This window comes from Apus apus, chromosome 26 (assembly GCF_020740795.1).
Source record: "Apus apus isolate bApuApu2 chromosome 26, bApuApu2.pri.cur, whole genome shotgun sequence".
NCBI classification, from domain to species: domain Eukaryota; kingdom Metazoa; phylum Chordata; class Aves; order Apodiformes; family Apodidae; genus Apus; species Apus apus.
Genome location: NC_067307.1, coordinates 4,702,073 through 4,985,741, shown reverse-complemented (window position 1 = coordinate 4,985,741; position 283,669 = coordinate 4,702,073). Strand labels below are relative to the sequence as shown.

Below are 283,669 nucleotides of genomic sequence, written 5' to 3'. Positions count from 1 at the left end.
TGTAGTGAAGCAGAAGCTTAAGAGCTGGGTTTCTCTGTCACTGCAAAGACATGTTGAGTTCTTGGGCCTGAATGACTGATGTGGAGTCAGAAAAACTTCCTTTAGCAAATGTGTTTCTTCACTAAGCATGTTGTGCTGAGGAGACCAAACCTCACTCTTGTGGAGAAGGGATTCCTGGTAACTGACACAGATCCATGGGTTCTGCTGGGCCTTCACTGACCTTTCCTTTGCTCCCAGCTGAATGTGAATTTCCCACCCCTTAAAGCCACTGCTCTTCCTTCATCTCATTCCCACAGGTTGGTCCAAGATGCCACACAAAACAGACTGGGGAAATGAACTGCTAAGCCTCCAAATAGGTTGAGGCATCTGATTTTGGGTATCTACTTTCCAGTTCATCTTGACACCTTCTTGCTTTTGATGAACTAAAGGCTGAAGTTCCTTCTAAAAATGCCTCAAGAGATGAATTGGCCACTTGTACAGTGGTGGCAGATCAGCACCAACAGTGAAGGAAACTAGAGGAGATCTCATGAAACAAGTAACTAAATAAGACAAAGAACCCTGGACAGTCCAAAGCTTTGCATAAAACCAGTTAAGCCCAGAGGGCAGGAGAGAAAACTAACATGTAGGGAGAAGAACAACACATTTATTCTCAATTTCTGCATGTTTAAAAAGGATGGGCTGAGCTCACCAGGCAACTTTAGTGCCTGACCAAGAGGCAGTTCCACTGTGTTAAATCTGCAGGAAAGAGAAAGGAGGAAACAGTTTGGAAAGGTAAGGTTGAAGGAGGGAGACTTCGAGGAGCATGACACTCGGAAATGGGATCATAAAAGGAATGGTTGCTGTGTGTGTGGGTTTGGAGACACAGGTGGATGCAAGTGCCTGGGGAAGAGCTGGGTGTTGACACAGAGGCCTCCTGTAAGGGTCTGCTCTGAGAGGAGTGTCTGGGGCCTGGATCTCTGAAACAGGGATACATTCACAAGGTCCAGACTTCCCAGCTTACAAACTTCACCTCCAGGTAGGAGCCAAACCCAATCTGAAACTGCTCAACTCTGAGACAATGCATAATTTCCCCCCAACCCCGTTGTGTCCTGTGCCTCCCACCCTGGATTAATTGATACAAGCCAGCTGGACTGTGGGTGGATGCCTGTTACCACTGCCCTTCTGGGAAAAGGAGTGGAGCATGGTCCCTGTCAGCTTGTCCCCAACCCTCTTTTGTGTTGTGTTACATTTTCCCAACACGTAATAGCTTCCCTCTTCCTCAGCCCCCTTTTGGTAGCATCAACACCTCTTTTTGTTGCCAATCCCCTGTTCCAGCCTCTCTGTGCAACGAAAAAGACCCTCGTTGTGCTGCATTTTCTTTGGCAAATCTGACCTTAGAGACAGGAGAGTTTCATGTACATCCAAAGCTGATGTTCCCATCAGGTTTTTTTTTCAGGTGACCCTCCTCAGGCCTTTAATGGGACAATAACTACCTCTTAGGTCAGTTTTTGGCTTTCCTTCCCCTCCTGCTTGCTTCAGTGTGTTGCCTTGTGAAGTTCTTCATGGGGAGTAGGATTTGTCCTGCTTTGAATAAATAGCTCCAAAACCTCTAGGCTGTTTTATTATTTGTATAGGGCAATAAAAAAAAGATTGATATTATTACCGTATACGTAACAGTGCAACTTTAGCTTTTCTGTGGCTTTCTCAGCATGGTAAGTCTTTTATACAGCAGTATTCCAGAGCCTGTGCTTTTGTGCAGTTATGAGCATGTTTTCTTTGGGTAATAAATAACAATGCTAGCCTTTGAACTCCAAACATAAAATATAGATGTAAAAATGTTGTAAAAGTATAGTTGTGGCAGGGCTACAGCTCCTTCTGATGTTAGATTATAAATGCAGTCATTCCATCAAGTGGAAATGGCCAGATTTATTTGGGTGGAGCAGATGTTTTCAGTGGTGTTTGCTTCTAGCACATCCTGAAAATGTTCTTTGTCTACTTCTTCTGTGAAGAAACCCTTGTGGAAGCTAAAAAATTAAGCTGGTGATTGAAAACCTGGTTAGTATGACAGCAGAATCATTCATCCACCAGATTAATAATGGAGATGTAACTTTTTGCCCAGGCTGTCTGAATTTCTTTGTGTGCAGGGGGATGGGAACCACAGGAGTTGTGCTGCTGAGGATGACATGTCTGATTTGAAACCTGATAGTTGAAATAATTAACTAGACAACTGTTTAATCCAATGGCAGGTTGTGGTGTCTGGCACTGTAGTGGCTCTGTGGTTCTCTGGTTTTGTTAAAGCTCTTAGGGGCTGTAAGTATTCCATTCTTGAGCAAATGACTAGGTGTTCTATGCCCATCTCCAGCATCTTGGGCCTCTTGTTGCCTCTTCTGTTTCTTCTCTTTATGCAAGACTAACAAAGACATCCCCAGCATGGGAAGGTGGAAGGGGGAAAAATGGTAGGTCTTTTCAATTTTCAATGGATCATATTAAGCTTTCATGCTTTCTGGAGGAGTGAAAGAACTGCACACTTTTATAGGGGCTCCTTGGGGAGAGCAGACACGGGGGTGAGGGTGTCCTCAGTTGTCCTAGGTGGCCATGACCAGCTGCCCTCTAGCATCTCCAAGTGACAGTGTTATGTGCACATGCTCTTCTGAGCCTGACACGCTGGACTATGAGCCCCTGACTTGAGCACCTGATTAATGTTGTCTTTTTCTTGCTTTTTTTTTTCTCTGTTCCCTCCCTTCCTCCTTTTCCTGCTTAACCCAGAAAAACTGATTGAGGGACTCAAATCTCCTGAGACTGCGCTTCTGCTCCCCGATATCCTGCCTCTGGCTGACCCCTTCGGTAGCACCTCAGATGCTGTGAATGGTAAAAATAACCCTAGGGCACCTCCTCCTCCCCTCTGTCCTACATGGCATGTCTTGTCCTGCATGAAAATTCTGCTGTTCACCTCCTGCTGGGCTCTCCAAACAGCTGCTGGTGGGACAGGAAGGTGTGGATGAAGCTGAGACAGATCTGCCTTTTCCCCCAAGGTTGCATCTGCGCAGCAAAGACTTGGGATTTGCAGTTAAAAGTTGGGCACAGCAACGTGGCATCATTGTGCCTTCTGTGTTCTTCTGGTCTTGGTAGAAGAAAGTTAATGGTTGAAGATGAAAAAAAATCCCTGTGTTACTGCTAAAGACTTTGGTGTGTAACCATGACCCATGGCCTTTCAGTCTCCCCACTTGACCCTCAGCAGGATGAGGACAGCGCTGGCCTGGGCCACGAGCTGGGAGTGCTGGGCTGCCATGGGCCCCTGTGCAACAGGCTCCAGGCAATGTGAAGACTCTGGGGTGTTGGAGAGTCACTTTGACCTACTTGCCAAATGCACTAAAGACTAATAATTGCAGGCTGCCCTTAGAATCATGGAGTCATTAAGTTTGGAAGGGACCTTAAAGATCAAGTTCCAACCCCCCCGCCATGAGCAGGGAACCACTAGACCATGCTGCACGAAACCTCTTCCAACCTGGCCTTAAAAACCTCCAGGGATGGGGCATCAACAACCTCCCTGGGCAACCCATTCCAGTTCCTCACCACCCTCAGAGTGAAGACTTTCTTCCTAATATCTCACCTAAATCTCCCCTCTCTCAATTTAAAGCCATCACCCCTGGTCCTACCAGCGTCCTCTCAGATTAAAACCCCTTGGTTGCCATCAGCTACTGTTGTGGTTTTGGGTCCCAGCCAGGGTGCTCTGGCTGGCTGGTTGCAACCTCATAGCTTTGAATAGAAAGGTAGGAAACCAGTTACTGTAATAACAAACCTTTTTCTCCCTTTTGTAACTTCTGGCAGGTGTCTTGAATGCTTTTAGATAATGATCCTGCAAATCTCAAGACACACACACACACTGCTATGCAAACAAAACCATGAATTAATCTCTCTTGGGTTGACTAACTAGACCATTCTTGATTTGCTTCAGTGCATTCTTGCTCTTTAGTTTAATTTCTTGGTCATTACCTTGATGTTGGTCCTTGAGGAAAAGACCCAGACAAGCAATATACCTGGCTGGTATGACTGTAACACTTAATCTTCCATGTCTCTCCCCCACTGCTTTATTGTTTCTATAAGAACAAATCTTTCTGTCCAGCCTTTGTGAACATCTCCTTTTGTGTCCTCATAATGGCTACCAGCATGAGGTGATACTGGGAACTGGTGTTTTCAAATAAGAGATTGAGCTCCAAAACTTTTATCACCTCTTTGCTCCACTGGGCATTCAAAATGAATAAATAAATAAATGAATAAATAAAATCCCATGCCTTTGCTTTTTACAAGCTTAACTGGGAATATGTGAGGGGCTCCACAGTAGGTATTTTAATGGTCTGTTTTTCCTAATGACTCCTTACAGGTCAGTGTTTTCCTTTTGCTGGAAAAGGATCTTGCAAAAGCTTGTTGTTCATTTTGCCTCAGGCCTTCTCGTTAGCTGCAGGGAAGGTGTTACCAGCCTCCCATTCCACCCTCTGGGTATTTCAAATTGGGCTTGCACAAATTAAAATGAATAAATTTAAAGAAAAACTCCAACCCAGCAAACCCCAGTGTGTCACAGTCTCCCCATGTGATTAAATTAACATCAGTCCAACTTCAGCCTCTTGCTGCTGCCAGCAGAGCTCACATGCAAGGAAGGGTCACTAAAGGGTTCAGGCAATTGCTGCCTTGGTTTCTCCTTACTCTGTGTCTTGCAAACTAACCTCTGGCTTCTTCACTCTGCTTTTCTGCACGTTTGGAAAGGAAAACCCGACGTAACTGTTGAGAGTCTCATACCTGGCCTGGAGGCTCCGTTGCCCCAACGCCTCGTGTCGCAGAGCGAGTCGGTTGCCTCCAACAGAACAGGTTGGTGAGGCAGGAGGGTTTGGGGGGACTGGGGTGCATCGTGCTGAGGGGGCTGTGGAAATGGGAGTGCACTGTCTGCTTGAACAGGCTCAGCTCTGCTGCTTTTCCCACCCCTGTAAGCTGGGTTTGTTGGTGTGTCTCGTGAGTGGCTGCTGCATGGCTCCTGGAAGGCCAGAGTTCCTTGTCTCCTTGTGAGGAGCAGTTGAGTGTTCCTCCAGCTGGTAGGGATCTGGAGGTGCCAGAGAATTGCTTCCATCAGGTGCTTTTGAAATCTGAGGCAGTCACTGGTTTTGGTCTGTTCCATGAGGGCAGGGTTCCAAGCAGTTCCTGTCCCTGTCTTATTGTGAAGGCCTTGATCTGGCAATTTTGCAGCAGATGGACTCGACATCTGTTCAGAGGTCTCTTGTGAAACAGCCAGTGCACTTAGTTTTGCCAGGGGGTCCCTGCAGCTCTCCTTCCCTCCCCACACCCCCTCCACTCACCTGTCACTTGTGTGGGACTTTGCTGTTGTCTACTCAGCTCTAGAGGGCAGTTAGCCACAGATAATGTGTCCTTTGGTGCTCAAGGTGTTGGGAATCCTCTGCCCTCCCTGCAGAGCAGCAAGAAATGTTTCCATCACCAGAAACCGGCAGTTTTTGTGCTGCCTTGGCTTCCAAGCTGTGTTTGTACACTAAGCAGTGGGGGGTTGGTTTGTGAGATTATGAACTTACCAGCATTTGTGTCCTGTTTGATGCTCCCGTGTGGCCTCTGGATGCCAACCTGGACTCAGACTCTCTCACTGGGGAAGATTCTCTGCTTGACTGTTCTCTGCTTTCTAACCCTGCTGCTGACCTCTTGGATGAGTTTGCTCCTGTAGCTTTCACAGCTCAGCCTCACAAAGGTAAACTGTCCCTTTGTTTCTAACACCTGCTCAGTTCTGGGGGACTCTCTTTAGTGGTCATGAAGTGAAGCTGACACCAGTTTACACAAGAGGTGCTCTGACCTGTTTTTCTGATGATGTTTTGTTTTGGTTTTTTACCCAAGCCATCGTTTTGTTTTCTTCCCAAGCTGGTGAAACTTGGGATGCAGATTGAAGTACTAAGGGAAAAAACTCAGATGGAAGTATTCAGCTTGACTGTAAAGTTTTATCAAGACAGGTGACACCTTCCATGGAGAAGGGAAACAGGTGGCCTAAAGGGTGGGCTTCTGTATACATCTCTCTTGCAGGTTTGTACTTGAATGGTTTTGCTTTTGCACATGGAATTTCAGACCTGCTTTTATGCTGCATTATTAATTCTGGAAGGGAGCCCAGTCATCATCTATGCTCATGTCACAGGTTTTTGAAACAAGGGATTTTTTTTTCTTGTTTTTTTAGTTAGCATCCAAGGAATATTACTGATCTTTCTCAGGTCTGGAGAATGATTTTCTTTTCAGAGGTTATCAAGAGAGGCTTCTTGAGTCACACTGCAGTGTCACAGCAAAGATGAATGAAAGTTGGAGTGCAGCATCCAATTGAAAAATTGAAGTTTCCCAGCAACACAAAACAGAACTGCAGAAGCAAATCAGACCACGTGTGGTAATTCCTTAGAGCTGCAGATCAGCCTTTGCAGAACCTCAGTGTCTGAGCTTGAGGGGAATGGTGGAAGTACCATCCAGTGTTTCTCCTTCCACTAACAAGCAGGAGTAGAGGGCCCTGGGAAGCTGTGTCCCAATTCTGATGGCTTATTTTCTCTCCAAGCTGCAGAGCACCCAGCTGGAATCTGGGCCCTCTCCATGCAGTGTGGCTGGAGTGGTGGCACTGAGATGGCTGGGAGAGCTCTCAGCTGGATTGCCACTCACACGGGGAACTTCTCCTGCCACATCCCTAGTAGAGGCTAAAGCAGTTGCCAGCAGTGCATGTGTCCCTTGGGGACAATGCCACATGTTAATGGATGATTCACCTAAGCCAGGCTTGCCATGGTTATTGTGTTGTGCACATCCACCCAGGGGGGAGGGAAGGCCCAGGAGTTCTGTGCTATTTTTGCCTTGAAAAGGGAGGCCCAGAGCTCACCTGCCCCTTCGCAATGGGTTTTGCTTAGCTAGTTTAGTAAATATCCCCAGCAACAGAGGAATTGCTGCAAAACCACTCTGTAATCGATTTTTTACCCTTGATGGCACTTGCCAATGAGTTTGGGTTTTTCATAGAGCTTTTGGGTTTAAACAAGCAGTTGTGCTAGTTGCTCATCACTAGAATACACTTCCATGGCACTTTATTTGGAGTAAATGGCTTGAAACGTATGTTGAGCAGTTACTGCTTCATGTCTAGAGCGTAGCAAAGCTAAAACATTGTTGGTGTGACTTGATGAGAAAATTAATTAACAAACTCCTGCAGGACTTCTCCCAGGCTGCCCTGCTGTTCCCTCTGGAATGAGAGAGGCCCACATTTGATGAGGAAAGTGAGGCTTCTGTTAGCAGGAGGATGTGTGGTGGAAATACAAAAATCTTCCAAAACTCCTTGTGGCTTCTTTTCAAACTCTGCTTTTTGTAGCTCTGGGTGTGGTCAGCAAGTCAGTCTTTGTTTTGTTTGCTTTGCTTATCCAGTCCTGGCTTTGACATGAAGCAGCTCAGGGGCAGGTGCTGCTGTCAATGGGTGCAGTCAGCCTGTGGAGCTGCCACACTGCAAGTTATCAAGTGGGACCAGGAGAAGAGAGGACTGAGGGGGAATCATGTCTGTGCTTACCAGTACTCGGAGGGTGGATGTCAGGAGGATGGAGCCTCTCTTTTTTCAGTGGTTCTCAGTGACAGGACAACAGGTAACAGACAGGAAGGTCTGTCTAGACATGAGGAGGAACTTCTTGACTTGGAGGGTGACAGGATAAGCTACCCAGAGAGGCTGTGGAGTCTCCATCCCTGGAGACATTCAGAACCCACCTGGATGCCATCCTGTGCAACCTGCTCTGGGTGACCCTGCTCTAGCAGGGGGTTGGACAAGATGGTTTCCAGAGGTCCTTTCCAACCTCAAACATTCTGGGATTCATTCTGTGATTCTATGACTTGAAAAAGCAGCCATGGTCTGGGCAGGGACTGATGCTCCAACCATGCCATAGTACCCTTTCCTTTCTGCTTTACTAGGCTGTTTTCTGGCCTGTGAATTTTTGCTCAGCCCTCAGGATTCCTTAATTAGCATTTGCTGAATACAGCACCAAGCTGCATGTATCAGAGGGGATAATTTTTCTGCTTATGGTGACACATAGTCACCAAGATGAGCTCAAACACCACTGAAGGAGTTGTGCCCAAAAAGGGACAGCCTTTCCCTCCCCTTAGGAAAGAGAGTCCGTAATTGAGCAGTGCTCCTTCAGTAGCTGCTTGTAAAGCAAACTCCAGAGCTAGGAACAGTTGTATGTACAAATGGAGTGGAATGGAAATAGGGTGTTTGCAAAGGCTCCCAGGTGGGTTGAGAAGAGCCACAAATAAATAACTCCAGAGACAGTGTGATGACAAGATGAGACTCTGTTAAGATGCAACATCTTTGTGTTTTTGACACTTTACAGGTTTCTATAGAATTTTTGGAGTGTTTTTCTGGGTCTGATCCTCCAGAGAACAGTGTATTTCCACAACTGGTTTCTTGGATCATCTTACCCAAAACTTGTTAGCATTTTTGTCAGCTTTAGGTTTAAAAGCTTTTATTCTTGCTAGGACTCAAACAGGAATGTTTCTGTTCTTGGAAACCATTGACTTGTACATGTTCTTGCTGGGCTTTCAGAAATATTTCATGTAGTAATTGAAGACCAGATTTTTGGAAGGTATTTTAGGTGTCTAAAGTAACAAATAATAATGCACAGTGAGAGTGTGAAAGTCCCTAAAGGTGTATGATTGCCTGATAAGGCAGATAAATGTCTCATCATCTGTGGAGATTGTTGAAAGTGCCTCCCACCAGGTGTCTAACTGCACTGTCTAATGGTTTGAAATCAATGGAATTATCTGCCAGAACTGCTCTGGGGGCCTTTAAAGAAACTCTCTCAGTATCTAGTTACATCTTCAGGCATTTTAACTCCTTGGAAATCTGACGTCATGTTGCACTTCTTGTTTTATCACTGTGGCTGAAAGCTGAGGGGCTTTGTCTCATGTTGGAATTTCTTCTCCGTGTTTGTTTTTTTTTTTTCCTCCAGCCCTTTTCTTCTCCCTGTGCCTGAGAGCTGGTAACCAGAGAGCCAGATTGCTCTCTTAAATTGTGCTAATACCCGACAGCCACTGGATGATGACAAAAATACACCTTCAATCCTGGGCAGCTTATTCCCTAGGATTTTCCCACAGCTTTGAACTATGTCAATGGTTAAGCCTTCAGATTGGCCAGATTTTATTTTGGTTCTCATGACTTGGCTTGTTTTTTGAGTTTGTTTCCACAAACCCTCATCCACTTCTGTATTTAATTGGCTCTCTTACCTCTCACCTTCCTTACCAAAGACTTACCAACTTTATTTCACCATTTAAGTGAAACTTCTGCTTCTAAACCCTGTCTCTAAAAACATGAGTATGTTCTAACACTTTTTAGCAATTCTAACCAGCCTTCTCTGCTATCTTTGCTTCCTTTCCTTTTTGCTGTTTCTCCTTTATGCTGCAGAAGATACTAACCTGATATCAGGCTTTGATGCTCCTGAGGGCTCTGAGAAAGTGACAGAAGATGAGTTTGACCCAATTCCAGTGTTGATATCCAAAAATTCACAAGGTAAGCCAGGATGTCGGGGTGAAAAAGGGAAGGAAAGAAGGAAAACAATGAGCATAAGTTAGTTCTGGGGCAGTGGTGCAGCAGGACATGTGAAATAATGCAAGTCACAAACTTGTAAGATACTCTCATGGTAGTATTTAGTGAGATTAGTTTTTCTCTGCTTTCCATTGGCCTTGAAATTCCTGTGGATTCTCTTGGAGAAGTTTTAATGTCCAAAAAGAGAATAGTTGTGCAAGGATCTTTAGGTGCCATGAAGTGATTTCTGCCAGGCAGGCACACAGGTCCCTCTGTGGCTGCACTGCACTGGAGACCTGTGCTGTCCAACCTGCTTATTTACTGATCAAGCCAGTGGGAGGAGATCCTTTGTCTTCTAAATGAACTTGGCATATAGCACAAGAAAGGGAAATGATACAATCCTTTATAAATCTGAAACTCCTGCTGGAAGTGAATTTTTTCACTCTGACTGATGGCTTTCAGAGGTGCTTGTGGGAGCTGGCTGTGAGATGTTTGGTAAATGGTCCCCACCTCCTTTGAAGAGCTTGGAGCAGTCAGAGCCCTTAGGATAGAGACTGGAAAGTTTCTCCTTTTGCAGCATTCCTGTCACCTAGATCACCTTAATGTGGGTCTTTGCCAGCAGTTTCAGCCTGATGTAGGGGTAAGTCCAAGCAGCAGCACTGTTTCTTTAAGAAACATAATAGTGCTGCATTTTGTAGCTCTTGTAGGGACAGAATTAGGCAGCATTTTGCAGCCTGGTCAGTCAAACAGGTCTTCTCTCTGGAGTTAGGCTGTTAAAAGGTTTTGATTACAGCTTTTGGTATGCTAGCATAGATTTAAAAACGTGCTCCAGTGCTCCCTTATTTTGGTTTTGTTTTGCTTGTTGTTTTTTTTTTAATTTGATGTTAGAACTTTTTCCACTCCCCAAACTCCTGTTTGTGTGTACAGCAGGAATGTGCTGTCACCTGCTCTGCACCCAGTGCCAGCTTTGAGAGACTGACCCACATTAGGAAAAGCTCTGACATTAGAAACTCTGCTCCTCCTGAAAGTCAGAGATGATGTCCACGAAAGTTGGGCCAAGATAGGCTACCTTGAATAAAGAGGAGCATATTTCCTTCAGTTTCAAAGCACCAGTTGTAGAAAGCCACATGATAACTCAGCTTCCCTGAAAGTACCTGGCAACTCAAAGATGCTCTTAAAGCAGCAACTCATTTTCAAGACTCAAAACTTTGAACAGTCCTTTCTGGAGGTTGTGGGAGTTGTTGCAATTGCTTCTTAGATCCTTTAGTAAGGATGGAATTCTGCAGCTTGGATGTAAACCCTGAGAAAGAAATGGTTTGTTGGCTGCTGGGATGTGTTTCCATGCCAGTCTAGTGAGCCAGGCCTGGGGGGTGGGCAGAGGGGGGAGGATTGAGCAGGGGAAATGTTGTTGCTGTCTTGATGCAATTAATGAGAAGAGCTTGAGCAAATTTTCTGTTTTGCTTTGACTTTTTTTCTTGCTTGCTTGCTCTTGAACATCTGAAACTGTCGTGTGTGTGTGTCCTGTTCAATACTGAATTCCTATCTCTCACACTTTCAGGTGGGCATTCTAGAAACAACAGTGGAAGCTCTGAGTCCAGTCTTCCCAACATAGCCAGGTCTTTACTGCTGGTGGATCAGCTCATAGACCTGTAGCAGTGACACAGTAGCAGACGCAGTTTCTGTAACGTACCTAATCCTCTGTTTCCATTTCCAGAAGAGTTACCTTCCGTTGTGGTTCTTTTGGGCTTGCTTTTTTTTCTTTTTTCTTCCCCCCCCTCCTTAATTAAAAGAAAAATCTGCCAACAGGAGCCAGTCACCCACCTTTCTCCTTGTCTTCCCATGCCCTGGGAAAGATTCTGTCTCAGTTTCCCAGGCAGTGTTCTCTAAAGCTGGCAAAAACCTGTTGTGGTTCCTTCTGCACCCCTGTCTTTGCTGGCCCGTGTCTGAAGGGAGCACCACCCTTAGCTGCCCTGCTGAGATGTACACACAGCACCATGGAAAGCCTCACTGTAAATTAATGAGATAATCCTGCCTGATCCCTGCATCTCACAGACTCCTTCCTCCTTAGAATAGTGTGTGAACAGCTGCTTTCAACCTTTGTGGTGGTGGATTTGGGTTTGGTTTTGTTCCTGTGTTCTGATGATTGGGCAGGAGGAAGGGGGCAGGGGAAGTGGGTAGGGATGTCCCTCTCCTGCAGAAGACAGGTTAGAAGATCTGATGTTTCTAAATTCAGAGCAGGAGAAAGCCCCAAATTCCTCTGCAGTAGTCTTGCCTAGTTCCTCTGGTGATGGTGCACATGAAGAGAATTTTCCAGACTGCCCCAGCTCATGGTTTGTTGCTTAATCCTGCTTGGGAATGAACTGCAGTTCCTTGGGGGAGGGGAAAAAAAAAAAAAAAAGGAAAAAAACTGCATTGTTAAAACTGCAAAAAATGACCCTAAGTGAAATATAACACTGTTTTGAACCAAAACATGTGAGTATGGCTGTGACTAGCATTTTGTTGACCTTTTTTTTTGGGTGAAAAGGGCATTGTGGCAGCAGCAGATGTATTTTCTGTGACTTCTTTTCTGTGTTTGCCTGGAAAAAAAAAAGGCAATTCCCCCCAACCTACTGTAAATTGTGTATGAAACAATTTGTCCTCCAGTTGTTTGTCTTATTTTTAACCCTGGTTTTAGTCAAGCATCTGGTATCTGTTCTGAATCCCCCATTTTCTCTTGTAACTGCATCTAGTGCAAACCAGTTAAGTATGGAACCATTTGTTTCAGTAGACAAAGATTCATGTGGACTTTATTCCACTCTCCAGTCCTTGTGGAACAAGCATGCACTTGCTTCAGACAGTTGGAAATAAGTGCTGCTGCAACTTGATGGGTTTTACCTTTTCTTTTTCCCTTCACTTGCTTAGTTTGTCAACTAGCTGGGTACGCTAAACTTGTTCTCATTGGCTTATGGTCCTGAAGTCTGGAATTTCTATCTTGTATTTGAAAGCTCTTTCTGAACAGAAGGACTCTTCCTCTGTAGTGGAATAATTCCTAGCTTACTGCTAACCTTGTGTATGTGTATGTTGCTGTATTAGTAAAAGTGCAGTTTTTCCCACGTGCGAAAGTATGAACGACTGAAATCTGTGTGTACTGACCTCTGCTAACAAGGAGAGAAACCCACCTTTGTGATGCCTCCTTCCCTCTCTCCAGTCTCAATTCCCTCACCCCAACACTTAGTTTAACAAATTCTGTAAATAGAACTTGCCATGGGTTGTGTCTGCTCTAACATTACTCTTCTTTTAAAACCTACACTTAATAATAAAAGTATTGCTTAAGTGTGTTGTATCATTACATGTGTATACTGCACTTTCCAAGAGAAGCTTTACATGAGAACTATGGAAATGACCTTAGTAAAATTGTGGATAGAACTTTATTATTTTTTTGTTTTATATTCCTAAAGCACAGGCAAGCTGGACTGGAAATCATGAAGATGCTATAGATAGAAAGTTATTGTATAGTCAGATACTGAGATTATATGAAAAGAGAATGGATTTTAAAAAGTAACCATCTACTGTATATTAGAAACAAAGATTTCTGTGAATTAAAGTACTTTTAAAGAATGTTTAAGGTTTTAAATCTAATGGCACTTGTTCAAGGGTTCTGGAAAAAAAATATAAATGCACTGGGTTGTTAATAATGCTATTAAATAAGCAGATGTGAATGTTTATTGCTTTTTCAAGTAGCTGTTCATGGATCTGGGTGGGAGCTGTGGAGGGTGCACTTGATGGGATGTCTGTGATCTAGAGCTCCAGCAGGAAATACTCACCACTTACTTGCTAAATGAATTGAAAATGTTGAAATGAGTGGATATTTGGGATTAATGCTAAGCTCTCCACAAAATATGACTGTCCTAGAGGCATTAGGTTACTGTTGGTCTGCTGCTCAAAAGCTGAGAGGTTTGTGGGAAAGCTGCTGCTGTGAAGGGACAAATAGAATTTTCCTCTGGTGTCTGCATGGGAGAAGTTTCTTATCCACCATTCCCCAAATGGTGTAAGGATAGTTCTCTCTTTTAGCTATGTTTGGAGCTCTGGATGAAGCAATGGAAGAGGTTTCTGTCCCCTTTTGAGAGCTGTGGGCTCAGGTGTTGTTAAGTAACAGGCTCCAAACCTACAGTCAACAAAGTCACAGCAGAGTGAGTCTCCTCTCTGCCTGGTGTGTGCTGGTTGTTCCTGTGGGGATGACAGGAGCTGTTCTGTCCTGGCAGGCTGGAACTTGTGGTAGTGGTTTTGGCATTAACTATTTGGAGGGAATCTCCTGGTAGGATATTACAAATGCAACCACAGCACACGGAGCAATTTCCTTTTGAGTCAAGGTTGTGCTTTGGATGCAAGAATAAATTCTCGTTTTGGGGTGGCAAGGTGCTCAAAGGAATAGTTGGGATTTAGATGTTGACTGGCTTAGTCTGAGTTGTGAACTGTCCCCACCTTTGGAAATCTCCCCAGGTCATCTTTCAACTGGATGAGCGCAGGTATCACACCCACAATTCAGAGATCAGCAAATTTGTGTTGGTTCTGACAATATCCACTGTGTTGGGAGCATCTGTCCCAAGATGAGAACGTGCTGCAGCTTCCTGAATTCTGGCTGTCCAAGCCCTCACGGGGTTCTGTGGGACTTGGCAAGTGTGAAGGCAGGCACTGTGCAACCTGCTGGAGAAGTCTGAGTTGGGTGGAAGAACCTTAGCACTGGTGACTTTGTGGCAGACCTGCACTTCCAGCAGCCCCTTCAGCACAAGTGAGTGGCAGCACGAGTGAAACTGCAGAGAGCACAATTATTTTTCAAGGGGGCTGCTTGTATGTGCTTGATGATGGCCTTTGGCAGCCTGAAAGCTTGCAGGAGATTGCCTCCAGTGACTTTCCAAACCACTTTATGTAAAAGTTGTTTTTTTAAAAAAAGTTATTACAGTGAAGGTTCAGACCAAAGCCAGTTCAGCAAGTTTTGGGGTATCCAAGCTAATGAAGATGTCCCTGAGCACACAGCGTGCTGAAGTAGTGTCTGAAGTGTGAGCAAGTTATGGAGCAAGTTACTCTGCTCAGCCAGTTTTACAGTTCAGGAACTCTCAAGGGAGTCAGTTGGAGTTGGGGAGTGGCTGGTGTGGAAGTGGGAAGCGTGGCTGTGATGTGGGGAAGTGCTGCTGTGGATGAGGCTCATCAGCCAGCGCGGGTCCCAGTGATGGGGTGAGACGAGGCCCCGAGACTTCCCTGTGCTGAGGTGTGTGGGCTCTGCACATTAGAACTGACTCACTCCAGCAGGAAATGCAGACCTGGGGACATAAAAAAAAAAAAAAAAAAAAAAAAAGGCTTTAATTTGTATTTCTTTTGTGTTCCTGTGTGGCCTGTTTCCGTGGCTGAAGGGAGCAGTGCTCTGGGAACAGCCTTGCCCACGCACAGCAGCGCAGGCTCCTTGTGCAGCACTGGATCCCCTGGCTCCAGAGGAGGGAGGGTGGGCTGCTTGGCTGGGGTTGTTGTTAGGACCTTACTGATGTGTGAGGCTGGTGCTCCTGCCCTCCACAGGCAGGGCTTTAACCCCTAAATACTCGCCGTGTGTTTTTCTCAGGCTGTCACAGACTGCATCTACATGTCTGGCATGTGTAGAGCTTGGCTCGTGTGCAGCAGAAGTGAGGGGAAAACCAACCCATGCTGTTAGTCTGCAGCTGGTCAGTCCTGTTCATAAGCTGCTGGAACATGGTGTGGGGCAAGTTTGACACCTGCCCTTGTCTCACTTTGCACGGTGTAAATGACTGTCCAAGTGTGCCAAGACTAGGACGTGGAATTCCTTATCTTCTGGAAGTGAAGAATCCACCATCTGCTCCCAGGTCTGCTGCTGGGCAGTGACTGTGCAGAAATGTTTCATTCTGCTGCCCAAATTAGTGTCTGGTGACACAGTGATGATGATTCTGTGCTGCTTTCGTACCTCCTCACTGAAGGCCCTGTCTGGGGGTGGTTCTGCATTGTTGTTTAATGACACTACTTCGAGGAATCAGAACACAAGGAAAAACTCCACTGTTTCAAGAACAAAGGCATAAGAAGTCCTTTGAGCCTTTAAAAATGCCCAGCTAGTAATCTTGCATACTAGTAACTGGGCTGATGTTTAGCTGCCTGATACCACATGTTGAGACCTTCCTGACTTTGGCTTGATGAAACCAGGAGAGTTACTCAGTGGAAGAGCAGCTTTAGACTCTGGGACTGCTTCTGTCTCCCCTGACGTTCTTGTTCTGGGCTCTGCTCCAGAAGTGAGCTCATCATCTTGGTGACTTCTCTGCCTCCTTGCAGACCCTGTAATAGGGAGAGTAAATCTGTCCCAGCTTTCCTCTTTGTTACCTCAGGCCTTTGCCACTTCAGTGCACTGTTTTTTCTTCAAAGATGGGGAACTCCACCTGTCAATGCTGCAACTGAGGAGTAGATGGTTGCTCTCTGAATACAGGCAGGGTGGATTCCTGGGGTACCAAGTGACAAGTGGTTTATTACTAAGGTTCTCCCTGCAGAAAGGAGCCTGAGTATAGCTTAGGAATTGTTTCTTTGCTACATGTATCTGCCCCAGAATAAAAAAATACATTAATGTTGTACAGGGGTAGAGAGAAACTTTATCTATGAACTCAAGCTTCTGTAAAGCTTTTATGCTGTAAAGCTTGCAGCTGTTAGGAGTGTGGCTGTGTTAAAACCTGAGCATTAATTAAAATGGAAGGGATGCTTCCCCATGAAGTAACACAGATCTTGGGAGTCTGGAGAAGGAGGGAACAAAAGAGGCAGCTGCCCCTTGACAGTGTCCATCTTGGCATGGGCAGATGTTAGGAAATGCTGCTGCTGCAGAAGAAGCATCTCTTTTGGCGTGAGGTTCTTTGTGTGTTGCTTTCAGCAAACCATCTGCCTGGATCTTTTCAGGCCTCTTGCCCTGGGTGTGAATGGGAGCAGAGTCATCACAGAGGAGGGGCAGGACTTCAAACAAAAAGGCATCGTCTCTGTTTCAAAAGATTTATCCTTCTCTCTCATGCTGTTACCAGCTCATGGAGTGACCCTTTCTCTCCTTTCCTGTGGCACAGAACAAAGCTTCCATGCCTTTTCATGTGAAATGCTTCCTCAAGCAGTTCAGTGTCTCTGATCTCAGCCCTGCCGAAAAATGCCCAGCACTGACTAACTGAAGTTCTCTGTTGTCCTAAAAGTTGAGCAGCATTTGCCTCAGAAACATTGGTCTGCAAAGCTTCTAGCTGTGGTGGTTTATGGGAATGCACTGACTTTGTCTGGTTGGCTCTAACCTGGCCTTTACAAAAGGGGTTTGGGTTTCTTTGGTTTGATTGCACTTGTTAGTGTCTTAGCATAGCTCAGACCTTTTTTAACACGAGATTAACAGCTGGTGAGAGGAGATGTTAAAGCCACTGTCTAGTCAGATGTGCCCCCAGATGTTAGGTACAGTGAAATGCTGGTGTGATGTTGTGTTCCTTCTGGTAGTGGCGCTGCCGTAGCTGCTCCTGGGGCTGTCCCTTTGCTTTCTGCCAAAGGAGACAAACTGAGTGAACCCGAGGAACACGGGAAAGAAGAGGTGCCCGAGATCAGTTCCTGTGGGATGGTGTCTGGAAGCCAGGTCTTCCTTCAGCATCAGAAAAACAGAACATGGTAGTGTAGATGGGGATCCTCTCTGGTCAGTAAATTCCCAGTAACCCACTTTCAGTATCACTGTGCCCATTTTTGTTGTTTTCACATTGTCACACAAGGGCCCTTCCTTGCTGCGTCACCTGGCAGCTGCCAGTGAAACCAGCTCCTGACTGAAGGCTGGAACGAGCTCTTCCCTGAGCATCACTTCATGTTTAACTCCCAGAGTGATTCACACCTCTGTCACTGGTCTTAGCAAGGGAGAAAACTGCTTCCAAGCACCCGGTGCCCTTCTCTCTGATGATGAGCAGAGAGAGCAAGAAAGCATTAGGAAAAGTAATTTTTCCAAAAATAGAGTGTTCTGCCTGTGACACAAGCATGCCTCCAGGTTCAGAGATGTGCTGCTCCTGTCTGAAGCTAACTCATATCCTCTCCACCTGCCTCTTACTCTGTCCTAAATGTCATGGCTTACACGGACACCAACTCATGCAACTCCTTAAAAACAACATTCTGATCAAATGACTGGTTTGCACTGTTCCTGTGACACGCTGGTCACTGGTTTGCTCTGGCACAATGTTCACTGTGAGAAAAGGCTTTCCTGTGCACCACCCTGCCGTGAGGACAGGGTCATGCAGAGGCACCTGCTCTGCTTCAGCCCCTGTGCTCACAGTCTCACAGTAACTGCTGGTACATACATCCCAGCCCTCCTGGAGGAAACCACCACAGCAGATGTGCTGCTCCTGTCACCTGAGGTTGGCATCTGGGGTGAAACCATTGCTGACAACACAGGCTTCAAGAGAGAGAGGGACAGAGTATTTTTGTAGAGTAACTTACCCAATTTCACATATCTACACTGTCTCTATTTAGCAGTGTAATGTATCTAAGTGAATAGTTTCCCAATAAATGCCAGTTTTGATGCCTAATGAATGACTTTGATGTCTTTAATTGTGAGAAGTGACTGAGAATTAATTAACTTGTACACCTATGGGCTCAACCAAGAAACGGTGCCCTGCGGGCTGCCCCAAGTGTGCAAAGATGAGTGATTAACCTGGGCAGAATCTGGATGTGCTGATGCTGTTTTGTCACAGCAGGGTGGGTTGGTTAGTGCCTCACTTGTCCATCGCTTGGTGGATACCAAGCAACCTCCTTACCCTCCTTGTTCTTTCTGCAATTCATACTGCTTAGTTTTCATGTGCCTTTTTCCTGTCCTCTTGCTAACATGAGTCCAATGACATACTCCTAACCTGCCAGTAGTTCTTTGAAGGTAAGAGATCTTCTCTTCTGTCTGTGTGAGTCGTAAGGCAAAACCAATCCCATCCCAGGCTCTTGTAACTGGAGAAGAGCAGAACAGCAAGTCTCTCCCTGCACTGTCTCATTGCACTAAACACAGAGTCACTAGTTGTGTTAATGACTTGATTTTAAGTCATGGTATGGATTGTTTAAAATAATTTGTCTTGCAGTGGTTTAAAAAAATGCTGCTGTACTTACCAGGATTCATTAAAAGCCACAGGTTGACCTTCATTCTTTGGAATGTGCATGTTATATTAGCCGATTGTGGGGGCATCCCTGTGTATTTTGATGTGCCTGAGTTTAATTCCACGTGGGATTAATTATCCATTTAATTATCCGTGGGATGGCTCACAGAAACAGAGGCTGTGCCGAGCTCTGGATCTGCTCGTAGGGCAGTGAGTCAGCAGCAGTGCAGAAGGGAATGACAGAACCTGTCAGTTTGCTGGAGCCTCCCTCCAGGCAGCAGTGTTAGGAAGGGAAAACCTCTCTGGTGGTGGCCATCGTGGGTGGCAGAGAGGACCTTATGAAATGGTGCTGAGAGAGTGCTGGGTGTGCCCATTTGTCTGTCAAACATCTCCCATCTCTTTCTGAGGTCTTGTGGTGTCCCTGAGCTGTGAGGCAGTGCTGGGTCGTGTGTCAGTTTGTGTGTTGTAAATGCTTTCCCTGGCATTTTTCTGTTCTTTCATTTGCCATCCCTCTCCTTCCCATTTTCCATGCGTGGTGGTGGTTTAAATCCGAGCGGCATGACACTTGGTGTGTCATGAGTACCTTTCATTCTTAGTTGTGACAAGGGAGATGGAGCTTGTTGATTAACACTCTTCTCTTGCATTTTTAGGTCTGCAGAGGGATCCGGCCCTGTTCCCAGCTGTAGCTCTTGAGCTCTGTAAAGGACCTTCTGGCAGTGATGGACTTGCTCTGTACAAGGGTCGGTCTGACATACTGGAGGTGAAAACTCAGCACAACTCAGAGTCAGACTACTTAACAAGAGATGGTCCTTCAAGCAACAGCTCCTTCTACAGCAGCGAAGGAGAGGGGACAGACCATGAAGGAGATATTCTGGATTGTAGCGGGTCCAGGCCTTTACTGATGGATTCAGAAGAGGAGGAGGAAGCTGGCAAGTTGTGCACAGGGTTCCTGCAGTCTGCACCCCGGGAAAGACGTGAGGCCTCCAAAGAAGATCCCCACTCCCAGTCTTCCCAGACTAGGGCAGGGGAGACACTGTTCCCTGCCTTCCAGTCACACACTGGGGAGGTTTTTAACGAACCGGATGTTTTTGCCACAGCTCCTTTCCGAAGCTCCAGAAAAGTGCCTGATGAGGTGGATGTCTTCACCAAAGCTCCTTTTATCTCCAAGGGCAGCGTGGCTCACAGGCATCCAGAAGAAGCGGATGTATTTCTCAGAGCTCCTTTCACTAAAAAGAAAAGCATGGAAGAGCTGACTTCCCATAGTGTGTCCAAGGAACCGTTTGCACCACCCCTTTTCCTAAGCCAAGGAGGTGATGTCCAACACCGAGCTAACCCAATGTTCCCAAGCCTGGACTCAGCAATGCGCGGGTCCACGGCCCCGGTGAGATCTCCATATCCTTCTGCTGGGTTCACGCAGCCAAGCAACCTTCATCCGTCTTCCATAAGAGCCGTGGAGGCCCAGGAGAACATACCTTCTAAAGGCTTGCTGCAGGAGCAGGGTGGTGTGGCCAGTGAGAGGAGCCAAGGGCACACGCTGCCCCAGGAGGCCGTGCTGGGCTCCGTGCTTAACAAGCCTTTCCGTCCGCAGGCCTTGTCAAAATATTCCCGTCACTACAGTCCAGAAGATGGGCAGGGTCTTGAAGTCAAGCCCATAGCTGCTTACAAAGTGGTGTCCCAGACCAACAGACAGGCGATAGCAGGATCTGTCTCCGTTGCCCCTCTGTCTTCCAGGACTACAGAGCTGCCCAGCACGGACCCGTTTGCATCTGCACCCTTTCCTTCCAAAGCAGGAAAGCAAAAGCCTTAATCTGCTGTGAGGTGGGAGGTGGACTTCCCCTAGGACCACCTCTCACAGGACCTTGAGCCTCTTAGTTGAAATCAATGACATAGCAATATATATATATATATATATATATATAAAATTATTATTATTTTTGGTCAGACCTCTCTTTGCAGTGATATATAGTTGAACCATTTTAAGTTATGTTAGTTAGTCTCAATGCCTGGCTCTCAGGATCTTCATATCCTTTTCAGTTGCTTCTCATCTTCCTCCTCTCACTGTCTTCCCCATCATTTATTTTTTAGATGCTTTTCCAAACCAGTAATAGTCCATATTTTCTGGTCCTGGCTGGGGAAATGTGTTATGAGATGAATTAAAAGGTTTATTAATTACAGAGCAAGTCAAGCAGGACTTGCTAGTGCTCTGGAAGGGAAGGAATTTCACAGGTTAAAGTGTTATTGCAACTTCCTTCCTATCAGAGGGGACTCGGGGAAGAGAGTGAGGTTTTATATTCCTGAAGGCAAACCTGGTGAGGCAAAGCTTTCAGTTTTACCTCTTTCCTGTCTTGTTTATGCCAAAGTGTAGGACCCAGAAATATGCTTATGGTGTTGTGAAGGAGAGAGTATTTTACAGTATTAAAAATAAGCCTAATGGAAAAAAACCTTCTTATGCAGACAACTCAACATCTGTCCTGATCTACATACCTCATGTGGTGTAACTCAGCATTGGCTGCAATGGGGTGGAGTGATTTCTACTAGCAGAGGACTTGACTTAAATTCTGCCTCTGTTTTCCTGTTGATTAATTATGAAACTAAACAGAATCCAGTCACACTCCTTTGGTAACGTTTGCTCTACTTCAAAAGTATTGTACTTTCTACCCATATTCCCACTTTAAATTGTTGGTTCAGTCATGGATGCAGTGAATGCCAGCAGAGTGTTTGGAGGAAGAAGTACCTGGGCTGGCAGCTAGGCAGAAAGAAATCAGCTGGCTTCCAAATGATCCAGTTCTAGGGACTCCCAGTTGCTGATGTGTGAGAATCCTTCCTCCCAGCAGGTGCAGGTGCCGAAGAGTGTCTCCCAAGAAAAAATGGTGGTGGTTTTGTTTTTAAGGCCTTGACACCTATGGATAAAATCCCCACTGACTCCTATAGCCTCGAGCTATTTCCCAAGGGATTTTGTTCATTATTGTGAGCCTTGTGCTGAGGGTAAAGGACACATTTTGCCTTTTGGGGTCTCACACAGGTGGCTCTGAATTTTTTGAGCATTTGCTGGGGGGTTGGTGGAGCAGTGGGAAGGTTGCTGAGATTGGGACTGGTTGTATGTAGAGCAGGTTGCTGCCCTGCCTGTTTTCTGAGGTGTTTGTACCCCTGGAGAAGGGGCTGTGAATGTTGTCAGGCTGAGAGAGGGAAGGATCAGCTGTAGCTTCTCCAGCTCACTGGAGTCACACCAAGGAGAGCTGCTGTTGCCAAAAACACACTTCAAGCTAGTTTTGCTGGGAAAAAAAACCCAACACCATCCCCAATACATAGTTTTGTCCAATGTCCAAATAATAACTTTTAAAGGAAAAAGACCCAACACCATCTCCAGTACATGTTTTTGTCCAATGTCCAAATAATAACTGTTAAAGGAGTGCAACAGGCATATTAAAGATGCATGTGAAGGCTGCTTAAACAAAGCAGAACCTTGCACAGTCCAGGCATGATTTGCTGCTGATGTTTAAGTCCAGCAGCCTAAGGGGAGGATGGATGGAAAAACCCTGAATGCCAGGACCTGAGGAGTGAAGAGTCTGCAAATAGGAGTTACCAACTGCCCTGTGTTTCCTGCCCCCCCTGAATTCAGTCCCCCTCCAAAATATCTTCGGTTGCAAGAGATGAGCCAGATTTTCTGCTGGACGTGCTTGGCCTGGGAGGGAGAGGGAGAAGCTTGGACAGGACTTACAGTCCTGGGGTGAAGAAGGAGAATCCTTGAAAGCGAGGAGGCTACACTGGCTTGCACAGCCCAGCTGTTGGCAAACAGTGACTTGCTGAGCCCAGGTCAGGAGCTGGGAACCTTCTGCCCTGCTCTCCTCTGCTTGGAGGGAAGTAATACTGGTGCAGACTTGTGGTTTAGGGTCTTTTCTGTCTTCCATCACCACCTCTTGAAAACAGAAGCACTGTGAAGAAATTGCTGTTTCCCTTGATAGGTTTCTTCAACAAAGCTGAGGCTGTTGGGTATTGTGTTTTGTTGTCACTGAGTTTTCTGTTTAAACATATACCTGAAAGGTGCTTGTTTTTGTTTTAGGGATAAACCTCATCCCCCCCCAAAAAAAGATGATGCCAACACTGACTACGATAGCAAACTGTGAACTGTCAGGAGACTTGAGCACAAGGGCCTGGGTTTGTTTCTACACACAACCTGTGTCATGGCCTTGCGTGCAGCCAGGAGGTTGGATCTGACCTCGGGCTGTTAAATGTGCTTGGGAAGCTGCTGGAAAGGAGGTCAGGCCTTGGTTGTGCAGGGATGAATCTGTGGAACAGGGAAAGTGCTTCACTGGAGCAAGCAGATACCATGGAATAAATAAGATGTGGTTTCAAGGTATTACTTCTGCTAACTGGATTCAGGTGGATCTTCCTTTCCTTCATTTTTACTTGAAAAAATGCTTTTGGATAATTCTGTGAAACTTCTTTCAATGCCATGTCCAGGTCTCACCTAATGCTGGGTTAGTCCCTCCCCCTTCACACTGGGACTGGAGCCCATTGCCTCTCAGGGGTGTGTTGGTGTCAGCCAGGTGGGGCTGAGCTGTATGTTATTCACACCTTGCTGTCCAGCCAAGGCAGAAAGGGAAAGCTCACCTGATTCAGGTCGGGTCAGGCTGAATTTCCAGTGAGCATTTGGGCAGCTTTTCTGTTCTTCAAGCACTTTACACAAAGAGCAAGCTAACGGTGCCCCAGAAGCTGACCATCCTGCCAGTATACAATCAGTGCTTAAATGGTTTTAAATCTCTTTTGAGGGATGGAGGCAGCTTGTTTGAAGCTCTGCATGTGACCTGTGAAGTAATGGGACTTTTGGACAGGGTGAGAAATCTGAATTTCAAAGCCAGTTACTCTGATATCTTTCTCATTTCCAGCCTGTGTTCCTCCTAATCCTGCACTGCCAGTGCTGCAGCTTCAGCAGGAGGAATTTTAAGTGGAAATTTCATTTCCATAGACTCTGCAGCTTACTTTTAAGGAATGTGGAAGAATCATGGTAATTGTTTTCTTTGCCACACAGCCAGTGATCTTCATGAAATAAGACCAGTATGGTCTCAGTGCAGACAGTTTTCTGAGCAGTACCACTGGTTTCATCTGTTTTTAAAGCTGTAGTGAGTTCTGTTCACTGCCCTGGGTCCTCCTGCACAGGGAGCTGCAGTAATCGCTGCAGCCCTGCGACAATCTTAGATTCGTGCTGGGAAAGGGACTGGTTCTTACCCATTGCCAGCTTCAGCTTGAATGCACTTGAAATCTCTCTTTAAAGCAATGAATCAGAGTTTCTGCATGCAAAAAACCCAACCCAACAATACCAAAAAGCAGTTGGCTTGGCTGTCTGTGCCTCACTGCCTTGTTTGTACAGTGCATGGAACGGGACCGGCTGCCCTGCTCTTGGCCCGTGCTTCCCTCAGACTGCTGCAGTATTTTTGGGCCTTGCCCCCTCTCTCTCCTTTCCCTTCCAACTCAGCACTGGTCATACGTGGTGTTCAGTTTACACTGGTCTCTGGACTGCTCAGTCTGTTGTGCACAGGGTGCAGGGGACACATGGGTGACATTAAGTCAGCCCATGTAAGCAATCATGACACAGGGCACCTGAAGCACATCTGCAGTGGGATTCCACTTACTGCTTAATTGCTGAACTCTCAATCACTCCAGAGGGGTAATCAGCTACTTTAACTCAGCTTCCACCAAAGACTCTTGTATTGGGGAGTTGAATTTTTGTGGGTGTTTCTTTCGGTTTTGTTGTTTTTTTTTCCTCACGATGTTAAATCAAGGCCTTTCCATACACCAAAAGACTCCAAAAAGTTTTTGCAGTAGTTATCTTGACAGTGAAATCTTGTTCCAATTGTGAAACACATTCCTGAAACCTGATCAGCTGTGTTTAGTGTTTCTAAAAATAAGTAGTTTCCACTGTAGGTAGGGAAATGGTGTCACACACACACCTAGAAATACTCCCCTGTGAAGTTAGGGGGATGATGGTGATGGACTTGTTCCTGCTCCCTCCTGTCCAGAGGGAGCAGTAATTGCTGGCAGGGGTGGGGAGGGGAGGGTGCTTGCTCTGATGGAAGATGCAGCTGGGGGAGCTTCCCTACACGCTGAGTCTGGCAGTGAAAGAAACTCCCTTGTTTCTGTGTGGAGCCAGAGCTGGAGGCATCTGTGGTCTCTGCTAAATGTGACAAACAATCTGTGACTCGTGTCCCAAGAGCAGCGTTCGTTTGCACCGCGCTGTAATTAGGGTCATTCTTAGTGGTCCTGGAGGTACCTCTGACTTGCAGGTTTTGATGGAGTCGAGTTTTGCACTCCGGGTGTGATCATCTGTGTTTCTGGTAATCACGGTGAAGAAAAGTTTTGAGTTGTAAACTTATGTACATTTTATTAAAACTGTATCTGATTACATCTTCTCTGCTGTGTGTTCCTTCTCCCCTGTGTAAAATACTTTTGCTGGATACATAGAATCTGACTTGTAATTAGTTCTTCCTGCCAAGGTACTGAACTCAGTCTGCCCTTAATGTTTTATTTGGCAGTTGTAAAGTCAAACTGACCTTTTTGCTTTAACAGAGGCTCCATGCAGTGGATATTCCAGTTTAATGGACAGAAACCTTCATGTCCAGGGCAATGCTGCAGCCCAGGGCTACTGAGCCCTCCCTGCAAACCCAGGAGCTGCTGCAAGAGAGAGGAGATGCAGAACGAACCCATCTCCAACAAGGATCTCATCCTAAGTCCTGGTACACAACAAGTGATCCATGGGACAACACTGTGCCCTTGTGGCCAAGAATGCCCATGGTATCCTGGTGTGCATGAAGAACAGTGTTTCCAGCAGGTCAAGGGAGCTTCTCAGCCCTAGTTGAGACCACATCTGGGGTATTTTGTCCAGTTCTGGGCTCCCCAACAGAGGCTACAAGGATGGTGAAGAGTCTGGAACATCTGCCTTATGAGGAAAGGCTGAGAGACCTGGGGCTGTTTAGTCTGGAGAGAAGACTGAGGGGGGATCCAATTAATGTCTGTAGATACATGCGGGCAGCAAGAAGGCAGGGACAAGCTCTTGTCACTTGTGCCCTGGAATAGAACAATGGGCAATGGATTAAAACTGGAGCCCAGGAAGTTCCACCTCAACATGGGGAGGAACTTTTCTGTGAGGGTGACAGAGCCCTGGGACAGGCTGCCCAGAGAGGTTGTGGAGTCTCTTCTGGAGACTTTCAAGAGCCACCTGGATGCCTTTCTGAGTGATCTGCCCTAGTTATTTTTGGTCCTGCTCTGGCAGGGGGGTTGGACTCAATGATCTTTGGGGGTCCCTTCCAACCCTGAACATTCTGTGACTCTGATAAGCAGAAGGACCTCGGACCCCCTGAGCTGTGCACGCCTGCAGGAGGAACCACAGGGGGATCCCAGAATAGGTTTTGTCAATGCCTGGGGAGAAAAAACTGTGCTTCTGTGAGCACAGCTGTGGGCCAAGGCACAGGCAATCCAGCGAGGAATGGCAGAAATGTTGTTACATTTTTAGGTTGTGTTAGTTAATTGTCAGAATAAGCAGCTATGGTTGGCCCAATGTGACTTTCTGGTCCAATATCAGCAGGATTGCAATCACACTAAGGGGGGGGAAAAGGCAGCCATGGCCCTAAACACAAACTGGAGTATCTTCCATCTTGCTGAAATCACCAATGTCTCTCCTTCCTCCCCAGGGAGACTCTTCCTTCTCCTGGTCCAGCCTGGAATGTCAGCAGGGGCTGCTCTCCACAGCGACAGGAGCTTCCATGGCAAATAACTTGTCATCAAAACAAACACATTCCCTCTAACTTTTTTTTTTTTGCAGCTCCCATCTCCATAAAGTTACTCAGCTAAATTTGCAATTTCTTAATGGCTTGTTAGACTTGAGGGAGAGGAAAAAAAAAAAAAAAAGAAAAAAAGGGGGGCGGTTTTATTAGGTCTGGAAGGGGCTGTTTCCAAGCCCGTGTGTGGTGAGCTGTGCTGCTCCTGGCAGAGGGAGACAAAGTGATGGCAGCAGCTGGGGTGCGAGCGATGAGCCCTCATCCCCTTGGGCTGGGCTATGTGAAAAACAAACAAAAAAAAGGAAGAGAGTGTTTCTTCGGAGGGAGAAGAGAAGGCTCCGGGGAGACCTTAGAGCACCTTCCAGTGTCTGAAGGAAAGCTCCTTTTTCCTCCCCAGGAAAGCTGGGGAGGGACTTGGGACAAGGGCAGGGAGGGATGGGATGAGGGGGATGGATGAAAACTGGGAGAGGGAGATGGAGGTTGGAGATGAGGAGGGAATTCTGGGCTGTGAGGGTGGGGAGAGCCTGGCCCAGGCTGCCCAGGGAAGCTGTGGCTGCCCCATCCCTGGCAGTGTTGAAGGGCAGGTTGGATGGGGCTTGGAGCAGCCTGGGCTGGTGGGAGGTGTCCCTGCCCATGCAGGGGGTGGATCTGGATGACCTGGAAGGTCCCTTCCCACCCAGACCATCCCGTCACTCGATGGTTCGGGCTTCACAGGGGTTAAAATGGCCGCTCCCTCAGCCCCCCGGGCTGCGCCGTTCCCGCCCTTCCCGCGCGCCGCCGCCAGGGGCCGCGGGGCGGGCGGAGGGAGCCAAGATGGCGGCTGCGCGGTGGCTCGGCAGGGCGGCGGGGCTGGGCGGCCGGTAGGTGACCGCGGGGCTCCCCCGGCTCCTCTGCGCTGTCCCCCAGGAGGGAGCGTGTTTGTCTGTCTCTTTGTTTGAGCGGAGGGGTCCCCTCTTGCCCCTTCCCCGCGGGGTGGGCGCGTCGCAGACGCGCGGCACCGCGACCTCCCGGCTCTTCCCCTTCCCTTCCCCGCTGCAGCAGGGCGGACGAGGGTGAAGTTACTTCTTCCTTCTCCTCCTTACAGACAGGCAGTGAGAGTGGGTTTCTTCCCGCAGCCCCATGACAGGAGCCCGGTGTTACTTCCCCGCGGCACGCAGGTGCTGAGGCCTTCCCCTGAGGCGAAGTTCCCCCGCGTGTGCTCAGGGCCGCGCCGCGGGGAGTAACTTCACCCTGCGTGTGCTCAGGACTCTGAACGAGGGGTAATTACTCCCCGTGTATGCTAAGGGCCACACAGTGAGGGGTAAAGCCCCCCGCGTTTTGCTCGGGACAGGGCAGCAAGGAGTAATCCCCCTCCTCAAAGCATGCGGTGAGGTCTGCTTGGGACCAAACCGTGCGGGGAAAGCTGCTAAAGACTGTGCAGTAAGGGAAAATGCAACGAGCCATCTGGTGATGGGCAAACCTGGCCCTGTGCTTGTGGACTGTGGAATCATTATTCCCCAAAGCTAAAGGGAGAAAGGAGTTTTCTCTTGGGAGACCTTCCTCGCATGTCCCATTGGGGTCTCTCTCTACCTGTTACCAAGACTACAAAAGTAAGCAAATAACATGATTTATACCTCTTTAGTGTTCATGTCCACTGGCAGCAGGGAAGCCCGTTTCTCTTGTTTCCATGTTTGAGGAGTCTGGGCCTAGGTGTAGTACTTCTGATTATGAATCAGCCTCCTCTCTTGGTAACAGCCCCTCCAGATGTGATTTATTTAACTTACCTGCTTATCCCGCTTTGTCTTTGATAAGGAGGAGAGAGAACAGATAATTAATCCTCTGCATGTAATATTTATCTGTGCTTATGACATGAGCTGGGGTTTGGTTATGTTTCTGATTTTCGCTGTGCTCCAAAATACCTGTCTGCTCTTGGCTGTGCACACAGTTACAGAAATCAGGTACACAAGCAAGTATTTATACTTTGGAAAGCTAGACCTGTTACTCCATCACTCTGCCTTGCTTTTTATCTTCCTGTTTTTTTCTTGATTCCCTTCTGCTCTTCCCCTTTGGTCTTCATCTGAGCAGATGACAGCACCCATTTTGACTGCTAATTCAAGTTACGTGGCTAGTACAGAGCAGGGCCTCTTTTTAACTGGTTTGGTTTCATTCTGCAACAGCACTTTTACAGGAATAGGCTGAATTTCTTTTTTCCCCAAAGGGAATAAATACACAGAGGTGGACAGGTATGAGTTATGGCTTGGTACATGTAGCTAACAGAGTTTTAATCCAAGTGTTGTCCAGGTGTTTTTTTTTGTTGGAAGAATAGTTTGTGTAAGAGTAGCCATTGCATTTCATTTCTAGCTGCCTGGTGTTGTTTAAGAGTCATATAGGAGAGTCTTATGTTTGACCAGCTGAACCCACAGAGTTGAGGGGTAAATTCTGCCTTTGAGTTATCCTCAGGTGCTTGGAGTTGGATTCATCTCAGCTGTCTGCAATCTTCTGAAAATTAGGTATTTAGTCCAAACTAGAGGTGTAGGTGCTTGCTGTTATCTAAAGGAAGACAAAGGCTCCCATAGCATGATTTATCCTCTGTTGTAGCTAAGTTAGGAGATTTGCCTGTCTTTAGTGACTGTTAAAAGAGTCTAGATTAATTTTTAGGTGGCTAAAATTGGAGAGGTAGTTTTATTTTGTTACAAAATTAGAGAGAAGGAGACCAAAGAGGAAAAAGGAATGTTTTGTGATCTAGCCTGCGAGCTTGCTTCATACCTGAGAGGTTTAAGGTAGGTTAGCATCGTGCTGAGTTCTGGGGTTGCTAGAAGCATGTGAACTCCTCATCTTGTGGGGAAGTGCAAACTTGTAATTTGGGAATTGCTAGTAAAATTCTTTTTCTCTAGGGTCTGTCGTACAGTGTTAAAAGATCATCATTTGACAACTCAGCTGTCTTTCCACCACATTGCACAAAAGAAGCTGTTTCTTCCATCTGCAGTGTGGCATAATGCAGGTAAATAGTAGCTAAAATTAATAGATGAATGCATTGTGAGTTTTTGTGTCTTGTGATAATCATGAAAGCCTACTCTCCTTTCTGAAATGGGTGTGTAATAACATTGCCTGGGTGGTTTGTAATGAAGTGCTGGTGTATGTGGAGCTTGGGGATAAGATGTGGATGGCTCATGATGTGAGTGATTATACACGTTTTTTCTGTCAGCTGGTAAGACTTACAAGGGCAATATATTACTTGGGCTTTGCTGCATTTCTCTTTCTTCCATTTCTATTTTAGTGTAAACATACCTCTTGTAAAAGACTCTGTCCTGCTTCAGCTGCTGAGCTTTGCCAGATAAAGTTGCTGGCCATCTAGATCTAGCAAGGCTGGAAATGAAGGAATATTTTCTTTTTTAAAATTTTCCCCCTCTTGAACACGAATCCATGTATGGTGCATTAATGGCATTCTTCATTAGCATTATCTCCAACTTGGTTTTACCCTGAAAAAGCAATGTTTAAGGTAGAGTTTGTACCTCCCATTTTTTGGCAGGCTGGAGGCAAAAACTAAAAAGAAAGGAAAAAAAAAAAAGAAAAAAGGCTGAAAGTTGCACTGCAGAAAAACATTGTACCTGCACCTGCCTGGGGGATTTAGCAGCTGCTGTCCAGGCTAGTAGCAGGAAGACAAAAAAAAAAATCTGCAAGTGCTGTTGCATGAAATTAGTCACCAATATAAATTGCATTTAGATTTTCTCAGGCAGAAGTTGCTTTTTAATTTAAACTTCAGAGAAGTCCAATCCTATCTTCTCCAGCACTATCTTTTCTACTTCAGTTCTAATCAATAGGCAGACTGATGAGTAGACTTTAGTATTGTGCCTGCTCCTGCAGGTGTCCCACTGAAGGTGGCCCCTGTTTAGTGCCTTCCCTGACCTTGAGCAGGGGTGCAAGTGGGAATACACAGGGTTCTGCAGATGATTGGCAGAAACTATAGACATTGCCTGTAAATTCAGCCAGTGACCAACTACTGAATCACACATTTCAAATGGTTATTCACAGCTGTGCAAAGAACTCTCCAGGTTGATTAATGACTTGAACCTGCTCTTAAGAAGGCAGATCTTCAGCTGCAGGAAACCCTTTTCAAATAGACATGGACACCTTTTCTGAGAGCTGGGTTGTGCTTTATGTATTAGAGGTAGTGAAAGAACAATGTGTGATAGCTGATAGTGACCTGTTGCTTCCAAAGAATGGGCACAGTGTACTCCATTTACACCATCCAAATCCCCCACTGTTGGTTATTTGTAAACTGTGTTGGGCTGGATGTGACTTTGGGTGCCAGCTGGATCTGGAAGGTGAGCAGGGATGAAGCTGACTGGTTGCTTGCTCTATCGGAATTATCCTTCTCATGTTCATGCTAAGTACTTCCATGCTAAGAAATAAAATGCCTTGTGTATGTTCCAGTCGGATGAGTTGTTACCATTACAGATATGTGCAGCAACAATTTGGCATTTATGGTGGAATTTGTCATCTAATACTGAAGAGTCATGAGCAAAATGGCAGTTTAGAGAAATTAAAATGTCAGCTTTTTTTTCCATTTTAAATCTCTCTATTGCATGTATTTTGAAGTTATGTGAACTTGTTTCTGAAGTATAGTTGTAAATATTGGTTCCTAAATGTTTTTGGGTTTTAAATGTGTTCTTTTCTTTCCTGACTGTTTGTGTATCATTGTGTCATTTGATGTGCGGCGAGTTAGAAAGAAGGAGAACTTGAAAGAAGATGGGAGACTGTCCCTAACTGATGATCAGCTTCTGTGGGTCAACATGCATATGCTGTGTCTGCAGGAAAATACACTGTTAAATGTACACCATTAAACATAGAGTATTAAATTTTGGTCAAGGTCACGTATTTTTTACACTCTACTGTTGAAAACCAGACCTGTACCATAAAAGAATCTTCAGTAAAAATTAGCCTTTTAAACGTCTTTACCATGTTTATTTTGGTTTGTTTTGCCAGTTCAATTTCTGGAGGATAAGTGATAGCTTGCAGTAGCTTTTCACTGTGTGGAAAATCTTATGAGCAGGGTGTGTTTTGGTGTAGCTGTTGTTATACTTGGTTTTTATGGTGATGAAAAAAGACATAAAACCCAAACTCCATAAATCATGTCTATCTTCAAGAGTAGTTAGTACAACTGATTATACTTTGGACAGGAAGTGATAATGCTGGAAGAGAGAGTTGACAGCATATGAGGGTCATAAAAAAATCTAAACACAAGAGAAATTAAGGTGGCATCTTGGCCTTCAGTGAGGGTGGTGGGATCTGTGACTTTTCATTTAGCCTACTTGAGTATGATTACATTATTTTTCTTCTTTTTATTCTTTCTTAATTTCCAGTAAGAGGCCTGTTTATTCAAACTCAGGACACACCAAATCCAAATAGTTTGAAATTTATTCCAGGGAAGGAAGTGCTGGAGTCCAGGACTATGGAGTTTTCCACACCAGCTGCAGCATTTTGCTCACCTTTAGCAAGGTATCATTAAATACATCCTAATTTGTTTGGGGGGCCAGTATGGGCTGTGTGTCTGCAACTGGTGTTTTTGTGGCTGCATCACAGCAAAATGCGTCATGGTCTTGTTTATGCAACTAGATTGAGAGGTGTAATATAATTATTCTTGAACAGTTGCTGCATCTCCAGTGAGACCTTTGGCCCTGATTTTGCAAAATCATTGCCAGCAGAATACTCTTAATTCAAGTGGTTACTTGGAAATCATGCAGCTTTTCAAAGTTGGAAATAGCATGAGGAAGTAAATAGTCCCCAAAATACTAGAAGTCAAATGTAGTAGCTTGCTTGCTTTGGCAGATGTTGTTGCTAGCATGAACTTAAAAGCCAGAGAATTTTTTCTTCACAAAAGGTTTATGATGTTTTGATGAAAGGAAGTCCAGTTTGGGCCTATTCTTTCAGGCTGGATCTGTAACATGTCCTGAGAGTTGCAGCTTTCACTACTAAGGTGCATGATCTGGAGTAAGAGTAGATGAGCAGATATGGGATCATCCTGGTACTGGATGGAGCACCTTCACAAGCCTCTCTGGGAATATTTAGGAGGATTCATTTTGTATGTGTATCATTGCTTTCACTTTAGCCTTTGAAGAGAGACTGTGTCTGTGATTCGGGTGGGAGGGCTTTGGTGAGATCCAGAAATGCTGCAGTAGCTTACCTCTGGAGATCCCAGCTTCAGGCATCTTTGTGTATGTTGGAAGAATCATATGCAAATCTAGAAGCTGTTCCATGTGACATTCTCCCCAGAAATTGTAGGGTTGTCAAACATGCAGCTCTGACATTCTAAAGGTCTCTTGCAGAGTTGTTTGTGAGCAAGCAGGATCTTTACGAGCAAAGCTCTGCAGCTCCAAGTAATAAACACAATGTGAAAGGTTTTTGAGAGCATCAGAAGGTGTTGGTGAAGTGCTGAAGCTGCAGGATCTGATTCTGCAACTGCCTGTCACAAAGTGGCTTTTGTCATGTATCTGTGAACAGATGTTGTCATCAGAGAAGATGTATGTGCTAGAATGTGTACCCTGGCAAACAGCTTGTGTGTGTTGTGCAGGTTAATGGCACATTTTATCTACCTTTATCACTAAACCCCAGGTTATGTGTTTTGTAAATGGAATACTGAATTATTTTAAAAGGGAATATTCGTTTTCCAAAGTAGTAATAAAAGCTTTCTGAAGGGGAGGGTAGAGAAATTATTTAATAGCTTGGTGCACTAGCATAATTTAATTTTGTAAGGAACCTTAAAATCCAGTTTATTAGTGATGTAAAAGCCCAATACATGTGTAACTGTTTCATGTGTGGAAATTCTTTCAAATGGGTGTTGTGAAATCTCTTCTGCCATTTTTCATCACACATACTTTTGTGAAAGGATTTCCAATTCCTTTGTTGCATTTTTTGTTTTTCAGTCTTTCAGGAGAATCTCTTTTCTTCCCTGCCCCCCCTTTCCCCCATTGCAAAAACACTTACAGCCTCATGCTGTATTTAAATCCAAGTGCTTCCTACTCATAATGATTTTTTAAATTGTTTTTTACTCTTCAGGAATAGCATCATTTATTTATTCTTTAGATGATTTTGGGGGGGTTTTATTTAGCTATTTGTTGAAATTGGTCTTAATGTTCCCATTCCACTTTTTATGCTGAAAATATTGACAAAAATATGTTGTTTCCTATCATCTAAGTTCTTGTGTTGCTTTGGATTGTGCTTATGAACCACTTGGTTGTTGGGTCCTCTGTGGGCCATCTAAGCAATTCAGTACGAATCCTGAGCCTTTACTAAATCTTTAGATTTTTTATGTGCCGTACAAATAATTGAAAATATTGATGATATCACAAAGATATCACCAAGTGAGTTGGTGTGTCAGGGCCTTGTGGACTGGACGCTAACCCTTTTGTTAATGGCAGCAGAATTGAAGGCAGTTTTTATTGAGCTCAATTGCTTTCAATAATTTGCTTTGATCTAATTCCTTGTATTTGCACTAATCCTACCTGAAACAATAGGTACCTACTAGTTTTGATGCTGATGAAATATGTTTTTATGTACAGAATGTAATTTTCCCTGCAAAGAAGAACTGGAGAAGCTCTTTCAGACATCTTTTGGAAAAGTCTTGAATTTTGTACATGTCTTTAAGATGGGTTCAGTTTAACCATGTACCTTGCTTCACAGCAGGATCTCTGCCTTTGAGTAAGCTGTAGGTGAAGTAACTCAGTTTCTCTTAATGGTTCAGGTTTAGTGCTTTTTTTTGCCTAGAAATGCATTTTTTTCTGTGACAGATAAACTAAGTCTTTAGGAGTTTGCCTGAAATGTGTGTGCATTTTTTGTTTTGTTTTTCAAACAGGCAGTTATTCAAAATTGAAGGAGTGAAAAGTGTGTTTTTTGGACCAGACTTCATCACAATCACCAAGGTGAGCAGAACAGAGATTCAGATATCCTAAAAGATGAGCTGAGATTCAGCTGCCTGACAGGTGAGCACAGAGAATATCGAACCAGCCTCTTGGCCGTGCATAGTGGAAGTACCAGTGTCAATGTCCACAACCAGCGTGAAGGGAATTGCCTTTAATATAGAAGAAAAAAACCCTACATTGTGGTGTGTGAAGAATCACTGGGGTAGGTTGCCCAGAAAATTGTAGATTCTTTGATCTTGAAAATGGTCAACACTGGACTGGACAAGGCCCTGTGCAGTGTGGTCACCTTGGAGGTTGGCTCTGTGTTGGGCAGGAAAGGGTGAGGTCATCTCCAGGGAGCATTTACAAAGGAGGTGGTTGTGTGGCTGGGACAGACAGAGGGCGTTGCAGGCAGTGTTGTGTTTACTCAAGGTGTGAAGCTCGTGTCAGCAGAGCTCAAGTATTGCCTGGTGTCCTGGTTTGAGCCAGGATAGAACTGATGTCAGTTTTTTTGTGATTTTTCAGCTGAGTTCTGTGCGGTTCTGCTCTTACTGTGTGAACAGCACAGGACAATACAGTGAATCATAATTTACAAACAAGGAAACCTTTCTGCTGACTATTATCAATTGAGTCTTGCTGAACTTTTTTTGGCTGAGCTGGACTTGATTAAACTATGAAATCAAATCCGTGCAGCAAATGTGAGGGCCTGTTATATTTTTAGTGTAAGAAGAATTTCTGTGTAACTTATTAGGACACAGATACCCTGTTTTTATTGATGTGGGTTTTTTTTCTTCTGATTCTCATAGGAGAGTGAAGAGCTGGATTGGAACTTACTGAAACCAGATATTTATGCAACTATAATGGATTTCTTTGCCTCAGGCTTACCTGTAGTTACTGATGAGGCACCCAGGACAGACACAGGTAAATCAAACTCTACAGGAAGAGGCCTGTTATCTGCCTTTAGGTTTAGATTTTCTGACATCCAGAAGAGCCACCACTTGTGCCTCAGAACAGCATGTGAAACAATTTAAAGTGAAAACTGCCAAAATTAACACAGGAGAGAAGTTGCAGGACTCCTGTGTCTTCAGGAGCACCGCTGCACTGCCTGAAGGAGTTGCTTACCCATGGATATGAAGGCTGCTTCTCATCTCCTGTAGTAGGAGGAGTGTATGTGTACATGAGCTGTGCTGAACTGTGTGTTTGGGCAGTGGGCAGCACGTTCTGTGGTACTTTGTGTATGTGGGACATTTTTGCAAGCGCTGAGGCTGTGTTCAGGAAGTTAAGGGATGTTGCTGCCTGTTGTTTTTGTATGGGTACCCACAAAAGTTTTTATTTCCCTCCTTGAATCGAAAGAGTGCCCAGGCTTAGTGTCCATGTTTTAATGATAGGTTTATGGCCTTAAATGAGGAAGAAATACTAAGAAGTCTTTTCCAAACTGTAATAGAAAGTAATTGAGACTAACTTTTAACTCAAGGGCAGTATTTTGCCTTGTTTTTCTCACTTGAGCTTAAAACTGCATCCAGACCTCCTAACCCAGACATGTTAATAATTCTTCTCCTGCTGCATTTTTTTATTGTGCTAAAACTTTACTTCTGAGGATCCTGCCTTAATCCATGCATCCCTTTAGAGTGTTCCTTGTTTCTTCCTTTAAAAGGTGGCACAACTGTTGTCTGTCAAGACCATTGCCTGTTGAGAAGAACTTTGAACCAATACTGGTTTTTGTCATTGAAAGCCTGAGGTGTGCAGAGGATTGTGCAAAAAAAGATACTATGAATTAAGGCTTCTGCCTTCTGGTTTCAGACATCTCAGTGGTGTTTTTGTGCTATTTCATTCTGCCATCATGGATATACAGTGTCAGTAATCCTATTGGAATTCTCTCCAAGGTCTGATTTCCACATTTTTCTTTTCCTAAGCTGCATCAGAAGAAGATGATGAAGTTGTACTGATGATTAAAGAGCTGCTGGATACAAGAATAAGGTAAATTGGGACATTTCTACTAGAAGGAAAAGGTTATTCTTGGGGTTTGGATTTATTTAGGGAGCAGTGCATTTTTCTTTGGGTATGTGTGATTTCATGGTTCAGTATCTAGTGTGGGGGTTTAAAGTGCAAAACTGGCCAGACTTGAGGATCCTGTTTCCTCTGAGTGAAAAGTTTTGTCTAGTTTTCCTGTGTCCTTTTAGAGTCCTTAAACTCCATAAACAGTCCCCATTGCTGAGTGATTTTGGAACAGTGTATATACAGGTCCATCGGATTTATCCTACTTATTTTTAAATAGCAAAACCACCATAATCTCTGCCTTTAAAGTTCTTTTTCCTCTGTTGTATTAATTTCTGTCTTGATTATATTTGTCCTTCCCTTCCAAGTATTCCAATGCAGTTGATACTCTTGTATCGTATGCTAAAGGAAAATTTACTAGTGGGTTTCCTTCACTGTCTGGGCTTTGGTGGATTTCATCCTTTCTTTCTTTTGCAGTTTTATTGATACTTTAACACAGCTTGAATTTAGAAATGGCTGGTAACTAATGAAGTCTCAAGAGTGGCTGTGGATGATGTTGTTTACGTGAAATGTATTTTTATGCTCATTAGTTGCCTTCCAAAGTGAATTGAAAGGAATGAGCAACTTGGCATTTTAGATGCAGGGGAAAACATCTGATGTGTTTCTGAAGCTGTGGTATCTGGTGGTGACATCTTCCCTGGCTCACAAATTACAGCAACCAGAAACTTGCATGTGGGTGTGAAAATAATGGAATTCAGTTTAATTTTTCCAGAAGCTGGGATGAACTTGGGCTTTTTAATTTCATTTTTTTTTAGATACTGACTTTTAAAAGTGGTATTTAAAAATACCATTTTGGTTATCCCAGAGGTTAATATTCCTGTGAAAGGAAAGAGGTAGAAAGTGTAACTTAAGTATGCTGTTTTGTAAAGCCATGACAGAAAGTACCATTTGGGAGGCCCTTCTCTTCTATATGGTTTTTGAAGCTCCTTCTGGTGTGTTACTCCTTCATTTCCCTTTTGTAATGGCCACAGAATTTCTGCCCATATTTCTGGGTTTCCCCACTTTTTTCATTATCTCTTTCTTTCCCTGTACCCCGTGGTGAACCAAGAAGCTGTTGATGACAATATTAGCAGTAGTTTATCTTAATTTTATAGCAGGATAGTTTACAGCAGCTGTATATAAGCCAGCTGTACATACAGAGCATTTATTATTTAGTCAATCACAAATACGTGCAAAAAAGTTGTCAGAAGGTGCAGGATGGAGGGAATGTAGGTCTGAAAGGTCCTGTAGTGTGTTAAAAAAGTTACATTTCAAATAACAAAAATTGAATTTTTAGTCATGTTACTTGGCTTTCTGGAATGGAGATAATTTGCTACGGTGAGCTGCTAATAAACGTGTCAGATGTGTAGATTATTCTCCTAGGAGTGTAGTTCTTGAAAGGGTTATTTTGGAAATCAGCATAAAGAGCTTCTGTTAAGAGTAACTTGGTGGTTTTAACTTGGTCTGGAAAAATGTTGCTATGGGGATACAGTCAGAATGCAGGGCGTTTGTTGCTTGCAAAGGAGACCAGGCTGCAGAAATGCTAATAGTGCTGGGATGTGATCTTACCAGATGCTGGTTTCTTCCCTCATTAGCAGGATTAAGCTTTTTCTATAGTTGGAGCTTTTTTCTATCCTGTGTAAACTGTGGTGAACTGCATCTTTATGGAAGCACTTGAGGACTTCTTATCACTGTCCCTCCTCAGGTAATAGATGCACATGCATCATGTGGTAGGACACCCGCCTGTTACACTTGGCACACAGCCCAGGCAATCATGGTTACCTGTGGACAGGGCCTCAAGGCAAACTGGTGCTTCTTTGCAGGCTGAATGAAGCCCTGCTCTAAAGTGCTTACCCCAAGAATTTCAGTGTTTCCTTCATGTGCTGCTCTGTTCATTGCAGATCTGTTTTGGTTAAAGTCCTACAGAAAACAAAGAGCTGCTGATTGAGGGAGTCCAGCAAAGTATGGAAATCTGAACCAGGGCTGTAGGGAAAGAGGGCTTTAGTTACTGTGTCTTGACAGTTCTTTGTGCATATTAAATTGATCTTTACTAAATATTTCTAAAAGGAAACCTATTTCAGCTCTGCTTGCCTTAAACTTTGTGTCATGTTCTATCAGGCCGACAGTGCAAGAAGATGGTGGTGATGTTATTTATAAAGGCTTTGAGGATGGGATTGTGCAGCTGAAGTTGCAGGGTTCGTGCACCAGCTGTCCCAGTTCCATCATCACCCTGAAGAACGGAATACAGAATATGCTCCAGTTCTACATCCCTGAAGTAGAAGGTGTGGAACAGGTGGGTTGGTGAGACATAATAGTTGTTTTATTTTACATGCAAAGCAGGTCTTTGTCCCTTTCCAGTGTGGACAGGTTGGCAGTTTAAGCAAAGATACAGGATGTACAGATGCAGGTTTTCCAAGTTAGACACCGTCTGTCTCTTAGCAGAAGATCCAGAACTCTTCAAAGTTCTGTACAGGCCTATGGACCCCAAGATGTGCTGGGGACTTCCTGGTGGAAAGCAGCTGTGCAGAAAAGGACCTGCTGGATGGCAAGCTGAACTTGGGCCAACCATGAGCCTTTATGGCAGAGGTGGCTGGTGATGTCCCAGGCTGGATCACGGGGGCTGTTATCAGCAGGTTGAGGGGGGTGATCCCTTGCTGGTCTGCTCCAGTATGCCCATGTCCCTCCTCTACTGAGGAGCCATAACTGGACACTCTGTGTCTGCCAGTGATTGTTACCTTTGTGCTTTGGTGACTTTTTGTGTGAAGGTACAAGCTTTTGTCTGCTAAAATGCAGATTTGTTTTGCTTACTCACTAAAAATCTGATACTCTGTAGTCATTGTTCTGGTGCCCATTTTAAGTAGCTTATTATTTCAGCCACGTTTCCTACTGACGCTTTTGATTGCAAGTGTTCCTTACCTTTTTCATATGACCATTGTCATTCAGTGGTGTAGAATTACTGCTGATCTCTGTGGGCCCTGCTGGCATTTAGTGTAATAAATTCTCTCTGCAATCCCACACGCCTGGGGGTTTAAACTGTTTACCTAAGCTACTCCTGGCTTTGATTACAGGTTGTTGACGATGATGATGACGTGGAGAAAGAAGCAAATTCTACTTGAGCTAACATCATCTGTGGTCAAATAAGTATTTACCTCTTGGTGTACGTAAATCATCCTTGTACTGAGGAACAACCAGATTTGCCTTTCTTTTCAGAAAACCAGCTGCACTTGTATCTGTGAAAATCTATCATCACTTTAAGCAGTTTGTCTGCTAATTTATTAAATGCCCTGCATTCAAAAAATAATCCTTTTGCTCTATTTTGTCCTATGTCTTAAGAAAGAAATGGTGGGCTTTAAAAATGGTGAGGTCTCTTCATTGTCCTTTCATTAAAAAAGTCCAAGACGAGAAAAAAGAAAAAGCAAAAGTAAAGTTTCTTGGCTGTTTTTTTTATGCAATAGAAAGATCAAATGTTTGTTCCCCCAAACCTCTTAATGGGGCTTGCAGTACTATCTGCCCTTGTTCCATAATTGAGAAATTCAGGAATGTTAATTTTATCGAGTCTTGTTAAAAAGTTTTGATTCATATAATTTTTTTCAGTTAAAAATAACCCATAACTTAGCTGCTCATCATGGAGGATATATTAGGAGTATCATTTGTGGAAAGTTACCTACTTGCTCACTACCAGTGTGCAAACAATAGCAGCAGAAAGAAAAAGCGGAGTTGTTTGTTTTAAAAATGTTTTAAAATAGATGTTAGAAGATGATCCTTATCAGCCTTAGTAAGTAAAGAGACTAATTACTTTATTTAGAAGTAAAATTGTTCAGCCACTATTAGTGGTCTGTTTAAACTTGCAAGATTGTTTATTGACATAAGACTCCAACATCAAGAGGAGTGCACAGTGCTCAAGGGCATGAATTACATGGATAGAATAGCAAAAAAAAAATGAAGGTGTTTCCTGCACCGTGTCCTGTTGGCTCCTCCTGAAGTGCCAATGAGTGCAGCTGTGGGGAGACCTGGCACAGCAGGACATGTCCCACTTTTGGAGACTATAGGAGGATAAATATTTATTGTTCTGAAATTGAGATCAGGACCTCAGGCTGTGCAAGTATTTCTGTTGACTTGTGTGCATGAGACTGAATGACTTCCCAGTGCCCAGGTGGCTTTGCTGATGGAAATACTGTTTGATTGTACTGCCATAATTGGGCTGAGGTTGTGGTTGTTGGTTGGCTGATGTTTCCAGTAATATTCCCTGCCTGCAAGGGTTTGACAGCCTCCATGTGTTCCCCTCTTATGCTCCTTGCCAGTGTAATTCCATTGAGTCCCTAAACAGGATCAATTAAGGCAGTGGAAAATCATTTAGATAGCATGCAGATCAGCATGTGGTAGCCATAATTTTTGTATTGCTTGTTAGAAATTAGAAATAAATATTGTAGCAAATATTTCTTCAGCTTTCATGGAGAGTAATAACCTAGAGTCATGTAAATTACTCAGGTTTTGGAAGTTGGTTTGAAATGATCATGTTTTCTTTACCCTGTTAATGGAGTACAAAGTGCCTAATCCTACAAGTGTGTCAATTACTAAGTTCCCCTCGAGATGGGCTCAGACTCCCCAAAAGAGAACTTGTGCAGACGTTACCACCATGTTCTTCTTGGTCAGCAAACCACAGAATGGCGAGTAATATTTCTGATTTCTCAAAAATAGGTCTTTTTAGGCCTTGTTTGTCAATTTAATGCACTATAAAAGCCGAAAGTTAAGCAGCAAAGTAGCTGTTTTGTGTGTTAAATAAAATGTATCTCTTAAAGATGTGGTCTTTATTTTTCAATTAAGCAGTACTAATCTCTTCCAGGTACAGTAGGATCCAGTTCTGCTGCTGTCTCTGTATTTCCAGTCTTGATTTGTACAAATAGGACCAAACTAAGCCTGAAGATTACACATCTTGAGATCGAAGAGATTCCATGTCCAACATGTATCCTGTGTGTCCTCAAGCTGTGTTGTGGAGAGGGAAGCACCAGACACTTGTGTCCCATCCTCTTTTACCTGTTCTGTCCCATTGCAAAGTAAGCTTTTTGGGGCAGTGGTTGCATTTCTGCAGCATAAAGCTCTAGGGGTGCTCTTCAACTTTGGATAAATGAAAGCAGAGGGTGGGGGTTAAGTGCCAATTCTCCCTTGGGCAACAAAATAAAACCCAGCTGTATTTGTAGCATGAACCATAATCATACATTGTAATACTGTGACAGCCCGATGTGGTGAAATTGTCAGCCAGTTCATTGGGAGTTCCTTTGGGGAAATTCTCAGCTCTGTCTGGAACATCTTAGTTCATGGAAGGAATCCCCGTTAGGATTCCTCCACTCACCTAAGGAATCTTTGACAGACTCTGAGGAACTGAGAATTCAGTAATGACTGTTCAGTGTTTAGGAGCTAATGAAGTGGCCAGTGTCCTCTGCAGCAGTGTGATCTGTGATGGGGTGTTCTTACAGCTCTGGTTTTAAAGAAGGGTTCCCTGTTAGTGGGCTGGGAAGCTGTGCTGTACTGTAATGCTCAGGTCAGCCAGGTATTTGGACTGAAATTTTGTATAAATTGCACTTAGTCATTATATTTAAAATAGTAATGACTGCCTGAAAATATTCTGGTCTTTTTTTAAAGAAAAAAGTGCCATAGATAAGTGCAAAATTACAGTCTGCCATTCAGCCATTTTTGTTTTCACCCATTTCAGACAGAGGAAACACAAAATCTATTTGTGTTCCCTAAGCTCTGCTGTAGCACTTTCTTTTAGAGGATAAGTTCATTTTAGCTATCTAAACTCTTGCCATCTTGAAACTGTTCACAGGTGGACATGTGGTTTTGGTCAGGATGTGACTCATTCCATGCTCCTAGGAGAAACTAGCCTGTTTGTAAGGCAGTCTGCTGATCAGGCTGTAGTGCACGGTGTGAAGCAATCAACAGCCACAGCCTTTGCTGACAGCATTTTTGGAACAGGTACTTCCAATCTAGTAGCAGGAGGAAATGGCTCCTGTTATTTGATATTAATATTCAAAATGCTTTATGTCAGAGATGACAAAACGTGCTGTTTTCCAGGAGATTATAGTTTGCAAACTATCTAAAATTCAGGACTTTATCTAGAACTTCTATTTCAAGAGAAATATGTTGAGCTTAGAAGAGAAGGAAGCAGGTATTTTTTTATTTTCCCCAACCCTTTCTGTTAATACTAAGAGGCAGGAGTGTTGTAGTTTGGGGAACTGTTTTCTACTAATCAACATGAATTATACATGGTAGTAAAACCACCTATTATATTTACAGCAAACCTCAGAATAAAGGAACAAGTTACATAGGGGATAAATACTGATTTTTATGGGGAAAAAAATGAATAGCTACTTGAAGACTAAACATACAGAGCTAAATTTCTCTATGTGTAAAATTCTGAGGAATTTGTGCCAGATTAGTACATATGGATGGATGAGTTGGCCTCAGTTTGAGGGATGTATCTGCATAACATCAAGTATGGTATGGGTTTAAGTCAAAGCTTGGCACTTGCTGTGCTGCTGACATAAACCCTGTGTTTTAGGAGTGGCTGGAAGGTCCATCCATGCTCCTTCAGGTCTGGGACATCCCTTATAAGTAAGTAAGTTCATACCTTTTTCTTCAGACAATGAAGGAGTATTTTAGGTTTGTAGTGAATACCTTAAGAAATTCTGTGAGTGTTAAGAAATTGTGAACTGGGAGCTGCTGCAAGGCAGCAAAGGAGCCCCCAGGATAGAAATAAACCAGCAGATGAACCCAGTCGGTCTAGTAGATCAGTAAGAGGATTTGAAGAGTGGCCAAAGATGAGGAGAGCAGTATTTCCATGCCAGCATATATTGTGTATATTTTTGGGATCACCTTTTGGTGGGTTAGTAGTTCCTTTCTCACCTGGGAAATGAAGTTCCAGTGCCACAAGTCATTCAGCTTCCAAAGTGAAGATGTGGAAGTGGGGGGAAAAAAACAGTTTGAAGTCAGCTCCTCCACAACTGACCCTTGAGGGTAAATGGAGGAGCACTGAGCAGCTCGACTGCAATCACAGCTCTGAACAGGACTGGCTGCCTGGGGTTGTTCCTCATTCCTCACTGCTGGATGAAAGCAGAGGTGGCTGCACTGGCTGCAAATTTTTAATGTTTCTTAGCTGGTGGGTGACCTTCCTGCTTCTGTTTGTATTCAGTGGGTTCTTCTCACAAGAAGTTCAAAATCTCCCCCTACCCTGGTATTTTTCAAGTATTTCGGTTGTTTTCTGCACTTTTTAAGGAAATCTCTCATTACTGACTTCAGTGTCAAGATGAAGTTGAGTGAACAACATTTTTCTTCAGAAGGGCTCGGCTGTCTTTTTGTAGCTTTAGGCTTTTACCAAGTTTATTCAAACAGTATTTGATTGTGGTTAGTTACATGTAGACAGTGTAACTAAGCTGTCTGAACAAGTACACTGCTCTGTCATCAGCTGTGCCTGTCCCAGTTTGCTGTGCAGATTCATCATAATGGCTTCTCTGTTTTACTTCTGAATAAGTGCTGTGATAGAGCAGTTTGGAAATGAGAAGATAGGTCTGGAGCACAAGTTTTCCGAGCAGTAGCTGAGGGAGCTGGGGGTGTCCAGCCTGGAGAGGAGGAGGCTGAGGGGAGACCTTCTGCTCTGCAACTGCCTGAGAGGAGGTTGGAGCCAGGGGAGGTCGGGCTCTGCTCCCCAGGAACAAGTGATGGGACAAGAGGAAACGGCCTCAAGTTGCCTGGGAGCAACTAGGTTGGATCTTGGGAACAGTTTCTTCCCTGGAAAGGGTTGTCAGGCCCTGGCCCAGGCTGCCCAGGGCAGGGGGGAGTCCCCATCCCTGGAGGGTTTCATAGCTGTGTAGATGGTGCTGAGGGACACGGGTTAGTGGTGACTGAGCAAAGTTAGATTTGTGGTTGGACTTGATCCTTTCTATCTTTTCCGACTCAAACCATTCCATGCTCTCATTGCTGGAGGTGGGAGGATGTGGGGGTACAGGACTGTGGGTGCTGCTTGTCCACCTCCTGAGCTTGGAGAAGGGTCATAACCGACTCCTCCGAGGGCAGGCGGGGGGCTCGGGGGTTCTCCCCCTTCTCACTTGCCCCTGGCTGCTGCGATGTGGGGAGCGGGGCTGTTCTCCCATGGACGAGCCGAGGACTTGCCGGGCGAACGGCAACAACTCTCCCCGCGCTGCTGCGCGGGGGACACGCGGGGCTCCAGCCTGCGCTTATTTCCACCGCGGCTGCAGGAAGCGCCCGGCTCTCCGTTCCCTCCCGGAGGGGCCCGCTCCCCTCCCCTCCTCCCGCCGCTCCCCGCACCCGGGGCGCTGCGGGACCGGAGGCGGACGCGGCTCCGGCTGCCACGTCCCCGGGGCGGGGCGGGCGCTGGGGCCCAATGGCGGGGCGGGCGTTGGGCCTGCGCCCTGGGCCGGCCCCGGGCCCTCCCGCCGCGGGCGGCCCCGCCGCGCAGAGCCAGCTCGGCAGCGGAGCGGGGTGCAGCATGTGCGGTAAGGCCGGGGCTGGGCGGCCCGCGGGGACCGGGCTGGGGGGCTCGCAGCGCATCCAGCGGTGGCGGCGGGGGTCCCACCCTGAATCCCCCCTTCCCCACCGCAGAGGCAGGGCTAGGCCGGCTGGGCACCCCCGGGAAAAAGGGGGCCGGTCGCTCCTGCTGTGCCCCGGTTATATCGACAAGAAGGGGAGGCCCGTCTCCGTTATCTGAAAATACCATCATCTTGCCGGCGTTTCCCCGGGGGAGGCGGGACGCGACGTGTTAATAAAGGGCAGGTTCTCCCGGAATTCTGTGCAAGTGTGGCCGGAGTGTACAAAAGGCCAGCGCCCGCGGTCCGCCTGGGCACGGCGTTTCCTCGGTGCAGAAACCTTCAGGGCTGTCGGTGGAGGGCTTCAGGATCGCTGGTGCTGAGGATGTGACACTTCTGGTCCCTGGCGGGTGGGTGTAGAGGCTGTAGTTGTCAAAATCGACCGAGTGACATGGGAGCCTAAGCCTCAGCGAACGTCACTAACGTGTGCACCAGAGGAAGGGGATACAGGTTTCACCGGTAGCGTTTCCAAACGTGTCTCTCTGGCCATATCAGAACAACCACTCCCACTCCTGGGTGAGAAGCGTTTATCGCTATTTTTTAGGCATTACAACTTGTGATATGGATACCCATCGTACGCTGCCTCATGTGTACTCGCTGTAGGCAGCGAGGCAGACAGGTAGATTGGTCCAAAGGAGGCTCAGGAGTGTCCATGGCTGGGTTGTGCTCCAGCCCACCTTGCTCTGCTCACACCCTGGTGTTAAGCACAGGCCTTTGGTGAGCTGGAGAGGCTCTTCTCCAGAGTCACTGGGGTGCTTTCCGCTCTGGGTTGCCATATTAGCACAATTACTCCACCTCGTCACTTGGCCACAAGAATATAATTTATCCTTTCTCTTCTTCTTTCTATGGTTTCATATTTTCCCATGGAAATTTATGCAGCCATGGTCTTGTTGGCTCTTCTTATTTGTCTTTTCCCATTTCCTTATTATATTTTCCCCCTGTACTTTTCTATGCAAAATTCAAATGACGCTCTAAACAAGATTTTGGTTTTTATACTTAATGTGGAAGTTGCTGTTTCTTTTGTTGTTTTAATGAGATTGTACTTGTGTCACCTTCAAACTGTCAAAGTCTGTGGAGCACTACAAAGAGGCAATCAGAAAGTCATAGTTCAGCTTACCTTTAACACTACGTTAATTTGCGTTAAAATACAAAGTGGAGCAGGGCTAAGAATAGAAAGGATAATTAATATTATAAATAGCTTGCTGCTGGAGTAGGGGTGGTTTTGGTGTCTTGTGCTTCCCTTATCTGACGTCCAGTCTTTGAAATGTGCAACATTAACATCCTGCTCTTGGTGTTTTTAACTGCCGTAAGCCCAGTGGGTTGCGATCAAGATGTAATGTGTTTCTCCCCTTTTCAATATATAAGCAGAGCTTTTGGATATTGAAACATTTTAGGAAATGGTAAGAAAAAGCATCAAGCATTATGGGCTCTCTTGAGGAGTCTTGTTCTGGGAGCCAGAAATGGGTTGAAAAATGGGAAGAGGAGAGCATTAACTGAGGACGTTAGTGCAGAAGAATAAGGCTTGGAAGTGGAGGAGCTCTTGGATACAGGAAGTTCATGGCTGAAAGCAGCTTTGTGTAGGGAACAGGAGGAGAACTGTTTGGAGTCCAAGGGTGCTACCACATGAACTCCTGTGACTTGTAGTTAAGCACAGTTGGCAGAAAAGAGGGAATCCAGTCACCTGTGCTGCCCTTCCCAGCCGGCTGGGGAGCCCAAGGCAGAATGGATGGGTGGTCTCTGCTCACATTTGGAAATGTTAATTGCAGTGATGGTTTGGGCTTTTTTCCCAGTAGGCTCTAGAAAAGGAACAAGGTGAACAAATTGAGGCATTGCCTGCTCAGATAGACCTGCAGGTGTCATATATAGGCAGAGCAGGTGTGTAGGTATTCTGAGAACTTAAACTAACAGGGCTTCATTGTCCTAGCTGAAGTGACAGTAGTCTGTCTTGGAGTAGAGGGATCTGACTGTTCATGCTGTGTCCTCTGCAGGGTCTGAGTAGCTGTCTTATGCAGCGTGGTGACAGCCCTGCAGGCCTGGTTGCGTTTAAAAGCCCTCAGACAGCGTTTCTGTAACAGATTTGTAAGTCAAGATGCACATTGCTTTATCTTTCCATGTGTCTGGTGGGTATATGACCCACATTCAGATTTTTATCTAGCTCATCTGAGGTAGAAAAGTAGTGATTAAAATGAATTATTGTAAAAGATGAAAAGCAGTGACAATTCCACTATTGTTACTTGCGTCCTCCCTGTGAGAGCTTCAAGACTGGAATTACCAACACAGTGTTTTCAATGTACTGATAATCTAATGCTCAGGTTCACATGCATGTGACCTTACAAAGTCCTGTGGTCTGATGTGCTTGTACTGCTTGATGGGTAAAGTACCCTCAAAGCTCAGCTCCTTGCTGCCTTGCATAAATGACAAGTCTGTTGGGATTTTGTTTTTAATGGTGTCAGTGAAAAATAGGTTTTGTTCTTGGTATGTGTTACAAACCTGCAGTTTGGAGACCTCGACCAGTGTAAGCTGAGTGTGACTTGGTCTGAATGCACCAAACCAGTTCAATGGCATCTGAAAAATAGTTTGGAAAACAGGTTTTTCAAGGTAGCCAGGTGTGTTCTGTAAATAAGTAAACCTGTCACATGCTGTGACTGTTTTTAACAACAAAAAGGGATTGTAGAATTTAGCTCTCATGTTACTAGTGATGACTGAAGATAAAAACAGGCTTAAGAAAGACTTGAGTTTCAAGTCTGAGGGTATCCTGTGCCCCGATCCCACCTGTACACCCAGGTGTGTGCCTTTCTGTGGGGTGTGGGGTAGGCTCCTGCCCAGAGCCAGTCCTTAGAACTGATGCCCTGGCTGTTTACTCTTAGCAGGAGAAATGTTGCCCCTTTTAGCTGCAGAGAGAGGTGGGTGGATGGGAAAAGAAGCATCCAGTGGAAATACCGAGTGGATATTTTTCTACTTTGCTTTTTTTTTTTTTCCCAGTGCTGGTTTGATTAATTGAAGGTAAACTCTTCCCTGTACAGCTGGCAGACATAATAATGATTGCCTGCTTGTTTCTGGCCTTGCACTTGTTCAAACTCTGCAGAATGAGCTTGATTTTGGCACGGGGGAGACTGGGACAGCCTCACCCAACAGCAAACCACAGGAGCCCACTCCAGTGGGGTTTGAGCATGGGTTCTGGGGCTGTGCTCTGTGCTGCTTTAGTATCTGTGTTAGGACTTGCTATTACTGCTTCCCCTGCTGGAGCTGGAAACAATTGCTTTTCCCAGTAATTTGCAATTGAAAGAACTGAGGCTTAATCATCATCACCAGGATAAAGGATTCTTTGGAATTGCCAAGTGGATGTAGTGATAAGATCATCTGTTGAAATGTTTTTTAACAGTATAAGGTATGGTACAATGGAATTGTAAATCTGTAAACCTAGCCTGAAGGCTCTTCTGCTTTGTGGGAAAAGGTGTTTAGGAGAAGCTATTCCTGAGCTGTTCCACATACTCAAGACACTGGAGAAGATGATTTATTCTTACCTGGAAGCGGTGATTCATTTCATGTGCTTGTGAACTTGGCCATGAAATAAAGGAGCATGAGCACCAAACAGGTCACAGGAAAATGAAGTTCTTGGGAAAAGTATTTTAGTGACTGAATGATAGAAATTTGGTGAAAATGCTACTTTGTTAGTCTGTCAGTTGTTTGTAGGGAATTCCTTATGTAGCTGTCATTAAGAACGCCAAGGTTTTGTGCTTGAATATTAAAAATCCATTCTAAGAGTTGAGCTTCACAAGCAACTGCATTCCTGTTCTGCTGGTGGTTCACCAGGTGAGGTTTTTAAGGCAAACCTGCAAGAAAGGAAACATTTGATATTCTAAAATACATTATTCAAGATATTTCACCAAAGAGAAATATATGCAGAACTTCTTACTATAGCAGGTCTTGGTGTGAGTCAAGAATTGGATGGTGAGCTGACATGCTTTGAACAAGTCTTTTCAGTCCATCCATGCAGTCCTTTGTCAAGTTACTAGATGAGATGTTTATTATGTTGTAAAGTGTGACTGCTGTTCTAATTCTGGAGAATATTAGTGTATCCCAGCCAGGGGTATTCTGTTTTCTGAGCCTGTCAGATATGAATTCCTGCTGCTGTCTTATTTTAGCTGGGAGTTCACAACTGTAAACTGTGCTGGATTAGAATGAAGTTCACAGGGTTTTTATGTTTCACATAGCCTGCATTTCACCTTGAATGATGCCAACTCAGGGCTTGTCAAGGTAGTGTAATTAAACATCATTTCTGTATCCCGGTTTTCTATACTACTTCCTCTTTCTGGCTTGTCCAGAGCAGGAGCTATGGAGGGCAGGTGTGGCACTGAAAAACTCTTGCATTGGGTGGTGTCTAAGTGTGTAAGTTGAGCTGAAGCCAAAACTCCTCTTTTCAGGTCTGCTTGGGACCTGACACAGGGGGTTGGTTTCAGGAAGGTTCTGCTTGGACTTCAGCATTTCTATGTTTTCAGCACCTGACATCTAGGCTGGCAAGGGGAGTTAAGCTGGAGGTGCTCCAGATGGGACACTGATGGAAATTTGCTACATTTGCCTTGGAATTTCATCCAAACCAACATGTTCCTGTTGACTGTTGTGATCTAAAGGAATTCTCACTTGGACAGAAAAATTGGCACTTTGGACCAGGGCGCTCCTGACAGGAACCTTCCAGCAGCTTTGCATCTTCTTGATAATGTGGATTGATTTGAATATGAGCACAGGGAGGGAGAGAGTGAGGCTTTAGCAAGGCCTTGTAACTTGGAGAAAAACACGTCTCTGGTGTGTGGAAGAAAGGACTTTTATAGTCTTGACTGCTGAGCAGAGTTGCTGTGTGCCATCCTGCATCTGCCATGTTCCACCCTGGAGAAGGCTGCATCTTGTGGCTGGATGAAGTGATCCTTTGTTCAGCTTTTGGGTAAAAAAGGTTCTTTTCTTGAACAACCGGGGCTTTGGGTCATACTGGGACGTTTCACCTGAGTGCCCTTTGACTCAGCACAGCCTTGCTGTGCATCTACAGCAATGGCACCCAAGGCTTGAGGTGTGACTCCCAGCAGAATTGTCATGTAGAGCCCCTGTTGGTGGCTGCTGGGAGGAAAAACAGCTTTCAAAAATAGACTTAGACCAGTGAAGCATAGCAAGCATTTAATGCATTGGGTCTTTTTTTTTTCTTCAGTGTTTCTGTCAAGGGCAGTGGAATTGTACTTAAAAATAGCAGTGACTACAAGATGTGATGGCTCATGTATTCCTGAATAACCCAGGAGTTAGGGGAGAGCCAGTAAAAATCCTGCTTTCTAAATGTGGATTGAAATTTTCTCCAGCTATGAAGAATCACATCATTATGTGGAGTTTGAAAACGAGAAAATGAAACGCACTTGAAAATATTTGCAGTGAACAAAACTGTTGTTTACACATAATATAGCATTATCAAATGTCATCAATGGGTGGATAAACCTTCAGATACTTGATATAAACTTGCAGATTAGCAAGTCATGCATTTAGGAGGACTCATGTTCATTTTCACCAGCCTTATTTTTAGCTGTAATTATGCAGTTTTTACATATTGTTCTATTTATTTTTATTTCATTTCCCCCGTTTTCTCTAAGGTGCGCTTTAAACCTGCTTGTGTTATTTATGGTCTCACAGGTGAGCTCTTAGAATTTTATTTTCCTACTGGAGTCTCCATTATCACTTTAGCTATTTTCCCATCAAGATGTAAAAGCTGAACTGAATCAGAACTGAATCTCCCCATGCTCATCTTTTTTGAAGAGTGTGTCTACGTATTTTGCAGCATTAACATTGCATTTGCATTTCTTTTAGCTGCCTTGCTTTTAAAGTATGTGATTGCTGATAAGAAGCACTGAATTCTGTGGAGTTTTTGGTTTGTTTTTTTTATGGCATCCTTAGTCTTAGATTCAAGTGTTTTTTTTTTTGGAGTCCTTATCAATAATCTTAATGTGATTGTGCTGTAATTAATACATTTATTGCCTGAGACAAGTGTCATTGTGCTCCTTTCTAGATAGATGTTTTCTGTTTGTTTACAGCAGAAGTGGAAATAAACACAACTGGCTTTCAGTTTCATTCCAGAGAGCCAGCCTTTCCTGGGAGGGAGTTGCTCTCTGCTTTGTGTCCATTCAGTCCATTCAGTCCATTCAGTCCATGGCATTTTGTTGTCCTTGGTTTGTGATCTGTCACAAGGAACCCAATTTTGGTTGTTGAGTTTTGGGGTTTTTTTAGTTCAGGTGTGACCAAACTTGTTAAAATGTGCAGAGAAAAATAACATTTCAAGCCACTGTTTTGAGTTCAGATTTAACAAAGATGTCCAAAGTCAGCTCTGGCTAGAGGGAAATAGTTCTGGTTTTAAGCTTTTTTTTTTTTTTTTTTTTTTTGGGTTCAGAATAAGTTTTAATCCTTGTTTGAGAAGCAGGATGGAGAATAAAGTGATCAATTCACATTTACAAAAATATTTCATGATGGGAAACTGAGTTTCTGCCTAAGATTGAGTCAAACACTTTTTTTTTTTTTTCACATGGAGGACTTAATTTCAGTGACCTTGCTGATGTACCAAACATTTGCATGGGAAGTGCTGTGGTGTTTCCTCACTGTGCCCTGCCCCTGGTGGGCTCAGAGATGTGTTGGTGTTCAGAGGGGACACCCACTCTGTACTTTCTGCAGAACCACTGAGGTGACTGTGCTGGGCCCCCAGGCTGCTTCTGTGGAAAATAACCCTCATTTGAAAGTCAGTCATGGCCTGGAAACAGGCTGGGTTTTTGTAGCTGTGAGCCTGGTGGAGGTGCAGGGGTGGTGCCTGATGTCCCTTGGGCACAAAGGAGGACTGTCTTCACATGCTGCTGCTGTGACCTTGGCTGGAGAGACCTGGACGTGCTGATGGGCAGCCACGGTGGGATGTAGGGTGGCAGAGCAGGCTACCTACAATCATGGAATCCCAGACTGTTTTAGGTTGGAAGGGACCTTAAAGATCATCTAGATCCAACTCCCCTGCATGGGCAGGGACACCTCCTACCAGCCCAGACTCCTCCAAGCCCCATCCAACCTGCCCTTCAACGCTGCCAGGGATGGGGCGGCCACAGCTTCCCTGGGCAACCTGGGCCAGGCTCTCACCACCCTCACAGCCAAGAATTCCCTCCTCATCTCCAACCTCTATCCCCCTTGTCCTCTCCATCCCTGCCCTTGTTCGAAGTCCCTACCCAGCTTTCCTGGAGCCCCTTCAGGCACTGGAAGGTGCTCTAAGGTCTCCCTGGAGCCTTCTCTTCTCCAGGCTGAACACCCCAACTCTCCCAGCCTGTCTCCAGAGCAGAGCTGCTCCAGCCCTCAGGTCATCTCAGTGGCTTCTCAGGACTTGCCCCAACAGCTCCATGTCCTTCTTATGTTGGGGGCTCCAGAGCCAGACTCCAGGTAGGGTCTCATGAGAGCAGAGGGGAAGAACCCCCTCCCTCTTCTACTGGTCACACTGCTCTTGATGCAGCTCAGGGTATGATTGACAGTAAGTTTGCTGTCCTGTTCTATACTGCTTCCCCCCACCTTTCCTACACGCTTCTTTTTGTGTCGTGCCTTTGCAGGGAGCTCCTTCCCCAGCTGCCCTGTGGCCCCGTGTCTTCTTTCCCTGCCATCCCCACTGCTGGTGCTGGTTTGTGCCCTGCTGTCACTCAGCCTAATGCCCTGCAGGGAAGAAGCCTCCTCTGTGCTCCCATCAATGAGGCCCTTGTGCTTCTCCTGGTTCTCTGGGAAGGGTTCCCAGGAGCTGTCTCACTGGGGCCAGCCTGACCTCCAAGTCCACAGCACCTTAATGTTCCTCATCAGGCTCTGCTTGCTCAAAGAGCGTGTCCTGCTCTGTTTGAGTGGCGTCTGGTGCTGTGCCCTGGTGGTGGAATGACTTAGTACATCTCTATGGGACTGACTTGGAGGGCTGTTTGACAGGCCCAGCTAATGCCAGAGCTGCCCAGCACTGTCAAAAAGAGGGACAAGGCTCCAAGATTGGGTGGGAATGGGACCCTTAGCGTGTGCTTCCAAGGTGCATAGCATGGAGAGAGAGGCTTTCACTCTGAAATGATTTAGCTAATTTTGAAAAAAAAGTAGTGACTGTGTTTCCATAATGACTTTGTGCTGGTTCTGGTGATGCCTTCTGCAGCAGCTTCCCTTTGGATGCCCCCGTAGGTGTCTTTGTGAAGGGAAATGTCAGGCACTGCTGTGGCCCAGCCAGCCTTCTGAGAGACTTCTCATTGGGCTGGTGTGTCATGCTTTTTACATGGGTCTATAGTGAGAGGACAAGGGGCAATGGTTTGAAGCTTAAAGAGGGGAGATTCAGGTTGGACATTAGGAAAAAGTTCTTACCTGTGAGGGCAGTGAGATGCTGAAACAGGTTGCTGAGGGAAGTTGTTGATGCCTCCTCCCTGGAGGTCTTCAAGACCAGGTTGGATGGGGCCTTGAGCAACCTGATCTAGTGGGAAGTGTCCCTGCCCATGCAAGGGGGTTGGAACTAGATGATCTTTAAGGTTCCTTCCAAACTTCGCCATTCTGTGATTCTACCTCTGCATCAGGCATCTGTTTGGGAGGTTTCTGGTAAAGATGGAGAGAGGGGCTTGTCCAGCTGCCTGCTAATAAAGCAGCCTGCTTTGTACTCTTGGTGGAAGACCTGGAAGTCATCTAAAGGATTTTAGGCATCCAGGATATAGCTGGAATGTGCCATCCTTCAGCTTGAGGGACAGTTACTTGAAGTCGGTTCACTTGTGAACAGGGAGGAAGCTGTTTGCCTGAAGAATGCAGGTTTTGGGAACAGAGTGAACCAAGTGTTACAGACTGGAGAACTTTCTGTATCCTGGAATGCATTAAGAACAGTGTGTCCAGCAGGTCGAGATGGGGGGTTCTTCATCTCTGCTCTGCCCTAGTGAGACCTCACCTAGAGTACTGTATCCAGTTCTGGGCTCCCCAGTTCAAGAGTGACAGGGATTTACTGGAGAGAGTCCAATGGAGGCTACAAGGATGATGAAGGGACTGGAACATCTGATGAGGAAAGGCTGAGAGACCGGGGGCTGTTCAGTCTGGAGGGGAAAAGACTAAAGGGGAACCTTATTAATGTCTACAAATATCTGCAGGGTGGGTGTCAAGAATGGGTCAGTCTGTGTTCAGTGGTGCCTGTGACAGGATGAGGGGAAATGGCACCAAGCGACAACACAGGAAGTTCCACCTCAACATGAGGAGAAACTTCTTCTGTCCTGCGATGGTGACAGAGCCCTGGGACAGCTGCCCTGAGAGGCTGTGGAGCCTCTTTCTCTGGAGGCTTCCAAGACCCATCTGGACACATTCCTGTGTGACCTGCCCCAGGTGATCCTGCTGAAGCAGTTGGATTGTTGGACTCAATGATCTCCAGAGGTCCCTTCCAACCCCCATGTTTCCATGATTCTCATGGGTGGCCTTTGGGAAGTGGGTTTCCAGGCTCCCTCTGCAGGGTGCTCAGCAGCCTTGGGAGCTGGAGGGGAGTTTCAGGCTATTGCAGCATCTGAAGAACCAGAGATGGGAAGGGATTGTGAAGCACTGAGATGAGCTTGCTGAAGCTGGCAGTTTCCAGCACCTGGAAACAGGGGCTGGAACTCAAACCATTGTTAAAACACACAAGTTCAGCTGCTTTAACAGGGCCACTGGTACCATCGTAGGAGGGCTCTTTCATTTTTTTTTGTCTCCAAATTCTTGATGAAAAGTTTCTCATCAGCATAACTATGCCCCAGGCCCATGAATTCTGAGAAGATAAGTGCATGCCCACCTTTGTCAGGCTCTTCATAACACCTGCAGAAGGAAAAGTGTATTTCTAGTGAGAACTTGTGATTGTACCAGGCTGACACATCGGGGTGAAGTAATTGCAGACGTGCACAAACACACACGGAGGTGGACTAATGATTTGAGTTTACATCTTGGGTTGGGAAAATGCAAAAGGGGAGCTACTCATCTGGTAACTTGAGGAAATAATGGCTGTATTGTGAAATGGGAGTACAACATGCTGTAGTGATGAGGATGATGAAGGGACTGGAACATCTGTCTGATGAGGAAAGGCTGAGAGACCTGGGGCTTTTTAGCCTGGAGAAGACTGAGGGGGGGATCTAGTTAATGTCTATAAATACATGAGGGAATCAAAAGACAGGGACAAGCTCTGTGCCCTGTGACAGGTCGAGGGGCAATGGATTCAAACTCAGCACAGGAAGTTCCACCTCAACACGGGGAAGAACTTCTGTCCTGTGAGGATGACAGAGCCCTGGGACAGGCTGCCCAGAGAGGCTGTGGAGTCTCCTTCTCTGGAGACTTTCAAGACCCATCTGGATGCCTTTCTGAGTGACCTGCCCTAGTTTTGGTCCTGCTCTGGCAGGGGGGTTGGACTTGATGATCTCCTGAGGTCCCTTCCAACCCCCACCACTCTGTGATTCTGTGATTTTTTTTTTTTTTTGCCAGAAGGATAGGAGAGGAGGGTTTAGATACTATGAGTGGGGGAGGAGGCAGTATCCCTCAGAAGAGGCTTTTGAAATACAGCAAATGTTGTTAACTGTTGTTGGGGCTTTATTGTCTGTTGATCTTTTAGGTGTGAATTGCCAGGTTTGTGGAGGACCTTGGGTGTTGCTGTAGTTCCTGGAACCAACTTTCGAGTTGAACAGATGCCATCAAGAGGTGGCAGCAGCAGGCCTGTGTGCTCCATGGGTGTGAGGTGGCAGCACCAATGGAAGCAAAACTGCAAGTTTTTATAAACTTGGCCCTGATATCAGATCAGGATTTGGGTTCTTGGGAAATGAAGGTAGAAGCTAAAGAAACAAAATTAAATGCTTCTCCTGCCCCCCTTTTCTTTTTCTTCACTTGACAAAGTGTTTTAAGGAGGAACAATAGAAAATGCTTCTAATTTTTTCTAGCAATATGAAAGCAAATAAGTGAGACACAGTGTGCTATTTTTGCAGCAGAACTGCAGGAAGATGTAAGTTCTAATGCTGGTGCTTTGTGAATGGGAAGGTGAAGCTTATGACAAATTGGTCCTGAGACCTGTAGCCAAAGTCCATGGAAAAAGGAGAAGGAATGGGAGAAGTGTCAGAATGATACATGGCTGCCTGTGAACCCTGTTGTCCATGCTTGGGCTAAAAAGTCCCTTGTAAACCTCTGTGGTATTCATTGCATCCATCAGCTCTGGACAGCCCATATTTCTGCTTCTGAAGGCTTTGAATTATTTAGTTTAATTCCAAAACACAAAGGGCTTAAGAATGCAGCTTTTAAAATATTATTTAAAATAATCTATATATGAACATAAAGATACGTGTTCCCAATGTCAGCTTGGGAGTAAAATTTTTCACATGATTAAAAGTTTGGGAGCTGTGAGGCAGAGAGTGTGGCATTCCTGTCAGGGGAAAAATCAACATTTTGGGATGCCTTTAAAAGGACTTTTTTGGTGTGTGTGTGTGACTGAACAACGTTCTCAAAAAGTTTTGATAAAGCTTCTCAAATTACAAGCCTTGAATTACCAGGCAGTTTTATGGATGTTTGTGTGAAACCTTTCTTGCCTTTATTCCATGCAGATATATTTTACTCCTTTAAAATGTTAGGGTGAAATGGTAGATTTCAAGTACAGATATTTCTAGCATCCAGTAAATGTCTTCTCATGCTGCTGCTTCATGATGGCACCGAAGGAAATCTTTCTGAAATAGAGCTGTAGTTGGCTTTAGAGCTCTAGGAATTTTTGCGTCCCCATCAGGGCTTAAAAATAGAAGCAACAATTTATTTTCCATTGCAACCTAAAGGAAAAATAGCTCCATTAGTTTGAGGGTGTTAGTTTGCATGGGTTCAATGATTATTGTTCTTAGTGAGCCTGTGGGAGGAACTTAGAGAAAGCTCTTCAGAAAAGAATTTCCTTAGAAGATGATTCTTCAGTGTGCAAAGCTCAGTGTCAGTGAAGCTTTTTTCACCTGGAGGGATGAGTTTCCTGTCTCCTGGCAGTTCATTATGTCCTATAGGTCCAGCTCACATGGAAGTTCTTCCTCCCATCACCCTTAGGCTTGTCCTGTTTAGTTGCTTTCAGTGTCATGAGAAGTATGCTGGTGTTTTGGGGATAGTTTTGGTCTCTGGACTGATTGTGCTGTCTCCTCTGGCCCTCAGGTGGGATGAGGAGGAGCTGATCCCTGGTGGTACCTCCCTGCAGGGGTTTTCAGCACAAGGGCCTATTCAGTTTTAACTTCACATGTGTCCTGAGCAGAAGGCAGAAATAGAGTTCCCTCAGCTGGGGTTTTGTTGTAAAATGATGCTCTTTTCCCTCATGCAGGAATCTTTGCTTACCTGAACTACCATGTTCCCCGGACAAGACGGGAGATCCTGGAGACCCTCATCAAAGGGCTCCAGCGGCTGGAGTACCGAGGCTACGATTCTGCAGGTAGAGCAACAGTGCTGCTGCTTTGAAGTTTGGCTGGTACATGGTGGTTTTCATGGTGTGTTTGTGAGTGGTTTCTACTGTCTTCTGCTTTTGAAGAAAGTGGATGTGCCTGTGGTCATGTGGTGAGAGGTTTGGACACACTTTCAATGCACAGGTTTCTACGAACATCCTTGTTGCCTGCTATCTGAGGCTGTAAAAATACCTGTAAGATGGCAGAGGGAAAACTCACTTCTTCTAAGAGGTTTCTTGCCTTTATTTGGAGCTTGTGGGGGGATGAGAGGGCAGTGTAAAGAAATCCAAAGGTAATATTTGTTTACATAAAATACTGTCATCCCTTATTGCACTTCAGACTCTTTCTTCCTGTTCCCTGGTGGTGTTTAGGTGTGGGAATTGATGGTGGAAATGACAAAGACTGGGAAGCTAATGCTTGCAAAGTCCAGCTTATCAAGCAGAAAGGGAAAGTGAAGGCTCTGGATGAAGAGGTTCACAGTATGTACATTTCCCTTTCATTCTTGCTCTTTCCTCAATGTCATCTCATCTCATTTGTGTTTAAATTATCACCTGTTTTGTCCACAAACTGTTTTCAAGTAAATGGTTATAAAGTGCCAGGGATGCAAACACACATGCTGTGAAGAGCCCAGTGATGCTGTGGATGTTGCCTTGAAGTTACAGAGAAGTCCTGATTTCTCAAGACACATGGATCACAGCTGTTAAAATCAAATAGGCCTGAAATACATTTTAGAAAATGGACCAAAAAAAAAGCCCCAAACAAAAAGTCCTTAAACTGGGCAAAGAGGAATTAGTGGGAGATAATTATCAGAGACCTAGAGCTTGGGAAAAAGAGAGAAATGCTCTAATAACTTCACCAGTTGAATTTGATGTTTTCATATATAAAGCTCGTCCCAAGTCAAGGCTGTCCTTCCATGTAGTGATGGGCTAAGGAGTTGGCTTCAGGGAGACACTAACATGGGTGTAACAGTCCAGTTGGTGAGAACACAGGGAGGGAGATCTTCTGTTTCTGCCTCGTTTTGTTCCCTTCGTTTAAACATTAAGCTCATTAAATCCCTGCACAGCACAAACACAGAGTTGTTGGGTGTGTAATATGAATCAGCTGTGTGAGAACAGGAAGATGCTCTTCAGAGCAGTCAGGATCTCTAGTTTGCACTCAAGAGCTGCTGTGTTATTGTAACTTTTTTTTAACCCATGCTAGTGTTAACTCTGTGGAGCCGAGTGCTGCTTATCCAAGAGGAAGGTGGGAAGATCTAATCTTAGTGCAGAGAAAACTAGGAGCTGAAAGGCCAGGTGAGGTGATATAAGCAGCACAGAAGATACACAAAATCTTTCAGAAGAAATGTTTGCCTGCTCAAGTCAATGGTGGGATGTACAGTTTTAAAAAGGTTGTGGAGACACTTGTGGAATGAAAGGAATCATTTTTCCTGAATTATTAATGGTGTGTTTTCTGGAGACAAGGGTTAGTGATGAATGCTCTAACCACAGTGGTATGTAACTGTGACATGGGCTGATCAGAGGTGGCAGGAGGGCAAGGTGCATCCCAGAGAGAGAAGATAAGGCTGGATTCTTTCTTAAAACTGTTTTATTTTGCTGGGGTGAGGATCACAGGGATGCTGCGTGTGTGTCCACGTTCTGGATCCCCACAGACTCAATGTTCTGTTGGAGCTGCTGATCCAGTTTCCTTGTCAGTGTTGCTGTCCTGTGGACCCCAGACACCTGCTGAGATCCCCATGGTGACTTCAGGGTAGGGACAGCCCCTAAGGACTAAAAACCTCTCAACTTCTGCAGAGCAACAGGACCTGGACCTTGACATCGAGTTTGACGTCCACCTGGGGATTGCCCACACCCGCTGGGCCACCCATGGCGAGCCCAGCCCTGTCAACAGCCACCCGCAGCGCTCTGACAAGAACAATGGTGAGTGCTGGCCATGGGGAGCCCTGTGCTCCCCAGTCATTCCTGGAGCCTCTGGAGCAGCCTGCTGCCATCTCCCATGCCTGGGGGGGGTCCCAGGGAGGGGTGGCTGGGGCAGGGGGTTATTGATGCTGAGCACAGTCACTGTGAAGCCAGAGGGCTTTGGTGTTGATTTCTGGCTGTGGGCCATGTTCACAGCAGGGAATGGGCTCAGGAGGGGCTGGGATTAGTGTCTGGAGGCTTAGAGGGTGCAGGCACAGGGCAAAGAGGAGGGAAACAGGATGGGGTTGGATGGTAAGGATTTTGGTGGATATTCTTTGGAATGGAATTCTGTATAGTTTTTTCCCCCATTTATTTATCATAGAATCATAGAATCCTGGACTGATTTGAGTTGGAAGGGACCTTAAAGATCACCTACATCCAATCCCTCTGCCATGGGCAGGGACACCTCCCACCAGCCCAGGCTGCTCCAAGCCCCATCCAACCTGCCCTTCAACACTGCCAGGGATGGGGCAGCCACAGCTTCCCTGGGCAACCTGGGCCAGGGTCTCACCACCCTCACAGCCAAGAATTCCCTCCTCATCTCCAACCTCCATCTCCCTCTCCCAGTTTTCATCCATCCCCCTCATCCCATCCCTCCCTGCCCTTGTCCCAAGTCCCTCCCCAGCTTTCCTGGAGCCCCTTCAGGCACTGGAAGGTGCTCTAAGGTCTCCCTGGAGCCTTCTCTTCTCCAGGCTGAACGCCCCAACTCTCCCAGCCTGTCTCCAGAGCAGAGCTGCTCCAGCCCTGCCATCGTCTCCGTGGCTCCTCTGGACTTCCCCCAACAGCTCTGTGTCCTTCTTATGTTGGGGGCTCCAGAACATTATGTTTTTATCATGATTACTCCTGCACCTGGGCCAGTGGTACCAACTGTAACCAGCCAGAGAACCCCTGGAGGTGAAGCTCTAGGGGCTCTGAGGTCTGTTTACCAGGGATGGGTCTGAGTGTGGGGCCTGTTCTCTGCCCCCAGAGTTCATCGTCATCCACAACGGGATCATCACCAACTACAAGGACCTGCAGAAGTTCCTGGTGAGTGACACGTGTGTGTCTGTCCCTCACTGCTGCTCACACTCCCTCACTTTTTTCACACTCCCTCACTCGCTCCCCCTCTTGAATCCTCACACTCACTTTCCTCCACATACTCCTCTGCTCACACTGATTCTCACACTCAGTCCCCTCCATTCATGCTCCCCACTTGTATTTTTACACTCACACTGCCCCCCACACACTCGCTTTCCTACTCACCTTCTCACACTTCCATCCTGCCATTCCCTCCTTGCCTCACCACACTTCTCATCACTCCCACTCACGTTCTTCCTGACTCGGTACTTGCACTCCCCAACTTACAGTCCCCCTCCTTGCTCCCTCACACCCCACTCACTGCATTCACATTCCCTCACTCATACTCTCACGCTCTCTATTTACACTCCCCCACTTAACACTCCCTCACACTTCCACTTATTCTCTCGTTCCCCAAATAAAACTCACCCTCTTAAGCTCCCTCCTTCCACCCCCACACTGCTCCACTCATTCCCCACTCACATTTGTGCTCCCTCACTCACACATACTCCCCCATTCACTCCTCTTTATTCCACTCCCACGCTTCTCACTCCCCACCCACACTCTCTCACTTCACACACACTCCCCTTGCTCATACACCTTCACTCTCCCTCACTGCCCCGTTCCCCCACTCGTAAACTTGAACTCACACCCCCTCTTGCTCCTCACCCTTGTGCTAATAGTCCACTTCTCACTCCCAGTCCCCCACTCACATCCTTACTCACACCCCCCTCCACTGACACTCCCCACGAGTTCTCTCCCACTTACATTCTCAGTCTCTATTCATACCCCCTCCCCACCCTCATTATTCCACTCCCTCCCTGCCCCTCTCCCACTCATTCACTCACTCCCCCATTGCCCACTCAGATTTGCACACTCCCCAACTCACACTCCTCCCTCTCACACTCCTGTTCTCACCCAAACCCATTTCTCTTGCTCATACTCGCCCACTCATCTTCCTCATTTCCCCACTCACTTTCACACTCCCCCAGTCTCCTTCCCCACTCACACCCCATTCATTCTCACACTCACTCCCCCTCTTGCACTCACTGCCCCACTCACATTCCATCCTCACTTACACTTGCCCCACTCACTCCCACACTCATTTCACACTCGCACTCACCCCCATTAGTCTCGTGCTCACTCCCCCACTCACACTCACTCTCACACTTGCTCAACCCCCTTCACTTCCCCATTCTCTCACATTCTCACACTCGCTCACCTGACACACCCAGCTCACACTCTCCACTGACCTCACACTCCTCATTACCTCACTCATCCTCACCCTCTTCCCGCCTCCCCACACTGCCCTGCCCCATCTCTCCCCATACTCTCACTCACACTCCCCAGTTCCTGAGACTCTCACTCCTCACTCCCCCAGTCTCATTCTCCCACTCCCTCCCACACCTCAAGTTCTCCCTGTGCTCTCACCCCCCATCCTCCCAACACTCAGTTGTCCCCCGCTCACACCCCAGCTCACACTCCTCTGAGCATGTACTCACACTCACTCCTGTGCTTATACTCCTTCACTCACCTTTGCTCTTTCCTGGGTGCCTCCTCTGCTCCCCCTTGTCCCTCCCACCCCCTGGCACTGGGGCAGGGCCTGGCAGGGGGGAGAAGAAGGGCAAGGGAGAGGGGGAGCATCCTGATGGAGAAGGGAAAGGTGGAAGAAAAAGGGAAGGAGAAGGATGAAAGGGGATGGAAGGGAAAAGGAGGGCAGAGAAGTGAAGGAGAAAGAGCAGAAGGAAGGAAAGCAGTGAGGTTATGGAAAAGGAAGGAAATGGGAGTAGGGAAAATGAGTCTGAGGGAAAGGAGCTGGAGAAGAGAAAGGAAAGGGGAAGAAAAGGAAAGGAGGGGTGAGGGAAAAGGAAGGCCAGGAAAGAGGGAATGAAAAAGGAAATTAAAGGGGAAAAAGGAAAAGGAGAGAGGAGGAAGAAAGGCAGGAAAAGATGGAAGAGGAAAAAAGGGAGGGGAAAAAAGGAAGAAAGGAAAGAAAAAAGCAGAAAAAGAGGTGGGAAGAAGAGGCAGGAAAGGAGGAAGGGGAAAAGGAGGGAAGGAAAAAAGCAAGAGGAAAGGCAGGAGGGAAGGAGATAAGGAAAATTAAATTAAGAAAAAAGCAGCAAAGAAGATGAAGAAAAGGTGGGAAAGAAGGATAGGAAGTATAAAGGAAGGAAGAATGAGTGGAAAAGGGAAGGCAGGAAAAAAGGAAGGAAGAGGAAAGGCAGGTGAGGATGAAAAAAAGCAAAGTATGACAAGGAAAAAGGAAAGGCAAAGCAGAGGGAAGGCTGGAAAAGGGGAGGAAGGAAAAAAAGAAAAGGGAGGGAAAAGTGGAGAGGAGGCAGGAGAAAAAGGTGGGAAAGAGGGAAAAAGGCAGGCAAAAAGGAAAAGGAAATGCAAAAACAAAACAAGAATGGGAGATGGGAAAGGAAGGAAAGGCAAAAGAGGAAGGAAGGGAAGGAAGGAAAAGGAGGGCTGGACAGAAAAGGAAGGGAGGGCAGGGACCGGTCACCCACTGCGGGCTGTGCTGCAGGAGAGCAAGGGCTATGACTTCGAGTCGGAGACAGACACAGAGACCATCGCCAAGCTGGTCAAGTACATGTATGACAACCGGGACAGCGACGACATCAGCTTCACCACCCTGGTGGAGAGGGTCATCCAGCAGCTGGTAATGCTGGGAGCGGGACAGGGGCGGGACACGGGCCGGGCCGGGACACACGCGGGGGTGGTGGTGCCCTCCCTTCCCCCGACAGCCCATCTCAGACGTACATTTGTCTTTAACATCAGTCAATACTCGTGAAGAATGGCTAAGTTTTGGGGCGAGACACTCCCTCGAGGCAGCCAGTTCTGGGGTGCTGGGTGGCGAGTGTGCAGGACGGGGTGAAATAGGTCTGAGCTTCCAGGATGCCCCGAGAGCTCCGTCTGGGAGAGCTGCTGACCCCTGGTGGGAAGCTCCGCGCCGCGGGTCAGGTCTCCCCGGGTTGTGCACAAGATCCACCCGCAATTTCCCTCTCGTCCCAGGGCACCTTGTGCAGGAGATGTTTTTTTCCGTGATTTGCCAGGCAGGAGCTGTAGCAGCAACACACCAAGATCACGTTCTGATGACTGATTGTGGTGGCTCACCTGTCCATGTGGTGGCTCACCTGTCCCCTTGGTGGCATCTGGGCAAAAACCAGAGTTTTGGCCCCTCTTTTGCCAGGTCTTTGCAAGTGCCCTGGCTGCTCTCTGGCCAAAGGCAGAAGCACCTGAAGGGGGCACGCAGTGACTCCTGAGCACAGGGGCTGGCTGGGAGTTCAGAAGACCAATTAGGAGGTTGAGGATGAGCTCCCTGGGCTCAAGGGAGGGACAATCCCCTTCCTGAGCGTGGTGCCTGGAGCTTCTTGTGGCTCTGCTGATGGCTGTGAAGCCTTCTGCTCTGCTCCTTGTACTTACCTGCAGAAACATGGGTGCAGCTTCTGTGCTAGGGGTCCTGAAATGGTGGTCCAGGCCTTGGCTGAAGGGATAAACAGTTCATGTTTATCTTGTTCCAGGAAGGTGCTTTTGCCCTGGTGTTCAAGAGCGTTCATTACCCTGGACAAGCAGTTGGTACTAGGTAAGCTTTGCTATGGGAAACAATGTTCTTGTTGCACACTTTTTTGTCCCCCCAAGTTCAAAAACAGTGGAGTGGAGGTTGTTCTCATCACACGGTATGTGCTGGCCTGAGGGTGGCTGTTGTTTTCTATTTCCTTTTTTTTTTTTTCCATTTATCATAATAGAAGATTACCCCAAATGTTTAGACAATTCCCAGTGACCACCTGTGTCACAACAGGTCTAGAACAGCTGCTTTTGTAGACTGGTTGTGAGACATTTCAAAGGGGGATGGTTTGGGCTTTTCCTTTTGGGCATTGTGGCAGCATTTGGACAAGTCCATTGGGCCAGCCTGGCGGCCAGGTGTTCTCCACTTGCAAAGGTCAGCATCAGTGGGGCTGGTTGAACCACTTGTGCCTGGTGCAGGGTTTCAATTTCAGTGCCACTGCAGCACAGCGAGCAGCAGCCACTGTGCTCCTGGTTCCAGTGCCCGTGGGCTTGCAGTTCCCTCGGAGTTTGGGCTAAATTTGAGGCAAGGTTCCTCACGTCCATGCGTTGTGTTGATTCAGAGGTTCTTTTGCTCTGTGCTGTGGCCTCCGGTGTCTGCAGCACCAGCAGCTTCTCTGGGAGGAGCTCTCGGCGCAGTTGCAGCGCTGAGCAGCAGCCCCCGGTGGCTGCGGGGCGGTAACTCGCGGTGTCCCGCAGGCGCGGCAGCCCCCTGCTGATCGGGGTGCGCAGCGAGCACAAACTCTCCACCGACCACATCCCCATCCTCTACAGGACAGGTGAGTGTGAGCATCCCCCTCCTCACAGCCCCCACACGCAGGCCAGTGTGCAAGCACAGAGTTTTGCATGCTCTGAAATACACCTTGCACTTTTTCATCTATAAATTAAACCATTCTAATTTTTATATTTTTTAAAATCATTATTAACTTCTTAACCACATGCTGTGCCACCTCCTACCTGAAGTTAGTCTCTGGTTTTATAACCAGAGCTTCAGCATCCAGTGGTTGCAAGTAAAACTTAAGTGCAGTACAATAGAATAATTCAGTGTAGTAAAGTTAACAGTACAGTTCAACTTAGATACTCAATGTTGTGTGTGGCATGTTGGTATTCATGGACTTGGTTGTTTTCAAGAACACAGGTAGTGGTGTGTTGCAGCCTACAGGCCCTGTACTATCCCAGACCTCCCCCCAGTGTAATTTTAACAAGCAGAACATGGCTCCCCTTGTCTGGCAGTCTCTGTTCATGCTGTCTGCCTGTCTTTCTCGCCCACGTGTGTTTTACCACCATGGACACACAGTTGCACCCTTGATAGTGAAAAGTGGTTAAGAATTGTCCCATAATTTACCATTGTCAGAGGAGTCTTGATTGATACTGGAGAATTAGCACTAATCCCTACTTATGCATGTAATAATTTTATTTTTTTTTACTGATTATCTGAAGTTTTTTTTTGTTTTGTTTTCCAATTACAATTCCAGCTGTACAATCTATGGATCATTCTTTTGATGGAATATCCATTAAAATGGAGGAAGGTGCCAACTAGAGAAAAATCTAATACTTGAAATTTCAGACAAATCCTCCAGTTCCTTAGGAAAGGAATAATAAATGTGGCAAATATGCATTGTTTCTTTAATATGTGATTATTGCTTTCCATGTAGTGTAAGTGAAGCAAGTGGGATAATCAGAATTCCTTCTTGATCAGAAGCACGATGAGCAACACATGGGGAAATCCTCTCCTCCCATTTCAAATACCCTGACATCACACTCAGCATACACACAGAATTGATGACTTAGTGCAGGTTGTGCTCCCTGCAGCTCTGATGGCAGCAGGAAATGGTGAATTACCTTAAAAACAAACAAACAACAACAACCCAAAACAATGGAGTGAAACCCCGTAAGGAGGCTGCTCATATTGCCAACATTCTCCAGAATCCCTTCTGGAGTTCAGCTTGTCACAGAGCTATGTCCTCCCTCCTGACCAAAGCCTGACTCTGAATTGCAGCTTCTGGTAGAAGCCCTGAGGGGAACTTCCCCCCAAGGCTGGAACTTCCTTCCCTTTGCCCCTTTATCAGGGTGAACCATTTTTGAATCTCATTAAGAACTTAATTTTTGGGAAGCCTCACCCTTGGTATGTGAGGAACCCACACCTGAAGCAGGAGAGCACTTTTATAGGAGAGGAAAGGATCTGATTCTGAGCTACTGCAAATAAATGTGATCCCAGCCTCAGGCACCAACAGCTCAGTGGGTAAATCTGTGCTTTTGCCAGAGGAGAAAAAAAGCTCAGTTTGTTGAAAGGTGAACTGTGCCTGTTCTGTGTCAGGAGCTGCTTTACCTGAACCCAAACACTGGGTGAGGTTTTCTTTCTGCTCACCAAAGGTGTCTGTCTGAAGTCAGTGTGAAGTGTGCAGAGTAAAATTCTGAAGTCAGGTTAATTCCCAGGGGGTTTTAAGAACCAAAGTCCCTCAGCTTTCAGTGGCACTAAGGCTTTTCTGAAAAATGGACCGCAGGAAATACATGGATTAGAGAATCTTGGACTACAATAATTGTTTCTTCAGTTGTGTAATACTGTAATCTAAAAACACCTCTTAGAAAAATCAGAACTTCAGTGCTGCTCTATTAAGTGTGGAAGAATCTCTGATGAAGTAGCTGTGTTAATGTGTGTGGTGCTGCCTCTGCAGAGCTGCTGTGTGTCTAGGATTGTCATGGAGAATGAGGTGGTATCAAAATAGACTCAAACCACTCCCTCACCTCCCCTGCCCAATTTTTACCAAACCTGTGTTACTCACCACAATGTCTCCATTATTTGATTCAGAAGGGAGAAGATTACTTCTGTGTTGCTTCTTAATTCTAGTAAGTGCTGTAGAGCAAACGATCCAGGTTATCCATAGATAAATGTACAATCTAAGGACTAATCCACAGATAAATAGCAACCAAAATTGGCTGATGGTACTCACTGCAGTCTTCCAACCACTCCTTGGTAAGGTGTACATATTGAGGTGCAGGTGTATGAGCACAGTAAGAACATGTTCCAGCTACAGCTGGGTGTGAAAGCTGTGATACAGGAAAGCAATGCAACATAGTAAAGTCAATGCAGGGAAATGTTGTATTTTGAGAAACAAAATCTGCATGTTTTGATCAAGCATGGGTGCTTCTGCTGGAGAATGGCCACTAACACCTTTGCTCTGTTCTTTCTCAACAGCAAATCAGTCTGTCCTGTCTCAACTCAACCTCAAAGTTGTTGTTTTCCTCATTTACTGACTTAATAACTGAAGTGGAGGGCTCTAAATTGTTGGCTGAGTGGAACCTTCTTACTGAGTACCAACATGAAAGCAATATTTTTCCTTTACATGTTCATTTACAGAAGTGTAACTGACCATCCTGAGCTCTGCTGCCATCCCTGCATCAGCTCAGTATCCAGGGGGTGAAACACAACATTAGAGCTTAGGAATAAACACAGGGTTGTTCTTCTTCAGTAATAGGCACGTGTAGCTCGATAAGCTGAGTAATCCACCCCCACCCTTCACCATACCCTGTACAATGACTGGCAAATAATTTTGCTGGAGCAAAATTGGTCTTCATGTACATTCCTGGTGAGCAAAATTTGGTCCTCATCTGCATTCCTGGTGAGCTTCACCACGAAGAAGTATTTTCTGCAGTTAAAGAGGAGGCAGAGGATTGGAGAGAAGTGGGAATCACCAGAGTTCTTCAGAAAGGATCCCTGGTGAAACACTGAACTTCTTTAAAGGCGCTTAGGAGATGTTTTTCAGCAGTTGACTCTTAGTCCTGTGCCCTTCAGTACACTTAGATGCTTCCCTGGTAATAGCAGTTTACAGCACTTTACCAGCTGCACAGGTTTTGGATCAGAATGCGTTTGATATTGATATATGATCAGGATTAGTTTGATAGCTCAGGAACAACACAAAGAACTTAATCATGTACTTCCTGATCTGTGTCTGAACACATTAGCTCAGCAAGACAAAAGCAGGTTTGCTTTACTTCTGCTGGTGCTCAGTGGGACAGTGTGGTTGCTCAGGTGGCAGCTCTGAAAGAATTTCACCCAGTGCTGAGAGTAATGAACAAGGAGCCAGCAATCCTGCACCATTTCTCAGTGAAACAGGAGCACAGGAGAAACTTAAAATGATAAACAGGGCAGATTCAACTGGGAAAATGTTGGTAAATGTTACTCATAAATGTTTGAGCTTGAATGTTCTTTCTCCTAGAGGAGCCACATGTAAACTTTAATTTGAATTTTTAACTGATATTTTCCTCTAAACTTAGAAGTCTGTGCTAACATGACAGTTGCAGACTCAATTTGAAAGCACACAAAAACCTTGCAAGCTGACTGAGGAAGGGGCACAACAATCTGAGTGCTAAGCATGCTGCCCTTTCCTGTTGTCACTGTGACCACTCAGGGTGATGAAAATAGTGCTTCATGTTGGTGCTGTGCCTTGGGACCTCTGCTTGATGCTGCCCTGCAGCTCCTGCTTTGTCCCTCTGTGCACTTCCTAATCTTTCTGTTTTCCAGGGAAAGACAAGAAGGGAAGTTGCAACCTGTCTCGTGTTGACAGCACCACCTGCCTTTTCCCTGTGGAGGAGAAAGCTGTGGAGTACTACTTTGCTTCTGATGCTAGGTAATGTTTTCCAGTATCTTTTAGCATATAGAAAAACATGCTGCTTAAAGCTGAGGCCTTGAACAAGAGATGGGGAAGCTGTGGGGTTTTTTTGTGAGTAACAGTAAATTCTGTATATGTGGTTGTTACTTTACAAAGCATAACTAGTTTAACTGAAAGACACAGAGGTGGATTAGATGGAATTTCTGTTAAAGAAATGGGTGCTCTCTTTGGAGTAGTGGTGGTATCCTTCTTCAAGCACATCTGTTGATAAGATTCCAGAGGAAGCCTGAGGGAGTACTGACCTAAATTAACAGGACAAATGCTAATTAGAATGGTGCTGATCCAGGGTTCTCTGTGCACATGCAGTTTCTCTGTCATCAAAGGTGGCTTGTTTTAATCCCAGTGAAGGGAGGAAGGACTAACTTGACAGCAGCCTTACCAGAACTTTTGGTTTTCTCTGTATTCGGGAAGTGATTGCTTGTTCCAGAAACTTAAAAACACAGCTATGGGTGACTCCTGCAGCTCTCCCTATCAGAGCATTTTTCTGATAGTCTTAGGCCACCCTGAGGTGTTCTGGTTTTAGAGAGCTTTTCAGTGATTTGCCCAAGGCTGGAAGAAAAGCTTCCAAAATAGGGAGCTGTTGGATTAGGGAGTTGTGGCTGCCCCATTCCTGGCAATGTTGAAGGGCAGGTTGGATGGGGCTTGGAGGAACCTGGGCTGGTTGGAGGTGTCCCTGCCCATGCAGGGGTGTTGGATCTAGATGATCTCTAAGGTGCCTTCCAACCCAAACCATTCAATTATTTCAGTACAGCTTGTGTTCAACTACAAAACCTGGCCAAAGACTTTTAAACCCCACTGGAAGTTCCAATATTGATATTCCCCAAGTAAACTGCAGGCAGGGAAGGTGTTTGATCATGCCTGACTCTTGGAATGCTTCTAGGGAGATCTCAGAGCACTTAAACAGGTGTCCCAGCTGTCCCAGGTTTTACAGATGGGGAAGTGAGACACAGGGAAGGGACAGTGGCTCATCACTGGAAAAACCAAGAGAGGAATCAGCATCTGTGGCTGAGCACTCTGTGTACAAGGGCAAATTACTGTCTTCCTGACTTCAGCTCTCTAATGGCTAGATCACATTGCTGCACATGCTGCTTTGTCTGAGGAATTCACAGTTTATTCTTAAAGCAGGCACTGAAATTAATACTGAGGTAGGTGGAAAAACCCAGTTGTATTGGCAGTGTGGAAATGTACTTTACTCCTCTTATTTTAAAAGGAATTCCACTGAAATGAGTAACTTTCTTGAATCAGAAGCTGTATGTTGGATTATAAGTAGGGCCATAGCTCTCATCTTTTGGGAAGAGTTACCATCTCATGGCAAATGGTGTATGCTTTTCCAGTGCTGTCATTGAGCACACCAACAGAGTGATTTTCCTGGAAGATGATGATGTAGCAGCCGTGGTCGACGGGCGCCTCTCCATCCACCGCATCAAGCGCACGGCCGGCGACCACCCCGGGCGTGCCGTCCAGACCCTGCAGATGGAGCTTCAGCAAATTATGAAGGGTAAGAATCTTTGGATGTCACCTCTGTAGATGCACAGGTCCTCCCTGGAGTCACGGAATAAGTCAGGTTGAGGAAGACCTCTGGAAGTTGTCTGGTCCAACCACTGTGTGAAAAGCGGGGCCCAGCAGATCAGAGTGGTGATGGGCCTGGAATCCAGTTTGGAATGTCTCTCTGTCCGAACACCTGTGCTAGTGCTTCACCACCCTCATGGTGAAAAAAGCTTTCCCTCTAGCTGCTTCCACTGTAATGAAGAGAAACGTGGGGCTGAGGATTTTGCCTCCATCCGTTTGTCCCAAGATTGATCCCTAGCAGACTTGCCATTCTGGATCTGACCCTTCACTGGAACATCTAGTAATGTCATGATTGACTCTGCCTCTTGTGAGGAGCTGATGCTTTGGCAGAATAACCATCAGCTTAACAACCTCTGCCTGGTAACTGGGCTGTTAGTGACTCTGGTCCAAGCTTTTCCCTAAATGTATAGGAAAAATGTAAATTAGCAGAAGGTAATTGGAAGTGTCCTCATTTGTTTTATTTGTTTCTTTCTTTCTTTTATAGGCAACTTCAGCTCATTTATGCAGAAGGAAATTTTTGAACAGCCAGAATCTGTTGTTAATACCATGAGAGGAAGGGTCAACTTCGATGACTACACTGGTAATTAAGATTAAGCCTTTTTTTTTTTTTTTTTTGACAGCTTAGGATCTAGTTGTTATTCACCATAGTTGTAGAGGAGGAAGTAGGTGATGATGTGGGAGAGTAGAACGTGCTGGTGTCAGCTGATGTGCCTGTCTGACAGGGAGCACCTCCAGAATTACACACACTGGTGACAAGGTTTCTTTGTGTGAATTTCTTTTGTGCAAAGTGGTTGATGGGACCGGGACACTCTGCGTGTGTTGAGAATTGCTGCTACCTGGCCAGCCTAATTGTTCTTTCTGAATCTTGCAGTAAATCTGGGTGGGCTGAAGGATCACATTAAGGAGATCCAGAGGTGTCGTCGGTTAATCCTTATTGCCTGTGGGACAAGTTACCACGCTGGGGTTGCGGTAAGTGGTGGGGCTGGATGTGTCTGTGACCTGTGGCTGGCACAGAACTCGTGTGGAGCAGGGTAAGACAGGGCAAGTGCACAGTGATGAATGGAAACCCTTTAGAGAGCTGTGTACACCAGACACTCAATTCACCAGCAGTAGGAAATAAAAGCTGAAGAATTTGCATACTTGGGAAAACGCAGCCTGTGACTTTTATTGCTAAGGCAGGCTTTAAAAAAACAAAACCTGCCCTGTCATAAAAGGCAGTTGGCAGGAGAAGAGATAATGCGAGAGCAGAATGCAAGTGCTGCAGCAAGGCAGGGGCTGCCATGAGCCAGAAGGGATTTCCTCTGCTGTTTCTGCAGTGCTGGTGCCTGTTTAGAGCCATCTCTGTGCCTGCCCAGGGCAGGTGTCACTCTGGACTGCACAGAAGCACTGGCTGCGTGTGCAGCCAACGTGTGCTTTTGTTTCCTCAAGGCCTGACCTAGTCATGGGGTTAAGTGTGATGGATGTAAGTGAAGCATTTTCAGACTGCAGCTTGGCAGACCCTCATGGCACAATTAAAAACACTCTGCAGTTTCACAGAGTATGACTTTACCTCCTCTCAGAGCTGCTGCAAAACACTGCTCTGATGTTCACTGATTTACAAGCACCAGGGAAGAAAATTTCTGTTCTGCTCAGCTGACTCTCTAAGATAATGTTAACAGTAACCCACTGACGAGCAAAAACAGGTTTCTGGCTTGACCTGGATACGGGTGGTGGCTTCAGAGTTCCCCAGTAACACCAGCTACAGTCTGACAGGGACACCCTGTAGTATATAATATATAAGACTGAGTTAAGAACAATCTATGTGTGAGGGAGGAGTTGGCCTCACAGGCTTTTTGTGGTGCCAAAAGCCACTTTTCACTGTGTGGCTTGAGTGTGGGTATACTGAGTAATTAAAACATCTTCCAGCACTAACTTTCACCTGGTATTTTGACAGTAATATTTTCCAGTGTGTGTCAACTAGAAGGCTTTTTTGTACTCCAAACACTTGCTGTTTTTTTAAACACGATGTAATATGTAACTTTCTGGCATCTCCTTTGCCCAGACCCGTCAGGTTCTGGAAGAACTGACTGAATTACCTGTGATGGTTGAACTTGCCAGTGACTTCCTGGACAGAAACACCCCTGTCTTCAGAGATGATGTTTGCTTTTTCATCAGCCAGTCAGGTATGGTCCTGCTTTGCCACCCACTCACTCCCCTCTTTCCTGTCAATTTTAGCTCAGAAGGGAAAGGCAGCAGGGCCAAATGATTGTGCCTGCCTGTAGGATTGCATGTGGTACAGAGAGAGGAGAAGTTGGCACAAACATACTAGAGATGGGGAAAAAATAGAGTGGTTCTCCTCCCATCCATCTGCATGCAGGATTTTATTTAGCTGGATTTTACATATGCTAACAGCAGTTTTGTTTCCTTTCTCTGTGAGGAAATGTTCTGCCAATCAACAGACTGAAAAAAAAAATCTACTGAGTTTTGGGTAAAGGCAACTCTTTTTGAATTATTTTGAATAGTTTTAGTTCTCTAGTTAAAGCACTACCAAATACTGAGCCATGTGGCAGATTGGATCCATAAAAGAAATGAAACTATTACACACAAGTAACAAAAAATGCCAAAAAAGTTCCCCCCCCCCCATGTCTCATGTTCTTATAAACCAACTTTTTCTGCTTCTTCTTATGTGGAGTTTTTGAATCAACATGTTAAGTCCAATCTAAGCCAACTTCTGTTTGCACAATGCAAACAGCTGTGAGCAGGGATCATTTGTTTTAGACAGAACCTCTTTGGTAACAGGTTCTGCAGCCTCCTGTGTTGTTCATCAGCAGACAATCCCACCCTGTCAGTGGCAGGTGTTGGACGAGCTCCAGAGACCAGATGGCACCCAGTGCATCCCCTACACTAAGCATCTGAGCTGTGTCCAGAGATCCCTACGTTTTCCCCCACCCTATGTGCATTTTTATTGACCAGGAAAAGGAAGAAAGGTGGTTTTGCTAAAGGCAGTTCAGGTGCATCTTTTTTTCCCCGTTTTAAACTATATCAGAACACTGACTTTTCCTTACACCAAATACTGTTGTTAGGTTTTGTGTTTTCTAGATTTCACTGTCGTCTTTCTAGGGTTAAAACACAGTGAGCCAGGGCTGAAATCACAGAACTGTCCGAATTGGAAGGGCCCTCCAGAGGTCATCTAGTCCAAGTAACTCCTGCCTCCTTTGACTTGCAGGCAAACCTCTAAGATTCTGTTTGGAAAAATCACTGCAGATTTCTACCTGTGACTGACACTGACCTGAAACTGTCCATACCTGTCTTTCCAGGTGAGACAGCAGATACTTTGATGGCTCTTCGATACTGCAAAGAGAGAGGAGCCTTGACTGTGGGAATCACTAACACTGTTGGCAGCTCCATATCACGAGAGACAGATTGTGGAGTCCATATCAATGCAGGACCAGAGGTTGGGGTTGCCAGTACCAAGGTAAGTTGTAACAATCATCACTGAGGTCTACAAACTCATTATTGTTACTGAAAGGTGTTGGCTATAGCATTGGGCCTCTGGGAAATGCCTTCTGGTCCCTTTTTACCAGCTGCTATTGATGAATTTGCAGTTCATGACCATGTGCCCAACAACACTCCAGTTTCTTTTTCTTGTATCTTGCAAAGGGCTTTTTTTCCCCTTTTATAAACGAAATATAATAGGAAGCAATATCAAACATTGAAAACAAAGGGTCTCAGAGGGCAGAATTCCCTAAGAGGCAAGAATTATCTTTGCCATCATTTGCCCTGAGGTGCAGGTTTAAACTGAGGTCTAAAGATGAAAAAAGAAATTGAAAGACAAGATTATAGACAGTTTGACAACCTTTAACTGCCCTTAACAGCTCTGCCTTAACTAAAGCAAGTGTGATATTAAAACTGGATTTTTGGCAAATCAGGGAATGGTCTCCCAGAAAACCAGTATTGATGTCCACCTAAGAGAATCATTCTGTGGTTGATGCATCTGGCTACGTGTGATACAGTATGAAATAACTTGCTTTACTGCATTTCATTTTGATGAAGTGCTTTTGCATGGTGAAATCTGCTTTGATTTAGTTCTATTTAGAGGCGAGATGATGTCAATCTGTTATATAAATTCAGCCAAAACCCACATTTGAGTTTAATAGTTCATTGGGGAATTTGATCATGGAAAATTCATGAGTTCCTTACAAGAAACTCTTGTTTGTCCCTGGGTTGTTTTCACATGGCCAACGTTATAGTTTGGAGATAACTGAAAATGGCATTTTCTCTCTGGTGATGTGGGGAGTTACCAAAGTTGTGCGTAAATGAAATATGAACTTGAGAAGATTCTGCCTTAAGGTTGCTCAGAACTTCATTGTGGGACCATATGAAAACAGCCCATGACTGTTTGGTGCTATTTACTTCTGTAACCTTGAACTGCACCAAAACAAAGTAGATCACATCACAGACTGGCTCACAGACTGGTTTGGGGTGGAAGGGACCTTAAAGATCACCTAGTCCAACCCCCAGCATTCCATATCAAACTCTGCTAGTCAGTATAACCAAAGCTTTTCTAGATTCCTTCAGAGCTCTTTAAATTTTCTCCAATATAGCAACATGAAAGTTTGTTTGCTCATTGTTTAGGAAGGGACAGAAATGCTACAAACCTTAATCTTAACTTCTAAGTAACTTCGATCCCAGGCTGGCACCAAAGACCATTTAATAACATTTGTTTTTAGGGACTTCAGAGGCTAGACATTGCAACAGCTGTTTGACACTGTGTCCCAAATGTTCTTACAACTAGAATTGCCTTCACTTGAGCACTAGTGTCATTGCTGTGCAGATGACTTTTCCCCACATTCAGTGGCACCAGTCACTATGGTCTTTTAGAGAAATACAGAGCCTGACCAAGGTGAAGAGTTCTGAATCTGCTCTTAAAGAAGCAGGGTGGGAAATCCATCACCTTGTCAGCTGCCTTTGTGTTCCTTGAATGCTGTCCAGAAAGATCTCAGCAAGCTGTCCTGCTGTTATAGCCAGATGTTAGTGGTGAGCTTCCAGTGCACATCTCCAGTCAGTGGCTCTGCCCATCTTCTGTGTGTTCAGCATTTACCTGCAGTAAAGAAGGACACAGGTTTCGTCACAAAACAGGATTTAATAGGTGTCAGGGAATCTTAGAAATACTCCGCTTCGCTTGTTGTATCTTAATCTCTTGGAGAATAAGGAGATTGTGCCATTGCACCCCTCTGTTTGAGACTTGCTCAAATGAGCTTTGCCCTGTCCATTTCATGTTCATTTCTGCTACTTAACTGGAGGCAAAGCTGCCATTTGGTGCCATGTTAAGGATGAAGTCAACAGCTAGTCTTAAGAACTTTGTGTATGGGGTGACAACCATTTGGTTACTGTCTTAACGTCCTGTTTTCTCTCTCTCTTCCTCCCCTTACCAGGCCTACACCAGCCAGTTTGTGTCTCTGGTGATGTTTGCTCTGATGATGTGTGATGACAGAATCTCCATGCAGGAAAGGCGCAAGGAAATCATGCGTGGTCTGAAGGGACTGCCAGGTAGGAAACCTCTGCATTTACTGCATCTCACCACATGAAGCTCAGTAGCACAGAAGAACTTCAGCAGTGCCTGAATATTTCCTTTGAAAGACTGAGGGGATCAGACAGGTGCAACTGGCTGTTAGCTGTAACTTCTGCTACCACGTTCTCTCTAATGTCTTCCTAAACTGGACTCTTAAAACACTGACTCCAGTTATTATGCAAGTCGCTGCTATCTGTGTGTATGAAGTACAATCAATGTGCAGTTTGAGAGCACACACGACTGGAATTCTTCTCTTCTAGACTTAATTAAAGAAGTGCTGAGTATGGATGATGAGATCCAGAAGCTGGCCACAGAGCTATACCATCAGAAGTCTGTTCTCATCATGGGACGTGGCTACCATTACGCTACATGTCTGGAGGGAGCTTTGGTAAGAGATTTCTTTCTTCAAAGTTGGTTCACGCTTAGCTATGGACTTGAGATTTCAGCACAAGGAGCAACATGTGGCCACAGGTTGTTTCAAAAGCAGCTCCCTGCTACAGTGTGTTGGCTGCCAGACTGGGACAGGTAGCTAAATCTCACTGTAGCTCTGCTGGGACTGCTGCTTGTACCCAAGTCTCGGAACAGCCACAGGCTGCAGTGGTTTGAAAGGCAGTTTCCACATTCACACTGGGAATGCTTTACTGTGACAGACTGGGCACCCTAATAAAATCAGCTCTTTGAACTGTTGGGGTGGCATTTCCAGGAATGCTCAGCAGCCAAACCTGAGCATGCACTTTCTAAAACTTCAAGCTGCAGTTTTACCTGTGAGGAGATTCCTGTTGCTAGAAGTGCTGTCACCAGCTGATGTGCAAATGCCTCCTCTTTGTGTTTGCCCAGCTGAAGACTGATGATGTGCTGGCTGAGGGCACATCATAAGGCCTGTGGTGGGTTTGCTGTTAGAACTGGGTGTGTTGAGGGCCTGCAAGCAGCTCAGCCCAGATGCACTACTTTGATCTACGTTTTCAGGCTGGCTTGTCTACATTCAGGATCTGAGGAGAGTCAGAATGCATTTTTACAAAGACAGTGGAAGAAGCCAAAGAGATACTTAAAAAAACAAACCTAAAAGTTTGCCCAAAGCTTTAAGAATTACTTTTTTTCCCCCCATTTAGAAAATTAAAGAAATCACCTACATGCACTCAGAAGGGATTCTGGCTGGTGAGCTGAAGCATGGTCCTCTGGCACTGGTGGACAAGCTCATGCCTGTGATCATGATCATCATGAGAGACAACACATATGCCAAGTGCCAGAACGCCCTCCAGCAGGTCATTGCACGTCAGGTAAGTACCTGGAAAAGTTCACAGAGCATCAGAAATGGTGCTTTTAATACAAAGGCAGTTTACAGAGCAGCCAAACTATTTGCTTTAGTGTCACTGCCTAAAACATGAAGTCAGTAGATACTCTGGGCACTCCAACTGCAATTTTGCAGCAGGCTACAGGAGCCTAGTGGGGTTTGTTTACCCCTTAAAACGTGCTGGAGGGATGCTCAGGGGATGCTGAGGTGTTTTGTTCTAAATTAAGTAAAAGGTGCTCTGAATATAAGTGAGAAAATAACCTTCCCGACCTGTTTTTCTTCAACATTTGCCTTTGTTGCAGGGGCGACCTGTTGTGATTTGTGATAAGGAAGACATTGAGACAATTAAGAGCAATAAGAGAACAATCAAAGTTCCCCATTCAGTAGACTGTCTGCAGGGGATCCTGAGCGTTATCCCTCTTCAGCTTCTGGCTTTCCATCTTGCAGTTCTCAGGGGATACGATGTAAGTACAGTGTTCCTTCCCTTCTGCACTCGTGTTTGCTGTCTCCAGATCTGGAAAAGGTGTGTTGAGTGATGCTGGAAGTCTGTGGGCATTCTGTGTAACTGCTTGAGCTATGTGAATGACCAGGCTCAGTGGCAGACCTGGCAGTTAGAGAAGCTGCTTGTGAACAGACCTCGAAGGCAGTCTTGTACACTTAGCCAACTCTTGAGCAATTTGGGTTTGGAGATGTGTCTGTTTTCTGGTATGAGCACAGGGTTCTGGAGGGCTGGCAGGAAGCTACAAGGAAGGTCTCAACCCACAGAAGGATGTTTGACAAGCAGAGTTTGTTTGTGTTCAGTATTTGATCTTAATACATACAGTGGCCTCTAGCTTTTGTCATCTGAGCACTGTAGTAGCAACGTAGACTAAAAGGAGTAACTCCTTAGTTCTTGACAGAGGAGTTGTAACAATTGAAGTTTATGGACTTTTTTTGCACCAATTAGCCTAAATGAACATGGAAATATATTCAGTCGTTTTCAGTTTAAATGCAGAACAAACATTCCACACATGACAAAGTTATACACAAAGAAAGTGTGTAAATACTCACAAGCATGTTCTTTCTCCTCCCTTTCTGCAGGTTGATTTTCCAAGAAATCTGGCCAAGTCCGTAACTGTAGAGTGAAAGATCATCTGAATCATAGGGGCAAAGGGGAATTAAATGAAAAGACTTTTTTTGGTACCAAAATAACTTGACTTTAAAGCCCCCTAGGTAAATCTTATTTTGGTAAATCATTATTTAAGATCACCATAATTCCATTACATTAGTGATTGTCAAATTGATTCCACATGCTATGTCTATAGCTTTGGGTTTTTCTGAACAACAGCTTTCCAAGAAGTTAAATGGCTTTCTTTAAAGATGACTGAGTCTTCTAGGTAAGGGGCCCTCCACTTTAAGATAATGTCCTTGTTTCTTATCCAGTGTGGCTCATTCCAATCATTGATGAGAAACCATTAAATGAATTACCTGTCATGCTCTCAGGCAGTGAAACAGGATAACAGAATATACAACTGGAACAAGAGCTGTTAGAGATATTTTAACAGTGAATGAAACTGTAAATGAGCATTTGGGGTCAAATTCTGCCTTATGTACTACAGGGAGTTCAGCTGGCCTGTCACATCCTCCTAAATTTTTGGCACATGGTAAATGTGTTGCTTCAGAAGAATTTTTATCTATGCCAAATACCTAGCAAGTGACAATCCTGTAGACTCAGTGGACCACAGGGCATTGTGTAACACCAGCATAAACCTGTGGTTGTGCCCATCAGGCCACTGAACTCACACCTTTGAGTGTCAGTGGAAGCAGTGGCTGACTGTGTGGATGCTCACCAAAGTGGGGGAGAAGAGAAGAATCTGAACAGTGCTCAGTTTGTGCTGGTGTTTTGTTGCTGTTCTTTGGGTTTTTTAACCAAGTAGAATTCTTCCCTTGTTGAGGGTTTTCCCCTGGAACTGAGCACTGTGGCACTATAAACACATCCCAAGGAACCAGCTTTATGCTGCTGCTGAATGTGCAGGATAAAGTTTGTACCTTGTCTCTCCAGCAGAGAGATGGAGTCCAGCTCCCTCCCTGAGGCTTTCTACCTTAGCCAAAGTCCCTCAATGAAGGCATGAGTTCTGCTTTAGTTAGGAGCAGTTTGTGTGTGACTTGTGTCAAATTCAGCTCGTTTAAAATTGCAGGGGACAAAAAAAAGCTTGATAGACAGGACAGAAATACATACGTTGGTAATAGTTTTATAACAAGCTTGCAGAGAATCAGAAACGACACCAAAAACACACCTTTAGGACTTAACACTGACTTTTTCAAAGGGCAGTTAGCTATGTATTTCCTACTGCAAAAAGGTTAATTTTCCTACCATGTTGATGGGTTTTGAAATAGCTTTACACATGTACCTAAAAACACAAGGCATGAAGTAGTGCTTGCCACATGCAGGTGAATATCCCAAGTCACTTGGTGCCCCTTAAGAACTCCTCCAACAAAGGCAGTGCTTGGGGACTGTCCTCTGCCCACCAAAAGCCAGCTCTCCTTGCACAGGGTGACTGGTGCTCAGCAGCACGAGTCTAGGCTGACATCCACTGGAAGGTCACTGCTCAGCCTGAGGTGTTTCCAGAGCCTGTGTCTGTAGCAATTCTATTGTATATAAACCACAGTAACTCTTTCCCACCAAATTCAGTATCAGCTCCAGCCTTAGTTTTGAGAATGAAATGCTGTGCGCCTGGAAACAGCTTCTCAAAACCAATATATGTATGTTTATTAATACATCATATTCAGATTATTAATTAATGAATGCATTGTGCTGCCAGTGTCTGTTTAAGAACAAAGTAGTAAATCCTACATTTTATTGGTACAGCATTTGCTGATGAGGCACTAACTCCTAACAGTGATGTGCCTCTTTCTAAACATGACCAGGAAACTTCCCTGCCTCATTTGAAGATGATACTTATCCTTAAGGAAGAACAAACACATGTTCAGTGCTAACAGTTTGAAGACAGTTCCTCTTCCCCCTTCTCCCACTCAGCTTAAGAGAAAAGTGAAACTGCAAACCTTTCACATGGAGACTGGAACCAAGGCAGGGCTCCTCAGCACAATGACACAAGGACTTGCCAGTATCACATTCTCCTTAGCAGGGGATGTCACATGAAAGGACCCTGAAAGAGAATGAATTTAGGGTTTGTTTTTCGTCCTGTTCTGAGCAGAAGAGCAGCAAGCATTGCTTTTATCTAGCCTTGTGCAGATGATGGTGAGCTTACCAAGTCTCCTAGCAAAGAGAATGGTAGCCATCCCTGGTAAAACACAAGTTGCTGTTCAGTACAAGTTTGATACTGCAGGCTGTTAAATAGTTATGAAAGTGAGTTGTATACAGAGAGGACCAAAGAACAGGAGTCTAAGTTAGAAATGTCAGTCTGACACTCTCATGTCAGGGGCAACTGTACAGATATTGCTGAGCTGTTTGGTTTTATGCTGTGATAGACAAATCCTTATTCTTTGCAATTTGAGGCATTAAAACTCATGACAGATTCTTCATTGTCAGAAGTAAAGGTAGTTTCTCCCCCCCTGCATTCTACAAGTTGCCAGTAAACTGCCTGTATAAAACTCTGCCTACCAAAACAGAGGTTTAGTCGCTACTTGCCACTAGGCTGTTGGATGTTGTAATGCTTAATATCAAAGACTGCTGTGGAACACACTTGCTATGAAGAATTTCTCTGATGAGCATGGTAGGGAACCCATTAAGCATCTCGTTGTTAATTGCCATGCCTGTGTGAAGTGAGAATGTATAAAGGACTCTTCTTAGCTTTCCTTACCTCATTTTGTCTAGATGTGTTGCATTTTGATGAACAGATGATGTTTCTGTTTTCCTTAGAAAACTTAGATTGTCTTGTGATATTTATTAACAGCCAATCTTCTGCTCTCCAAAATGAATGTTTTGCTTACTGAGCCAGTAAAACTCCCTCCTTCCTAATTGAGGTGTTTAAAAATTCAGTCACCCTGTCACTAAAATTGAGCCACAGGTGAATACAGACAAAGGCCTTTGCTCTTTGGAATAGCAGCTGCCTGCTACTGCAGACTTTTATTCAGAATTTATTTTTATTTAAATAACTGTTTTCTTCATGTGTGTCTACAGAGGCTTAAAGGGAAGCACACACCCAGAGATCTTAGGGTTTTTTAATTACCAAAGACCAGAGAACTTCAGGCTCAGCACACATTGTTTCTCCCCTACAGATCTCAGACAAATTCCACACAGCTAGTAAGGTAATTTCCTGTTGTGTGTGGGACAAATCTGTACATGTAATACTTGTGTCAGAAACGTTTTCCCTCGTAGCTGTACTGAAGAAAGGCTACAGACAGTTCAGATGAGTAAGTGCTGTCTGCCTGAATGTAAGAGCCCAGACAGTGTCTGGGGAGCTGTGTCTGTGTAAGGTGCAACAGTGACATGGCAAGTGCCACCTCCTTTTTAGCCTGATCTTACTGCTGAAGGTAATTACCTGCCACTACCACGGGGATGCCCTTCTGGCCAGAAAGCTGCCTTGACACCTGGACTTGTGAAGTCTCAACCCTTCTGCACTGAAAGAGCTTCACACAGACCATTTCCAAGTCCAGCTGGGAGAGTTCACAGCCACAACATGGCACGTAATCGTGCTCAGGAGCCTTAGGACTAGCCTAGACACAGGAGCTTCGGTTGAACTGCAGACTGAACATCTGAAGGTGTAAGGAAGACCAACATATTAGTGCAAAATCAGGCTTTTCTCCTCTCTAGCTGTCACTAGTAGTCCGTGATGCCCCAAGTAGGGATTGAAATAGCAGTGTGTAGCTGTGGCTAATTTTAGATCCTACCTGAGTGTACCAAACTTGCCTCAAAGCATGGAGTCCCTCCTCCACACTAGAAACAGGAAGAAGAAACAAAGAAGTATATGGTTTGAATAAAAGGAAAGAAACACAAACTATTTGCCTTCAGCTCAAGTAAATAGACATTTGAAGTGGCAAATACCACCCGTTCTTCCCCTCTAGAGCTATTTGCCTCTACCTGTACATACCCAACTGGCTTGGTTTGTGGGGACCAGTCTGTATCTGTTGTGTGCTGTATGCAGAAGATGTCTTTCTTTTGTCTGTAGTGTTTTATAATTTGGGTTTGTCTTTTTGCTTACTTTTTTGTATCTCACCCTTTGAATAAAATCAAGTGCCCTACATTAAACAAACTGAATTATTGGTCTTCAGTTAAATTCATTTAAAAATAGGTAACCCCTGTGAAAGTTAAGGGCAGTATGTACAAAGCAGAACAACCCAGGGCTTAACCTACCTGAGATAGAATATATTTCAACTGCCTTTTCCTAACCATGATTTTGCCACTAACCAGGAGGAAAGCCACAAAACTACCCCTAAGAACAGTTGGTATTACCTTCTGTACCTTAATTCTCATTGAACTACCACTTTTATATCACCAGACAAATGAAAATCAGAGTCAGCACAGCCCATACATGACCTTACTTACTGAATATTACTCAGTTTCTTTTTTTGAAAAAAGAAACGTTTGGGTTTATGAGTTGCTTTGCAAAACCAGCAGTGGAGAACTACAACACAGATGCTGAGATAGTACAATTAAGTGCACATTCTTGTAAGACAACAGCTGGGGGCTTAGAGATTGTTCATGTCTAAAAAATGCCTGGATAACTTTGTAAAAGCAAAACCCACAATGACAAAAGACTGTCTGAAATTCCACCCCTCCTCCAGACAGAACCATTAATGGATAAATTTCTTCAGGGAGCTTCACCTCTCCAGGGGGAGAATATAAAACACAGTAATTTCTTTTCCTAGGTAAAACGAGCAGCTGGCACTTGCACTTCTCACAAATACCTCTCCTATACAAGCACCAGTATTAAAAGGTCACAAGGCTATTTTTTTTTTAGGCTTAGTGCCTTGAAACAATGCACATACATCCTTCCTACACAATAAAAGCTGCTGCCTAAGCAGCTGTTGGGAGCAAGATGTTCCACTTTTGCTTGCTCAGGTCTGCAAAAATAAGCAGCAGTTCTAGCTTGTATTACAGTCCTAAACAAAAACAGGGCAAACAGCCCTAAGCTTTAGGCTTCCACTGTCATAGCTGTAGGAAACTGAAGGAGCAGGGAGTATCTGAATGAATCAGCACGGGAAGTTGGCTGTGAGCAGAATCATCCCTGAGAGGCCAGGGCTGCTCCACCCGTGTGTAGCACAGGACCATCTTTCCTGTCACACCAGCCTGGGGACAGAGGACCCTCCTTTAATACATTGCAGGCACTACACTCTGAAGAGCCAGGAAGAACTACAAGATGCTGCCAGGGTTCTCATTTGCTTATTTCTCCATCTGGGCCATCTAAGCACCCCCATCATCCTGCACATTTAATTTAAGCTAATACAGGCAGCAGTGAGAATACAAATGGAAAGGGACACAGCCAGGGTCCTTAGCAAGTGAGCCTGGAGTTCTGCTTGCAAGAAAATAATTTCCTCAAATCCTGATGTGGCTAAAAGCACAGAAACACTTCAACCCCACATAGAGTTGGTCTCATACAGTACAGCATTTGAAGATAAATAAGCTCCCAGAAGCTAAGTGAAATTTACAGAAGGTCATAAGTATTTGGTTGAATAAATTGGAACAGATTTCCTGCTCCAAAGCACTCCTAGATCCTTCTAGAGCAACCTGCTTCCTGACATTAACTCTTCACATGCTTCCACTATGTGGGCCTTCACCACAGGCTCAGTGCTGCTGACTATACACATCCCTGCAAGCTTCTTTAAATTACCTGCAGGAGTTCTCTGCATAGTCAAGACCCTGGGAATGGTGTTTAGTCAACACCTTGTTCTCCTCTTGCTCGCTGGTAAACTTTTTCAGCACTGCAGAGCACACCTGTAGCCCCCCTCAGTAACTGCTTGCACAGAAAACCCCTGTGTAGCACCCAGGATCAGAGAAATGCCACCTGCCCCTACAAAAAAAGCCAGCTCTTGGATCACTGTCAGTGACCCCGTGCTCAGCAGTATTCATGATTGATGGTGACAGTGACATTGAGAGCAACCTCAGCAAGTCTGCCAATGGCACCAAGCTGGGGGGTGCAGTCAAGGTGCCAGAGGGACAGAGGATGCCACCCAGAGGGACCTGGACAAGCTGGAGAAGTGGGCCCAGGTGAACCTCATGAGGTTCAACAAGGGTCCTGCACATGGGCTGGGGCAACCAGAGATATCAATACAAGCTGGGGGAAGACATGCTAGAGATCAGACCTCTGGAAAAAGACCTGGGGGTACTAGTGGACCAAAAGCTGGACATGAGCCCCCAGTGTGCACTCACAGCCCAGAAGGCCAACTCCATCCTGGGCTGCATCAAGAGAAGAGTGGCCAGCAGATGGAAAGAGGTGACTTTGCCCTGGTGAGACCCCACCTGGAGTGCTGCATCCAGCTCTGGAACCCCCAGCACAAAAAAGGATGTGGACCTGTTGGAGTGTGTCCAGAGGAGGGCAATGAGAATGATCCAAGGGCTGGAGCAGCTCTCTGATGGAGACAGGCTGAGGGAGCTGGGGTTGTTCAGCCTGAAGAAGAGGAGACTGCAGGGGAACCTCTCAGTGACCTTCCAATACCTGAAAGGGGCCTCCAAGAAGGCTGGGGAAGAGCTGCTCACAGGACATAGGACAAGGGGTGATGGTTTCATGCTAGAAAAGGGTAGAGTTAGATTGGACATGAGGAAAAAGTTCTTTAATATGAGGGTGGTGGATCACTGCAATGGGTTGCCTGGGGAGGTGGTGGAGGCCCCATCCCTGGAGACACTCAAGGTCAGGCTTGATGAGGCTCTGAGCAACCTGTTCTAGTTGGAGATGTCCCTGCCTATTGTAGGGAGGTTGGACTAGCTACCCTTTATAGCTTCCTTCCAACCCAAGACATTCTATGATTCTTGCCCTAGACCCCTTTTGGACATACATGCACAAGTGTGGAAAGAAAACTGTACACTGCAACATTCTTGCTGGCCATAGGCAGAACAAGGAGGGATGTTTTGCCTGTAAAATTGACTCCCAGTTAGTAGGGTGCTATTGCACAGAAACACTGAGTAGCCACGCAGCTATTCCTACACACTTGCCTGATCTGCTGCCCAGGCAGGCTGGTGTTTGTAACTGCACTTCTTGGTTTGAGAAAAGCCACCATTCCTTACACCACCTCAGAGAGTGGTAAAAGCTATTTTCTATTTTTTTCCCCCTAGGCAGGTGGGCAGCCACCCTCACTGTGGTGGTGTGAAGAGACACACAGTGAACGAACTGCCCCTACCTTGCACAGAGACCAGCAGTGCAGAGCACAGAGCCTTACGGGCAGCACACTGGGACCAGCTGCACAGCCTGACCTATGCAGGTGCTGTGTCCTCAGCTCCTGGTGGATTCACGAGCCCCACAGCATCACTGTACAGTGCCATAGTGGCACTCCTTGGCATTCAGAGCATTAACAAGGAGGACTTAAGGGTCTTACCTTTAATGACAACTGACAGACCTTCCTGGGAATCATTAAAAAATGCTGTACAGGGATGGAAATCCAGTGGGGCATCCTGGCCAGTTCCACTGCTGTCTTCCCCACTGCACACACCCCCTCTTTGCTTGGCAGCATCTCCTTGCCAGGTTAACAAGTAACAGGCAGCAACAGCTCAGCTTCATCTCTGCTACAACTCCTTGGGCAATCCCTGCCCACACTGAGGACTAACAGCACTCCAGGAACCCGCATCACTCTGCACGGCCCTGTGCATTTCATCTATCAGACAGGAGAGCATCACTATCCTTTCCCACAGCAGCAAGAAGACAAAACCTTAGGCATTGCTTTAGTGGCAAAAACAGCAACCATAGATATGGCCAAGACCACTCACTGCCATCCGAGGCTCAGCCTGTGCCTGCACTTGCACAATCTGCCTTCTTCAGCACCAGCTCAGACATGAAAGCAGGGCTTCCCAACTACTGCAGCCTGACCCAAAAGTTGCCCTGTGTCCTTAAAAAGAGGCTATTTCTGACCCATTTCTATGCATTTCTCAGCTGACTGGAAGAAACTGCAGACATTTGAGGGGAAAAAAAAGGGAAAAAAAAAAAAAGCTGGCTTGCCAAGATGGTCCATTCAGTGCTGAAGAGGTTACCCAGCCTAAGAGAAAAATCAGACCCACAAATCAGACATGACGGGACTCCTTCCCCCCTCCTCAGCCTCATTCTTTATTGTTTAGGTCAAATAAAATATGTTCCCATGGTCCTTACAAATTCCTATGGAAACAAGTTTAAACAAACAAGCCTGTGTCTGGGCAGTGAGCAGCAGCATTACTGTGAGACAGGATCCAAAAGGGGGCCGTGAGCCCAGAGGCCCTGGAGACACAATAACACCACAGCTCAGAGCTCATTAGGCTCCCAAGGGACACCCTGCATCAGGAGCTACAGTTGGACCACCTGCAGGATGGGTGGGCTGGGCCAACCCGAGGGTGCCCAAAGACCTTGTTAAGCAGAAAATGACCCTGCACCTCAGCTGTACCAAAGTGACACTGCAGTTCCTGCCAAGATGAACAATCAGCAAGGCTGCATGGGATGTAGTAAAACCTCCCAGCTCCTCTCATGTCCTCTCTGCCCAGAATGAACCTGTGCTAGAGGAGAGGGGATGCGTGGGAGCCTCCTGGCCAGAGCAGGGCCTCAACAGATCTCTGCATCCCCAGCAGAGCAGGGCACAGGACACCAGAGTGCTGCAGAGGATGGCACACACCAGCAGCCTCTTCACTCCAGTGGGCCCACGCTCACACCAGTGAGTCACTGCAAGGAAGGAGCTGCTGCCTCCTCCTTTCTGATGCCAGGTGTTGTTTAAATGAGCCTTCTTCAAGCTCACAAGCAGGGGCTTCCTAGCCCCCAACATTGGGCAAGACACTGCCTGCCTGTGCAGAATGGTTCACGTCACAGGAGCAAACCCCAGGGATGTGTCTGGAAGTTGGTTTCACAACCAAGGCACCCTTCAGGGCTATCAGCGTGTGGCTGCTTGCACACCCACACTGGGAAAACCCAGCTGGAGCTACAGAATCTCCTCCCCAGCACTTGCAGCCCCACCACCAGACCAGTGGAAGAGCACTACCAGAACAGACAGAATGGCCCCCGTTGTCACCAGCTGGACTGCTCTGCTGTAAAGTGTGGCAGCAACTCACATTCCCTCCCTCATTTTTTGCAACATCTGCTATACTCAGGAAGACAAGCTTTTCCAAGCCCAGTCAGAAACACTGCTGGGAATTAAAATTTTCTTCTCTCCAGACAGTCCCAAATGGTCCTCCTTGGGAAAACTCAAAACACACATGCCCCACACCAAGACAGGACATTCACTATTCAGAGGGCAATCTCCCTGGTAACCTAACATTAAGCCCCTGCTGCTGGCCATTGCCAGGTGGAATTTAGGGGGGATTTCAGAGTTGCACAAAGCTGGGAATTACACATACAGGAGAATCTCCCACAGAACCACACCATGAGGAGTCACAGGTTTCAGTGACCCAGTGAATGTGTAATTACACCCCGCGGTGATCACGTTGCTAAAGGAGAAGAGCAGTCCTCATGCCCCTCCTTTCCACTGGTCAGGCTTGAGCCTACAGCACAGCCACATCATCTCCCTCAGCACAGCTGGCAGATGGCCTTCAGGAAGGGCTCACAACAGGGCTTAAAATGTAGGATGAATTAGTCACCTAGAGGACTGTCCCTGCAGGACCACAGCCAAGTAAGGCAGGGACCAAGTGGGCCTTGAGGCCACCATGAGCTAACCCAGAAAGGCACGTGCTTGCACGCAGAGCAGCTGGGGTTAGGAAGGAATTCTTGCTGCAGGGCTGTATGGACACAAGAGTTGCTGTAGGGACCAACAGGGACTGAAGCTGTCTCATCCCATCCAGGTGCTTCCAGCCAGGAACAAGGGCTTGTCATGGTCTCAGATGTCATCCTGGGCTTTGCTAGCCCAGCTGAGAGGGGGCAGGAATGGGCTCACCTTGGGGAACCTGCAGGACAGTTACCACCTGAGACGGGAAGGAGGCAGAGGCCTGGGGGCAAGCCCCTCCCCTCCAGGCACTGCTGGATCCAGAAAAGGAGATCCATCCTTTCCCTTCCTAATCTAGAGTTGAAGGTTATTTTCAGCCACTAGATACCATTTTGTGCAGTGCAAGGTATCACTGAAAGGAGTGTATGGCTCCTGGTGAGCAGGCGAGACAAAGTGAGAGCTCAAACCTGCTCCTAAACCTGTTCCAGCTTAAAATCTGTCACATCTCTCTAAGAAGTGTTCTGTATCTCAACACTTTACCCCTCCCATTTGGGTTACCACAAGTCTAAACAGTATCATGGCCAATGCCTACACGGAAAAGCAATAAAGCAAGTCATTTGTTTGTAGCTGCCTTCAATTTAATGCAGCAGCTGGATACAACCAGCAGCCAGGGGGTTGTGGATGATAACTGGAGGTACACTGGTCACAGCTCTGAGAAAAACTGTTCCTGAGTAGATGTGGGTGGTTGCTATTAGCATAGGAAAAAAAAGGGAACTGCAGTGAGACCTCAGCTTTAACACCATGGAAACATCAGCTAAGAAACACTTTTCTCATCAGTAGGAACAAGCAGGGAAATGTTCAGTTGGGAAAAAGGCTCACCAGCCTGGGAATGATGTGGTCTTTGGCATTTTCTGCTTGTGTCAGTGACTATGGAAAGCACTGTATAAAGTCCTGTTCCAAAGGGAAATATCTGCCATTATCCTATGGCTGGAAACTACAGCTGCTCCTAAAACCACGTAGCCTGGATGGATGCTGCTTCCCAGAATGGAAACAGGTAGAATGCCCAAAGCAAGGGGTCCTGCCTGACCCACAGGCAGCTTCCAAGCAGAACCCATCCTGGCACAGAGCCTGTAGCTGACACTTCTCCCACATGACTGTAGGAGTTCATGCCTCTGACTCTTGGTCCCTCTGGAGTTCTGACAGAGGCCCAGTGCAAGGTTGTTTCACAAAGAAGCAGCAGCCAAGACAAGACCAGTTTCAGTGCTGGACTTGCAGCAAATGACCCACTTCCCAGCCTGCCCAGCATTTTTTGGCAGTATTTGAGTGTCCCAAAAATACAATCTCTGATTCACAAACACCCATCTCCCTCCTAGGGCTGCACAGCTATTTGCAACCCCCCACTGCAGTCCCAGAGGTGCAGAGGAGGTAGGATTAGCCTCTCTAGTCATTAATAGATATGCAAGAAAGATAAGAGGAGATACACGACATCACGTCCCTCGGGAGCAAGGACTAACGCCAAGTTTTCCTGCAGTTTCCCAGTTAGTGAGTAATCCCCCCAAGCCTGGATTGCTATCCTGCCCGCACAAAGTCCTGCTTTGTTTCAGCGCAGCACGGACACGGCAGCAGGCAGGTCCCCTGAGCTCCGGGGTGTTTTTTTTCCAACCCCCTCGCTACTCTTCCTGCAGCTGCCAGGGCTGCGCCCGCCCTGGGTGCGGCTCAGCACCGCCGCCCGCCCTGCCCGGGGGGCTGCGGTTTTCACGGCTGCCTGTCCTTCTTGCAGGTGGACCGCGTTGCTGCCTCCAGAGACTGAGCTCTGCCGCTCCGCCGTCCCGTCAGCCGCTCGCCCCCCGCGCAGCTGAGCAGCCTCCAGAGGACCGAGGGGGGAGCTGCTCCCCGGCCCCTCTGCGGCAGCCACGAGCATCAGCCAGATCCTGTCTACCCTGCCCAGCACAGCCTGGCAGCCTCCGATGTGAGTGGTTTGCACTGACTAGAGCACAGAAAAAAATAATAAATCCTAGATAAGTGACAGTCACAGACAACTCGACTTGCTGGTTGCATTTTGCACTGCGGTTCTTGGCTTGGTTTTAGGTTTTAAACAGTAAAAGTCTCCAAAGATGTCTTGATTTTTAAAGCAAATGCCGAAAGCAGAGCATTCTGCTTTGGAGATGCTAGTTTGTCTTTTCTTGGATGGTTTCTTCCCTTCTTGGCTTCAGAAGCCTAAGAAACAAAGCCAAGTTCATGGCTCCCCCCTCCCTCTCCCTTCGTTCCTTGTTCAGTGACAGTTTTGATGGCTTAAGTCTGTGTAGCTTTGACTAGAATCTCTAGCCTGCATGCTGGTGTGGGGAGGATCTGTCTTTATATAGAGACAGCACAGGAATGCTGGACCTTTAGCCCTTCTGATGGCTTTGTCACAAGAGCCTGGCTGGACTGCCCTGTATCTCACTTTGTATGTTTAACACACCAGTCCCACACAGACAAGAACAGCTAGCCAAAAAAACCCCCAAACCTGTTAAAATGTCCATGGCAAACTCCTGGGAGGGGAAAAAAACCCATCACCTCCCATATGATTAGATTAGAAAACTACAGGGCCAGGAGAAGGCGCAGAGGAGTGGTGGGCTGGTGTTAGCACTGTGGGGCTGGGGGGTCAAACACCTCCTGTCTGGCGGGAAATCATCACCACAGACAGGCTGAGGGCACAGCTGGGAAGAGGTGGGGGGCTCAGCCTTGCAGAGGCATAAAGCTCCCACTGCTGTGAACCCAGCAGGTTATCAATTCCTGAGGGTGTAAAGCACCAAGCCAGCCAGAATGAGCCCAGATCCCGCTTGACCCCTGGTCACAGGTCAGAGACCATCACCATCTGGCAGTTACTGGCTCAGTAACAACAGGGATTCACCCAGGCTGTTCAGCGGCCACAATTACCTGCATTTTGCACATGCAGTGCTCACATGGGTGCTGTTCAGCACTGACAGGCTTTTGCAAAGTGCTTTGAGCTTTGATAACACAGATCTCATCAAGGAAGTGAAGGAGGCATTGGTGTGGTAAAAGGCAATAGTTGAGGTTGGCTTATAAACTACAAGGTTTTGAAGACAGTAAGTTTGGGAGCTTTCATTTGCCTCCCTCTGCTTGCAGCTTTTTGGGGAGAATGGTCAAGCTGTTCTGTTTTCAAGCACAACCCAAGATGCTCACACACCTCTAGGCACCAAAGCTTTAACAGACCTGTGATAATGCTGTGAGAGAGGTGGATGGCACGGGTGTACCCAGGGCTGCCCACAGACCTGCACAGGACTTGCCACTGCCCCCAGAGCACCTGCAATCTGTTGTTTTTACCAAGGTCCCCATTTTCCTCAGGACATCAAAGCACAGCGTGCACAGCGACACCAGTGCTCTGGGGAGTATGGAAAACTCCTGGCACATGGGCCAGTTAAGTTACACATCAGTTCTTAGCCCAATTCAATCAATATGACCTAGAACGTGGAAAGAAAACATCTAAAATACAATGAACACCCCAAATACTGCTTATAACGTTTAAGCTAAGCCACAGCATTTTACATTTTGGTTGGCCTGGGCTAGGAAGCTCCACAGGCAGCTGGGCCTCCAGATCAAGGGCACATTGTAAAATTCAAACACATGCAGACAAAGCTCACTCTTTAGCAGAGGGCAGGAGGAAATAATAATTACAGCAGCATTGCAGAGGTAAATCTGCTGAAGAGAGCAGATGAGTTTTCTGCCTGACTCGTAACACTAATTAGTACAGGCACCCAGCAGCAGATGCTTTGAATCTGATGCGAGACATGGCAGTAATGGGGGAGATTTTTCCAGTTGCTTTGGCAGGCTGTGCATCAGGATGTGCAGGGAGAATATGGGACTGGAAGCGATCTCGTGCCTTTAAAGCCAGGGTCACCATGCCACCTAATCCTACCCTCTAATCAAATGGTTACTCCTCAAGTAGGACAGTACATTCCTGCTTGGGCACTGTTTCACCTCAGCCCTGGAATACCCTCACTTTTCCTGCCATCTGAACGAGAGGGCAGCTGCTGTTTGCCAGAACCACATTTTAGGATATTAAAGTGGGTATGTGTAAATTTGTCGTCTCTTGCACTGTTTTCACAAGCCTTGCACACAGGCCTAAATGAACAAGCTGAACTCCACTTGGCTTGCATGGGTCACCACTGGTGCTAGATTTAGCGCGTGGTGCAATCTGCTCCTCTGACTGAAATGTATTTAAGAAACAACAAAAAAAACACAGAGCAAAAATGCTTCCAGACTGTACCAGCCTAAATTAGACCGATAAAGCAAAGCTGCAAAAAACCTTGATGCTTCCCCATAAGGCTGAAGCACCAGCAGTGCAGAAGTGTGTCTGAAGGCTGCTTGGATCCCTCGGGTTTGTCTGCAGCTGAACAGCACAGCCAGCAGATCCACTCATGCTGCAGACCTGGACAGTTGTGCAAGAAACTGCTCCTTGAGACAACATTTCCCCTCTTCCATGGCCAAATATTCTCTAAAGTCCTCCTGAATGTGCTCCTGTCTTCCCTGGAGCATGGGAAGCAACTGTGAAATCCTGCTGTATTTATGCATTAGCCAAGTGCAGCTATTTGAACTCACCAGCACAGAGTATCCCCCCCAGCTGTGAGCCCTTCAGAGGAGGGGAGTGGGTGTGGAGTGGCTGTCAGCACAGCTCATCTCCTTCACATCTTTTCTTCTACAGAAAGGGAGGTGGAGGGGAAAAAAAAGAACCACCCCAAACCAACATCCTGAGCTTCCAGTGAAGTGATTTATCACCGAGCTGGCTGCAAACAGACACATCACTATTGCAAATGAGTCCTGCCTAGCTGTCTCCCCAGTGGAGTTAGCTGTGATTAAATATTCCAACAACGGCAGAAAGGGAGGAAAAAAGGAGTCAGAAATTTCTGAACAGGAAATAGATGGGAAGAGGGGGGGAAGGATTAAACAGGAGTGGCATATCAAGTGTGAAAGACACATCCTCTTCACTGCTCTCTGGTGCAGTTTTTGTCCTTTTATTACAGCAAACTGGGGCAGGACTTTATTGCCGCAGGGGCAGAGATACCTGCTGGGAGGTGGGACCCTCATCCCCCACTGCCACAGACTCCTCTCTGAGGTGGTGAAATCCCTTCCAGTCTCAGCGTGGTCTGCTGAGCTGCAAGCCCACAGAGTTGGCATGACTTGAATCCACATCACATTTCTGGGGGCATATTCATGTTCCTCATCATTCACTATAGTCTTCCCCTTACACACAAGGTCTTCTGCACACAAACACACCACCTGCAATTAAAACAATCCAAATGGACTTAAAAACAATTCTGTGTTTGTTTTACTTCAGGGTTATTAAAAAGAGGATTGAACTAAACTTCTTTAGATCCTGAACAGATTTTTATTTGCAGGCAGGGATGAACCAAGGACCACTCACGGTGGCAGCAAAGTTCCCATCTCCCTTGCAGGAGGAGCACACCACTGCATGACACACAGTTGTCACTGGCCTAACTGGTGGGGGAAACACTCAGAGAAACTACCCCATGGCCTCTGGCCATGAGCACCCATCAGATGAATCTTCTAGAGAGCAGATTCATAAGGCTGTATGAAAATTATTTGGCTCTGCCAAGCCTGACATGTTTTAGATGTGTGCATTAGAGCCTACTGTCAGTTAAAAGAAACCTCAATTAAAAAAAGAAGAAAAAAAAAAGAAAGAAAAAAAAAAGGTTTCTTTTTCATTTTTGGCCACACCACAGTTTCCAGTAAATATTCCTTTTCAGATAAATAACTTGTTGTTGTTTCTAAACCGTGGAGAACTGCCGGTCTTCTCCCCCCACATAAGACTAAATAAAGCTGACTTGTTAAGGCTCAAATCTGAATTACTTCTCAGGGAATGAAAACATTTCCCTCGGGCTTTTCATCAGCATTTCCCTCCCCCCTCAATACAGCAGTAAACACGGACAAGTAAAGAAGATCTCCAAGAAAAAAAATCCTGTTTCTGTGCAGACAGCTCTGCCCTGCAAGATGCCAGTGGGTTGTGCAGACCCTGCCCCACCTCCCAGGCGTGCTCTGTGCCAGGAGTGTGGCCCCAGCTCACCACCAACCTCTGGAGCCATGGGGAAATCTTGCTTCCTCCTTGGCAAACCTACACAATGATGTGTTTAAACTGATTTCCCCCCTGTCCTGCTGCTGATGCTCAAAGGCATCAGTGTCTGCCACAGTACAATTCTTTCTCAAAATCTAGATGACTATGTTCTTGTGACCTTTGCCTGCTAACAGTGAAGTATTGAAACATCCCACACCTACTGCTCTGATCAAGATCTATGTTTATTCTACTGAATCAATGGACTCTCTGGCGGATTTCCAGCAGTTCGTGATTCTTCTTTGTTTCTCACATTCTGGTCTGCTTCTTATTTATTTAATTTTATGTTGTGGGAATGTAAAAATGTGCCGCAGTGAATCAGGCCGCTGGCCTGGGTGGTCCAGCACTTGGCCTCAACTGTGCCTGTTTCAGCCAAATTGTTTCAGTAAGAAATCATTTTGAAGAGGTACAAAGCAAAGGCCAAATCCTACAGTTCTTATTCAGGCAAAAAGCCCTGCAGACCAGTGAGGGGCAGGATGCCCCAGCACTTACAGCATCAGCAGCCTTCTTCAGGCACAAGTCCCTTCCCTTCTCCAGCTCAGTGCAATGCAGAGACCTGGGTCAGCATTGGACAAACTACCTCCACAGTCAGGAGTCCTCTAACTCTGCCCATTCTAGAGATGGGGATACATAAATTAATCAAAAAGGAAAATCTGCACTAGAAAAAGGCACCCAGGAATCCTCTGATTTATGCCACCCAGCCACTGAGGGGTACTTAGCCCTCAGGCCACGGGCTACAGGCACACACTATGTTCTGCTGCACCCCAACAGATCAGAAGGATCTGTAAACGTCTCCTAACAGGGCACAGTGTGGGTTGGGTGGGGCCCCTCTGTATTTTCCTGGTACTTCACTGTCTGAACAGCACAGAGAAAATCCTCTCCCTGCGGAGCCCAACAGCCACCCACTGCTGCAAGAACGGGAGAGAAACAGGAGACACAAAACTGCTCAATTGCTGCTTGCAACCTGCTGGCAGCAGCTCCTTTGTCAAAGATGGACAGCCCAAAGCCAACATGGCATTCCTCTGGCATTCCGGCACATGCTTCTCTCAGCTGTCTGGGATATGGGACATATCTGTTTTACGAGGAAGTTCATTATTGAAGGTCAGGCTTGGAAGGCTCCAAGCATGGCTATGGAGTCACAGCTGGAACAGGCATGAGCTTAATATATCTGGAGACAAAGGGAAGCTCTTGCCAAGAGAAAAATCAAAAGTTGTTTTTCAAGGGGAGCCAGGCATCCTAAGGCATCCTACAGATCAAGGCCTACGTCCTGGAAAGCTTGTCGTGGCCCAAGTCCTACCATACCAGCCTCCCAAAAACACTTTGGTGCTACCTAGAGGACAAACAACACCCTCTGCAGAGCTCCCAGTGCCGCTGTGGCCTCTTCTGCCCACATTGAACAGGGACAGCTGGATTCCAGTGGCCCGCCATGGTGCTCAGGGAAATAAACCCCAGTGAAATCCAATACACACCCTGCATCAAGATACATTTGCATCATCACCTCACACTGTGTCACAGACTAATAATGCTGGAGAGTTTTCATGGTTTGCAAAGGATCTTCAGGTCACAGGATACACTCACTGGCGATGTCCTCCCAGTTCCGAGATGCTTCTCAGGAATGTCTGAAAAGCTTTTGGCTTTGGGAAGAAAACCCAAGCCCCTGTAACATTTGCTTTTCATTTGTTCCCACATGTCAGACAGAAAAGCCCTGCACAGGGTACTCCTTTGTCTGCTTGGCCTTTGCATGGAAACAAGACAGGCTGGGGTGCTGATAGCATCCAGCCACGATGAGCAGCCTGAGCAGGGCTTTCTCCATCATTGCCTCTATTTTCTTCCACTTTAATGGGTGCTCTTTAAAACCTTGCCAGTTTGGCCTCAGATAAGTAGACAGAGTTACCTCCATATTTGCAGCATTACCTAAACTTTCCCCTGCCTACTACAGAGTAGGTCTGGATATTTAAAGAACCAGCAATCTGTTAACAGGGACTAATCCTGAGTTTCTTTTTCAAAAAGCCCCAAAGACTATGCAGTCGTGCTGGCCCTTGCAGAACAGCAATGGAACTGAGATTGAGCTATGGGGGATGGCACCAGTAAGGGTTCTACTGCAAGGCTGAAGGACACGGGCACCATGGAGGATGCCCAGGCTCTTGCACAAAGCCAGCACCAGACCAGAAGCACAAACCTCTTCAGGGAACATGTGCAACACCTGGTTTGAGTCATTAACCAGAAATGCCAAAGGAATGTGGGCACCAGCTGGGAACAGCTTGTGAGGTAACAAATGGCCAGGTTTTAACTATGAAAACGACAAAGCTTTCATTGTAACCTGTTATTCCCATCACCTGAGCCCTAATTTTATTTCTGAAGCAAAAAGTGCCACCAACAGCTCTGCCCCAGCAGCTTCCTGGCTCTTCCCAAACCGAGGGGATGTCCCTCTCCATGCAGGGCTGCTCCTTGGGGTCACACAGATCGTTGCTGTCTGGGAAGGCATCAGCAGTCACTGAGTATAAATGGCATCTCCTGCTACAGACACACCTCCAGACTCGTTTGCACACAGAGAAGGACACCATATGGAAACCTGATTTCATAACGTTTCCCCTCAGCCAGGGAAGCCCCATTGCTCTGTAAAGACAGAGGGACCTGGAACAAACTTACTGAGGACTCTCTCTGGCTTCGTTGCCTCTGAAGACTGAGGGTGCCAGCTGCACTCTCAGTTCACCCAGTGTCATGGTCAAGAATTAAAACTGCATTTCTAAATCACTGCATTATTTGGGTCAATACAAATGACTCAGTCTCCTAAAAAAGCAGCTTTCAAAGTCTCCTACAACTGAAAAGAATAAAGCAGTGGCTTGCTGTCACCTCTTGAGGACAGGCTATTGTCATAAGAGTCTAAACACCCAGGATGCAAGTAATGGCCAACAACTATCTCTTTGATCCTTAACAGGTTATTCACCTCCACATCCTTCTCTAACAATAATATTTTAATAGGTATTTTATTTTGCAAGCCACTCTGAGCCAATTATTTTCATGAGATTGGATCAAGCAGGCTGGGGCAGCAGTCTGGACCAAGCCATCCACAATCCCTATCCAGACAGGAGCAGAGTTAGAGGCAGACAAATGAGAATGACTTCAGAATTTGACCTTCCGAGCTGGACTGCTAAAAAAACAAACAAGAAACTGTCTGATGCTACTACAGTTATTTCAATACACTTTTAGCAACTGCAAATCTCTCCAGTTTCCATGACAGCCTGGGAAATAGGCATCTGCAATCACTCCTACTTTAAGCCAACAGTGTATCACACACAGAGAATAATACTAGTCTTATCCCCCCAAAAGTAACTATTTTCAAATTCACACTGTATCACGTCAAAACAGAAATTCCCAAGTTCTGCCCTGTGGCCTCTTTTCTGGCAGTCAATGGACACACTGCCCATATATCTCATGAGGGCTCCCTTGGCTCCCTGCTGCTGCACTGCATTAGACACAGCTAAAAATACCTTCAATCCATTCCTAATATTTTTTCCACATCTGCAGTTGCTGTAGTTACCAGAGAGCCTGCTATGCCATTCTGAATAGGGAGGGTGAGGCACTTTGCTTAGCTCTGAATGAAGGAACCACCCAGAAACATGATCTCTCTATTAAATGCACTCTGAGAAACCCTCCCAGCAGCTCCTCTGAGCACAGGCAGGATTTGCTATGGTTTCCCAGAAGCAAACCCGGAATCAGGCTCCATTAGCAGCAGAGGCTCTTCCCAACCCAGCAGCCACTGACCCTTCACTGTTCCCAAGAAATACTCTTTTGCTTGAGCCCTGACCCTGCTCCTGGTGACTCTCCAGCTCTGCCCCACAGCCCTGACCCCACACCAAAAGCACAGGTCAGCGTTTGAACTTTGGGATTAAACCAGGATGCAAGCAGCTGAGTGGAAGAAAAGGCACACTGGTTCCTGATTTTCATTAGAAAATTATCATGTTGCAGCCCACTATCATAAATGGAACCTGGGAAACAAAAACAGCATTCTCTTCAGCCACAACACTTCAGTCCAGTCTGAAGCTCTTGAGAGTTACAGAAATTTTATCTAAACTCAGGCACCAGAGTCAAGACAAGTTTAAAAAAAAAAAACATAAATAAAAAAATCTCACTTTCCCAGAGGATTTTTCCCAGCTTTTCTTAAAACAGTTCAAGGTTTGCATACACAGGCCAGAGCAATTGCAAGACAGGATATTACATGGCAGTGCTGACAGGCAGACAAACTTTTCTAAGGCCAAAGATGCTCACATTTCACATGTCACCCATCACCAAAAACACATTTAGGGAATGCAGACATACTCTATTTCTGCCTGGTTTTTACTTTTCCAGAGACTTTCCACTGAGTAAGAAATACTTAGAAAAAGGATCCCTGACACCCACATTCCCAGTCATTGACCAGTGAGGCCTGGATGTACAGAGACCACAAGACCTTAAGAAGAAATAAGAAGGAGCACAAAGCATCTTCTAGAAGCAGCAAAAGACATACAGACCCAGAGGCACACAGCAGCCTTAAGGATATGCCAGAAAGGATTTTAAATGGGAATGGAAAGTGCAATATAGAAATCCCTAGCTTTCTTTCAAGTAAAAGTTACCTCACCCACTAAATTAAGTTTTCCACTCTCTGTGGTATGTTTGCATGCTGTAGTTTCTCCATTCCTATTAATTTCTTCAGCTTTGGAAAAGGCCCCACGATTTAATGCCTGTGAAGAAGTAAGAAAAAAGTCTGCCCGGGCTGCAGCGTGGGAGGAAAGGGAGGAAAGGGAGGAAAGGGAGGAAAGGGAGGAAAGGGAGGAAAGGGAGGAAAGGGAGGAAAGGGAGGAAAGGGAGGAGGGAAATCCCTTCAGGGCCGGGTCTTCCCCTCAGGGACAGCTTGGGCAACATCTACACTGACCCAGCGGCCTGAGAAAACACCTCCCCTGGCACTCTGGGCTGTTTAAAGATATTTTACTTTCCCCCCGCTAGCAAGAAGGACCTCTGAAAGCATTTAAATAGTAAAAAGATATTTAAGCAATCTCATGTTTGTTCTGGGAATGTGCTACAGACTTTCAGCCACTGCCTGTGTCCCTCGCGATTTATTCTTTGGTTCATTTGGTTTTTACAAGTTATTTTGTAGCTGTCTCTTTAAAAAAGTGCGTTATACTCTAACAACAAAAAGAGGATCCTGCTAAGCTTTGAGTCTCGCTGGTCTTTTCATCAGCCCCCATATAAAAGCCGTATCTATGACTCAGAAGAGGCTTTCTCTGTCAGAATTAGAAAAAACAGTAACTTCTTTGCCTGCCAAGCAAGGAACTCCTCAGCTGCCCGAAGCCAGAGGATCGTTTGGGGGAACAAGCTGGGTTCACCTGCAAGGAGAAGCCTCCAAACACAACCAGTACTGCAGAAAGGGGCTGCTCCCTGCACCCCACTCATCTGCAGACTGGCACCTACCCGCCACAGCCTCCAGCCAGAGGCCCAAAGCCAGGAGAAAAGCCCTCTGTCTCCCTCTTGCAGCCACAACACAAAAATAAAAGAAGTTGCTGGAAACGTTCCAGCCAGAACTCACCATTTTGGCTCCTTCCAGCTGCTGCAGGCACCGTCTCCTTTCCATCCCCACTCTGTAGACAAGCTGGGTCCCGAGGGAGGCTGTCATCAGCCACACCAAGATCACAAAGCCACAAAACCAACCACACCAAGATCACCTCACAAAACCACCCACTCCCTCCCCTGGCAGCCCCGCTCTGGAGCCCAGAGCTGCTCTCAGGTGGGGCTCACTGAGGACAAGGGTGGCTAATCAGCAGCCAGCCCAAGCGGCGGCCTCGCTTTTCAGTAACTCTGCTCCAAAAAATACTGTCTGAGGAAATTTTGCCTGATACAGTGATGAAGTTTGCCATGATGGTAGCACAACGTGGCTCCCTGAGCAGAGAACAGGCTCAGGGAGCAGTTTCCTGAGGCAGCAGGGCTGGCAGCTGACTGAGAGGGCAAACGAGCCCACCTGGGGCTCATTACAGTGTTTTTCTCAGTCTTCTTCCTCAGTGAAGTGATGGGACTTTATGCAAAGTCCAGCTGTGCAGCCAATTCTGTGTAAATGAAGCCATAAAAGACCTGCTGGAGCTACCGTCAGGGCTTGGTGGGTCTGCATCATCCCTTCTGAGTTTGGGTTATGCTGAGGTTTAACCTTCCTTGCATTGTTTCACCTGTCCTCTTCTACGAGCAACTGCTTTTCTTTGATACCCTTCACTTAAAAAGCACCTTTTTTTCAGAACCTGTTGAGTACTGCAGTTTCCCTCTTTGCATTTACTAGATACAAGTTTGGTTTAAGCAAAACGTTATAAAGAAGAATCCAGACCAGATTTGCAAGGTTTGAGGTGCTGAGGAAAGTGCTTGCTCTCATTTCCAGAGGAAGCTGAAAAGCCTGGGCTTGCATGCTTTGCTGGAAGAGGGCAGGGTGTTGAGGGTGAAGTTCTTTATGCTTTGTTAATCTTCTTTGTGGAAGAAAATATTCCAACCATATAAAAGTCCAGATGAGTTAGTTAAGCAGAGAGGATGAAAGAAGGAGTATGAGAAAATGTGAGAGGAAACATGCTTGGTTATTTCTAGTAGTTGTTATGCTTTTGTCAAAGGTTGCTGAGTTAGCTGCACGAAAGGAGAGGTACCCTGTGTTTGGGAGGTGAGGCTCTGGGTGTCAAAGGAGGAGCAGATAGTTCAGGCTGGGTCACACCCCAATGAAAATAACTTTTGTGTTAGGCAGAATTGCTCTGGGCTGGTGGGAAGGAAATCACCGAGTTGGAGTTCTCCAAGATGACAGAAAGTCAGTTTTATGAGAAAACTTGTTGCCCAGGATTCTCCTGCCTCCTGCTTCATTCACTTTGCACAGCCAATGAATTTTATGGAGCCCAACACAAATTTGTGTAGTTCTTTAATAGTAACATCAAGGTCAGCAAGAATAATGACTGAATTTAACACATGACACATGCAACAAACAGAGGGAGTAAAACATCATTGCACAGCACTGGCTGAACTTACAAAACAAAACAGAAGGCTTGTTTCTTTTCCTCTGCTGCATCAGCACCACATATAAGGCAATGTTACTGTCTGGTTACCCTTGGCAGAGCTCTGGGAGCCAGACATTCCCCCCTTCCCCAAAATAAACAGTGACAGAAGATGCCTTCACACACTAAGGAAGTGAGACAGAACTGGGACGACTAGAAAGTTCATGTGGGTCAATGCTTCAAAACACAGCCAGCAAGAACTGGTAACACTTTGGCAGTTAAAAAAAATAAATCTGAATCTCTGTCACCTGCAGCTGCTTAGTCCTTCGAGGCTGCAAGAGACACTGACAGAAAGTTGTGCATGAATGAAAAACACTGGGAGTAATCTAAGTGACCTATTTAGAACAAATGAAACAACAGTTTATTGAATGCCATCAGACATCTGTTTCTTGCTGCTTAGACCAGCCTGTGTAGGAGCATGTGCAACTAGTGAACAGTGAGACCTGCTGAAGTCTGCTGAAACTGCAAAGCAGATGTTGTGCCACTCAACTCCTTTTGATCTATAAAGAAGGTTTACTTAAAACTTGGCTAGTGTGGATTGAGAGCCTGTGTAACGTGTTTCTAGGAAAGTTCTACAGACAAGAGAATACATAGGGTACCATATATCAGTATATGATACACCAGCTAATTCAACCTCATTTACATAGCATTAATTGTTGGTGGGAGCTGATTTAAATTAGGGCAAGGACCAAATTTTTACTTTTGAATGCCTTTTGTTAAGCTCTGAAGTGAGTCTTTAGGGACTGGTTTAAAAGGAGTACTGTACTTTTGGGAAGCCATTTTAGCAGCCACATTAGGTTGATCCCAAATACAAGAGCAGGTACAAAGTCTGCTATAAAACATGCTCTAATTTTTTTGAGAACATGACAGGTGTCCACCAAAACCAATTCCTTGGTGCTCTGTGTCAGCATCCAGCCCCTTCCCCCCCATTTAATTTGTCTCTACCCACCACTCTCTGGCCATATCCCACCCTGCATCCAGCTGCAAAACTCTTTGCCAATAGATCCAGGGAGCACATGGCCTGGAGCTCTAGGGCTTCAACTAATGCTATGTCAAATAGGTGCTCGTCACTACAGGAAATATTTGTACATTTATAAAAAAGCAATACAACCATAAAGAAAAAAAATACAACAAGCACAGCTTGATACAATAACATGCCATGAAATGTCATTGGCTTTATAATAATTTACTACAACTTGAAAAATGTTCTTTTATCCACAATGGACAGGAAATGCTTCCATCTAACACATGGTAAGCATGCAGTAACAATATGTACAACAAAAAATTTGGAGTTTGTTTTTTATTCATAAACTGGATGATTACATAGTGGGAATTTTAAAAATACAATTTTTCTAGCCTGATCTAGGTCTTATTTTGCTTCTTTAATACCAGAGGATTTTTTTCCCCCTTAGATGGGGAGAATTAAAATTTCTATATACATCTGCAGGAAGTTAGCTTTAGTCACAGAGTATACACTGTTTTTATTTTTTTCCCCAGCAATAGGTTTAGATGTATTGGGTTAACTGACACTTAAAAAAAGAAAATCCTCAATGCTGCATTATTGAAAATCAATTTCCTTTCCCAACTTTTTGGAAATACTGAGGATTTGTTAAGAGATGTACATTACCCTACTCCTGGGTTTTACACCTTTCCTCATTAAACCAAATCAAACAGCTATTTAACTAGATCCCATCTATCACAAGAGGGAGTGCAACCAAACTTGGGTCAGGGTGTTAAAAGATTCCCACTCCCACCTGCCAATCACAAAGTCTTGTTGAACTAACCACGACCTGTAGCTGATCCAGTCTGGCACAGTGAGTAGCCAAACTGTTGGGTTTGCTCCTAATTGGGAACTGCTCTGTGCTGCCTGCAGACAAAACAGTGTTGTGGGTGAATTCAGCAGCCTTTTTGCAGAATAGCCAGCCTTGGCTGTAGATTGAGTCTTCAGATCCATCCTGCCTGGTGCATTTATCTCATCCAATAGATGACATACTGACCTAGCAGTGGGTAAGGCTGGTGAATGGCAGTCAGACTGACTCAGAGCCTCCTGGCAAGGGTTAATTAAAAAATGTCCTTACCAAAAGCATCCTAGGTCAAGTCTCCACTGAGTTTTTTCACCTGTTCCCTTTCCTCCTTGAGCATTATTTTTTTCTTTTTTTTTTCTTTTTTTTTTTTCTTTTTTTTTTTTTTTGGCTAGAAAAGCTAGAATTAAGTATTTCCAACAGCACTGAAGTAAGTACCTGGCAAAGCGTTTCTTTATCTGGTAAAAAAAAAAAATGACATGATTAAGAGAACCCTTAGATATCATAGAACTGCAGCTACAAAGATGGTTCACCCCTTATGACTTTGCAATTTCCAGAGAGAGTGATTCCATGAGAACTGATCCTGACAGTAAGAGCCAGAGGTTCGGCTGAAGTGCTGAGTGACCTTTCTAGCACTGTGCTGCAAAGGCAGGTGCTCAGAAGGTTTGCTGTGGGATAAAAGATGTGCATACACAATACTGCTGGAGGTGGTGGGGGGCCCATGGAGGTGAGGAGGAAGCAGGGAGAAATGCAGCCCGTGCACTTCTTGGAAGACTGATTCCCACCTTGCGCGTTCGGTGTGTTGATTTTTGCCTTAGTCAACCACTGCTAACAGAAGTGATGTTGAGAGTTGAGAAGAGTGAGTAAGCACACTGGCTCCTCTTCACTACGAGTTTGGAAGGCATCTGCTACTTATTCAGGAAAGGAAAACAAGAAATGAAAATCCATGTGGAAACATTTCTAAGGTGAAAGAATGCGATTTACAGAAAAAACAGAAACACATCAGTGGTAACCATTTCAAACTGACAACAACAAGGAGCCCAAGCAGACTGGATTTAGAGAAACCAATACACCTAACCTCTTGTTGATTCCCAGAAACTTTCCTTTTAAAAGGGAAACTAGCATTAAATTACACTGCTGAACTGCAGAGCTATTAACTAGATGGGCATAATTAGTGTAACTGAATGCAAAGACTCTTCTGTCAACCAAACCTTTCCCAGATTCCTTTGCTCGTTTTTTATTAACTCCTCCGTCCCACTGGGAGCACTGAAGGCTGACCATTATTGTCCATTGGTCCTTGTCCTCAGGGGATGGGGTCAAAGCCTTGTGACATACTGCCTGCTTCATTTTTCCATGTCATTTGTTTTCCTAGTGGCACTCCATTTTCAGTCACCTGCACTTCCACGTACAAACATACACAAATCAAGACACCAGAGACCTACCCCTTCTCCTTTCTGGACCCTTTGAGAAGACAATACCTTCCCTTCCAATTCACGGTCCATGGGAACAGCTGCCTGCCACCAACTCTTCTCAGATGTACAGGGGTTTCTGTACTTGCAGACCTGCTGTTGTCATTATTTGCTTGGCAGCTGGCATGTGAGCGAGATGTCATCAGCTTTCTGTCATACCTTGAGTCTTGTAACATGAAGTTTGTGCAGCTCTCTCCAGGTAGCTAGCTGGGATGCCTGCACTTGGAAGAGTCTTTTGCAGTCCTTCCCTGGGGAAAATTGTCCTTCCAGAGAGTAATTAATTCCTTTTTTCCAATGTGTCCTGGAATCACCACGGTAAGGCACAGGGAAGTGTTGGGGACAAAAGAGAGGAGAGCCTTGCTGAAATGGAACTCGAGTTATTTGCCTTGTTCCTGCAGTCTCTTGGCTTTTCTTGCTTTGATAGTTTGGTGGCACTGATGCACAAGGGATTTAAAAAAAAACACCAAAAGAACACTAAAGGAGAAAGAAGACTACAAAGTCGTTCGTTCTGTTGTCACCCATGTCACAAAGGGTCCAGCTTCCTCTAGCCCCCCACCCCCCAGAAGATGGCTGTGATACAGTACTGCTGACAGAGCCTCTCAAACGCTTCTGCAAGAGACGGGAGCAAGGCTGACCCCCTAGACTGCTGGGCGAGGTGGGGGCCGAGATGGAGGGGGGGCCCGGTTGGGTGGGGGGGCTTGGGGTGGTGGGGGGAGAGGTGGGAGCGTGGAGGATGGGGATGGGGTGTGGGGGGTGGGTGAGCTGGGTGGAGGGGGGGTGTAGATGGGAGCTGGGGGCGGGGGGTTGTAGATGGGAGCTGGAGGGGGAGCTGATGGAGGGTACGCGTTGTTGAGCGGGTATTTGGGTGGGGCCTCTGTGTTCTTCACCCTGGTGAAATTGATGCAACGGCCCTGGAACAGAACAAAGTGGAAAAGCACAGTTACTGATGGAGGCGATGGCAGGGCAGCAGAGGCACCTCCCTGGCTGGGTCAGGGAGTCAGGTTGAGGGCTCCTGGGCACACTGCTCTGCTCCTGTTCTCAGAGACCAGTGTTGTAAGAGCGAGTCCCGCACTGAGCGACCAAGAGGTTACACCCTAACCACAGCTTTTGTAGGGAAGGAGGATGAAATCCTCTCATACTGTTTTCTGACTCCAGGATGTTTAAACAGAGTATTGAGTACTTCAAGTCATAGTGAAGCTGCAAGAGCTAGTGAGAGCTGTTCCTGTTTTCAGAGCTGGTGTCTGGATGACTACATGTCCCGTGGTCCCTGCCTCTACCCAGACCTCAGTCTGAAACTTCCAACAGTATGAGATCTGGACTTTGCACCTTTGGAGCGTCTCCTTCAAATACCCAGCTTTAGTGTCCTATTTCTAATAATCTTCCAACCAGACAAAAGGGAAGATTGGTTTAACTAAGACAGTTTCTTGCTCACAGTTTTTTCCTGACACCCATCCATTCCTCATTAGGGTGTCTTGATATCCTGGCACTCTTGAGAAGCCAATAAACTGCTTTTCTCACTCTTCGGTGCTAAGCTACAGTTTGTTGTACATTTTAAAACAAAACCTTTGCCCTTTGAGCTGTTCTTTTGTTTTTGTTGGTTTTTTTTTTTTTCTCCCAAGTTCCACCTGCAAAAGATCCCACTGTAAATACTCAAATGTCAGAATCAGCACTACTGTATTATGGATTCATTCTTCTAGATATGAAATCATCCAAAAAGGCACTAGAGGATTTCTGAGTCCATGCTTTGTTTTTGGATTTGTGAGCATAAGCTTATTTTCTGTTTTCCTCTTTCCTCTCCCAAAGTAAATGTTTTTCCTGGTGAAAAAATGCCAAATGGAGCATTGAGCCCATGCAGGCTGAAGCAGATCTGCTGGGGTAGCAACAACCATTTTGAAACCTCTGCATGGCTCTGTATCTTCTCCCTGCTGCACTCAGCCTATGGGCAAAGGCTCCTCAGAAGAGGAATCCAAAGTGAAGTTAAGGAGGTACTGGCAGAAAGGCAGAAGGTGCTGGAGAAGGATTTGACAGGGATGAGGGGAGCTGGCGTCAAAGGGGCTGACACGGAGAGATACAGAGAGCTCCTCTCCAAGAGCTCTGCCAATTATATCATCATGCTCTGTGGATATGAAGAAACATCTGTCTGAGCCTCAGCCATTCAGCAGAGGAAAGTGGATTCCTTGCTGAAGTGATGAAGTATGCAGAGCAGCCCACAGCTGAGCACTGTCTTGTGCAAGCAAAGGTCGTTTAAGGAAAACAAAGATTTCACAGGGCCTTGAACTGCATCAAGTTCAAGATGAGAGCATCACCTCAGGGCTGCTCTGAGCAATGTGGCAGCTGAACCCTCTTTGCATGGCTTAGTCCTGGCTGCCTGTCAGCAGGAAGAACCTCAGGCTTCAACTCAGGCTCTCCTTGAGGAATCAGCCTCTGGGGCAGCACAGAGACTCACATGCTCTCTCAGTCAGGGTCCATGACAACATATGGGGGAAAGGGAGGAGAGGCTTGACCACTGCTCCATACACTGCACTACCATTAGCAGCTGTGCACTGGGGACATGTTCTCCATCCCTTGTACAGGACAAAACACAAAAAAAACCAACAAAGTGCCCAGGTGGGCACTTTGCCCCTCACCAGAAACACTACGGTGCATCCCAGCCCCTCTGGTGCTGGCCAGAAAGGGGGCACCCAGTGATGGGCATAAGAAAGCCTGGTTCAATAAGCACATCTCATCTCAGAGTGTCCCTGGTTCTATTTGCTCTTTGTGGGCTGGTTTCTCTGCTTTAACATTGTTTTAATGCACTTTGCTGTGATTTTAAGTAAATATTGTAGGGCAGGCCTGCTGAGTGAGTGAAAGTTTGAACCCAAGATTAACCAATTCTACTCAGAAAAAAAACCCATGAGAATGTTTTCCTTGTTCTAGTTCCACATCTCCTGCAATGCAACCTTAGTAGTTTCAGACTATTGCTTGCACTAGGTTTTCTTTATTTATGTTGAGAATAAAATAACCCTGAAGAAAAAGCAGCAGTCCAGGAATCCCAGCCAGAGAACAAAAAGTTGCAATTGTTTTTGTGTGGAGAGATACTTTGTCTGGATGCCCCAGGAGTGAGGTTATGGTGCTGCTGATCCAAATGCAACTGAGCACTGCCCTAGCAACAATCAAGAGGATACAGTGAGGCTCAGAAATCTTTGGGCTTGGGGCTGGGGCAGGGCTGCAGGACTAGGCCATCTGGTACTCATGGCAATGCCCAAGACATGGTCCAAGAGGGTAAGACATCCTGTGCACTGGCAAATATTTGACCTCTTATTGATGATAGATTAGCAATGCCATTAGGTTGGACATGAGGAGGAAACTTCCCTGTGAGGGTGGTGAGACCCTGGCCCAGGCTACCCAGGGAAGCTGTGGCTGCCCCATCCCTGGCAGTGTTGAAGGGCAGGTTGGATGGGGCTTGGAGCAACCTGGGCTGGTGGGAGGTGTCCCTGCCCATGCAGGGGGTTGGATCTAGATGATCTTTAAGGTCCCTTCCAACCCAAATCATTTTATGATTCTATGATTCTAGTGAGCCTGTGTCCATGAGCTACTGCTCATATCCATGATGAATGGTAGCTTTTTCTCCAGTAATAGGGTTGCTTTGAAATTCAAGAGCTCTGTTTTCAAACAGGATTAAGTCTCCACCGACCTTGAGAACAAGCAGTCGAACTGGAGTGGGAGCAGAAGCTGCTCAGATGCAGCCCAGAGAACAGACAGCCCAGAAGAGCAGACACCAGAGCCAGACCTGACCCTGAGCTAGCACAGCATGTAGCTGTACTCAGCACATACCTCCTCATTCCCTTATGCATAAAGCTGATGTAACTTCAGAGTTCAAACCTCCTTCCCCTTCAGACAGGGCAGACTGTGCCTTTTTCTCAGCTCAAGCAGCCGTTCCCCATCTCCTCCCATTTCCTCTGCTGGTGGGTCAGCTGCTCTGCAGTGAATTGACAGTGACCTGTTTGGCAACACTTTCTACTACTGAGCAATGGGTAATTCTGCAGGGCATCCAACCCATGTGAAGGGCAGATACACAGTTCAGGCTTTCTCCTCCCTTCACGTGAACTGACAGACCAAAGGAGTTCTTGTTCTTCCTTGCCTGACATTTCTTTCACCCATGCAGATGGGGGGAGAATGCCAGATAAGAGTTTTCTGTCCAGATGGACTGAGATGGACTTTGGCAGCTACACACTGCCTCAGAGGAGATGGAGAAGCCCACATCTCCTAAGGCAGAACTGTCAGATTGAATGACAAGAGGATCTCCAGGAAACAAATTACTGTGCCATGGCATGTGAGAGGCAGAAAGTGTTTAACCAGTGCCCTGGGTACAAACACAAAGCAGACCCAGGAGAAAAAAAAAAGGTCTCTCATCTCGTTTCTAGCTACATGATAACAGACAAAAAAGTGCAGAGGTTGTGCAAGCCAGAGTGTGAGCACAAACAAGCAATTCTAGACCTCCAGAAGACCCAGCTTTCTCTGAACTGCATGGCAAGAGTCGTGTTTTCCCACCTGCACTTCCCAGAAGGGGGCCCTGATTCACAGCTGGGCTTGGTACCATGCAATCGCAATGGAAATAGAACAAATCAGCATCATCAACTTACTCCATGGTTCAATGCTGTTTTATCTGGAAACCTGTCTGGATGAGGATCAAGTTGGCTGGCTAATCACCCATCCATTCAAGTTTTAAAGGGCTCTCCATTGCCAGCCCAGATCAGTTCATCCCACAGTTAACAAAAGGTGATGTGAGCAGTAACAGACCCTCTAAATAGATGGTCCCAAATGCCTTGTTCAGCCTTGGGATCTGGATGTGAAACCAAAGCAAGTACCTGGAATACTACAGTTAAGAAGAGTGTGGGATCTCCCTACAATCAGTGGGAACATAAGGGCCTTCAGACCACTGTGATTTTAGGAGGGTCTCAGTGGCTAGCAGCCCGTCTTGGCTATCCACCAAAGTTTATCACCTCATTTTGTGTCCAAATTTACATGGGATGGATGCAGAAGATGGATGTTCTGCCACCAGGAGGCAGGAAATGGACCCATTTTCCACTAAATACTGCTTTGAAGCCTTAAACAGAAGTCACCTTTTATCCCATGAGAAAAAAACTCCTTAAGCAGATTATGCCACAGCTTTGAGAACAAGAGGAGCCAGTTCTATTAGTCTTTCTAGCCAGGAGACAGTAGTTGGAGATAGAGAATGTATGAATGTAGGGAACATGCTGTGTTGGATGCCTTGGCTAGGTTCTACTTCCCTTTCTGCAGCCCCAGCGCTTCAGGGGGCAGTCACAGCTGTGCCTCAGAAGAGACAATTGAAGCAATATGGAGACATTATTAGATCCAAAACTTCGTGGAATCAGCAAAATCAGGGAGGGCAATTCACTCTTGCATTTTCTGTTGTTTTTTCTAGAGAGTTGTGCTCGCAGGCATATGCCCAATGAGCTGTGCTTGGAGTGGCCCTGCTCCTTCACCTTCAGCAGCTCCTTGTGCTGGGAGGGAACAGGCAGCATCACCCTGAGCACAACAAAGCACTGGGCCATGGGGGGCTGCTCTGGTCTGACCACGGGCCTCACCCTCTGAGCTCTTTGCATGTGGAATGTCATGGGGCTGCTCACTTGAGCCAGACTTTTCCTTTTGTTCTTCACATCTGGTTGACTGAGGAGAGCTGCCAGGGTTGAAAGAGAAGGGTGGGATGTGGGGTGAGGGGGACATTAGGCTGCTGGGGTCATAGCACAGGGTGGTGGTGGCTGCTGAGCGTCTATGAGAGTGAGCTGGAGGTTTTGTGTCTTGGATGTGGATCTGGCAAGCTGAGGTGCAAAGGGCAGCAGATGCCTCAGCCAAGCTGTGGCATTTCCTAAGAACTTCACAGCCACAGTCCCAAGCCACTTCCCACCTCTTCCTGCCTTTCTTTCTGCTTTTATCTGACTCTGGAAATTAAGGGGGAGAGAGACAGTCACTCAGAGCACAGTGTGCAGTGACCTGCACTGAGACATTGCCTGAGATTCTGCATGCTGAATCCAGCTGCAGGGAGGATGGACCCTTCTCTTGGGACACTGGAGTATTTCTTTTTTCTCTACCCAGCTCTCTCCAGCCCCCATCACAGCAGGATTCAAACTAGGAGGAAGCTTTTTCCTTTGTTTCACTTCAGCCCTGCCTTCTGTGGCTCAGGCTGCTCAGGGTAAGGCTCACACACAGCACAGCAGAAGGGTAATTCAGGGAAGGGAAGCTGGTCCCAGAGCAGTCTCATGCCCTCCATGGCACTGAAAAGACACCTCTTTAACAGAGGAAGATGGAGCACGTTGTTCTGAAGTGAAGATGAAAAATGTTCCTGTTTCTCTTGGTTAGCTATCAAGCTGGAATTCATACCTGGAAAAATATCAACATTTTAAGATCATAAAACACTGGGACTGGCTTCTGAGCTGGGCTTAAAAAGAGGCACTGGAAAAGATATGATCCTTAATGCTGTTTTGTATGGGTCATTAGTAAATCAAACTTTCCATAAACAATAGCCTGGTTTATCCTATTTTATTTAGAAAGAGGAGAGAGAAATAAAAAAAAATACGGAAAGACAGAGAAAAAGGAAAAGAAAGAGAGGAAGAAAAAAAAAAAAAGTAAAAATTAACCTGTGATTTGCACAGGATGTTGCATGCACAGGAGCTTGTATGAAACACTGGCCAAATGAGTAACAAGCAAATATTAAATATATTAAATAAATGTGACTACTACCGGTACCTTCTGCAAAGAGATGATTCACTAAACTGCAGCTACTGTAAAAGCAAAGCACATCCATGGGTGAGAAATGCACAGCACATTCTTCAAGCCAAACCCTCCCTACTGAAGATCTCGGGTGCTCAATTTGAACTCAGTCCAGGCATGAAACTTCCACAAACATCTGTGAGCATGAGGAGTGTGGACAGAAGGATGAACAGAGAGTGGAGAGTCACAGTGGATCTGACAGCAGCTCTGAGCCCCACGGGGAGGGGAAGGCAGTGAACTGGCAGTTTGCCTGTCCACAGCCTGTGGGAGCCAACTGGCACAGACTGCTACAGAGAAAAACTGCCTGTAGCCAACATGGTGTGGATCCCCTCTCGTGAGAGAGGTCTTTGCAGAGGGTACTTTACAAAACCTCTCTCCAAAAATGCATCTCTTTGTGTCTAGACAAAGGTGATACTGGGAAAAGGCCAGTGTGAGAATAACCAATATCTGCTTCCCACCAGCATTTTGTCATTTGGGAACTGCAAACAGTTGGAAACAACTGGGGAGCTCTTGGGTTCCTGGGGATTTTGCTGATCTGAACCCCCATCCAGGTAACTCCCAGAATACGTGGCAGGATTCTGTGAGCTCAAAATATCCCTGAGCTGACAGCTGCCTTTTAAATCACTCAGGGGTGTCTGGAGATGGTTTTAGGAACTGTTAACTAGCTTCTGGGCTTCGTTAGCCAGCCTCTCTCCATGAGATCAGCCTGTGCTGAGGCTGCTGGGCAATGCCAGGGACTGCTGCCTCCTGCAGCAAGCACACTAATTCTACAGCTACCTCTGTATCTAACTCACCAAACAACTATTAAAACTGTCTCATTTTGTGATAAAACATCACCCCAACAAAACCATTCCCATCTGTGTCTCATTGCTAAATACAGACCCTAGAAGGTGATGTTGCTCATAAAATCTACCATTCCCAAGGTATTCCTGCCACCTTGGCCATTCCAGGTACAATAAACTGGAGGCTTGACCTTTTTTCTCCCACCATGAAGGGAAGACTTCCATTGACAAGATCATCACTCCAATAGGGATCTAATAACCTGGTCTCTTATTGCAGAGGCAGCACTGAAAACTATGGACTGTTACAGTTTGCCTTCAACCACCTTGTGAAAAGTCCTGTGGAGTGACAAAGCTTGGAGTAAGATCCAGAATTTTCTGTTGGGTCTCTGGACTACATGCCATGGTGGGTTTGACTTTCCAACTCCCAGGAACAGACTGGCACAAAGTGGCATTTCCTTCTGAAGCCAGTAAGGAGGTGGGATTTACCCCAAATGAGAATGGTAAACACATCATCAAAACTAGTGACAAGTGACCTTACCCACAGCCACTGAACTCCAACTATATATATATTTCTACACTGCAGAAAAGCATCCTGGCTAAATTCAGAAGGAAAAAAGAAGCAGAAAAAACTACCTCTTTGATGTCTTGATATGGCTTTGTCTATTCAGATGTTAAAGCAATGGTTTGCATTTGTGTTTATATGAACCTGTCCTGTTCAAGCAACCCAAAAGCAGTAGACATTGTAGAGGAAACTACTTTAAATACCACAAAATACTGCAGCTTTCAGAGATCCTTCACAGAATTTGAAGTAAGAGCTTATTTAGAGTATCAGCTCAGTCATGTTGGCTTATGAGTAAAGCTCACATACACCTCTGCCCATAGCACTGTGCATCTGAGGGCCCCACAGCACAAACTGGTTCTGCCAATTCAACCTTCAGTTGAAATCTTACTCATAAGCTTACTCATAACTTCTCACCGGTGCCTGGTTCTTCAGAACTACCAGAACCCAGATAACACCCACTGCTCTGCCAGCCCCTGGTTCTGGGTGTCTGTAATTACATTATGCAGGGCTGAACCAGCTGGGGAAAACCTACTGAAAAAGAAAACACTCAGATAAAAAACTCCTACAAAAAAGTGAAACAATGTGATACAGGCTTCTACCTTGCCAACTGTGAGTGTGGGAATGAGCTTAATACCCTCAGTCTTTGGCCCATGCCAGAGCTGGGGAGTGTGGCTCCTTCAGTGATGAGTGGGCATTTGTGTGTCAGCAAACAGGCCTGATTACTTTTGCAGGAGAAACTTTTGGCTCCTTTACGCCGTGGGATGGGCGTCATTTCCAGGAAGATCTGGTCATTCTTCCCATTGTCTTTCTGGAAAGAGGTAGCTGGTCTTGGAGAAATGCTAGAGTGACACATCAAAGACAGTGTCTCACACAGGGTTGTGATCTTTCATCTGGAGGTTGAACAACAAAGTCTACTGGGTATGAGGAAAAGAGAGAAAATTTCAAATGAAAAGAAAACACACTCTCTTGGCAGCAATAACTGGAACAACTAATCAAGGGTAGTGGTAAACATCCCTCTGGAGAGAAGGGAAGAGCCTGCAGGATCTGTTCTTCCAGAAATCAGGGATCTGGGGAGTATCTCTGTGAGTGCAATTTGCCTTTGGGCAAACAAGGGAGGACATGGTTCAGGACAGGATCCTCCACAATGTGAACGTGAGAAGAACACAACCCAATGGCTGTTTTCCCATTACATGACTCAGGAAAACCACTCTGTGCAGGGCAGTGCTAATGGCTCCAGGAAATGGGAATTACTGGCTGTTGAAGATGTCCTACCAGTATTTAGTGAGAAATAATTCCCATCCCTTCAATCCCTGTTTGCTAGAGTTACCTTGGCTTCTGAGACAGTTCTCTGATGTCACTGCTAAGGGCATAACCTTGTGACTCTGCCTAGGGGAAAGTTTGCTCTGGACAAGCCTGGGATGCTCCCCTTTATGAGCCTGATGATTTTTAAGGTCCTTTCCAACCTTCACCATTCTATGGCTCTGTGATTTGGTCGTCCTGCAAGCTGATGAGCAGATCACTGGGCTTTTGGCTGTGGAGCTGTGAGTTCCAGGAAAAAGAGCTAATGTTTAGGTTAACTTTTCCATGGCTAATAATGGAAAACCACACAGCAACAGTATGTGCAGGAAGGTTACAATTCTGTTCTCAAGCTCTGCAGCCTATCAACAGAAACCTGCCAGCTTAGACTCAACCATGGGTTAAACAACAGCTCTGAATCTGCAGAAAAAAGAGTCATCAAGCAAGTAGCAATGTGGCACAGTGTATATCTGTGTGTGGGGTGACTTGGGGGTCCACATAGCTCATTTCTTCTCAGGTCTGAAAAGGGATTGTGGTCTACTGCTTAAAGCAGGGGCATTTAAAATAGTGTCTCCTACTTTCTGCTCTCTGTTTCAGGAGGTTTCTGTTCATGACACTGTGAACAGCATGGTGTGAAATGAGGCAATCATCTTGCAGTTGTATTTTCTCATCTCTAAAATAGATTCCTAAGTAAGAGAGGACTCAGGACTTCCCAGGATGATAGGTTTTGTTCATATGCTTTGTGATCTTCATAGCTAATTAGTAATACCTAATCTTCCCCATATTACCATTTATCTTGGCTATTTTATAATCAAACAGATTTCATGGCTTTCATTAAACCCACTGGAGGTTTGTGTGGCAGAATTTGCTCCTCAGTATCCAATTATGTTCAAATAATTATGGCTCTGGGGATGTTCTCATTGAATTTGTGCACTCTGAGCAAAGGCCCAGGCTGTCACATTCCTTCTGTATTTTTTTGACACAGCTCTAATACTGCAGCCTTACATTAAAAACAGTATTGCTGTGTGCCAGCAACATGCCTTGCATGAACCTGCTAACTCCTGGGTTTATTGACAGTGCATAAGGGCTGACAACCAATCATTGGTGCTGAGGCTGAAAGGAGTTGCCTTTGTGCTCCCTGTGCTCTCTACAGGGTGGGATTTAGGCTATGATTTACCAAGTACAGGTGCCTGCCACTTGCAGGGACATGCAGGACAGAGTTCTTCACTACTGGGAGAATCCTGCACTCCTCTTTGAAAAAGACTTGGCAGGGGTGGCAGGCACAGCACCTGCAGGTTTCAGTGGGACACCCATCTCAGCAGAGGGGAGGTGGAGAGCTGAAGCCCTGGCAGCAGAACAGCATTCTCTAAAGCAGCACAGGCCAGCTGGAGTGACACCAGCCACCCACCCTGCCATGCTTCACGTGTCTGTGGCTCCTCCAAAATAGCACATACATGTTTGGAACTTGTATGTGTATTAACAAAAATGGATCAGGAAGCAGGGCCCTGCAGGTATTAGGACTGTGTAATGTCAGGGACAGCTGACCAGAGAGGTGCTCTGTCAGGCACATTGGACTAGATGATCTTTTGAGGTCCCTTCCAACCCCCAAGATTCTGTGATTCTGTGTGGCTTTACCAATAATATGCTTCACACAATCATGGAATGGTTTGAGTTGGAAGGGACCTTAAAGCCCATCCAGTCCCACCCCCTGCATGGGCAGGGACACCTCCCACCAGCCCAGGCTGCTCCAAGCCCCATCCAACCTGCCCTTCAACACTGCCAGGGATGGGGCAGCCACAGCTTCCCTGGGCAACCTGGGCCAGGGTCTCACCACCCTCATACTAAAGAATTTGTTCCTGATGTCCAACCTCAATCTCCCCTCTTCCAGTTTGAAACCATCAGCCCTTGTCAAAAGTCCCTCCCCAGCTTTCTCCCAGCCTGTCTGTTGTATGACACAGTGCTGTGGTGTGAGCCACTCTACTGACTGTCCCACTCCTAGATCCACTGTGCCTTTGTCTCCACAGCTTCCATCCTAACTCTTCAATATGAAGCTGTCAGTTCTTCCACTTGGTGCAGGATATCTGCCCAGGGTCCTTCAGGTATCACAGTATCACTCTGGTTGGAAAAGACCTTCAAGATCATTGAGACCAACCACATCCAGCCCAACTCTGCCGCATCCACCACTGAAACCTGTTCCCTGGCACCACATCTGTCTTTTCAGATGTCCCCAGGGATCGTGGCTCAGCCACCTCCTTGGACAGCCTGGATCACCAAGTCTAACTCCCACCCCAGAACAGGACAACCCCAAAGTTCACACCATGTCCCGAGGGTGTTTCTTGAATACTGTCAGGTAGCACATGCCTTCACACCCAGGATGGGGGCCTGAGCAGGGGAAGCAAAGGTTGGAATTAAGCTGTGGTTTAAGTCATCTCTTTCTGTTCCCTGGACTGGAGGTAAAGCATCTCCTGTCAGTGCTTTTGTTCCTGGGTGGTTTTGCATGCCTGGCAAGTCCCTGGGTCCCTCCGGTCACTGATGTAAGGCCTAGGGTTCCCCTCACAAGCTCTCCATGCAGATGAACCCAGACACAGTCCAGATTTTTCAGCTGGGGCTGCTGCTTATTTTTAGGAATTTACTGAAATCCCACAGGAAACAATGCTCGTTCTCCCATAAGGTTAAGGAGAGTAAATCCAGCCCAGTGCTGGAAGCTGCAGGAGGGAAGCACAACACAAACGCAACATCAACACTCACTCAGCAAGAAACATGCATGGGAGAGAAGGGATTGCTAGACTCTGTCACAAGGGAAATCCCTCTGCATCAAACCCGTCCTCTGTTAGAGGAATTTCACTTTTACTGATTTCTAAGCACCTAAGCACCAACATAACAAACTTGCAGTGTTTTCTGTGAGATTTTATATACCTGGACACTGTTCTGCATCCAGTCTCCTGGGTTCTGTGAATGTGCCCCCACAGCACAGCTCTGTCTCTGCTCCAGCACGGGGTTTACTCCAATAGTTATTTCACTCACCCCACAGCTGCAGAACTGCTCACTCCACGCAGAGGAAAGTTTGAGCTATGCTGTTCCATTGGCTTGTTTTGCCTTCTGCTCTTTAAAACAAACTAGGAACCCTTTTTGTTTCTCAGATCATTATACCTGCTGTCCTTTCCATGAGCCCCATGCAGGAATACCCTCTGAGCACAGAGCCTGCCCAGTCCCTCACTGCTCTGGAAATCTCAGGTCAACACTTAGACAGACTAATTTCTTGCCTCAATTCAAAGCACACTTGACAGTAAAGCTCAGCACTTGTAATGGTTTCAGTGCTGTACTCAAATCCAGACAAATGCTCGTTCATACAGTTTCTCAGGTGAGCAAAATGCAGTTGTGTGCTTTGGGCTAGAGAGGATGGGATGGGAAGAGGGAGCAGAAACAAGCACCTGCCTTTGTATCAGGAGGGGAGATGGCACTAAGGTAGGTGGAGAAACCCACATCACCATCAAAGTGCTTGCACCCAGACACCTGCCTTCTGGCAAACAAAAATATACTCTGCAAGTTTTGCACAGCCAAACACACCTGGTGGTCCAATCCCATGTCCCACCAGTCCAGAAGTCTACTGCTCTGACCCAGCAAGAGTTTTGCACAGTCCTTCTCCTCCAGCAGTGCCTGTTCCAGGCCCAACACACCTGCATGCACACATGGACTCCATTTTGGCTGGAACTCTGCACTGATCCTTCTTTGGAAACTGCATGGGAGAGGTCCTGAGGGAGAATGAACTAGCAAGAGGAGTCAGTCCTTGTGGTTGAAGGAAGATTTGAAGCACAGTAACAGATTACTCCAGCTGCTGGTACAGATCCAGTGTTCAGCACTGCCACATGGTCTGAGTGTTTCTCACTGTATCTGTCTAGAACTGCTCTGTGGCAGCACTGTCCCTGCTAGTTTAGATTTTATTTCCTTCCATTTCAGCACTGTATAGAGAGTGAGGGATGACCAGTTATTTCCCAGATGGACCTTTGCAATTCCACAGCTTTCTCCACGAGACAAGGAAAGTCATGGAAAGGAGACTTTGTTTTCTGAGAGTCTGAATTTGCCAGAAATAGACACATTCCTCAAATGGCCCAGCACCAATGCTGATCTCCTCTGTGAAACACTCCATTAAGTGCAGCAGATTAAAGGTATTTCAGGTCTTTCAAAGCACAGGAATGGACAGAGAAAGACATTTTACTACAATATTGTAATGATCCAGGCTGCTTTTTTCCTCCTCTGTGTTTTTTAGACACTTTGATTGCCCACTCAGCTAGGAGTGCTCAGGGGGACTTGTCCCACGCACTGAGATTCATGGTTTGCTGAAACAACCTCATAACTAACCACAACTTGTACTAGAACTGTATCACAGAGATCTAACAAGACATGAGCTTATGTGATCTCACCAGTAAACTTGAGAAACTACTAGCTCTGGAAAAAGCTCCTCTCCCTGCATCTTCCTGAATTCATGTAGGATACATCTTCACACATAATTATACAAGGTTTTATTATCTTTTTTCTCCATATTTATACCTTTCTGTATCTGCATTTACCTATACAAGCATAAAATGAAAATGCAATTAATGTAATGCAAATATAAAATACAATTTGGTCCCAGATTGAGATGTTCCTGGTCAAGTCTGCGCTTGAAACACTATTAACAACCTCCCTCTAAATTCCAGACAGAACAATATTTATCAAGGAAATGCAACTGACACTTTGAGGAGACACTTATTATTTGGATCCTGTGCTTAGTGAGTGATTTGCACAAATAAACATTCCCTTAGTACATTATAAATGCAATAAAGTATTAGAAATAAATATATATTTAGAAATCACCCTCTCTGATTTTGTTTCCAATGTAAAAATAACCTCATTAATGCTGACAAGAATGCAAACCTAGTCTCTTGAAAATGTGAGAAGACCACAGGAATCCCATGTGACTCTGGCTTCCTTTGCCTTATTTGAAACATCTGTGTCTGTCGGTACCTTCAGACCATTTCCAGGTTTGACTCCAAAAAAATAAAGACTTTCACAACCTTTTTGTGCATCTCAGCCTCACTGTGTGCAATTCAAACCAGGTCCTGAACATCCCTCTCTTTTCCTTTGGGATAGAAGATGCAATTTAAAAAGCCTCCTGCAACCCAGTCCGAAGTTTGCTTCATGGTTTGCCCTTGGGGATGCGGACAGGCACCTGGCTGGGTGCTGCAGATACAACAACGTGCTGGTCAGGACCTGTTGCTTCCACAGAGCTGTCGTGGGGTCAAAGCAAGGTGAGACTCTGGCTCAGGCTGCTGCCACACTATGGCAGGGATCCTGCACAGAATCACAGACTTATTGAGGCTGGAAAAGATCTCCGAGATCATCAGGTCCAGCCTATGACCTGACACCACCACATCAGCCAGACCACGGCACTAAGTGCCACATCCAACCTTTCCTTACACACCTCCAGGGATGGTGACTCCACCACTTCCCTGGGAAGTCCATTCCAATGTCTGATCACCCCTTCCATGAGGAAGTGCTTCCCGACGTCCAACCTAAACCTCCCCTGGAGCAGCTTCAGGCCAGGCCCCCTCATCCTGTCACTGGTTTCCTGGGAGAAGAGTCCAACCCCACCTGACTCCAACCTCCCTTCAGGTGGTTGTAGAGAGTGAGAAGGTCCCCCCTGAGTCTCCTCCTCTCCAGGCTAAACAACCCCAGCTCCCTCAGCTTCTCCTCACAAAACTTCCCTAAAAGCTACAAGGAGGAGCTGTGTTGAAAGCAATTTGTACCTCCTTCCTTCTCTATCCTGAAGAAGGAAGGAAGCGAATTTCAGACTCTTGATGTTGTCAGATGGGCACCTTAATTCACCCACTGATAACATAACCCCCCAAAAAAATAAATGAAGCCAGATGAGAAATAACTGAAAGGCACCTCTGTTTACTTTGGAGTCTGAAAAGGAACTGGACTTAATCCCAGGGTTACATCATTTTCATATAGAAGCAATCCCTTCCTATAATCAGCTACTTTATCTGCTGCCAGCACATTTGCTGAGCTGTTCAGAAAGATCCCTTGCCTAGAATGAAACATGGATTCAGCTTCAAACACTGTTGAGTAATTGGTGCTGATTATCTGCTCCAGCCCAAGCAGCTTCCTAGTTACCACAGCAATTGTAGAGACATCCCCTGCCCTGAAGTTCACATTAGTCTGTAACAAGACATTGGTTCAGGGCAGTGACTAATAAATTTGCAATTTATATACATAGCAGTGGATAATGTGGGGACTGAAGCTTAGATTCCATCCCTCCTCCTTTGTGTGACTTCAGATAATCCCTTCTCTTTGCCTCTTGTCTGTTTGTGCACTGAACCCCTGAATCAAGGGTGAGGTGCCTGGCACTAGGAGTGCTTCTTCACTGCAAAAGGTAAAGTTATTTCTATAACTTGACTAGTCAGTGCTGGATACAGGGTTAGATGTTTCTGGACAACAAGAGGTGGGTAGGAAGGCTCTGCAGAGGGACCTGGACGGGCTGGATTGATGAGCTGAGGTTCAACAGGACCAAGTGCAGGGTCCTGCACTTTGGCCACAAAAACCCCCTGCAGCACCACAGGCTGGGGAAGAAGGGCTGGAGAGAGGCCCAGCAGAGAGGGACCTGGGAGTACTGGTTGACAACTGGTTGAACACGAGCCAGCTTTGTGTCCAGGTGGCACTTGGTGCCATGGTCTAGCCCATGTGGTGGTGTTAGGTCATAGGCTGGACTTGATGGTCTCTCCAGCCTCAACAAGTCTGTGATTCTGTGTGAATATCCCATGGCCAAAGGCTCCTGTCTTCAGATCTCAGCCTTCTCTCCACCAGCCATCAATTTTCCGTGCAAGGCTTTGAATACTTATCAAGCCTGAGAACGCACCATGTGCTGGGTTTTTAATCTGGTGGCTCCATTTGAGGGTGCTGGTACTACAGGATTCCTTGCTAATCACTGGTTCTCCCATTCCCAGGGCATCTCCAGCTACAGCTGGCAGTCTGCAGGCAGCATGGGCAGACCAGCTTGCTGCTGAGGAACCCTGGAGTATTTATTCAGTTTGTGTCCTGGAGTGTCCCCTGGGTGGTTGCTCAGTTTGACTGAAACTGGGCTGGTTAGTCTGAGACTCCTCTGGGTGACACCAGGTAAACTTCCATCAACAAACACCCACTTCAGAGGAAGGGCTGTGTTTATAAGCAACCCAGAGGCCCTCTCATTGTGATACTGGTGAAAGGTCTCCAAGCTAATGGTAAGGATTGGATCCAAGCTCATCAAAACCAGTCTTGACTTCCCAGGCAGGGGATTCTGGCCACACAGCTGTTTGCACAGGTAGAAATTTCCCACCATTCCAGGGCAACACATTCAATTATTTTATTTTGCAACACTGTCCTGCAGACACAGGTTTAGTTTAAAAAAAGATTTTCTGGGGAATTTCTCCTCTTCCTTGATAGTTTTTCTTGCAAGGAAAGCAAAGTGTTCACACTGACTCAGGACTATCTGCACTGAAGGCCCTGAGCTGCACTCATCACTGAGAAATGTTTCCATGCTGCCACTCCCATCAACTCAGCACTGACCTTCCCACTGGATTTCCACTCGCACCCATACAGTGATGTGTTTTCTAAGATAGTATTTGATGTTTGCTGACCTTAGAGAAGCCACTAACCTTAAGGTAGCCTGAATCATGTAGCCTTTGTATCCTCAGGTTTAGACATGCATTTCCATTTCTGTGAGAACAGCGGCAGAGAGAAGAATAGAGGGAGATTGGCAGGGATCAAATAGGGCTCAGAGTCACCTTATTTTTGTGAGGTGCAAACTTTGCAACGATTATTGCAACCTCTTGCTTTTCGTTTTAACTGATATTTCTCCCAAGGCACCACCACAGCTGGTGGATTGCAGTCCTTCACCTAACAGTAATATTGTCTCATTTCCTCCCCCTCCTTTACACAGAAGCCTCTAAATGTTATAAAGTCGACCTTTGTAACACTCAGCTCTGGTAAAATCACGTCTATAAAGGAGGTTTGACAGCCTAAAAGCAGCATCCAAATCATGAGGAAAGTCTACAGCAAGATGGGAGATGGCTCAGAAATCTCAAAGCTGAACCCAGTGCTTGAAAGCTGATTATTCTCCCAACTTTAAATCTGAAGTAGGGAAACAACCTCCACATTCCTGGAGGGCAGGGGAAAACCCTGCCTAATTCTGCCATTTCAGCTGTGTAAACTAATGAATGTCATGTCAGTGTTTTACAGTCAGTTCTCATCTTGGTTTTGCCTGCCAGGAGTGACATCACCTGGTAGCTATGTCACTACTGTAAAGGATTAAACAAAAACTTCAGTCTGAAAGTGATTAAAAACATCAAGTGGGTCACACATGTTATTCAAAGATGACAAGCACTCAGGGCTCATAGTTTTGTTTACACAAAGGAAAACAAATGTTCTAAGAGCAGTCTAAGCTCACACAGGGGCCTTCATATCTACACAGGAAAGCACCCAAACATTTGCAAGTCTTCCAGGAGTCAGCTGGAGGGAAACAGGTATTTTAGCAGCTATGAGCCTGGGTGCATTTTCAGCCAGTGTCTCTCCCACTAAACACCTGCATCCAAGTCAGGGACACTTTATAGCCCAGCAGAATCAGAAAGAGCCTCATTTTCTTGGAGGCTGGACCATGTCCCACCTGTATGAGCTAATTCTGCTGCTGCTTATGCTGACAAGACACAGAACTGCTGGTTTCAGGGGTACTTCACCAAAAAGGGATGGAGCCTGCTGGCAGCTGCACTACCAGGAACTGCTGCTAACTCTATCAGGTTCAGTTAAACAGCTCTGGATTTTTTAAAATGCAAGTGCCATCTTTCATGTGAATTATCTTAGCGTGTCAAGTAAAACAAATTATTCAGCAAATAAATTCTTCAAACCCTGATTTCTGTGGGAAAACTGCCAGACATCAGCAATCTGCACGTTATGATCTTTTCTCCCAGAAATGAGTATCACACTCAGGGAACATATTTTACCAAATCTGAAGGAATAAGATATTAAACCTTTCTATTCACAAATGTTCACTGGAAAGGTTTCCATTCAATGGAAAACCTTACAGGGAGCCAGATGTTACAGAACTGCAATTCTCCATCAAAAAAATTACATTGGTGAGCTTCTTGAAGGCCAGTGCTACAGAGTTACCTCCACTTTGGGCCAAATACATTCCTGGAGCAACTCCAAGCTGCTCTGTTGGTTGATGTCAGATTTGTGTAAACCAACTGCATCAGAAATCAATATAACTAACATTTTTCACTGTGAGGTGAGTGTGGACAGGGGGTCAGAGAGATGTTGAATCTGCATCCTTGGATTGGGAACAGCCCTGGGCAACTGACTGTAACCATCTAAATTGCAAGGAGTCAAGTCTTATGGCCACCCCAGGGATTTCAGCTCATCCCTGTTGTGCATCTTGAACACAAACTAAATGTGCAGAGCTTGGGTGCAGCTCTCCTGCTCCCTGCCCAGCTGCACGTGGTGCTTAGAGCTGAACACAGCACCAGAGTGTGTGTTGGCCACTTCAGTGCCCAGGTAGGTCCCTCTAGAGATAGATCAGGATAGCTGTCTTGAAATTATTTAGGATACACACAGATATTTAATTCCACTGAAAAGGAGGAGATTAGTACCTTGGAGATGAGAGAACAGCACTTTAGAGATGAGAGGTAGCTCCACAGTCCCCTGCTGTTATAGACACTGTCATTCCTGTGACATTCATCCTTTCCCTTCAATGGCTTCTGTTTCCAGCCATCAGCACACATTAATGTATAGAAATTTGCATGAACCCAGGTTTTAACTAGAAATATTTGGGAATACTCCCTCCCATTCACACAACAGTCGAAACCTAATTCTCAGACTTTAATAAAGTGCCCATGAAGTCTGAATTTATATGGCAAAATATAGTTGTATTTATGTGTATGTTCAGAGAGTTACTCCAGAATGTAAGTTTTTAATGGAGGAAAATATGTAGAAATATTCCTACTATTCATTAGAATTAACTATGTAATTAAATGACAGCAGCTTTTATATCTAAGAGCAAGCCTGTACTGAGCTCTTCAATGGGTATTTCTGGCTCTGCACCTGGACAAGTTTTCACACTTGAAACTGGATCAAACTGCATGAGCTGCCGTTACACACCAAGCTGAGAGATGCGCCTGAAGTTTTGTTTCCAAGCTGTCCTTAGGCCCCACGTGTGAGGGCAGTCAGAAACTTTAGAGTGACTTCATTTTTATTTTCCACTAGCTGCAAACACAGTGTTTAGAGGCACAGTACCTTTTCTCCTGGCTGTGGGCGCATCACAGACACCCGGTCGTAGCCTTTCCGCAGCAAGACCCAGAGCGCGTCCAGTTTCCCCTGCAAGCCAAAGGAACACAGTGTCATCTCCTGGGCAAGGACAAGTGTGCTGGGCAAAGAGCAGGGACAACACAGCTTAGACCTACAGTTTTTACTTAATAATTTCCTGTGCTGGTACAAGGTGCTGGAGGAATGTTTTCTCTCACTGAAACTTGCTCCAATCTGGCTGCGAGTGCAAAGGAAGAGCTTTAGATGAGCAGTAAGCAGACACGTCCAACAGCAGCCAGGTGTCTGGCCTTTATGTCTCCTTCTGAAAATCTCCAAAGGAGACTGAGATACCTCCTGGGCTGAGAGAGTCCAATGCCCACTCAGCCCCTGAGATTGTAGCTAGCAAAATGCTGAATCAATGCAGAAAGCAAGCAGGTGAATTGGTACGATGCATTCCCCAACTATTCTGGCTCCTCCTCTGCTGGCTGAGTGGCTGGCCTCTGGCTCCAGGTGGTCACTGTCACCTCTTAGAATATGTTAAATATTGCCAAAATAATCTGCTGGGGAGAACTCACTGAAAAACTGTCCACACAGCCAAGGCAGCTGAGTCCCAGGGAAGTGCCCTGGTGTCAGCTCCATGCTAACAAGAAAATGTCAGGTTTCTGGGTCTCACACAAGCTCCCCAGTCCCACTCCGAGTGTCAGTTAATAACTGCATCTTTTCCAGGCAATAACTCACATCTTTCAAAGTCCCCCATCCCCCCAGTGTCAGCTGCTCTACAGATGCCACCCTCCATACATGGCGCTGGTTTCACCAAGCTGTTCACCTCACTGGGTGGTCTCGTACCCACTCATAGACACAGACAAGTTCTTCTCAAAACCCAGCGTGTGGGAATCTCTTGATGACAGACAGTTTGGTTGAGATATGGGGTCAGACCCTTCCTGCCATTCCTAAGATGCTTCTCTGCATTGCAGACAAGGCTGAACAAACAGGCTGAAGAAGGCCAGGAGGAGCAGCACAGGGCTCTGCAATGTAGAAACACCCAACAAATTATCTGCTCTGAAACTTACACCTGCTGCTGAAAGGTTCCCTGCTACATCCGCACTCTAACAGGGCAGGGTTTCACTTTCAAAACAGATGCAGCTTCTGCAGAAGTGCTTACACCAGTGCAGCACCTTGGCTGGCTCAGTGGAAGACTACAGACATGTTACAAGCTGAAGATTAATTTCTCGAACTCTCTTTCACACTCAAACTTCATTTGACCCTTGGTCTGTTTAATGCACAATACCCAGAGATTTGATTTCTGGAGAGGCCGAACAACAGACAGCTTTTATGAAGCTTCCCATTAGTATTGTTCTGGATGCTACAAGTGCATGACACAAATGATGTATGAGCAGGTACCATGAGTGAAGCCCCAACCAGCAAAACTTGGTAAATGTTATCATATCTGCAGAGGTGCAGACAAGCTACTCTGAGAACATGCAGAGTTGTCCCTTGGTACAAGACTATTTCCTGCAGTTGAGAGGATCAAACCCAAAGACATGCCTACCCCTCACCTGGCTAACAAACTCATGTATGATCACTACCTGTTTCCTGGAAGAAAAGACTGCAATATCTTGTGATAGCAGGATTGCCTCGTACAACTATCATGAGACAAATGATGGAAATGGAAATGTAAGCTGAATATTCCAGTGAGGGTGGGAAAAGAGCAAGTGATATCATTAGCAGCAAGGAAGGTTCCTTTGCTGAGAGCCTGGATCCCACACTGAGAGGGAACTACAGTGTCTGTGAAGGTGAGACCTTTCCTGACAGCCAGGGCATTTATTTACAAGGTCCTCCAATGATGCTGGTTCTCTGGTATCTAATTAAAGACTCAATGTAGACTCTTCCTGTCATGTAGACTCTTCCTGTCATGGGGATGCAGAGTCTCTCTCTTCCCTTTTCAATAAACCAGTAGGGCTGTAATCCTCTTTGAGACCCTGTATTCCCCACCCAGTGTGTTAAGCCAATGGTTCAAACCTTATTTTGGAGTTGGAGGGAGACATGGGTGGAGACAAATACAAGGAATGATTACATGGATCTTGTTTCCACAGGATAGCAGGGAAAAGACTTCCCAAGGTGAGAGCCAGGAAAGTCTGCTGTTCTCAAAGGAAGCAGCAAGAAACTCATCTGTTAGACCCTTCTGCATCTGGACAGCATAATCTCTCAGATCTCAGGGAGGCCATCCCTGCCTATCCCAATCCATCTTTCTCTCCACATCAGAGCTGGCTGAAGTTCTTGATCTCCTGTCCCTTCTCACAACTTAAGAAATAAGCACCTTTTTCTTTCATTTTTTCCTTTAGGAAGCCAGAGGGAAAAGTACAACTTCCCATGGAACAGAAAAGTCCTTTTTACACCACAGTCCTAACTTCCAAGAGCCTACCAAGATTTCTTGGGAAAAGCCAAGAGCTCCATCTTTGGGAGTCTGAATGGAGCTTCAGGGTCTGCTTGAGACATCTGGGTGGAAAAGAGGGAGAGTGGATCATGGAAAGGATGACGTTGCATGAAGCAATGAAAACAGTAATGCATTCACTTGGAAACACAAACAGATCTGTGCTCTCCAGTGGATGTGTCTCTGTGTTTGGAAACTCCTTTGTAATTGAGGCACAAGTTTGCTTGGAGCAAAAAAAAAAAAAAAAGTCTGGAGGCAAATAAAGCTTTGAGACCTACTAGATATGGAGTCCAGAAAGAAGAAACAATCAGAGCAGATGACAAATAAAGAAAGGCATAGTTTCAGACATCACTTTAACATAAGTGCATTCTCTTCCTGACTTGACCATTAATTCAGCACTGTATTGACCCTGGTCAAGTGAAATGCTGAAATTATGTTTCAAAAGTGGGATAATCCAGTTGGCATCATGCTAAGAAGTAACAGCAGCAAATAAGAATAATGACAATAAGAACAACATCAGTCTGTTAAGAGTCAATAACCATATTTGGTATGAAATAAATCCCTGGAGCACTTCAAAATGCAACCTAATCACTCTTAGCTCTCTGCCTACCTTACAGACATTACTCTGGGAAGAGTAACAAAGAGAGGGAAGAAAGTCCACCAGATCAACTGGCAGAACACTCTAAGCAAAGCCTGGCACTTGTGCTGCATGGAGAAAAGAAGGCATGGGGATGAGGGAATATGTAAGCTATCAGGAGACATTTCCTATGGGTGAGGTCTGGTAGTCTGTGAAATATTCCCCCTTGAGAAGTGGTGGAAGCCTCTATGTTATTTTGAAAACCAGACTGGAAAATGCAGTGAAGGAGAGATTCAAGTTAGCAGCTGAGAGCACAGACCCAATGATCTAACATGCTGTCCCTCACCTCCCTCTGCCTGTCAGGGCTCTGGGACAGCTTCACCTGCATAACCATGCAAATTCATCTTAGGATGCTTACATCTTCAGGACAAGAGCTTCTGCCAAGAGTGCTGATTCCTTATTGCACAGGGAGAGAAAGAGCAGGACCCCTGATTCATTGGAATGATCCCCCCTGTTTTTAATGAGTGCTCATGACTGTATGTAGGGAAAGTGTTGGATAATGTTATCCCACCTCCATACACTGTCTTTTTGGGTGCAGTTCAATGAGGGCTGTGGTGACAATTAATAATCAGGTACTTTCTTGTCCATAAATAGGCTCAGGCTGCTAAATACTACCCAGAACTCCCCAAAGTTGTAGGAGTATTTGGACATGGCATCTTGGATTGGAACTGTCCATATATATATATATATATATATAATTTGAGTAGTAGATAAACAAGACATTTCTAAAGGAATTAAGAATATATATCACCCCTGAGTTATTCCTAATATTTGTAGCCCCCCTTATAACTGAATTCTTGCTGTTACAAAGCAAAAACTGTTCCTAGTCAGAATCAGGACTGGATTGGAACCCATTACATACACTGAATCTCTTCTCCAAGCCTCTCTTCAACTTTGGAGAATTTCCAGCTGCAAACTGGAATTCCTGTTCAGAACTGATTTCCTACCATGCTGAATAAACACTGAAAACTAACTGAAAGTCTCCTGAGGCTGTAATCCAACAGCATGAACTGGTGAGGTCAGAGGAGAGAAACTCAGCATAACTTCTATGGGAAAGGGCTCAGCTCTCAACTAATGATCTCAGGTAGTTGTACCCACATGGATTCCAGCTGCCTGAGCAGGTACCCAGGGCTCTTTGTGCTAAAATCAGTATTTCTGTTACCTCCTCTGTGGTTAGAGGACAGCTTTGTGTGCTGGGAACCCTCTGACTGCAGGCAGAAAGCAACTGAGCTGCATCTCTCAGCTGGATGAGGTCACTTCCATGAGCACACAGTAGGAGTGAAAGATCTCCCAGATGGGACCAGTGTGTTTTACAAATGCTTTGCATGATGCAAAGAGGGAGCACAAGGCATTTAGGAACAAAGGAGCAGCTATATGGGATGGTGCTGCACTCTGAGCTGAGAACAATTGACTCTCTAACGTGTCCCGCTGTGGGAATGAATTACCTTTGTGAACACATGTTGAAGTCATTATAACACAATCACAAATGACTTGCTGGTAGGCTCTGTTTATTACATGATAATCTTTAAGGGGGAGAAGAGAGAGGGCACCAGACCAAAGTTTCAAAGATGCTCACATTTCTGTATCCTCCGGAAACCACTCTTACTCCCTGATGCATCCTTGCCATTCCCAGCACTGGGTTTGAACCAGCTGCAAGATCAATGACTGAGGAAAGCCAACACACCTGACTTGCCCAGATTCCTATGGGCACTGCTTGGAGCTGATCAGAAACAAGATACAACACAGGGAAACCTGGGTGTGCGGCAGTGTCAAGTATCTGCCCTAGTGAGACCTCACTTGGAGTACTGCATCCAGTTCTGTCTCCCCAGTTCCAGAGGGACAGGGATTTCCTGGAAAGAGGAAATCCAATGGATTCAATTTCCAATGGAGGCTACGAGGATGATGAAGGGACTGGAACATCTGTCTGATAAGGAAAGGCTGAGAGACCTGGGGCTTTTTAGTCTAGAGAGGAGAAGACTGAGAGGGGATCTAATTAATGTCTATAAATACATGAGGGCAGCAAGAAGGCAGGGACAAGCTCTTGTCACTTGTGACAAGTGACAGGACCAGGGGCAATGGATTCAAACTCAGCATGTGAAATTCCACCTCAACATGAGGAAGAACTTCTTTCCTGTGGGAGTGACAGAGCCCTGGGACAGGCTGCCCAGAGAGGTTGTGGAGTCTCCTCTGGAGACTTTCAAGACCTGTCTGGATGCCTTTCTGAGTGATCTGCCCCAGTTATTTTTGGTCGTGCTCTGGCAGGGGGGTTGGACTCAATGATCTCCAGAGGTCCCTTCCAACCTCCACCACTCTGTGACTCTGTGATCTGCATTGCAAGAACCTGGCTAATACAAGGTCTGACTAGACTGCTACTGGGGAGGAAGCAAACAGGAGAATAAAACCTCTGCTTTCCAGCAGTGAGGCCCTTCCCCACTCCTCAGCATGAAGTTCAAGGTGAACTCTACTCACCAAAAGATTTACTACACATTACACACACCCTCCTTGCAGACTATTTGCAGATAAATTGCCTGCAGGGGGTTTCTAAGACCCTAACCAGGATCTCCACTCTTCAACATGAGATCCAAGCTCCAGTGATGCAAGGTTTGCACTTGGATATGAAATTTGACATTTTCAGTCTTTTTTGGGACTGGTAACTACAGTGCTGCTACAAAGAGCCCCAGGCTCAAACGAGAGGAGAAAGATACTAGCATTTCCTAGAAGAGTTAAACCTGAGAAATAGGAATGTGGGATTATTTTTATGATTTTTCTTTACTTTGAAGTGGTTTTGCAGTGGTTAAGCTGTTCTCCTTTCCTGAGGACAGCTTAATTTGTCCTAAATGCAAGAGAGTAGCTTTCTGACACTGGAGTGCCCTCATACCACGCTCTGGATGATGTGACTAGCATCTGTTTTGTGTGGTTTGTTTCTCTCAGCCCACAGGAAGCATTCATGTGTGCAATGAAGAGTTTTGCTTTGGAGAAGCAGTTTCTACTTTGTACACTGCCAACCATTTGTACTGGTGAAGACACACTGGAGAGCAGCTGCCTGCCCCGGGACAGACAGCAGGGAAGGAGCCTTCCCAGTGCCCGTGGGTGGCTGTGGTGCAGCTTTGCCAGGTATCAGTGTGAACTTGACTTTCCCCAGCTGAGGCACTTGAATTCAGCTCCACTTCTTGCAGGGCATCCCCTTCTTGTGAGGAGACCGTGCTGTCCTGCAGCAAGCCTGGCCTGTGACCCATGCCCATGCCTGCTGGCAGACACTCCTCTGCTGCACTGCAGCCCTTGATCTGAGAACAACTCTCCCTGCTGACATTCAGCAGCAATTTTCTTCTTGTTTTCTCCCCTCTTCCTAAGGAAAGAGGATGCCATTTATTCCTTACATCTCAGGGAATACTCAGCGTGGACCAAAGGGCCTGCCCTTGGCATCACACACAGCATCACAGAATCATTCTGGTTGGAAAAGACCTTCATTGAGTCCAACCATAACCCAACTCTACCAACCATTAACCCAACTACCAAGTCCAGTGCTCGAACCATGTCCCTCAGCCCCACATCTACACATTTTTTTTAAACACCTCCAGGGATGGGGACTCAACCACCCCCCTGGACAGCCTGGGCCAGTGTTTAATGACACTTCCAGTGAAGAAATTTCTTGGGTAAGCACTTGTTACAAGTTAGCTACACCACTGGAAGAGATCAGGATCCTACTCTGGCTTAAGAAAGCAACACAACTCCAAAACCTGATCAGCCTGCTGAGGAATTCCCATTGCCCCACATGGCTCCTTTCTACAGCACCTCCCCAGAGACGTGTTCAGTGGGACTCCCTCACATGCAGCGCCCCTAGCAGCACCTTGAGACAGTTTTGTGGACAGTTCTACATCTTAGTCTTGGGTGTGAACACACTAAATCCAAATTTACTGGAAACATCCCATGCAGTTCAAGGCTGGACTAGACTTACCTTAATTGGAGAGTACCACTTCCGAGGAGAGGAAGGTCTGCGCATGGTGTTGGCAAGGTTCCTGGGTTCAGGGAACTCATATTCCTGTTCTGGCATCTTGACTCTGGCATTTTTGGCTTTCTCTAACTTAGCACCTTCTTCTGTGGAGCCCTTTTCTCCCCAGCGCACCTAAAAAGATGGCACGAGGGCACATTAGACTGGAGAAAGTTACATCCCTGCTGTAAGAACTAGATCCTGGTTCCTATTTTCCCAGTGTCCAAATCCAAAGTGAAGAGTGAGTCACAGGCTGTGAAGCTTGTTTCTAGACTAGAGCCCAAACTTTGAACTTCTCCTTCTTGGTGATATGTGAGAAATGTGAGTGGGGGAGGTTTTCAGAAGAACTAAACATATTTTCTTGCAATTTGTATGGCAACAGTGCCTTTGTATCCCAGGCAAGGAGCAGGATCTTGCTGTATGGGAAGAAAAAGATGGTCCCAAACTTAAGGAATCTATGTTTGGCTTTCAAATATTTCTAGACAAAAACAACCTGGTTCAGATGTACAAAAAAGCTTCAAGAAGGTTATGCCTATCCCCTTGAGTTTCTTTCTGGATAAATGGCAGGGGGATATCACAGCTCTGTTCACAAACAGGATCTTCTGATACATGAACTGGTATCTAATCACCTCCATTCGTTTGATGCCACCAACTCCTCGTCCACCATAGTAAGAGGCATCTACTGTTGGCCATTTCTTCTTTGGAAGGCCATCATCATCTTCCTCCTATAAAACAGAAGGGGTTGTACTCTTAGGAAGCATGACCAGAGATCATAGAATCACAGAATGGTTAAGGGTGGAAGGGATGTTTAAGATCATCTAGATCCAACCCCCTGCATGGGCAGGGACACCTCCCACCAGCCCAGGCTGCACAATCCTCATCCAACCTGCCCTTCAACACTTAAGGAATGGGGCAGCCACAACCTCCCTGGGCAACCTGGGCCAGCACCTTACTGCCCTCATGGTGAAGAATTTCTTCCTGATGTCTGACCTAAATCGCCCCTCTTTCAGTTGAAAACCATCACCCCTTGTCCTGTCACTGTCCTCTTTGGTGAAAAGCCCCTCCCCAGCTTTTCTGGAGCCCCTTCAGGCACTGGAAGGTGCTCTAAGGTCTCCCTGGAGCCTTCTCTTAAGTAATGACCAGTCACAGGCTGTCCAGTCCTTCGAGCCTGCTATGGCCACTGCAGACAAGGTTCTGGTCTGTCACTGGTTATTTTCCAGAGGTTGTACACTCATGAAAAGAAAATGTTTCATGAAATAAACACCACAACCACTTGAAAGGTATAGTCCAACTCCAGCAAGAATGTGATTCATTTTTTTATTATTATTATTTTTATTCCTTTTAAGGAGACTCTGACTTTCATCACCTTTAAATTCAGGGAATTGTTTCCAAGTTGCACAATTACTGAAGCAGCCACCAAAACAGTGCTCAGCACAGCTCCAGAGCTGGAGTCTTTTGGCTGCAAGCCTGGTTGATACGGTAACCATGGGTGATGGTAACAGGGATTTGCCTTTTTGCCATCCCTTCACTTACCCTTGTTGTTTGGGAGAGAAGAGCTGCTGCTCTGAGGAGTGTTCCCTGCTCCCCATTCTGGAGGAACCCTCCAGGGCCCAGATAAATCATAACATTGTAGTTCAAATTTGGCAGAGTTGGGGGGGGAGGCAAGAAACCAACCAAGTCAAATCTGCTCCTGACATAAGGCACATTAGGAGTTCATTTGGAAACAACCCCAGTGTGAATGCCCAACGCAGACATGAGGGGTTGGATTTTTAAGCTGGCCAACTGTAACAGGATGGAAAAGTCTAATGGAAAAGTTACAAGAATGGAATTAGCTGTTATGATGAACTTCTGCCTCTGCTCAGGAGGCTGCCCATGGAAGCCCATGTGGTTGCAGTGATTTTCAGGGGTTTATGCCAGCAGAAATTCAGGCCCTGGAGTGAAAAATGAGACTTAAATTTGGTATGAATTTGCATGTGTTCTGCCCTTACACACTGCAGGCAGAAACCCCAGGTACATCACCACCCACAAAGTTCAACATGCTCAGGACCCTGGTCCTCATGATGACAACCAGATACGACCAAATGAACAAATCAAGAAAATCCCCTTAAGTGTCTTTAAAATTAGTCTTTCTGAAGTTCTAGCAAAGCTATTCTACATATTCTGTATCCTTTGTTGCACTATGTAACAACTCTACATAGGCTCTGACCTATATAGTGCCTTTCCCTTTAATTTCTACAGGTCAGGCTGTCAACTGGCAAAGCAGAAAAGCAGAGTTCAAAAACGTGAAGTATTTCCTGTGAAAAATGTGGAGAGAAATGAAAAATGGTCCCACTCTCTCTCTCTCTCCTTTCTCCCCCCTCCCCCCCCCCCCCTTAATTTTTCACAGGGATTTGGCAAAACTCCAAAACTTAGGAGCTTTCCAAAACTGGAAAAGCCAAAAAGACTTTGAAATTGAACTCCCCAGTAGGAAAACTGAAAATCGGGGGGAGGGGGGGGGAGGAGAAATCCAAGACAAACTATGTTTTTTGTGTCAAACAAAAGTGTTTCTGTTGTTCAAAATACACACAAATTTGGCTGCAAAATTTGTCCTGATCTGAAGGAAGAGTGAACACTTGGGTCATAAATACAAGGTTTCTCTCCTCCATAGCTGACCTCTTTCTCTCACTCTGGTTGGAGCTGCTGAGGCCCTTTGCTGCAACCTAAGAACTTAATATATCTGCATGAAGTTTTCCATGAAGACTTTTTTTTTAAAAAAAATTGGAATCAAAGCCATCTAAATATTTTCCTTCAGTAATTCTCTTTCTCCCTCTTCAGTTGAGCACAGGCTGGACTTCTCACAACAGGAAATACCAAGGTTTAGGAAATCTTCCCCACAAGCCCTTAAAAGCCCTGCAAGTCACTTCACTCTGAGATAGGAGCCTTCCTGCCAGAACAACAACTGAAGAAGCACGCACAAAAAAGACAACAGTGGACACTTGAGAAACAAAGGAGTCACAAGCTTCTTCAGGATGAGTCTGTTTACATGTTTTGAAGGGCACGGGAGGTTTTGCAATACAAGGAAAAAACCAAAACAAAGCCCACTAGTGATGTCCTACACACTTGGCAAATATGCTGACGACATATGTGAGGAGCTCAAGGAAAACAACTGGGAACTTGGGGGTCAGGGTAGGGAGACAGCAGGAAAATGGGAAGGAAGAGGAACACAATCCCCACGTCCAGCATCCTTGCTCACTGTCTCATTCACAAGCCCATGAAGTAGGGCTGAATTCTCACATCCTGCTCAATTTTGCCCGTTTTTTGGCACTGAGCTACAAAGGGGTTTTGCCCGAGGAAGAACTGCACAAGGAACTTCAGCTCTGACCCAGCAGCACTTTAAAAAACAGCCCTGGAAAATTAAAGTGCATTTAAGGATGCTGGAAATTGACTGTACAGAACTTGGCATCTTTCCACTCCCAAAATCTGCTTTAGATGGAGCTAGAGTTTCTTTTAAAAAAGAAGCAGCAGCAGGACAGAGCTACATTTCACAGTCAGAGATCCAGATTCATAATTGCTGGATTTCAGAAACCAAAAATCTGTGTTTATCTCAGAGCCCATGCTGAGCTCTGTATCCTTTGACCCTGACCTGAGGGAACCTCATCTGTGGGTAACACAAGGATAATTCAGGCTCCACTAAGGACATCAGAACCACTCAGGTTAAGAATTCAAACTAAATTGGGCCAGACATAAAAAAAAGTTTGGACAACTCACCCCTCTCCCCACCCTTATAATTATTTTCACAGTTGTCTCTGCAATGCCTGATCTTGTCAGAATTTAGCATCTCTAGAGAGCTCTGCTTGCACAAAGGGCTGTATGACACAACAACAGGACAATCACTCCTCTGAGCAAGAGGTGTTATCATATAATTTAACAGCTGAGGAAACATGGAGGTGAATACACTGTCCTCAAAGCTTCTGGCTCCTTCCTGCCTCCTTTTCCTCCCAGCACTGGGCTCATTTCCAACGTGCACGGCCACCTCGCAGTAGCAGCAGAATTGCTTTGTTGCACCTCAAGGACACCTTGCTTGCCTCTCAAGAAACATTTCCTAATGTTTTGATCTAAATCAAAACTGAAAAAACTCACTGCTTTGGTTTTTCTCTTATCTTTGCCTGTCACTGCCCCAACCCTGTAAACTGCTGTCAGAAAACACTCATGGGTCATGAGCATCTAAGAGAAAATGTCCTGTTGGTGCTTCACTAAGGAGCAGGTTGAAGAAAGCCCTCAAGCCTCATGAGGCCCCAAAAGATCCACATGTAAGCTTATCCTTGAGACACAAATGCTTAAAAAACCAGCTTTTGTTGGTCTTCCTGATCACAGAAACTCATAATTTGTCTATGGTAGATTCCTAAAGATCCTCCAAGTGCAAAGCACTGCATACTCACGTCTTATGATGAAGAAGAAGGATGTTGAGCTATTCCTACTCAGACATTGAGCTACAGGAAGATGAAATAAGGTATTTCTAAGGTCAAGGGAATCAATACTGGTGCTCCCATTGCAACTGTGATGTGATTAAACCCAACTTTAACAGCCTCAGCACTAGCAGAGTTTGCTGTGCTGGGCCTGCCTAGTATTTCACACAAAATTTGACTAAAAAACTCCACATCTTCATGCTGTAACACCTGCACCTCATCTGTTGCCAACAACATCCCAAATCTTTTCCTTTTAAACACATGCCTGTCTTTTGAAAGGTTCCTTTTCTCCCCTCCCCATATTTCTGCAACTCACTGTAAAAGGAGAGTAGAGGGGAAGGAAAAGAGCTGGCAAACCACTGTGCCCTGGCTGCCTTTCAGGAATAACAGAATACATTTCCTGCCTTGCTGTCCACAAAAAATTCTTATCAGATCCTTTATCTGGAGCTGATTTTTCTATCTCCCCAGCAAGGCTTTTCAGGAAGAGACAGGAAAACAATTCAGAAAAGATTAATGAACACCAGCAAGTGAAGGTGCAAGCAGCTCCCTGAGCAGGTAGATCCCTTTTAGCCATTCTCTGGCCTCACGAATGCTCAGCTGGGGAATAAAGAAAATCAAATCACAAAAATCAAAGAAGTTCAAGCTGATCAGCTGTTTTCATCTGTTGGCTTAACAATACCTGCCATGTGGTAAGTTAAATTCCTCCTTTTCATGCTGGCCTCCCATGACTGTGATAACTACCTTCAGCACCTCAGGACTGTGCTGCTGAACAGCCCTTTCTCTCCAGGGCTCCCTTGTGTGTGTTTGCTCTGGTGCATGTGGGTAGGATGACAACAGACATAAGAATTATCCAATTACAGGCTGGTTGGTGGTTTGGCTCTGGTGCCATGCTAGGGGTGACTGTGGAGGTTGGGTGACAGAATCATAGAATTGTTTGGGTTGGAAAAGACCTTTAGATCATCAAGATAGAGCAGCATGGAAAAAACAGGTCTGAGCGAGGGGGAAAGGGCACACTCAGATTATCTGGTAGATCTCCTGCCTGGTTTTGCCAGACTTCAGAGGATTTTGTGTCTCTGAATCCCTTCTGTGGGAGAAACCACTGCCATGACAGAAGACCTAGCAGTATATTTTTTACGTTGCCTGCTCTCTGTTTACAGGCCAAGGAAGCAATGAGAAGAGAGTGTGCCTCTTGGGGATGCCTTAGAGGGCTTCAGTTTATGCACCCTCTGCCTGCAGTCTGTCCTGTGGGACTGCCTAGAAGCAGACCTCTGGCATGGGTCAAGCAGCAAATAGCAAATGGTTGGAAGCTGCAGAGGTGTGCAGGTTGGGTTTGCTTATGTAGAAGATGGGCTGCTACAGTGAGAACCAGCTTCAGCCTCCTGGTAAGCTTCTGGTCTGAGTTGAGCAAGAGTTGTTCCAATAAGCCCAGCCTGAAGGTGAAGGGACACATGAATAAAAAGCAGCTGTGTCTTCCTTCACCACGGCTAGAAAAAGCCTTGCTGTTCACAGGAGGCAGAAGACTGTGGTTCTGATCCACCATCACTGACTAATCACAGACCAGAAAGGTGCTCACTGGCTCCTTGAGGCATCCACCTCTTCTGATTGGCATGAACTCAATCTTTCTTGGCTGTAAGTAAAAGCATCTGTCCTTTATCTGGGCTTAACATCCTCCAGTACCCTGTGATGTCTGAGGAGCAGCAGTAAATTGACAACATTTACAATTTCTGAACGAGTTAACTGCAGGTTTCTAGCTAATAATGGTTTCCTTCACCAACAGTGAGCGTGTCTCCAATGTCTCAAAAGCCCTTTAAAGCAGAGCTCAATAAAACCCTTGGTGGGTCTGACAGCAACTCTACTTTCCCTTCATTGTTGGAGTAAAATGCATTCTCTTTGCAGTGCAAAGACATATGGGCACCAGCTCCCAAATCTGCTGATGCAAGAATTCCTCGTCTTTTTTTTTTTTCTGCCAGGATTTTTTGGAAGAAGTAAGAAAAATCATCTTACTGTAACTGTAATGCTGCTTTCTAAGGGCTGAGCACTGCCATGCTGGAGACAAGCAGCTGCTAGGTCTTCTGCAAGGGACAGAGCTATCTGCAACACCTAAGACAGACTGGATGGGAGAAAATCAACTCCATCTTCTATTTATTTTGAGCAAAGTAGAAAACCTGGAGCATCCAACCTTCTGTGAAAGCATCATACTCCTGCCAATCCCATTCTAGGGACCAGGCGCTACAAGAGTAAATGGGACCAATCAAATGCATCTTTTTCAGAGCTTCTGCTGGTTTTGCACCATGGGGAAGCTCTTCTGTCTGGGAAAAAAAAGCACAGCACAAGTCACAGCTTCAAGTCTTACTCATTTTTAAGCACTGCTCTGATGCTCTGCAGTTTCCAAGACTGTATAAAGTACATTTTCCTTTTTAAGAAACCTTTGGCTGTTAATTGTATAAGCTGGCACAGGGATAACTGAGTATTGAGCTTGGGGAACGTGCTCTGGTGGAAAGTCCAGGTCAAATTCTACCATCAGACTAGCCCCTACAATATTGGCACATTGTTGTAACCAAAGCCCCCCCCAACCCAGGGTTCAAAACCAGCAAGAACGAGAGCCAAAAGATTGTACAGATCTCTTGCAGTGATGAGGAGGCAGGTAAACTACAGATATGAGTTAATGCAGTTTTTCAGGCACTGTGCAGAGCCCTACTCTGGGTACAACCAAAGCCTGGAAAAGTCTGCATTTAAAGCCATCACCTACAGGGAGCAAACCTGAGAGCAAACAGACGTTCTGCTTCTGCACAAAGAGGGTTTGCCCCATGTTCCCCACGGTACAGGACCAGGTTAGTTTAAATTAATACATAATATAAAATAATAATAATAACAACAACAACACAGCAAATATATTGCTAAAGGACACTTCTGAAAGACAGATGAACTGAGGACTGTTCCTCAGCCCAAAGGGCTGCACAGACTGTTCCTCTGTCAGAAGCAGGGCTGAGAGAAAATATAACATGTTCAGAAATATCTTCTCACCAACCTAACTAAACTTAACCTGAGGCAAATATAACTGGCCTACTGCAACTAGTTTATTTTGCAGCAACTGGTTTGCTTTTGCAGCACTTACTGGTTTGATAAAAGGCTTCCTTATACATGAAGCATGCCTTCTCTCTTAGCACGGGGATGTAATCTCCCCTTCCAGTCCTTGGCCAGTGACCCAGCATTCCAGAATGATGTATTTTAATTAATTTCAGCAATTGAATCCCTTGGCTTGGAAGCATGTGTGATGCAGAACAGAGCACGTGCAATTTTAGGTTAACATCTTCCTTTTCATCCAGAGGACAGATGCTACCAAAGCAGCCCAAACAGAAATGTCTACTTAGGAAAACAGGCCAGGTGCCTGCATACAGAGGCATGGGGAGTGTCCATCCAAACCTCCCTTGGGTGCAGGAATGTTCAGGTTTAGAGTTTGGCTTCAGGCCTGTTGAAGGGGACAAGTGCCACCAAGATGGAGGTTCTAGTAGTGGCCTTGGCTCCAGCTGCCCTGAACTATTCCCTGTGCTCTGTGCAGGCAGAAGCCAGGTTGGGTTCCACCTCTAGTGTGGCAGAGGGCTCAACTTTAGGGGTGCTGGTGGGCACTGGCCCCGGGCAGACTCAGGGCCAGACTGTGGAGAGCTCAGAGAGGATCATTTCAGCAAGCTCTTCCACTTGCAAGCTGAAGCAGGCAATGCATTTGTTCCCAGACACAAAAAGCAAAGCAAAGCAAACTAACCAACCAAAGCACTCTGGGCATAGATTTAAGTTTTCTCTTACTCACAGAGTTAAGAGGAACTGGTCCAAACCCCAGTGAAGTCAATGGAAAAACTCCCATTGACATCAAGACACCCCGTGCAGAGCCAGAGCCTGGGCAGTGAAACCCCATGTGCAAAACAGGGAAAGCAAAAAGAGACTCATTGCGTGCTGAAAGCAGAAGGATATTGAGAGAGGCAGATGAAAACCCGGGCATGCTTCTGGGCAGAGTCTGCTAATTAAGTAACGGTGACACAGCTTTAAATAATTTGTTGCTAGATTCATCTAAAAAGCTTGAGCAGAATTAAGATGAAGGTTTTAATATTGCTTTCCTGTTCCTCTCCATTAAAATTTTCCTGGTTATTGCAGCTCTTCTGATGTCAAGATGATTTTATTGAGGTTTTGCATCTGCTCAGAATCTGGTCCAGTGTCTTCAGGCACATTGCAAAGACTGTGGGCTGCCTTCATCCACAGCAAAGGATCTGCACTGTGAGTTACTGCTCAGCTGCCAGCAGCAGTTACATATGCTAAACCATCAAAATCATTACCTTACTGTTCCAGGAAGGCAGTTAAGCTTATATTTAGGTTCCATTAGCTTCAAAGTTAAACACACACTTAAGGCTTGTCCTTTTTTGTGAATCACAGCCTAATTCTGTGGTGCTGTTCTGACCTAGGGGAAGCATTGCCTGCCTCTGCCCTCCTTTCCTACCTGCTCCATGAAGGTACTTGTATACACAGATCTGCAGTTGCTTGTAAGTAAACAAACACCACATCTCTACCTCTGTACAAAGCAAAATGAGCAGAGTGACATGCATATCAGTCAAAAAAAACCCTGGTTTAGCTAAACCACTATTGACTTTGAGGCTACAGAGCTGAGCAGAAAGGTTTGCATGGTCAGTACTCTGCCAAGCAGCAGAATCACAACCTCTTGTGAGCAGACTGAACAAAATCTTTTCCTAAACATTGAGGAAATCAGGCTGCCAGGGTTACTCACCTCACTGTCTTCTGCAGGAGGCGGTGGGGGTTCTTTGATGATCTAGAAGGATCAGAGAAAAACAAAACAGTTAAGTTCATACTTTGTTCTTTAACACAATTCAAATGTCAGTTTAAAAAACCCAAAGAACCAACAGGACATGCTGCTGTAGGCATCCCTGAACTTAGTTACAATTCTATGTGATGAGGGGATGGGTTTGTGAGCTACTGGTGTCACATCACTGAGAAACAGCAGGTGTCCCAAAGCCCTGTCCTACAGACACTTCCTAATGACAGCTCCTGATTTTTATTGCTCATTAGGTGACCCCTGCCCTAAGTGGGGTAACAGCAAATCCAAGTCATGTATCCTTGATCCTCCAGGCTCCTAGTCCCAGGAGGAGCCATAGCCAAGGCTGTCTCTAAGACCAGATACCAATCACTGTTTCACCTGAACAAACTTATCAAAATCAGCACCTCCTTCTGCTGGCCACCACACAGGTGTGCAAATCCTGCCTCAAATAATTTACAGTTAGAACAAAGACTGGAACCAAGGTGACGTAAAATGCTCTGGGACATTGCAAAGCAGCAATAAACCCCCAGCCTCTGTCTCCCAGGCCCAGACTTCATTCCAGAAGGCTGTGCCACCCATTGCTCTTATGAAAAATGCTTTTCATATTATCAAGTTGATATAGTTCACTCTCATAAGCTTTTAAAAAGAACATATATAAATATATATGCATTTGAGGCTCTCCCAGGGCTTCTAACAAAGCAAGCAGGGTGAGGTTTTAGACTGGTCCAGGATATTCTCCATAGAAACAAGTTAAGTTTATGTGGGCGTGAGGCTATTATTTCATGCAAAAAGTTTGCATCTAGGGCTCAGCAGGCAGCTGGCTCTCATTCACAGCCCTCCACTCCAAGAGCAACAGAGAGCTTTCCAGAGGGAAAGCAGTTGCATGCAGGCACATCACATCTCTCCCCTGCTGCACAGCCACTGCAGTCAAGAGATTGGATCCAGCCAGTCATGTCAGTGCAGCTGCCCCAGGGATGGGTTGTCCCCAGTCCATCTGGATGAGGCAGCTTTTTCTTCACACACCAAGACACGATTCAGATGCTGTCAGGGTGCTGAGCATCTGTGGAAAGACCCCTGAGCATCCTCAGCTCCTCTCAGGACTGGGTATTAGGTGCAGAGGTGCCCAGATGTGTAGGCTTAAAAATTACCCTTAAAAAAAAAAAAATCACAGTACAAAAATAATAACAGCTTCCCTGTTTAAATGCAGAAAGGGAAAATGACAATCACTTTAAAGGCCCTGATGATAAAAATATTTACAACAATTCCTCTCACTCGTGTTTTTCCTTCTCTGATGAGCTCACTGTTTTTATTTTCCTCTGCAAACTCCGAGTCATGCAATGTGGCCATTAATGAAGAGCATGTGCCTCTGGCTCTTGAGGAGCTGGATCAGTCCCTTGTTTGTATCTCATCCCAGAGCAATGATGGTTGTAGAGCTCTGCCACTACCTGTCCTTGGGCAGCAGGGCTTTTATTTTTTGGTGGCCTGCAGTGTCCTCAGGAACCCCTCTGAAAGAATCTTCCTGCTTTAGGAAGCAACACTGAAGCTTTGTTTACACAGAAGCACAAAGCCCTGGTGGAAGCAGGACATGACACTTGAGGAGTGTGGTGGCTGCACCCGCTGCCCTGCTCCCAGCAGGACTCCTTGGGGCAGGTTGTGGCATTAAAGCCACCAAGCACATCAGGGAGAAGGGAGGGGTGATGCCCAGGGATGCTCAGGCTGGCTGGCACAGCTGGCTAGTGCCTGGTACAACATCCACCCCTCTCTGGTGATCCTGCCACCCCCAGCTTGTGCCTGCAGCTCAAAGCAAGTGATGAAAAGTTGTGTGCATCAAAGTACTGCTCCACAGAAAGGAATTCATGGGTATCTGTGTGGCTTACCCAAAGGGCTGCTCCTTGGTTTAAGGAAATGGTACGACCTCTTATGTGACACAATAAATCCTGACACAGCACATACAGCACTCCCAAGTAAAAAGAGGACTTTTCTAGCCACGCTTTCAGATATGTTTTGGGCCCTGTGAGGGGTGACACTTGTCAGAAGTCCTTTGGAACAAACCCCTTAATCCAAACCTGAGGACACTGAGAAACTTCAGATAACTGATCTAAAATATACATACTGGAAGTGGCCTTACTCCCTCCTCTGACATGATTCTGGTGGAACTTCATGGGTTCCAGAGGAGTTTCTCTCATTTGCATTGGCATGAAACCTCAGGACAATCCATCCAACATATTTGGTCCAGCTAAGCATTCAAAAACAACTTCTCAGCCAGTATCACTAGAAACTCTGGAGATTACAGACTTGGAAATGAAGAAGGGGGCTGTGTTATTCATACATTTGCATTCCCTCTCATGACACATGCACACATGCAGATTTCTACAAGTAGATGAAGTTTTTTCTACCACAGTCCAAGATTCTTTCCATTTTTAAGTGCCACACACTTCTAGGAGCAACTGAACCCCATACATTTGCAACATAAATTAGTTTGGATTAGTCCAGAGATGGGGAGAGTTTAGTCTTCTCTGCCTTGGAGCCTGTATGAACTTTCAAAGTTAAAACCTTACAAAAATATGTATTTTCTGTCTTGTTGCCCAGGTCTGGAAAGGCTTTTGGTCTACAAATAGTACAAATCATTTCCTTTTCCCTGCTGGATTCCTACAGCTTCAGGTATTGATACACAAGACGCTCATCTAGGGTAAGGGAAGCAGTGAAGCACACGGGATCTTTGTGCCACCTCAAACAAGCAAGTGCCAAGTGACAATAAGAAGGTCCCAGAGCCTAAAGGCAGTGCCCCAGAAGTGCTTGTTTTGCACAAATAGAAACAATTACTCAAGTAAAAGAAAGAAAAAGCCATTGGAGGAACTCAGTGAGGATACAGCCCGTGCTGGCACAGCAGACTCAGGCTTTGTTCTGGGCTGCACCTCTTGCCTGGCCAGATGACACACAGGGCCCTGCTGGAGGCCAAGCAAAATGCTTGGGCTAGTTCAGCTTGGCAAGGCTGGAGTGTTTGTTCACGTGTGCTGCAATTGTTTTGATAACCCCAAGCCATTTCTGCCATTGCTGCTGCAACTGTATCTCCTGTGCTTGAAAGAAGAGAGGGATGATGGTGCAGCACCTGTCTTTGCTGGCTGGGTGAGGAATACCTGAGGGCTTCTGCATCAGCACAGCTTCCAAGGAGGGCTTTTGTCTTCAAGCAGCAAAGGCCTGTGGGACAGAGAGGTGGCCAGTGGCTTCTTTTGGCAGAGGAAGGAACTTCAAGAGTTGTTGCCAGCACTTCTACACACTTAGCTGTGAAAACTCAGGACAGTAAAGTAATTCTTTGCCTTTCTCTTGCCTTTAATGACAGATCTCAACAGGCACGTGACAGACAGGTCTCTGCTAGCTGACCCACCCTGGTATTACAAGGAAGCAGCTGTTTCTGATGAACAAGCCAGTGTAAAAGCAGAGGAATGCTATTAGCCACCTCCTAGAAGTTTAAAAGCATTGGAGAGTACTGGTTTTTTGTTGCCCTGAAATTTCTGAAGCCTTTCAGGCATAAGAGAGCACACGTTGAATCCAAATTTTGCATATTCCAGGAATGTGTCTAGGATGTTTTCCATTTTGGAAGACCAGAAAGCTCCACCAGTTTCCAGTGTCCAGAAAGCACAAACTCAGAAACCCTCCCTGGAGTTTTATATGATGAATAGGGGCAATATGTTTCTTGTCAGTGAAGTGTATCTGCCTTAAGATGGAACAGATCATCATTTAAAGTGGGAGCTACACGAGAAAACAGTATAAAACAAAAGATAAAGGGCTTTACCTCTATTTAGGACTAAAATTTGGGAAGGGAGCATGCAACTAACTGAGGAGATTTGTGGTCTTTATTTGCCTTCACTCTTCCAGAAAACAGAGAATATGTATTTTTGCTCTCCTAATAAAAAGGGTTTTTTGTTAAATAGCACTAACTATGATCCATCTGACCCATTTTTTTTTTGTGGCATGCACAAACCACTTTCAAACCAGATCACAGCACATGTCAAATTTACCCACTTATGAAAGACATCATGGTGAAAATAAAAAAATACTCCCATTAAATTAACTCTGGTAGTTTGTAACTGAACACAGGCCTGACATGCAGATCTCCAGAGAATGCATCAAAAAATGTAGCATCTGCAAAGGTCATTCCTTTTCCTAGGCTATTTCACTTACACAGTGATAAACAAGGCCAGAATCAGTGGGGTTTGCTCCAAGTGTCTGACCCACTTTCTTTGGAAAACTATATAAATGAAATTTCATTTTCTGGAGCAAAGAAAAACAACCCAGCTCCTTTCAGCTTCATGCAGAGGCTCTTGCTCTCACTCATGGGTTGCTAGTGAATTTTCTGGTTATGTAAAACTACATCCTCAAGACCTGTTTCTCCTTAGCTGGGCTGAGCCAACTTCTTTTTGGAAGAGGTGAGAGGAGGCCAGGGAAAAAAAAAAACAAACAACAAAGGAAGAAGTAATTTTTATTGAGTTAATTACTTCCCATGCAGGGCTGGGACAAAGAACAACAGTGCCTGAAGTATCTGTTGTGGTCTGGAACAAAGGGTGCTGGAAATGATCAAGGTGGATCATAGAATCATAGAATCCTAGGGGTTGGAAGGGACCTCGAAAGATCATCTAGTCCAACCCCCCTGCCAGAGCAGGGTCACCTAGAGCTCATCACACAGGAACGTGTCCAGGCGGGTTTTGAATGTCTCCAGTGAAGGAGACTCCACAACCTCTCTGGGCAGCCTGTTCCAGGGCTCTGTCACTCTCACAGTAAAAAAATTTTTCTGATATTCACCTTAAACCTCCTGTGCTCCAATTTGTATCCATTACTCCTTGTCCTGTCACTGGTCATCACTGAAAAAAGCTTAACTCCATCTTCCTGACACTCACCCTTTACGTATTTGTAAACATTGATGAGGTCACCCCTCAGTCTCCTCTTCTCCAAACTAAAGAGCCCCAGCTCTCTCAACAACTGGCCTTTGGATCTGGCCTTAAGGAAATGCAGTAGCAGGTAGAATGGTTTGAGAATCTGAAGTTTAGGCACAGAATCTAAAGGCAAATGGATATCTTCCCAACTTCCAGAGGGCAAAGCTTGGCAATTTCCAAAAAGGGAACTCGGTGAAGATTTTTCACTTTGGACACCTCAGAAACGATGGACACTTTGGAGAATTTGGCTTTAACTTTTTGGTAATGACCCATCAGAGCATCAGGTCGAAGCACTCCAGGTCAGTGGCTGGCACAGACACTGTTCTGTTAGCCCACTTCTCTCCTTGGGCTGCTGTAGAGCTGATGGTGATAGCCCAGGCTAAAAGCCTCTGGTATTTTCAGGATCCACGCTGGCCTGCAGAGCCAGCCAGTTACAGAGCACTATAACCACACCTGAACCATTCTGATCTGACTGACAGGAGGCTGGGAGGAGCAGTGAGCTGCCGGGAGCACTCCGGATGATTAATAAGACTGTCTTTACTACTGCTGCCCTTTGAGCCCTGCAATTCCCAAGTCAGGCTCTTTATTTACACTATAAACCCACAACAGCAGTTCTACCTCGGGGTGGTTTGGGTTGACTGTGCTGTAAATACAGACATTTGTGGCTGCATGTATGGATTTGGAGCTTGAATGTTCCAGACCACATCAAGCTCCAATAAATTCAGCGACACTACCACGTGGCATCAGGTGAGTTGTTGCCTCCATAGCTCAGATCCAAGCTGAAGGCAGGGACCGCAGGGTCTACAAGCAATTTCTGCCTCACATTTGTCTCTCTCTCTCTGTCTCCTGGTTTGCACCAATGTTTCAGATTATTAATGATCCTGTTCTTCCTTCTCCCAAAAACATAGCTGCAGAAAAACTGTGCCTCATGTGGACGTGGGATCAAGTGGGAATCAGAGAACCTGGACCCTTGTGAGCAACCTCCATCAAGCCAACATATACCATGTAATTTTATGACTCTTCAGGCTTGCATTACAGTCTCTGCATTTCCTCCACTCCTCTTCCTCCAATTTAGTTACATTTCATGTGGTTTTAATATATATTTTCTGTATTTTGCCCATCCAGCTTTTTGTTTCCAAAACTTCTGGTCAGCTGCAGTACAGACTGAGAGCCAAACTGATTGCTGGGTTCTTCCATGCATCCTTCCAGAAAACAGCTTTGAAGTTAAAACTGGTGTTAGATGCTTAAAAAACCAACACCTCGTTTATATACCAGCCACACCTCTATTTAAAAAAGCTGCAGTAAGAAAAGTGAGTTTAGGTGCAAAGCATGGCCCAAACACAACTCACTCCATCTGACAATTTTTATGGGAGACACTTGCTCAGTGTGGTGCTGCATATTGGAAAAGGGAGACTGTCCCAGTATGGACAAGCCTTCCAACTATTGTACGGATTATACCTTCATTATACATCCAAGAGACCTAACCAGCCAAACTAAATCCTCCTTAAGACAGTTTTGGAGGCTTGTTATCTATTTGGCTTACATCTACATTAAAATCTAATTGGTTTTGATCAATATTAAATCTAAGCCTTATGCTGGCCTCCTACCCAGAACAATTTCACCCTAGGGCACCTCACTAGCCTCCAGCACACCCTTTTAATTACTGCTCAGTCTCCTCCACGTTACACACTGTCCAGGAAAGAGGAGGAATGAGAAGACAACAGCAAAATGTCCACTAACTTCAACAAGGCCAGGGTCTGACATTTGCTTTTCTGCAGGTAAGTTCTGCCCAGGAAACCTGGGGTCACCCTGCTACGGATGTCTTTGTATTTCCCATTGTTATTCTAATGTGTGCAGTGCTGGGGGTCTTACCAGAATTAGGTTTCATTTTTGTTGTTGAAGAAACATCCTTGAAACCTTTTGAAAGCTTAGCACCTGGCTCCCATGCTTTTGTAGCATTCCCCCTCAGATATCAAGGGAAATTTTGCCCGTGCTGGTGTCGAGCACAGCAAAGATCTAATTAGTGTTCTGATCCACTAAGCATCTACTGTAAACTGAGTGGTAAATTCCAGACTTCATCCCAGAATACTTCTGAGACAAATAAACTTGGATACACTTGGAAACAGCATTTCTTTATGGGTGCATGCCAAGGAGATACTGGGTTCCAAATAAATCTCCAGAGAAAGTCTATTGATTTCAGTCCATTTACTTCAGGGATGAAGCTGGCTCGGTGTCTTTCTTGAAGAACTGTTATTCTTATTGAATTAAAAAGAGTGCCAAAAGGAATTTCAGGGTTTAGAAATGTGCTTGTCACTCAGAAACAAATTGATACTCGGTAAGGATAAAAGTTTGTTGTGTTTTTTTTACTTTTCCCCAGGACACATACACAATTATCTCTGAAACATCCCTGGGCTTGAATCCACAGCAGCGTCTCTGGGCCCGTGGTTGGATTATTAGAGGTTATTCCTTGCCTGCCTCTTGTCTGTTGTGCAAGCCAGTTCCTCTGCCCTTAATTCACTCTGGTCTTCTGACAACACTGCATTCCTTAATGTGTAAATAAGCACTGCTCTGCTCTCTTTCTCTCCACCCCAAGCCAACCAGGCTGGGTACTGCTCTGTTGATTCATCTGCTGGGGAAGCAAGGCACAGGCAGGTATCTCAGCTGCTGATCTGCTGCCAAACACACTGGCCTGAGAGATGGAAGAGATTTCATACAGGCTCTTGAATTAAAATCTTAGATATTAGGACAAAATTCTTTGTTGTGAGGGTGGTGAGACCCTGGCCCAGGTTGCCCAGGGAAGCTGTGGCTGCCCCATCCCTGGCAGTGTTGAAGGGCAGGTTGGATGGGGCTTGGAGCAGCCTGGGCTGGTGGGAGGTGTCCCTGCCCGTGCAGGGGGGTTGGGACTGGATGATCTTTCAGGTCCCTTCCAACACAAACCATTCTGTGATCCTTCCAGCATGTAGAGGGATGTGTTGGACTTAACATTTGGAAAATATTAGTGGGATGATCCCCACTTGGAGACCTTGCTAAGAGGGAAGGAGGGAGGTAAAGGAGGACAGAGGGTGAGGAAAAGCTCTTTATCTACAACAAATTTAAGTGCAGAATTTAAATCTGGAAAATATTAAGCTCATAAAGTTTCATGTAGACATGAGACTCACTATCTCTGCTGTACTCACTGTGCTTATCTGGGCTGTATTTCTCCCACTTCAAGAACACTGTTGTACAACTACTGTCCTCATGTTGTATCTCACGTATCCTCATTCCCTTGCAGCAGTCCCATACTACTTACTCCATGCATAGCTCCATATTCTCTTTAGTCCATACCCTGCTGCTTTTATTCCTGCCCTCTTCCTGTCAGCTTTACCCCTCTCCTGTAGAACCTTAAAAAGGCAGCATCACTTTCCTCTGTACCTCTGCAGTTCTCCACCAAATCAGCTTAAGTATCTGCAAAGGACACAACTCCACGGACTTCCATGCACATGAACCAACAGAGCTGGCCCAGCTTCCCTGGGAACGTGCCACCCAGCTTAGACAAATAACTCTCAGCAACCTACCATGCTGCTAAATCCTCTGTCCATTTTTAAAACTGATTTAATTGTTCTGAAAAATCCAAATAATCTTTTTTTTTTTCCTTATGGTTTTCATCTCAGGACAGAGGTGCCAAACTACTGTGCAAAGAAGTGTCTTACCCCTAGCAATTCCAGCCAGAAAGTGAAATAGACAACTCAGATTTTTCCTGTGAGATTTCCACCCTTATTCTGGAGAGAGAAATGTATCTCACCACACTTATCCTCAAATGTGGCTGCTCCTGCAGGCTGTGGCTACAAAACTCTCAGCAACACAGTCTAGGTTTGGGACAACGTGGTGTAAATCTACAACACTGGAAAAGTGATTTTCAATCAGGACTAACAATAGTGACCCAGAAAGCAGAGGCAGTTTGGGCAGTCTTAAAAGCATCATCTGAAACATTACACACAGCCAGTCCCCAAACTCCAGTTCTGCTGACATTTGAACATCCCTAATTCTTGTTCTGCATTTGCAGTGCAAACCAGACCCAAAGCAAGAGCAGAGCTGCACTGCATTGCCTGTTCCATGATAATCAGCCATAGCCCTGCTCTTCACTGGAAAGGCAGCCCCAGGGGTGATCAGCAGAGTGACAGGTCCCTGCAGACAAACAGCAGGGTCATGTGTGAGAGAAAAGCTTGTCTCAAGCTTTCCCTGGACCTCTTCCTTCTCTCCTGTTTTGTCCTGATTTCTGTCTACCTTTTAAAATTAACTCTGTTTTTTAACTCCACAGAATATTGTGTGAAGAAGTCATTAGTGCTCAGTGAAGTACAGTCATACTTCTACTGAAACTGCCATCTGGATATTTCAAAGTGCTTTTCAGACATGCTGAGCCAGGAAAGAAGTTAATCTTGCAAAAATTTCCACACTAAGAAATGTCTTTTTCTTGTAACTGAGGCAGAATAAGGACTCCAGGCTGGGCTCAGCCCACCTGCCCTGCTACAGGAGCCCTTGAGCTCTGAGATACTGACACAGGGATTAGAACACCCAGGAAAGCCATTTCTTCCCAAAAAAGGCACAGCAGCTGATATGTTTCTGCAAACCATTTCCATTTTGTGACCAATAAAACTAAAAGGCTCCTGACAAGGTCTGTATGTCAGCAACAATGTTACTTCATGGGTATAATCCAAAGGTCAGGCAGACGAAACTGAAGCACAAACCAGTGCCAGCAAGGGAAGAAATGCTGTCTTGTTCAGTGACCAGTCCTATGCTCTTTCTTACTGGAAAACTTTGCCTCCTTCCCACTCCCTTCTGACATTCAGGCAACACTGAATTGCTGTTTTGTGCTGACGATTCCTGCCACTTACCACTGTGCAGCAAAGAGGCCAGAACCACCACAGAAGAACCAGTGCCAAGAGGAGGAAGAGGATCAGCAAAGCAATTGCCAGGATGGTCCCATCTGACTGGAAGAGAAACACAGATTTTGTGAGCACCACTAAGACAAACCTCCCCTCTCCACAGTACCCACCTGAGCATCCTGCTGCCAGGCAAGTCTGTGTCCCAAAGGCCACTGCCAGGCTCCAGTTATTTTTCAGACAAAATGCACTTTTCCCTCCCTCCATCTCACTGCAAAGAGGCTGAGACCTCCAACTGCCTTCCCAAAGGGCCCCAGCTTTTGTCTAAATTTTCTGAAGCTCACAATTACATAAAACACTTATTTCACTTCAGATCAAAATTAATGGGACACACTCAGAGCGTTAAGACTGAAAAAATAGTTTAAAAAGAGCTCACAATATTTCACTGCAGTTTAAACATTCTATTTTATTTGCAACTCTTTGCCTCTCTTGCAGTATAAACTCAAAGGCAATATTAGAACTGAAGTTTGCTCCAAATGGAAAAGTTGAAGCAAGATCTCTCTGGGTCCACACCACAGGTCACCCTGCTCTTCTTGGCAGAGCTGAACCAGGGCAGTTGAACACAGACACCATCACAACAACGTGAAGGGGTTTTCCACATCACAAGCCATCAACTCTAGGAGTCTCCTCCTCTCTAATTGGGATTAACCCCCCATTCCAAAAGACATTTGAAGTCTCTGATAACGCACGAACAACGCAAAGTGCTGCACAAGCCAGCTCAATACAGCAACCACCACTGAATGGACATTATTTCTGGTTGTTAACCCAAAGCAGATGTTCTGGCTTCCTGAGGCTGCCAGCTGCCCTGTACCACTGCACCCCAACATCAGCCACTGCTGATGCAAGTGATGCAAGCAAGCAGAGAGTCCTGACTTCAGTCTGTGTAACAGCATTTAAAAGACCCCACCCAAATGTCAACACCAGCAGATTGAGGACACACTCAGGAGCAGACTGACCTGCTGGATGGGAAAATTAGGTGCCTGCTTAAGGCACTGCAATTCAGTGGCCAGATGATTTCCCATCAGACCAGAATGGGAAGAGTAATGGAAAAAATAATCAGGTTGAGTGCATTTTCCAAACTCTCTTCTTGTGCAGAAGGAATTTCTGGAGAACTTGGATCAAGACAACCTGATCTTTGACACTTGGAAACAAAAGAGAGGTAGTCCACACAGAGAAGAATTCACCCCAGACATCTCTGGAAATGGAACTTGGACCCCAACACAAAATAAAAGCTCAGTTGAGAAGACAGAGCTGGACATTTGGTTCTGTTCCTCTAAACAGACAGCACGAAGTCACATCCATTATCTGCAAAATAGAACCTGCTGATATTCAATGCTTAAAAAAGATGTGATCCTGGCTCTCTGGTGCCATGAAATTGGAGGAGGGATAAGGCTGTATGTGTCCACTGGTTGCCTGCCCCTTTGGCCCTTTATTGAAACAAAAATCTTGCCATTAAGAATACTCTACAATCAACTTGCAAAAATACAACACAGATTGAAGTGGCCTTTTAACTCTTTTGTTCTGAAGATATTTTTAAATTATTTTAAAAACAATGTCTTTCTTTCCTCCACTCGAGACAATCTGCAAAGATAAATTTACATCATTACCCAAACACATCTGCTTCTCTGCAAGGCAGCTGATGTGACCAGTTAGTCACAGGATTGGGACTAGATCTTTAAGGTCCCTCCCAACCCAAACCATTCCATGATTCTATCTCCTCTGACTCTGCCATGAACTAGACTTGAAGGAAACCCTAGCAAGTAAAACCAGGACAGAGCATATATACACAACAAATCCTACCATAATCATCCAAAGTGGCCTGGATTCTTATTTTGGTTTGTTTTATGTTTATTTCATCAGTTTCTGGTAGAATTTAGTTATCACTCTGTGAAATATCTATGTTTTTTTACAGCTAGAATTATGTTTAGATAAAAACTGGCCCTTATCCAAGCAGAACAACCAACAAGACAGGAAATATTCCTGCTAAAATAGTTTGCAAAAGTTCCACTGACATTTTGAAATCTTTCTCCCAGTCTTATAGTGGGTTAAAAAAGGGCTGAAGCATTTGAAATGTCTGCTTTCATTCCTTTTTTTTTTTTTTTTTTTTTTTTTAAATCAAGATTTGGAAGAGCAATACAAGTGCTCATGGAAACAGTGAACCATGGAAGAATTCAATGAGCTGTGTTTAACACTTACTGAATAAAGGCTGTCAACTCAGACCAGGAAAACAACTTTCATTTTAAAGATAAAGAGAATTTTAACACTAAACTAGTGAATGTTCCATTAAAAATATCGATGGAGACCAAGTGTGGCTGGCCCCTAAATACACACAATTACCTCAAATTCCCATAGGAATTAATCTTGACTACTTACACCAAGATAAAACTCTGGTGCTTGTTCCCACAGTGAGAGTAGCAGCCAAAAACTCTGAACACCTGAAGGACTGAGAAAAGCCAGACACCAAGTGCTGAGGGACCCACCAGGACACCAAGTGTAAAATACTGGCAACTTGCTTCTTGACAGCTGCTGAAGAGCTAGATGATGCCTGGAGTCATTCTTGCTATTATATCAAGATAATTATTATATCTGTAAATGACCTTTCAACAGGCTGCACATCTGACATGTTAAAACTCAACTGGGTAGACTTTGAAACAAATAAGCTGGTAGAGCAAGCAGGGCAGCTGGGCCTTGAAGCCTCCTTTTCCCTGCAAGAGTCCAATAAGGGCAAGAAAATGCTACAAGTACTGCTGGCAGTTGAAGCACAATGGAAAAGAACTTCTGGAAGATACTGAAAGATATAAAGATGTCAGGAAATCTGGAACAGGACACACGAGAGGTGTTTCTTCATCCATAGGGTGAATGGGTATCTTTAGATACATGCTGTCATTTGGAACCTAGTGGGGAATGGTTACGGGATGTGAGAAGAGAGGGGGAATCCTTTAGCCACAAGACTGAAACCTGGCTCAGCTCTTGGGCTGTAGGCAGTCCTGGAGAGAAGAAGAAAGGGATGGCCAAGGTTCATCGGCTGCTGCCTTCAATCTACCCACACTCAGACACGTGCTGTCCTGCAAAGGAATGTTCTCCAAGGCATGTACACAATCCCTGGGAAGATCCTAGCTAGCAAAAAGGTTAGGATAAACGAGGTGCCTGCACATTCCTTTAACAGTCAGGGAACAAGGATGACCACTCCAGATGCCACAGAGGAAATTACTCATCCTCCAGAGTTCTTCTGCTATTGCCTACTGAGATTGCTGCCTAAAACCAAGCTCCTCAAATTTTGCCCCAGGAAACACATACACAATCATGCAGAGAGACAGAGCAAAGCCAGAATCTGTGATTTTTAAGCCCTATCTCATCTTAGACATCCTTGATTCTTCTAACACAGAAAGAAGCATAAATCAATCAATTAGCATTTCCAAGGAACCATGGCTTCCTCCTGAGAGTTTTCCAAAATGCTATTATGGACCAGATAAGCTTTTGTTGTTGTGTTCGGTTTTGGTTTGATTTGTTGTTTTTTTCCCCCCAATCTTCCCATGTAAGGTTTTATTTCCTAGTTTCTCACTTTACTGCACTGGCATTTGCAGCATACATTAGCTATTCCAGAAAGGGAAGCTGGAATAACAACCCAAAGGCGCACGGACCCTCAGAAGCTTTGACTCCTGACATTCAGGACTGATGAATGAAGTACTAGGTGCATCTAATAAATGTGCTCATGTACTGTGGCTGACAAATTAATGCACTGCTGATTTATAGGGAGAGGGAGGTGGGTGGCATGCATGCTTGTTACCACAGCAGTAAATGGATTTAACTTTAAGCATGTGTTTAAATGTGCTGACTTCATGCTGTGCCTAAGAGGAATGGACTTCTTTAAAAGACATGCATCAAGCTCTTGGCTTTAGTAGGCCTCCAAGGTTGGGTTCAGTAGGAGGATTTAGTCCTGCAGATTTCACTGGAAAATAAGAAGGCTAAATACCAAATATCCTTTATTTGCAAATGCTAATAAAAAAAGTGCTGTGGGCTTCCTGTGTCCCAGAGCACTGATGTGCACTTGGAAAAGTTTCAGCTCTGTTGCAGGATTTCTAAGAAGACCACTCTGTTGAAAGGAATTAAAGATCCAGAAGATGGTGAGGAAAGTGTACAGGGCATGATAGAAATTAATTTTCAAAAGCCTACTAATGGTGGTGGGGAAGCAGACAAAATCAAATACTCATCAGGAGGAACATGGGTTTGTTTTGAGGAGGATATTCAGAATGCTATATATGAAGTAGTAGAAAGACCTAATGTTCTGAAGCTTCTACTTGAAAAATAAGAAGTACCCTTCTTTCTGATTTGTGTAATGGCACAGATTTCGTATAGAAAATCAGTAAAATTCACTGGTTGGTGTTCCAGAGGTTCCTGATTGAAATCAGAAAAGGAGTTGGACTTTATGATCCTGATGGGTCCTTCCAACACAGCATATTCTGTGATACTGTTTCATCTGGTTCTGCACTCACTGCTCCAGCAAAGTGATGAGCCCTATCAGCCAGCTGATCTCAGGACTCCAGGCAGGACCTCCCAGGTCCCTGTGCTATCCAGAAGAGCTTGTGGGAGCCTTTCCAGCTGTTAACTGCAGCAGAGGACTTAAGGCTGCCATGTAGCCCCGTGATGTCACCTCCAGGGCAGGCTGCCACCATCACTGCTTCAGGGCAAGGAGTGGGGAAACATCTGCACTGCTGCCACAGGTGGGACAGTAGCCTGAAGACAGCCACACAGCCATGTCTCACTGCACAGTGACTCTACAGTAATAACAAATAACACTCATCACTGCTCAACCTCAGGTGCTTTACAACAAGGAGAAATACGGTTCATGTCATTCCAGAGACAGGGAAGATGTGAATGGCTCCTGTATCCCAGTACATTAGGAAAAAAACAATCCTTTTTTTACATTTGCCAAGCAGGAGGAGCAATAGCATGCTGAAAACCTTCAGAGGTGCTAACAGGAAAAGAATGAAGTGTTTCTTAAAAAGCTTTATGAAAACCTAGAGTACAGTTTTAATAAGCCCCCTGGAGAGAAAGGAGAAACAAACTGGATGTGCCTTGATCAATAGGGAAGGGAAAGGCAAAGCATGATCCTTGTCAGAGAGACTGGGGCAGCTTTTATTGTGAAGAAAAGACTCCATTGCTGCCTGGCTCTCCTGGGGACTCTCCCATCACAGCAAAAGAAACTCAGCATTTACTTTATCACACACAGGATTTTAATTTTTTTTTTTATTATTCTAATGAACAGCCTGGTCTAATATCTAAAGGGAAATGAAAGCTCCCTGAATGCACTGTCCTGCAATGCTGGCTGGCTGCAAAGCTGCTTGAGTGGGAGCCAAACTCAGCAGGGATATGAGCAAAAGGCACCTGTTCTAGGTCATACACTAGAGGTGCTTTCACCTCCTTTCTTCCAAGGTTACTGTGCTGTGAAGTGAGGTGTCTCTCTGGCAATGATCTATTTCCCTCCTCTCCTTCCAGAGCTGAAAGAAGATGAGAGCCCACTTACAAAAGGCTTTTCCAGAATCCTATGAAACCTCACTTCACCACATGCTGTATAAAACCAGAGCAAGAGACAACCCTTGTCCTCAAGAGTTCACACTCTAAACAGTGCAGGCAAACACATGGTGGCAAGGAGGAGTAATCATTACTCTTTGTTACAAGGAAAGCTCTTTGGTCAGGGAAAACAATTCTCTAATCCCTATCACTGTGTTTATGCTTATAAAAACAAACTATTTTTTCTTCAAAAGAAATACTTAAAAAGTTTCCAGCTAAACTGTTAGCAAGACTTCTGCAAGGCAGATCCAGCAGAACGGATGGTAGAATTCAAGTTTGTCCAGTCCTGGGCTAGTGCCTCACCTGTCAGGCATTGCACCTGGGATCCTGCATTAACTGCAACAGGGTCTGGGGTGTAGTTTATGAAAAAACAGAACAGGACCAAACCCTGCAGGCTGAGGAGCTTTCCCTCTTCAATTGCACACACTCTCCATCAGTTCTGGGATTTCATAGTCTTCATACAACAGGCACCTCCCCACCCAGAGGTGTTGAAGCCCAGAGGCCTTTGCATCTTCTTAGGTTTTCTAGTTCCCTGAGACCCCATCTGCCTTGGTAACATGCCCCAAATTCTCTTACTGTTTCTCATACAAACCTCTGAATTTCACCACCAAGAGACCCCATGCTGAACCAAAGCAGTAATATAAAATATAAAAATAGTGGCAAGACTTCATGCCACTGAAGATCTGCCCAGGTCTCCACTAGTCGTGACAATTTACCTGTCAATTGTCAAACTTCAGGTGTCACAATTTGAACAGCCTCCCTGCAGGAAGCAGCAGAGATCAGAGGGAGCAGGGTCTCTTAGCTGCAACCTACTGCAAGCTACAGGTGAGCATCTGAACACTCAGTCCCTGCAGCTACAGGCAGAGGTCACAGCATCTTCCCAGGCCTCCGATTCTGTCCCAGAGGGGAGTGTGAGAGTTTGGGGCTGTGACCATCACAGGCCTGAAATCAGCCAGCAGAAAGGCAGAGGCCTCTTGTGTGCTCTTTTCAGTTTCAAGATGCACAAACACTCATACTGAAATAGAGACAGGGCATCTTTGGTTGCAAATGTTTCTGGTTTGGTCTGAGGAGCTCCTGTTCCAAAACAGCCATCTCTTGTCCCTCAGCACTTGCAGCTAAACAACAAAACCTTTGAGGTGAAACCTAAGCAGATATTTTGGTTTCCATCTGTGCCTGAGGACAGTCCTTACAAAATATGTTCAATCCATTTCAGGAAGCAAATAGTAACTGGAATAATAGCAGGCAAAATGCTGTGGAATTAAGACTTTTTCATAACAGCAACCATTTATGGTGTGGTTCGGGTTTACTTCTTTGCCAGGCAGGAAAGGAAGGCAAACAGCACAGCATAGCACAGCTCTGGGATTTCTTGCCTCTCTGGATGTCTATGAGAATTGTAGCATTTAAGTAGCCCTTAAAAAATTCTTAGGAGCATTTTCCTTGAGCTAACATTCATGTACCCCCCCAAGCTGAACAGCAGAAGTTCCTCACAGGCCATTACAGGCAGCTTGCCACCAGGCTGACAAGGTTAGGAGCATGCCAGCATGACCTGAACCCACACAACAAGATGTGTTTGGGATAAGTTTCCTTCGGAAACTCAGCTTAAATTGAAATCACATTTTCAATGGAAAAACGTTTCAATAAAATGAAACATTTTGTTTCAAATGCACTGTTTCAAAGTGCTCTGTTTCAACTTCAATGTTAAAAGGGATTTCACCCCAGAGGTGTCCAGAGATTTTAAAATATTTTGTAGTTAACTTCAGCCCTGTCACAGGAAAAAAAGTCTGCATGTCCACAAACTGTTCTGATGTTTCCAAATCAAAACTTCTCAAAACTCCCACTCTGTGATTCTGCTCCCACTCCCAATTTATTGGTCTCTTTTTGTGAATCCCTGCTTTCCAAACCAGTTGCAATATGCCTACCACAGTTAAAGGTATTATAAAACAGCCCATGCAGCAATATTAGAGTGAAATAGTCTCTGCACATTTAACTCTTAGGGTGACTTGTGTTAGCAAAAAACTTTACTGCCATTATATTGGCAGCACAAAGCATTTAAGAGCAATTTATTTTAGAAATAATCCTGGAATCCTATGCCCTGGAGTTCCCACAGAGCAATTCCTCAACTAATAATACACAGGTCAAGGGCCTAGGAAAGTGCTCATTAATTTTACTCTGCAGTTTCATAAAGCCTCTATTGATACAATAGTGAGTGCACTTTAATTGCCTGCAGACTTAGGAACCCTGATAACTAGCAAAGCCTTAACTGTGCAGCCCAGAAGAACAGCAAAATTGAAAAAACCCTCCTTCGCCAACAATTACATTCTCTTTGAGTAAAAACAACCTTCAGTGAAAGCAAAATGAGTTTTTACTACATGTCTGCAGTGCTTTCCAACCTTTTCTTTCCCTGTATTTAAAGATCAAATCCATCCATTATTATTTAAGGAAAATTCCTTCAGTTTTTCAGACAGGAAGAAAACAGGGATACCTGGATGCAGTAAAGCTGTGCCAGTACCCACCTCCTTTGCAAATGCAAAACCTGTCAGGGTTAAGAGTTTGAGTTCTCCTTTGTAGCTCGCTTCAATGGCTCCTGCACCCTTGCAAAGGTGAGACCAGAGGGACCATTTCTTTCCAGAATGACCTGTTCCCCACCTGTCACCTCACCCATCATCCCAAGCTATTTGTTAATGGCTGCCACCAAGGTAACTGCTTCATTATGAGATAATCAATGCTCCCACCTGACTATACAAGACTTTCTCTTACCTCAAGTTGCTCTCAGGTGCAGTACACCACTGCATCCATTCACTTCCACAAACACAGTTTCAAGAAGTTCCTCTTCCACAGCCAAGGACTGGTTTGGCCCAACTGCTCACCAGCAGCTCTCTGCTTTCCAAAATCTGAAATCCTATCCAAGACTGTGGAACAGCTAACTGCCCAGCAGTGTGTTCAACCACCTTGAGATCTTCCCATATCCAAGAGTGGTTTTGGAGCACCAGCATCTCAGGTGAGGAGGGGTCCCATCACTTGGCACTGGATAGGGTCCCAGCTTACAAGGGCAGGCCCAGTTTGGACACTCCACGTGCCTCCCACATGCAGTTGCTTCCTCAGGTGCCCTGACCCAACATGTCCCTTTTCAGCTGAAAGCTGCTGCTTTGGACAAGCATAACTCCTGAAGGAACAAGGTGTGGCCTGGGAAGACATCTATTGTGAACAAGATACACATGGCAAATCAGAAGAAGTTTCAATCACTGCCAGGCTAAGGCCTTGCCTTACAGAAATGTTCACCCAGTGGAGAGGGCACCTCCCACGTGTGGGCACCTGCATTGTCTTCTAGCAATGAAGGATCAGGTGTTTCTCACTGGGTGACAGCTGGAGTTACAGGAGTACCACTTAGTGATGCTCCTTGCTCTTCACTGGAGAGCTGCCCAGGAAGACCTGTATTACTGTCACTGCAGCCCCTTCCAGTTCTGAGTCTGAGAGTTACTAGTGCAAGAGGTCATTAGTGGTTTTTCCTCTTCTGGGAGCATTTTAGAAAATGAACAAAGACTCATTTTAATTCCCATCCTGGCTTCTCTCCAAGATGCTCTCTTTTTGCACTGAGGAACTTGGCAGCAGCCCTCCAGCCAGCAGAGCAGGACTTCCTGCCCCTGAATGCTGCCTCCTCAATTATTTCCTTTATTGCACATTCCCTTTCCTGACCATGCCTGGTGTGCAGCCTGCTCTGTGCTCAGCTGCATCCATACACACTCATAAAGCAGCATTTAATAATTTCTCCCTCCTTCAGATCTTCATACTCCTGACATGCAAACAGGAATAAATCCCTTAAGAGCTTCCCAACTCCATCAGCCATTACTTGCTGAGCCTTTTTCCAACAGTGGGAAAATCCCTGCAGCATTCACTCCCCAGGCATTAAGCCATGCAAGTGAAAGCAACACACAGTGTCTGTACCACCAAGGCCTGATGGGGGTCAACTTTACAGATGAAAATGGTGCTGTGCTGAGACAAATAGCTCGGGAAGAACTTCTGGAAGTCTTAGCACTAGTGGAAGCTGAAGATACTCAGTTCCCTTCGCATTTGTGGTCCTGTGCCTAATACTATTGCTGTCACAAGATGGGCTTGTGTTTAGCACAGAGTTCTTGATGCCTTCAACTATCAAAGTGACTTTGTCCAGCAGACCACAGAGGAACAAGCCCAGCTTCCCTCTGGGCCAGTGTGATGCCCCAGCCCTAAGGACATTTCTGTAGAAGCAATGTCCTGTCCCTACATGTGTCCAGCCTCTGCAGGCTTCAGCATTCAGCACCTCTGCCCACAGTAGAGGTCACCTGGATGTTCCTGCAGGGCCTTGCTCTCTTTTGCTCAGGTAGAGCAGAAACAACACAGCTTCACTGCCCTCTCTATGGAAGGGGGCATTCCTTCCCCCACAGGAAACTTCCAAACGAAAGACAAACATTACTTAAAAGGGACAGATATTGAAAAACCAACTTCAGAAAAATAAATTAGTAACTCTCCAATACAAGCAAGCCAAGAGACAAATCCATCAAATACTTCCAGCCAGCTGAGCTTTGTCATACTGGAGATGCTGGCATCTTATCCCCCAGTTAAGCATATAAACAGCACACTGTCTCCAAACCTTAAGAACACTCATTCCAGCCATTCCCCTGTTCTGGTGGAGTAGCTGCCAGTGGTCACACGGCCCAGGCCAAACAACACCCTAAATTACACTCAGGACAGCTCTTACTTTAACTGGGTAATACGTAAGTTAGTGGGGAGCAGGATTAAACTTCTGTCTGCAGCCCCTGATTTACACAGTGTTACCCTCCTGCTTCTGAAATAAACCCAGCCACTGTTCACAGCTCTACCATCAGCCAGCCAGTAAACCCCCGTTTGGGGTGTGCAGTCAGCAAAGGCTTTGAATGAAGAATAGTATTGGCCATCCACAGAAAGGGCACAAGCAGGCTTGGTATTCCCATGCAGCACTGTTCTGCCCTAAGCTAGAGGGTTTCATCTGCACTCCATCATTTAACAAAACAAATACTTTGCCCAACCACAACAGCTCCTGTGTCTGGCTCATTTTTGACAGATAAAACTAAATCACTGCATTCCTCTAGCAAGCAAAATCCCTTCTTTGTCCATAATGCTCCATTATTAACACAGGCACTTCTGCCTGCAGAGCCTGGCTCTCCAGAGCTGCTGCAGGCACCCTGGCAGGGTGGGCAGGACACAGCTCTCCCAATTTCTTCCCCCCTGAAGTACGTGCCTCTTCTTGCTGAGCACCTCATCTGCTGCACCCCCCGAGCAGATGTGGGGGTGACTGGGGGGCAAGGCTTGCTTTAGCCTCTCAAAGTAAGGTGGAATCCCCTGGTGTCTCCCCAGCATTCCTGCATTTCCCACCCCTGACAGACAGAGCCTCTGACCAACTTGAGGGCACCTAGCATTGTCCAGCCAGGTTTCCCATTAGATTTTAGAGCCACCAAAACCAGGAGAAAAGCTAAGAGAGTAATAAACCACAACAAAACCACTGTCCCTGAGGAACCAACGTGAGGGTGGGAGAGGGAGTTACATTCACCAAATTCTCTTCTGTTCATTTGGTGCTGTCTTCTGTCTTTTGTTCTTCTTTCAGGTAAAGCCTGCACTCTGAAAACCCAGCCAGCCCATGCAATGCCACAGTCAACGCTTTTTACCATCTGCAGAGAATGACAGCTCCGTCTTTAAAGGCCACCCCTGCATGAGATGGGGAGTCAAGCTTTGTCCTGACTGATCCTTCATGCAGCCAGACCTTGCACTTGGAGTTTCAGCTGTTGGCTAATGTGCCTGGGCAAACTTCAGACTGATACTCATCACAAGGCATTTAAAAAGGACTCCCATGTGTGACCAGCTCTTGCCTCTAAAAACTCATCTTGAAAGTCCCAAGGAAGAAAAACAAAAGAAAATCCCCAAAGCCTGGACTGTTTCATCCCTCAGGCTTGAAAATAACCGGGTCAACTAAGAATTCAGATTCTCTTTTACATGGAGCCCTGAGATCACCTTTATGTGACTGCAACTCTTCCCAAAATGCACCTCAAACTAGAAATGCTGAAAGATTTCTGCAATAAAAGAATCACTTCCCAAAGTGAGTGTGGGGCTGCCATGTTAAGGCCCTGCCAATTGCCACTTGGGAAGCTTTTTGAAGATGGCATTCTAGACTCCTTTCCAAAACTGATTGCTTTTAAAACATGGCACAGAAAGAAAATGCAAAGCACTCATTGCTAGTTTGCACACAGGGAAGAAAACCTTTGTTTTTTCCCTGCTTGCTACCATCACTTCATTCCACAGTTTCCTGACTGTCCCACTCCAGCTGCAGATCTTCAAATAGACCTGTCAGGTCTGAAGTCAATTAGACAAGTCACGTAGTGCATATTTTGTAAGTGTATTTCCAGAACTGGAGCCCTTGTAGCCTTAATTCAAGAGAGAACTGTAGTCTTGGTAAACAGTTTCATCTTTAAAATGAACTTGAAAAGGTAAACATTCCTACAAAGAGCCTGTTATCCCAGGAGAAACTTCCTCGATCAGTGAAGCCTGTGACAGAATTTCCAGAGCAGCCACTGACTGTCACTGCCCTTGGGTTTGGATGTGGGATCTGGATTTGAATTCTGGCTGCCTAGCTGTGCTGCAAATCCAGTTGTGCAGTCTGGAGGCATCAGAGTAGCAGGCACTGCCATGAAGAGCTGGCATTTTCAATAGCTTCCTTACAGCTATTCAAACAACAGAAAAGGCACAGAGATTTCTTCTCCTACAACCTAGAAATATTAATTCTATCCCCAGAAGAAAGCATATCAGGAAGGAATAATTGCCTAAAAATTCTTTCCCAGTTCTTGCCTCATATGAACAAAACATAGGAAAATACCCCTGTAATTTGCTAACAACATGCAAATACATTTTTGTCAGTGAGCAAAGAGAACTTGAACCAAAATAATTAACTAATACATTCCCTTATTTTAAGGAATAAGGGAAGCATTTGTAAGTTTTGGAATATGACCCCTCATGTAAGCTCTGAAAACTGTTTTTCTGTACAATCTTGTCCTTGTTGAACAAGTATCAAGATCAAGTGGCACAAAAGACTTTTCTCATCTTTATGGACCACAGAAGGCAGCTGGTAATGGGATGTTACACAATTTGGCCTTTCACTTCTTTTGTACAGAAACATGATGTGCCTTTACTGGGCAGAGAAAAGCAGGCTGTGGACAGATTCTCAGGTCTCTCTGGGAAGACTGCTCTGGCTTGCCTAAAAATAGATTAAGTCAGCACACAGGGAAAGTAAAGCAGCACCTCAACCATTCCTGTACAGAAGACAGGTCTTCCCACAGTGAATGAAGCTGAATACACTGAAACATGAAGGACTGCTCTGAACTCAGACTGAATTCCTCCATTACCTCCTTTAGCACAAGTAATTTCATTATCTATCCCCAACAGCCATGACTTCTCAGAAGCAGCATCTTCAGCAATACCATGAACTGTAAATCATCATCCTTCACCTGATTCCAGCAAAGACTGAGTGCAGCAATGCACTACAGGCAGCAAAGGACACCAGCTATAAGCCAGTTACTTCAGTGGAGAAACCCTCACTTTTTTTTTCTGCAACAACAGAGGTTTCCAGACAAAGGGGGTGGTCACAACTGCCATTTGCCTTTCCCAACGAGCAGCATAGTTGCTGGTGAGGAAACAGACCACACTCACCACCTCACCTTTAAATGAGGGACACAAGTCCCTTGCACACCAGGTTTACTCAACTTCGAAGCCCTAATTCTAGTGTAACAAACATCTGCTGTGAAGTACCACCTCCCTGCTGAATCACTTGAATCACAGGAATCAACACTTACACAGTGTGTGCTGGAGATGATGACAGAGCTGGAGATGAAGCTCAGACCATCGTTCATACTGACTTGAAGAGCTGCTTCCCTGAAAAAAAACCACCACAAGAAACAAGTCAGGCCAGCTAGCTCACAATCCTCTATTAGATAATAACCTCTGGAACCTGGGCTCCTGATGCACAGAAAAGCCTATTGTAAAGGTTAATTTGTACTGCTGGTGCTCTTCCCTTTGTGCTTTGATGCACAGCTGCCCAGTAAACCAAAAAGCACAAGAGACAATGTCAGAATTATCACAGAATCATGGGATAGTTTGGGTTGGAAGGGACCTTAAAGATCATCCAGATCCAATGCCCCTGCATGGGCAGGGACACCTCCCACCAGTCCAGGCTGCTCCAAACCCCATCCAACCTGCCCTTCAACACTGCCAGGGATGGGGCAGCCACAGCTTCCCTGGGCAACCTGGGCCAGGCTCTCACCACCCTCACAGCAAAGAATTCCCTCCTCATCTCCAACCTCCATCTCCCTCTCCCAGTTTTCATCCATCCCCCTGGTCCCATCTCTCCTGCCCTTGTCCCAAGTCCCTCCCCAGCTTTCCTGGAGCCCCTTAAGGCAGCAGAAGGTGCTCTAAGGTCTCCCTGGAGCCTTAGATGCATGTAAGACCAGACTAGAGTGAGATGACACAGACCCATGTTCCCACAGGCAAAGTAAATATTTGAGTATGTAGAAAAAACATACATGCCAACTTCTTGTAGGACAGGTGCTGGGCAGAGTAAGTAGGTGTCTTCCACTACAAAAGGCTTCTCATCTGCAAAAAAGAAATACTGGGATTTATTACCTGATCAGTAATAGAGGCCTTAAACACCAAGCTTAAATAATGTTTTTCCTCATTCTTGAGACATGAACAAGATAAGAAACTGCATGAGGGACAACAATCTACTGCCTAGCAGTTGTTCTTGAGGTAACTACAGGGATGCTTTTAGTCCACAGAGTTACAAGCTAACTATGAAGTAAGAGCAGGCAGCCTGCACCTCGGGGAAAAAAAAATAATAATAAAAAAATCAACACCCTGCATTTACCACCCCTGAGAAAGATAAAAGATAGGGAAAGGTGGCAGCTGACCTCCCTTCCTCATTTCTCTGCTGCTCTGTGCTGTTGCTCTACCATGCAACACATCTGAGCCACAACAAAACTGAAGAGAGAAAGCTTTTGGAATGGTGAGAGTGAATGATCAGAGCCAGTCTGTACAGGAGACTAGATGGAGTTGCAACAGATTACATGTAATTGGAAATAGCTGGGTTAAGAAAATTGTATATTACAGAAAATTTTGCACTTCAAGGCAGATTCATTTTAACCTAAATTAAACCTTCCAACCTAAATTATGCTACGGTGTTAAAAAGTGGAGTGAGAAAAAAGATCAACAGGTAATTGCCTGGGAAACAGGAACATCAGTTAATGCTCTTCTTTTGTAGACTTAAATCAGAACTTTGTAACTTGTCTCTGGTGACCAGAGAGATGGGGATCCCAAGGAACTTCCCAGCCCATTTGCCAGCTGCCTAGAGATGGGATAGGTTGGCAAGAGAACCAGGCAGAAAGGCTGTGTGGGTTTTGTTTTTTGGACTGGAAACCACACATTCCTGCAGAAGGGGCTGATTCTGCTGAATCAGCACTTTCCAGAAGCACGTCACTGCACCAGAAAGCTGTCTACCAGCTGCACTAACAGCCATCTCTAGGGCCTTCTAGAGATGTGCTTATGGACCTGAAATGAGCTGTTACCAAGTTATTACCAACTTCCTAAAATTTCCCAGTGCGAATTTTCATTTTGTTTGAAGCCCCTCTTCTCCTGACAGATTTCTTTCCCTTAGCTTCCCAAACCTGTAGCTTTCAAACCTCATCTTCAATCCAAACCTTGCATTTTATCTCTATATACTTAAGGTTGGAAGAGACCTTCACCCTATAGGGACATACTGCACCAGGAGCACAATTCAGCACCACCTTGCTTTGATGTTTGAAACAGCAAACCTGGGGTCTCCAACCATCTACTTAAGTACCTGCCCAGGGGACACAACACGTAGCAACATGGAAGGAATGTTACAGCATCCAGTGCATCACTGAAAGCAAAAAGGAATAAAAATTTAGGCTGCCTGGGGAGGTCACTGAGTCACCATCCCTGGATGTGTTTAAGGGTCGTCTGGACATGGCATTGGTGGAGATGGTTGAGGGGAGAACTTTGTAGAGTAGGGATGATGGTTGGACTCGGTGATCCCAAGAGTCTTTTCCAACCTGGATAGTTCTTTGATTCTATTAAAAGGAGCAAAGATAAAAGTTGAACCAAGTCATTCAGCAATCTGATGAAGAGCTGAGCTATTCTGCCTGTCTGGTCTTTGGTTTTTGAGGAAACTTGTGCAAGTTACAATTCCATTTAAGGTGCCAATGGAAAGCGAAAAAGCCAAGAGCAGCCACAAGCCAAAGAGAATGTGGCAACTGCCTCCAAAGCAACTTCTGCATCAGCTGTGAGCCTTGTTCTTTCTTCACTTGGTGCTGAGATAAACTTGTTCAGGTGGAAGGTGTCTAATCATGATTAGGGCAAGAGCAGTAGAGCACAACTGATCCTGGCTCCATTCTCAGTCATCAGCTCCACAGGGTTCACTCAGAAGCACATTTTACTGCTGTGGATGAGGCATAAGAGATACAGACTGCAAGTTTGTCCCCTCATATAGAAGCACCAAGTCAAGCATTCTTTCCCCAGCACTCCTAAAGGAGAGCTTTCCACTGAACACAAAGCTTTAGGAAGCAGTAATATTGCTTTAGTAATTCTGATCACACAGTATAATCCCTATTTCCTACTGGTTTATTTCTCTGCTTTGGCAGCAATATAAAAGATTATTTCCTCAGGCAGATTAGGAAATGTTTATTTTTGTACACCCCATTAAAAAAACTTAAATGGTAATTAGAAGTTGTAGCCTTTACTGTTGTTTTCCTCACGTTTCCAGCTTCCAGCAAATCCCATGCCTATATCCACACACTTGAAATTTTGGGTTACCACAGCAGTTATTTTGTTAAGGTCTGTCTGACATAGGCAAACAGCTGAAAGTGAAACATTTCACAGAATCACAGAATATTAGGGGTTGGAAGGGACCTCTGAAGATCATCGAGTCCAACCCCCCTGCCAGAGCAGGACCAAAAAACCACACACAACTAGGTCTGATCACTCAGAAAGGCATCCAGACAGGTCTTGAAAGTCTCCAGAGAAGGAGATTCCACAACCTCTCTGGGCAGCCTGTCCCAGGGCTCTGTCACCCTCAAGGTCAAGAAGTTTTCTCATGTTGAGGTGGAACTTCCTGTGCTGAGCTTAAATCCATTGCCCCTAATCCTGTCCCAGGGCACAAGTGACAAGAGCTTGTCCCTGTCTTCTTGCTGCCCTCATGTATTTATAGACATTAATTGGATCCCCCCTCAGTGTTCTTCTCTCTAGACTGAACAGCCCCAGGTCTCTCAGCCTTTCCTCATCAGACAGACGTTCCAGTCCCTTCACCATCCTTGTAGCTTCTGTTGGACTCTTTCCAGGAAATCCCTGTCCCTCTGGAACTGGGGAGCCCAGAACTGGATGCAATACTCCAAGTGAGGTCTCACCAGGGCCAAGCAGAGGGAGAGGAGAACCTCCCTCAATCTGCTGTAGACACTCCTATTAATGCACCCCAAGATACCATTGGCCTTCTTGGCCACAAGGGCACACTGTTGTCCACCAGGACTGCAAGGTCCTTCTCCATGGAGCTGCTCTCTAGCAGATCACCTCTGAGCCAGTACTGGTGCATTTTGTTGTTCCTTCCCAGGTGTATGGTTTTCACAGACAGACTTCACTTCTGCATCATGGCTCACCTACTGGGAGCAGTTTTCAAGCTTCTGGGAACCCTTTGAATCCCTGTTCCTGCCTGTTGGCCTGGAAAGTACCACATTCATGCTGCTCTCCCGCAGTCTCACTGCAAGAACACATATGAACATTTCCACCTTGCTCAACGTTAGAAGCAATGTTTTCAGCACAGGGTGTTGGTTTGCTAGGCCCATGCCATCTAGAAGGTAAGTTCCTCAGGAAAAGAGAGGCAGGCAGCCAACAGGCATTGAAAGCACACATTGAAAGCAGGGACACAAGGCACAGCCCTCCCTGCCTGTGGCACAGAGCAGAGGCACTGGCTGTGCGATCAATTGGCATCATGCATGGATGCACAGTTTGGCAATGGAGTTACCAGTTCAGCCCAGTAGCACTTCCCACTGTGCACAAGGCAGATGAGTCTGGCCCTACAGTTCTATTCTCATCCTGATTTCTGAAGATATCATTAACTGTCATAAATCTATGGCATTGTCTCAGCACACACATGACAAGAGAATGAAGACCAATGTTTTTTCTCCTTTGCTAACACTGGCAGCAAAGGCCCAAGAATCCTCCATTCCAGCATCCACCAAAACAAAAGCTGGCTTAATTTTAAAAGGCCTTTTACTTAGATCTCATTAGCTTTGTTTCTCTTTCTCTCCTATCCCACCTCCAACTTGCATTAAACTCTATACCTCTCTAGAAAGTTTATCAGGGTCCCATGAGGGAACTCATGGCTGGCCAGGCTGGCTACAGGGAGAGATTATTTTGTTTGGAGAATGTTTGTGTTTCACCACAAAAATGAGTGACTATTTTCCTTTGCTCTAAACAAAAGAAGATCCATTTGGTTTGCATAACTCTGACCATCTGACTCCTTCCTGGAAAACTTACATAGAGAAACCAAACAAAACAACACTTCTCATCTGCTATTGCATCTGTATCTGCAGGACGCATTCGCAAGAACGCCGCATTTCTCGTCTGCTACAGAAGAAACTTGCTGTGTTCCTGTGCAGTAAAGAGACAGGCCTGAATGCTCCCGAACTCTAGCTCTTGTGCCAAAATCTAAATTCTGTGGTTTGGACTCCTCTCAGTTGACAACATGAGTGGAAGAGCTGTGGCAGGCAGGGGCTGGAGCTGACTTTGCTGCCCAGGCAGTCATTTCTGTCCTGGGTTCGGCTGCACGGCTGTGAAGAAATCCCCTTGTCTTCTTCCACAGATTGACAGAAAGGATGCCCAGGCCTTGTTGCATCTCAGACACCACTTATGGGCAGAGTTTGGAATGAAATATTAAATTAAATATTTCTTCAGGAAATATTGCAATGCCTCACTTTTGAGAAAGTCTGCCCACAACTTGTTCCTTAGCTACGAGCCTCTAATCACTTCATCAAGTATAAGAAGGTTCTCACTGCATAAAACCCCCCCAGAGGACACTGCACTCAAGGACAACTAGAACTAGTCAGTGCTGGGGCATAAACTACTTGGAGCAGGGTGTAGAAATAGAGAAGGGTCAAACATTTCACATACACATACATCTGTTTTCTGTGGATGCCCTTCCAACAAGGTACTACTGCTCAAATTCCTGCAATTTGCTACCCAACATTCTTACACCTTTTAACAACTATCTGTAGCCTGTAGAATTTACTGTTCCCAGCATAGTGAACAGTTTCTTTTGCCATTAGAAGGGTGTAACCTTTTGGCCAGCCAGGACTTGTAGTACTTCCCAACCATAATAATAATAGCCTCAATATATGCATGATGTTTTAACACAGAAGAGCAACCCCCAATATGAGAGGTACAAAACTCCAAGGTGACCAAGACAGATCACAGCACTTTCTTTTAGCCATATAACCCAGCTAAAATCAGCAGCCTTTTCTTCGGCTAATGGTTCAGCCAAGAACTGACTGGCATACTGAAAACTGACTGCAAAGATCCCTGAGAGCAGGGTTTAAGAAAGCACTGCCACTGCAGTATCACAAGTGCTGATGGTGGGACCCACAATATCAGCAAGATTTCAGTCCAGAAAAGGCTGCAAAAGCTGTTTGCCCAACTTCCCATATATCACAGGCTAACAATTTCCTTCTGCTATCCCTGTATTTCTCATTTGCATTCAATTAAAGCACATCTCAGAAAATGCTTGGACCTGGTCTTCTGTTACTACAGGAGAGAAGCCTCTGGTCTATTAGTTTAGTGCAGTGAGATTGGGGGTGGACTCTGGCTGCTCTCACATAAGACTCCCCCAGGAACATCTGTGCTAAGGAGGCTGTTCTCTGTACCTCAACCCTGTGCACTTCCAGTGTCCCTTTGTCACCTCAGATGAGGCAAAATAGCTCCATAATTCTCTGCACGGCTACCAGAGCACAGCCTCTCTTTATCCAGGATGACTCCTCCTCTTATGCCACTCCTTGTGACAACTCTGCAAGCAAAGTTTTTATTTCAAACTCATTTTGTGGGGAGATAGGAATGTAGAAAGACACTGGAACACTCTCTGAGCTAGAGAAACTGCCAACAAGAAAGACCCATAAATAAAAAATGTTTAGTTAATGCTGTAATGAAAACCACACTGAGATCATGCTATAATTGCTCTGCTTTGTGTAGGGACACATGAGCTTCAAGGGCCAAAAGCCATTCAGAACAGAGTTAGGGGAAAGACAGATAAGCACAGAACAATGATTTCACTTTTATTAACAATCTCTAGATGGAGAGAAGGAATCTGGAAGGGATCACTTCTTCTCTGATGGTTTCATCTGCTGTGCACACAGTTGTGTTCAACAAGCACACACAGCTTCAAGACTACTAACAGAACTTGGCAAAGCACCAAGCTGACACTTTGCTCGTGCTCACAACTGGCAGCTGTCACAACTGTTCATGTCACAGCGACACATCCTCTTGGTCCCCCAGCAGCACAGAGGATAAAGAAGGGAGCATGGCAAAGCTCTCCACATTGCACAGAGATTCTCCTCCTCACTCAGCCCAGGCTTCCTGACTGCTCTGTGCTTGTTCCTCCACACTTGGACAGCCTGGACAGCTGCAGAGAAGTCTGCTGGTTTAAAAAGTTCCCATGCTGCAACTTATTGGAGGCTAGGAGAGCATTTGAGGGAAATGTGACCGTTTCTCTTGTTCTCATATTCTTTTTCAAGCAATGACATGGGCCACTCTTCAAAACAGGATGCCAAGCACACCTTGGCATATGATTTCAGCCAGGAAAAATTAGAGGCATAGGTCAGACTCCCAAAAACACTTGATGGAGTTAGAACACAGTGATGGACACTCCCCAGTACCACAGCAGAAAGAAGGAAAAGTTACTCTAAGGAGAAAAAAGGAAAAGATTCAGTGGAGGGTTAAAGTTACATGATCAAGTGGGAAAACTGGGGATTAGAGAGCAGGACTGCAAAGCAAAACAGTCCTGTCCTAAGAGTGACCAGTCTGTGAGAAAGTAAAGATAGCCCAAAAGAAGTACCGGGCTGCTAGGAAAAGAAAGGTGAGGAAAATGGAATAACTTGCTTGGCTTTAAAAACAGAAAATAATTTTTAGAAGGCATTTATTGAGTCATTTTGGGATCCAGTCTTCTATACCATTCACTCTCTGATGCCTGACACAGTCCTGCTTTCATTGTCTCTGCCTCATTCTCCCTCACTTCTGGTGCTCTGTGCTGAAAAAAATCAGGCTAGTTTGTGCAAAGGATCAGTTCTGGCCAAGCATTTAGAGCATTCATCAATATGCAAAAGATGGAGCCCCACCTTCACTGTGGTGGTTGCCATTTCCTCACCAGTCTGTCATCTCTCTGCTCAGTTTAAATTGCCTAGGACAGAGTTAACCCCTATGCCCAGAACCATCTTTGCTGGATCCTGCACAATCTGGGCAGACAAAGACATTTTAGCACCACAAAGCAGTTATAAGTCATTGCACTGTATAATTACTTTTAACTCTGTGCAGTCTGAAACCAATTCTCCTAGGTCCTGCTGCTGGCAGAAAACACCCTGCTGTTGTTGAACATGCATCTGCTTACAGTTCTGCTCAGCCAAATATTCTACATGAATTCCACAGATGTTCCTTTTTTTTATCCCATAACACTGAGCTGATGCTCTCTTCACCTGCCACTTATTTCTGCCAATAATTCTAATAAAAATCTATTAGCTAATGCCCTTAACCTCAGCAACTCCTAGCTGTGCTGGTCTACATCTCATCTGGGATAATTTAAGGTTTCAGGAACTGTTGGCTTAGTGTTATCTTTAAAAATACCTCTCTCCCTGATACAACCAGGGGCTGGGAGGCTTCAAGCAAACAAAAACAGCTGAGCTATCCAATCTCCATAAGGTTTCCATAAAATTCTCATTCAGTTAACTCTAATGTTAAGCTCATTGCAGTGAAGTGCCAGAGAGGCACACTGAGAATGCAGGCTGGAGCTGCTGGCTCCAGTAAAGTGAAACACTTAAGATACATTATTATCTCGAGCAGCTTAAAATTAACAGAGCCACAGCAGTTCCCACCAGGAGACACTTGGGTTTGAGAACACTGATGAGCAATTGCTGAGTTCGCTCAATAGTTAGAACTCAGAAATGGAGTTTGAGGCCTCTTGCTTCCAGGTCACTGCATGAAACAATCCAGGGCTATGCAAAATGAATTGAGAGGTCTTGGTGCAGTGCCAAGGAGAATGAGCTCACTTTTCACCCATGCATCGATTCAGGACACAACTAATGCCTCAGGTCAGAGGTGGGGAACATTTTTGGCTCTTCTCCTCATTTTCTACAGTCATTTTGTGGACACAGGAAGACAGCTTCAAATAAAAAAAGCCCAAGGGTTGAATAAGATAAGCTGATACTGCCTAAGAGCTACTACAAAGTTACGACGACAGACACCACAATAAATTTCTCAGCTAGACAAGCAGCACAAAAAAAGGCAGGAAGAAGTCTTTGTCCTCACCACCACCTGGTCAGGGTGTTTGAGAGTGAGGGAGTCTTACTCAGACACTGGAATAGGAGTAGGCTGCCCAGGGAGCTGGTTGAGTCAACATCCCTGGATGTGTTTAAGGGTTGTTTGGATGTGGTGTTGGTGGATATGGTTTAGGGGAGAACTTTGTAGAGTAGAGATGATGGTTGGACTGGGTGATCCCAAGGGGCTTTTCCAACCTGAATGGTTCTATGATTCTATGGTTCCAACCCTTGCATACAGTTTCTCTCATTGGCAACACTGCATGTTTTTGGGTCTCCAAAGACAGGACACACTGAAAGCTGATGGATAATGTTGTTAGTCCTGTGAAGACTTCAGGATGTTTCCAGGAATGAATGCTGTGCTCCAGAGGCAACCAGCTCTGGGGAAGCTGAGCTGAGAAGGAATTGGGATGCAACAGCAGGTCACAGCTAACACAGCTGTAGGTCAGAGAGGCAACTTTCAAGCTACTGACAAGAAGGAAGTAAAGAGTCTTCTTTGGAGGAAAAAGTCAAACAGCAAGCCCAGTGCTGGAAAAATTTAACATGGAAGAGAAAAGGATAGCACGATCTTCACTTCCCTGCCTCCCAAAGCTGGCAGAACAGTTGCTGCTTTTACTTTCCATTCAGCCTCAGGGTCCTGTCCTGGACCCACAGGGCAAAGGGGGCCAGGAGAAGGACACTTGTTGGATGGAGACAGAAACAAATGAAAAACAGGCACTTGAGAAAGGAGAGCCACACCAAATCTCTAACTTCTGAAGAGTGCCCACATGCCAGAAGTGAGATTACAGGTTGACAAATCAGGACATCCATATGCCTGTCTGCAGTGAGCTGACCTGGAGCAGACACCTTCAGTGCTGTAACTTCAGTTCTCTCAACTGTAAACCAGGGTGAGTAGAGTTTATTTCACATACAGCTTCCAATGCTTTTTCTCTTCAAGAACTATTTTAAAGCTCCTAATCACAAATTCAAATTAAGGCCAAGATCCAAGTTTTTCAAGCTTTCCAAACTCATGCTCAAAGACCTTTGTGCTGCAGCTCTTGAGAGCAATGATAGAAGAAATGAAAAGCAATTTGGAAGAACAGATTATGTCCTTCCACTAAGGAAGGACCAAGCCTGGCTCTTATCCCCTCACACCCAGGTTGCAAATCTGGCCCCTGGTGGCTCTAAAACTGAAATGCTGCACACATTGATCCAAACAGTCTCACTTCAGAGATCCACAGCACGAGTCTCTCAAAGGGCTACCTGGTCTGAGGGATGTTCAAGACTTCAAACAAGGCCCAGCCAAGCTCCAGCAGAGTGATGTGGGCACTCCTAACTCTTGCAACCTGAGGGGCTTCTGTCAGGCTGAGCAGTGCTCTTGTAACTCCTGTCACCTTCATTATACCTGTCCATGCATTTCTTAGCCTAAAATGCAACTGCTTGAAAAATCCTCCACTGACATTTCTCTTGAACTGAAAGTAACTTCCCACAAAGTGGAAATTTTCACCCAAATTGTACGTTTGGGATACCCAAGTTTTAACTGAAAAAAGGCAGCAGACAGGCAAACTAAGAATGCTACAAACTTTCAGCTTCCAGCAACTAAACCCAAAGGCTTTTTGGTTTGCACCACACAGCTTCAGGCTTTTTATGAAAAGCAAACTTCTAAATATTTGAACAGCAATTACATTTCCACTGGAACCTTCTGGGTGGATGGAGAGGGGAAGGTTTCCTGGCCAGTTCTAGAGAACTACAAGAGACTTTATAACACATGTCATCCAAACAAAACTTTGCCTCTGAACTTTGGGGAGAAACCAAACATGGTTCAACACCTAAATACAGTCATGAACCAAATTTAAGGAGTTCTGGCCACATGTCAGGTTTGGATCCAATTTTATAGAGCTTAAAAGGAAAAGCATTAATTTGTGGTTGCCTCTACTGTTCTTTTTTGAAAGCCACCTCTTTCTTGTTCACACACCTCCAGCACTTCTCTCTGGGCTGCATGGAAGTGCCTCGAAAGCAGTTTATTCACCATATTCCCCCCACCCCAGTGCTTTTACTCAGATTCCTTTCCTTCCCTGTTTCCCCATCCAATATCACTTGCTCCTGCCTGGACATATAGCCCTCCAGTTTCTGCTCTTAATCTCCTCAACACCCACCGTATCTGAATTAAACAACAGTGAACCAGAGCCAGCCAAGTTTTCTACTTAGTGACACAAAAGTTGGGAATTCCAGGACTTGCCCAGCAGAGAGGGGGCCAACAGAACAGTCCAAGAGCCCTTGGGGACACATCACATACACTCACTGCCCTGTGAACACCCCTGAATGCTCAGTGGCATTCCCCACAGGGCAAACAGCCTTAGCAAACTGCTCCCCTGCTCCAAAGAGCAAATTACACCAATGCTCGAAGTACAAGCAGGTCCCATATTAAGTCATTAGACCTCTACGTGTAAAAACTAACTCATTTTATACTCAAACGGGTCAGAACCACCTCCAAAATGATCAGGCAGCTTCTGAATAGATTCCATGTTAGTAAAGATGAATTCTAAGTTTTCTTGCTGCCTGTGTGCATTTGCAGGCATGCCAGATGAGAACCGAAGTGTCGTTAGTTCTTCCAGCTAAATGGCTCTTGGTACATTTCACAGAAGTTCAGACACTCAGGGTCTAATTTACTTTCATTACTTGCTGCTTCTGCTTGCTGAACTCTGGAGAGAGGAAGTCTTTCCAAGCTGCATCCCCAGAAACAGAGCAATGCCTTAGCCACTGCTCCAACAGAGCTTCCAACAATAGTGTTTATTTAAGCTGCATGACCCGGCCTAGTAAGTACCACAAAATACAGGTAAGAAGAGAAACAGGCCTCACACTATATGCTTAACTCAGCAAGACACACATAGATACTCCTGACAGGCAAGTTTATTCTCTTCTGTATTTTGTCCCCTCTGCTGCTTATCTGTTCAGATACTTGCTGTCAGAGTCACAGCATACATCATCACCAGCAATTTTCCTCTAAATAAATAATCTTTGTCACTCTGCAAATGTAATAGCTCTTCATCCCATAATTAATGCCTTCACAGTCAACATACTTGAAGATCCAAAATGTTTTGCAAGCAAATGCCTGCCAGCAGAGAGTCAGAAAATAATAAATCAAAGCAGCTTACTGAGAGTGACCGTGTCATTGATCCTGAAGCTGCAGAGCACTCTGTCAACATTACGGGCATGTCGAAATCCATTGCCTCTCACCACCACCTGAAACGACTCTGTAGCAAAAGAGAGGGAGGATTATTGATACACAGCCAGGCAAAGAATGGTCATTTCTATAGGCATGTATGTGGAAAGTTTTCACTTGAGATCTTTCAAGCTAAAATTTGCAATTTAACAATTTTTAAGCTTTCAAATTGTTAGAAATGGAACTTCCACTCTCTCCCTGTTCAGTTTCTACTTGAGTTTTTAGAAGCAGGAAATAATACCCAGCAGAAACATTTTGACTGACCTGCAATGAAACATTAACTTTCAGATACACTGAGCCTTCCCCTCCCCAGGTTGCCATCTTAATGGCAGAAAAGTTTTGGCTGAAGAAAGGCAAAAGTATTTTTTCAATGGAACAAAAAGAAATCTTCCAATGATAAACAACCTGGAGAAGTTCAAGTGCTGTTTTCCCAGGTAACTGCAAGATGGTATCAGCTGCCATGAGTTTTGTCACATCCTGCCCTACTAGCCTGTACAGTGACTGCCAGCCTTGGGCTGGACTCGTTTCCATACCATGACAGAGGAGATCATCAACCCATCAACTCTGTCTCTGGACAAAGGCCACACTCTGTGGGCATCTCCCTGAGTTCTCCTCTTTGCTGTTCTTCCAGATCAGCTCCACAAGGTCATTGGTTGCAGCACAACCAGGAAGCATCACGGACAGTCAGTTACACTTGAGCACTGAACAGAGCTGTCCTTTTTGGAGCCAGGGCTGAGCAATGAGATCACATCCTCACAAGCCTTTCACGCTACTCTCTAACATCCCTTGTTATTCCAAATACTTCAACCTAGCACTGGGAAAGGTTTATGAACTTCCTGCAGCCACCAGCATGAAGACTGCCTTGCAAGGAAAGCACCATTTTCAGACTCTCAGATTTCGAAACAGGGCCATAGTCCCAGAAAAGTTCTGGCAGCAACACAAGGACTCAAACTCTGCAGTTCCCCATGGTGAGGGAAACAGCCCCCACAATTCCTCTTGCTATCTAGGAGAGGCACTCATTGATGTTTCACTGGTGAATATGGTTGGAACATACAATGTTTCACCATCCAAGACAATGCAGGAGTAATCACAGTGCATCAGAAACACCACCCTGGTTTTAAAATTCCCAGGAGCAACAAGGAATCTAGCTTTTGCAGATTCAAAGTTTTTGCCTTGCACTTTACAGTCCTCATCTTCTTTCATCTCCCTTAAGGACTCATGCACTGTACTTGTGAAAATAAGCAGATTTGCTCTGGAATCTGGGCTGTCTTCCAGGTCCCGCTCATTTACAGCCAAGCTGCAAATCATCCCACTACATCTAGCCAAGGCAGCTGCCTCACAGGCCCATTATGTGTTGTCCAACAGTATTTAGGAGGAATGGGGGAGAAGAGCTCTGTTCTGGAGTGTGGGGGCTGATGATACTCTAAGAGAAATCACAGAAGTCTTGGCTGCTGGGGATTCAGAGTTCAAATACAGTCAAAGAACAGCATATCAACGATGTCAGGTTAACCACAGGGATCCTGCCACTGCTTGAGACTGAAATGAACAGGTACATTATGCACCTGCAAGTCTGTACTGATGCAAACCCAAATCACCAAGAAATGGGCATTTTAGAATGCCATCTTGCTGCTGAACTTCATGACCAGTGTCTGAGATCAGTCTGCAGTGCAAGAGTGGCCTCAGGTAGTACTGAGTCTTTGTCCTCTCTCGTGTTCTCAAAAATCCTTACCACTCTTCAAGGATGTTGTACAGACAAGAAAACCTGAGGTATCTGAGCTATATTTGCAAAAATTTGTCAAAAAGACACTAATGCACTTCCATTCTCCATGACATTAGTCTCAAAGTCCTAAGTGATATAATCAGCTGCAGTTCCAGAAGATTTGTCCACATTTGGAGATATGGCCTTGAACTGAGCAGCTGTTGGGATTTTTCAAGGTTAATATTGCTCCTCTTGTGAAGTACTGGCTGAATTCCAGAGTTAATGGTTTCTAGAAACCTCTGGAATTTCTGCTCTGCTGGATACAGCCACATATTGCCCCTACATTCTCATTAAGACATAATGAATGGGAATGATAAGGTCTATATGCAACTGACAAGCACATGAGAAAGTGTTGGATGGTTATCAATGATGATTATAACTCATCCTCTGACTTACAATAGCATCACTGTTTATCATTTGTGTAAGTATGCAAATGTATTCTGTAAAAAGCATTTTTCAATAAGTGTGTAAAGTCAATCTGAATCTTCCTACAATTTCATTTCCCTTCCCAAGCATTTATGGAACATCACTGCACTTTATCAGGAACTGTCATGACAACAAACATCTATCATGCTGAGGTAGAGAGAGACCTGTTTTGGAGCCTTTTTTAACACAGGAACTATTAAAATGGCCAGCCAGAAAGAGAAACAGATGACCAAGTACTATAATTTAAGCCAATTATGCCATCCTGGCTTCAAAAAACAAAACCACTGTAGTGGCACATGGAACGCAAAACTGATGCCTGGTACTTCTTGGGCATTTAGCCTGCATATGTCAGGAAAGTGTGACTACCTCTGTATGTTTATGTATATGGCAGTTGCTCCAGGAACAGGAGATGCAGGAAGGAGGATTAAAGCAGCTGCTTTGGAATGGAAAACAAAATAGTAATGACAATTGGCTCTCTTATTTGCAATACTGAAGAACAAGGCAGATGCAGAGCTTGTCAGGGACTCATCCTTCTCCACAGACCTCAGCTCTGCTCCCAACCTCTCTGCTTAAAAATTACACATTGAACAGCTAGTTGGGATACACTTCATAAAATGTGAGGAATTCTCAGGAAGTAGATGGAAGAGTCTAGATGGAAGAACCAGCACACAAACAGGGCTCAGAATGATCCAGTCAAGTCAGCAGAATGATAATCTAGTCCCCACAGTCACTGTCTCAACCCTAAATACCTAAGAAACATTAAAATATGAGAAGCTTTTAGATCAAAGTGTGCTCATTTGACTTTCTTGCCAGTTTCTTAAGAAGGACTTCCCTGAACAAACCTTCTGAGATGATGAATCTGCAAAACTCTAAAGCTAATCAGAGTCTTATTTTCTGATTTGTTTTGTAATTTTGCAGCGTATCTACTTCAAGTTTGGCACAGTCCAAGTAAGACAGACTGGTTTGACTGAAGAGCAGTTAGGCAGAACTATCCAATTCAAGCCATTTCTGTAAGAAAATCCCTTTGGGCATCATTTGGCAGAACAGGGAAATGTGCAAGGTGAAAAAGAAATTTACCAAAAAAGCGCAAAATGTTTAGGTCCATTTAATTTTGCATTCTACAGCAATTAAGAGATGGACAGGAAAATGTCTTTTTAGGCAATATGAACAACCAAGGCCTCGGTTTATACTCACCCCCAGCACATATACTGGAAGGCTCTGCTGCCAGAATTTCTATACAGGATTTCTTCAAAATCTAGAAGACAAAAAATATCATGAAGCACCTCAGACTTGTTTGTACAGAAATACAAATCTGAAGGTGTGAGACACTTGTTCTCTCGCAAATGCTTAACTCAATGCTGCACTTTGCACTCATGTCACAACTCTGCCAGCTTAGCTTTCCACCACAAGTCATTCCCACTGGTGTTCCTGCTCTTCCAAGCTGTTGCTCTGGAGGAAGGCAGTGGATCTGATGCCCTCCAGCACAAGCCTCCTTTGTCTGTGGTACAGGTGACCATGCAGACTATGAGCTGTAACAACTAAGGTGCACTCTGAAGGGTTAGACATGTCCTGACCCTCACTTTACAGCCCTACCTCCCTCCCCAAAATTACTCTGCAGCCCAAAACTGCAAATAAAGCACCCCGGGTCTGAGCTAAGCTGATTACCCCTGCACTAAAACATCCTAGGAATATCTACATAGCCAATTCTCAAGTCTAAGCATAAAGGTCCAAACTTCTGAAGTTTTTAACCTGATTGGTGAGAGCACACCTGAGTGCATCCTCAAAGTTGCACTGTGATTTCAAATTGTATGGATAAGTGTTCTTTACTTAAACCACACTTCAGCAGTTGTGTCTTCATAAGGGTCAGCACTGCCTTTGACCATTCCACATGCAGACAGTGATTTACACAAAGGCTTCAGCCCCAGGCTTGGCAGACTGCTTGCCAGGCAACACTACAGCTGGATACTGTTCATTCCCATAGGGTGCTAAAATTGCTGAAGCTGCTCTTTGCACACAGCAGCTTCTCTCCTGCTCTGAAGACCAACTCCAGTTCTTCACTGCACACACTCAGCAAACTTCTGAGTGTCTGTGAGCCCCTGCAAGAACAGCAGCAGTGCCCAAGAGCTCTGGGTGTTCAGCACTGGGCTGAGCAGCCCCTAGACAAGGCAATACTGATCAGAATTTAGGTCAGCTCCAAGAGGCAAGTAAATGTCAGCCAAGCATCATGACTCAAATCCAACATGAAAATTATTTTCCCAACTTTAAATTGAAACATCTGTAAGGGAAGAACAGTAACCAATACAATAATTTATGTACAAAAAAGATATTTTTTTTCTGCACAATCATGGTTCTCTGCCTGAAATACCTAAATGCAAAAGGTACAGATAGAGCCATGATTTTTTTTTAAGACTTCTAAAGAAAAGTTTGAGTTACTTGGAAGCAGAGAAGGTAGAGACTGAAAGAGCACCAAGGGACTGAAGGAACCGGGACCATCTGAGCTGCTGGCAGCCTGACCAGTGAGGAGAAAGATTTGCAGGAACAAGGTTATACAGGAACTGTCAAGTGGAAAAAAAAGAGAAAGTCAACAGTTGAGAACAGACTGACAAGGACTAAAGAATTTGAAAGGCAGAATAAGGAAAATACACAAAAAATAGAGGACTGTAAGAACACTCTTCCAAAGTATCTATCTGCAACTACCCATCCATCCACCTCCTGTCAGTCCTCTCCCACCCACCCCTCACCCATTCCAAGTTCTCCTTCTCTGAAGATAAAGCATTTTTGTCTCACAGTGACTGCCAGGGCTAAGAAGGACAACTAAGAGTTGATGCTTTTCCAAGCATTTTGTTCTGCCTCATTAAGAAGAGAATCTTTTCACATTTTTCCAAATTCCCCCTTAGATTGTTTCCCTCTCCCTCAGCATCCCTAAACATTTTAATATGTATTGCTCCTCCTCATTGCCTTTCAGCAATGAAGTGAAAGAGGAAAAACAGGCAAAGAAGTTGGAGAACAAATGCATGAAAAACACAGTACTTTCATTAAAAAAAAAATCAACTAAAACCTCAGATGATTAAGTTTGAAATTCATTACTTCTACAGTAATTTGCAAACATTCATGCTGTAAGCCAACTCGGACATGGGGTGGAATAGCAGGTGTCTCAACTAGATGATGCAGAGCTCCCTTCCACTCCAATCCCTTTGACTATAAAAAGCTGGCCTTAATGGCTTTTTACAGTGCCAACTGCAATATTTGCTTTAATTTAGAGTAAGTTTCCAATGCTCAAAGCACCCACCCTAATTTAAAGTGAAAATGTGGCAGCAGTAACTATTGCAAAAAAATTCCTTTATGTCTCTTGCTCATTATGGAAACACATTCAAAAGGGACTTCAACATATTAATCCTAGAAGATTTCATCAAATCTCCTGTTCTTCCATTTCCTGAGGACTGCACAGCCCTGTGTGGGCTGTAGGTGCACTTCAGTCACTGCAGACTGGCTCCCCAAGACAGCAAAATAACATGTCAGAGTGGTGATGCAATCCCCCAGCTGAGTGCCTGTAAACTGCTCCAACAGCCTACGTGGGAGAACTGACTCCACAGCCTCCTTTTCTCGGGGAGAGCTACAACATTTCTGGTTTACTTGGTAACTAACTGCAGGCCTGAAGGCAGCTTTCCTTGGCAGCCATGCAGACAAGGAACCGAAGCACGTGCTCGCCCTCAGTAAGGAAGCAGACCCACTGCCTTCAGCAGCACACAATGACCAAGCTCACATTCCCAAATCAGCCTCCTGTCGTACCCTATGGGCTCCAATTATGCTCCAGCTTCACACAGACTCCTGGGAGCATCTCTCATTAATATTTATTGACATGCCAAATAAAAAATGCAACACATCCTTGTGGAAGCATGGCTTTATCTGTCACAGCTCTCCAGCAACTGCATTTAGCCCTACCTGTGACTAATTAGAGCTTTCTGCCAGACAATGCAGTAAAGGCCAAGAACAGGAGAGGCCCTCCAGGTCACCTGGGCCCTTTTAGAAACAAAGGGAAGAAGGGGAGGGAAATTCTGCAGCTGCTGGAAGCTTCTCTTTGGTATTCTTGGCCACAAGCATGCAGACAGATTATTTCACCACAGCAGCTGCTTACTTTTTGTAAATTTTTTTCCACCAAATTTGGGAATTCTAATTAGCAAACAGGATGCTGAAGTTTAATAAAAGGTTACAGCCTAATCAGTGCTAGTGTGAATGCTATAGTCTGAGGCTAGGTACTCTTTATCAAGCTCTGTTGAATTATTAAGTAAGAAGGCCTGTTGCCAATTACAAAAAGTAATTCATTTATTGTTTCCTATCCAATAATGTCTGTATGAGCTAAGTCAAATAAATATATTTAAGTCCTTTCTAAAGATGCATTTGGGGGAAGAAAGAAGTAGAAATATTAAAAGTAATGATAAACACTCTACAGTTAAGGCTGTGGGTTCACATCCTCTGCTTATGCAGCTAAAGAGGCTTGAGGTGTTGCCTTTCTCTTTGGTTTATGTAGAAAGCCTGGTTCTGACAGAAGGCAGATTCAGACCATTTGTGTGAATCTCCTCCTCCAAATTGCTCTCTGGAGATTCCACTCTTCCTTACTAGCTGAAGAAGCTTGCAGACCCAGCTTGCTGCCCCTGGGCAGCTCACGCTGCACAGCAGCAAGGCTGGCAGATGTTATGTGTGTGTTGCAGGGTTTGCACACACATCCTGTGTCTTGCAAAGGAAGTAACTTTCATCCCACGCCCCATTTCTGGGGTCTCAGCCCCTCTCCTTGCACCAGGGAGTTTATCTTATCTTGCAAGTCAAGTTAGAACAGCTATCTCAGGATAAGCATGTAAAAACATCACTAAGTTTCTCATACTTCACCTACCAGACACTGGCATCAAGTTCTCCCAGAAGTTACCCCACTACAGGTGACCAGCACTGCACTTTGTCCCAGAAATCATTTGTGTAACACAACATGTTCAGCAGCAGTATCCTCCCAAGCTAAAACTTCCTGGGGTGAAGGAGCACACTGAACTGCCACATCCATTCTAAGAGCTAAGGCAAGACCTGAAAAATACTGAGGGTAGGTGGACACCATTGCAAGATGATCCAAAAGGAGTACACAGGAAATGAAGCTTAAAAGGATGAATCATGTGCGTAATTTACACAGATAGGAGACGGTAGGAGACGGTCTCACAGGCTAGTTCATACTACTCCATTTCTTGTCCATCATAAGTGCTGCACAAGGTTTCCTGCAGCTCACTCAGAGAATCCTAAGGGCCCCATGATTACATCTCCCTTTGAGATAAGCCCCAAGCTAGTGCCACTGTTCACCACATGGCAAGGATCAAGGAGTACTGTTCCAAGTGACTGCTCTTCCAGTCAGTTTCTGTTAAAGACTCAAAGCAAAGCCAGACAGGATCCCATCCTGACTATCACATTGCTTCATGTTCCATTGCCTCCAGCACTCCTACCAAAGACATACTGAGCAGGAGGTAGGAGTTTCAGGTTTTCCTTCTAAGATTCGCTTCATTTGCTTTAAATTGACAGGTCATGCTCTGCAGAAATTTTCACAGCAAAGAAAAATGTAATAAATTACTTCAGTTGCTTTCATTTGTTTTCCAGCTTACAGCAATCAGACATCTGTTTCTCTACCAAATTCTGCCCTCCTAACAAACTCAAAATCCCCTTTAAACACCAGGGAAGTTGGAGTTTTAGCAGTGGCTCTTTCACTATGAAGGAGACAAAGCAATTGCTATTATTTGCTTAATAAAAAAGTCACACAGCAACTCACAGGAGAGAAAGGACTGAAACCTACAGTGCACTGAACACCTTCAGCTCTCAATTTAAGAAACCTGTTTTTTAAGCATGACTTCAGCAAGGGCCTATATTCTCAGTTCATCTAAGCACAGCCTGAATAGCTTGGTGGTGCTCAGTGAGAGGCAGGTCTCCTCAGAAAGCACCAAGCAGATCTCCCTGCAGCTGCTAGCTTAAAGCTTGCTGGCACTGACAAAAAAGGAAGGGCAGGTGCACTGAACATTTGCAGACCCACCACCCTGAACATCTTTGCTCAGCAGATGTAGAGGCCCAGCAGAGGCCAGCCTAAGCTCCACCACTCCCAGCTCCCACCCTCTTCCTCATTCCAGAGGGCCCTGCACATCCAGCACCTCTGCACAAAGATCTACTCCTCAGGACAAGGGCAGGAGCAAAGAGCCAGGCCACCTCAGCAGGACTACAGGGCAGTTCACACCAAATCACTGCAGATCAGAACAAACTCAGGTCTTCGTATCTCTCGAATGATTTCATGCATTAATCTCAGCCCCCCAAAGGCTCATAATTTTGTCTTTCCTTCCCCTGTTACAGCATCCAGCAGCTTGCAGCCTAACCACTCTGTACACATGGCTGAGCATCCTTGCCACAGCAACTCTTACACAGGAATTGAAAGCAGTTCCAAATCTCAAGTCCTTTTAACATTAAAATGCTTTCCTGCGAACACAAATGCTTTAGTTTGCTCCAAAAGAGAGGTGCTTTGCAAGGAGTAGAAAAGAAGGAATGAGGGAGCTTGTTTTCCAGCTAAAACAGAAATCCACAGATTCTTTGTAATTCTAGAGAGTGATTAATGTCCTTCTTGCTGTTCCTTTTACACAACTCCTTTCTACCCAACCTATTGCAATCACTCCACTCAAATGGAAGGTGATCAGGTCCAGATTCATTACTGTATAATTACACTTCCTCGTGACCCTCCTTTCCAGGGCTAGTAAATCTTGCACCAGTCAGCTGAAGTAGTTCTTGACTAGGTTCCTGGGGGCTGAAGTCCTCCCACTCCGCTCAGTATAACTGGAAAGAGAGTCAGAACTGCTCCTGGAATTCATTAAGAACAGCTGCAAAGGGAACACAGGGCTGGGAAACAAACTAGGGTTTTTTGTTGCTTTCTTAAATGACGTGCAACACCTGATTGTCCAAGAGAATTGAGGCAGTAGCCCCACACTCAGATAGTGCCAGGAAAACCAGTAAGCCAGGGATTGTGTTCCATCTACATGTGAGAGCACTGGGGAGAACTGAGTCTGCAGGGAGGGAACAGTTTTGCTTGGTACTACATGGTCAAAATAATGTGTAACCACCATAAACACAGAAAGCTGAGACTCCCCTGGTGAACCTACCCTCCCTAGCTTCAAGTTGTATATTTCATCTGTGTTTTATCAACTAAAAAGCCAACACCAAAATGAACAAAGTGTCCTTAAAAGGCTTTCCCATCCTCCTTTGTAGCCATGGGAAGCAATATAATTAGAACAGTTACAGAATATAACTGAGCAAAAGGAACAGACTAATATTCACACCTACCTGAAGGCACAGTGTTTCCTAGTCAGTGCTTGGCACATTTGACACTTAAAATACACACATCCTCTCAAATTGCCTTTCCTGCTCAGTCAAGGGAAGCATTGGTCCTAGGTGAGACAGTATTAGGCTGCTCAAAGTTTTAGAGCTAGAAACAGATGCCTCATGAGGCACCTTCCATTTGCCAGTAAAACCCATGGAGCCATTTCTATGGCTTGTACACAAAGAAACAATCTGTGCCCCTCCTTCTGCCAGCTCTTATCCCAGCCAGGTCTTACAGGCTGCACCCAAACCCTAGAGGAAATGCCAGGAATTCAGCAATCAGAATCAGGAAACCTGGATCCGGAGGGGAAAAAAAAATAACCCATTTGTCAGGAGCCCAAATGGAAAAAGCCAAGTTTTTGGGATTTTGGTATACATAGCAGGATCCCTCCCCTCATTCTTCACAGGGGAGCAGTGCAGTACATCCATCGGGACAGAAAGGATGCTAATCAGGCAGAAGGATGGAGATCAGAGAGCACCCTAATCCTTCATACAGAATGTGCTCTACCATACCTCTACTGTTCCAGTCTGGGGCTGCCATTTTATAAACTGTCACCATGTACCATTCAGTCTTAAAATAGAATCATTAAGGTTAGGAAAGACCTCTGAGATCATCAAGTCGGTTACTTCATCAAGGAGGGTGACATTCAAAGATAATATTTGGGCTCCAGTCTTCCTACACCACCGTATGGGATAAACTCTACCTTGAAGCAGCGGTATCAGTACAAAGAAAGGTCAGTCTCTTTGGACCAAGTGTTTAAGTGATTTATTGGCAGTCAGCGAGTCCTTGTGAATGCACGAAAACTAAACCCTCAACTGTGCAAGCTAACACAAACTAACACGCACACATACAAACAAATGTTTAAAAATACTTACAGAGTCTATGATCCCCTGAAGGGCTTCAAAACCATCATTCACTGGAAAGACATGATCTTTGCTGTCGGCAATTCTAGCCAGCTGACAGAGTGGTAAAAGTAAATAAATCAGAAATGCAAAGAATGAGATAAATTAGCCAGCAGGCAGCAAATTAAGGCTTCTCCAGACTCATCCACTTGTCAGTACAAAACCTCAAATACTCCAAGTACTCTGAATGGATTGCTAGTGCATTATAGTTTGTCGAGCATCATAAAGTTTCTCTCTAGCATGACTGATTTGAGAAAGCTCTGTATCAGGAAGCAGGTTTCCCTCAACTTTGAAGACAAAGCAGAACGTGGCTTTCATCACTGCCCAGAGCCTGATGATCTGCAAAAACTGTCCCCATATGACTGTAAATCACCCAGCACAGTAACTCTCCAACAAAATAGGCCACGGCATCAACACGACAGGTCATTAATGCAGCAAAACATTTGGGCACATACATCATTTGAACTAGGGAACTAATCCAAACAATTCAGTATTTCCAAATACAGAGAAGACTAATATAAATTGGTCTCTGTCTGGAGATAAAGGCCTGATTCACCTTTCCTGTCAAGCACATAGATTTGACTGTTTGTCCTCAGCTCAACCATTAGAGGGCCAAGAAGAAAGTAGGGACCTAATAGGATATATTTCCTGAGTGGAGGTAAAAAGGAAGAGGAGCATTGGGAAGCCTACATGACAAGGTAGAGGGCCATTCATGGTGGTAAGATAAGGTGAACCAGGACATCACCTGTAAAAGGCTACATGTAGGTTCACTCACCAACAGCATGCTAAGGGTTAAGGCAAAAATATAAGCCCAATTCAGAAGTAATAAGCTCTCCATGCATCTGCTGGAGCAGAATCAAGTTTTACTGCTGCAAAGCCAACGTTTGTTATAGCAATTCTGTCCCATGGCAGAGGTAACATCAACCCAACAGGCCTCTTTGGCGTTTCCTGTCACATTGCAGAGTGGAGGCAGCAGCCTAGCCACACATTCCTCCCTAAACCCTGCTGGCTCCACCTTTCCAGCTCATGTCACTCACAACTCCCACTTCTCAAACAAAACCCCAAACTGCCAACCTCCTGGTTTGCATCCAGAGAAACACTTCAGGCAACTTTCCCCTGCCTGCTCTGAGAAGAGGGTAGTTAAGCAGATTACTGCTTGGTGGCCAAAATGCAGCAACTTCTGTAAACCACGATGTTTACAGTTTTCCCAACTCATTTCCCATTGTCCCCCTCCTAGTGCATTTTGGGACTTGGGACACACTCATCTAATTCCAGGCAATTTCTTCAGCATCTAAATGACTTCAAGTAGCAGCTGTCTTTGAGCCCTGCCACTTTAATCTAGTTTCTTTGCCATTTTTATCCCCTCCTTGCTTTTCCTGTGACTTACACTGGGTTACATGAGTCTCTGCTCTTGATTCAAAGGAGATTGTTCTAAACCAAGTTTGTTTTGACTCCTTTTTGCATTAGTGTTTGAAGCTTTTTTAGAAAGCTGAAAAAACCTGGAAAAGCTCTAATCAGTAAGTATTTCAGCACTCCACTTTGGGGCTGTACAAGTGTTTTATTGCTGTTAGAAAAATATAATGTCAACAGTTACACTTGGTGCAAAATGTAATTCATGGACATCCTAACATTCATCTGATAAATTTAGAAATCAGTCTATCAAACACAGTATTAGTGTTGCTAATGAAGCCAGTTGCTTTTTATAGCATAGTTTTCCTGTGAAAGGAAAGCTGGACTGAAACTGAAGTGTTTCCTTTTTATGGAAAAAAAAAGGTCCCCACAATCACTTTCTGCCTACAGCTACAGCCTGATTTGCTGTTCTCCACGAGTCTTTACCTCTGCTTTTCTCCACCACTAGCAAGAGCCATTGTGGCATGCGGGCAGAGGGAGAGACCGTTTGAGAAGTCTTCAGAAGGTCATTCAGGAGTATGTGCCTGTGTTCAACATGCACCTTTGCCAAGTACCTCAGTAAGCAGGAGTGTCTTGCTTACCTGGGTCTCATTGAAGTCTTTCACACCAACACAATACACGGTTGCTCCCAGGTCACGCGACCGGTTAGCCTGGAACAAGGAAAGGTAGGATGACATGGGTGCAAATGTGATGGGATGCAGGTTTCTGGAAGGTCTTAATCATAAATGTAGTCCTTCTGTGTAAAATAAGGAATGGAGGGACTTGTCAAAAAGAGAGCTTTGAAAGCTTTCTTCTTTGGTTCTGCAGCAACAGGTTTTATCTGCTACCACAAATAGCTGTTTGTTTAGTAAGCAAAACCCAAGGTATTTGGTGTTTTATCTAAACCTAATTAGCTCACCTTCCTAGTTCCTCCAACTTCCTAACATTCGTCTGTTCAACAGATGTAAGAGATTAAATCAATTTTCTTTTCATCTTTTTGGACAAATCCCAGCAGAACAGTAACCTAGAATGCTTGGGTTTTCTTCATATTTTTTTTTTTAATTTCAGAAGGGAAGAAAAGGAGATGAATAGCAAGGAGGGGAACTCTCAATTCATTATGTTTGTGCTGCAGCAATATTAGTTTTATTCCAAAAAAACATTATTTTTGTTGTTATTGGATTTAAAGCTCCACTTTGGACAGGTTGATTGGAAAAATTCTCTCCATAGCAAATTCATCTAACAATACCATCTTCCAAGTTTAGGTCATCTTAATGAGAAAATTTGTTCATCTCTTCAGAGATGTGAAAGGGACACCAGTAGGAACATTATACAGCAAAGCTTTCAAGTGCCCAACCTACTGTTTATCTAACATTTTGCATAGCACAATAATTTCATGAGGGTGTTGAGAATACTTGCTTGAATCTTGGAAACATTTCTGGAAATTTTGGATTTGATCATCTGAAAGGCTTTCTGATGTGACAGAAGATGATAGGAACAATAGTCATCCTCTTTCTGCAGCCTTTACTTTTTGTGAAAAAAGTCGAAGTGAGAAGATTCGGGTATTTCCCAGAACAATCCTGTAAATACTGAAACTTTCCAGCTCTGAACTATTCCTTCTTCTGAGTTCTTTTTTGTTGTTGTTGTTTTTTTAATGGAAGATTAAAGCTTCCTCCTTTCCTATGAACAGTCTCAGTTTTGATGAGTCAGAAGCATTGCTGCTGTTAATGTTTATCCTTAAGATTCATGCCTAAAGAGCACCAAGAAAGTTTATTACTAGGGAAAAAGGTTTTCCCTATTTTTTTCCTTCAAAGCACTAAGCCCAGACATTTCACTGTCTCTCTGGCTAAAAATGTAAGACACTTACCTCCCTCTCAGAGTAGAAAAATAGGTCTTCATGGAGTTCTCCATCTGTCAATGCAATGATGACACTTGCAGTTCTGTAACCTAAATACACAGAATTCTTTAGTCCCTTCTTTTCAGTTGTATTTGTTAAACTACAAAACATCCTGCAAGTGACCTGTTAACACACTTAAAGGACCAGAAACAGTGGACACTAAGCCCATGTCCTTACCTCCCTCCAGCCAACCAGCTTTCAGGAGACATGAATTTCTGCAAACTTTTTCCATTCAAACACCCACCTTCAATCCATTTTTATACCACATTCCTTTAATGTCCCAATTAGTTTTAATTGGCTGCCCCTTATAACTACTTCAATATTTCAGAACAGGAGATTAGTCTGCAGCTATCAAAAAAACCCACCAAGTGTTCCTAGTTTATTTTCCTGGTTTTATTAATGCTGTCAATTCAAGAAACTCAAAGATTTTTTTTATTTTTTTTCAGCTTGTGATAAAAAGCTCATTTGGGATTTAAACAGACATGGTAGGAAAGCAGCCTACAAGTTTCAACCTTCCTGTGAAACATATTTCAGCAACATAGTTAAATCTTTCAGTCTTCCCCTTGTATTGATTATAGCTTGGTTTATTTTTTTGTATTAGTTTTCAGGAGTGGTCTAATAGAATTACTTCATATTTCTAACAACAGACTGGCTACAGATCTAAAGAAGTTTTCAGAAACCTCCTGTATAAACACTGTTATGAAAAGACAAAGGCTAAATATGTCAAGGCATGTAAATTATCAACCCTTAACATTTTTTCAACAACAACCCTGAATAACATTGCATACTTGCTAGAATAGGAGCCACCCCCCACCTTTCCCACAGTGAAGCTGCATTTCAAATCTATTAATCACTCAAAAAGAAAGAAAAAAACCCATTCAGTGGATCAAGAAAGTCTCTCACCATGAACATTTTCATAGTAAATCTGTTCACTTGCCTGAAATTAAATCAGAAGATTATTAGCAATAGATGAATAATACTTTGTGGGCATCTACACATGCATCAGAAAGAAAGAGAAGGTGGCAATGAGGGTGTCATGTCTGCAGTCTGCACATAACCTCTGCTTCAGAAATACTTGCTTTATAGAACAAGTTTCTTGGGTCTCACTGTGTTACTTCAAGGTCTCATCTGAAGCACCACCGAGTCAAACCAACCCTATGGCCAACAATAATGAAGGCTCCCTCCGTTCTGCTGTCTGAAAATCACATCTACCTTCCTCCCTGAGAAATCTCCTAGGGTCCACTGATCCTCCCTCCCCACCTCTAGAACAACTACTCTAATTGTAAAGAAACCAGCTGCAGAAGGATATTCTTACTCTTCTGTCTCCCTCTTAGGTTTATGAATGAGGACAACCTGCCAGGTTGAAGGGCAAATGCTTCAGTGCAAATCAATTCAAAATTAAAAAGTAGGCCATCCTGAAAGTATTTGGCTTATGAATTTCATTTCTTTTCTGAATATAAATTTGTTTCTTTGGACTTCTGCAAAGTTTCTGAAGTCACCAAACTCCGGGATTGGGTTTTGGAGTCCTAGTTAAGAGCCAGCATCTCTGTCAGCTCATCTGAATTTTTGTTATATGTTCACATGCACTTTCAAATGGCAGACAGTTCTACAGTCCTCCCAAATACATCTGTGGTACAGAAGTGGGAGGGAGTTCAGGTTTAAAGAAACTCCTGAGTGTGTAAAACATCACAGAATTAAAAAATCAGAGCAGGCAATAACTTCTTTGCAGCACTCTCTGTCCACCAGTGAGACCAGGCCAGGCCACAAGACTACTATAGCACCCATGCCTGACTCTGGACAGCTTTCCACCCTTCATGAACATGGTTCCATGTGGAATTGCAATGCCAAAGCCTTCTGCCTTGTCCTAAGCTGAAAAGGCACCTTCCCCATAAAAGCTGAAGGCAAATCCAAAGACCAGCATTAGTTCTACCAGCTCCAACACTGAATGCATATATGGCTTCAGTGTCCTTATTGCATAAAACGGAAATAGTCCCACTCACCCACCAGAGAACTATTGACCAGATTCCTTTGTTTAATGTTTCCTGAGGAGCACCCAGACACAGTTCAGAGGTACTGTAGCATGCATCTAGTTACCCTTTCAAATCCTTCATGCATGTACGTGTCACCTCCCGGAAGGACTTTCTGCAGCTCTTCCAGGCCCTGGCGTATCTGCTCCCTGAAATGAAAGCAGATGCAGCATTAGATCCAAGATCCAGTTTACCAGGAGCTGATACCTAGGTGAAGACATGCAGGGCAGAACCAGATACAGGGAGGCAGGGAACAGAGATAACCCAACATGCTAGGGTAGTATTGTAGGCTAAGGTAATGTCTGGGTAGATGATCCCTTAAGGATGTGGGCAATAAAGCAGGTGTGCTCCCAGTGTTCCCACAGCCTGAGGAAAGCATCACAACAGCAGGATCTCCTAGGTCAGTATCCATACATTTATTTCTAAACAAATATTCCATGTCAAACCTCTGCTGTAGAAGCAGAGCAGCTGACTTACACCTGGCTCACTTCCCTCACTTACACTTGCTGCCTTGACCATATAAATGTAATCAAACAGCCACAAAAAATGACAATCTCAAACCATCCTGGCAATTCCAGTTTATTTGCACATTACACCTTCCAGTTCCTGTTCAAACTGACTTGAAGATTAAAGCCTCTCCCAATAGCTCATTATGATTCAGGTTATCTGGTTTATTTTGTTTCTGGAAATCCCAGGCACAGTGACAGATCAACTGCAGCTACATGGGACAGGCACCCATTTGTTGTTCCACTGAGTCACAGACACCAGATGCTGGAAGCCAACCAGTCTTTAACACCAAGATAAAACTCTGTGACATGTGGGGTGTCTGACCAAACTGCTCAGTCTTCATGGGAAACAGATGAAGTCACTGCATGCAGGACCACACTGACATTGCAAGACCAAAGGCCAGAAATCAGTTTTGTCCCTGCATATTTTAACTGCTTCAGAAAACGCTGTTTGTGTGATCATCACAGAGTCTCAAATCCGTGAGGCTGACTGCAGCAGTGCATTAACATTATCCATTCTACAGAGCAGTAACTCCTCACAGGGAGAAAAGAGTATCTGCTTTTGCAATAAGATGAATTATCAGACATTCAAGAATTCATGCTGTACACATGGTATCCCAAGCCAGTTAGACACAGCAGGGCCAGGGGCAGATATTGCATTGCATGCCACCCATGCACATGGCAACCTGAAGTTGAACATAAAAATCAAGAGCATTTCCTGTGATCAGAACTACTTTTTAAAAATGAACACTGACATTTCAAATAGACAGTAAAGGCCTTTAAAATATGTCAGTCCAGTCCCATTAAAAGCACACAGTTTTTCCAAAAGGGGTGCTAAGCACCCTCAATCTTCACACTCAGATGCTGATACAGGAGGCAGGGGCAAGGTAGAATGTTTTGCCACTGCTCCTGCTTCCCTATTAAGAAAAGCCAGTGTCAACTAAAGGACCAGCATGCAGCCCACATCTTGTTTCTCAATTCTCCAATAAAAACCAGCAGCTCTCCAGTCAGCTGACTTTTACACTATCAATATCGTGCTCCCAGTCAACATCTCTAGGAGAGCTGGAGAAATATGAAGCACATTTCCACATGGGAAGCACTTGGGTCTCACAGCTTCGAGCCGTAACACACCAGAGATCTCTGCAATGGGGTGGGCACAGGGTGAGAGGCAGAGAGAGGCAGGGAGGGGGTTTCCTCTGGCATCATGTTAGATATGGTTCATTCTCTTTATACTTATTGGTGCAGTAAGTGGCAAGGGATGCTTGGGCTGGCTGGGTTTAATGGCATTTTTCAAGGTTGGTATGTGTGTGGACTGCTCTTTAGGACAGTGGCCAGTTTCCTATTCATTCCTCTATAGCAGTTGCTCTGGTATGCAAGCTCATAGGCATCCAATATGTAAAACACATGCTGGCTTATACAGCCTGCACATGCTTTACGTATATTTTTGCTCCACGTGGCAATGCAGTTAGCAGAGGAAGCAAGAGCAATTAAAGGATCTCATCCAGCTTTCCTTGAAGTGAGGGGGGGGGGGGGAAAAATCCATCCTACAGATTTTACTGGAATTAACTTGGGAATCTACAAGGGGCTGACGGGCACATGCTTTCAGAAACATGGCAATGAAACTGTTATTGCCAAAAAATACACACCCTTGCAAATCCATCAGTTTGTCTTTGACAGACCTTCAGCCCTTCAAAGAACTCGTGTTCATCTTCACCTCTAGAATACAGGTATGCCCACAGCTTTCCAGTTTGTTTTAAGTGAAGGGAGTTTCAGATATTTCTTTGCAGAAGAAGCTCCCTAAGGATGTTTCAAAGGCAACAAGACTCTTGTTCCTGACAAAAGCCCGAAGATCTGTGCAAGTGAGACTCCCTCAGTGAAAGCAGTTTGAGCTAAACCCTAATTGTTGACAGAAGGACATTTAGAAGTTAAAATTAAGTTAAAATTAAGAAGGCAACTTTTACCTTAAGAGGTTTTAATGCATTCCAAGTGTTATATGTGAAAATGTGCAGGTGATGCAAACAACCTGAGAAGCACAGAGGAGTCACACCACTGCTCATGGTGGACTGGAAATCATTGAGCAAGGAAGGCGAAGGAAGCTACAGGGACACAAAATCTGCTGTTCACCTTTAAACCTCTTCTTACCTGTCTTCTGTTAGCCTCATTAGAATTGTTCCTCTAGTTGAAAAAACAATGAAGGACATCCTCAGCTGAGGGCTGGAGAAGAGAAGAAAAGAAATCAATTATTTTCGTGGTTTAGACCTGAGCTCAGTGTATGTTTAACACCAAACACACTCTGATTGCTAACAAGTTTACAAGTCAACAGGCTGGAAGACAGGACTGAGCAACAAAAGGTTGCCCTGGGCCTTCCTAGTCAAGACAAACCATGAAGAATCCTAAGACATGTAAATAGCACTTGCATCATGGATTGCTAAAGCAAGAAAGGCTTAAGTGTGTCCTGTTATCACCATGGAGATAATGGAAGGTTAATTATGTTTATCCTGACACATTCCACCCACTGGCTGAGGGATTTTTCATCCAGTCTCAAGACATTCAGTGCCTGAAAGCTACAGCTTCAGGCATCTCCCTGTAGACCCAGACTTCTGTACCTCAGGCAGTAGCCAGCCATCTCAAACAAGAGGATTCCTTCCCCACAAAAATACAATCCATGCAAGTCAGGCAGCAAAAAAGGGAATAATGAGCTTATCTGCTCCTGCTTCCTGCATGACAGGAATCTGGGGAAAAGCAGTCAATGGTATGATCTTAAAAAATCATTAAGACCTCTCTCCATCAGGTCCCTTGGTGGAAAGCAGCACGTGCAACCCCACCTCAACCCAGAGCAAGGTCTCCCAGCCACTGGGACACACTCACTTGCTCCCCAGCCACCACCAAGGCAGCACTTACCTGATGAACTTGTGGGCCAAGTGCTCCACAAAGTGATAGATTTCATTCCAGTGGTGCAGGACACTTCCCGATCTAGGGAAAAATTATCACAGCAGGTATCAGTTTAGTTGTTGCTATCGTAGTTTTCCCAGCTTAATATTTTGTTACACGTTGCTTGGCTCGACTTTTCCTTTTATTTTTTGTAACACTCCCTGTCCACATTCTTCTCTAGAGAAATACCAAACTGCAAATTATGTTTCCTCCTTAATTGTAAAAAGCAAAAATAATTTACACTCCATGCAGGTGTTGGAGGCTACACTGGACAACGCCTTATGGCAGTTACACTAGACTTCTAGCACAGCCTTAAATAAACCCTGCCTGAGTGAAGACTTGTCTCCCTGCTCAGTATTTTAGACTAATTCCACCAACTCACTTGCCTACCACTATGCAGAGCTTTTAGCTCAAGTGTATTTTGAGAATAAAATGCAGTTGGAAGAACAGATTTTTAAACTTCTCTAGCATTTCCACTGTGCTAGAGACTATGAAAAGTAAAACACCTTAGATCCACACCTCTACTGTTCTGGCTAATTTGTTCACACCTCAAAGGCAAAACAAGCTAATTTTACCCCTCAAGAGAATAAACCACAGACTATAATGGGACTGGAATTTTTTTGTTTGGTTTGTTTTTTTGGGGTTTTTTTTGTAAGAACCAGGGAAAAATTAGGTTAATCAGAATCTTTCAGCACTAAATGCCCTTTCTGGCATAAACACTTCTGTGAGCACTGGAACATTAATACTGGAAAAAGATTCCTTCGTAGAGTTGGAAAATAAATGTGTTGTCACTTACTTAATTCACTGACTACAATTAAAAATATTTATAGGGGAAATAACCATTCCAGCTTTAATAGAATCTCCACTGATCTGCAGCCTGAAGAAGGGAAAATGAACATAGGAGATGTTTTTTCACTTCACAGAAAGAAACGGTATGTGACCCAACTCTGTCCCACCTTAGATCTGAGAACTCAAATGAATAGCATGAATATATCCCTGGAAGGGCTGCAGAGAGCAGGACTTCTCTTCCTAGCAGCACAGCAAGCAAGCAAGCCACAGCATGCAGGTCATACAAAAGTCCTTCTCCATTCTCCCCACACTTGGTTTTCATTTACAGCTCTTCAGTACAAACCTTGGCCTTACCTTTTTGCTCCATGATACCTTAAGCTATTCCTTCTCTCTGTGACCCCAATATGTCCAAAAGCCACCTCAGATAACACACAACGAGGGCCCTTGCTTAGGTACAAAAGACCATCTGGAAAAACAGTGAACTTCCCAGCTCTCACTGCACAAAGGACTTGATACCAAATGCACCTCTTTAAATCTAACCTTACAGGCACCCCTGTTTTGTCCATGACTGTAAGGGACAGATTGCAAAGGAGACCTGATCATAAGCAAATGCTAAGAGCGCTAAATCACTTCTTGGCTCTCTTTATTTTAATCAGACAGTGGAAAAAATGGTGTCCTATAACAGATGAAGGGCAAGATATGTCAGGACTTGGTCTCAAACAAGAAACTTATACCCTGATACATCCAAACTGCAAACTGATAGAACAGAGACACACCAAGCACATGGTGAGGCATAAAAGAAACACTTGACTTGATAGTAATGCTTACATCAGTCTCCAGAAGACACAGAAAGCCAAGGCTTTGTTATCCATAAAACAATTACTCCCTCCTTCAGCGAAAGGTATGTTCCTTTAGAATATGTATCCACGTCAAAAAAGTTCATTAAAGTGTCACACGTCTTCTGAACCATCTGGTAGAAGACAAGTGAAGCTAGGACCCTTCCACGAGTACACCCTAACCAACCTGCTCCTACCCATCCAATAAGACAACCCTTCATGCTGAGGGACAACTCAGCTCTCAGCCTCGGACAGCACAGAAGCACCAGCTAGCCCCCACTTGCAACATGACACTGCCCTTGGAGCTACATTAGCCTTTAAAACTACGGTTATTTCTTCCCCTCTGAGCAAAAGTTGATCCTCACTTAAAATGACTATTGCAGCAGGGCAGCTGGGAATGAGATCCAGCCACAGAGCACAGAAGGTATGTAGGTCGCCACCTAAAACTCAGTCGTTTTCCATGTCTCTGAGAAGCCATGCATTTTTGAAAAACAGCATTTGCCAGAACAAAGCTTAAAACCCAGCACCTTATTTCAATGCTGTGCCAGTTAATAGCACATCCTCTTTAAGTGTCTGCCTTTGCATCTGTCGTTCTGCTGGTCTTAAACTGGGCAGGGTGTTTTTGTAGGCAAGCAGTGCTCTCCTCCATCATCCTCATTCTGTTCTTCCACCAACAGTCACACCTTTATGACCTCTGGAACAAAACCCCAAGCATCTGAAGTTACAGTTCTTTTTCCATGAGACCCTTCCACACATCTATTAACACACACAAGGAGCAACCTGAAGCTGAACAGCAGCAGCAGGTTAAACACCTATTTTAAGGAAACTTCCTACCATTGCTCCAATCATAAGAACAAACCCACTTTATCTCACAAAACGACACTTTTGGCTGTGAGGCACTGAAGTGGGGCAACTGGAATAGTCTACAATCCCTTTATTTTTCATCTCTACCAAAGCAGCCTATGAAAGGGTCCCAAAATGAAGGCTTACACCTTTGCTGACCATACATCATTCCTTCTACTACAGCAACTTTTCCATCTGTAGCCAGACATCTTGCAGTCTAGTCTTACTTGCACTTCATGTCTCCATCTAGTAAAGCCCAGGTGTCACTGGCTACACATGCCCAGTTCTGCATTAAAAACAAACAAACAAACAAAAGTACTCCTTTAATAAGTATAACATCTTCTGAAACATACTTCAGACTTCAGGCTTTGCTTGGCATTGAATGGACAAAACAAATATACTAACCTTTTCTGAAGTAAATAAGAGTTTACTAAACCAGCATTAGCTTACAGCCTTCACCTCCACAGCTTTCAACTGTGTTACTCAGAAGCAAGTCAGTAGAAGACACTTATCACTTTTAAAGCCCCTCATAAGGCAGGCCAAGAACTCTGAGTAACACAAGTATTTCTAAAGCCTGACTGTAAGACAATAAAAGCCAAATTTAAAATCGTTATCCCTTCATATTCTCAAAGAGAAACAGGATGATCAGCAGCTGAACTGTTGATACTATAATCTTGCAATTCGAAAGGGCTCATCGTGAGGATGCCAAATTCTCTTGCTAGAGAAAAGCCCAATAAATGGAGATTAAGACTAAGTAAACCATAATGCCTTTACCAAGAGAGCCATACACTCTGTGGTCAACAGTGCTGGCATTTCATACCTCTAAACTAAACCTAAGGGTGAGGGAGACACTCCCCAAGGCTCTGTGGTTCCAGACATGAGGACCCATCTCCAGCCAAACCCTGCCCTCCAGCAGGTGCTTTTCTCCTATTCATTGGGACAAGATGCACTGTAACCAAAGCTGCAGCAACACAAACCTCCTTACAGTTTGTCTTCCTGTCATATTGTCCTTATTTCCATTTCTTTTATTGCACCTTCTCCGAATACCCTCAGTCTTATTTAGTTCACAAACTGGGAGCAAACAGAATCAAGTGCACCAACTCTTATACAAAGACTTCACCCCAGTTAGTCACTGGAGCTGACAGAAGTACATAAAGACATGATGCAGAAACTGATGTTGATGCAAATTCTCCTTAAACTTCCACAGCTATGGATTAACTTCCAGAAGTCTTATAGCTGTCAGAGGTGGCACTGACCCAGGATGTTTTGCAGCATCTTTTTAAAAAATAACACAAATGAGCCAAAAACTGTGTTTTTGTCTTTCCAAACACTTCAGGAATAGTTCTGAAAACACTAAATAGCACAAAGATTTGAGAGAGGTGATGCAGTTCTTTGAGGAAACACTACTATCTCATGCCACACTTCAGGCAAAACAGCTCACCAGAGATGCTGTGAAATGTTTGAGGTTATAGGGTCACAGAGGTCCAGTTCAGAGCAGGATAAGCCTCTAAAGCCCAGTCACAGTCCAAGAACATTCTTATCTTCCTCACTGGCAGGGGATACATTAAAAAAAACAACAACCCAACTAATAAGCAAATAACTTGGACTGAATTTACAGCAAGCAGCAGACAAAGCAGAGACTGCTGCAGGTACACACTTAATCCTGGGTTTAAGGGAGTCCACACACCCCTTTTACCAATAGCAGTTAACCGTGGACTCACCACCGTGACAACATGTACACAGATCTTGAGGGGCAAGGATTTCACATACTAAAGTAGCTCATGTGAATGACATTCCTTCAGGCAACAAGCAGAGGAATGTGCAAATTCCTCCACACTACCTTTCTAGCAGCCCTCAACCCTCACGCTGAAACAAAGAAAAACTGTGCCATCCCAACCACATGCATACATTGCTCTGGATTCAGGCTGGGATTCCAGAAAAACAATCAAAGAATCACTGACTAGGTCAACAAAGACCAGACTTGACTTTAAGTCTCTTTCTGCAGACACTCCATTTCACCATTACCTACTAAAGGTTTGTATTTCTTCAGATTAGAGCAGCTAGAACATTATCCAGTTCTGTAAGGCTCCTGTTTCCTGGGGAAAGAGGCACCACTACCACAAGGAGTTCATGTAGGTCAGTCTCCTTGCCTGGTGATGCAGTGTCTGCTTTCCACTCCACTGTGGCCCCTCTCGTCTTCCACACTGACTGTAAGTCTGGACTTAGTCTCTCCTAAGTCATGGGAGCTACTAAAGCCAGATTCAAAGAACAGCTACGAGCCTCCCTAGAGTCATAGTTTCACTTCAGTACAACTGGTTAAAAATAGATGAGCTGTCTGGCTGAATAATGAAGGGATCACAGGAAGCAGCTTGGATTACTTGCTTCTTTTTGCCAGGGATCTTTTAGAGCCAAGTTTTCTTTCACACATGTACAGTTCTTGCATGTTTTCTGCATGCAGGTATAAAATGCCTACTATTTCCACACAACAGGCAAGAGCACAGGAAATAACACCTTCAACATACAGAGGACACAGTGAAAGATGGCTGAGAAGACTGATTTTCATTCCTTCCTCCCTACCTGCAGGGATACAGGGATGCTCCTAAATGTCCCAGCTGTACTCATGGAAGGTGTTGACATGCTACAGCACTAGACACCAATTAGGGGGTGGGTCACAGTCTTCATTAGTCACATGGATGGTATTTTTAGAATAACTGGACAATGTCAGCAAAAACAAATGTTTGCTTTATGTTTATCAACATCTCACTGCTTCCTCATTCTTCCTTCTTAATGCAGACCCTACATCTTATCTCACATCCAGGCTGAAAGTCTTTGGCACCATCTTCTGCTGTATGCTTTGCTTTGTATACTATTCAGTCTGTGGGAGCCTCAGGCCTTGGAACCCCTCAGCACCACACTGACACAACAGGATATGCTCTCTAGGACCAGCACTCTCAACAATTCTCCCAAGACAAGCAGGTCTTACCCTGCACAACACAGGGCTCATCTTGGTGCAACCTCCACTTTGAGGTGCTCATGCCCTGCACAACTAGATCCTGTATATAACCTAAACAGCAAATCACATACAACTGTACTAAGGAGCACACAGCCTGAGTTGTAGCCCTCTCCAGCTATTTTTTTCTTTTTTTGCAATCAAAGCACAAGAGAAATGGATTAACCCAGTTTTCATTCATGTGAATACAACTCCTTCAGGGAATCTGCCAACAGGCAGCCCAAAATTTCAAGTTAGGTGTTTGTGTGAGTAATGCTATTTGCTCCCTTTCAGTTTACTGCATGCCAAGGAACAGGTCTCAGGAGAGCTGGCAAGTCTTAGAGCACTGCACCAACAGTGTGACAGCTTCACCTGACTTGGCCAGGAGTCTGCCCAACTTGAGATACAGCTCTCTGGGGTGTCTTTGCATCACTTCTGGAACAGATCTCTGCGAGCCTGAGATCCAAGGGGCACAGCACAAGAGCCCTTCTCTGTGGCTACCTGAGCTGTGGGAGAACTCTTGGAAGGGACAGAAGACAGGCAAGTGCAGGCACAGAGACCAAGGATGCTGGGTTTTTTGTTGTTTTCATAGTACTCCTTTGATCCCAGCAAGTAGGTTGCTTAATATTTTAATGGCTTTCTTCCACTGTTTAAATTAATATTTCATGTTTAAGAACCTAAATCTCTCCTGCTTCAGTGTCCTTTCACTTTTAATAATCTTTAAACTTTTAGAGCTATTTCAAAGAAAAGCAGTGAGCCCTGAATCTATTATTACCATTTCATAGTTTGCCTGGAGGCCTCTATAGGCATCACCTCTCTCCACATTCAGAACTTTTGCAGCATTTTTTAAAACATTCTCTAAACAATAAGAAAGTAGAAAACCCAGGCTAAGTAAGACTTGAGTGTTTAGAACTCTAGCTTCACATCTGAGGAATAAAAGAAAGTTTTCAAGATAAAGGACCTGGCATAGACTGCTCTATCACACAAAGTATCTCACCAGCTTCCTCAAAGGCTAAACAATCAGGTCCACACCATTTTGTACACATTAGTAGCTTAAACACTTTAACCCTCCTCCAAATTCCACTGGAGACCAAGGACACGTTTACATCAGACCCTGTTCATTTCTGCACCAAAAAACTCCCAGAAATAGGAATCCTGCAGCTTGTCAAAGCCAGATTTTTTGTTGTTGTTGTTGGATACCTTGATACATACACTGAGGTAAGCCTGCCTACTTTAGAGCTTGCGCCAAGCTCCATGTTTCCACCCAAATTCATAATCCCTTGAGGAAGCCTAGAAAGTCCTGCCTTTTAGTAACAGGGCAGCACAGAACTTGAAATAAGTGGCTGTTAAAATCACATTAGCTCTGAGGTGTAACACAGCACATCCATCAGATCTGAGGAAACCTTCACATCTGCTTCAACTTTCAGGGAAGCACAGTTTGCAAAAGCTATCTGAGGCACAAATCATTCTCTGGGGTTTTTCCATATGCAGCAGTAAAAGTATTTCACCTAAAAACTGAATAGCCAAAGCAACAAAATGCATCAGGCAGGTAAATCTTTCCACTGAATCAAGAGGGAAAAAAAATCTTGCCCCTGGAGCATTAAGACAACTGGCATACTTACATGTCCAATGTCTCAGTGTTACATTTTACCCAATATTTTGTAATAAAGGGTTATGTAATTCCAAGTCATTTATACTAACGGAACGTGGGAGCTACTGCAAAACACCCCAGAGGATCAGTCAGAAAGCCTCATCTCTGAGCACTTTTGGCAACTTGCAAATACTTTCCTGTCTCTGAAATTTATGGTTCATAATGTCAGCACCACGGCTCTGGCATGCATAGTCTCCACTATTTTCAAACATTTGGTTCAAAATATCTATTCTTAATAATAATTTTAAAAATATTTTTAGCTAGTACTTTTAATGCTTTTTTCTAACTTGTTGTATTGCTTCAGTGTGAAGCTTTCCAAAGCTCAGCACTTACCTATTTCACATCACTCCATCTGGAATCTGAAAGCCTGTAAAAGAGGCAAACTTACCAGTGCCAAGAAGATGACACCATCATAATTAGTGATGAAAAAAGAGGTAGGAAGTTATCTTCTGTATAAACAGTTAAGCAGTCAAAACATGCATTTGATTAACAGGAAACAAAGAAAATGTGACTCAGCATAGCAAAAATAAAGCTCTCTTTAACTATGGCTCTCTATCTGTTTTTCATCACAACTGCCAAAGTCAGAGGGTTCAAACGCAGCAGCCACCTCTCAGAGCCAGGTCTTTACCTGCAAGTTGCTGCTCTAGGAGGCTCAGAGCTAAGGAGCAAGCGGTGCAGAAACCTCCAGGCAGGCGAGCATTTCCTCCACGATCTCAGCTACAGAATTAATGTCTGCAATAACAACTCTCCAACCCCTGCTTTCAACCTTCACAGTTCAGAGGGAAACCAGAGGTGACCAGGGCACTGCCGTTCTCCCAACCACTCTTTTAAGAAAATACAAGGTCAAGTTCCCAATAAAGCCTTATCAGCCACAGCAAAATTTATAACGGTTGGATTTACAGAGCACAATGGGATCACACACTAGACCTACTAAAAGAGTAATCACAACAAAAACAAACTAGAGTAGCGAGTTTCTCAGGTCCCTTGGGGACACAAGGACTTCTACAAAACTGAAATCCAAAGAAAACCTCCTTGGTATCAGTATATGCCATTCCAGTTAGTGCCTAGAGAAAGATTTCTTTGAAAAAGAACAGAGTAGAACTGACTTACTTGTCGAGAATGAAATACAAATCAAATCCTCCGTAACAGGCAGGACCACCATTCTCTCTTCTTCCACCTTGTCCATCACAGGATAGCATAAAAGTTGCTAGGAAGAAACATTTGAAGCCAAATCTCAAGATGCTATGCCTTGCAATGGCCATTATATCCACAGAGGAGGAGAAAGAAATCTCTTCTTCCAAGGCTCCTTTATTTCACAGGTTTCTCCACAAAAGCCATTCAATGACCTTTAAATGTATGTATCTATATTTTATTCCTTAAAACTCCACTTGCAAGAGTTGTCCTCAGGAATTGCAAGGCTTTCCCCCTTGTTTCCCTTGCACTTCTGTTTCTTGGTTTCAGATTTCAAGATGCACAATACTGTATTTCACTTTTTTTTTTTTAAAGGGACTTGACCCTCAGTCTCCCTTGCAGCTCTCTGGAAGCAGCACCATTGTTTTGCGAGAGAAGGAGCAGCCTCCTAACAAATCTTGCTTTGCCACAGACTTCAGAAAATACAGGGAGGGTTTGAAGGTTTGGGTTTTTTTTTCCTTCCTTAATTATTATTGTTATAAGTAAGGATGGTAAGCTTTCTTTTCCCTCACCAAAAAAAAGCTCAGAGGATGCCACCTTGAGGCGAAAACTCAAGCTAACTGGAGCCTGGTTTTAAGCATTTCATTCGTGCACGACACACTAGCACATGGCACAGCAGCTTCAGGTATGAATTTTAGTTTGTTTACAGCAGTCACACAGCACTTCACAGAGACATCTTTGTTTCCCACTTAGGCAGCATCTGAATTTAAAATCTTTCAAGAACCTGGAGTGGCTTCACTAAAGCAACAAACCACACCAGGTTTTTATCCCTTGTATTTCCTCAGTCTTGAAAAATATCTGAGCCTATAAAACAGGCTTTTCCCTCTTAGAAAACCCATTTCAGCCACTAGAGCCTAAATCCCTCCCTCATCCAAAAAAACTTGCTAGAAAACATACTTCAGCTACACTTGTATTTTTTTTTTTTTCTTGGTCTCCTTTTACGAGCCAGCACCACAAAATCCAAAACCTGAGCAGGACAACTAAAAAGAAGCAACATTCCTCAGAGCAGCCCCACGTATCAGCCACACCAGGGGCCCCCAGCCTGCCCTCTCAAACCCTCCCATGCTGCAGCTGTTCTCCCAGCACTAGCTGCTGGTTAGCAGACCAGCTTCAGCTGTTGCATCAACGGTGGGGGAACCAGGTCAAGTTTCTGATGGGATGCAAGTGCATTTGATTCAGAGTTACAAGCTGTTCTTCATTGCCTAAAGATTTAAATTGGTCTTAAAAAAAATCTCAATACCAGCAAACAATCTGAAAAATTACCAGGAAAAGCAGCAGGATGGGTTTCACAGGAAAATTATAAACAGCACGAGAACAGACTTTTGACAGAAGTGGAAACACCTGGACTACTAATTAGTCCAGGATTTTGCTGCATTGATGATTAAAACTTCAGGAGTGTTTTCCCTCCCACACCTGACTATGCTCAGCAAACACACCAGCTCCATCACTTCTAGCATGGGTAATACAGACACATAAACAAACAGTACCTCCTCAGACCTCCTGTCAAATCCCAATCAGACCTGAAGGAGGTGGAGATGCCGTGGAAGTCAAAGCTTCTCTAGGGCTAGACAGGGCAGAAAGGTGTTTTGTAGACTGATAGTTCGGGCTTCTCTCACACTGAAAGAAAAGCAGTAACATAGTTCATTGACTGCACAGGCAAAAGCTCTATGTCAGGGTATCAGGCTTTCTACAACAAACAGAAAGAAGCCCCATAACTCAGAACCTTTTGCTGAGGTAGCTGGGATGCTGCCTGAACTGAGGGTGAGCACCTGCCCCAGCCCTGGCAGGCAACATGTGAGAGCAGCAGCTGCTTTTGGGGAGCTGTGGAAAAGAGGTGGAGCTGCCACTTGTGCTTTGCACATCTGAGTGAGCTGCTTGCACCAAGCCTGGGAGATGAGGCTGCTGGCAGATAGTGGAGTGTGGAGCTGCAGTTCCTGTAGCCAGCATGGGTGTGCTTAGGTAAGCAGGTAGGGTTTGAGGATTTTAGAGTTTCACAGGGATGTTCTGGGATGAATCTGCTTATGGTTGTGAAGCTTGAATTGCACAATCATAGGACTTTGCATTGAGAGTTTTGTGTATGTACTGGAATATCTTACTACCCTGAGGAAGGACATGAGACTAGACTATGGATGTATTACTTTTGTTCTTTTTTCAAAACCTAATGAGCTGAAATAGAAGTTGTAAAAATGGGAGGGGTAGAAGAAAAACTACCTCTCTGGGGGCTAGTGTGCATTTCTTGAGCAACCTTAGAGAACTATTTAGGGCCAGCTGCTACTGCAACCTAATGAAGTGTCTTCTTCTCACTAGTGAATAGCATGTGGTCTGCCTAAGGTTAAAAGGAGACTGAGAATCTCCTCTGTTGGTTTCTGACTGGCCCTGAGATAAACAGATACGTGGAGGTTTGACAACAAAAAATAAGCTATTTCTTAGGGGAGTAACTTTGGGCAGAAGTTAACAGAGGGAATGGCAGAGGAGATCAGATTCTCTCTGTTGCTGGGGATTCAGGCTGGCAGAATGTCCAGGAAAGCCTGGGGAGAAGCCAAGGAATGAGGCCTCAGATGGAGCTTCAAGCACTCTGAGGTGGACAGAGCTGCTGACAAAGTGAAACACCATGCTTTGTGCTGTAACCCTGACTTTCTTCAGGGCTAGTCCTCTTCATGTGCCTAACTTAAGAAGATCTCCTTTTCTTTATGATGTGGTGATAGCAGCAGAGTTACACTGAGCCTCTGAGAAAAGCAGCTCCATAATAGAAAGCTCTTAATAGAAAACTCATAATGGTTCAGCAGATTTCATAGCACTGGAGGAGCTGTTACAGCAGTCTGCCTGGATAACTGAGAGGTCACACACTGCCTGTGCTAATCAAGATTATCATCACAAATATAGCATCACTGCACAGGAATTGCTTCCCTGTCCTTGCTGTGGACATGTCCTCCAAGTCACTGCCTGCATTTTCAGATGGTGTCAGTCAGCACAGCCCTGCAGGGATCAGCAGAGCTGCACTGCCACGTGTGGTGCAGGACAACAGGCTTCCCTGGGCATGGCTTGTGTGCCTTTCCACTGCAACTGCACAACATCCAACTCAAGGCTGACACGCAGTGGCCGAGAAGGCTGCTTTCTGCCGTGCATTGCTCTCATTTGACAAGGGATCGAGCACTCCCTTGACTCTGGCTTTTCTCTGACTTTGCCCTGCTCTCATTTCATTTGCCTCTGCTGCACCATCTGGGCGTTTTCTAAGAACCTCAGCTTGAAACTCTGAATGCTCTCATGACCAGGTCCAAGCCCCAGCTGAGGTGCCAGGATTCTCAGTGCCCTGTCCCTCCCAGGAAGGCAAGCTCTCTGTTCTCCTGAGGAGCCTGTTCCATGGGATCAGATCTTGACTCAGCAGGAATTAACCCCTTGGAGGCATTAAGGTGCATGAATGCTGGAGCCATGATGATCTTGAAACGTGCATCTAACTTGGAGCAAGTGACTGAGCAAGCAGCACTGATGGAGCACTGGTTGGTGAGATGAGTATTAGGGTCTTGTGCAGTTTGGTTTCCCCTGGTTTTACGGGAGAAGGATAAGCACACATGCCCAGCAGGAGGGAGCAGAGCTGCACAGGATGAAAGATTCAGATTTCCTGACTAGGTTTCACATAATTCAAATGATTATTGGCTGTGTGGAGAGAAACAAATATTGCATGAAATACTGTCATGATAATGAAATGCAGTGAAATACAGTAAATAATCCACTGCCTGCAAGTTCCTGGTGAGGATAAGGCAATAAGGAATTATTTTAACTGTCATCAAGTTTTTTTCTTACAAGCTTAACTCTGAACATCCAGTTTAGCATTTAACTTCACTGGAAATTCTCCCGTGTTCAAGAGAAAATGTTATCTTTCCCAAGAGGTCTAACAGGCATTCTGTCAGCAGAGGGGGACAGAGCATAAATGTTAAAGCTTCTCTGTTTTTCTAAGGTGGCTGCATCAGACACGTGAAAACCAGTGCCAAGATAAAGCCTGAATGTCATGTTTGACAGAACAGGACTAAGGGCCTCCTGGCCTGCCCTCTAAGACCAGAAATTCCCTCCCCTTCCAACTCATCTCCAAGCACAATGATTTCCCCAAACGTGGTGGTTACCAGAGCAGTTGCTTTCCTGAGAGAAAGGCTGCTGGGAACCTGCAAACCTCGATCCTCACCTCCTCTCACCTTTTCCAAAACTCAGAACAGCGAGAATGGGCACCAAGAGGAAAACTCACTGCACCCTCTGACTGACACTGGGGGCAGCACTGGCTCCCTGCGGGGCTCTGAGGCCTGGAAATCTGTCTGGGACATCACCACTGTAAGTGGCTGCTACCACAGCTCCAAAAATACATACAGGAAAATAGCCAAAAGCTTCAACGAAGCTTAACAAGATTTTAGAGGAGGTGCTTCAAAACCTTTTCCTTCTTTAAATAGGGCTACGTGGCAACCAAGGTGTTTTCCAAAAACACCTGCATCATTTCTAAAATGGACAGGAGTGTTTTGCTTCATCAGCCGTTTCCTGCACCACCTCAAGGACATCAGGTAGGAGCTGAAGGACAGCACTGAGACAGCTAATAGTTTGCCTGTGAAAACTATTCCTTCCCTACCCACAGACAGGGGGGAAGGCTCCAAGAACTGGAGACAAGATTCTCAGCAGGGCTGAGTCACTCTACAAGTTGTGTCGATCCAAAGTCACACTCAAATCACTCCTTCTGCATTAGCAGAGATGGGCAGACAGACTCTCTGCTCCAGCTTTGCTTTTGCTAAGAGCTGTTCTCTGGGTTTGTCTCTTTGGTGCTTAGGACCCTCCTCCTCACCCACTTCCCCCCAGAGGGAATCGCCTCATTATCTCAACCAACAGACTCCAAAGCCTGAGCCCATACGGAAAACGCATCCAAGCTCTGTGCAGAGGGATTCCCTCGTACTTTGCTTACCCAACTGCTGGTGAGTGTACTGCTGACAGTGCTCTGCACACCAGGTAAAGGTGAGCAAGACCGCAAACAAGGATGAAAAAGGCATTAAAATGAGCAAGTGATCTCTTGAAATCCTCTTGTTCTCCAAGGCTTTTTATAAAGCAGTAAATGTGCATGGAAGGAAAAGCAGCAGGTCTGCCACTCTCCTGCACACACCTTGGAGGCCAGGAAGCTTCTTCAGGAAGCTTTTGGGCTCCAGCTGCTGACACAAGTCTGAGCTTTTCAGGCAGCCTCTGGCACATACAATACCGAGCTGCCACGGGTCCTGCTGCAGCACAACTGTGAGATTCAAAACCAACTGGCAGCTTCGACTGGTCTCAACAGCCACGTTCCATTTTCAAATGGCATTTCCTGGGACATTTCCAACATCAAGTTGGAAGACTTTCAGCCACATTGTTCTCTTATTTTCTCAATCCAAATCTAATCAGGTTTTCCTTTTCTTTCAGGATCAAACTTCTTAATGCGAGACGTCGCATGTTTGAAAGCTGAGATTAATGAACTGCCTGTCTATTACTGTCATTAATTACTCCTGACAAAGTTCGGACAAAGAACCTTCATAGAGCAGTCTACCCAACAAACAAGACTTTCTCCTTGACATTCCTCTCCTGATCACACTTCCAGTCACTTCTCTGTCTCTGCTGCTGCTCTGTGTGGAGGCTGTTGTATCTCAGTAAAATTGATCCTCAACCTACTCTGGTCCACGATGTGTTTTTCCTCATCCCGTAAAGAAGCCCAAGCAACTCCAAAGACAAGGTGCTAAGCCAGTGTTCTTGCAGAATCCCAGTTTTGGCATTCCAGCCCCAGCCTCTACAATTTCCCAGTAACATTTCACATGCTGCCTTCAGCAATTCTTCACCTCTCCTAAAACCAAGTGCTGCTACACCTGCAGCACAACCACAGTGAAGATAATAAGGCCTGCAGTCCAGATGCACAGAAAGAAGCCTCCCTGAGTTACTTCTGACTTCTTATTTACATACTAAGTACTACAACCTTTCATTTTTAAAACAAGCACTGCGAGGCAATATGGCCCAGTACAAATAGACAGAGGCACTATTGCTCTGTTCAGCCCAGAAATCAAGCTGCCAATACCAGACTCAGAAAGTGTATAAAATGCAGTTTGGACTTGAATACAGATGTTACATCACAATGTTTGAAAATGTCTTATCCAGGAGGCAGAAAAGCGTCCCCTGAGCAATGAACAGTGCAGAGAGAAAGCTGAAACGGGCAACTTATAGTTGGGCCAAAACTCAGGCAAAATGGCTGTGAGTAGTTTCTTCAGCAGAAACAATCACTTCAGTAACTGAGTCTGTCTGGAAAACACCAGATCTTCACCTTCCCTCCTTCATTAGAGGCCCTTTGATTGCAATTGAAGAGGAGATACTTCACCCACTCACGTACTGTCACCCTTTACATGAAGTAAAGTGGTTTTGGAGCCTTGAATAATAACCTGACATCAAAACAAAGCAAAACTATACCCAGAAATATTGTAGCAGCTCAAAGAAAAGCAGCCATATGTTTGTATTGAAAAAAATGTCCCATCTCCCTAAATGCATAGATCCCCTCTTTCAATAAGTATTTACATCCCCACAGAAAGAAGCTGAGACAAGGGGGGGAAAAATTATTGTTGCCACCTAAAATAACAAGGAGACACTCAGACTTGCACATATATGTCATATTTTACCTTGAACTGCCTATTTACTTTGAAACAAGACTCAGTGGCACTGCTGTGTTTGGGGCCATATTTTGGTGGACCCTATGGTTACGTGGTAAGGTTCAGCACACTTTGCAAAGTACAAAGGCTCTTACTTAGGCTACTGCAAGGCTTTCTTTTATTTTTTAAAGCCTGGGCTATCTCTGGTCTAAGATTTTCAACAGTAATTAGTACATATTGGAGAGGTACTATGAAATATATTTAATTTTCCCCCTGCAAATGGATTCTTATCCGATAATGATCAAACTCTGGCAGGTCAAAATTTGCAGAAGTACAATTCCTGTATTTATGAAATGGCAGTTACAGCAGGAAATAAATTTCAGTGACATGCAGGCAGGGATACAAATTGCCAAATAATTCTAATTCAACATTTAACCATTCCACACCTTATTCCAAAATCCTATATAAGGTGTACGGGTCACACCGTTCGTTCCGCCTGCACCAGCATCAGCTCTGCAGTCAAGATGAAATTCACTGTGAGTATGCATGCTTTCTTCTCCTTACAAACTGAAACTTTCATTGGCATTCACTGTCTCTCTCTCTCAGAAGTGCCCATGTCTGTCTATAGCAAAAGGAGGGGTTCTCTGGAGAGACTTTTCTGCTCCAGACCCTATTTAACCTAAAGAGATGAAGAAGTAAGGCTTTTTTTTAAGGCTTTAACTGTTCATTAAGCAATTTACAGGAAGCCAAATTCATGTTCATTTTGTCAGTGCTTCAGCTAAACCACAGCAATGCCCTCATGGATAAATCAGCAAGAATTACTTACTTTAGGTGGCCATTGCAGTTCCACTAGTGGAGCAAAAAAAGGATCCAAGGGGTTCAACACCAAATTAGGAAAAATAGGCACTGGGATGCTTATGACCAGACGTGTCAGCCAGACCTGCAGTCACACCTTTCTTTCCCATTTCCATTTCAGATTGTGGCTACCATCCTTCTTGGACTCTGGCTGGCTCCAGCCCTTGCTACAATACTCGTGAGTATGGTGACCAAGTGACACATTCACTGCTGCTCTTCCTAGATTCCCTGCTTCTTGGCCTTTCCTTCCTTCTTTCCCCATCCCTTTGGAGGAAAGGGTTCTACAATGTCTTTCCCACATACAACTCTCCAAATCCCAAAATACAGCTGCAAGATCACAGAATCACAGAATCATTGAGGCTGGAAAAGACCTTTAAGATCATCAAGTCCAGCCTATGACCTGACACCACCACATCAGCCAGACCTCGGCACTCAGTGCCACATCCAGCCTTCCTGTAAACATATCCAGGGATGGTGCCTCCACCACTTCACTGGGAAGTCCATTCCAATGTCTGATCACCCTCTCCATCAGGAAGTGCTTCCTGATATCCACCCTAAACCTCCCCTGCAGCAGCTGGAGGACAGGCCCTCTTGGCTTGTTGCTGGTTGCCAGGACAAAGAGCCCAACCCCGACCCGACTCCAACCTCCCCTCAGGGAGTTGAAGAGAGGGAGAAGTTCCCCTCTGAGTCACAGCAGTTACCTCCTAGGATCCAGGAAAAGAATCCTTAGGGCTCCCCCAGGGTGCCACAGCCTTAACTCTTTGTCCTAGGAATCTCCTGTGCTCACCAAAGGTGCTCCCTCTGGGCCCGCGTTTCTTCTCTCGGAGCAGCGACTTTCTAAAGCTTTGAGGGGGCTGAAAAACCTGCAAGACTAAAACTATTCTACAATTTTCTGTTCCAGTTACCAAATGCCAATGGACTCCAGCAAGTAGTAGACCAGCAGCCATCTACATCCATCACCAGGCAAATCACCGTTAATGGACAGTTACAACTTGTGTTCATCAACAGGCAATGGCGCGTGGCAACTATCGAGCAACAGGGCGGCTTCAGGTCCTGGAAAACCATCTGGGACTACAACACCGTGAGTGGCAAGGAGCATGCTTTTTCAGAACATGTACAGGCAGACTAGCTCCTGTGCAGCTGACCAAGATACAGGCCTTGCTTCTTTACTCATGACCTTTTGGGTGCAAGCTGTGGCGTAAAAGCCATCTGCATGCATTACTTCTTGGAAGACAGGCTTTCTTCTGATCTTCACCACTGAACAACCGAATCCCGACTTGTCCATATCTTTACTTTACAGGGCTTTATTGCAACCAAAGTGCTGCCAGAGAGAGTTTGCTACGTTTCCGTCATGAACAGAAGCCAGATGCCCACCTTTGATTCACTCCTCACTCAGGTCAATTACATGAGGGTAAGAAGCTCCTCTAATGCCAAGTAAACTGATGTCAGGGACCTTGCTACGTTCAGAAGCAAAAAGGGCAGGTACAGAAGGGCAGGCTGGTGAGCACAAACATTCATCTCTAGCTACAGGTCCAGGCTTGCTTGCACTAAGCTGCATCCCTGTGCCCCTGAAGCTCATCTCAAGTCCTTGCTTACCAGCAAGGAGGAAGCACCCTGGAGTGGGCTTTCAGGAACCTGGGGCAAAATTCCACCATCGATTTTGAAGGCCTGTGTCAGTCCCAGCCATCCCTGGCGCAGCGGGTCTTTACCCTGGAGACAGGTCATGAATAGACTTCTCCTTCCATGCTTCCAAGTTACAACCTGAGGACCCGCAGGGAGAGAGGGCAGTAAGTGGCTGAGGAAATGCTGTTGTAGGAGGCCTGTGTTCACATACTGACTGCACTGCTCTGTTCCTGCTCAGCTGTTGCAGGGAGTTTCCAGTGCTCTGGAAACCTTCACGCCCTTAGAAAGCTCTGCCACAGGAGCTGGCTGCAGCACTTGTCTCACAGTGCATTAACAGCCTGCACTGGCTTTGGTTTTGAGTAAAACACCAAGCTCTGAGTCAGCATGCCAGAAACAGCAATACGCATAGCATGAAATGGACCAAGGCACTCATCTTGCTCAATGATGGTATCTGATCCTCAGAACCTGCAGTTCCAAGGACAGCTGACAAGGCAGCTCACATTCGTCACCCAGGGACTTGTCCGTGACCTCCAGGCCTATGGATCCAGCATCTATGCCATGTGCAGAGGACTCCCAACCTACGTGGCTACTCAAGTCTATGGTGAGTGCAAGCAAGGGAACCACGGCTGTAACTAAGCAGGGGTCTTGTCTTTTCCTGTGAGCTGCTGTTCTGCAAAGCCTGCCAGGAGGAAGGGGCTCTACAGAGCAGGCCTGGGCTGTTGCATCCTGACACAGCAGCAGCTCCACTTGCCTGCTGCTTGCTTTGCTCTGAGAATTGCTTTGCTCCTTCAGCTGGCTCCATATGGTTAAAAATGCAAGTGCAACGTGCCAGGTATTAAGGGCTGCCAATGAATGCCCAGATCGCTCAACACCATCTTAGGTACCACCTCATGCTTTTGCTCTCTTCTTCTTTCTGAAGGTCCCCAAAACACTTTCAACCTGGGATCATGCATTAGACTTGATGTCCTGCGGCTCGTGGAGCTTAGGTACTGTCGTGCCAACATCAACGGCAACATCAATGGCAACATCAATGGCAACATTAACATCGGTGTCAAGGGCCTTCCTTGAGCTGACCATGGATGCTCAAGAGCTGCTGCACAAAGCCAGCCCTGATGCTGTTCTTCCCTGGCATCTCCTCTTTTGATTCAGATCCTGAAACAGATCAATTGTTGACCATATCTTTCCATTAAAGACCTTTAGCATATATTAACTCTGGCTGCTTTCTCATCATTTTACCCTTCAGCATCTACGAACATACCCAGAAATGTATTGTGAGTGCATCTCTTCTGCCCCTCTTGAGGTGCTTTTTAAAGGCTCCTCTTCCCATAGGGCACACCCAGAGACACCCCTGGCAAGCATCAGAGTAGGCACGTTACAGACAAGGCCTACGGAACGGAGACTTTCTTTTCCCTTTGCAGGGAATGGTGCTCCCAAAGAAAATCCTCAAGGGGGATCATCCTCAGATAAGATACAATGCTTTGCCTCAGAGATTAAGGGTCACATTCCCCACATTTACAGCACTTTGAAAAGGGCAAGTCCGACACTGCAAAGCCAACAGTCCCTTAGGATTTCTTTTTTAGACCTGTAGGATTACGTGAAACCTAGTCAGGAAATCTGAATCTTTCATCCCGTGCAGCTCTGCTCCCTCCTGCTGGGCATGTGTGCTTATCCTTCTCCCTTAAAAACAGGGGAAACCAAGCTGCACAAGACTCTAATACTCATCTCTCCAACCAGTGCTCCATCAGTGCTGCTTGCTCAGTCACTTGCTCCAAGTTAGATGCACGTTTCAAGATCATCATGGCTCCAGCATTCATGCACCTTAATGCCTCCAAGGGGTTAATTCCTGCTGAGTCAAGATCTGATCCCAGGGAACAGGCTCCTCAGGAGAACAGAGAGCTTGCCTTCCTGGGAGGGACAGGGCACTGAGAATCCTGGCACCTCAGCTGGGGCTTGGACCTGGTCATGAGAGCATTCAGAGTTTCAAGCTGAGGTTCTTAGAAAACGCCCAGATGGTGCAGCAGAGGCAAATGAAATGAGAGCAGGGCAAAGTCAGAGAAAAGCCAGAGTCAAGGGAGTGCTCGATCCCTTGTCAAATGAGAGCAATGCACGGCAGAAAGCAGCCTTCTCGGCCACTGCGTGTCAGCCTTGAGTTGGATGTTGTGCAGTTGCAGTGGAAAGGCACACAAGCCATGCCCAGGGAAGCCTGTTGTCCTGCACCACACGTGGCAGTGCAGCTCTGCTGATCCCTGCAGGGCTGTGCTGACTGACACCATCTGAAAATGCAGGCAGTGACTTGGAGGACATGTCCACAGCAAGGACAGGGAAGCAATTCCTGTGCAGTGATGCTATATTTGTGATAATAATCTTGATTAGCACAGGCAGAGCGTGACCTCTCAGTTATCCAGGCAGACTGCTGTAACAGCTCCTCCAGTGCTATGAAATCTGCTGAACATGGTTTTGAGAGCTCAACAGAAGCCATTCTTCACCATGCAGGTCAGACGTGTGAGCCAAAGCGAACCCCCACCAAAGACACCCAAGCAGCTGATCACAAAACCCACATGATGCTGTCACGTGTACATCTCCCTTGACCCTTTCACACCAAGCTCCTGTCTTCAAAATATTTTTGTTCCTAGCCTGTACAGTGAGGGAGGGACAGACAGAAATGCCAACACGCCCTCCCATGTCTCCCAGGAGCTTTCTATTATGGAGCTGCTTTTCTCAGAGGCTCAGTGTAACTCTGCTGCTATCACCACATCATAAAGAAAAGGAGATCTTCTTAAGTTAGGCACATGAAGAGGACTAGCCCTGAAGAAATTCAGGGTTACAGCACAAAGCATGGTGTTTCACTTTGTCAGCAGCTCTGTCCACCTCAGAGTGCTTGAAGCTTCATCTGAGGCCTCATTCCTTGGCTTCTCCCCAGGCTTTCCTGGACATTCTGCCAGCCAGAATCCCCAGCAAGAGAGAGAATCTGATCTCCTCTGCCATTCCCTCTGTTAACTTCTCACCAAAGTTGCTCTCCTGTGGATCAACTTTTTTTGTTGGTTTTTAAAACTCTACATATTTCACAGAATTATTTCAGTTGTAAAAAGACCTTTAAGTTCATTAAGTCCACCCGTTCACCCAGCACTGCCCAGTCCCCACCAACCCATGTCCCTCAGCACCATCTACAAGGGTTGGAAACCACCCCAGGGATGGGGACTCCCCCCCCTGCCCTGGGCAGCCTGGGCCAGGGCCTCACAACCCATTCCATGAAGAAACTGTTCCCATGATCCAATCTAAACCTCCCCTGGGCAACTTGAGGCCATTTCCTCTTGTCCCATCACTTGTTCCTTCAGGCAAGAGACCGACCCTCTAGCTCCAAGCTCCTCTCAGGCAGTTGCAGAGAGAGAAGGTCTCCCCACAGCCTCCTTCTCTTCACGATCAACACCGCCAGCTTCCTCAGAAGTTCTCCAGACCTTTCTCCTTGTGCTCCAGCCCCTTTCCCAGCTCCGTTGTCCTTCCTTGGACACGCTCCAGCCTCTCAATGTCTCTTCTCTGACCCAAAACTGACCGCAGGATTCAAGGTGCCCCCTCACCAGTGTCCAGCACAGGGGATGATCCTTGCCCTGATCCTGCTGGCCACACTACTGATGACACAAGCCAGGATGCTGGTGGCCTTCTTGGCAACCTGGGCACACAATGGCTCATGTTCAACTGCTGTGACCAGCACCCCCAGGTCCTCTTCCCCCTGGCTCTTTTCAGCTAGTCTTCTCCAAGCCTGGAGCATTGCCTGGGGTTGGTGTGCCCCAAGTGCAGGACCCAGCACTGACCCTGGTTGGACTTCATGCAGTTGGCCTTGGCTCATGGATCTAGCCTGTCCAGGTGCCTCTGCAGAGCCTCAACCCATGGATCCAGCCAGTCCAGGTCTCTCAACCCGTAGATACAGCCTGTCCAGGTCCCTCTGTAGAACCTCAACCCATGGATCCAGCCTGTCCAGGTGCCTCTGCAGAGCCTCAACCCATGGGTCCAGCCTGTCCAGGTGCCTCTGCAGAGCCTCAAGCCATGGATCCAGCCTGTCCAGAGACTCAACCTATCGATCTAGCCTGTCCAGGTGCCTCTGCAGAGCCTCATCCCATGGATCCAGCCTGTCCAGAGCCTCAACCCATGGATCCAGCCTGTCCAGATGCCTCTGCAGAGCCTTCCAACCCACAGGCAGATCAACACTCCCACCCAACTTGGTGTCCCCTGCAAACTCATTGAGGCTGCACTCGACCCACTTGTCCAATTCACTGATGAAGTTATTTAACAGAACTAGCCCCACTGCTGAGCCCTGGGGACACCACTGGTGACTGGCCACCAACTGGATTTCACTTCATTCACCACAACTCTTTATACACACAATACCCATCTATAAAACATCTGGTTCTAATCCTTTGGCCTCCAAGGGATCTCCACTTCCTTCGGCTCTAGCTGGGATTTCTTTTATTCCTGCTAGGCAGTAAAATCACGTGAAAACCTCAGTGTGTGCAGAGAACAAAACACTGTTTTGTGACCAGGGTTAAAACTGCAGCAGCTCGCAGCCTTGGGAGATTGCTGCACAGTGCTACAAGAACTTACTGTGTACTCATGCAATCACAAGTTGATCTGCAGACTCAGGCTCCCAAGTGTGATGCATGACAGCAATGGCCAAATTGGCAATGGCTGCCGGGAGAAACGGGCTAAGCTGCTTTCCAGCTCCTCGCTAACGACACCGCAGGGATCAGCTCGATACAGCTCAGTTTCTCTAGGCCTGTCGTGAGAACTAGTCCAGTAATTCCATTTCCACATCTGAGGATTTTGTGACATACTAAACAAGCCTGCTCTGGAGTATGAGGACTAACACTTGGCATCCACAAATCACTCTGACTAGAACTATTAATCTTTTAGTAATTTATTACTTTCAGTCACCCTATTTCACACCTTTGCAAAATGAAAGGTGGCTGCAAAACAGAGGAAAAACAGGAAAAACAGAGCATCAAATGCTCGTTGTAACTGCTTCTCACTTAGGGGTATTTGGTTCCCTCCAGCTTATGGTCCCTTCCTAGAATTAGACCTCAATCCATAACCAGGCACCGCTCTCACAAAGAGGCTCCATGAAGATTCAGAGGCCGTGCCTGAGGCCTGGAAAGCAGATCCCAGATGACAGAACAATAATGAACAAGCTCAGAAAGGAAGGTTAACTAAAGCACTCAGTACTTCCTAAGTAAACAGAACCAACCTCACGGTTTCTGAGGAATCACTTAAAATCTTTTGAATCAACAGAGGTGGTAGCCTTGCTAGGTTAAAAATGTTACCAGCTACCAATAACAGGCTGAGCCCTTTGCCACGTAGCCACAAAGGGTCACTACAATTTTACTGGGCACCTCATCTCAGGGGCTGATTTCATTTTATTTTTCCATTTCAATGTTACTGTGAAATACACTACAGTTACCATGACAAGTTTCCTTTCATCTGCCTGGACGTAATGAATTCAATCAGGCTGGTATCAAAGCCTCCTCTTATCAGAGCATTTCCCCAGGAAACCCGTCCCGAGGCTGTGAACACAGGGCACGTGCCAATAAGGTAAACCCATCTCAAGATTTACCTTTGGGATATTACTGTATAAAAAGTAAGCGTACACATCAATCAGCAGCAGACCTTGCCTTGCCTGCCATCCAAATGAAGTTCACTGTAAGTATATGCATCACTTTCTCATGAAAATATTACGGCTGGACAGTTTTCACCTTATTGTGAGACTTTCTTGGCACCTAGTCAGCTATTGCTGATTTGTGCAGGGACTGCAGAGTCCAAATGCCAAATGAGTTGGGACTGCACGGCTGAAATGGCACTTTTGGCAGTGACTTCACCTCAGATGCCTACTCCAAGGTGAAGGAGAAAAGTGCTCTGTTCCAAGGGCAAGACACACCTGTAAAACGTTGACAGGGCAATGTTCTTTCTTTCCCAACTCGGATGCAAGTCAACAGGCTCAGCAAGTCCTAGAAAGTTATGGCAGAGCTGCCTGAGGGCATAGGAGAGGGACCCTGAGGCATGCAAGCCCATGAGGCATGAGCCCACTTCAGGAAATGACTGAGCATGTACATAAAGTCAAACAAGAAGCCAGCACCATGTTAAGAAAGCAAATAACCTGGTGCAAGATTAGCAGTCACAATGTTAAAGTGCTGTGAATTTCAAATGTCCCTTGCAGATTGTGATTGCTTCTCTCCTTGGAGTTTTCCTGGCTCCAGCTCTTGCTAACAGGGTAAGTATGGAGCTCCCATGCAAGCGGGACTCTGAACATCCAGGTTAGCATTGAACTTCACTGGAAATTCTCCCATTTTCAAGAGAAAACAATATGATCCAGTTCCACCTGGACTAACAAGGATTCTCGGGGCGTTAAGGGGGAGGGGTAGAGCAGAAATGTTAAAGCTTCTCTGTTTTTCTAAGGTGCCAGATAAAGCCTGAATGTCATGTTTGACACAACAGGACTAAGGGCCTCCTGGCCTGCCCTCTAAGACCAGAAATTCCCTCCCCTTCCAACTCATCTCCAAGCACAATGATTTCCCCAAACGTGGTGGTTACCAGAGCAGTTGCTTTCCTGAGAGAAAGGCTGCTGGGAACCTGCAAACCTCGATCCTCACCTCCTCTCACCTTTTCCAAAACTCAGAACAGCGAGAATGGGCACCAAGAGGAAAACTCACTGCACCCTCTGACTGACACTGGGGGCAGCACTGGCTCCCTGCGGGGCTCTGAGGCCTGGAAATCTGTCTGGGACATCACCACTGTAAGTGGCTGCTACCACAGCTCCAAAAATACATACAGGAAAATAGCCAAAAGCTTCAACGAAGCTTAACAAGATTTTAGAGGAGGTGCTTCAAAACCTTTTCCTTCTTTAAATAGGGCTACGTGGCAACCAAGGTGTTTTCCAAAAACACCTGCATCATTTCTAAAATGGACAGGAGTGTTTTGCTTCATCAGCCGTTTCCTGCACCACCTCAAGGACATCAGGTAGGAGCTGAAGGACAGCACTGAGACAGCTAATAGTTTGCCTGTGAAAACTATTCCTTCCCTACCCACAGACAGGGGGGAAGGCTCCAAGAACTGGAGACAAGATTCTCAGCAGGGCTGAGGCGCTCTACAAGTTGTGTCGATCCAAAGTCACACTCGAATCACTCCTTCTGCATTAGCAGAGATGGGCAGACAGACTCTCTGCTCCAGCTTTGCTTTTGCTAAGAGCTGTTCTCTGGGTTTGTCTCTGGTGCTTAGGACCCTTCTCCTCACCCACTTCCCCCCAGAGGGAATCGCCTCATTATCTCAACCAACAGACTCCAAAGCCTGAGCCCATACGGAAAACGCATCCAAGCTCTGTGCAGAGGGATTCCCTCGTACTTTGCTTACCCAACTGCTGGTGAGTGTACTGCTGACAGTGCTCTGCACACCAGGTAAAGGTGAGCAAGACCGCAAACAAGGATGAAAAAGGCATTAAAATGAGCAAGTGATCTCTTGAAATCCTCTTGTTCTCCAAGGCTTTTTATAAAGCAGTAAATGTGCATGGAAGGAAAAGCAGCAGGTCTGCCACTCTCCTGCATACACCTTGGGAGCCCAGGAAGCTTCTTCAGGAAGCGTTTGGGCTCCAGCTGCTGACACAAGTCTGAGCTTTTCAGGCAGCCTCTGGCACATACAATACCGAGCTGCCACGGGTCCTGCTGCAGCACAACTGTGAGATTCAAAACCAACTGGCAGCTTCGACTGGTCTCAACAGCCACGTTCCATTTTCAAATGGCATTTCCTGGGACATTTCCAACATCAAGTTGGAAGACTTTCAGCCACATTGTTCTCTTATTTTCTCAATCCAAATCTAATCAGGTTTTCCTTTTCTTTCAGGATCAAACTTCTTAATGCGAGACGTCGCATGTTTGAAAGCTGAGATTAATGAACTGCCTGTCTATTACTGTCATTAATTACTCCTGACAAAGTTCGGACAAAGAACCTTCATAGAGCAGTCTACCCAACAAACAAGACTTTCTCCTTGACATTCCTCTCCTGATCACACTTCCAGTCACTTCTCTGTCTCTTCTGCTGCTCTGTGTGGAGGCTGTTGTATCTCAGTAAAATTGATCCTCAACCTACTCTGGTCCACGATGTGTTTTTCCTCATCCCGTAAAGAAGCCCAAGCAACTCCAAAGACAAGGTGCTAAGCCAGTGTTCTTGCAGAATCCCAGTTTTGGCATTCCAGCCCCAGCCTCTACAATTTCCCAGTAACATTTCACATGCTGCCTTCAGCAATTCTTCACCTCTCCTAAAACCAAGTGCTGCTACACCTGCAGCACAACCACAGTGAAGATAATAAGGCCTGCAGTCCAGATGCACAGAAAGAAGCCTCCCTGAGTTACTTCTGACTTCTTATTTACATACTAAGTACTACAACCTTTCATTTTTAAAACAAGCACTGCGAGGCAATATGGCCCAGTACAAATAGACAGAGGCACTATTGCTCTGTTCAGCCCAGAAATCAAGCTGCCAATACCAGACTCAGAAAGTGTATAAAATGCAGTTTGGACTTGAATACAGATGTTACATCACAATGTTTGAAAATGTCTTACCCAGGAGGCAGAAAAGCGTCCCCTGAGCAATGAACAGTGCAGAGAGAAAGTTGAAAGGGGCAACTTATAGTTGGGCCAAAACTCAGGCAAAATGGCTGTGAGTAGTTTCTTCAGCAGAAACAATCACTTCAGTAACTGAATCTGTCTGGAAAACACCAGATCTTCAGCTTCCCTGCTTTCCTTAGAGGCCCTTTGGTTGGAATTCAAGAGGAGACACTTCACCCATTCAGGAACTATGGTGGGTTACATGAAGTAAAGCGGTTTTAGAGCCTTGAATACTAACCTGACATCAAAACAAAGCAAAACTGTACCCAGAAATATTGTAGCACCTCAAAGAAAAGCAGCCATATGTTTGTATTGAAAAAAATGTCCCATCTCCCTAAATGCATAGATCCCCTCTTTCAATAAGTATTTACATCCCCACAGAAAGAAGCTGAGACAAGGGGGGAAAAATTATTGTTGCCACCTAAAATAACAAGGAGACACTCACAGACTTGCACACATATGTCATATTTTACCTGGAACTGCCTATTTACTTTGACACAAGACTCAGTGGCACTGCTGTGTTTGGGGCCAGATTTTGGTGGACCCTATGGTTACGTGGTAAGGTTCAGCACACTTTGCAAAGTACAAAGGCTCTTACTTAGGCTACTGCAAGGCTTTGTTTTATTTTTTAAAGTCTGGGCTATCTCCGGTCTAAGATTGATGTGCATTTTCAACAGTAATTAGTACATGTTAGAGAGGTACTATGAAATACAATTAATTCTTCCCTGCAAATGGATTCTTATCCAATAATTATCAGTCTAGAGCAGATCAAAATTTGCAGAAGTACAATCCCTTTATTTATGAAACAGCTGTTACAGCAGGAAATAAGTTTCAGTGACATGCAGACAGAGATACAAATTACCAAATAATTCTAATTCAACACTTAACCATTCCACACCTTATTCCAAAATCCTATATAAGGTGTACGGGTCACACCGTTCGCTCCGCCTGCACCAGCATCAGCTCTGCAGTCAAGATGAAATTCACTGTGAGTATGCATGCTTTCTTCTCCTTACAAACTGAAACTTTCATTGAAATCCCCTGTCTTTCTCTGTCAGAAGTGCCCGTGTCTGTCTATAGCAAAAGAATACACTTTTCGTTCCCATTTCCATTTCAGATTGTGGCTACCGTCCTTCTTGGACTCTGGCTGGCTCCAGCCCTTGCTACAATAATCGTGAGTATCGTGACCAAGTGACACATTCACTGCTGCTCTTCCTAGATTCCCTGCTTCTTGAGCTTTCCTTCCTTCTTTCCCCATCCCTTTGGAGGAAAGGGTTCTACAATGTCTTTCCCTCATACAACTCTCCAAGCCCCAAAATACAGCTGCAAGATCACAGAATCACAGGATCATTGAGGCTGGAAAAGACCTTTAAGATCATCAAGTCCAGCCTATGACCTGACACCACCACATCAGCCAGACCAGGGCACTAAGTGCCATATCCAGCCTTTCCTTAAAGAAACGCTCTTGGCTTGCTGCTGGTTGCCAGGACAAAGAGCCCAACCCCGACCCGACTCCAACCTCCGCTCAGGGAGTTGAAGAGAGGGAGAAGTTCCCCTCTGAGTCACCTCAGTTGCCTCCTTGGATCCATGAAAAGAATCCTTAGGGCTCCCCCAGGGTGCCACAGCCTTAACTCTTTGTCCTAGGAATCTCCTGTGCTCACCAAAGGTGCTCCCTCTGGGCCCGCGTTTCTTCTCTCGGAGCAGCGACTTTCTAAAGCTTTGAGGGGGCTGAAAAACTTGCAAGTCTAAAACTGTTCTACAATTTTCTGTTCCAGTTACCAAATATCAATGGAGTGAAGCAAGTCGTAGACCAGCAGCCATCCACATCCATCACCAGGCAAATCACCGTTAATGGACAGTTACAACTTGTGTTCATCAACGGGCAATGGCGCGTGGCAACTATCGAGCAACAGGGCGGCTTCAGGTCCTGGAAAACCATCTGGGACTACAACACCGTGAGTGGCAAGGAGCATGCTTTTTCAGAACATGTACAGGCAGACTAGCTCCTGGGCAGCTGACCAAGATACAGGCCTTGCTTCTTGACCTTCTCAGTGCAGGTTGTGGCGTAAAAGCCATCTGCATGCATTACTTCTTGGAAGACAGGCTTTCTTCTGATCTTCACCACTGAACAACCGAATCCCGACTTGTCCATATCTTTACTTTACAGGGCTTTATTGCAACCAAAGTGCTGCCAGAGAGAGTTTGCTACGTTTCCGTCATGAACAGAAGCCAGATGCCCACCTTTGATTCACTCCTCACTCAGGTCGATTACATGAGGGTAAGAAGCTCCTCTAATGCCAAGTAAACTGATGTCAGGGACCTTGCTACGTTCAGAAGCAAAAAGGGCAGGTACAGAAGGGCAGGCTGGTGAGCACAAACATTCATCTCTAGCTACAGGTCCAGGCTTGCTTGCACTAAGCTGCATCCCTGTGCCCCTAAAGCTCATCTCAAGTCCTTGCTTACCAGCAAGGAGGAAGCATCCTGGAGTGGGCTTTCAGGAACCGGGGGCAAAATTCCACCATCGATTTTGAAGGCCTGTGTCAGTCCCAGCCATCCCTGGCGCAGCGGGTCTTTACCCTGGAGACAGGTCATGAATAGACTTCTCCTTCCATGCTTCCAAGTTACAACCTGAGGACCCGCAGGGAGAGAGGGCAGTAAGTGGCTGAGGAAATGCTGTTGTAGGAGGCCTGTGTTCACATACTGACTGCACTGCTCTGTTCCTGCTCAGCTGTTGCAGGGAGTTTCCAGTGCTCTGGAAACCTTCACGCCCTTAGAAAGCTCTGCCACAGGAGCTGGCTGCAGCACTTGTCTCACAGTGCATTAACAGCCTGCACTGGCTTTGGTTTTGAGTAAAACACCAGGCTCTGAGTCAGCATGCCAGAAACAGCAATACGCATAGCATGAAATGGACCAAGGCACTCATCTTGCTCAATGATGGTATCTGATCCTCAGAACCTGCAGTTCCAAGGACAGCTGACAAGGCAGCTCACATTCGTCACCCAGGGACTTGTCCGTGACCTCCAGGCCTATGGATCCAGCATCTATGCCATGTGCAGAGGACTCCCAACCTACGTGGCTACTCAAGTCTATGGTGAGTGCAAGCAAGGGAACCACGGCTGTAACTAAGCAGGGGTCTTGTCTTTTCCTGCGAGCTGCTGTTCTGCAAAGCCTGCCAGGAGGAAGGGGCTCTACAGAGCAGGCCTGGGCTGTTGCATCCTGACACGGCAGCATCTCCACTTGCCTGCTGCTTGCTTTGCTCTGAGAATTGCTTTGCTCCTTCAGCTGGCTCCATATGGTTAAAAATGCAAGTGCAACGTGCCAGGCATTAAGGGCTGCCAATGAACGCCCAGATCGCTCAACACCATCTTAGGTACCACCTCATGCTTTTGCTCTCTTCTTCTTTCTGAAGGTCCCCAAAACACTTTCAACCTGGGATCATGCATCAGACTTGATGTCCTGCGGCTCGTGGAGCTTAGGTACTGTCGTGCCAACATCAATGGCAACATCAACGGCAACATCAATGGCAACATTAACATCGGTGTCAAGGGCCTTCCTTGAGCTGACCATGGATGCTCGAGAGCTGCTGCACAAAGCCAGCCCTGATGCTGTTCTTCCCTGGCGTCTCCTCTTTTGATTCAGATCCTGAAACAGATCAATTGTTGACCATACCCTTCCATTAAAGACCTTTAGCATATATTAACTCTGGCTGCTTTCTCATCATTTTACCCTTCAGCATCTATGAACATACCCAGAAATGTATTGTGAGTGCATCTCTTCTGCCCCTCTTGAGGTGCTTTTTAAAGGCTCCTCTTCCCACAGGGCACACCCAGAGACACCCCTGGCAAGTATCAGAGTAGGCACGTTACAGATGAGGCCTACAGAACGGAGACTTTCTTTTCCCTTTGCAGGGAAAGGTGGTCCCAAAGAAACTCCTCAAGGGGGATCATCCTCAGTTAAGATACAATGCTTTGCCTCAGAGATTAAGGGTCACTTTGCTCACATTTGCAGCACTTTGAAAAGGGAAAGTCAGACACTGCAAAGCCAACTGTCCCTTAGGATTTCTTTTTTACACCTGTAGGTTTATGTGAAACCTAGCCAGGAAATCTGAATCTTTCATCCTGTGCAGCTCTGCTCCCTCCTGCTGGGCATGTGTGCTTATCCTTCTCCTGTAAAACCAGGGGAAACCAAGCTGCACAAGACCCTAATACTCATCTCACCAACCAGTGCTCCATCAGTGCTGCTTGCTCAGTCACTTGCTCCAAGTTAGATGCACGTTTCAAGATCATCATGGCTCCAGCATTCATGCACCTTAATGCCTCCAAGGGGTTAATTCCTGCTGAGTCAAGATCTGATCCCAGGGAACAGGCTCCTCAGGAGAACAGAGAGCTTGCCTTCCTGGGAGGGACAGGGCACTGAGAATCCATGCCCCAGGACGCCTGTTGTCCTGCACCACAAGTGGCAGTGCAGCTCTGCTGATCCCTGCAGGGCTGTGCTGACTGACACCATCTGAAAATGCAGGCAGTGACTTGGAGGACATGTCCACAGCAAGGACAGGGAAGCAATTCCTGTGCAGTGATGCTATATTTGTGATGATAATCTTGATTAGCACAGGCAGTGTGTGACCTCTCAGTTATCCATGCAGACTGCTCTAACAGCTCCTCCAGTGCTATGAAATCTGCTGAACATGGTTTTGAGAGCTCAACAGAAGCCATTCTTCACCATGCAGGTCAGACGTGTGAGCCAAAGCGAACCCCCACCAAAGACACCCAAGCAGCTGATCACAAAACCCACGTGATGCTGTCACGTGTACATCTCCCTTGACCCTTTCACACCAAGCTCCTGTCTTCAAAATATTTTTGTTCCTAGCCTGTACAGTGAGGGAGGGACAGACAGAAATGCCAACACGCCCTCCCATGTCTCCCAGGAGCTTTCTATTATGGAGCTGCTTTTCTCAGAGGCTCAGTGTAACTCTGCTGCTATCACCACATCATAAAGAAAAGGAGATCTTCTTAAGTTAGGCACATGAAGAGGACTAGCCCTGAAGAAAGTCAGGGTTACAGCACAAAGCATGGTGGTTCACTTTGTCAGCAGCTCTGTCCACCTCAGAGTGCTTGAAGCTCCATCTGAGGCCTCATTCCTTGGCTTCTCCCCAAGCTTTCCTGGACATTCTGCCAGCCTGAATCCCCAGCAAGAGAGAGAATTTGATCTCCTCTGCCATTCCCTCTGTTAACTTCTCACCAAAGTTACTCTCCTGTGGATCAGCTTTTTCCATTTGTTTTTAAAAGTCTATATATTTCACAGAATTATTTCAGTTGGAAAAGACCTTTAAGCTCATTAAGTCCACCCGTTCACCAGCACTGCCCAGTCCCCACCTGCGTAAAGGACGCAGCAGCCTGTTCTGTTCAGGAAAAGGTTTTTGGGGTCTTGAAGAATTAACTGACATCAGAAGAAAACAAAACTGCACCCAGAAATATTGTAGCACCTCAAGGAAAAGCAACCATATGGTTTGCAGCATTTAAGTTCCTCTCTGGCCTGCCTGGGAGTTTCTGGAGAGAATCCCCTCTCCTTTTCCAGTGGAACACTGCACGTTTGCCGAGATAAAAGAGGCACAGCCCTCTTCACTTACACTATCTTGTGTCATTGCAACGTGTCCTTCTGGGGCCCTTGAGACCTTGGAGACTGTAGGCCAGGCTCCGCAAGGGGTGATGATTTAAAGTCCCCTAAAGGCAGCAGGGATCTGACCTGAGCAGGGTCTACGCTGCAGCAGATCCCACAGCCAGGGAATACTAGGGCATGGATGCTTCTCGCCAGGGATGACATCTGCTCAATACAACCCCATTTGAGGCCAGATTTTCAAGTAGAGAGCACAAAACATGAGCAGCAACATGCAGATTCCTGATCACACAGATGACATAGACTGCCATTTTTACTATCATATTACACGTTGTGATGCTTAGAACACGCCCAAGCTTATTTTTATTCCATGAAGAGCTACAGGCCAGGCTCTGTAACAGGTCAGAGTTTCTCCTTTTTTTAATTTAATTGCAGTATTACATTCTGGCAGGTCTCCTGATCTAATTAGCATGTCACTGCCCTTCACAGCAGCATTATTCACATTCATTCATTCAAGTTTTCATTCCTAAGTAGAAAACTGAGAAGAGCTTGCTCAGCAGAGACAGGACTGCAAAGACCCCGGTGAACCCGAAGAGACATCAATACTAGGATTCCCAAATTGTCCCTGTGAGTACAGAAACACATAGATATTGGAAACCTGGAGTTCTTCCCTTGCAAGAAAAGAGCCTTTTCAGCAAGCATGAGGCCTGAGCTTCATCACTACACCCCGTTTCCACCGTCTACAACACTCACCTCAGGAACTCGGGAAGCCTGAACAAATCCCTGAGCTTCGCCTTCCCTAAACTAATCAGTATTTTCAGTTAAATTCTGAGGGCCACTCATCAGCATGCCACAGCAGCACAACAGGCCCAGGCTTTCATCCTAAATCCTGCTGCTCTGTTTTCCTGTTACCCCACAGCAGGCAGAGCAGGAAGATTCAACTGCGTTTCCACTTAAAAACACCTGAAAACATGTATGGACAGAAAAAGGTTCAGAAGTGGCCCTTCAGGATGCTTTTAAAGCCCTAATCTGAACGAATCCCTGTGTTTCAGCACCCTCGGATGTTTTAAGAGGGATTCAGGACGCTGAGAGAACCCGACGCGTGAGGGGAACTGGGGCTTTTGTCAGCTCAGAACCAGACGTCCTCGTTTGAGACACCGTCAGCAGGTCTGACCGCAGCCCTTCAGGAAGAAAAGTCCGTCACCAACCGTAAGCGAGTGAAGCCGGATCGACACGACGGGGCCGGGGCTGTTCCCGGGGCCGGGGCTGTTCCCGGGGCCGTTCCTGGGGCCGTTCCCGGGGCTGTTCCCGCTGCCGCCGAGGCCCTGAGGCCCCGCGGCCTCCCCGGCTTTTCCCGCCGCTTTCCCGCGCGGGCTCCTCCCGCCTCACGGCGCCGCCGCTGCGGCCCCGCCACAGCCAGCTCTTCCGTTCCCTGCAGAAAGCGCTCGTGCCTCTCGGCCTGCGAGCTCCCCACACCTTTCCCTTCGGGTTTCCCTTCTCCTTGTCTCTGTTCTCCGTCCCCAGCGGCGCCCGGAGATGGCGGCGGCGCGTGCGGCCCGCGGGAGCGCCGCTCGCCCCCCGCGCTGCCCCGCGCGGCCCCGCGGGCGCGGCTGCTCGTGCGGGGCCCAGAATTGAGCCCCGCTTGGAGAATCGGTGCGTCTCAAAAGTGTCCTTGGGGGCTCGCACGCTCGACGCAGTGAAACGGAGACGAGAATTCGACGCTGCACTAGCAGCGCTGCTCAGAGATGTTTTTACAGACTAAACCCACCCCACGGGCACAACGCCTTTGCAACCAGGGCCAGCTTGTCTGCTACAGCTTCATGCACGTGGATTCCTGATTTTACTCCTGTGTTTCACGTTACAACACTTACTACAACTCCCTGCTTTTCTCATTCCGTGAAAGGCCTCAGTTAAGCACGTGTCCTCCACGAACAATTAAAACGCGACAGAACCAAGGAAGCAAACTCTTATCTAGATTAAAGGAGCCATTTTTTAAAGTAATTTTGGAATCTTTGCAGTGATTCCCTGGCACCCGTTAGGGCTGTGCACAAAACAAAATGAAATTAATTCACAGAAAAACCAAGTATTGAAGAAGCTCTCCAATTGCTTAGATTTCAAGAAGCATTTACATCCCCACAGAAAGAAGCTGAGACAAGGGGGGGGAAATCATTGTTGCCACCTAAAATAACAAGGAGACACTCAGACTTGCACATATATGTCATATTTTACCTGGAACTGCCTATTTACTTTGAAACAAGACTCAGTGGCACTGCTGTGTTTGGGGCCAGATTTTGGTGGACCCTATGGTTACGTGGTAAGGTTCAGCACACTTTGCAAAGTACAAAAGCTCTTACTTAGGCTACTGCAAGGCTTTCTTTTATTTTTTTACAGTCTGAGCTATCTCTGGTCCAAGTTTGATGTGCATTTTCAACAGTAATTAGTACATGTTGGAGAGGTACTATGAAATATATTTAATTTTCCCCCTGCAAATGGATTCTTATCCGATAATGATCAAACTCTGGCAGGTCAAAATTTGCAGAAGTACAATTCCTGTATTTATGAAATGGCAGTTACAGCAGGAAATAAGTTTCAGTGACACGCAGGCAGGGATACAAATTGCCAAATAATTCTAATTCAACATTTAACCATTCCACACCTTTTTCCAAATTCCTATATAAGGTGTACGGGTCACACCGTTCGTTCTGCCTGCACCAGCATCAGCTCTGCAGTCAAGATGAAATTCACTGTGAGTATGCATGCTTTCTTCTCCTTACAAACTGAAACTTTCATTGGCATTCACTGTCTCTCTCTCTCAGAAGTGCCCATGTCTGTCTATAGCAAAAGGAGGGGTTCTCTGGAGAGACTTTTCTGCTCCAGACCCTATTTAACCTAAAGAGATGAAGAAGTAAGGCTTTTTTTTAAGGCTTTAACTGTTCATTAAGCAATTTACAGGAAGCCAAATTCATGTTCATTTTGTCAGTGCTTCAGCTAAACCACAGCAATGCCCTCATGGATAAATCAGCAAGAATTACTTACTTTAGGTGGCCATTGCAGTTCCACTAGTGGAGCAAAAAAAGGATCCAAGGGGTTCAACACCAAATTAGGAAAAATAGGCACTGGGATGCTTATGACCAGACGTGTCAGCCAGACCTGCAGTAACACTTCACTTTCCCATTTCCATTTCAGATTGTGGCTACCGTCCTTCTTGGACTCTGGCTGGCTCCAGCCCTTGCTACAATACTCGTGAGTATGGTGACCAAGTGACACATTCACTGCTGCTCTTCCTAGATTCCCTGCTTCTTGAGCTTTCCTTCCTTCTTTCCCCATCCCTTTGGAGGAAAGGGTTCTACAACGTCTTTCCCACATACAACTCTCCAAATCCCAAAATACAGCTGCAAGATCACAGAATCACAGAATCATTGAGGCTGGAAAAGACCTTTAAAATCATCAAGTCCAGCCTATGACCTGACACCACCACATCAGCCAGACCTCGGCACTCAGTGCCACATCCAGCCTTCCTGTAAACATATCCAGGGATGGTGCCTCCACCACTTCACCGGGAAGTCCATTCCAATGTCTGATCACCCTCTCCATCAGGAAGTGCTTCCTGATATCCACCCTAAACCTCCCCTGCAGCAGCTGGAGGACAGGCCCTCTTGGCTTGTTGCTGGTTGCCAGGACAAAGAGCCCAACCCCGACCCGACTCCAACCTCCCCTCAGGGAGTTGAAGAGAGGGAGAAGTTCCCCTCTGAGTCACCTCAGTTGCCTCCTAGGATCCAGGAAAAGAATCCTTAGGGCTCCCCCAGGGTGCCACAGCCTTAACTCTTTGTCCTAGGAATCTCCTGTGCTCACCAAAGGTGCTCCCTCTGGGCCCGCGTTTCTTCTCTCGGAGCAGCGACTTTCTAAAGCTTTGAGGGGGCTGAAAAACCTGCAAGACTAAAACTGTTCTACAATTTTCTGTTCCAGTTACCAAATCCCAATGGACTCCAGCAAGTCGTAGACCAGCAGCCATCCACATCCATCACCAGGCAAATCACCGTTAATGGACAGTTACAACTTGTGTTCATCAACAGGCAATGGCGCGTGGCAACTATCGAGCAACAGGGCGGCTTCAGGTCCTGGAAAACCATCTGGGACTACAACACCGTGAGTGGCAAGGAGCATGCTTTTTCAGAACATGTACAGGCAGACTAGCTCCTGGGCAGCTGACCAAGATACAGGCCTTGCTTCTTTACTCATGACCTTTTGGGTGCAAGCTGTGGCGTAAAAGCCATCTGCATGCATTACTTCTTGGAAGACAGGCTTTCTTCTGATCTTCATCACTGAACAACTGAATCCCGACTTGTCCATATCTTTACTTTACAGGGCTTTATTGCAACCAAAGTGCTGCCAGAGAGAGTTTGCTACGTTTCTGTCATGAACAGAAGCCAGATGCCCACCTTTGATTCACTCCTCACTCAGGTCGATTACATGAGGGTAAGAAGCTCCTCTAATGCCAAGTAAACTGATGCCAGAGACCTTGCTACGTTCAGAAGCAAAAAGGGCAGGTACAGAAGGGCAGGCTGGTGAGCACAAACATTCATCTCTAGCTACAGGTCCAGGCTTGCTTGCACTAAGCTGCATCGCTGTGCCCCTGAAGCTCATCTCAAGTCCTTGCTTACCAGCAAGGAGGAAGCACCCTGGAGTGGGCTTTCAGGAACCTGGGGCAAAATTCCACCATCGATTTTGAAGGCCTGTGTCAGTCCCAGCCATCCCTGGCGCAGCGGGTCTTTACCCTGGAGACAGGTCATGAATAGACTTCTCCTTCCATGCTTCCAAGTTACAACCTGAGGACCCGCAGGGAGAGAGGGCAGTAAGTGGCTGAGGAAATGCTGTTGTAGGAGGCCTGTGTTCACATACTGACTGCACTGCTCTGTTCCTGCTCAGCTGTTGCAGGGAGTTTCCAGTGCTCTGGAAACCTTCACTCCCTTAGAAAGCTCTGCCACAGGAGATGGCTGCAGCACTTGTCTCACAGTGCATTAACAGCCTGCACTGGATTTGGTTTTGAGTAAAACACCAAGCTCTGAGTCAGCATGCCAGAAACAGCAATACGCATAGCATGAAATGGACTGAGCACTCATCTTGCTCAATGATGGTATCTGATCCTCAGAACCTGCAGTTCCAAGGACAGCTGACAAGGCAGCTCACATTCGTCACCCAGGGACTTGTCCGTGACCTCCAGGCCTATGGATCCAGCATCTATGCCATGTGCAGAGGACTCCCAACCTACGTGGCTACTCAAGTCTATGGTGAGTGCAAGCAAGGGAACCATGGCTGTAACTAAGCAGGGGTCTTGTCTTTTCCTGCGAGCTGCTGTTCTGCAAAGCCTGCCAGGAGGAAGGGGCTCTACAGAGCAGGCCTGGGCTGCTGCATCCTGACACAGCAGCAGCTCCACTTGCCTGCTGCTTGCTTTGCTCTGAGAATTGCTTTGCTCCTTCAGCTGGCTCCATATGGTTAAAAATGCAAGTGCAACGTGCCAGGTATTAAGGGCTGCCAATGAACGCCCAGATCGCTCAACACCATCTTAGGTACCACCTCATGCTTTTGCTCTCTTCTTCTTTCTGAAGGTCCCCAAAACACTTTCAACCTGGGATCATGCATCAGACTTGATGTCCTGCGGCTCGTGGAGCTTAGGTACTGTCGTGCCAACATCAATGGCAACATCAACGGCAACATCAATGGCAACATCAATGGCAATATGAACATCGGTGTCAAGGGCCTTCCTTGAGCTGACCATGGATGCTCAAGAGCTGCTGCACAAAGCCAGCCCTGATGCTGTTCTTCCCTGGCATCTCCTCTTTTGATTCAGATCCTGAAACAGATCAATTGTTGACCATATCTTTCCATTAAAGACCTTTAGCATATATTAACTCTGGCTGCTTTCTCATCATTATACCCTTGTGCATCTACGAATCTACCCAAAATGTATTGTGAGTGCATCTCTTCTGCCCCTCTTGAGGTGCTTTTTAAAGGCTCCTCTTCCCACAGGGCACACCCAGAGACACACCCCTGGCAAGCATCAGAGTAGGCACGTTACAGACAAGGCCTACGGAAGGAGACTTTCTTTTCCCTTTGCAGGGAAAGGTGCGTCACATTGAAAATCTTTGTTCTTGTGGCACAAAGGTAGAAGGAATGAAGGGCTACACAGCCAATTCAATGGAGGAGGAGTCTAATTTGTAGCATTTACACCGTTGGTGTGTTGCAGGAATGAATCCTCCATTTTTTCTAGCACAGAGCAAGGACTGGCTAGAGGATCCATGCTGAATAATCGGGTGGATGTAGATTGGCGTCAGATGGACACACAGTATAAGTACAGGAACCGAGCCACACAAGACAGTGCAACATTCCAGGCTCCCAAACATCTCTAACAAATCTAATCAGCCTTGAAGATGCAGAAAAAAAGCAGCCCTGATTTTCTTTCCCTAATGCTGCAATGGCACTGGAAAGGGAGATGAAGGGTTAAAGGGTGATGGAAGCAGAATGTATGCAGCCAAATTCATGTAGAAAGAGTCTTTGTGCCTTTCTTATGGCTGCTCCTGCATTCTCTGTATGTCCAGTTTTCCAGAAGTATAATCATGTCTGATGCAGTCACCTCAGAAAAACAGACAAGCTTTTTTCTGCTTTATCGCCACCTTCCCCAGAATGCCTGTTAGTTCAGGTGGGAGAAATGTCGTTGTTTTCTCTTGAACATGGGAAAATTTCCTGTAAAGTTCACTGCTAAACTGGATGTTCAGAGTCCCGCTTGCATAGGAGCTCCACACTTACCCTGTTAGCAAGAGCTGGAGCCAGGAAAACTCCAAGGAGAGAAGCAATCACAATCTGCAACGGACATTTGAAATTCACAGCACTTTAACATTGTGACTGCTAAACTTGCACCAGGTTATTTACTTTCTTAACATGGTGTTGGCTTCTTGTTTAACTCTGTGTACATGCTCAGTAATTTCCTGAAGTGGGATCTGGCTGGAGTATTTATATATGCAGAAGAATTTTTTGTTCACAAGCTTTCATCAGATCATCAACTTATGTAAAGTGTTCTTACCCTCAGAAGTACACTTTGCACAGGCAAGATCATTTCAATCCAGTGGGTTTCAATGCACATCCAGCCCAGTGCAGGAAACTCCTTGGGAGAAGGTGGTCTGCAATATTTTGTTTAAAAGAGTCAACTTTTCATCTTGACCCAAAGAGTGGAGCTTGTGCCTCCAAATACAAGGCTTGAGGTACAGGAGTAGGCATGATAATTTTTGGTTGGAAAAATGTAACATTAAACACTGTGTTACCCCTTTATAAAGCATTATTGTTACAGTGACATGTTTGTTTTCATATACTTCAATAGTCTAAACAGGGCAGAAAGGTGTTTTGTAGGTGGAGAGTTTCGGCTTCCATACCTCAGCTCAAGAGGAGTTGGGAGAGTGAGTGTGAATCTTTCAGTTGCTCTCTCACACTGAAAGAGCAGTAACACAGCTCGTGACTGCACAGGCAAAAGCTCTATGTCAGGGTATCAGGCTTTCTACAACAAACAGAAAGAAGCCCCATAACTCAGAACCTTTTGCTGAGGTAGCTGGGATGCTGCCTGAACTGAGGGTGAGCACCTGCCCCAGCCCTGGCAGGCAACATGTGAGAGCAGCAGCTGCTTTTGGGGAGCTGTGGAAAAGAGGTGGAGCTGCCACTTGTGCTTTGCACATCTGAGTGAGCTGCTTGCACCAAGCCTGGGAGATGAGGCTGCTGGCAGATAGTGGAGTGTGGAGCTGCAGTTCCTGTAGCCAGCATGGGTGTGCTTAGGTAAGCAGGTAGGGTTTGAGGATTTTAGAGTTTCACAGGGATGTTCTGGGATGAATCTGCTTATGGTTGTGAAGCTTGAATTGCACAATCATAGGACTTTGCATTGAGAGTTTTGTGTATGTACTGGAATATCTTACTACCCTGAGGAAGGACATGAGACTAGACTATGGATGTATTACTTTTGTTCTTTTTTCAAAACCTTATGAGCTGAAATAGAAGTTGTAAAAATGGGAGGGGTAGAAGAAAAACTACCTCTCTGGGGGCTAGTGTGCATTTCTTGAGCAACCTTAGAGAACTATTTAGGGCCAGCTGCTACTGCAACCTAATGAAGTGTTTTCTTGTCACTCATGAATAGCATGTGGTCTGCCTAAGGTTAAAAGGAGACTGAGAATCTCCTCTGTTGGTTTCTGACTGGCCCTGAGATAAACAGATACGTGGAGGTTTGACAACAAAAAATAAGCTATTTCTTAGGGGAGTAACTTTGGTGAGAAGTTAACAGAGGGAATGGCAGAGGAGATCAGATTCTCTCTGTTGCTGGGGATTCAGGCTGACAGAATGTCCAGGAAAGCCTGGGGAGAAGCCAAGGAATGAGGCCTCAGATGGAGCTTCAAGCACTCTGAGGTGGACAGAGCTGCTGACAAAGTGAAACACCATGCTTTGTGCTGTAACCCTGACTTTCTTCGGGGCTAGTCCTCTTCATGTGCCTAACTTAAGAAGATCTCCTTTTCTTTATGATGTGGTGATAGCAGCACAGTTACACTGAGCCTCTGAGAAAAGCAGCTCCATAATAGAAAGCTCTTAATAGAAAACTCATAATGGTTCAGCAGATTTCATAGCACTGGAGGAGCTGTTACAGCAGTCTGCCTGGATAACTGAGAGGTCACACACTGCCTGTGCTAATCAAGATTATCATCACAAATATAGCATCACTGCACAGGAATTGCTTCCCTGTCCTTGCTGTGGACATGTCCTCCAAGTCACTGCCTGCATTTTCAGATGGTGTCAGTCAGCACAGCCCTGCAGGGATCAGCAGAGCTGCACTGCCACGTGTGGTGCAGGACAACAGGCTTCCCTGGGCATGGCTTGTGTGCCTTTCCACTGCAACTGCACAACATCCAACTCAAGGCTGACACGCAGTGGCCGAGAAGGCTGCTTTCTGCCGTGCATTGCTCTCATTTGACAAGGGATCGAGCACTCCCTTGACTCTGGCTTTTCTCTGACTTTGCCCTGCTCTCATTTCATTTGCCTCTGCTGCACCATCTGGGCGTTTTCTAAGAACCTCAGCTTGAAACTCTGAATGCTCTCATGACCAGGTCCAAGCCCCAGCTGAGGTGCCAGGATTCTCAGTGCCCTGTCCCTCCCAGGAAGGCAAGCTCTCTGTTCTCCTGAGGAGCCTGTTCCATGGGATCAGATCTTGACTCAGCAGGAATTAACCCCTTGGAGGCATTAAGGTGCATGAATGCTGGAGCCGTGATGATCTTGAAACATGCATCTGACTTGGAGCAAGTGACTGAGCAAGCAGCACTGATGGAGCACTGGTTGGAGAGATGAGTATTAGGGTCTTGTGCAGCTTGGTTTCCCCTGTTTTTAAGGGAGAAGGATAAGCACACATGCCCAGCAGGAGGGAGCAGAGCTGCACGGGATGAAAGATTCAGATTTCCTGGCTAGGTTTCACATAATCCTACAGGTCTAAAAAAGAAATCCTAAGGGACTGTTGGCTTTGCAGTGTCGGACTTGCCCTTTTCAAAGTGCTGCAAATGTGGGGAATGTCTCCGTTCTGTAGGCCTTGTCTGTAACGTGCCTACTCTGATGCTTCCCTTCATCTCCCTTTCCAGTGCCATTGCAGCATTAGGGAAAGAAAATCAGGGCTGCTTTTTTTCTGCATCTTCAAGGCTGATTAGATTTGTTAGAGATGTTTGGGAGCCTGGAATGTTGCACTGTCTTGTGTGGCTCGGTTCCTGTACTTATACTGTGTGTCCATCTGACGCCAATCTACATCCACCCGATTATTCAGCATGGATCCTCTAGCCAGTCCTTGCTCTGTGCTAGAAAAAATGGAGGATTCATTCCTGCAACACACCAACGGTGTAAATGCTACAAATTAGACTCCTCCTCCATTGAATTGGCTGTGTAGCCCTTCATTCCTTCTACCTTTGTGCCACAAGAACAAAGATTTTCAATGTGACGCACCTTTCCCTGCAAAGGGAAAAGAAAGTCTCCTTCCGTAGGCCTTGTCTGTAACGTGCCTACTCTGATACTTGCCAGGGGTGTCTCTGGGTGTGCCCTGTGGGAACAGGAGCCTTTAAAAAGCACCTCAAGAGGGGCAGAAGAGATGCACTCACAATACATTTTGGGTAGGTTCGTAGATGCACAAGGGTATAATGATGAGAAAGCAGCCAGAGTTAATATATGCTAAAGGTCTTTAATGGAAAGATATGGTCAACAATTGATCTGTTTCAGGATCTGAATCAAAAGAGGAGATGCCAGGGAAGAACAGCATCAGGGCTGGCTTTGTGCAGCAGCTCTTGAGCATCCATGGTCAGCTCAAGGAAGGCCCTTGACACCGATGTTCATATTGCCATTGATGTTGCCGTTGATGTTGCCGTTGATGTTGCCATTGATGTTGGCACGACAGTACCTAAGCTCCACGAGCCGCAGGACATCAAGTCTGATGCATGATCCCAGGTTGAAAGTGTTTTGGGGACCTTCAGAAAGAAGAAGAGAGCAAAAGCATGAGGTGGTACCTAAGATGGTGTTGAGCGATCTGGGCGTTCATTGGCAGCCCTTAATGCCTGGCACGTTGCACTTGCATTTTTAACCATATGGAGCCAGCTGAAGGAGCAAAGCAATTCTCAGAGCAAAGCAAGCAGCAGGCAAGTGGAGCTGCTGCTGTGTCAGGATGCAGCAGCCCAGGCCTGCTCTGTAGAGCCCCTTCCTCCTGGCAGGCTTTGCAGAACAGCAGCTCGCAGGAAAAGACAAGACCCCTGCTTAGTTACAGCCATGGTTCCCTTGCTTGCACTCACCATAGACTTGAGTAGCCACGTAGGTTGGGAGTCCTCTGCACATGGCATAGATGCTGGATCCATAGGCCTGGAGGTCACGGACAAGTCCCTGGGTGACGAATGTGAGCTGCCTTGTCAGCTGTCCTTGGAACTGCAGGTTCTGAGGATCAGATACCATCATTGAGCAAGATGAGTGCTCAGTCCATTTCATGCTATGCGTATTGCTGTTTCTGGCATGCTGACTCAGAGCTTGGTGTTTTACTCAAAACCAAATCCAGTGCAGGCTGTTAATGCACTGTGAGACAAGTGCTGCAGCCATCTCCTGTGGCAGAGCTTTCTAAGGGAGTGAAGGTTTCCAGAGCACTGGAAACTCCCTGCAACAGCTGAGCAGGAACAGAGCAGTGCAGTCAGTATGTGAACACAGGCCTCCTACAACAGCATTTCCTCAGCCACTTACTGCCCTCTCTCCCTGCGGGTCCTCAGGTTGTAACTTGGAAGCATGGAAGGAGAAGTCTATTCATGACCTGTCTCCAGGGTAAAGACCCGCTGCGCCAGGGATGGCTGGGACTGACACAGGCCTTCAAAATCGATGGTGGAATTTTGCCCCAGGTTCCTGAAAGCCCACTCCAGGATGCTTCCTCCTTGCTGGTAAGCAAGGACTTGAGATGAGCTTCAGGGGCACAGCGATGCAGCTTAGTGCAAGCAAGCCTGGACCTGTAGCTAGAGATGAATGTTTGTGCTCACCAGCCTGCCCTTCTGTACCTGCCCTTTTTGCTTCTGAACGTAGCAAGGTCTCTGGCATCAGTTTACTTGGCATTAGAGGAGCTTCTTACCCTCATGTAATCGACCTGAGTGAGGAGTGAATCAAAGGTGGGCATCTGGCTTCTGTTCATGACGGAAACGTAGCAAACTCTCTCTGGCAGCACTTTGGTTGCAATAAAGCCCTGTAAAGTAAAGATATGGACAAGTCGGGATTCAGTTGTTCAGTGATGAAGATCAGAAGAAAGCCTGTCTTCCAAGAAGTAATGCATGCAGATGGCTTTTACGCCACAGCTTGCACCCAAAAGGTCATGAGTAAAGAAGCAAGGCCTGTATCTTGGTCAGCTGCCCAGGAGCTAGTCTGCCTGTACATGTTCTGAAAAAGCATGCTCCTTGCCACTCACGGTGTTGTAGTCCCAGATGGTTTTCCAGGACCTGAAGCCGCCCTGTTGCTCGATAGTTGCCACGCGCCATTGCCTGTTGATGAACACAAGTTGTAACTGTCCATTAACGGTGATTTGCCTGGTGATGGATGTGGATGGCTGCTGGTCTACGACTTGCTGGAGTCCATTGGGATTTGGTAACTGGAACAGAAAATTGTAGAACAGTTTTAGTCTTGCAGGTTTTTCAGCCCCCTCAAAGCTTTAGAAAGTCGCTGCTCCGAGAGAAGAAACGCGGGCCCAGAGGGAGCACCTTTGGTGAGCACAGGAGATTCCTAGGACAAAGAGTTAAGGCTGTGGCACCCTGGGGGAGCCCTAAGGATTCTTTTCCTGGATCCTAGGAGGCAACTGAGGTGACTCAGAGGGGAACTTCTCCCTCTCTTCAACTCCCTGAGGGGAGGTTGGAGTCGGGTCGGGGTTGGGCTCTTTGTCCTGGCAACCAGCAACAAGCCAAGAGGGCCTGTCCTCCAGCTGCTGCAGGGGAGGTTTAGGGTGGATATCAGGAAGCACTTCCTGATGGAGAGGGTGATCAGACATTGGAATGGACTTCCCGGTGAAGTGGTGGAGGCACCATCCCTGGATATGTTTACAGGAAGGCTGGATGTGGCACTGAGTGCCGAGGTCTGGCTGATGTGGTGGTGTCAGGTCATAGGCTGGACTTGATGATTTTAAAGGTCTTTTCCAGCCTCAATGATTCTGTGATTCTGTGATCTTGCAGCTGTATTTTGGGATTTGGAGAGTTGTATGTGGGAAAGACGTTGTAGAACCCTTTCCTCCAAAGGGATGGGGAAAGAAGGAAGGAAAGCTCAAGAAGCAGGGAATCTAGGAAGAGCAGCAGTGAATGTGTCACTTGGTCACCATACTCACGAGTATTGTAGCAAGGGCTGGAGCCAGCCAGAGTCCAAGAAGGACGGTAGCCACAATCTGAAATGGAAATGGGAAAGTGAAGTGTTACTGCAGGTCTGGCTGACACGTCTGGTCATAAGCATCCCAGTGCCTATTTTTCCTAATTTGGTGTTGAACCCCTTGGATCCTTTTTTTGCTCCACTAGTGGAACTGCAATGGCCACCTAAAGTAAGTAATTCTTGCTGATTTATCCATGAGGGCATTGCTGTGGTTTAGCTGAAGCACTGACAAAATGAACATGAATTTGGCTTCCTGTAAATTGCTTAATGAACAGTTAAAGCCTTAAAAAAAAGCCTTACTTCTTCATCTCTTTAGGTTAAATAGGGTCTGGAGCAGAAAAGTCTCTCCAGAGAACCCCTCCTTTTGCTATAGACAGACATGGGCACTTCTGAGAGAGAGAGACAGTGAATGCCAATGAAAGTTTCAGTTTGTAAGGAGAAGAAAGCATGCATACTCACAGTGAATTTCATCTTGACTGCAGAGCTGATGCTGGTGCAGGCAGAACGAACGGTGTGACCCGTACACCTTATATAGGAATTTGGAAAAAGGTGTGGAATGGTTAAATGTTGAATTAGAATTATTTGGCAATTTGTATCCCTGCCTGCGTGTCACTGAAACTTATTTCCTGCTGTAACTGCCATTTCATAAATACAGGAATTGTACTTCTGCAAATTTTGACCTGCCAGAGTTTGATCATTATCGGATAAGAATCCATTTGCAGGGGGAAAATTAAATATATTTCATAGTACCTCTCCAACATGTACTAATTACTGTTAAAAATGCACATCAAACTTGGACCAGAGATAGCTCAGACTGTAAAAAAATAAAAGAAAGCCTTGCAGTAGCCTAAGTAAGAGCCTTTGTACTTTGCAAAGTGTGCTGAACCTTACCACGTAACCATAGGGTCCACCAAAATCTGGCCCCAAACACAGCAGTGCCACTGAGTCTTGTTTCAAAGTAAATAGGCAGTTCCAGGTAAAATATGACATATATGTGCAAGTCTGAGTGTCTCCTTGTTATTTTAGGTGGCAACAATGATTTCCCCCCCCTTGTCTCAGCTTCTTTCTGTGGGGATGTAAATGCTTCTTGAAATCTAAGCAATTGGAGAGCTTCTTCAATACTTGGTTTTTCTGTGAATTAATTTCATTTTGTTTTGTGCACAGCCCTAACGGGTGCCAGGGAATCACTGCAAAGATTCCAAAATGACTTTAAAAAATGGCTCCTTTAATCTAGATAAGAGTTTGCTTCCTTGGTTCTGTCGCGTTTTAATTGTTCGTGGAGGACACGTGCTTAACTGAGGCCTTTCACGGAATGAGAAAAGCAGGGAGTTGTAGTAAGTGTTGTAACGTGAAACACAGGAGTAAAATCAGGAATCCACGTGCATGAAGCTGTAGCAGACAAGCTGGCCCTGGTTGCAAAGGCGTTGTGCCCGTGGGGTGGGTTTAGTCTGTAAAAACATCTCTGAGCAGCGCTGCCAGTGCAGCGTCGAATTCTCGTCTCCGTTTCACTGCGTCGAGCGTGCGAGCCCCCAAGGACACTTTTGAGACGCACCGATTCTCCAAGCGGGGCTCAATTCTGGGCCCCGCACGAGCAGCCGCGCCCGCGGGGCCGCGCGGGGCAGCGCGGGGGGCGAGCGGCGCTCCCGCGGGCCGCACGCGCCGCCGCCATCTCCGGGCGCCGCTGGGGACGGAGAACAGAGACAAGGAGAAGGGAAACCCGAAGGGAAAGGTGTGGGGAGCTCGCAGGCCGAGAGGCACGAGCGCTTTCTGCAGGGAACGGAAGAGCTGGCTGTGGCGGGGCCGCAGCGGAGGCGCCGTGAGGCGGGAGGAGCCCGCGCGGGAAAGCGGCGGGAAAAGCCGGGGAGGCCGCGGGGCCTCAGGGCCTCGGCGGCAGCGGGAACAGCCCCGGGAACAGCCCCGGGAACGGCCCCGGGAACGGCCCCGGGAACGGCCCCGGCCCCGGGAACAGCCCCGGGAACAGCCCCGGGAACGGCCCCGGCCCCGGGAACGGCCCCGGGAACAGCCCCAGAAACAGCCCCGGCCCCAGGAACAGCCCCGGGAAAGGCCCCGGGAACAGCCCCGGCACCAGGAACAGCCCCGGCACCAGCACCCTCGTGTCGATCCGGCTTCACTCGCTTACGGTTGGTGACGGACTTTTCTTCCTGAAGGGCTGCGGTCAGACCTGCTGACGGTGTCTCAAACGAGGACATCTGGTTCTGAGCTGACAAAAGCCCCAGTTCCCCTCACGCGTCGGGTTCTCTCAGCGTCCTGAATCCCTCTTAAAACATCCGAGGGTGCTGAAACACAGGGATTCGTTCAGATTAGGGCTTTAAAAGCATCCTGAAGGCCCACTTCTGAACCTTTTTCTGTCCATACATGTTTTCAGGTGTTTTTAAATGGAAACGCAGTTGAATCTTCCTGCTCTGCCTGCTGTGGGGTAACAGGAAAACAGAGCAGCAGGATTTAGGATGAAAGCCTGGGCCTGTTGTGCTGCTGTGGCATGCTGATGAGTGGCCCTCAGAATTTAACTGAAAATACTGATTAGTTTAGGGAAGGCGAAGCTCAGGGATTTGTTCAGGCTTCCCGAGTTCCTGAGGTGAGCGTTGTAGACGGTGGAAACGGGGTGTAGTGATGAAGCTCAGGCCTCATGCTTGCTGAGAAGGCTCTTTTCTTGCAAGGGAAGAACTCCAGGTTTCCAATATCTATGTGTTTCTGTACTCACAGGGACAATTTGGGAATCCTAGTATTGATGTCTCTTCGGGTTCACCGGGGTCTTTGCAGTCCTGTCTCTGCTGAGCAAGCTCTTCTCAGTTTTCTACTTAGGACTGAAAACTTGAATGAATGAATGTGAATAATGCTGCTGTGAAGGGCAGTGACATGCTAATTAGATCAGGAGACCTGCCAGAATGTAATACTGCAATTAAATTAAAAAAAGGAGAAACTCTGACCTGTTACAGAGCCTGGCCTGTAGCTCTTCATGGAATAAAAATAAGCTTGGGCGTGTTCTAAGCATCACAACGTGTAATATGGTAGTAAAAATGGGAGTCTATGTCATCTGTGTGATCAGGAATCTGCATGTTGCTGCTCATGTTTTGTGCTCTCTACTTGAAAATCTGGCCTCAAATGGGGTTGTATTGAGCAGATGTCATCCCTGGCGAGAAGCATCCATGCCCTAGTATTCCCTGGCTGTGGGATCTGCTGCAGCGTAGACCCTGCTCAGGTCAGATCCCTGCTGCCTTTAGGGGACTTTAAATCATCACCCCTTGCGGAGCCTGGCCTACAGTCTCCAAGGTCTCAAGGGCCCCAGAAGGACACGTTGCAATGACACAAGATAGTGTAAGTGAAGAGGGCTGTGCCTCTTTTATCTCGGCAAACGTGCAGTGTTCCACTGGAAAAGGAGAGGGGATTCTCTCCAGAAACTCCCAGGCAGGCCAGAGAGGAACTTAAATGCTGCAAACCATATGGTTGCTTTTCCTTGAGGTGCTACAATATTTCTGGGTGCAGTTTTGTTTTCTTCTGATGTCAGTTAATTCTTCAAGACCCCAAAAACCTTTTCCTGAACAGAAAAGGCTGCTGCGTCCTTTACGCAGGTGGGGACTGGGCAGTGCTGGTGAACGGGTGGACTTAATGAGCTTAAAGGTCTTTTCCAACTGAAATAATTCTGTGAAATATATAGACTTTTAAAAACAAATGGAAAAAGCTGATCCACAGGAGAGTAACTTTGGTGAGAAGTTAACAGAGGGAATGGCAGAGGAGATCAAATTCTCTCTCTTGCTGGGGATTCAGGCTGGCAGAATGTCCAGGAAAGCTTGGGGAGAAGCCAAGGAATGAGGCCTCAGATGGAGCTTCAAGCACTCTGAGGTGGACAGAGCTGCTGACAAAGTGAACCACCATGCTTTGTGCTGTAACCCTGACTTTCTTCAGGGCTAGTCCTCTTCATGTGCCTAACTTAAGAAGATCTCCTTTTCTTTATGATGTGGTGATAGCAGCAGAGTTACACTGAGCCTCTGAGAAAAGCAGCTCCATAATAGAAAGCTCCTGGGAGACATGGGAGGGTGTGTTGGCATTTCTGTCTCTCCCTCCCTCACGGTACAGGCTAGGAACAAAAATATTTTGAAGACAGGAGCTTGGTGTGAAAGGGTCAAGGGAGATGTACACGTGACAGCATCACGTGGGTTTTGTGATCAGCTGCTTGGGTGTCTTTGGTGGGGGTTCGCTTTGGCTCACACGTCTGACCTGCATGGTGAAGAATGGCTTCTGTTGAGCTCTCAAAACCATGTTCAGCAGATTTCATAGCACTGGAGGAGCTGTTAGAGCAGTCTGCCTGGATAACTGAGAGGTCACACACTGCCTGTGCTAATCAAGATTATCATCACAAATATAGCATCACTGCACAGGAATTGCTTCCCTGTCCTTGCTGTGGACATGTCCTCCAAGTCACTGCCTGCATTTTCAGATGGTGTCAGTCAGCACAGCCCTGCAGGGATCAGCAGAGCTGCACTGCCACGTGTGGTGTAGGACAACAGGCTTCCTGGGGCATGGATTCTCAGTGCCCTGTCCCTCCCAGGAAGGCAAGCTCTCTGTTCTCCTGAGGAGCCTGTTCCCTGGGATCAGATCTTGACTCAGCAGGAATTAACCCCTTGGAGGCATCAAGGTGCATGAATGCTGGAGCCATGATGATCTTGAAACGTGCATCTAACTTGGAGCAAGTGACTGAGCAAGCAGCACTGATGGAGCACTGGTTGGAGAGATGAGTATTAGGGTCTTGTGCAGCTTGGTTTCCCCTGTTTTTAAGGGAGAAGGATAAGCACACATGCCCAGCAGGAGGGAGCAGAGCTGCACAGGATGAAAGATTCAGATTTCCTGACTAGGTTTCACATAATCCTACAGGTCTAAAAAAGAAATCCTAAGGGACTGTTGGCTTTGCAGTGTCTGACTTTCCCTTTTCAAAGTGCTGCAAATGTGAGCAATGTGACCCTTAATCTCTGAGGCAAAGCATTGTATCTTATCTGAGGATGATCCCCCTTGAGGAGTTTCTTTGGGAGCACCTTTCCCTGCAAAGGGAAAAGAAAGTCTCCGTTCTGTAGGCCTCATCTGTAACGTGCCTACTCTGATACTTGCCAGGGGTGTCTCTGGGTGTGCCCTGTGGGAAGAGGAGCCTTTAAAAAGCACCTCAAGAGGGGCAGAAGAGATGCACTCACAATACATTTCTGGGTATGTCCGTAGATGCTGAAGGGTAAAATGATGAGAAAGCAGCCAGAGTTAATATATGCTAAAGGTCTTTAATGGAAAGATATGGCCAACAATTGATCTGTTTCAGGATCTGAATCAAAAGAGGAGACGCCAGGGAAGAACAGCATCAGGGCTGGCTTTGTGCAGCAGCTCTCGAGCATCCATGGTCAGCTCAAGGAAGGCCCTTGACACCGATGTTAATGTTGCCATTGATGTTGCCGTTGATGTTGCCATTGATGTTGGCACGACAGTACCTAAGCTCCACGAGCCGCAGGACATCAAGTCTAATGCATGATCCCAGGTTGAAAGTGTTTTGGGGACCTTCAGAAAGAAGAAGAGAGCAAAAGCATGAGGTGGTACCTAAGATGGTGTTGAGCGATCTGGGCGTTCATTGGCAGCCCTTAATACCTGGCACGTTGCACTTGCATTTTTAACCATATGGAGCCAGCTGAAGGAGCAAAGCAATTCTGAGAGCAAAGCAAGCAGCAGGCAAGTGGAGCTGCTGCTGTGTCAGGATGCAACAGTCCAGGCCTGCTCTGCAGAGCCCCTTCCTCCTGGCAGGCTTTGCAGAACAGCAGCTCACAGGAAAAGACAAGACCCCTGCTTAGTTACAGCCGTGGTTCCCTTGCTTGCACTCACCATAGACTTGAGTAGCCACGTAGGTTGGGAGTCCTCTGCACATGGCATAGATGCTGGATCCATAGGCCTGGAGGTCACGGACAAGTCCCTGGGTGACGAATGTGAGCTGCCTTGTCAGCTGTCCTTGGAACTGCAGGTTCTGAGGATCAGATACCATCATTGAGCAAGATGAGTGCCTTGGTCCATTTCATGCTATGCGTATTGCTGTTTCTGGCATGCTGACTCAGAGCTTGGTGTTTTACTCAAAACCAAATCCAGTGCAGGCTGTTAATGCACTGTGAGACAAGTGTTGCCAGCTCCTGTGGCAGAGCTTTCTAAGGGAGTGAAGGTTTCCAGAGCACTGGAAACTCCCTGCAACAGCTGAGCAGGAACAGAGCAGTGCAGTCAGTATGTGAACACAGGCCTCCTACAACAGCATTTCCTCAGCCACTTACTGCCCTCTCTCCCTGCGGGTCCTCAGGTTGTAACTTGGAAGCATGGAAGGAGAAGTCTATTCATGACCTGTCTCCAGGGTAAAGACCCGCTGCGCCAGGGATGGCTGGGACTGACACGGGCCTTCAAAATCGATGGTGGAATTTTGCCCCAGGTTCCTGAAAGCCCACTCCAGGATGCTTCCTCCTTGCTGGTAAGCAAGGACTTGAGATGAGCTTCAGGGGCACAGCGATGCAGCTTAGTGCAAGCAAGCCTGGACCTGTAGCTAGAGATGAATGTTTGTGCTCACCAGCCTGCCCTTCTGTACCTGCCCTTTTTGCTTCTGAACGTAGCAAGGTCCCTGGCATCAGTTTACTTGGCATTAGAGGAGCTTCTTACCCTCATGTAATCGACCTGAGTGAGGAGTGAATCAAAGGTGGGCATCTGGCTTCTGTTCATGACGGAAACGTAGCAAACTCTCTCTGGCAGCACTTTGGTTGCAATAAAGCCCTGTAAAGTAAAGATATGGACAAGTCGGGATTCAGTTGTTCAGTGATGAAGATCAGAAGAAAGCCTGTCTTCCAAGAAGTAATGCATGCAGATGGCTTTTACGCCACAGCTTGCACCCAAAAGGTCATGAGTAAAGAAGCAAGGCCTGTATCTTGGTCAGCTGCACAGGAGCTAGTCTGCCTGTACATGTTCTGAAAAAGCATGCTCCTTGCCACTCACGGTGTTGTAGTCCCAGATGGTTTTCCAGGACCTGAAGCCGCCCTGTTGCTCGATAGTTGCCACGCGCCATTGCCTGTTGATGAACACAAGTTGTAACTGTCCATTAACGGTGATTTGCCTGGTGATGGATGTGGATGGCTGCTGGTCTACGACTTGCTGGAGTCCATTGGGATTTGGTAACTGGAACAGAAAATTGTAGAACAGTTTTAGTCTTGCAGGTTTTTCAGCCCCCTCAAAGCTTTAGAAAGTCGCTGCTCCGAGAGAAGAAACGCGGGCCCAGAGGGAGCACCTTTGGTGAGCACAGGAGATTCCTAGGACAAAGAGTTAAGGCTGTGGCACCCTGGGGGAGCCCTAAGGATTCTTTTCCTGGATCCTAGGAGGTAACTGCTGTGACTCAGAGGGGAACTTCTCCCTCTCTTCAACTCCCTGAGGGGAGGTTGGAGTCGGGTCGGGGTTGGGCTCTTTGTCCTGGCAACCAGCAACAAGCCAAGAGGGCCTGTCCTCCAGCTGCTGCAGGGGAGGTTTAGGGTGGATATCAGGAAGCACTTCCTGATGGAGAGGGTGATCAGACATTGGAATGGACTTCCCGGTGAAGTGGTGGAGGCACCATCCCTGGATATGTTTACAGGAAGGCTGGATGTGGCACTGAGTGCCGAGGTCTGGCTGATGTGGTGGTGTCAGGTCATAGGCTGGACTTGATGATTTTAAAGGTCTTTTCCAGCCTCAATGATTCTGTGATTCTGTGATCTTGCAGCTGTATTTTGGGATTTGGAGAGTTGTATGTGGGAAAGACGTTGTAGAACCCTTTCCTCCAAAGGGATGGGGAAAGAAGGAAGGAAAGCTCAAGAAGCAGGGAATCTAGGAAGAGCAGCAGTGAATGTGTCACTTGGTCACCATACTCACGAGTATTGTAGCAAGGGCTGGAGCCAGCCAGAGTCCAAGAAGGACGGTAGCCACAATCTGAAATGGAAATGGGAAAGTGAAGTGTTACTGCAGGTCTGGCTGACACGTCTGGTCATAAGCATCCCAGTGCCTATTTTTCCTAATTTGGTGTTGAACCCCTTGGATCCTTTTTTTGCTCCACTAGTGGAACTGCAATGGCCACCTAAAGTAAGTAATTCTTGCTGATTTATCCATGAGGGCATTGCTGTGGTTTAGCTGAAGCACTGACAAAATGAACATGAATTTGGCTTCCTGTAAATTGCTTAATGAACAGTTAAAGCCTTAAAAAAAAGCCTTACTTCTTCATCTCTTTAGGTTAAATAGGGTCTGGAGCAGAAAAGTCTCTCCAGAGAACCCCTCCTTTTGCTATAGACAGACATGGGCACTTCTGAGAGAGAGAGACAGTGAATGCCAATGAAAGTTTCAGTTTGTAAGGAGAAGAAAGCATGCATACTCACAGTGAATTTCATCTTGACTGCAGAGCTGATGCTGGTGCAGGCAGAACGAACGGTGTGACCCGTACACCTTATATAGGAATTTGGAAAAAGGTGTGGAATGGTTAAATGTTGAATTAGAATTATTTGGCAATTTGTATCCCTGCCTGCGTGTCACTGAAACTTATTTCCTGCTGTAACTGCCATTTCATAAATACAGGAATTGTACTTCTGCAAATTTTGACCTGCCAGAGTTTGATCATTATCGGATAAGAATCCATTTGCAGGGGGAAAATTAAATATATTTCATAGTACCTCTCCAACATGTACTAATTACTGTTAAAAATGCACATCAAACTTGGACCAGAGATAGCTCAGACTGTAAAAAAATAAAAGAAAGCCTTGCAGTAGCCTAAGTAAGAGCCTTTGTACTTTGCAAAGTGTGCTGAACCTTACCACGTAACCATAGGGTCCACCAAAATCTGGCCCCAAACACAGCAGTGCCACTGAGTCTTGTTTCCAAGGAAATAGGCAGTTCAAGGTAAAATATGACATATATGTGCAAGTCTGAGTGTCTCCTTGTTATTTTAGGTGGCAACAATGATTCCCCCCCCCTTGTCTCAGCTTCTTTCTGTGGGGATGTAAATGCTTCTTGAAATCTAAGCAATTGGAGAGCTTCTTCAATACTTGGTTTTTCTGTGAATTAATTTCATTTTGTTTTGTGCACAGCCCTAACGGGTGCCAGGGAATCACTGCAAAGATTCCAAAATTACTTTAAAAAATGGCTCCTTTAATCTAGATAAGAGTTTGCTTCCTTGGTTCTGTCGCGTTTCAATTGTTCGTGGAGGACACGTGCTTAACTGAGGCCTTTCACGGAATGAGAAAAGCAGGGAGTTGTAGTAAGTGTTGTAACGTGAAACACAGGAGTAAAATCAGGAATCCACGCGCATGAAGCTGTAGCAGACAAGCTGGCCCTGGTTGCAAAGGCGTTGTGCCCGTGGGGTGGGTTTAGTCTGTAAAACCATCTCTGAGCAGCGCTGCTAGTGCAGCGTCGAATTCTCGTCTCCGTTTCACTGCGTCGAGCGCGCGAGCCCCCAAGGACACTTTTGAGACGCACCGATTCTCCAAGCGGGGCTCAATTCTGGGCCCCGCACGAGCAGCCGCGCCCGCGGGGCCGCGCGGGGCAGCGCGGGGGGCGAGCGGCGCTCCCGCGGGCCGCACGCGCCGCCGCCATCTCCGGGCGCCGCTGGGGACGGAGAACAGAGACAAGGAGAAGGGAAACCCGAAGGGAAAGGTGTGGGGAGCTCGCAGGCCGAGAGGCACGAGCGCTTTCTGCAGGGAACGGAAGAGCTGGCTGTGGCGGGGCCGCAGCGGCGGCGCCGTGAGGCGGGAGGAGCCCGCGCGGGAAAGCGGCGGGAAAAGCCGGGGAGGCCGCGGGGCCTCAGGGCCTCGGCGGCAGCGGGAACAGCCCCGGGAACGGCCCCGGGAACAGCCCCGGCCCCGGGAACGGCCCCGGGAACAGCCCCGGGAACAGCCCCGGCACCAGCACCCTCGTGTCGATCCGGCTTCACTCGCTTACGGTTGGTGACGGACTTTTCTTCTGAAGGGCTGCGGTCAGACCTGCTGACGGTGTCTCAAACGAGGACGTCTGGCTCTGATCTGACAAAAGCCCCAGTTCCCCTCACGCGTCGGGTTCTCTCAGCGTCCTGAATCCCTCTTAAAACATCCGAGGGTGCTGAAACACAGGGATTCGTTCAGATTAGGGCTTTAAAAGCATCCTGAAGGCCCACTTCTGAACCTTTTTCTGTCCATACATGTTTTCAGGTGTTTTTAAGTGGAAACGCAGTTGAATCTTCCTGCTCTGCCTGCTGTGGGGTAACAGGAAAACAGAGCAGCAGGATTTAGGATGAAAGCCTGGGCCTGTTGTGCTGCTGTGGCATGCTGATGAGTGGCCCTTAGAGTTTAACTTAAAATACTGATTAGTTTAGGGAAGGCGAAGCTCAGGGATTTGTTCAGGCTTCCCGAGTTCCTGAGGTGAGTGTTGTAGACGGTGGAAACGGGGTGTAGTGATGAAGCTCAGGCCTCATGCTTGCTGAGAAGGCTCTTTTCTTGCAAGGGAAGAACTCCAGGTTTCCAATATCTATGTGTTTCTGTACTCACAGGGACAATTTGGGAATCCTAGTATTGATGTCTCTTCGGGTTCACCGGGGTCTTTGCAGTCCTGTCTCTGCTGAGCAAGCTCTTCTCAGTTTTCTACTTAGGAATGAAAACTTGAATGAATGAATGTGAATAATGCTGCTGTGAAGGGCAGTGACATGCTAATTAGATCAGGAGACCTGCCAGAATGTAATACTGCAATCAAATTAAAAAAAGGAGAAACTCTGACCTGTTACAGAGCCTGGCCTGTAGCTCTTCATGGAATGAAAATAAGCTTGGGCGTGTTGTAAGCATCACAACGTGTAATATGGTAGTAAAAATGGGAGTCTATGTCATCTGTGTGATCAGGAATCTGCATGTTGCTGCTCATGTTTTGTGCTCTCTACTTGAAAATCTGGCCTCAAATGGGGTTGTATTGAGCAGATGTCATCCCTGGCGAGAAGCATCCATGCCATAGTATTCCCCGGCTGTGGGATCTGCTGCAGCGTAGACCCTGCTCAGGTCAGATCCCTGCTGCCTTTAGGGGACTTTAAATCATCACCCCTTGCGGAGCCTGGCCTACAGTCTCCAAGGTCTCAAGGGCCCCAGAAGGACACGTTGCAATGACACAAGATAGTGTAAGTGAAGAGGGCTGTGTCTCTTTTATCTCGGCAAACGTGCAGTGTTCCACTGGAAAAGGAGAGGGGATTCTCTCCAGAAACTCCCAGGCAGGCCAGAGAGGAACTTAAATGCTGCAAACCATATGGTTGCTTTTCCTTGAGGTGCTACAATGTTTCTGGGTGCAGTTTTGTTTTCTTCTGATGTCAGTTAAGTCTTCAAGACCCCAAAAACCTTTTTCTGAACAGAACAGGCTGCTGCGTCCTTTACGCAGGCGGAGACTGGGCAGGGCTGGGTGAATGAGTGGTCTTAATGAGCTTAAAGGTCTTTTCCAACTGAAATGATTCTGTGAAATATGTAGAGTTTTAAAAACCAACAAAAATAGCTGATCCACAGGAGAGCAACTTTGGTGAGAAGTTAACAGAGGGAATGGCAGAGGAGATCAGATTCTCTCTCTTGCTGGGGTTTCAGGCTGGCAGAATGTCCAGGAAAGCCTGGGGAGAAGCCAAGGAATGAGGCCTCAGATGGAGCTTCAAGCACTCTGAGGTGGACAGAGCTGCTGACAAAGTGAAACACCATGCTTTGTGCTGTAACCCTGACTTTCTTCAGGGCTAGTCCTCTTCATGTGCCTAACTTAAGAAGATCTCCTTTTCTTTATGATGTGGTGATAGCAGCAGAGTTACACTGAGCCTCTGAGAAAAGCAGTGGGGGTTCGCTTTGGCTCACACGTCTGACCTGCATGGTGAAGAATGGCTTCTGTTGAGCTCTCAAAACCATGTTCAGCAGATTTCATAGCACTGGAGGAGCTGTTACAGCAGTCTGCCTGGATAACTGAGAGGTCACACACTGGCTGTGCTAATCAAGATTATCATCACAAATATAGCATCACCGCACAGGAATTGCTTCCCTGTCCTTGCTGTGGACATGTCCTCCAAGTCACTGCCTGCATTTTCAGATGGTGTCAGTCAGCACAGCCCTGCAGGGATCAGCAGAGCTGCACTGCCACGTGTGGTGTAGGACAACAGGCTTCCTGGGGCATGGATTCTCAGTGCCCTGTCCCTCCCAGGAAGGCAAGCTCTCTGTTCTCCTGAGGAGCCTGTTCCCTGGGATCAGATCTTGACTCAGCAGGAATTAACCCCTTGGAGGCATCAAGGTGCATGAATGCTGGAGCCATGATGATCTTGAAACGTGCATCTAACTTGGAGCAAGTGACTGAGCAAGCAGCACTGATGGAGCACTGGTTGGAGAGATGAGTATTAGGGTCTTGTGCAGCTTGGTTTCCCCTGTTTTTAAGGGAGAAGGATAAGCACACATGCCCAGCAGGAGGGAGCAGAGCTGCACAGGATGAAAGATTCAGATTTCCTGACTAGGTTTCACGTGATCCTACAGGTCTAAAAAAGAAATCCTAAGGGACTGTTGGCTTTGCAGTGTCTGACTTTCCCTTTTCAAAGTGCTGCAAATGTGAGCAATGTGACCCTTAATCTCTGAGGCAAAGCATTGTATCTTATCTGAGGATGATCCCCCTTGAGGAGTTTCTTTGGGAGCACCTTTCCCTGCAAAGGGAAAAGAAAGTCTCCGTTCTGTAGGCCTCATCTGTAACGTGCCTACTCTGATACTTGCCAGGGGTGTCTCTGGGTGTGCCCTGTGGGAAGAGGAGCCTTTAAAAAGCACCTCAAGAGGGGCAGAAGAGATGCACTCACAATACATTTCTGGGTATGTTCGTAGATGCTGAAGGGTAAAATGATGAGAAAGCAGCCAGAGTTAATATATGCTAAAGGTCTTTAATGGAAAGATATGGCCAACAATTGATCTGTTTCAGGATCTGAATCAAAAGAGGAGACGCCAGGGAAGAACAGCATCAGGGCTGGCTTTGTGCAGCAGCTCTCGAGCATCCATGGTCAGCTCAAGGAAGGCCCTTGACACCGATGTTAATGTTGCCATTGATGTTGCCGTTGATGTTGCCATTGATGTTGGCACGACAGTACCTAAGCTCCACGAGCCGCAGGACATCAAGTCTAATGCATGATCCCAGGTTGAAAGTGTTTTGGGGACCTTCAGAAAGAAGAAGAGAGCAAAAGCATGAGGTGGTACCTAAGATGGTGTTGAGCGATCTGGGCGTTCATTGGCAGCCCTTAATACCTGGCACATTGCACTTGCATTTTTAACCATATGGAGCCAGCTGAAGGAGCAAAGCAATTCTCAGAGCAAAGCAAGCAGCAGGCAAGTGGAGCTGCTGCTGTGTCAGGATGCAGCAGCCCAGGCCTGCTCTGTAGAGCCCCTTCCTCCTGGCAGGCTTTGCAGAACAGCAGCTCACAGGAAAAGACAAGACCCCTGCTTAGTTACAGCCGTGGTTCCCTTGCTTGCACTCACCATAGACTTGAGTAGCCACGTAGGTTGGGAGTCCTCTGCACATGGCATAGATGCTGGATCCATAGGCCTGGAGGTTAGGGACAAGTCCCTGGGTGACGAATGTGAGCTGCCTTGTCAGCTGTCCTTGGAACTGCAGGTTCTGAGGATCAGATAACATCATTGAGCAAGATGAGTGCCTTGGTCCATTTCATGCTATGCGTATTGCTGTTTCTGGCATGCTGACTCAGAGCTTGGTGTTTTACTCAAAACCAAATCCAGTGCAGGCTGTTAATGCACTGTGAGACAAGTGCTGCAGCCATCTCCTGTGGCAGAGCTTTCTAAGGGAGTGAAGGTTTCCAGAGCACTGGAAACTCCCTGCAACAGCTGAGCAGGAACAGAGCAGTGCAGTCAGTATGTGAACACAGGCCTCCTACAACAGCATTTCCTCAGCCACTTACTGCCCTCTCTCCCTGCGGGTCCTCAGGTTGTAACTTGGAAGCATGGAAGGAGAAGTCTATTCATGACCTGTCTCCAGGGTAAAGACCCGCTGCGCCAGGGATGGCTGGGACTGACACAGGCCTTCAAAATCGATGGTGGAATTTTGCCCCCGGTTCCTGAAAGCCCACTCCAGGATGCTTCCTCCTTGCTGGTAAGCAAGGACTTGAGATGAGCTTCATGGGCACGGGGATGCAGCTTAGTGCAAGCAAGCCTGGACCTGTAGCTAGAGATGAATGTTTGTGCTCACCAGCCTGCCCTTCTGTACCTGCCCTTTTTGCTTCTGAACGTAGCAAGGTCCCTGACATCAGTTTACTTGGCATTAGAGGAGCTTCTTACCCTCATGTAATCGACCTGAGTGAGGAGTGAATCAAAGGTGGGCATCTGGCTTCTGTTCATGACGGAAACGTAGCAAACTCTCTCTGGCAGCACTTTGGTTGCAATAAAGCCCTGTAAAGTAAAGATATGGACAAGTCGGGATTCGGTTGTTCAGTGGTGAAGATCAGAAGAAAGCCTGTCTTCCAAGAAGTAATGCATGCAGATGGCTTTTACGCCACAGCTTGCACCCAAAAGGTCATGAGTAAAGAAGCAAGGCCTGTATCTTGGTCAGCTGCCCAGGAGCTAGTCTGCCTGTACATGTTCTGAAAAAGCATGCTCCTTGCCACTCACGGTGTTGTAGTCCCAGATGGTTTTCCAGGACCTGAAGCCGCCCTGTTGCTCGATAGTTGCCACGCGCCATTGCCCGTTGATGAACACAAGTTGTAACTGTCCATTAACGGTGATTTGCCTGGTGATGGATGTGGATGGCTGCTGGTCTACGACTTGCTTCACTCCATTGATATTTGGTAACTGGAACAGAAAATTGTAGAACAGTTTTAGTCTTGCAGGTTTTTCAGCCCCCTCAAAGCTTTAGAAAGTCGCTGCTCCGAGAGAAGAAACGCGGGCCCAGAGGGAGCACCTTTGGTGAGCACAGGAGATTCCTAGGACAAAGAGTTAAGGCTGTGGCACCCTGGGGGAGCCCTAAGGATTCTTTTCATGGATCCAAGGAGGCAACTGAGGTGACTCAGAGCGGAACTTCTCCCTCTCTTCAACTACCTGAGGGGAGGTTGGAGTCAGGTCGGGGTTGGGCTCTTTGTCCTGGCAACCAGCAACAAGCCAAGAGGGCCTGTCCTCCAGCTGCTGCAGGGGAGGTTTAGGGTGGATATCAGGAAGCACTTCCTGATGGAGAGGGTGATCAGACATTGGAATGGACTTCCCGGTGAAGTGGTGGAGGCACCATCCCTGGATATGTTTACAGGAAGGCTGGATGTGGCACTGAGTGCCGAGGTCTGGCTGATGTGGTGGTGTCAGGTCATAGGCTGGACTTGATGATCTTTAAGGTCTTTTCCAGCCTCAATGATCCTGTGATTCTGTGATCTTGCAGCTGTATTTTGGGGCTTGGAGAGTTGTATGTGGGATAGACATTGTAGAACCCTTTCCTCCAAAGGGATCAGGAAAGAAGGAAAGCTCAAGAAGCAGGGAATCTAGGAAGAGCAGCAGTGAATGTGTCACTTGGTCACGATACTCACGATTATTGTAGCAAGGGCTGGAGCCAGCCAGAGTCCAAGAAGGACGGTAGCCACAATCTGAAATGGAAATGGGAACGAAAAGTGTATTCTTTTGCTATAGACAGACACGGGCACTTCTGACAGAGAAAGACAGGGGATTTCAATGAAGGTTTCAGTTTGTAAGGAGAAGAAAGCATGCATACTCACAGTGAATTTCATCTTGACTGCAGAGCTGATGCTGGTGCAGGCGGAGCGAACGGTGTGACCCGTACACCTTATATAGGATTTTGGAATAAGGTGTGGAATGGTTAAGTGTTGAATTAGAATTATTTGGTAATTTGTATCTCTGTCTGCATGTCACTGAAACTTATTTCCTGCTGTAACAGCTGTTTCATAAATAAAGGGATTGTACTTCTGCAAATTTTGACCTGCTCTAGACTGATAATTATTGGATAAGAATCCATTTGCAGGGAAGAATTAATTGTATTTCATAGTACCTCTCTAACATGTACTAATTACTGTTGGAAATGCACATCAATCTTAGACCGGAGATAGCCCAGACTTTAAAAAATAAAACAAAGCCTTGCAGTAGCCTAAGTAAGAGCCTTTGTACTTTGCAAAGTGTGCTGAACCTTACCATGTAACCATAGGGTCCACCAAAATATGGCCCCAAACACAGCAGTGCCACTGAGTCTTGTGTCAAAGTAAATAGGCAGTTCAAGGTAAAATATGACATATATGTGCAAGTCTGAGTGTCTCCTTGTTATTTTAGGTGGCAACACTGATTTCCCCCCCCTTGTCTCAGCTTCTTTCTGTGGGGATGTAAATACTTATTGAAAGAGGGGATCTATGCATTTAGGGAGATGGGACATTTTTTTCAATACAAACATATGGCTGCTTTTCTTTGAGGTGCTACAATATTTCTGGGTACAGTTTTGCTTTGTTTTGATGTCAGGTTAGTATTCAAGGCTCCAAAACCACTTTACTTCATGTAAAGGGTGACAGTACGTGAGTGGGTGAAGTATCTCCTCTTCAATTGCAATCAAAGGGCCTCTAATGAAGGAGGGAAGGTGAAGATCTGGTGTTTTCCAGACAGACTCAGTTACTGAAGTGATTGTTTCTGCTGAAGAAACTACTCACAGCCATTTTGCCTGAGTTTTGGCCCAACTATAAGTTGCCCCTTTCAGCTTTCTCTCTGCACTGTTCATTGCTCAGGGGACGCTTTTCTGCCTCCTGGATAAGACATTTTCAAACATTGTGATGTAACATCTGTATTCAAGTCCAAACTGCATTTTATACACTTTCTGAGTCTGGTATTGGCAGCTTGATTTCTGGGCTGAACAGAGCAATAGTGCCTCTGTCTATTTGTACTGGGCCATATTGCCTCGCAGTGCTTGTTTTAAAAATGAAAGGTTGTAGTACTTAGTATGTAAATAAGAAGTCAGAAGTAACTCAGGGAGGCTTCTTTCTGTGCATCTGGACTGCAGGCCTTATTATCTTCACTGTGGTTGTGCTGCAGGTGTAGCAGCACTTGGTTTTAGGAGAGGTGAAGAATTGCTGAAGGCAGCATGTGAAATGTTATTGGGAAATTGTAGAGGCTGGGGCTGGAATGCCAAAACTGGGATTCTGCAAGAACACTGGCTTAGCACCTTGTCTTTGGAATTGCTTGGGCTTCTTTATGGGATGAGGAAAAACACATCGTGGACCAGAGTAGGTTGAGGATCAATTTTACTGAGACACAACAGCCTCCACACAGAGCAGCAGAAGAGACAGAGAAGTGACTGGAAGTGTGATCAGGAGAGGAATGTCAAGGAGAAAGTCTTGTTTGTTGGGTAGACTGCTCTATGAAGGTTCTTTGTCCGAACTTTGTCAGGAGTAATTAATGACAGTAATAGACAGGCAGTTCATTAATCTCAGCTTTCAAACATGCGACGTCTCGCATTAAGAAGTTTGATCCTGAAAGAAAAGGAAAACCTGATTAGATTTGGATTGAGAAAATAAGAGAACAATGTGGCTGAAAGTCTTCCAACTTGATGTTGGAAATGTCCCAGGAAATGCCATTTGAAAATGGAACGTGGCTGTTGAGACCAGTCGAAGCTGCCAGTTGGTTTTGAATCTCACAGTTGTGCTGCAGCAGGACCCGTGGCAGCTCGGTATTGTATGTGCCAGAGGCTGCCTGAAAAGCTCAGACTTGTGTCAGCAGCTGGAGCCCAAACGCTTCCTGAAGAAGCTTCCTGGGCTCCCAAGGTGTATGCAGGAGAGTGGCAGACCTGCTGCTTTTCCTTCCATGCACATTTACTGCTTTATAAAAAGCCTTGGAGAACAAGAGGATTTCAAGAGATCACTTGCTCATTTTAATGCCTTTTTCATCCTTGTTTGCGGTCTTGCTCACCTTTACCTGGTGTGCAGAGCCCTGTCAGCAGTACACTCACCAGCAGTTGGGTAAGCAAAGTATGAGGGAATCCCTCTGCACAGCGCTTGGATGCGTTTTCCGTATGGGCTCAGGCTTTGGAGTCTGTTGGTTGAGATAATGAGCCGATTCCCTCTGGGGGGAAGTGGGTGAGGAGGAGGGTCCTAAGCACCAGAGACAAACCCAGAGAACAGCTCTTAGCAAAAGCAAAGCTGGAGCAGAGAGTCTTTCTGCCCATCTCTGCTAATGGAGAAGGAGTGATTTGAGTGTGACTTTGGATCGACACAACTTGTAGAGCGCCTCAGCCCTGCTGAGAATCTTGTCTCCAGTTCTTGGAGCCTTCCCCCCTGTCTGTGGGTAGGGAAGGAATAGTTTTCACAGGCAAACTATTAGCTGTCTCAGTGCTGTCCTTCAGCTCCTACCTGATGTCCTTGAGGTGGTGCAGGAAACGGCTGATGAAGCAAAACACTCCTGTCCATTTTAGAAATGATGCAGGTGTTTTTGGAAAACACCTTGGTTGCCACATAGCCCTATTAAAGGAAGAAAAAGGTTTTGAAGCACCTCCTCTAAAATCTTGTTAAGCTTTGTTGAAGCTTTTGGCTATTTTCCTGTATGTATTTTTGGAGCTGTGGTAGCAGCCACTTACAGTGGTGATGTCCCAGACAGATTTCCAGGCCTCAGAGCCCCGCAGGGAGCCAGTGCTGCCCCCAGTGTCAGTCAGAGGGTGCGGTGAGTTTTCCTCTTGGTGCCCATTCTCGCTGTTCTGAGTTTTGGAAAAGGTGAGAGGAGGTGAGGATCGAGGTTTGCAGATTCCCAGCAGCCTTTCTCTCAGGAAAGCAACTGCTCTGGTAATCACCACGTTTGGGGAAATCATTGTGCTTGGAGATGAGATGGAAGGGGAGGGAATTTCTGGTCTTAGAGGGCAGGCCAGGAGGCCTTCAGTCCTGTTGTGTCAAACATGACATTCAGGCTTTATCTGGCACCTTAGAAAAACAGGCAAGCTTTAACATTTCTGCTCTATCCCTCCCCCTTAACGCCCCGAGAATCCTTGTTAGTCCAGGTGGAACTGGATCATATTGTTTTCTCTTGAACACGGGAGAATTTCCTGTAAAGTTCACTGCTAAACTGGATGTTCAGGGTCCCACTTGCATAGGAGCTCCACACTTACCCTGTTAGCAAGAGCTGGAGCCAGGAAAACTCCAAGGAGAGAAGCAATCACAATCTGCAAGGGACATTTGAAATTCACAGCACTTTAACATTGTGACTGCTAATCTTGCACCAGGTTATTTGCTTTCTTAACATGGTGCTGGCTTCTTGTTTGACTTTATGTACATGCTCAGTCATTTCCTGAAGTGGGCTCATGCCTCATGGGCTTGCATGCCTCAGGGTCCCTCTCCTATGCCCTCAGGCAGCTGTGCCATAACTTTCTAGGACTTGCTGAGCCTGTTGACTTGCATCTGAGTTGGGAAAGAAAGGACATTGCCCTGTCAACGTTTTACAGGTGTGTCTTGCCCTTGGAACAGAGCACTTTTCTCCTTCACCTTGGAGTAGGCATCTGGGGTGAAGTCACTGCCAAAAGTGCCATTTCAGCCGTGCAGTCCCAACTCATTTGGCATTTGGACTCTGCAGTCTCTGCACAAATCAGCAATAGCTGACTAGGTGCCAAGAAAGTCTCACAATAAGGTGAAAACTGTCCAGCCGTAATATTTTCATGAGAAAGTGATGCATATACTTACAGTGAACTTCATTTGGATGGCAGGCAAGGCAAGGTCTGCTGCTGATTGATGTGTACGCTTACTTTTTATACAGTAATATCCCAAAGGTAAATCTTGAGATGGGTTTACCTTATTGGCACGTGCCCTGTGTTCACAGCCTCGGGACGGGTTTCCTGGGGAAATGCTCTGATAAGAGGAGGCTTTGATACCAGCCTGATTGAATTCATTACGTCCAGGCAGATGAAAGGAAACTTGTCATGGTAACTGTAGTGTATTTCACAGTAACATTGAAATGGAAAAATAAAATGAAATCAGCCCCTGAGATGAGGTGCCCAGTAAAATTGTAGGGACGCTTTGTGGCTACGTGGCAAAGGGCTCAGCCTGTTATTTTATCGGTAGCTGGTAACATTTTTAACCTAGCAAGGCTACCACCTCTGTTGATTCAAAAGATTTTAAGTGATTCCTCAGAAACCGTGAGGTTGGTTCTGTTTACTTAGGAAGTACTGAGTGCTTTAGTTAACCTTCCTTTCTGAGCTTGTTCATTATTGTTCTGTCATCTGGGATCTGCTTTCCAGGCCTCAGGCACGGCCTCTGTATCTTCATGGAGCCTCTTTGTGAGAGCGATGCCTGGTTATGGATTGAGGGCTAATCCTAGGAAGGGACCATAAGCTGGAGGGAATCAAATACCCCTAAGTGAGAAGCAGTTACAACGAGCATTTGATGCTCTGTTTTTCCTGTTTTTCCTCTGTTTTGCAGCCACCTTTCATTTTGCAAAGGTGTGAAATAGGGTGACTGAAAGTAATAAATTACTAAAAGATTAATAGTTCTAGTCAGAGTGATTTGTGGATGCCAAGTGTTAGTCCTCATACTCCAGAGCAGGCAGAAAAGTCTTCTTTAGTATGCCACAAAATCCTCAGATGTGGAAATGGAATTACTGGACTAGTTCTCACGACAGGCCTAAAGAAACTGAGCTGTATCGAGCTGATCCCTGCGGTGTCGTTAGCGAGGAGCTGGAAAGCAGCTTAGCCCGTTTCTCCCGGCAGCCATTGCCAATTTGGCCATTGCTGTCATGCATCACACTTGGGAGCCTGAGTCTGCAGATCAACTTGTGATTGCTTGAGTGCATAGTAAGTTCTTGTAGCACTGTGCAGCAATCTCCCAAGGTTAAGAGCTGCTGCAGCTTTAACCCTGGTCACAAAACAGTGTTTTGTTCTCTGCACACACTGAGGTTTTCACGTGATTTTACTGCCTAGCAGGAATAAAAGAAATCCCAGCTAGAGCCGAAGGAAGTGGAGATCCCTTGGAGGCCAAAGGATTAGAACCAGATGTTTTATAGATGGATATTGTGGGTATAAAGAATTGTGGTGAAATCCAGTTGGTGGCCAGTCACCAGTGGTGTCCCCAGGGCTCAGCAGTGGGGCTAGTTCTGTTAAATAACTTCATCAGTGAACTGGACAAGTGGGTCGAGTGCAGCCTCAGTCAGTTTGCAGGGGACACCAAGTTGGGTGGGAGTGTTGATCTGCCTATGAGTAGGAAGGCTCTGCAGAGGCACCTGGACAGGCTGGATCCATGGGTTGAGGCTCTGCAGAGGCACCTGGACAGGCTAGATCCATGAGCCAAGGCCAACTGCATGAAGTCCAACCAGGGTCAGTGCTGGGTCCTGCACTTGGGGCACACCAACCCCAGGCAACACTCCAGGCTTGGAGAAGAGTAGCTGAAAAGAGCCAGGGGGAAAAGGACCTGGGGGTGCTCGTCACAGCAGCTGAACATGAGCCATTGTGTGCCCAGGTTGCCAAGAAGGCCACCAGCATCCTGGCTTGTGTCATCAGCAGTGTGGCCAGCAGGACCAGGACAAGGATCATCCCCTGTGCTGGGAACTGGTGAGGGGCCATCTTGAATCCTGGGTCAGTTTTGGGTCAGAGAAGAGACATTGAGGGGCTGGAGCGTGTCCAGGGAAGGGCAATGGAGCTGGGAAAGGGTCTGGAGCACAAGGAGAAGGGTCTGGAGAACTTCTGAGGGACCTGGCAGTGTTGATCGTGGAGAGAAGGAGGCTGAGGGGAGACCTTCTCTCTCTGCAGCTGCCTGAGAGGAGCTTCGAGCTAGAGGGTCGGTCTCTTGCTTGAAGGAACAAGTGATGGGACAAGAGGAAATGGCCTCAAGTTGCCCAGGGGAGGTTTAGATTAGATCTTAGGAACAGTTTCTTCATGGAAAGGTTTGTGAGGCCCTGGCCCAGGCTGCCCAAGCAGTGCTGGAGTCCTCATCCCTAAACGGGTTTCCAAGCCTTGTAGATGGTGCTGAGGGACATGGTTTGGTGGGGACTGGGCAGTGCTGGGTGAACGGGTGGACTTAATGAACTTAAAGGTCTTTTCCAACTGAAATGATTCTGTGAAATATGTAGAGTTTTAAAAACCAACAAAAATAGCTGATCCACAGGAGAGCAACTTTGGTGAGAAGTTAACAGAGGGAATGGCAGAGGAGATCAGATTCTCTCTCTTGCTGGGGTTTCAGGCTGGCAGAATGTCCAGGAAAGCCTGGGGAGAAGCCAAGGAATGAGGCCTCAGATGGAGCTTCAAGCACTCTGAGGTGGACAGAGCTGCTGACAAAGTGAAACACCATGCTTTGTGCTGTAACCCTGACTTTCTTCAGGGCTAGTCCTCTTCATGTGCCTAACTTAAGAAGATCTCCTTTTCTTTATGATGTGGTGATAGCAGCAGAGTTACACTGAGCCTCTGAGAAAAGCAGCTCCATAATAGAAAGCTCCTGGGAGACATGGGAGGGCGTGTTGGCATTTCTGTCTCTCCCTCCCTCACGGTACAGGCTAGGAACAAAAATATTTTGAAGACAGGAGCTTGGTGTGAAAGGGTCAAGGGAGATGTACACGTGACAGCATCACGTGGGTTTTGTGATCAGCTGCTTGGGTGTCTTTGGTGGGGGTTCGCTTTGGCTCACACGTCTGACCTGCATGGTGAAGAATGGCTTCTGTTGAGCTCTCAAAACCATGTTCAGCAGATTTCATAGCACTGGAGGAGCTGTTACAGCAGTCTGCCTGGATAACTGAGAGGTCACACACTGGCTGTGCTAATCAAGATTATCATCACAAATATAGCATCACCGCACAGGAATTGCTTCCCTGTCCTTGCTGTGGACATGTCCTCCAAGTCACTGCCTGCATTTTCAGATGGTGTCAGTCAGCACAGCCCTCCTAGGATCAGCAGAGCTGCACTGCCACGTGTGGTGTAGGACAACAGGCTTCCCTTGGCATGGCTTGTGTGCCTTTCCACTGCAACTGCACAACATCCAACTCAAGGCTGACACGCAGTGGCCGAGAAGGCTGCTTTCTGCCGAGCATTGCTCTCATTTGACAAGGGATCGAGCACTCCCTTGACTCTGGCTTTTCTCTGACTTTGCCCTGCTCTCATTTCATTTGCCTCTGCTGCACCATCTGAGCCAGGATTCTCAGTGCCCTGTCCCTCCCAGGAAGGCAAGCTCTCTGTTCTCCTGAGGAGCCTGTTCCATGGGATCAGATCTTGACTCAGCAGGAATTAACCCCTTGGAGGCATTAAGGTGCATGAATGCTGGAGCCATGATGATCTTGAAACGTGCATCTAACTTGGAGCAAGTGACTGAGCAAGCAGCACGGATGGAGCACTGGTTGGTGAGATGAGTATTAGGGTCTTGTGCAGCTTGGTTTCCCCTGGTTTTAAGGGAGAAGGATAAGCACACATGCCCAGCAGGAGGGAGCAGAGCTGCACAGGATGAAAGATTCAGATTTCCTGACTAGGTTTCACGTAATCCTACAGGTCTAAAAAAGAAATCCTAAGGGACTGTTGGCTTTGCAGTGTCGGACTTGCCCTTTTCAAAGTGCTGCAAATGTGAGCAATGTGACCCTTAATCTCTGAGGCAAAGCATTGTATCTTATCTGAGGATGATCCCCCTTGAGGAGTTTCTTTGGGAGCACCTTTCCCTGCAAAGGGAAAAGAAAGTCTCCGTTCTGTAGGCCTCATCTGTAACGTGCCTACTCTGATACTTGCCAGGGGTGTCTCTGGGTGTGCCCTGTGGGAAGAGGAGCCTTTAAAAAGCACCTCAAGAGGGGCAGAAGAGATGCACTCACAATACATTTCTGGGTATGTTCGTAGATGCTGAAGGGTAAAATGATGAGAAAGCAGCCAGAGTTAATATATGCTAAAGGTCTTTAATGGAAAGATATGGCCAACAATTGATCTGTTTCAGGATCTGAATCAAAAGAGGAGACGCCAGGGAAGAACAGCATCAGGGCTGGCTTTGTGCAGCAGCTCTTGAGCATCCATGGTCAGCTCAAGGAAGGCCCTTGACACCGATGTTAATGTTGCCGTTGATGTTGCCGTTGATGTTGCCATTGATGTTGGCACGACAGTACCTAAGCTCCACGAGCCGCAGGACATCAAGTCTGATGCATGATCCCAGGTTGAAAGTGTTTTGGGGACCTTCAGAAAGAAGAGAGCAAAAGCATGAGGTGGTACCTAAGATGGTGTTGAGCGATCTGGGCGTTCATTGGCAGCCCTTAATACCTGGCACATTGCACTTGCATTTTTAACCATATGGAGCCAGCTGAAGGAGCAAAGCAATTCTGAGAGCAAAGCAAGCAGCAGGCAAGTGGAGATGCTGCTGTGTCAGGATGCAACAGCCCAGGCCTGCTCTGCAGAGCCCCTTCCTCCTGGCAGGCTTTGCAGAACAGCAGCTCACAGGAAAAGACAAGACCCCTGCTTAGTTACAGCCGTGGTTCCCTTGCTTGCACTCACCATAGACTTGAGTAGCCACGTAGGTTGGGAGTCCTCTGCACATGGCATAGATGCTGGATCCATAGGCCTGGAGGTTAGGGACAAGTCCCTGGGTGACGAATGTGAGCTGCCTTGTCAGCTGTCCTTGGAACTGCAGGTTCTGAGGATCAGATACCATCATTGAGCAAGATGAGTGCCTTGGTCCATTTCATGCTATGCGTATTGCTGTTTCTGGCATGCTGACTCAGAGCTTGGTGTTTTACTCAAAACCAAATCCAGTGCAGGCTGTTAATGCACTGTGAGACAAGTGTTGCCAGCTCCTGTGGCAGAGCTTTCTAAGGGAGTGAAGGTTTCCAGAGCTGTGGGAGACTGTTCTTTTCTTCCTCACATCAGTCTAAACAAAATGCCTTTTAATGCCAGTGAAAGCCTCTCCTGATTATCCCCAGCTAAGGGACTAAACCAGACTTGCTTCTCAAGGACAACTGAACCCAAAACAACAGATGTGGCCCGGGACAGAAAGGATGGGCGACAAGCCACCCTGTGCCCCTGGCAGTCACCGCCCTAACGTGGGGCTCATGGGCGCTTGTTGGCTCTGGACAGTGACACTGACTGGACAGGTGGGTCAGGGGGTATCAAAGGAGCGAGTGCAGCAGGTGGGCCCTTCCCTCCTCCCTGAGGCCCGTTCGGACGCTTTCTGCGTGGGACACCCCCTGCTGCGGACACTGGTGCTGGGACCCTGCCTGCCTGCCTGCCCTGGGTCCAGCCTGAGCCTCAGCGCCGAGCGTGCCGGGGTCCCGAGCCCTGGGGTCGGGGCCGGAGCCCCCTCCCCGTGTTGCTGCCGCTGGAGGGGAAACCAACGGCCGCTGCACCCGCTGCCGAGAGGCTGCCCCTCCGACACCACGGACCTGCCGTCCTGCCCTCCGGCCACCGACCAGTGCTGGACAAGCCGCCGGAGGGGAACATCACCTCACACACACACACACACACACACACACTCTCCTCTCCTCATACTCGCATACACAAAGTGACCTCTTCAGCAGGACTGACGTCGGGTTTCCTTCCCTCCTTCCCTCCTCCCTTTGGTCCTTAACCCTCTCCCTTAAAAGCACTGGACCTCTTGCACTGCCTCCCTAAAGGACACTTGCTCACTACATGCGTATTTATATGCCTGGTAGCCATTTACATGTGCATTGTCCCTAAACATCATCCCTCCGTTTGTGTTAACCAATTAATTTGTGGAGCAAACCTTGGCTTTAGAGGCAATTTCTGAGCGTGGTGGGGTGGGGGTGCTTTCCAACTACCACCCTGAAATACGGTCCCGGAGTGGCCGTTCCTCCGTGAGAGGCAGCACCGCGTGTGACCCTCGGGCTCATTCACAAACCCCTCCACATAGGGAGAGGGAGTCACAAAAGGATCCTGACAGCTGGGAGCCCCCCGGGACCAGCTTGTGACATTTAGTGTCAGAAGTGGGATAATGAGGGTCATAAGAAGCCCCCCACGCTCTGAAATTACTTAATTGGAGTAAAAAAAACAACAAACAAAACATTAATTAAAGCACTGGAAACTCCCTGCAACAGCTGAGCAGGAACAGAGCAGTGCAGTCAGTATGTGAACACAGGCCTCCTACAACAGCATTTCCTCAGCCACTTACTGCCCTCTCTCCCTGCGGGTCCTCAGGTTGTAACTTGGAAGCATGGAAGGAGAAGTCTATTCATGACCTGTCTCCAGGGTAAAGACCCGCTGCGCCAGGGATGGCTGGGACGGACACAGGCCTTCAAAATCGATGGTGGAATTTTGCCCCCGGTTCCTGAAAGCCCACTCCAGGATGCTTCCTCCTTGCTGGTAAGCAAGGACTTGAGATGAGCTTCATGGGCACGGGGATGCAGCTTAGTGCAAGCAAGCCTGGACCTGTAGCTAGAGATGAATGTTTGTGCTCACCAGCCTGCCCTTCTGTACCTGCCCTTTTTGCTTCTGAACGTAGCAAGGTCCCTGACATCAGTTTACTTGGCATTAGAGGAGCTTCTTACCCTCATGTAATCGACCTGAGTGAGGAGTGAATCAAAGGTGGGCATCTGGCTTCTGTTCATGACGGAAACGTAGCAAACTCTCTCTGGCAGCACTTTGGTTGCAATAAAGCCCTGTAAAGTAAAGATATGGACAAGTCGGGATTCAGTTGTTCAGTGATGAAGATCAGAAGAAAGCCTGTCTTCCAAGAAGTAATGCATGCAGATGGCTTTTACGCCACAGCTTGCACCCAAAAGGTCATGAGTAAAGAAGCAAGGCCTGTATCTTGGTCAGCTGCCCAGGAGCTAGTCTGCCTGTACATGTTCTGAAAAAGCATGCTCCTTGCCACTCACGGTGTTGTAGTCCCAGATGGTTTTCCAGGACCTGAAGCCGCCCTGTTGCTCGATAGTTGCCACGCGCCATTGCCCGTTGATGAACACAAGTTGTAACTGTCCATTAACGGTGATTTGCCTGGTGATGGATGTGGATGGCTGCTGGTCTACGACTTGCTGGAGTCCATTGGGATTTGGTAACTGGAACAGAAAATTGTAGAACAGTTTTAGTCTTGCAGGTTTTTCACCCCCCTCAAAGCTTTAGAAAGTCGCTGCTCCGAGAGAAGAAACGCGGGCCCAGAGGGAGCACCTTTGGTGAGCACAGGAGATTCCTAGGACAAAGAGTTAAGGCTGTGGCACCCTGGGGGAGCCCTAAGGATTCTTTTCATGGATCCAAGGAAGGTGGCTCAGAGGGGAACTTCTCCCTCTCTTCAACTCCCTGAGGGGAGGTTGGAGTCAGGTCGGGGTTGGGCTCTTTGTCCTGGCAACCAGCAACAAGCCAAGAGGGCCTGTCCTCCAGCTGCTGCAGGGGAGGTTTAGGGTGGATATCAGGAAGCAATTCCTGATGGAAAGGGTGATCAGACATTGGAATGGACTTCCCGGTGAAGTGGTGGAGGCACCATCCCTGGATATGTTTACAGGAAGGCTGGATGTGGCACTGAGTGCTGAGGTCTGGCTGATGTGGTGGTGTCAGGTCATAGGCTGGACTTGATGATCTTAAAGGTCTTTTCCAGCCTCAATGATTCTGTGATTCTGTGATCTTGCAGCTGTATTTTGGGGCTTGGAGAGTTGTATGTGGGAAAGACATTGTAGAACCCTTTCCTCCAAAGGGATGGGGAAAGAAGGAAGGAAAGCTCAAGAAGCAGGGAATCTAGGAAGAGCAGCAGTGAATGTGTCACTTGGTCACCATACTCACGAGTATTGTAGCAAGGGCTGGAGCCAGCCAGAGTCCAAGAAGGACGGTAGCCACAATCTGAAATGGAAATGGGAACGAAAAGTGTATTCTTTTGCTATAGACAGACACGGGCACTTCTGACAGAGAAAGACAGGGGATTTCAATGAAAGTTTCAGTTTGTAAGGAGAAGAAAGCATGCATACTCACAGTGAATTTCATCTTGACTGCAGAGCTGATGCTGGTGCAGGCGGAGCGAACGGTGTGACCCGTACACCTTATATAGGATTTTGGAATAAGGTGTGGAATGGTTAAGTGTTGAATTAGAATTATTTGGTAATTTGTATCTCTGTCTGCATGTCACTGAAACTTATTTCCTGCTGTAACAGCTGTTTCATAAATAAAGGGATTGTACTTCTGCAAATTTTGACCTCCCAGAGTCTGATCATTATCAGATAAGAATCCATTTGCAGGGAAAAATTAAATATATTTCATAGTACCTCTCCAGCATGTACTAATTACTGTTGAAAATGCACATCAAACTTGGACCAGAGATAGCTCAGACTGTAAAAAAATAAAACAAAGCCTTGCAGTAGCCTAAGTAAGAGGCTTTGTACTTTGCAAAGTGTGCTGAACCTTACCACGTAACCACAGGGTCCACCAAAATCTGGCCCCAAACACAGCAGTGCCACTGAGTCTTGTTTCAAAGTAAATAGGCAGTTCAAGGTAAAATATTACATATATGTGCAAGTCTGTGAGTATCTCCTTGTTATTTTAGGTGGCAACAATAATTTTTCCCCCCTTGTCTCAGCTTATTTAAGTGGGGATGTAAATACTTATTGAAAGGGGGGATCTATGCATTTAGGGAGATGGGACATTTTTTTCAATACAAACATATGGCTGCTTTTCTTTGAGGTGCTACAATATTTCTGGGTACAGTTTTGCTTTGTTTTGATGTCAGGTTAGTATTCAAGGCTCTAAAACCACTTTACTTCATGTAACCCACCATAGTTCCTGAATGGGTGAAGTGTCTCCTCTTCAATTGCAACTAAAGGGCCTCTAATGAAGGAGGGAAGGTGAAGATCTGGTGTTTTCCAGACAGACTCAGTTACTGAAGTGATTGTTTCTGCTGAAGAAACTACTCACAGCCATTTTGCCTGAGTTTTGGCCCAACTGTAAGTTGCCACTTTCAGCTCTTCCTCCACACTTTTTGTTGGTCAGGGAATGCTTTTCTGCCTCCTGGGTAAGATGTTTTCAAACATTCTGACATGACATCTCTATTGAAATCCAAACTGCATTTTATACACTTTCTGAGTCTGGTATTGGCAGCTTGATTTCTGGGCTGAACAGAGCAATAGTGCCTCTGTCTATTTGTACTGGGCCATATTGCCTCGCAGTGCTTGTTTTAAAAATGAAAGGTTGTAGTACTTAGTATGTAAATAAGAAGTCAGAAGTAACTCAGGGAGGCTTCTTTCTGTGCATCTGGACTGCAGGCCTTATTATCTTCACTGTGGTTGTGCTGCAGGTGTAGCAGCACTTGGTTTTAGGAGAGGTGAAGAATTGCTGAAGGCAGCATGTGAAATGTTATTGGGAAATTGTAGAGGCTGGGGCTGGAATGCCAAAACTGGGATTCTGCAAGAACACTGGCTTAGCACCTTGTCTTTGGAATTGCTTGGGCTTCTTTATGGGGTGAGGAAAAACACATCGTGGACCAGAGTAGGTTGAGGATCAATTTTACTGAGACACAACAGCCTCCACACAGAGCAGCAGCAGAGACAGAGGAGTGACTGGAAGTGTGATCAGGAGAGGAATGTCAAGGAGAAAGTCTTGTTTGTTGGGTAGACTGCTCTATGAAGGTTCTTTGTCCGAACTTTGTCAGGAGTAATTAATGACAGTAATAGACAGGCAGTTCATTAATCTCAGCTTTCAAACATGCGACGTCTCGCATTAAGAAGTTTGATCCTGAAAGAAAAGGAAAACCTGATTAGATTTGGATTGAGAAAATAAGAGAACAATGTGGCTGAAAGTCTTCCAACTTGATGTTGGAAATGTCCCAGGAAATGCCATTTGAAAATGGAACGTGGCTGTTGAGACCAGTCGAAGCTGCCAGTTGGTTTTGAATCTCACAGTTGTGCTGCAGCAGGACCCGTGGCAGCTCGGTATTGTATGTGCCAGAGGCTGCCTGAAAAGCTCAGACTTGTGTCAGCAGCTGGAGCCCAAACGCTTCCTGAAGAAGCTTCCTGGCCTCCAAGGTGTGTGCAGGAGAGTGGCAGACCTGCTGCTTTTCCTTCCATGCACATTTACTGCTTTATAAAAAGCCTTGGAGAACAAGAGGATTTCAAGAGATCACTTGCTCATTTTAATGCCTTTTTCATCCTTGTTTGCGGTCTTGCTCACCTTTACCTGGTGTGCAGAGCACTGTCAGCAGTACACTCACCAGCAGTTGGGTAAGCAAAGTACGAGGGAATCCCTCTGCACAGAGCTTGGATGCGTTTTCCATATGGGCTCAGGCTTTGGAGTCTGTTGGTTGAGATAATGAGGCGATTCCCTCTGGGGGGAAGTGGGTGAGGAGGAGGGTCCTGAGCACCAAAGAGACAAACCCAGAGAACAGCTCTTAGCAAAAGCAAAGCTGGAGCAGAGAGTCTGTCTGCCCATCTCTGCTAATGCAGAAGGAGTGATTTGAGCGTGACTTTGGATCGACACAACTTGTAGAGTGACTCAGCCCTGCTGAGAATCTTGTCTCCAGTTCTTGGAGCCTTCCCCCCTGTCTGTGGGTAGGGAAGGAATAGTTTTCACAGGCAAACTATTAGCTGTCTCAGTGCTGTCCTTCAGCTCCTACCTGATGTCCTTGAGGTGGTGCAGGAAACGGCTGATGAAGCAAAACACTCCTGTCCATTTTAGAAATGATGCAGGTGTTTTTGGAAAACACCTTGGTTGCCACGTAGCCCTATTTAAAGAAGAAAAAGGTTTTGAAGCACCTCCTCTAAAATCTTGTTAAGCTTTTGGCTATTTTCCTGTATGTATTTTTGGAGCTGTGGTAGCAGCCACTTACAGTGGTGATGTCCCAGACAGATTTCCAGGCCTCAGAGCCCCGCAGGGAGCCAGTGCTGCCCCCAGTGTCAGTCAGAGAGTGCAGTGAGTTTTCCTCTTGGTGCCCATTCTCGCTGTTCTGAGTTTTGGAAAAGGTGAGAGGAGGTGAGGATCGAGGTTTGCAGGTTCCCAGCAGCCTTTCTCTCAGGAAAGCAACTGCTCTGGTAACCACCACGTTTGGGGAAATCATTGTGCTTGGAGATGAGATGGAAGGGGAGGGAATTTCTGGTCTTAGAGGGCAGGCCAGGAGGCCCTTAGTCCTGTTCTGTCAAACATGACATTCAGGCTTTATCTGGCACCTTAGAAAAACAGGCAAGCTTTAACATTTCTGCTCTATCCCTCCCCCTTAACCCCTCCCCCCCCCACCCCCCCCCCCCCCACCCCCCACTGCGGGGAATCCTTGTTAGTCCAGGTGGAACTGGATCATATTGTTTTCTCTTGAACACGGGAGAATTTCCTGTAATGTTCACTGCTAAACTGGATGTTCAGAGTCCTGCTTGCATAGGAGCTCCACACTTACCCTGTTAGCAAGAGCTGGAGCCAGGAAAACTCCAAGGAGAGAAGCAATCACAATCTGCAAGGGACATTTGAAATTCACAGCACTTTAACATTGTGACTGCTAATCTTGCACCAGGTTATTTGCTTTCTTAACATGGTGCTGGCTTCTTGTTTGACTTTATGTACATGCTCAGTCATTTCCTGAAGTGGGCTCATGCCTCATGGGCTTGCATGCCTCAGGGTCCCTCTCCTATGCCCTCAGGCAGCTGTGCCATAACTTTCTAGGACTTGCTGAGCCTGTTGACTTGCATCTGAGTTGGGAAAGAAAGAACATTGCCCTGTCAACGTTTTACAGGTGTGTCTTGCCCTTGGAACAGAGCACTTTTCTCCTTCACCTTGGAGTAGGCATCTGAGGTGAAGTCACTGCCAAAAGAGCCATTTCAGCCGTGCAGTCCCAACTCATTTGGCATTTGGACTCTGCAGTCCCTGCACAAATCAGCAACAGCTGACTAGGTGCCAAGAAAGTCTCACAATAAGGTGAAAACTGTCCAGCCGTAATATTTTCATGAGAAAGTGATGCATATACTTACAGTGAACTTCATTTGGATGGCAGGCAAGGCAAGGTCTGCTGCTGATTGATGTGTACGCTTACTTTTTATACAGTAATATCCCAAAGGTAAATCTTGAGATGGGTTTACCTTATTGGCACGTGCCCTGTGTTCACAGCCTCGGGACGGGTTTCCTGGGGAAATGCTCTGATAAGAGGAGGCTTTGATACCAGCCTGATTGAATTCATTACGTCCAGGCAGATGAAAGGAAACTTGTCATGGTAACTGTAGTGTATTTCACAGTAACATTGAAATGGAAAAATAAAATGAAATCAGCCCCTGAGATGAGGTGCCCAGTAAAATTGTAGTGACCCTTTGTGGCTACGTGGCAAAGGGCTCAGCCTGTTATTTTATCGGTAGCTGGTAACATTTTTAACCTAGCAAGGTTCTACTAACTGATGTCTTGCTTGGTGTATATGAGTGCAGAGGAAATGCAGGACTCAGTCTGCCAGCTCTGGGAGCAGAGAGCTCTGGGTTTCATCTGTTTATAGCCACTTTGCAATTTGAAAAGTTGTGAAATTTGGTAAATGAAAGTACTAAATTGCTATGAGAGAAGATGTATAGTTCTTCTAAGTGGAGGAATTTGTGGATGCCAAGTGTTAGTCCTCGTACTGCAAAGTAGATGCAAAAGTCTTGTTTTATATTGTCACAAAATCCTCAGATGTGGAAATGGAATTACTGGACTAGTTCTCACGACAGGCCTAGAGAAACTGAGCTGTATCGAGCTGATCCCTGCGGTGTCGTTAGCGAGGAGCTGGAAAGCAGCTTAGCCCGTTTCTCCCGGCAGCCATTGCCAATTTGGCCATTGCTGTCATGCATCACACTTGGGAGCCTGAGTCTGCAGATCAGCTTGTGATTGCTTGAGTATGGCAAACACACAGCTGGAGCACTGGACATGAAGAACAGCTTATGAAACTAATGACAGTAGTAGGAGCCAGGCAAAAGGGCAGAGAGAGATGCTTTTACTGTATCAGACCACATTGTTTTTCCAGTAGAAGCTTGTTTTCCCACTTTCAAAGCTGCACTCAAGGCATTCTGTTTCCAGACTCAGTTCTTGTTCCCAAGGTTAAGAGTTGTTTTAACCCTGTTCACAAAATAGTGTTTTGCTTTCTGCACACACTGGGGTTTTCATGTGGTTTTTTTATAGCCCTTACTGTCTAGCAAGAATAAAACTGCTGAATTTATTTATCGATTTATCCTTGAAGGTTCATTAATTTTTTTAACTACAGAATTTAATTAATTCTGTTTGACCTGTCCTTGTGCCACAGATTTTTCTAGACTGTATCACCATGTCTTTATCTGGTGTGTGGCATGACCAACTGAGTGTAAATGGAAACAATGTTGTTGATTTTTTCAGGTGTTGCTTCATTCTTTACTTTCCTTCCACTACCTGCTCACTCCCTGATAAAGTAAATATTTATGAAAAGTACCTGAAAAAAAACACCCATGAGTCACCAGGAGAGTTTGTTATGATAGTATAATCTCACCTTAACTTAACTGAATCCACCTACTTTATGTGTTAAAATTTTTCTTTGATAATTAGACTGCAAATGAAATTGTCCAACTATTCTTTTCATTTTATTTTCAATGTTCTTTTGTTTAAAAAATTTTTAGTGGATGATAGTGCCAAAAAAGGGTTCCAATTCTTCTGGCAATTTTATTTACATAAGTTAATTTGGTAGGTTAAACATGTTTTATTTGGGATAAATTAGAATGTATTTGAAAATATTTGGGTTTATGAAAAAAAGAAAAAACAACAGAGAAATTAAGTTTCCTGCTACATTAAATGCTGATATGTTGTAATGGCCTTTACTTGCTCTGAACATTACTCAAATTGCATTTTCTCCTGGATTCCCTGATATGATGATGACCAGTAAGTGTAACAATTGAGGAAAAATTGTTTTGGAGAAAAGTTTGAGAGTCTTCCCTTTAGATGAAAAGTATCAAAATCAAGAAGGCTACTTTGAGGATGTGGGCATCAGTCTGAAATTTCATGTTCAGCAAGATGTTCAGAGGCATGGCTTCCTAAGATGAACTTCCCTTTCCCTGAGGGCTGGCAAAGGATGGGTTCTAGTCCTTCTTATGCATCTCTTTACTTCAATTCCCTAATGTAGAAGGGTCCTTTGAAGCCTCTTGCCATGGTTAGTCTTGCACACTAATACATTCATACTGATTTCAGGTGTATTACTGGGAGATGTGTGGCTTCACTGTGGAGTAAATATCTCCAAAAAGCAAGACTTTCCTACTGAAAGTGTATCTAGACTTTGCCTGATATAACTAGGAGTACGTTCACTCTTGCAATGATGTTAATCACTCAAGTGCTTTTTAGAAACCACTAATATTTGGCCTTGTCCAATTGGATCAGTGGAATTCAGTCAGTCCAATGGAAGGTGAAAATCAGGAGATTGTGGCTATTGTCGTACCTCTCCTCCACCAAATAATTGTGCTGATTTCACATGTTGCTCTGCTCTTGCCTGTGCCTAAGCTTATCAATGCTTAAGAAAGCAGAAGCTCATGTTTGGGTGTTTTTCTAAAGAAATTAGTAGATGAAGACATAATGACTAAAGGAAATTAATTTAAGCTTTAGTTTAAAAGCATTTAAAACTTACTAAAGTTTTTTGGTTTAGCTTGTGATGCCTGGACCCTGTTAGTTTCCTGCTATGAAAGGCTCATTTGACTGCTGAAATCTACTCAGAGTATTTCGGATGTATCGGTCATCTTAGAAACAAGAAATCTTTTGAGAAGGGCTAGAGCCAACTTCCAAGAGGAGGGTAACATCAGTCTAATCTAATTAGTCTAATCTAACTGTGCTTGTCACAATTTGTTCATAGGTGTTCTGACACAGTGCTTAGGGGCACAGGTTTGTTACACTTGATAACATGTTGTGTGCAGAGTTAGGTGGAATAAAGCAAATGAATGCAGTCTCCTTTTTTCTTCCATGGAGGCTTGTTTGCTGACAGATTTCTATACAATCTCTTTCAACTTTTTTCCAGTGACTGAGGTTACAGAAATGTGTTAGCTATTAGGTTGAGTTCTTGTTTTACTAGAAGGGAATAGGCCTCAATTAGGATTTTGCAGTAGAAGTAGAGTGGGTTTCATCAGGGTTCTGGCACTGGCTGACATGGAGTCGCAGCTAGGGAGGAGTCCAGGTGAGGTTGTAGTCATGGGAGAATACTTGTCATGGCAATACTGTGTGGTCATTAAACACTTCCATAAATACAGAAACAGTGGTAGCTTTAAAGGGGGGATCCCCGTAGTGCTCCTTTTGTTTTGTGGCTTGGTGTGATGCACACACACAAATCCTCTGAAGTTTCATGTCACTCCTTTGTATGCCGAGGAGGCTGGAAGTTACCTAAGATTGTCTTGTGAAGCACAGTTGTTATTCCTGACCATGTCAGTAATTCCAATCTATGTGTTACTGATCAAAAGTGGTAGCACTTCTTGTTCATGCATATATTAGATGGAAGAAACATATGAAGAATTGGTCTGTTCAGTGGCTGGCACATAGGCCATGGTCACACAGAGTATGAAGACATTGGTATTTCTTCCCAGGATTTGCCTGCAGACTGTCAGGCTGTTAGAGATGATATTTCAGAAGAAAAAGTACAGTTTGTGTGACTGAATAGCAGAGTTATTCCTGATGCTATTTAATTTTGGACAATAGCCTGATATTTTTAAAACGGAAGTAGTGAGAGTGGCAACTCCTCTAAAGTTTAAACTGGTAAATAACAGTCATTTGTGGAGTGATAGACTTTACAAAAGCTGACTTACTGAGTGCCTTTAACATATCGGGGTCAGGTTATCTCTGCCAACCCAAAATTTAGATATGAGGCTTACCATGGTGTGGCATGTAAATAAGGACTTGTTCGAGTCATGAGGAAAAGTACTGTCAAGTGTTTCCCACACCTCCACCAAGATATAAAAGTTGAAGGTCTCTGGGATTTTCTTACATTCTTACTTTCTGCAGCCTGTCGTTCTTATCTGAAAGAAAAATGAGCAGATTTGTGAGTATATCCATTTTTATTGAACTTACATTGTAATAAGTTCCTTATTTTTAAAAACAAAAAGACAGATAATATGATGCTGTAGTAAGTAATACTGAGACCAGTACAGTGGATTTTTGTTTGGATTGTTCAGTGGGAAACTTGCATTTCTTCCATATACAGTAATTTCCTTAGAGTCAGTTGAAGCATCATTTGAGCAAAGATTGCAGGACTTGATTACAATTCAGAAGGGGAATTTCGTTATGATTTAATAACTGCAGTTGTAGAGGAAAATCAAGAAATAACATGGCATCAAGGAGAGACTTTTGAATAATATAAAAAAATGTAATGGTTAAGTTATTCATTTTCATTTACAAGCCAATGAGAGCCTAATAGCAGGAATCTTACAATGAAGAATTGTAATTGTTTTTAACTAATACATGTTAAGTGGGTAATTTTTCAAATTGATGCTACAGCTGCTTCCCTCAATTAATAAAATTTCTGCCTGAAAGGGTTGTCAGGCCCTGACCCAGGCTGCCCAGGGCAGTGGAGGAGTCACTATTCTGAGGGATTTAAAAGCTGTGTAGATGTGATGCTGAGGGACATGGGTTAGTGGGGGATTTGGCACAGTTAGGTTCCTGGTTGGACTTGATGATCTTAAATGACTTTTCCAACCAAAGCAATTCTATGAACGGAGGTTTTTTTATGGCATTGCCTGGTGTTTGTGAAGTGAGAATGTTTATTCCTTTTACAGGCTGCAGTTCTTGTTTTGCTGGGAGTCCTTTGGACTCAGGCTTCTGCATTGGAGGTAAGAGAATTGATGAGCTTTCTAGTGCACATATACATTTAAAATGTTTTGGATTCCTGAGCAGAAGACCAATATAAGAGGAAGAAAAGCACAGAAAAAACCTAGCAAGTTGCTTATTGCCAAGTGTAGCATTTGTCAGAGGTGGCAATCATACAAGCCAATGCCTATGCAGGTGCATGGGGGAAAAGAAACCAGGGGGAGGAGCGTAGGTGCCCTTTGCTCAAGCCAAAATTTGGAGGCTGTTACAGTCTCCTGCCAGTCCCTGCTGCCACACATAATGACTGGGGTGCCCCATGTTGTTCTTCCTTAGCCTGCAGTGAGGGGCTGTCCCCTCCTTTCTCACCTTGACACCCTCCTGCATAGTTAATTTCCACCTCAAGGGCCTCCTGAGGCTGCTAGAGGGTTTTTAAGGGATTTAGTATTTACATAAAGCAATCATACCTGTTTATTTGAAACAGAACGTTGGTTTATATTGCACCTTTTAAAGGTACAAGCCAGATGATCAACACTGATTTTGTTTTTTTTTACCAAAGACCTTTCTCCTGCAAGAACCTGGCAGTCGCTATGTCACTGCAACGATGACAATCCACAGTGACAAACACATTGTTGATGTCCATGTCCGTTCTGGGGTGTACTCCTCTGATACCATCTTTGACTACTCACGTGTAAGTAAATCTAAGAATCTGCCTAGAGTTAATCTCTGAGGAAGTTTTTAAAACTCAGAAATTATTGTAGTGTATTGTTGCCATAAGTTGCCCTGAAACACTGTTTCTTTGGAGACTGCTGTCACCTTTCCTCCTCCTTGTTTCACCCATAGATGGTGCAATTGAAAAGACTTGTAATGAAAACTGTGGTGGCAGGTCACTGAAGTGAAAAGAATGTCACTGACCTCAGGGAGGTCACTGTTGGGAGTAGGCTGCCATCCTTCATGTACAGGAGGTGCAGCAGAAACCTGTCAGAAAAGATACTTCCAGTCTTATGGACAAACATTAATGTGGGAAGGCTGCTTCCATTCCCCCAAGGTGACAGTGTAAGTGCAGAGTCATTCCGCATTAGTGTAGCCACTTCATGTTTTTTCTAGATTGTCTTAGAGTAGAGAGAATCAACTAATATTAGTTGTAGCATTTTTTAATTAATTAAATCTTTCTTTTTCATCACAGGGGTATATTGCAACAAGGTTATTTGCACGAAATGCCTGCTTTATCATTAAAATAGATAAGGAATACATCCCAGAGCTGGACGAAATTGGACGCCTGGCTTTTGAGAAAAAGGTGAGTTTGTAGTGAAAATGTGTCCTGCATATAGGAGAGACAAGTGTGTAAGAGTTGTGTGGGGTGCTGGGGGCTCTCCATTCTGCCCTTAAGAGCAGCTGTTCTATTGTGATAGCAATGATGAAGCAGATCTGACTCAACTTCAAGGGAATATCATGTTGAACATTCTTTTAAGATAATGAGAAATCATGTCCCCCCCTCCCCTGCCAGTTTTATAGTGGATTGTCATTGTCCTGGAAAGTAATTTGACTGGTTTGAGTTCTGTACAAGTTCTGACAGGCTTTTCCTTTTTTTCATTGTCATGCTGTATTTTGAGCTTGACAGAACTTGAAATAATTTTCTTTAGAAATCAATTTACTTTGACCAGACTTACACTTTCCTACTGAGGCAAAGTTTTCATGAACTTAACTGGAAGTATTTTCTGGAGGTGAACTTGAGTTCTGGCCCATTTTATGGCAGCCTAACAGTAGCTCATTCACAGCAGAAAAATTAACATAACTTATTATGACAGTAATACAGCTCAATTTTGCTGTGTTGACAGAATTAGTGTCTAGTGAACTTTATTTGTGAATGGATTGAATTATTTCTTTTCTTTAAAAGCATGGAGCTCCTTCAGCTAATGCTAGTGTGAGGAAAAGGAAGGTGATTTTAGATTTTGGGATCTTCTCAAAGGTTGTCCTTGTAGAATGAGAGCAAAGCTACATTACTGATGGTGTCTACCATTTCCCTTTCAGACTATGAAGACAGTGTACTCTCCACATAATGTGTGGGTGCAGTTTCAACCTGGCAGTTCCAGGCTTGGGAATTTCAAGGACTGGGTTCTCTATGGTAAAGCCATTGAACACCTCTGCACAGGTCTGCCTCTCTACCAGCTTGAAAAGACTGAGAGTAAGTTACAGGATCAGAACATTGTGCTTCTGTTACAGTGCATAAGCACCTTTCTGTCCTTTAAACCTATGTCCACATGGTACCTTTGAAGCAGGAACATAACTGCCCTGTTTTAGGGAGGAAGAGTTAACTACTTAGCAGGATTGAAAGGGTAAGGCTCTGGGATGCTTTGGAAAAATCTGATAAACATGCTTTTTCATCAGTAGGCATCTAAATATCTGGAAGAGCTGTTCCAAAGTGGTTTGCCTGGGGTCAGAGGAAGCCACAGCATAGCAGTTAAACCCAGCTGGTGCCACTGTTAATGATACAGTGGTCCCAAAGGGCATCTCCTGTAGCCAGCATGGTACCTGCTGGATGTGGGTTATAGGAAAGGAGGAGCACAAAGGTGATTTTAAAGCTGTACAGACATTTCCTCCATCTCAGTTACACCATAAAAATTTCACACAGTGTCCATTGAGACCAACAGGAATAGGACCACAAATTGAGATTGAAATTTTTATATTTAGACTTTTGCTCGCGGCATAGAGGGATCTTGTCACTGATAATATCTCCTTTTTTTCATTTCTTTTAGCACTACCAAGTCTTAATAGCTGTGCCAGAGCAGGAATTCCAAGCATTTTGGGCCTTAATGTCTGTGAAAGATTACAGTAGTCTGGATCTTGACAATCCTGCATGGCAACAGTTTGGTTCTTTGCATGCAGTTGTGATGGTGGCCGTGTTCTCCAACTGGGACAAAACCCATTGTTAGGCTCAACTTGCCAATCCTAAGCCAATGATACACAAATAAAAATCATGCTGTAATTAAAATGCTTTGTCTTATTTTCTTCATTCGAAAGCAGAATGGAAATAAAGTGGCTTTTCTAGTTTTCCTACAGAAGAGATATGTTTCCCTTTGGTGCATTCCAGTGCTCAGGCTGCAGCATGACCTGGGCATTGGTATATGCTTCATGCCAGTGACAAAAAAGTAACTGAATAGTTCTTTCCAGTGGAGAACTTCCCTTTGGCCTCTTCAGGTGCTACCTCACCTTATGTACAATTGCTGGATGGAGTGAGGAAATAGATGAGTGGGTAGATAAAGGGAGGGTGCAGATCTATGTTACCAACATTTACAAAGAAACTGGAATTCTGCAGGACCAGTGAAAATTTGTAGCAATTTGAATATGTGCAGTGGGTCAGAGAGCTTTTTGTTCTGGGCATTTTTCAACCCCGGGTGGAGGACTGCCCTGCAACCCAGAATAAAATGACTCTTTCACACAATGCCAGTGTAGAAAGAGCGTGGCCATTTGCTGAGAGACCTGCATATGTTGGAGAGTAGTTTGTGTCAAGAGCTGATTTAAATACAAGATGAGGTAGCACTGGTGCTGCCTGCCTGCTCTTCTGGTAGATCTCAGCGAATGGCTGAATTCACAAATCCTTTCCATCACCTCCAGGGAGGGGCTTTCCACAACCTCCCTGTGCAACCTATTCCAGCACCTTACAGCCCTCATGGTGAAGAATTTCTTCCTGATGTCTAACCTAAATCTCCCCTGCATCAGTTTAAAACCATTACCCCTTACCTATCACTACCCTCTCCGGTGAAAGCCCCTCCTCAACTTTCCTTGGAGCCCTTTCAGACACTAGTAGGCTTCTCTAAGGTCTCCCTGGAGCCTTCTCCTCTCCAGGCTGAACACCCCAACTCTCCCAGCCTGTCTCCAGAGCAGAGCTGCTCTAGCCCTTGGGTAATCTCCATGGCCCTTCTCTGGACCCTCTCCAACAGCTCCACGTCTCTCCTGTGCTGAGGGCTCCAGAGCTGGACACAGCATTCCAGGTGGGGTCTCAGCAAAGCAGAGGGGAAGAATCCCCTCCCTGACCCTGCTGGCCACACTTATTTTGATGCAGCCCAGGACACAATTGCCCCTCTGGGCTCCAGAGCTCACTGGTGGCTCATGTCCAGCTTCTCATCTCCTCCCACCCCCAAGTCCTCCTCAGGCCTGCTCTCTGGCCATTCTTCCCCCAGCCTGGATTTGTGCCCAGAGTCCTATTCTCTTGCATAGTTGCTTACAGATCATGAGGACTCCTCTGAGTGGACAAAATGGGGCTGCTGCCTTGCTGCTGTCACTGGAGAACTGAATCACTATCTACCCTGTGTGCTTTGACATGTGCAATTATGGACATTCTGCACGTCTGAGACAGGAACTCAGTCCAGCTCTTCAGTCTTACCAATGGTATAAAAAAAACCCACCTTTCTACAGTCTGATTGAATTTCATTTAAATTAAAAACATATTTGAGGACTTAGATTATTTTTGTTTAGGAAGTCGTGCAAACACATCTAAAATCTTACCAACAGCCTTTCATGTTTACTGCCCCCTGAATCTGAAGGCAGTGTTACGAGCTCAGGAGGTTTGCACTCAACACTAGAGCAAAAAGTTCTACAAAGAACTCTGAAACAAACCTCAATACTTATTATCTGTCATTTACTTTTGTTTGAGCTAGGGAAGTAGTGTTTCTGCCCTTCAGGTACTCAGACATGGAAGAAGACTGTTTCTAGCTTTTATTTTAGTTCACAATCTCATTGTATCAGTCGGGGCTGTTATTTGCGTTTCGACTCCTGTGTTTATTGTCTCATAAATAATCCTTCAGTTACCCATCTACTCTCACAACACCTTCAATGGCAAGGTGCACAGCTTAGAGGAAACTCTTCTGGGTGGAGCACTCTTTAGGCAGACATGCACCCTGTGACCCGTGTGCCCCTGTTTCTCAGAGGATGGTCTGTTTTCACAGGAGCACACGAATGGGCACGTTACTGCTCTGACTAGAGCATCTTCTGTCATAGAGCTCATTAGGTATCTGTAGGTTTATGAAGCATCTTCTGTCATAGAACTCATCAGGTATCTGTAGGTTTATGGGTCGTCTCTTGGTAAGGATCTTTTTACATTGTGCTCCATGAGATTTCCCACTGGAACAGATGGAAAATTCCCACCGATTTCCACGAGAGGGACCCACAGAGGATTGCAGCCACTTCCTAAGTGGAGAACAGCCAGCAACCATTCTCAGGAACAATGGGAGAGGAAGTTGTGTTCACAGGCAACAAAGCAGACTGCTTACCCTAACTGCCTAAGGTTAATGTGCAGAGTGATTTGTCTATGAGGCTTATTAGTCTTAAGCATAAGATTAACACCTTGAAAATGGCACAGGGAACTGGTCTGTCTGTATCAGGAGAGGGGCAGGGATGTGGCAATTCCACCAGGCTCAGAACCCAGATGTATCACAAAAATGAAGAAAAAAGCCAAGGCACAGGGATGGATCCTAAAGACATATTGTCAGAAAGACTCAAGAGAGGAAGAGGGTATCAGAATGTGACTCTTACTATCTTTAAAATTACCTGATCTTTCAAAGAGCTTCACTTTATCAAGGTGATATGCATGTTTTGGAAGTTTAGCTAGCTTCTCAGCTAGGCTTGTCCTATAAAAGGTGAGGGATTTGTTTTAAGTGGAAAAGAACACACTGGGAGTGTGTCTGGGTGTACCTGAGTGAGGATCTGTGTGCATGAGCACTGACAGCTTTTCTAAGTTAAAACAGAATTTATCCTAGGCTCTGATATCAGAATAATGATTATTTACTCCCAGCTTTTTAAAAAGCCTGAAAGGTGTTTAAAGGCATGCCTGGAATCCAAGCAATGGTATCATTGGATGCACACTGACAGGCAGCTGAAATATGTCAAGCATTTAGGGAGGGCAGAATTTAGCACACATTCCAGTCCCATCTCCAGCTCTGCTGCAATTAACCTTTCTTGATCCTTATACATATCAGTGGGCAGGAAGCCTCTGTGGCCCCTCACTGCCAAGGACACCCATTTATCTAGTCACCTGTCCTGCACATTAGTCCAAGATCTTTTTACCACTGAACCCTTTCCCCCGAACGTGGCAAGATTCACGTGCCAGAAGGAAAGGGGACACATTCCTCCAAAAGGCAGTTACTTGCTCAGTTTGAATCAAGGTGCCTAATCTTAAACAGTCAAATTTTCGATCATTGTCAGTGCAGAAGGTGGGTTTTGCACTGTTACATGTTTAACATCTAATGCAGTCTTGGTGGTATGTGTGATTTCTACTTGAGCTTAGAGCCAAGTGTGCTTTCCATAAACCACTAGATGGCAAATTGTTACAAGATCCTCAACAGTTATGTTTTTCTTGTTGCAGTCTGAGTCCACGGTTGTTACTAAGTGACATCTTGATGTCATTAGGCTGGTAGAAACACTGATGAGGAGCAAGCCACAACTCAAAAATAAAATAAAATTAATCCCTTTTAACCTGAGACCTGTTCCCCAGGAAGTAAAAGCTGTGGCAGGATACAGATTAGAATTATTTCAGATTTCCAAACCAATTATAATTATTTTCACCTGTAATTATTCCCCATTTGGTGACTAACTGAACTCTTCCATCTCTCAGTATTTGTCATTTTTTTCTCTTCAATATGTGTATATATCTTCCGCTATCTAATGTGGCATTGCAGCTGCTTGAGGTTTATTAATCAAAGACTTCCAAGTGTTCTAGAAATGTAAGTAGCAAAGATTCACAAGAGTGAATGAAATCTTTCCTCACTCAGAAAAGGGATGCAGCAGCAGATGAAAGATAAATCTGACAAAGGCCAGTCCCACACTGACCACGAGCACAGGTAAGGGGGGAAGCCCCAACACTCCTGCTTTCTTCTTATCTCCCTCTCCTTATCACAACCTTGTTGCCACCAAGTGAAGTCTAAGAACCCCATCTCTTTCTGCCCCTGCCCAATCCTGCTTAGCCAGGATATGCAAAACCCACAGATGTGCACTTGGTTTGTTGTTAGCTTTGAGGTTTTTGGGGGGAGCCCAGGGGGCTGACAGTCTGACTGGGGTTTTGTAGCCAGGTCTCTGATCCTTTCAGGCAGGTCCTGCTGTTCTTAGCACTTGTCGTGGCCACATCCTCTACTCATTTTAGCTTCTCTGTTCCTATCTGCAAGTTCTTTCCTTTGCTCTTTCTCTCAGTGCAGTAAGAGGCAGCCAGACTCTGTGACTTGGCAGCTCCCACTTTATATAATTTTCTGAGGGTGTGTATAAAGAGAGGAAGTGACTCAGATCTATTGAATGGTGTCCTCCAGTTATTCCAGCCATTTCTTGTTGGGTAGAGAAGTGAATGTAACATGAAGTAGACCCTTTTGTAGCACGCTCACTTTTAGTTGCTGGTACATGAGAGCTGATGTGGGGGCATAAAGCAGGGTAGAGGGGTAAAGCAGTACAGTGAGTTTTTCTGAGGAGGTTCTTGTAACTCCAGGGCAGCCCAGGCTATAAAGATAGCTATGGCCTTTGTCTGTTTGCAGGCTGTAAATCCTGCCTGGCACTTCCCAGGTAGGACACAGTACATCCACCCTTCACATACATACCATGATAGTCACCATGCCAGCTGCTGGGGAGTTTCCCTTTCTCCTGCTGGCACTGTTGTACACATAGTCACTTAAGGATTGTTAAGCATTTAAAAATATGTTTAAATTGAGACATAAGGACGTTAAGGCTTGAGCCAACAGTGGTAGCCAATAACCTTTTCCATCCCCTGTGATAGGAA

The 283,669-nt window shown here is 45.8% G+C and overlaps 11 protein-coding genes across 20 annotated transcripts in view; 7 read left to right on the top strand and 4 right to left on the bottom strand.

The window, feature by feature from the left end:
* AAK1 (AP2 associated kinase 1) overlaps positions 1-20,577 on the top strand; it is an 84,063-nt gene extending 63,486 nt beyond the window's left edge. For 2 of the 5 annotated variants that reach the window (XM_051640605.1, XM_051640604.1), the window contains one exon: positions 19,287-20,577. In XM_051640605.1, coding sequence (XP_051496565.1) covers positions 19,287-20,443 — 1,157 coding nt within the window. In that variant the 3' untranslated portion in view covers positions 20,444-20,577. Of the gene's footprint in view, positions 1-2,745; positions 2,848-4,740; positions 4,843-5,611; positions 5,723-9,421; positions 9,527-11,099; positions 13,244-19,286 lie in introns of those variants that run through there. The other 3 variants (XM_051640606.1, XM_051640607.1, XM_051640608.1) reach the window with 3 other exon arrangements.
* Positions 20,578-27,191: 6,614 nt separating this feature from the next.
* On the top strand, positions 27,192-41,267 carry NFU1 (NFU1 iron-sulfur cluster scaffold). 4 transcript variants are annotated; one of them, XM_051640731.1, is made up of 9 exons: positions 28,327-29,167; positions 29,282-29,388; positions 31,751-31,886; positions 34,240-34,306; positions 35,092-35,206; positions 36,199-36,262; positions 38,438-38,612; positions 39,388-39,476; positions 41,163-41,267. In XM_051640731.1, the coding sequence occupies exons 1-8, from the start codon at positions 29,118-29,120 to the stop codon at positions 39,433-39,435; spliced, it is 762 nt and encodes a 253-aa protein (XP_051496691.1). In that variant the 5' UTR covers positions 28,327-29,117; the 3' UTR covers positions 39,436-39,476; positions 41,163-41,267. The 4 variants fall into 4 exon arrangements, with proteins under 4 accessions (XP_051496692.1, XP_051496691.1, XP_051496690.1 ...); XM_051640732.1 differs by lacking the exons at positions 28,327-29,167; positions 41,163-41,267 and adding an exon at positions 27,192-27,268 and having other exon boundaries at positions 39,388-41,117; XM_051640730.1 differs by lacking the exon at positions 41,163-41,267 and having other exon boundaries at positions 28,510-29,167; positions 39,388-41,117.
* Positions 41,268-41,296: 29 nt separating this feature from the next.
* Positions 41,297-89,782, top strand: GFPT1 (glutamine--fructose-6-phosphate transaminase 1). 3 transcript variants are annotated; one of them, XM_051640626.1, is made up of 20 exons: positions 41,297-41,373; positions 42,144-42,292; positions 57,242-57,349; positions 57,731-57,838; positions 59,150-59,275; positions 60,282-60,340; positions 62,901-63,035; positions 63,898-63,959; positions 64,640-64,719; positions 68,463-68,568; positions 69,945-70,108; positions 70,664-70,759; positions 71,051-71,148; positions 72,221-72,341; positions 73,476-73,633; positions 75,594-75,708; positions 75,991-76,118; positions 76,840-77,007; positions 77,324-77,485; positions 89,545-89,782. In XM_051640626.1, exons 2-20 carry the CDS (start codon positions 42,181-42,183, stop codon positions 89,572-89,574), a joined length of 2,136 nt encoding a protein of 711 aa, XP_051496586.1. In that variant the 5' UTR covers positions 41,297-41,373; positions 42,144-42,180; the 3' UTR covers positions 89,575-89,782. The 3 variants fall into 3 exon arrangements, with proteins under 3 accessions (XP_051496586.1, XP_051496585.1, XP_051496587.1); XM_051640625.1 differs by lacking the exon at positions 89,545-89,782 and adding an exon at positions 78,102-82,218; XM_051640627.1 differs by lacking the exons at positions 41,297-41,373; positions 42,144-42,292; positions 89,545-89,782 and adding exons at positions 44,762-44,829; positions 78,102-82,218.
* Positions 89,783-100,793: 11,011 nt separating this feature from the next.
* On the bottom strand, positions 100,794-203,315 carry ANTXR1 (ANTXR cell adhesion molecule 1). The gene is made up of 18 exons (XM_051640633.1): positions 202,947-203,315; positions 194,699-194,770; positions 193,940-194,011; positions 191,359-191,440; positions 190,168-190,201; positions 189,235-189,314; positions 187,973-188,041; positions 185,955-186,035; positions 178,893-178,953; positions 175,446-175,544; positions 164,254-164,323; positions 163,528-163,606; positions 150,059-150,154; positions 140,209-140,250; positions 131,622-131,717; positions 130,960-131,127; positions 123,928-124,008; positions 100,794-105,125 (listed from the first exon to the last, which is right to left on the bottom strand). Exons 1-18 carry the CDS (start codon positions 203,096-203,098, stop codon positions 104,853-104,855), a joined length of 1,707 nt encoding a protein of 568 aa, XP_051496593.1. The 5' UTR covers positions 203,099-203,315; the 3' UTR covers positions 100,794-104,852.
* A 6,862-nt stretch (positions 203,316-210,177) lies between these two features.
* LOC127394669 (gastrokine-1-like) lies at positions 210,178-213,199 on the top strand. The gene is made up of 6 exons (XM_051640767.1): positions 210,178-210,189; positions 210,630-210,686; positions 211,410-211,589; positions 211,809-211,896; positions 212,571-212,732; positions 213,051-213,199. Exons 1-6 carry the CDS (start codon positions 210,178-210,180, stop codon positions 213,197-213,199), a joined length of 648 nt encoding a protein of 215 aa, XP_051496727.1.
* Positions 213,200-218,681: 5,482 nt separating this feature from the next.
* LOC127394668 (gastrokine-1-like) lies at positions 218,682-224,331 on the top strand. The gene is made up of 5 exons (XM_051640766.1): positions 218,682-218,909; positions 222,549-222,728; positions 222,941-223,028; positions 223,703-223,864; positions 224,183-224,331. Exons 1-5 carry the CDS (start codon positions 218,682-218,684, stop codon positions 224,329-224,331), a joined length of 807 nt encoding a protein of 268 aa, XP_051496726.1.
* Positions 224,332-229,120: 4,789 nt separating this feature from the next.
* On the top strand, positions 229,121-232,153 carry LOC127394667 (gastrokine-1-like). Its single transcript, XM_051640765.1, has 6 exons — positions 229,121-229,132; positions 229,573-229,629; positions 230,353-230,532; positions 230,752-230,839; positions 231,513-231,674; positions 231,993-232,153. The coding sequence occupies exons 1-6, from the start codon at positions 229,121-229,123 to the stop codon at positions 232,151-232,153; spliced, it is 660 nt and encodes a 219-aa protein (XP_051496725.1).
* A 4,595-nt stretch (positions 232,154-236,748) lies between these two features.
* LOC127394666 (uncharacterized) lies at positions 236,749-241,520 on the bottom strand. The gene is made up of 7 exons (XM_051640764.1): positions 241,451-241,520; positions 240,863-240,991; positions 239,256-239,329; positions 238,370-238,549; positions 238,063-238,150; positions 237,228-237,389; positions 236,749-236,909 (listed from the first exon to the last, which is right to left on the bottom strand). Exons 1-7 carry the CDS (start codon positions 241,518-241,520, stop codon positions 236,749-236,751), a joined length of 864 nt encoding a protein of 287 aa, XP_051496724.1.
* Positions 241,521-244,714: 3,194 nt separating this feature from the next.
* LOC127394665 (gastrokine-1-like) lies at positions 244,715-250,095 on the bottom strand. Its single transcript, XM_051640763.1, has 7 exons — positions 250,084-250,095; positions 247,722-247,788; positions 247,221-247,281; positions 246,322-246,467; positions 246,015-246,102; positions 245,182-245,343; positions 244,715-244,863 (listed from the first exon to the last, which is right to left on the bottom strand). The coding sequence occupies exons 2-7, from the start codon at positions 247,731-247,733 to the stop codon at positions 244,715-244,717; spliced, it is 618 nt and encodes a 205-aa protein (XP_051496723.1). The 5' UTR covers positions 247,734-247,788; positions 250,084-250,095.
* Positions 250,096-252,354: 2,259 nt separating this feature from the next.
* Positions 252,355-258,126, bottom strand: LOC127394664 (uncharacterized). The gene is made up of 6 exons (XM_051640762.1): positions 257,899-258,126; positions 257,675-257,782; positions 253,965-254,144; positions 253,635-253,745; positions 252,822-252,960; positions 252,355-252,503 (listed from the first exon to the last, which is right to left on the bottom strand). The coding sequence occupies exons 1-6, from the start codon at positions 258,124-258,126 to the stop codon at positions 252,355-252,357; spliced, it is 915 nt and encodes a 304-aa protein (XP_051496722.1).
* Positions 258,127-274,659: 16,533 nt separating this feature from the next.
* On the top strand, positions 274,660-278,761 carry GKN2 (gastrokine 2). Its single transcript, XM_051640761.1, is given in 6 exon segments — positions 274,660-274,686; positions 275,886-275,939; positions 276,473-276,604; positions 277,100-277,210; positions 277,945-278,098; positions 278,670-278,761. Coding segments are annotated over 6 exon segments (570 nt in total).
* The last annotated feature ends 4,908 nt before the right edge of the window (positions 278,762-283,669 follow it).

Excerpts from the sequence above, each read along its gene's own strand:
- NFU1 (XM_051640731.1), top strand. The coding sequence starts at position 29,118 with ATGTTTTGTGATCTAGCCTGCGAGCTTGCTTCATACCTGAGAGGTTTA. Across the intron at positions 29,389-31,750 it reads TGCAGTGTGGCATAATGCAG|TAAGAGGCCTGTTTATTCAA; the intron begins GTAAATAGTAGC and ends CTTAATTTCCAG. Across the intron at positions 36,263-38,437 it reads CTGCTGGATACAAGAATAAG|GCCGACAGTGCAAGAAGATG; the intron begins GTAAATTGGGAC and ends ATGTTCTATCAG.
- GFPT1 (XM_051640625.1), top strand. The coding sequence starts at position 42,181 with ATGCTCCTAGGAGAAACTAGCCTGTTTGTAAGGCAGTCTGCTGATCAG. Across the intron at positions 70,760-71,050 it reads CAACTTCGATGACTACACTG|TAAATCTGGGTGGGCTGAAG; the intron begins GTAATTAAGATT and ends TGAATCTTGCAG. Across the intron at positions 76,119-76,839 it reads CATGTCTGGAGGGAGCTTTG|AAAATTAAAGAAATCACCTA; the intron begins GTAAGAGATTTC and ends CCCCCCATTTAG.
- ANTXR1 (XM_051640633.1), bottom strand. The coding sequence starts at position 203,098 with ATGGCCATTGCAAGGCATAGCATCTTGAGATTTGGCTTCAAATGTTTC. Across the intron at positions 186,036-187,972 it reads AAGACTTCAATGAGACCCAG|CTGGCTAGAATTGCCGACAG; the intron begins GTAAGCAAGACA and ends CCACTCTGTCAG. Across the intron at positions 178,954-185,954 it reads TTCAGGGGATCATAGACTCT|ATTTTGAAGAAATCCTGTAT; the intron begins GTAAGTATTTTT and ends TTTGTCTTCTAG.
- LOC127394669 (XM_051640767.1), top strand. Across the intron at positions 211,590-211,808 it reads CCATCTGGGACTACAACACC|GGCTTTATTGCAACCAAAGT; the intron begins GTGAGTGGCAAG and ends TTTACTTTACAG. Across the intron at positions 212,733-213,050 it reads CGTGGCTACTCAAGTCTATG|GTCCCCAAAACACTTTCAAC; the intron begins GTGAGTGCAAGC and ends TTCTTTCTGAAG.
- LOC127394668 (XM_051640766.1), top strand. The coding sequence starts at position 218,682 with ATGATTTCCCCAAACGTGGTGGTTACCAGAGCAGTTGCTTTCCTGAGA. Across the intron at positions 218,910-222,548 it reads CTGTCTGGGACATCACCACT|TTACCAAATATCAATGGAGT; the intron begins GTAAGTGGCTGC and ends TTTCTGTTCCAG. Across the intron at positions 222,729-222,940 it reads CCATCTGGGACTACAACACC|GGCTTTATTGCAACCAAAGT; the intron begins GTGAGTGGCAAG and ends TTTACTTTACAG.
- LOC127394667 (XM_051640765.1), top strand. Across the intron at positions 230,533-230,751 it reads CCATCTGGGACTACAACACC|GGCTTTATTGCAACCAAAGT; the intron begins GTGAGTGGCAAG and ends TTTACTTTACAG. Across the intron at positions 230,840-231,512 it reads GCCCACCTTTGATTCACTCC|CAATGATGGTATCTGATCCT; the intron begins TCACTCAGGTCG and ends ACTCATCTTGCT.
- LOC127394666 (XM_051640764.1), bottom strand. The coding sequence starts at position 241,520 with ATGTCCTCGTTTGAGACACCGTCAGCAGGTCTGACCGCAGCCCTTCAG. Across the intron at positions 240,992-241,450 it reads AGAAAAGTCCGTCACCAACC|CGGCGCCCGGAGATGGCGGC; the intron begins GTAAGCGAGTGA and ends CTCCGTCCCCAG. Across the intron at positions 238,550-239,255 it reads CTCGTGAGTATGGTGACCAA|TTACCAAATCCCAATGGACT; the intron begins GTGACACATTCA and ends TTTCTGTTCCAG.
- LOC127394665 (XM_051640763.1), bottom strand. Across the intron at positions 245,344-246,014 it reads GCCCACCTTTGATTCACTCC|CAATGATGGTATCTGATCCT; the intron begins TCACTCAGGTCG and ends ACTCATCTTGCT. Across the intron at positions 244,864-245,181 it reads CGTGGCTACTCAAGTCTATG|GTCCCCAAAACACTTTCAAC; the intron begins GTGAGTGCAAGC and ends TTCTTTCTGAAG.
- LOC127394664 (XM_051640762.1), bottom strand. The coding sequence starts at position 258,126 with ATGATTTCCCCAAACGTGGTGATTACCAGAGCAGTTGCTTTCCTGAGA. Across the intron at positions 257,783-257,898 it reads CTGTCTGGGACATCACCACT|GGCTATGTGGCAACCAAGGT; the intron begins GTAAGTGGCTGC and ends TTCCTTTAATAG. Across the intron at positions 252,961-253,634 it reads CTCAGGTCGATTACATGAGG|AACCTGCAGTTCCAAGGACA; the intron begins GTAAGAAGCTCC and ends TCTGATCCTCAG.